The following is a 274,184-nucleotide window of genomic DNA, read 5'->3' on the forward strand; positions in this document are numbered from 1 at the left end:
GAACAGCCCGCCCCGAGCACCCCGCTGAGCGGGAAGGCGATCCCCTCCTCCCCGAGTAAAGTCTAACACTTTTTATTGATATTTTTCCATCGGGATTCTCCAAAGGACTGACCCCCGGCCCGCCCCGCCGGGTCACGCGGGGTGACTCGGTCCCGCCGGAGGCGCCGCCCCGGGCCGGGGTCGCGGCGTGAGGGGACGGAGGGGGTGTAGTGCGCCCTCCCACGCGACAGGGGGCGCTGCAGCCGGCGGGCGCGCAGGGCTCCGCCGCCGCCGCCATCTCCTCGCTGAGCTCATAAAGGTGTCGCGCAGGTTCCGCCCGGGCTCGTCATTCCGCCGCCCCGGGCCCGGTGCCGCTGCCGTCGCCGCTGCTTCCCCTGAGCCGCGGCCCCCGCCCGCTCCCTCCCTCGTGGGGCTGCCGGTCCGCGTCAGCGGCCACCCCCCTCCCGCACCGGCCCGCCGGCAGGCGCCGGTTGTGCCCTCCCCGCCCCTTCCTCCCCTGTCTTCCCCTCACCCCCCCTCCCGCCCGGCCCCTCTCCCGCCGGCCGAGCCCCGGAGCGCCGCCGCCGCCGGGGTGTGAGCGGGGCCCGGCGCCGTGCCGGGCCGTCCCTCGCCGGCGGGGCCATGGCCGCGAGCGCCAAGCGGAAGCAGGAGGAGAAGCACCTGAAGCTGCTGCGGGAGATGAGCAGCCTCCCGCCCAACCGCAAGTGCTTCGACTGCGACCAGCGGGGCCCCACCTACACCGACATGACCGTGGGCAGCTTCGTGTGCACCTCCTGCTCCGGCATCCTGTGAGTGAGTGCGGGAGGGGACCGCCGGCTCCATCCCCCCGGCAGCGGTGACCTCCGCCCCCGGCCGCCGGGGCACGCGTCCGCAGGGCGGCGGCGGCGGCCGGGCGGTGCAGCCCCGCCGCGGGTCTCGCAGCGCCGCCGCTCCCCCCGCGCTCGCCCTTCCTGTTGCCGGCTTGGCCACGTCGGAGGACAGCGGGCAGGGGGCTCTCCCGGGGAAGGGGGGGAGGCCGTCGGGAGACTTTCCCGGGCGCGTTCGCTGGAAATCCCCGTCGGAGCCCCCGGTGCGGAGGTGGCCGCCTCTGGCAGGGTGTGCGGCGCTGGGGCGCACGGCAGCCCCGCGGCCCCGAGATGGTCCTGGGGAGGCTTCTCCGGCACGCAGGGGGAGCGCGCACGGGCAGCCCGAGCACCACCGCCCCACGGAAGTGTCGGAGGGGTGGTTCATTAAGCAAGTGTACGATAATACTTGTGGAAAGGGAAGGGGCACGTGGCCTAGCAGTTCACTGTCATGATAGCCTTGAAGATGCGAGGATACTAACCCTGTCGTGAATGCGTTTACAGATACTACTTTAACGTTAAGTTAAACCACCAGCATGGCTTTATGTGCATCGAGTTCTGCTTGGTGGTAGTTTTTAAGACAACCCTTTAAGCTCTGTCTCAGTCTATAAACTCCAGGCCCAATGGTTTAAGAGACTTGATCAGAAAAGTAGAAGCTGGCTGGGATTTTTTGACTTTACATCGACTATTTCCGACAAACTATATATATAAACCTGGGAAAGGGATTGGCTCTGATAAAGTGATTGCATTTTTCCTGTTCCTCATTCCTGTATGGGCCTTTCTACTACTCCTCCCTTTTCCACCCATCCTTCCCAGAGATAGTGTGTATGAAACTAAGAGATGAGGTCAGTCAGTTGTGAATTTCATCACATATTCATAATTTGGGAGAAAGACACCGCTGTCTTCAGTGCTGCTGTTTCCTTGGCTATATCTGTTTGCTTTTATATGATTCTGTAGCATTGTGACAATGGAATGGAGCAGAATCAGAGTAACCAAAGAAGTAATAAATAGTATGTCAGAGGATATGGATTGGTGTTTCTAAAAGGCATTCAGGAGCCTGAACTAATTTCTGTCCCCTTACTACCCCAAACAGCCCTTCCAAGTAAGGTCTTGTGTTTTAGAACAAAGTAGGTAATTATGTTGAAATGTAAAGTAAATATATTAGTTCTTTGCTTAATTTTCATGGAACAAACCGCCTTTTATACTAATAGACAGCTGATTAGACTTGGAGTTCTTCTACGTTATCTAGGCTTCTGAACAGACTTGATGCAAATACAGAAAATACATTTAGGTTGTGAAATTGAAAAGAGACTCTAGGTTTTCACACAAACATGCCACTCAATCAGCCAGCTCTGGCTATTGTTTGCTCTCTTAGCAAACTGTTATTTGTGCTGGCATGTGAAACTATTTTAAGCTACTGTACTGAGCTTATTTAATGGTTGCACATGTTCTTACTGGGTTAAACTGAAAGGGTGGTAAAGCTGCACCATGAGAGTGTTTGTCTTTATTTTTCAGGCTTCTTAACCTTAATAGACAAGTATATTGTGAATGCTGCTGAGATGCTTAGCGTGGGTTCAGAAGAGTCTGTTCCTTTTATCTGTTGGCTGGGAGGTAGGGACTACTAACACAGTCCAATTTACAGCAACCAAGAGGATGTACAGGCAGTGAAACAGCTCGTAAACAGGGGACAGCTGCCACTTGGTGTTGGCCATCATTTGGATGTTACCATGCTTAAAGGAGGAAGACTATCTGCAAAAACATGGTTAATGTATTGGTATTCCAATGAAACTCAAATGGCTTTTTCATTCTAAATATGCAGTGGTTTTGTCTTGCTGCAAAAAAGCAACTACAAACTATATGTTTGGTTCTTACAGCTAGTAACACCTACACTTACAGCTGGAGTAAATGACTATTAAGAGGACTGAGTTTCCCTCTAAAATAAATTTGGACTCATTCTTTCGTATCCACTTGGAAAAACTTCCATAAGTTGTGTGTGCAGGATCATATATATTGGTTAACACCTTATGACCTAGCCAGTGGCATGTTTATTTGTTAGTGATGAGACTTGGTGTAGGTCATGTCTGTTTCATAACTAGAAACTTATCTTTAACACTTCCATCAGAACAGTTCTTCAAACAACTTGTTTATTTCCAAATGCTTTTCACTGTAGAATTTCACGGTGTAGGGAAATGACTTGGGAACAAACAACATAATAGCAAATATAAAAGTACTGCTGCTTTTGTAGTTCTTAATGGCTGTTTGTGTTCTGCCTCATAGTACTTGCTTTACTGTAAGGTTTTAATAATCTTAGTACTTTATCTTGTTTATATGCTATGTGAATGACTTGCATTGCTTCTTGTTTTAATTATTTTTTTCTAATCTGGTACAGGAAGTATTCTTGAAGTCAAGTAGACCAGTTTTTTCAAGTATGAAGTGCTCAATGCAAGATTAAAATACTAGATTATTTTAGATTAAAAGAGATTAAAAAGTCTCTTTCAGAAAGGTTTCTCAATTAACTAAAAGTGATTGCTAACATCGGTATCATCTTAAATAAGCATGTTATTCTAGATACAGTTAACTCCAAGCTCTTTAAAACTGTAGTGTAACTTTTTTTACTAGTTTTCTGAAGTGTTTGTTCATTGTCCTGGCAAGGACTGTCTAGTCACATTCAAAATCTTAATTCTGGATCCATCCTGAATTTCCTTAAAGTATTTCATGTGTATCAAAAGAGCGATGCTATGTATTACTAGATTTAGCTTTAAAAACCTACTATTCCCTCTACTGTTTCCCAAAATAGTATGTCTACTTTTTCATATGCTGCTAAAAACAGTGACACAACTAGTGACTTTGCTAAAAAGATTCTTTCTGACTTAATGTTGAAGGTGAGTCTTGTCAAGTCAGAGGTGTGGGTGACAGGAGGTTTTTTCCATAGTACCTGGGCTTTAAGTGACCGGGTCAGATCAGGCTTACCAGAGCAGAAGTTTTGCTGTGCAAAATGGTGCATACAGGAGAAAGTTCATGCACAGTGGTGTGAATTTGCTTCCTCTTAAAATAGTTCCACTTGTCCCATGTTTAAATTCTTCGTGTGGGCAAAAAAAGTGTGCTAGCATCACACAAGGTAACTCAAGTTGTTGGTGTTGTACAAGAATCTAGGATATCTGGAATGACACACAATTTCTGCCCTGAGAGTGGGAGGAGGTGCTCTGGAGGAGCAGTGTGCTCAGGTCAAGATTACAGTCATACACCACAGGAAGATTTCTCTTTATTACAGCAAACCTGCATCTTGGGAAATGTTGGCAGGGAGATTATTTTGGTTTGACAGAAGTTCTTTGATTCAAAGGATTGTGTTGGTAGCTATGACTATTGTTTTCCTGGATGCTCCCATGTGGCCTGCTGACAGTGACATCCTTCCCTTTGTCTTATCAAATGCCTCTCTGCCTTGTATCTCAGCTGTCTGTGCATCTCTGCTTTCAAGTACTTCTGTAGCACTCGCAGTCAGCACGCTCCCAACTTTGGTAAAAAGAATATTTTTTTTAGTTCACCAACGGAAAATATCCCTGTTTAACAGTCTGCTTGCACATGCTTTGTATTATAGAATTTTTTTAATTTAATCTTGACTCTTTTTTGTATCTGCAGATGTGATAATTAAGGTACTCCTATCCTTTCTCTCACTGCTCTCTTAACTCCCTCTCAACTTATTTAGGAAGTCTCTTGTTCAGCAACAAGGAATGTTTAGAGCATAACAGGTACTTTGAGAAATGCTAAAGCCCTTTTATGCTAATTTTTTACAACTGTTGGCCTTCTTCTGGCTACTTGTAATGCTCCTAGTTGAAATTTTAAATTTAAAATTTTCATGGGTAGGAGACTTCTCTATCAGCCAGATAGAAGTATTTGATGGCTGATAGAATAGTAACAAACAATAACATCTCTGTGCAGTGGTGATAAATTATTGTTCTTTACCTAGAATCAGTTTAGCAGAAATTAAAAATGTTTAAATAAATAGTGCTAGAGTGAAGGTGATTGAGTTAGCATGACTTTTCAGTCCTTTTTTTCTTTTGGAGCATGTTTGGAAAATGACTCCATGTGTTCTGGGCCTCTGTGTATGTGTAAATATATTTTTTAAGGGTATTTTCTGTGTTACTATATTTCTTGTTTTCAGTTGCAAGGCAGGAGAGCAAAGGAAATGTGTCTATACCACATTGAACAGTGTGCAATTCAGAAGGAATGTTTGGTTATTTTTTAAGAAAAAACCAAAATTAACCTTAACTCTGCTTCAAAATGTGTGTATGAGTCGTCTGCTATTAAAAATAAATGAGCTTGTGAGATGGCGGAGGGTCTCCAGGGAGGTCTACAAGTATCAGGAATGGCCAGTGCTGCTCATATTCCTTTTTGCTAATTACACTAACCCAGAAATAATAATGAATGCTGTCACACTGGGTTTTCTGGTGCTTGTTTTCTGGACATCTGGGTGTGTGGGGTGCTCTGTGATGGCTCAGTATTGGACTTGCCTCATTAACTTCCTGCATTTTAGGGGATTTTGCTGGCTTAGGTTTGAGGTGTTGTTAAAATCTGATCCAGGGGACATGAGCAGCGTTGGGCAGCCGTCTGCCCACCATTCCTCCTCCGAGAGGGACCCTCTGTTCTGCCAGAGCTCACTCTTCACATTTTTCTCCCCTCCCAGCCCTAGCCTTTGCAGTCGGCTGCTCTGCCAACAATCACAAGTTCAACTATAATTTGCCGCTAAATTATGTTAGAAACAAATATCCACTGCTTGTTGACTGTGTTTTGAATGTTTAATGTTTCAACTGCCAGACTGCAGAATCCTGTGTCAGTGGCCTTAAAGCTTCCTTTGTTTGTGAGAGCACCAGTTTAACAATGCCCTCTGGAGAACAGAGGTCTCATGTTCTCTGAAGCTGCCCCTACGCTGAGCTGTGACTCAGTGAGGGTCAGTGGAGGAGACTCTCTGGGCTGGAATCTCTGGTCACAGTGCTCTTCCACAGAAATAATCGTTGCTGAGCGTGAAGAAGTTGGCAGTGATGAGTGGGATTCTCTGTGTGGGATGTTCTAGCTCTGGTGTGCTGGATAAGTGCAGATGGCAGAATTGTCTTACTCTGTCATCCTTCCCCAGGGCCTCTTGGGAGGAGAGAGCTGCAGTCTGCTTTAAGTGCTGAGGTGACGTTTGGTTGCTGCCTTCCCCAGGAGCTCTGTTGTAGGGAAGGGAGTAACTGGTACTGCTGCACAGGGGCAGCTTGCAAATACTTGTTCAGGGTCAATTTAAATTTAGGCATGGATAATTTGCACTAAGGGACTGCAATCCATTCGTCCCCTGTTAAATAGGGAGTATACTGTAAAGCATTATAATTGTGTGAAACACTTGTCAAATACAAGGAAAGAAACATTTTTCCTATGAAGAAGGAGATTTGGTAATTCCTCATAAGGGATAATTGTACTTGGCTGTCTACCAGTAAGCTTCCCCCATATGTAGATGAGGTGTTTGTGAATCATTTCGGTCATTAAATAGTCTCTGTAAGGTAAGGAAGGGTTCGTCCTTGAATCCTGTTTCAAAAATTGCACAACTGCTCTGTTTTAGGGAAATTCCAGGCAATTCATGGATGTCAGAAATCATAAAAAAAATAGTTAGCTGTTCTAATGGTAGAATCAAAGTAATTTATCTAAGGAAGATAATGCTTGGGCTGTGTTTGTGTGCAGCTTCTTGTCTTGAATTCCTTGTTTTGGGCTGACTTCTTAGGCTGCTTTAGCATAAGAGGAAGCTTTACATAGGTTCCCTGCATCCTTTGCCATATTCAATGGACATAAATACTTGAATGTACAGTATTGCAGCTTTATAGTTTGCTTTAGATTATGGCTGTTAAAGTTTTGTTCAGAATTTCCAATACCCCTGGACCAGACATGGTTCTGTGCTCTCTTTCCTCCTGCCAGACATCTGACACCTCTGTGGTGATCTGATCTTTAGGGGGGATGTCTTCCTTCTTTTAGCAGGATGGTGTAAGAGAAATGTGAATTCCTCTTATCCCATGTGGATATAGTGTGTATACCAGGAAACCTTATATGTCTGAACTCTTCACTGGAGAGAGAGGCATGGGGAAGTCTCTGGCGAGATTTAACAAAATGTTATCTAGGCCTCAACCACATTTAATATTGCTGCTTAATAGAGCTGAAGATACTGAAGATGTCAGTGTTTGCTGCTGTAAATGCTCTAAAGAGCCCTGGTTAGATCAGTGTAGAGTAGGTGAGTCTTAGAGAACTTGTGCAGTGCCTTGAAATTGCAAACACAGGTAAGACAGAGCACTTAAACTGTACTTACTGCAAAAAGGAATTTCCAGCAGGAGCTAGTGGGAAAGTTGAGATATACTGCCTGTGCTGAGAAACATGTGAATGTGTTAGTGAATAGCTCTGGCTTTTAAATACCCATTAAATAGTTTACAACTACCTAACTGTGCTGCTATTGTAATTACTAGGAGGAGAGTAAATTGAACAGACTAAGGTAGACAGAACTGCTTTTATGCTTACTGTAAAAGCAAGGGACAGTAATTGTCATATAACATTTGATGGAGCAGATAGATCTGTGTGAAGTGCCAAGTGGATGCCAGCTTTGTTTCTATGCTGTCACTCAATATGTGATGCTACAAGTGCCATTTAGTGAAATGTAATTACTTGCATGCACAGACTGAGAAGGTGTTTCTTTTAAAAGCCAAAAATAAGCAAAACCTAATCCTAGCACCAGCTCTGAAACAATGAATTTTAACTGCATAGAACTCCTACGGGTTTCTTTTAAATTACATCATCTTAAAATGAGAACTTACTTAAAAAAAACCTTAGATAATATTATAGTATTTTAATAAATGTAATTTATTTGTGATGTAGATGATACAGCTAGATGAAAGGTGTTAAATTAGTAACTTTAATTTACCAAGAAATTTAAATATTTTGAGAAGATAGTTTAATCAACTATCATAAAACCTCTCTCACCAACTTCAGTGAAACTTCTACTTGTCAACGTGCTGAACTGTGGAGTCAAATGTCAGCTGCTCTGATTTCAAAAGTTTGCTGAAGCAAATGGTATTCTGTAAAACAATTTTTCATATGCCTCTAGGTTTGGAAATGACTTCAGCTTTTAAGGTAGTCAAAATGACTGCATTTCTTAGCAAAATACAATTAATTGTTTATCCAAGTGTTTCAAACAGTGATTATCTCAAATTTGTTTTCTCATGAAACTTAGGCTAAAATGTTACTGCTTAGTGTTCTAACCCATATTCAACTTCTGATTAAAAATGTGGAATTCTTTAACACGGGATCAGAATTGTCTTACAGGTACACTTAAATTTAGGTGTGAAGGTGAATTTCCAAGCTAAATGCACAACAGTATTTTTCCCATTAGACTTACTTGGAAAACTTGAAGTGCTAAAATTTTTCTGCCAAAGTTGAATTTAATGTTAATATTTGGAATATCAGATTTTTGTCATAGGCTGTTCTGATGGGTAGCAATTTAATTTATAGCTAATGTTCTTGGGATAATCACAGAGTTTAAAGAAATCTACTGGCTGTCCTAAATTAGATGTCAGTGTTGTTTTGTTGTGGTTTTTTTCTTAAAAGCAATCTGAACCAAATTTAGAATTAAAAGTGTAGGGACAAATACAAGCAATACAATTGATTTCCTCAGCGATTTGTTAGGCCTGCATTGCATCCCTGGAAAGCTTTTTGTGTGCTCTGGTATCTCATGGTTAATGTATATGAATTGGTTTTTTAAGATGGTATTTCAGAAATCCAGGCCTGATTGACCTGAGTGTTAAACTGGCCCCTGGTATTGCCTGGGTGAGTGTCTCCAGTGCTTGGCACATGTGGGCTGGGATATTCTTGCATCCACTGGGCAAAGCACAGCTTGGCTTTGGTTGGAAGCAGTTGTGGGCAAAAGCAGTAGGTAGCGTGTGTTTAAAGGAGGAATTGGGAAAGAAAGCAAGCTTTTCTTGCCCTGGTGCTGTTGCTCAGCATGTTTTCTCTCTGTGCTCGCAGGCTGTGGCTGAGCTGGGTTTGACAGTGTCAGGCTGTGGCAGCACAAATGCCCGGTGTGCTGCTGGCCCTGCTGTGGCAGCCTGGCATGGGTGTGAGAGTGCTGCCAGTCTGGGCTTCAGGCAGAGCTGCTCACCTTTGCAGCTGTGGCATTAGCAATGCTATCTCTCATGTGAGAACATGCTAAAACCAGTGTCTTTTTGCTTTTGTTCTGGTTACTTCTGTAGTGTTCAGGAAGAGGAGTAAGCCCCTGTGAATTCTCAGGGGCGAAAAGTAAACTATAAAAATATGCTGTGAGAAGACAGGAAATGTAGGTGAAAGCAAGAGAAAAATACTGAGCTGGGCAGTTTAGCTTGAGGAAATCTAGTTACTGTGTAGAAGTAATAAGAGATCAAAGTATGGAAAGATTTGGAGGAAAAGGAAGCTACAACCAAGAAACCCAAGAGTGAGAGACAAAAGGTGGAGGCAAGGGTGAAGCAGATTAGGATTTAAAAAAAGTCTAATTTTGTTTTCCTAAATTTGCATAGAAGGTGCCTGAGTGACTTTGTTTGGGCAATTGTGCGTATTGGTCTCCCCAGAAGTTTTGTTACTCAGCTTTGTTGTATACTAAGTGTTACTTGAGGAGAGCTTACACAGCCTTAAGTTGTATGGCAGTACCAAGAATGAGTGTGCTTTACAGAGATGGCTCCTGATTTTAAAACTGTCTGACTTCTAACTGCAGTGTTAAACGTGGTTGTATGATGACAAATTTCCCAAGGGCTGAACACCTCTTTCTTCTTTCAGGCGGGGCTTGAATCCACCCCACAGAGTGAAGTCGATTTCAATGACTACGTTCACACAACAGGAAATAGAATTTCTGCAGAAACATGGAAATGAAGTAAGTATTACTTGGAGAATAAAGTGGGTTTGGCACTTTAGTATTAAAGTTGAAAACACTACTTAAGGAAAACTTAGGGTTTTTTGTTTGGGTTTTTTTTTTGGCAAAAGCTAGGCAGGAGTCTTTTGAAGCCAACATTATTTGAAATGAGGCCTCTGAAGAGCTTGTTTCATTGGGTAGCTGATCATCATCAATGTTATTGCCCAACCCAGACAATCCAGATTCACATGATCAGTATTTCTGAATTGGGTTTTCTTTTGATTTTGCATAAGGCAATAGGCAGCCACCTTTTTTTTCCCTGTAAGCTCAGAACTTGAAACTGACCACAGCAGTATTTCCTGAAAGAGTGTACTGTGCCAAAAATAAATACAAAAGTACAGCTTGTAGCTGTATTTCTTCACACTTGGTGTCAGAAAGTCTTCTAGTAGTTTTAATACTTAATAAAATAATAATAAAGAATTAATTTATAATTAATAATAAATAATTTAAATACTTAATAAAAGTATATCCATATATTTGTGTATGTGTGTTAAAGTATATCCATATTGAATGTTCTTGGACAGAGGAAGGAAAGGGAGAAATTGTTATCTGGTGAGTAGTTTGTGGCAGCTTTGAAGGAGACAAGTTCTAGCATACTGACTTTTTGTTCCTTTTAATAGAAGAAAAAATCTGAGGTAAATGTTGGATTGACTCTGTGGGAATACATGGAGGTGTTGAGCCCTGGATGTGGCTATTGCTGACTTCAGTTTGAGGGTGAAGTTTGTGTTTTAATAACATGCTGTAGACTTGAGGATTTTAGAGGCAGATTTTGCCTCTGTTCAAACTAGATAAGGTTCTGCTTCACATTGATTGCATCTGTACCCTGTTTAGTAGAACTATTGATTGTAGGCTAGAGTGTGTTTTATTAGTGAGCTTTTGTGAACCTTTGTGAGGATAAATCCCATCATTCAGTAAAATGCTGATACTTAACTTTCTTAAAGTTGGTCCATTCATAACTGTCAGGTTGAAGAATGAAAACAGAAGTAGTAATTTCTTTTTCTGCCCTGGTAAACATGTGTTATTTGTTGAAATGACTGTTAGTGGCTGATTCCTTTAGACAGAGCTAGAACAAGGCCTGAACTCTCCCAGACTTTATAAATACTCTTGATGGCTTGGTTGGGCTTTTTAAAACTGTAGAGCATTGCATATGTGTGTGTATATGTATACAGCATATATTAGTCAGTACTACTGACTTTTTGCATAAGGAAATTTAATAAAGAATCATCTGTGGATTCACATAGAATGTGTTGGAGGCTCTTTCCATAAGATTAGATTGTAAGCTTCAGCTTTGCTTTAAGCTTCACAAAGTGTAAAGGAAAACATGTGTTTGTAGCTCCCTCCCTGTATTTGTTTTAATTTCATTTCTTACTAAACTTGCTATGTCTAGAGATTGCTATGAGTTTGTTTTCACTGATCTGGAACCTTAAGTGATCCCTTCTCAACTGATTAGTGTGGCTGTCCTTCTCATAGCCATGACTAGTCTGCTAATCATAATGATTTAGTAGATATATAGTTTATTATTGACATAAAAAAATCACAGACCTCTGCAGTGCTACTCTGTTGTGAAAGCAGAGGTCTTTGCACTTGTAGTACTCTACTTAAAGAATTGTAATGATTTAAATGAGCTGCCTCCTAAATGAAGATGTCCTTCTGAGTTTAGTTTTAGGTTGTTGATAATTGTTTTAATTCTTAAGTAAAGCTGAATAGACACACTGTAAGTGCCAATGGACATTTTTAGGAGTACTCAAATATTGAACAGAAATGATTATTGTTTTAAACACTGTTAGAAGTTTAAAACCTAGTTAAACATGTTGTTGTACTTTATGTTGCAGTAGTTAAATAGGCATTTTGTTTTCTCTTGTTAGTATTGGACTTTGGAATACTTATCTGCAGATAAGATACTGTATTGGACAGAGGAAATTCATCTGACAAAAACCCTCCATTTTTCTGCTTAGCTTACTGTTCAGTGTAGGAGGCTTTTGGAAGAAAGGAAATTGCCTGAAATAAGACTTTTCAAACATGGAATTGTCCAATGTTGCAATATGAACAGTTAGAATAATTTTACAGTGATACATTTTAAAAGAAGCCCAACTTTTTTTGGCAATCGATCATGCTTAACTTCCATTTTTCTGTAACTTCTAATATACTTTCATTCCAACTTTCTTGTTCTAGTCTTTCTCCAGCATGGCCCAGGCCTCTGTGATAACCTTTCTTGCTTCCAGATGAGTGGGTCATGGTTGTACAATAGGGATCTTGTTCTGAATACAAAGTAAAATAGCAAGAAAACTTCCATGAGATAAAGTAGTTAAGGTGCTGAGTTGTTCTTAAAGGAAGTAATTTTCCATTCTCATTTAAAGGGTATTTATAAGGTCAGTGTATTGTATGAGGTTGAAGTCCTCTAAAACAACCCACCACCCAAACTAAACAAAGAAAAAACCCCAAAATGCTTCATAATATTTTAAATACCAACTTTTCCCCAGTTGTTGTAAATGACCCTCTTTGTGGCACACGTGGGTGAAACATTCAGTTACTGAAAGGCTTCTGCAAAGCAGCTGCTTCAGGGAGAGATTATGCAGAGCAGTTCTTCCTTAGGTGAGGCACCATCTTCTTCCCCATATATGCACATTCTAAGAAATTTCTGGCACAGGTAGCTTGAAAATTATTAAATTATTTTTAATGAGTTTTTAGTGCTTCAAAGAAAGTCTTAAATCCTTATACTGTATTAGAAGACACCTATATTTTGGTGTTGCTGACTCATCTGGAGGTATAAACAGCTGACCAGTCTCCAGTTTTGCTTATGTTGGGATTAGGTCACTGTAGCAAGAATGGAGGCATCTTCCAGCTGACATTCCTGAAGTGCCTTCTGAAATCCTTTTGAAGGATAAAGGCAGTTCTGACTCACTGGGTAAGGTTTTTTGTCTCCTTGCTGTCCTCATGAAGAGCAGTGTGAGGTATTTTCACATTTTCTCATTAGGAATAACGAGGAGAGAGTGAAATGGAGATGTGTCTGTTTGAATACTCATCCTCAAATGATGCTGGTGCTGATTTGGCCTCTGATTCAGTTGTGCAGTGGTAGTAGGAAGTGAACTTGCTCTTTGAAGAAAGTGGAGGTGGTGCTAATCTCCTGTTGCCATTAGAGCTGTGAATATTTATTCAGAAACTTTTCTCCTAAGATGAAGAATAGTATTATGAGGCAAACCAGTTACAGAGTTAATTTTTCTCCTACCCTTTTGAAAGATGACAGGTATTTTATAACCTTTCCAAATAACCCATTCTAATATGCATGTGGTTGAAGAAAAAGATCTTGATGGTCTTGGATTTAGAAAATCTCTGTTACTCTGGGGCAAAGACCATGTTTACCTGAGCAGAATACATGAAGGTATGCTCAGCTGCTTGCAGTTATTTTAATAGTGCTGAATTTTGGTGCCAATTTTCCTGACTCTCAATAGCACCTGTGCAAGTCCCTGTTTCCTGCACTCTTGCAGAACTGGCAGCAGTCTGAGCCTGGTTCAGAGCTGATGTTAGGTCAGACCAGAATGCTTCCCTAGAATCTCCTTTACTATGGAATGTGGCCTGGACACCCTGGAGATAAAGGAGCAGTCCTAAGCTGGAGCTGATGAGTGCTGACAGCACGAGCTGTGCAGTCAGGTGTCCTTGGAGTACATTGCTGGTTCTGCTAATACGATACAGAGATCCATGAGCTGATTGTGTGCAGAACAATGTCTTTGTTAGCTGGATTTACTGGCTTCACTCTGCTTATGAAGCCACTATAACTTCTGGACCCAAACTGCCTTTGAAATTAGTACTCTGGCAATATAAAATTCTTTTAACCTACTGAGATTAATGAATAATATTGACATCAGAAATGCAGGATTACTAAACAAAGCTATAACTTCCTTACATAAAGAAACTGTTTCCAAATCTTTCTTCCTGTAGGGTGTTATATTTTGGAACATAGGTTTGTTGTGTGGTAATGTGCAGTTCTTTGCACTGCCAGCATTATATTTGGTACATAACTGAGGATATTTTATTGGCAGGGATGGGGAGAAGAAGAAATCTAATTTGGAATTTACCAGCCTCCTGAAAGGTATTATCTTGTTAGAGCTTTTTAAACTAGACTGACATATGTAATCTTCCTATGCAGTGGTATGTCTGGGTCTCCAGAAGTGTTGTAGGTCAAGTAGTGTGCTTTTTCCTACATTGAAGTGCAGCTCCTATCAACACAAGGATGTGTCTTGTGAGAGCTTTTCCTTGCCTTGCTGCCTTCATCACATACAGGAGCAGGAGGCTTAATGAGCAAGAACTTAACTTTGCTGGCCTGACAGAATTTTTACTCTTCCTGACTAGCCCAGCTGTGCTAAGAGGAGTTTCTGAAGTGTGGTGGCTCAATGTGTTGTGTAAGCAGAAGGCCTTTGTCTCTCCCGTATCCGCCTTTCCCCACACACTGGAGATCTCTATCAGTGAAATAGTTAGAACGTGGCAAAGCTTTGTTTCATACTTGAAATACAAAGCACTGGACTAGAAATAACTGAAGTCTCAGATTCTCAGTGTTTCTGCAAAATTTAGTGGATAGTGCTGATTCTTTTCTTAAGTAGCAGTTTTTTAGTAGGCCTATTCTTTCCTACTTGCCCAACTCTAAAAGCACACAGGAAAAATCCCCAAAACATGTGAACAAATATAAAGCAAAACAAAAGCTAAACTTTTGTGGAAATCAGGTACATGTATTTCCTTTTAGTCTTTGAGCCCTTCTTGGAACTCCTGAAAGCATGAAATGTTACTGGAGGCTGGGTTTTAAACCAGAAACCTTTCTGATTAACTTTGTGGTGTGCCAGATGTGCACTGAATGGGATGTGTTCTTTATTGCTTTCTGTCAAAGCTGAAAACAAAGGTAATTTCTCAAAGCATAGGACTGCAAATGTAAATGACGTATGGAAAACCTGATGTATGGTAAATATAATTACCATGGGAAAAACAGTTCTCCCTCAGATGGAATAGCTGTGGAGTGCATATTCAGGGAAACCAATGCAATGAAGAGAAATATAGGTAAAGGCTTTATTATAACATACAATATGCACTTGGCCCAATTTCTCCTTTCAATGATATATTTAAGTTACAGAAACTCACAGTTTCTGCCTTGCTACCTCCTGGGTTTTTATCTAGGTCAGGGTGAGTAGGTTGATGCTGGTTGTGATTCTCTTTCCCTCTTTACCTCATGCTGTACTTGCTGATCTAATTCTGAACGTCCCAGTATCTGGTTGCCAAGTGTCTGATGACATCCCTTGCAGGACTGGAGCTTGTTGGCAGAGGACAGGTACTATCCTTCCCAAAGCAGTTGTAAAGGGATTCTCATGAACTCTTAAATTCCATGAAGACAACTGCTGAATCTTGGTATCTACTTATTGTTATCTGACAAGGTAAAACTTTGCTTTGTCTTGATTTTTGCAGCCCCCAGAGTGTAGTAGGGGCAAAACTTCAAAGTATTGCTTCTGTCAAGCCTTCAACAAAAGTAGACTTTCAAATGCTGCATACGCTTAGTCATTCTGACTTCAATGCTCTCCTTTTTTTTTCCCCTGCTCTGTTGGTGAACCAGTGGGACATGGACTAATTATACTTTTCAGGGACAGTGGACAATGATTATGGATTGTTGGATAAGTTCCACTGTTTCCAGGGGCTTCCACATAACTTGAATGTTTACTCTTGGCTTCAGCTTGTCAGGCTCTTCTCTAAGTAGAGCATTTTATTTGATAGAGCTGTGGTTATCAAAAGGAGGGGTATAGCAAAGCTTTCAGCAAATAAACAGAGCTTTTGAGCACAGGCTTATTGGTGCTGCTGTTGCAGAAAGAACAATATTAATATTAAATGGCTGAACCAGAGTATTCCCAAGGAGATGGTGCAATGTAGAAGGATTTCAGAAAGTCATAGAATTTTTAGGCCCACTACCTTAATAGTAGTGTTGTGTAATTGTGTGGTGAGTTGGGATGATGGTTCATATATTATCTGTAAAAGCAAAGGAATGAGTAATTTTGTTAAAATGGGACTGAAGATGTGTCATACAACTTCAGCAGTAGCATTTTCTGAATGAGCTCTGCAAGTGTGACTTATATATAGAGCTGTTAGAGGGGTGGTTTGGAATACATGCTCCTTGGGATATCAAATTCAAATTTCTCAAACATATGTTTTCAAAATTACTTAAAATTGAGAACAATTACATCCTTGGATTTTTTTTTCAGATAGTGAATTTGTATTAAATAAGAAGAAAACTGTATTTAGTATTGCTGGCTTAAGGCCTGGGTTTGTGCAGGTTTACCTTTGCTTTAATGTCGTTTTGCAGTTTCTCCCTGCTCCCATGTCCTGCAAGTAATGCCCTGCAAGAGTCAGCACATGCTGTGGATAGCTGTGCTGAGTAACTGTGTGAGTAACTGTGCTGTTGGGGTGTCCTGCCTGGGCAGCTCTTGGGCCAGACAGAACATAGCACTGAAGCTTATGATGAGGTATTGGCAACTAAAGTTGCCAGTCTCATCTTTCTATAGTTGTTTTTTTATAGCTATTTTTTTTTTATTGTTGTAATGAATCTTATGGAATATTAATCCCAATATTTCCGGGTGGGATGTGCCTGGCCTCGTCTGACCCTTGCTGCTGGGCCAAAGGTGGCAGCTGTGGTGTTTCACCTCAGAGACACCTTTGGCCAGCTGGGTGCTGCAGCTGGGCACTCAGAACAAATCCAGGCATGGTAGGAACTCAGTTTACCTCTGGTGGAAAAGGTTCAGGCGACGGTGAAGAGAAACCGGAGAGGATTCTATCGCAGAGTTTTAATCCAGAGTTTTATTCCAGGATGACAGACCTCTGAATGTGCTAACAGCTCCCAACAGAATCCAGACCACATGGTCTCGTCTCCCTTTAAGCCCCGGGGACAGGGGGAGGGGAAGGGACAGGTGAGGCTCAAGGGATGAAGGCACTTGGACAGGCCAATGAGCCCGGACCTGACGGCATCTTTTGCACTTCTGCCAACCACACGACACCCTTGCTGGAATGTTAAGATTGATGGACAGCTCTTAGCAGGAGGGCAAAGGGGAAAGGAGAGGTTGACACACCTGAGGGGTTGGGATAGGTGAAACAGGAAATGGCATCACACTGCAACAGAATCTTTTGGTATCTATCCAATTCAGATGGTGATTAGTAGGGAGTAATCTGGCTACCAAAGGTATAAATGCTGAGTAATCTTCCCCCATCATAAACAGCAAGTTGTATGGCATAAGTTTTCCTGATATTTATCACAAGAGTAACTTTTGAATAGCTTTGAAGCAAAAAATGTGATGACCTGATCAATAAAAATTAAGCAAAAAAAAAAATTTCTCACAGCAAACTCCTTTCTTTGCACAAGATTCAGGACTGTTGGTGACTTACCTTAAAATGACTATGGACAGATAGCCACTTCAAGAAAACACAATTACGTGATGTGACTTCTGTCTCTGTCAACACTATTTTTTAAATTTTATTTTTCAATTTCATTTCATCCTGTGGTATTGCACAGCTCTCTGCCATTTGTGTTTTTTTAGATGGCTGAAAATTGTTCTGTGGTTCACTTGAAGCATAATCAATGCAGTGTTGTGGATCCCTGTCAAGTCAGATGATGGTAGCAGAAGTATAGCTAGACAGAGCACCCAGGTCACCAGCAAACAAGTGAAGACAATGAGCCTTTATTGGGCTCTGAATGGCTGCTGATGTTCAAAGCATTGTGTGCTGCTTCAGACAGAAATATGTGCCTTTCCCTGGTTTCTGGTGTGATTCTAAAACTTCATAAGATACGGCTTTCCAAAGGACTTAAGTCAGAATTGTGTAGGTTGGAAAAAACCTTTAAGATCATCAAGCCCAACTGTAGTAGGAAGACAAAACAGCCTTTTTTGGCATAAGCATGGTCTGAAATGCCCTTAGGAGGATGTGATTTACCCTTGGTATTCCAGTCATGTTGTACAGCCACTTACAATCTTATGGTTTCTTTCCATCATTCCCACTAATCCAAACTACTCTTATCTATTGTGGGTGGCCGATTTTGGTTTAAGACTGGTCCATTTTAAGAACATTTAAGAAATTGTACTTCCTCTGATAACTCTTTAGGTTAAGAAATCTAGGTGGAATTTAATTTGCATTTGGTGTGGTAAATGTTTTACCCTGCGTTGGTACAGCTCCTGCAGTCAGACTCTGGTACAATGAGAATGTCTTGCTGAAGTGTGTGTGACTAAGTAGGTTCTTTGGCTTAGTGGTTCTCCATTAATAAAACTGGTAGTAGAATTGGTTGCCCATTAGTAAAACTGTTGTCTGTGCTACCAGCAACAGAAGAACACAGAGTGCCTGGCAGTTTGTTTAAATTAATTATAGTAGTGACTTAAGGCATATTTCACTTGTTACTTCCTTTTGTGGTTAGGTATTTAGAAGGAATTAGTTGCTCCAGGAAACACTTTTGGAAGCCTGAAAGGTTTTCTGAAGGCTTGCAGAAATTGCAGTGCAAGGGCAAGAGCTGATGCCTTTAAGAAGCTTGCATCATTTTAAAGGAACAGGTGTTTGTTCAGCACAGTCCTCCTCCGTTCCTGTTTGCATATTCATAGAACTGGATCTACTATGGCTCTGTAGCTGCTAATGATCTGAAGTCACACAGCCCCTTGTTTTCTGAGTCCTCACAGAAATTGCCTGTTGTGGTCATGATGGGCTGAGACATTGACACGGAGCTGTGGTGGTTTTAGTTTGTTTGTTTCAGGGTTTTTTGTTTGGTTTTCTTCCCCCCCTACTCCAAATGCTTAGGTACTTCAGGGGAAGATGAAGCAGAAAACTGGGAGGGAGAAACATGAAAAACTGGGTTGTGGTTTGTTGCTGTGAGTTGATCTCTAGATCTCAATGGTAGCAGTGACATGGTAATTGTGATGAGTTTCTTTGGTCTGACTTGTTTTGGATGGCAGGAGAAGGAGAATGGATGGTCTGGTATGGCTGGGGAAGAGGCCCTCCTCTGTCATTTGCCAGCACATCTCAGGCTGGATGCAAACTGATTATCATGGTAGAGCCCCAAGTGTTACAGGGCTGTGTGCAGAATCAAGTGGGGGCTGTTGTAACATTTGTCTTTCTGTTTGTTTGAAATTAAGTCCAATTTTTCTTCAGTGTTTCCTGATGTTCTTTCCAATATTGAAGTTGGGGTTGGGGAGGGACTGTGTAGATTTGAGCACCACCAACTCCTGCTGCTAGAGATTCTGTAAATAGCCGCAAGCAGGACTTCTCTTCCTCCTAGCAATCATATGACTGCTGCTTGTATAGTTATACTCACAAATCTAAGTATGGAAATACTACTGCTGGCTCACTTCAGGCTATTCACTGCAAGTTTAAAGCTACACACATAAATATTCTGACTTTATATATTTTGTCACCAAAAAGTAGTGAAAGATTGATACTGTTAAAACAGTGATTCTTGATTTTAGCTTTTACTTTAGAACAGACTTGTGACTTTTTTGACTAAGTTTGTCTTCTAATTTCGTATGAAGATGTATTAAACAAAAAATTAAGCTTCATTTTATCTATTACTATACTGTAAATGACTGTTTAATTTTGAGAACTCAAATCAGTGCATTGAACTTGATCCTGTTGTGGAGTACAATTGCAGAATGAATGCAAAGTTGCTGAGTTTGAGGTGGTAACTACTGATCTTAGCTCTAAATTAGCTCTATAAATACTCATTTAAAAATATCTTTTGATCATTAGATCTGTTTCCTGTTGTTGTTTGTCTCTATCCAGTAGATGATGATAATGTTGGTAATAAGGACTGTTAGGTGTTGAATATGTAATTGGACTATTTAGAGCTGAAACATCAAATATGAAATACATAGTTAGGATGTCTGCCTAATCTCTCTAATGCTGAGCAATCTTGGAAATGACCTATAAGATTTATCATGTTTGCCAAGTAGTTTGGGGAAGATGCTGAAGTGGGAGTATCACAGCTTCTACCTCGATTTGCCAACTTTCAGAGCAATCAGTTTTGCAGCTCTTGGTTGTTAGAGCCTGAAGGTCACTGGGGACAATGTTGAAAACCTGACACTTGCAGGGATAGAGGGCATGTTTGTAGTAGGCAGGTAGGAGGCATGGTCAGGGCTATTTCAGAAAGGGTGTGGGAAGAAAAGGTATGCACCATAAAAACAAAGCCTTTTTGACTCTGCTTCTCTGGAAGAAACCTGTTCTAAAAGGGCACTGTGATTTTTGAGGGCAGCTAATGTTTGGTGTTATTGTTTGGGTGCATATTCAGGTTACTTGCAGAATAGTCTGAAGGTCTTAAAACATTTCAAGTTAAAACTCCTACATCTTCTTTAGTTTTGAGAACACCTTCCCTCTTGTTTTGCTCAGGAATTAAAGCTTGAACATACTGAGAATTTTGCAAGTGGTTAAACTTTTGCTCACTCACAACTACAATTAGAAAACGAAATTGGAGCAAAAGTATTTTTACCCCTTATCTCATACCATCACTCAAATGTGTATGGTATTGTAGAAACTGCATCATGGTAACAAAGGCTGTTGAAAAAACAGTTCTTGTACTCAAATAGTAATTAAAAGTATAAATACTGACCCTTGGATTCTTTAAAATCTACCATTTGAGGCTTAAGGCATATGGAATCTGTTGAAACAGTTTAAGCCCTGAAGTATGGTAAGGGAATGGGTAGAATTAGGTGAAGGAGAAGAATCTTAAAGATTGCAAGTAGAAATCAGGTGCTTTGCATTTCATGAGCACATTCTGCAAATACTTTGTAAAAGGAGTGTTGAATGGTGAAACTGGATGCTGGGATCTGCTTGCCCTGCTGTGACAGGCAACTTTAGCTATTTAGACCAGTACATGATTGGTCTAAATACATCTCAGTTGTTACTGCTGTAACAACTGACAGCACCAGTCCATTGTTACAGCAGCTCAGTCTGGAATATAAATTATGCAGCCACACACTTTAATGGTTTAATGTACTAACAATAGTAAACTTATTTAAGTTTTGAATTAAGGGATTTTCTCTGATTAATCTGTGTTGTTGTGGTGGTTTTTTTTTTTAATTAAGGTGTGCAAACAGATTTGGCTCGGCCTATTTGATGATAGATCATCAGCAATTCCAGACTTCAGGGATCCACAGAAAGTAAAGGAATTTCTACAGGAAAAATATGAAAAGAAAAGATGGTAAGATACCTTTACTATTATAAAGATTGCCCCTATGATGAGAAATGAGGATGGACTGTTTGCTCTCATTTTGAATGTTATTTCCTTCTTTGAATCTGCTCTTCACACTAGATTACACACTCTGTAAAGTGAAATGATTTCTGAACTTTATGTAGAGCTCCTATAGGAAGCAGAGAAGACAAACTAAACAAGTTTCTCAGTGTTCATATTGATGGAACAAAAATGGCTTAAGAGAATGTCAACAACAGTGTAAAGGAACAGTTTTGCAAACTGTTATTTCCCATCCGATTTATTTGTATGGGAAAGACATGTTTTGTATTGAATAAGTGCTAAAAATATTGATGACTTTAACTTCTAGTCCATTAAAAAAAACAACTCTGTCATATTTAAAGAATAGGTACTTTGCAAACTACTGATACAGTCTATTGCAGGATCAGGGTTTCAGTAGCAAAGCTGACATCTGCCAGTTCTCAACTTCAGACTCAAGAACTTCCATGTGAAACTTGTAAAAACCATTGCTCTTCTTGCATGTAGGTATGTTCCTCCAGAGCAAGCAAAGGTGGTGGCATCAGTCCATGCATCCATCTCGGGCTCCTCTGCCAGTAGTACAAGCAGCACACCTGAGGTGAAGCCACTCAAGTCTCTCTTGGGAGAAGCTGCACCCGCACTGCACTTAAACAAGGGCACACCTAGCCAAGTGAGTAATGATTGCTGAGGGGCACAGGACTGTTTGCAGTCCTTGTAACTCTTTCAGTGGCACAAAAACCCTTGCAGTAACAGCTGCTGTGATCTGTAGGAACTGATATGATCACTGTATGTTGTATATTTTTCTGAAGTATATACATGTTAGCAGATCAGGTACTAAATGAAGTTTGTTTCTATTGACCAAACTGATTTTTAATGGTTATTTTCAGTAAATAGAGTTCTCCATTGTGATAGGATTAATTAATTGTCTTTTGCATAAATACCTCTAAAGTTTAGACCTAATGTGTTATATTTTAATTTTTGCATTTTCTCTCTGAAAACAAGAAAACGACTGCTGTTGTTAACTGTGAGATTAGTAGTGACTATGTGGATGAAAGCATGTCGTATTTATTATGACTTCCTGTGCATTCTGAAACTGTCTTATGCTGTAATGTAAAGTCAAACAACACTGTGTACTTAGATTTTTGGAGGGAAGACAGTTTGTTTGAAAACTACCCTCAAGATACAGGCAGCTCTTAAATGGACCTCTTTTAACTCAAACAGTAGAAAATTGCAACTTCAAGCCTTGCTATTAAGTTCTTCAATTTTTCTCTCTTATACTGAATTCTAATGATTTTTTCAGAATGTAGTGAATAAATATTTTCTGTCTTGTAAAATTAAGTTTTAGTGCTTGTATTTGTACAGTATTTACAGTTTCAAATGCAAACTCTGAAGTTGCTAATAATATCTTGCTACTTTAGTCTTCTGGATGCTATTAAACCATGTAAATCTGCAAGAGTTCCTTTAAGAGCCAGAGTAATAGCATATAAATAGTCTTCCTCATACTGTGGGAGGAGGGTGTATACTACATACAGCATCTTAAACTTCAGGAATAAATGTCTTGTTCAAGAAATAAGCTTAGTCTAGCCGTCTAATATTTTGTAAATGTCAGTTGGGTAAAATACCACCTTTTTGTACTAGCTAATTGAAATCTTGTTTGTAGTCTCCTGTTGTAGTTCGATCTCAAGGACAGCAGCAACAAGAAAAGAAACAATTTGACCTCCTCAGTGACCTTGGCTCAGATATCTTTGCTGCTGCCCCTCCTCAATCAACTGCTACAGCGAATTTTGCTAATTTTGCACACTTCAACAGTCATACAGGTAGGTATTTGGACCACTGTACCCTTTTTAATTGTATAAAATGTAGTTTTAATTTTGATGGCTTTTGACTAAACTTCATGAGATGTATGTGATCTCTGTGCCTTAGGAATGTTGTATTGTTGAAAGTTTCTTTCAGGTCTTTATAAAGAAAGGTTAAAAACATAAAGACTGACAATTCTGCTTTGGGAATTGGGGGTTGCTATAGCTATTCTCTAGGATATGTATGATTACACTGTTTCTGCCTACTACTAAACTTTAGGTTCTTTGGGGGAGAGAGTGAGAGGATGAGTAATAAATTGTTGAGAGAAGCTGATATTAGACCTTCAATTTTCTTTCTGAAAATTATTAGGAAGACCATTCATGAAAAGCAAGCAGATACAGAGACTTTAAAGGGGTTCAAATGTATTGATAATAACTGCCAATTTGTCAAAGGAAAAACCAAGGTTTGCCCAGTTTAAAGAGTGATCTCATCTTTTGTGTGTGTGTCTGTTTGAAAGCTGAGTACTGCCCATGTGAGCAGTATTCTGTAGTTTCAGGAAGGATAAACAAGCCTTGAGCATATGTATTGACTGAGGAAAGAGGATAGGCCTTGAATTCTTAGAGGATGACTTCAGTAAAATATATTGAACCCTCAGGGGTTTCTTTTCCCAGCCAAAGACCAAGAGCCACAGAAGTGTATCCTAAAGACAAAGTCAATTCTGTGGTCACTGAAGTTTCTTGTTGCTAGCTTGCCTTGTAGTTGTGGGAAAGTACCTTTGTCTGCCTGCTCTGAATGGGCTTTTCATCTAGTTGTTCTGAGAGAAATTGTGATGCTGCTAAGCTACTCAGAATAAGAGAGATTTCTTGCAAATCAGTCCTGAAACTGTTAACAGCCAAGATAAACTATCACAGGCTGGACTTAGGGTTCACACCTGAGGAGCTGAGCAAAATACCAAGATTTATCCAAATTAATGTGGAATAAATGTCTGAATTCCGTAACACTGCAGCAGCAATTGTTATTCTGTGTGTTCTGTAAAATCCTTAAAATTAGATTTCATGTTAATCGTAATTTCGGGGGTGTTTTTAACTGGGAGAACTTCTGCTGGCCACTGCTGCATAGTGTTACTGAAAAGGCTGCAGATGCTTAATTTTTTCTAATAATTTCTTTCCAAACTTGTTGCTGAATGATTCTTTATTTATATACCCTTTATTATTCCTTGTGCTTTTTAGGAGATGAAAATTCCATTAAAGCAGTATTTCAATACTGTGTTCCAAATCTAGGTAAAATTCCATTGCGTCTCTGCTGGGTAATTTTTAGAAGGATAGAAAGCTATAGGAACACTCCAGAATAAATAAAATCTGAGGAGAGAGTCTGTTAATTTCTGGTCACAAACTAACCATTGTGGTCATTCCCATGACTTCTTACCATAAGTTTTAGAGCCCCAAGCAGTATCAGGGCTAGTAAATCAGTTTCTAAAAGGCAGAAACCTGATTCTGAGTGTGTGATAGCTGAACATGCATTGCAGACTTGCTACCTGAGGGTATTTTCTGACTTGCTGTAGTACAATGCTTGTAAGGCATGTCTTGTGTGCAGTAAGTACAGGGTAGTGTTAGTGAAATGAATAACAAAATGTTACAGACTCTTCCTTTGGAACACAAGGAGGGTTGATCAGTCTGCCAGCTTTGGCAAAAATGAGTTTGAAATGCTCATTAAGGAGCTGTATAAACATGTAATTTTTGTTAGCAATTACACACTGCTAAGGAGGATGGGAGAATTTGCACTTAGCCCAGCACTACTTTCTTGAAGTTTACGGTCTGGTCTTCTTGTTTTAGGGCTTGGTTTTAGCTGTGTGTATAAAGGATGGAGTTTTTTCCCTTCCTGTGCACAATACCAACTAAATCACTGAAGAGACCAGCAAACTTAAGATCCCTCAGTATAAGTTACTGAGTGTGGCAGCTGATAGGAAAATATTAACAAACTTGTGCTGTAATCTGTGAAGTGTAGGTGTAAATCTTGAAAATTATGCAGGAACTACAATTTGTGATATGTTTCTGCTTTCCAAGTTCTTTAATGTATTAAGCTGGTTCAGGATGTTGTTGCTTATTGAAGGGGAAACATACTAACCTTATGTTTGCTATCAGTATTTAATTTACAAAGTTCTGTAATTTCTGCAAAATCGAGATTTTGATTTGTCTGTGGTTTATAGATTGGTAATCACAACAAGGATCAAAAATTTTGGCATGTAAATTTCTTAAAAACTGATGGAATAGATGACCTGCACAAAAGATTTTATAAAGGTGTAGTGACACAACACAACTCTATTACAGATAACATGGAAGAAGAGGCATTATCTAGAAAAACAAAATAGTATAAGAGTTATTTTGTAGAGCTGTTTTTTTTACTTTAGGTATATGTAGATTTTATTTTAGCTTTTTTTTCTGTTTTGCAGTGTTTCATGCCTTTATTACATAGGAGGTAGTACAAAGCTCACAGAGGAAACTGCAGAGATTGTAGGAGCAGCTGGCATTGCCATGACTGGTGTTGTCATCCCTGGCTGTAGCCAACTGGCTTTTGTACTGCCTTGTTGGTCTGCAGTGTGAAGATCAGCTGTAAATCCATTGCAGTCTGCAACCCCCTGCAGTTCCTGAGCTTACTTAGGATTGTTCTGGGGTTTTTGTGTGGAGAACTGGATTTTGGAATTGGCAATTTATGTATTGTCCAGGTGCAGGAGAGTACAAGTCTTGCCTGGTCTTTACTTTTGTGTCACATTCACAAAGGTTGACATTTTACTGCATAAAGTAAAACAAGATTAATATCAGAATACTCTGCTGAAGAGGCTTTACAGCAGTACTATTTGAACATGGGCTCACTTGAAGGTCATCCTTTCTGTGTCAGCTGATACAGTAAAATGAAGTGTTTTGTAATGTAATGCACTCCAGTTTTTAATTTGGGCCCAAAAGATATTTCATTTAAGATGCTTGACATAGTTTTCTGTTTGTGTGAGTGGTTAAAATGAGTTATCTTGCCCTTATTCTAGAAGTGACATTTACATATTTAATCCTCTTTGGTCAACTAAACATCAGTCTCTTGTCTCCCCAATTGATGCATTAGGATGAAAGTATCACTTTCATTTTTAAAGTAAATTCTTAATCTATTCCTATTAAAAAACTACTGGTTTAAACACCAAAACCTGCTCAAACTTTGGGATTTGGAGTCTGTAAAATGCTGTTTGAACCAATACAGAGGATATCATAGAAGTAATTTTTTCTGTTTGTGCCAACTTTTTGCGCACTTCAATAACTTCCCCATGATCTTGCTTTCACTTTGATATTTTCTTTCTCCTTGCTGACTCTCATGCTGTGGTGGGTTCCAGGTGCCCAGGGGACTGTGTGTTCACTCTCCCATCAGCAGGGTTGGGGGAGACACCAAAAAGCTGCTGAGTCAAGAGAAAGTAACTGGGCAAACCAGACTTGACTTATTTATTGACAGTAATAGAGTAGGATAGTAAAAGAATAAAATGAAACCCACCTTCATCCCTTCTTGTGAGGTGTAATTTCACTCCTGACCATTTTAGCTCCTCCCCATGAGGGGGTTGAGGAATGGGCATTGCAGTTAAATCATAAGATTTTCTCTCTGTTGCTACTTCTTCCTCATGCTGTTCCCTGCTCCAGTGTGGGTCCTTTCCATGGGGTGCTGTCCTTCAGGCAGGGTCACAGCTCCTGCCAGAAAACTGCTCCAGCAGCAGCTTTCCATGAGCTCCAGCCTCCTCATGCCCTCCCTGCCTGCTCTGGCATGGCTCCTCCAGGGCTGCAGTGTGAGTGTATTACACCATGGTCCTTCATGGGCTGCAGTGGGGGACAGCCTTCCTTACCATGGTCTTCTCCATGGGCCTGGAGCCTGTCCTTCCCTCCCTCTTAGCTGACCTTGGTAACTGCAGTGATTTCTCTTGCATTTTCTTCACTCCTCTCTGCCACAGCTGCTGCACACTGGTTTTTAACCTTTTCAAACACAGTGCCCCAGCCAGCACTGCTGGTATCCTTAGCTTTGGGCAATGGTGGGGCAGTCTTGGAGCTGCAGCAGCTGTGCAGCAATGGGGGCAGTTTCTGTTCTCTCCTCACAGGGACCACCCTGGCTGCTCCCTGCTGCCAAAACCATGCTCTGTAACCTAATGCTTATGCACATGGTTTGTTAAATGTGGTATTGAGTCCAGCCAAACCTCACCCTCTCCCAGGGTACTCTGGGAAGAAAAGTGCAGGCACTTTCCTGCTAATTTATATTAGCAGCATTGTGGAGTACAGTAGTTTGTATTAAAATGTCCTTTTAGTTTCTAAGTTTGTAGTACAGATATTTTTTTAATAGAAATTAATTTAAATAATACAGCTTTTAATTAGCACTATCAGATTATTAAGTTACAGTACTTCAGCAATCAGCATAATTTATTCTCTTTGTATATACTTAATCTGCAAAATCTCTCCAGAATAAACAAATTCTAACCTAAAAATATAATGTATTGCCATCTGTTATTCCAGAAGGTGTTGTGTGAGCTTTCTTTAGATAGTAATTCAAGTTATCTTTATAAAAAGGTTTGGTTTGCATTTGATTAAAAACATTTTTTCCTGTCTTGCTTATAATAGAGTTTAAGGGCTTCTGTGGAGCTTACCAGCTAGGTGTGCAATTCCTGTTGAGTCTATAGATGCTTGCATGTCCAGCTGGTCAAAATTAGATTAGTGTTAACTTTTATTTTCTCCTAGAGTATGGAACAAAAGGAAGGCAAAAACTGAAATTTTATTTGAAATTTCCTTGGATTTAATTTTGTGGATACACTATGAATGCTATCTTCTTGCCACTGGCATTGATTTTCCATATTTCTGTACTCTGATTAAGTTTTTTTAAAGGCTGAATTTTTCAGTTAAATGAATGTATAAACCTAGCCCAAACTATTCAAGCTGTGCCAACCAAAATTCACCTGAGGAAGAAGCACTTGGTGTATGAGGAATTTGAATTGCCAATATGTTACAAGAATACCTTCTGATTTTTATGCACAAAGAAATGTTCAGTTAGCCCACAAGTTCTAGTTTTGGAAACTAGGTATTCTGTACTTTATGGCTGCTTTTTCCTGAGCAGCCAGCACTGCAAGCACTGAGGGTTAAGCTGGAGTGGATTCCATTGGGTCATGCAGTTGTGAGCAGCAGCTTGTGTGGGAAGGACAGAAGTAGCATTAACTGATACAGCTCTGTGAAGGTGATTTGTGAGAGCTTGTTCAAAGACAACTTTCAATTGTAGAATAATGTGTAATTTTCTTCATGTCAAAAGCAGCACATGGTAGGACATAACCCTTGAAGGCTGTCATGACCATGAATTCAGTTAAAACATCTGTTTTTGTGTTTATTTCCCATATCCATTAACATGTTTTGTTCCTTTGCGATTTACAGCGCAGAACTCTGCCAATGCAGGTTTTGCAAACTTTGATGCATTTGGACAGTCTAGTGGCTCGAGTAATTTTGGAGGTTTCCCCACAGCAAGTCAGTCTCCTTTTCAGCCCCAAAATACAGGTAGAAGTCCTAGCACTTTTGATTAATCCTTAATTGAAATAATCCTTACCTTTATGTTGAAAGGTACCGAAGTTGAGTTTTTCTTGCATCTGCCTGCTTTAATGTGATCAAGCCATCTGAAGCTCTGGGGAAACTCAAAATGAATTCCTTGTGTTTGGTGTTGATTTTTTTTTTTCCCCTAATGCTACTCAGAAGTCTGATTTATGGCACTGTGTTTGTTAGCTCTACACTTGAAATAACTATGAAAAGAATAAACTCTACTGCTTTTAATAAGTATTGAATTGACTCTGTCTTCTAAGAGAATCACTTCAGTAGATCCAAAAGGATGTCACAGTACCAAACAAGTGTGTGCCTATGCATATATATATATAGCATATGCACACACTTCAATATGTTTGACTTCATGTGTAGAGCCTATTGCTAAGATTTATTTTGCTTTCCTTTAATTTGATCATGCTTTAGAACTTCTGCTTGAGTTTACACTTGCTGTTTGTCTAGATCTTTGGCTGACTGACTTTCTTTTCCTTTTTTTTTTCTTTTGAGTGTGGTGTTGTTTTAAACTTTTTTTTCAAATTTTCTTTCTCCCTTCTTATGTTAACTTTAACCCACACACAATTTCTGGCTGTCCAGCGTTCAGAACGCTTTCATCTAGCTGCAGTTTTGGTGAATTTACTTCAGCTTTTCCTCTCCAGGCTGTACACAGTAAGTTCCACGCAGTGGAAAACTCAGCTTGCTTCATTTTATGCCATTGTAGTATAGCACTTCCATTCCTACTGTTGCATATGTTTCAACTTGTTGCTTATGCTTTTAGAAAGTTGTGTTTCTGTTTTAGAAAGTTCTGTAGTATGAGTGGAATCATCAACCAACTGTTATAAAATGTGATGCACTTAATGGAACAACTCATTTAAATTTAAATATGTGACCTGCCTAGATTAAATTGTCTGGACAATGAAGAGATGGAAGCTTGTGGTGTCATACTTGATCTGAAGTTCAGTTGTATGGACTCATATCAAATTTATAAAATTGATTTATGTATCTCTGACTTCAGTGGATATTTGTTATAAAAGAGCTGTGTTGTGTCTTTCTCCTAACCTCTTTTCTGATTGGATGCAGTCTAAAATTCTTGAGAACAGAGAACAAAACTCTTTAAACCTGGGCATTAAATCGTATAACTTTTGGACTTCCAGGCACTTTTTTTTTTTTTGCTTAGGATTATAGCTGACATCTGAAATGACTAAACATTGAACCACTAAGCAAATGTAAATAGTTATTTGTTAGCCACATATGGTAGGGAAATGAAGCTTCTGTATTTTGAGTATTAAAGATTAAGACAAATAAATCTTTTTCCAGGAAGCTTTTATTATTGAAAATACTTTTAACAGCTAAAAATAGCATATAGTTTTCAGGATCAAATTATGATTGTGATTTAAAGTGTTGAAGTTTGGGGTGTTTATCCCTGATATGCAGTCAAAACACTGCAATATAATTTTTTTCTGATGGCCCACTGAACTCTGAAGGAAATGGGAAAGAGCCTTAAAGGGGTAGGATGGGGCAGGCAAACACATTGCCTCACATAACCACCAAGGGAGGGTTATTGTGCCATCAGTTACAGTTGGAGAGACTTTCTAACTTCGGAGCATTGATCATGTTTAACTTAATTTGTTACAGGTGGAAGTGCTGGATCAGTGAATGCTAATTTTGCTCACTTTGATAACTTCCCCAAATCCTCCAGTGCTGATTTTGGATCCTTCAATGCTTCTCAGAGCAACGCCACAGCAACTGCAGCCAGTAAAGCTGCAGTGAATAAACTGAATCTTCAGTCAGCTGACAAATATGCAGCTCTTGCTAATTTAGATAATATCTTCAGTGCAGGGCAAGGTATTAAACTTTATTGTTTGCCATGGTTATTCTATATGTGTATAGTTACCACAAGGATGGCTGTCCTTGTCAAAGTACTGTAACAGTATTTCAAAATTTCCCTCCTCTAAGTGATCAGCAGAATTTTGTGTTAACGTACCCTTAAATGTGCAAGATATGAGTTTTAAGACATCATTCCAAAAGGATGTCATTAGAAGACTGCTTTTTGCGAACCTATTTCCCATTGAGATGAATAATTCAAAATTAAAATATCTAAATAATCATTACTTCAATAATGAAAACATAAAATACATATTTTATATTTGTACTACAACCTGTAGTGGATGCTCTGGAATGGAGAGCTGCAGTTATTGCAAAGAGCTACCAGAGCAGCTTTCTTACCTCTCTGCCACAAAAACAATAAAATAGTAGCAGTGATATTTGGATTTAGTTGATAGTAAATTGAGGAGAAAAAACTAGTTACTCTGTTACTCAAATGTAGTTCTTCTCGAATGCTGTGTTAAAACTTATGTTCATTTGTACTCCAGAGGTTTGTTCTGAAATGGATTATTTTGAGGTTAGGTGTTCTGTTCATTTTCTAGTTGAAGATGAATGGATTATTTTTCTAGGAAAACAAAAGCTCTTTGGGGTTGCAGAGTACCTATAGAGGCAAGACGTTTTGCTAACAGCTAATGGCTTGTTAAATACTTTTTCCTCTATGGCCTAGTGCATATTTAATTTTTAAGTCTGCAACCATCTGTGAACTTTCATTTAGTTCTCAATGTCAGCAGGGCAGGAAGTGAAACCATCTCCAGTATGCTTCATCTGCTTGCTTTCCTTCTAGGTGGGAGTGAGCAGGGAAGTGGCTTCAGCACAGCAGTGTCCTCAGCAGGCCCTGCCCTGTCAGCCCCCAACCAGTCAAGTGCATCTTCAGACAAGTACGCGGCGCTGGCGGAGCTGGACAGCGTCTTCAGCTCCACGGCCACCTCCAGCAATGCCTACACTGCCACCAGTAACGTCAGCAGGTACGCTGCCGGGCTGCTCACTGCCTGCAGCAGCGCTCAACAGCTGGAAGGCGTTTCTCAAATCTGGTAGTTCTTATCTAAATGAGGAAGCACTGAATGAGTTTAAGGTAGTGCTGAAACTGCATCTCTTGTTTTCAATAACGGCTGGACGGAGGGATGGCTGACTCTAGGAATACTGTCAGCGGAATGTTCTCTGCACCTTTCTAGTCATGACATGCTAAACCTGTTAGATGGTGGCACTTTGCTCTGCAGAGCACTGGCACGCATACTCAAAATCAGAGGATCATCCCTGAAAAAATAATTCAGATATTTTTAATGTAAATAGTGCCACCCATTTCTGGATCACTGAAGTAACAAATACCAAATGCCTGTTAGGGGCTTGGCAGTGCAAGTGCCCCTAAGGCTTTTGCTTTGCAACCCTTATGCTGTTGGCCTTAGCTCTATATTCCTTCTCCTGCTGTTGGTGGAGATGACTTTCTATTGCTCAGCACTAGTGAGTGTGTCTGACCTTGGCATCAGGGACGTACATTGCAGTCTGCAAACTGCACATAAGCCTTCATCCCCTTTCTTTTACATGCCAGCAGTAACTGTAAATTGTATTTAATTATTAAACAAGCAATTCTGACTTCACTGAATGAATTGTATAAATTATTTCCAGCAATGCTTTTGGAACAGTACCTGTAGCTGCTACAGCACAGACACAGCCTGCATCTTCAAGCGTGCCTGCTCCATTTGGAGGTATGGAAGTGTTACTAACACCCTTTGGGGACTGTAAGCAAGCAATCAACTAATTTTTACTTGATAATGCTCTGCTTTGATACCACTAGTATTGAAGCTAATAAAAGTACTATTAACAAAAAAGTATTTCTTTCAAAATAACTATATTTTGAATGTATCTTATAAATTCCTGATTTTTGGCCTAATTTTAGCTATTTATATGTCTTTGTATAAAGGCTGTACAGACTTCATGTGAGTGAGATTTGCTGTTAGAGAAATGCTGACTTAGTAAAATGTCTTTAATCTTGCAGCAACACCTTCCACAAATCCATTTGTAGCTGCCCCTGTTGCACCAGTGGCACCTTCAACAAATCCATTCCAGACCAATAGCCGAGGAGCAACAGGTTAGGAAAAAATACACTGAGTGTTTGAGAAACTTTCTTTAAAGAATTGCATTGATTCTTTTTTCCTGTATCTGTGTAATATGTGTCTTAAAGATTTTCTGTATTATCTGTCCCTAGTCTGTTTGACATGTTTTGTGTTTGCTCAGTGTTGAGGTGCAATTCTAGGATTTCAAATGGTGGCGATGAAAAATGTCGAAATGATCTGTTTGAGCTCTGCCTGTTTGTAGTGTATGTATCACCAGCTGGCTTCCTTCCAAGACTATAACCTTGGCTTTAGAGCATGCTTTATAGAAGGTAGCCCTGAAATCAGGCATCTTGAAAGCCCTTCTTTTTAATTTCTTTCTTTATTTCCAAGTGTTGAAAGGTCTCAAAACCAAAGAGCTGGAACCAGAGCCATCACAAGGCTCTTGGGATGCTAGCTCCTCACCAGTCCACTTAATTAGTACATTAGCGTCTCTTTTTAAGGCATATGTTTAATCTTTACACTCATTTTTTATATTAATTTTCTGTGGGATGATTCTGTAGAATCATAATTCTGTGGGCAAAACGTAATCACTTTTTAAGAAAGCAAACTTCTACTTCTTTAGAACTATGAACTTGGATTAGATGGCTGCTAGGTTATGCCGATTTTCCTCTCCAGAGCAACTGCTAAATTTTGACACTTTTATCTGTCAGCTGGACTTCAACAGAAGTCTGCTGATGTGTGCATTTTGACATTTGAGATGTGGTTTGCTCAATGATTTAGGTAAGCAGAGTTAAACACTGATTTGATAAATTTTTGTCCTCTGCTGAAGTTATTTCTGTTTTCAGTCCATTTTGAGATACTACGCAGCTAAATTTGTTCAGATATTTAGTGCCCAAAATACCCTTTTTCTTTATTTTAATCCCATTCCTAAATGGGCTAGTTTGGATCATCGTTAAGAATTTGTAGCCTCTTCAGATAAATTTCTTTGAGTATGGCACCTCTATCCTTCCACCTTCTATGCAGCTGTCCCTGGCTTGCTGAGGTTCCAAGCCTTTGGCAGCATCCTGATGTTCCACACTAGGTAATAGAGATAATGTCTATAAGTAAAGATAATGTTCATCCCCTTTCAGTGTAAGGTGTAAACTTATGGCTTGTCCTTTTATGTGTTCTTCCTGCATGAACTTTGCTATTTAGTACATGGGAGATCTGTTTTGTAGAGCTTATTTCTGATGGTTTTCTAATACTAATCTATTGCTGGTCATGCTATTGATGAACTGTTTGGTACATATATGTGTATCTATTTCTCTCTATATATATAAAACTAAGAAATGACTGTTCAAGAGTGTATAAATGATTTGACATTGTCTGGTCTCTTTGTGGCTTCCATAAGGCCTCTCGGGAGCAATGCACTCTCACATATTTCCTCAGGCTCATTTTGGTAGGTGGCCACATTCGGTATCAAGTTTCTTGTGGCTAATTGTTCTTGCTTGTAAAAGCTTATTGACAGCTATCTGGTTCTCTGCACAAAGAATTGTGGAAGACTTCTTAAAAATGGAGTGGGTGTGGGTGTTTGGCAACTGGGCAGAGGGAGAGAAGAACATACATAGACATCCTATCAAGCAACCAAAACAAAACCATTATTGGTATCATCCATGGTCACCATATAGTGCTTATGAATGACTGTTGAAGTTTCTGCCAACAGTAGTTTGATGCCTTTTGGGATATCCCAAGTCCCCTGCTGATTTTGTTGTGCTTCCTTTTGCTGTTTTAGCCAAGTTTGCTGTGGAGTAGCTGCTCTGCTCACTGTAACTTGAGAACAGTGTTAGTACAATAGTTTTGTGTGCACTTGTCTACGCTTTGTCTGTACAATGTCTTGCCCTAGAACACTTTTGGGGTAAATACTTCAACTGATAATTAAGCTATATTCATTAAATTTATTTTATTAGCTTTTTTAAACAGTTGAACTTGCATAAAAGGTTGCTTGTAACATTTCAAAAGAGAAGTCCTTTTTAACTAGCATAGAATACCTGGTGTCTGTATTTGTACCAAAAATCTTCCTATGCACTTCTCTTTCCAAGAACAACTCCCAAAAGACTGAATAATGGTTTTGTTACTATACTTTTGCACCTCATGTGCTCATGTTTATTTGCTGAAGGCATGGGGAAATGCGCATGAGCTGTTTGTTCTTTACTCAAAATCTTCAGCAGAGAATCAGATGAAAAGTTTTGGGCTCTTTTTGTTTTAAGTTCTACCTCAACAGTAAGAGAGTTTGCAACAGAAACTTTGTGTTCAAATAATGTGCATGGTGAGAATCTCCTTAAAGACATTAAAGATGGGATGATAAAAGGGGATGCATGTATCCCTTTGTTTTTTGGTTTTTTTAATTTATAACCTCCTGTAGTGCAGCTTGAAGTAGGAAAATTCTTTCATGCTTTTCTCTGGAGAAAAACAGAGGGGCTTAGGCTGCCTGAACCTGCTTGCTTCTTATGTGTACAGACTTCTACCAGAAAAACTGTGGGGGAAATATATGATAACACTCGGAAGAAAAAATCATTTCCTCTTCAGAAAGTATATCTGAATGTGCTGGATCTACTAAATTTTAAATAACACCATTCATTTTTAAAGTGTAAAGGCAAATTATGCACCCAGTTGGTGGTGATGGAAGGGAACAAATCAGTTCAGTGGCTGTGGAAGTTGAACCAAACTTTTGTCCAGTCACAGAGGGCATTAGAAGACTTTTAACATGGCCTTATAGTAATTTGTTTCATGAAAAAAAAAGATTTCTTACAAATAATTGCATGTTATTTTTTGCCTACCAGCAGCAACATTTGGTACTGCATCCATGAGCATGCCGGCAGGATTTGGAACTCCTGCCTCCTACAGTCTTCCTACTAGTTATAGTGGCAACTTCCAGCAGCCCACGTTCCCAACCCAGGCAGCTTTCCCTCAACAGACTGCTTTTGCTCAGCAGCCAAATGGTAGGTGTGCATGTTTTAGATAACCTTGTCTAAACCAGAAACATGGAGAAAATGCTCTGTCTATAAGTTGGCAGTAATGGGTAGATACTTATTTCTGCATGAACTCGATAGTAATGTTGATAAAGGGTTCCCACACTGTTCTGGCTCTGTAGATTAGCCTTCTGACTTGGCTGTGTGCAATTGCCTAATTACCAAGCTGAAATTTTACCAAAATCTCATACTAAAATGGTAAGTATTCCCAGGCTTAAAGGGGTTTTAGGCAAGAAGGGCTCTTTGGGAATGTCTGCAACACACTATTACACTTTCTCTAACTTCATAGAACACAGGCAAGAGAAAATTGGAAAGTATTTTCTCCCTGAATTTATATGATATAACATTGAAAAAAGTGCATATGTAGAAATTGGAGATTGATGAGGTGTGAGCAGTTGAAAACAAAAAGCTCAGCCACAGTGTTTTACACTTACATTCCTGATCATGTTTAAGTAGGATCAGTCCTGCTGATTCTGCAGTTCAAACTTACACTTAGTTTTGGCTGGGAGCTGCAGCAAAGAACTCTTTGAACATTGTTTACTAGTATTAATATTCTTTTGCTTTTCTTTCCAAGGAGCAGGTTTTGCTACATTTGGGCAAGCAAAGCCTGTAGTAACTCCTTTTGGACAAGTTGCAGCTGTTGGAGTATCTAGTAACCCTTTTATGGTGAGTTGTTGCATGTCAGTGACTTCTGTATGTCCAAAGAAGAATAGTCTGTAACACTTAATTTAGAGATACACAAAGATTAGGGGGTTTTCTTGCTTTTAATAATGGAAGGAAGCATGTGACTCTCCTAACTGCAGCTCACTATTTGGATTTATGCCATTTGTAAGGATGGTCAGATCAAAGCAGAGGTACTTTCATACATGTTCCCAGAGTAGTGTAATTCCAGAGAAGCAGTAGAAAGCAGATTGCAATGTAAAACAGAAGTACTCCCCAGCAGGTTATTTTTTAAAAATATATTCTGCATTTATTATTTACAATACGGAAAAAAAAAAAATTAAAATACTTGCCTTATTTTTCTTTGTTCCTTTTCCCCCAGGCTGGTGCACCAACAGGACAATTTCCAACAGGAAGCTCATCAACCAATCCTTTCTTATAGCCTTATAGACACTTTACCCAAAAGAACTCTTATGTGGTCACATAACATCTCTGCGCCTCTTGCACTGTTGTCTTGTTTCACTGATATTAGCTTTAAACACAAAAGAAGTCTTTAAGAAGTAAAAATAAAAGCCTGCATTGTGTACCTTTAAAAAGTTTCAAAAAGGAAAAAAAAAAACACCTGACACAAAAAGCAAGAAAACCAACCCCCCACCAGGTAATAACGTGCAAAACAGAGGGCTGTGGGAACATCCTTGAACCTGTGAAGTGGCAGGTACAAAGTAGCGGTATCATGTGTATTAAAATTGGCTAATAAGTTATTGCAGATACCACACTCATTATGCTGCAGTACTGTACATATTTTTCTTAGAAAATAGCTATTTGTGCATATCAGTATTTGTAACTTTAACACATTGTTATGTGAAAAATGTTACTGGGGAATAATCAGCCACTTTAAGGTGCTGTTGTATCTCTTGGAATGAATGAGCTGCATCATTTTAACCATTGGTATTGGAAGTCACGAAGTTAAATTGAAGGTTTGTTCATTTCTCAAAATGTTTTCCTTTCCTAAGAGCTCTTCTATTTATACATGCCTAAATCTCTAATGTTAGAGGGATACCTGTCTGCATAATAAAGCTGATCATGTTTTGCTACAGTTTGCAGGTGAAAAAATAAATATTAGAAAAAAACCCCTGTGTAGCATTATTTCTATGCAGTAACATGTACTGGATGAAAATGTACACACTGTGTCCTGTACACAGATGAGGTGTCCAAAGCAATGTGCTTAAAGGTGAGCTAAGCTTAAAATTTTCACATGCCTCACTTGGATGTGTTTCTTTTTGCCCTTGTGATGAAGCTCGCTGTTCTACCTCAAGTGAAGTGACTTGTCACACAGGAGAGTGTTAGGTGAGGTTTGGATTGTTTGGATAGAGTATGTCATGAAGGACACTGGAAGCACTGGGAAGGGTAGTTATTGGAGAGAAGGTTTGCAGTAAAAGACACCTTATTATGAATAACTAATGACAGGCTCTGAACAAGCCTTAGTTGTGGTCTGAACAGAGTGTGTAACAGCAGGCCAAGGGACCACAGATGTAATAGCCCTCTCTTTATTAAAAACTGATACATATCAGTAAGAGCTCCTGTGGAATATTAATTTTTTTTTTAATTTACAGAAATATTTCCTGCCATACTACAGTGAAACTTATAGAGAGAAAAATGTCTGGCTTGTCTTCCTCTGTAACATTGATAAGATTCAAGGAAAGTATAACTGCATTAAAGTAGTTGGTGTTTTAAGCAGAAATAAATTTGGCTACAGTTCAAGTGTAATACTGGAACTAAGCAAATAATGTAAGTACATTGTATATATAAACTGCAAGCTTAAAGGTTTCTGACCAGCTGGAGAAGAAAATTCTAACAGCTTTCAAGATAACAGGAATAAATACGGTGAGATTGACTTTCTTTAAAAAGGACAGACGAATCCATTTGAGATAAACACAAAAATTCTTCAAGGTAAGACATTTCACTTATAATTGACTGCCTGAATGTTGTCTAGGTTTTTCTAGGGCATCTGAAAGGTTTGACCTCTGCTTGTAAAAACATTTGTGCTAATGCTTTTGACGTGTGTTGCCTGCCTATGGGGGTTGTAATTTCTTTTTGTTTCTGTTTTTTAAACGTTGGAGATACCAAGCTGGAGACAGGCAACTTATAAAACATGCTGCAAGTTTTCTGTACTTAAATGTCTGGTTTTGTCCTGTTGCTATATTTAAAACAGGCTTGAAGGCTCCCTTTTTTTTTCATGGAGACTGCTCAACAGAGTGTGGTGTTGAGTTCAGTTCCCAACATTCTCATGGGAATTCACTGAAGAAATCCCCAGCAACTGGAGGTCTGCAGGGTATTAGTAACACCCTTACTCTCACCACTGTATTTTAGCACAGTGTAAATAGCTGTAACTCTCCCTGTTCCCCAACCTTGGCTTTTTGGATAGTACGAGGTAAATGCAGTAGAGAATGGAGAACTGCAGGGGTTCAGCAGGGCTTGTGGAGTACTTAAAAATGCTTAGTGCTGAGAACTGGTCCAAATCAAAGAGATGTCTTGTCAATGAGATGAGAAGTGTTATGAAAGAGCAACAATTCTGTGCCCTCTTCACTTACAGTGGTGTAAATTAGGCTTTGGACAAGGGCTAATGAGATCAGCATCTATAGAGATTGTTCTAATCCAAATATTATTGCTGATACACTGAAACTGATTGAAGTATGCAAGGCATGTAGTGTAGAATATGCTGTAGAAGTAGTGGAATGCTTTATTTTTCATAACTGAATTATGACAGATAAAAGGTTTGCAACTTTTAACTACACACAAGCACACCTCTTTAGTCTGTGTTCACGGATTTTAGATTTGTCCAATTCCAGGTAAGCTGAAGATCTTGTATAGTTTGAGTTTTCTCTATATTGAGCATAAACTGACACCATTGGTGTTTCGTTGATTAGGTTTTAAAATAGCTTTATTTACAAAATGAATTTTTCAGCCCTGATTTTAAATGTTTTATCATGCAGATCTCTGCAGTTATTCCCTCAATTGTTCATGCAAATAGCATAGTTGCCTAAAAGCTGTATTTTTGTGTTTTAGCATCAAAGCACTTCACTTGATAACTTTAGGCCCCTTATACAGAAATCATTATGGAGACCTCCTAGATTAGGCTTCAGTCCTAAACATCAGCTGTTACAAGTGTAAGAAGATGCTACACTTGCAGGACCATCCTGAGCTCTGTAAGGCAGATGTGATGTCCAGTTGAAAAAGTCTTAAATTTTCCAAAGGCCTCTGTGACAAATTTTCTGACAGGTCATTGTATGGTTCAGCTGCTTTAGATTGCCTGGGCATGTCTGTGAGTTCTTCTGATGCAAGGTTCAGGCATTTGTATGTCCTTGTGCTCACTGAGCCTTAATAAAGTTTATATGTCAGATCACTAAACTTGAATTAGAAGACTGTTTGAGGAATGTTTGTATTAAACTGTTGGTGAAGAAATTGGAGGAAATGCATTGTCCTGTTGACAAAGCTCTCTGTGCAGTAGGCTCATAAGCAGCTTGCTTCAACCTAGACCAGTTTTCCTTGATTGAACGTTATATTTCTCTTGATTCCTTGTCCAGATGACGGAGCCTTCTGCATTGTTCCTTGTAACCATTGCTTTTTTCTTGGTTGTTAAGGGGCAGTGCTTTCAGCAGCCACACTTGTATTTCTGCATTTGATGGAAATTATGGTGTACATGCTTCTGATCAGGAAAATTGCAGTTATGACTGTGAAGTAGCTGCCATAAATGAGAAACTGGGAAATGGAGGTAGGAGGGAGAAAAGTAGTTATCTAACAGGAGCAACAGTTTTTGACTCTAAGGGGTGTCTCTCCATTGCTGCCTTCCCTTCCCTGTCACATGTGCCCAGAATGACCCCATTTTGAGAGGATTCAAAAGTCTGGACTGTTTGACTTTACACTATAGAAATTCTGTGGTTATAAAAGGGGGAGACAATGTTCTGATATGTCCTTCCCCACCTCAGTAAGGGAGGACAGCTGTCTTGCACTTTGTCTTTTTTCTGGAAACATGAAAGCTAGAGTCTTAGACTCATTAAGTGTCTCCGTTTAAACTAATTTCAGCAATTTAATGTGAATTGCCAGGAGTTAATTTTCACAATTACAGTAACTTTAAAGGTGTGTCCACTGGAACTATGTAACTTAGAATTACCCTAGTAGTTGACCCATAGGTTGTCTTCCAACTGGCTTCCTGCTTCTGGTTAGGGTATTTTGATTATAAACTTGTGAATAGTAAGCCTTTAATTGAAAGAATACCCAAAGTAATAGGTGGTCACCTTTGCCCTCTGTTTTGTGAACACAGAATATTTTCCAGTCATCCCAGTATTGAAAGGCTTAGAGGACAAGCAGGTTGTAGTAGTTCAAGCCAGTTCATTTTAAATGAGTCATTTTCCAGGTGAGTAACTGTCCTGAGCTTGCACATTACCACAGGCTAATCTTGGAGTAGAACCTGCTTTTGAAGGAGAGTAGGGGAACTAAGCAGTGGGACTCAGTGGCTTACCTGAGTGCTGATATCCAGTCCCAGACCGCTTGAATCTACTACAACAACAGTTAAAATCGTCTGAATCACCAGTGCAACAAAGTTGTTGAAGCCAAACATCAAAGCATAGCGCTCCATGCTGAGGTTGACAGCAATCTGAAACCTGATAATGAATGCACAGGTTCACAAAACCGTGGAGAGCAAGGATGGCTGGATGCACTTATGGGAACAGTTTAATGGGCACTGCACTCTTCAAAGGACAAGACCACTTCAGTCTTGGCTATTTACCAGCTTCATTTTGACAGAAATTTTTTTTGTTTTTTCTGGCTTTGTGACTTTTGTGCATCTTATTTACCCTTAAGTGAATATTTTTGCTAAATACCTGTGTATATTCATTGGATTATTTTAAGAATACTCATGTATTGGTCATTGAACGGCCAAGTGCAGAAACAACCTTGTTCTGACTTGGACTGTGCTATGGTAATGGTTAGGTCATATAATTTTACCCAGTTTTATACAGGCTAGAAACAATATATGCTGCTGTCATAACCTATTTGTATTTATATCTAGGGAAACATCCAGTAAAATTTTGATAAATATAGGAATTTGACAGTGATTTAAATCAATTTAGTTAGAACAGTTGTGTGTTGTACTTACGTGGCTATTGTTATGAGGAGCATATAGCAAGCTTTAAATGCAAGGTAACCAGCATAACATGCCCAGATGTTGTCAGTGAAGTGCATAAGAAGCAGAGAACCACTATCCAGTGCAGAGAAAATTCCCAAAGCCAGTTCTCCAGAGACATCCCAGTTTATTTTGACATATCCAACTGCCATGGATGTTGCCGAACCTGAAAATTGAAAAGTAGTAATTAAAACTTTGAAACATTATCATTGAGAGCCATTGCATAACTGTCATTGGATCATGCCAGGAGCTCTTCAGTCTTGCTCACAGTGGACTTTGGTAATGGTGTGGATCATATTTCTTGTTAGGGGTGTGGGAGTCTTCTGTTAGTTTGGATGTTTTCCTCCTTGCTTAGACCTTCACTGCCTGAAGTGCTCTGGGAAAGTGCCTCATGCCTAAGGCTGGAGGCAGCAGTGCACTATCTATTGTTGCTCCGTTTTTAGACAACTGTGAGCAAAGAGAAGAACAACCCCACCAAGCATTTTCTGTCAAAATATGTATAATGAGTTTAATTACTTCATGTGAAGTTCTTTAAGGAACGAAAACCTTAGCACTTTCTGCTTTTTTTTACTGAAAGTGTATTTTCAGTTTCTAGTGAAAAGCCTTATGAAACTGCATTTGTCAATGTCTTATTGGCCATCACATGTTAAAACCCTTACTTGAGTCTATTACAGTGTAGCAAACCCCATGTTCTCAGGTGGGCTAGCACAATAACTGGACTTTGTTTGCTGGTTGTATGTGTTCTTCATCAGAATTCCAAAAATTGGAGCAAACCAACCCCTTTGGTCCATCCCTGCCATGAGCAGTGGTTCCCAGTGCTGAGAGTGCCTTCTGTATTCTGAAGTTGTGTCAAGTGCCACAGGGTGTAAGTGCAAGAAAGACTTTGGGAACTCTGTTCAAAGCAGTAGTCAGAAGTTCTGGAGTAGCTTCAGTAAAATGGATTTTCAGGCTGATTGCAGGGAGGAAAAGTAACCTGAAAATTCCCTGTAGCAGTGTGGGATACAGCTCCTGGAATATAGGGAGAGACAGCTGTGTAAATAGGAGCTCCAAAAGGAGGCTGTATTGGTGCTGCACAGCCATGTAAATGAAGTTTCACTTTACCCATATCCTTCTGTGGCTAAAGAGAAATGGAATTTGGGAGGACCAGGTGTAACTAATGAGAAGCAGAATGGCTGAGGTTGGAGGAGATGGAGGTCACATGGCCCTGTTAAAAGCTGCCAGCTAAAGGAAGCTGCTCGGGATGGTGCCTAGGTTTTGACTCTAGGATGGAGTGTCCACACCTCTGGCCAACCTGTTCCTGTTTAAAATCACCCTTGGAATAAAAATGTTCCTCTGTGTTTAAATGGAACTTTACTTGATTTTGTACCCCTTGACTCTTGTCCTGGCACTGGCAACCACTGGGAAGAGCATGGTTCCATCCTCTTTGCTCCTTCCCTTCAAGTCTCTATGCACATTAACAAGATTTCTTGGTTTTCAAAGGTAAACAATTACAGTGCTCTCAGCCTTGTCACATCACAGAAATGGTTTCACAAAATATTCTAACTTGTAAGGGACCCACAAGGACCATCAAGTTGAGCTCTGAAGTGAATTGCCCATACAGGGGTTGAGCACACAACCTTTGTTATGGCAAACATGCCAATCAGGACACAGATGTATTCAGAATATTTGTTGAGGATCACTTAGACTGGAAGGATTTTTAATCCAGTGTCTAAATAGACATTTTCACAATATGCTCTGAGTAATATTTAGAGCAGTGTACCTCCTAACATGTTCTTTTAATTCTTAAAGCAGCCAGCTTAAGGTGTATTTGAAGGAGGAATATGGAAGATATCATTGCACAGTTTTGATATGCTTACTTGAGGTTAAAGACATGGTCTAAACAGAGCAGTAAACTTAAAATATTTTGGCAGGATGAGTCTCCTCTAAGAAGGAAAAGCTTATTTATATATGTTTTAAGACTAATTCTGAAGAGCCCACTGTAAAAGTTTATAGTAAAGTCATGCTTTGCACACTGTTTATCTCTGTCTGTTTACTCAGTCCTCAAAGGAGATGGAAAGGTACCAAACCCATTGCTGAAGAGTCCCTCAGCACAGGATGTGTTCCAAGCTAATGATTGCTTACCCAAGAAAGTTGCTATGGCTTCCACAGCTCCGTTGTACACTGCGGAGCTGTGCGAGGGGGCTCGGAAGTCCCACAGCACCTGGACGTAATTCACCACCTGGTTGAAGCCGGCCGTGGCCAGAGCCCACCACAGGGACCAGCAGAGGAGCTTGCGGGAGCCGTAGCAGTGCCTCAGGTCCCTGCCCAGCTGCAGCAGCACGCTCAGCAGGTGCCTGTGGGGCCCGGCACTGCCAGCCTGGCGCTGGGGGCTCAGGGCCCTGGCAGCAGCATCAGGGCTCCTTTCCTCTTGGCAGCTCTGGGGCCTGGGGGCAGTGGCCACAGGCAGCTCTTTGCCAGGCCCTGGCACAGGCTCAGGGGCATCTTTCCTGTGGAAGAACATGCTCCTCTGGGGCATGGGCAGGAAGAGCGCGCACACGAATGCCAGGGACACGGAAGCCAAGCTGATGGCGTTGAGGTGGAAGTAGGAGACGCCTGCTAAGGACACCAGCAGCTGGCCCAGCACGGCGGCCACGGTGGCTGCCACCAGAGTGACGCTCCTGCAGTAGCTGGTGACCCTCTGGTAGTGTTGGCTGCTGACCACGCTGTAGATGTAGGCGTAATAGGCCACCTCGGTGGCTGTGACCATGCCATAGAAGAATTCCACCAGCTGCATGGCCACCACTCCATGTGCAAAGAGCAGCAGGAGCCACGTGACGATGAGGCTGATGCCCTGCAGGAGGACAACGGGCTTGTAGCGCACGTAGTCTGTGAGCAGGAACACTGGGAAAAGGAGAGCCAGGTAGGAGTATGTCCAGACTGGAAAAATCTGGTTGGTAACCTAGAACAGAATGAAAGAGGAGATGTTAAACAAACAAAACAGCCCCAACCCCTCCATATGTTTAAAATACCCCCTTGCATGGTTTTTGATGGTGTTACTGCTCAAATGACATAGTTTGATGATATGAAACATTGAAATGTCTGAACAGTGCAGGTTTAAACTGCTTTTAGTTACAAGACTGTGACTTCACTATGTAAGGGCTAAAGACAGTGATGCTGTGCTCCACTACAGAAACAGATAGATTGGCTTAAAAAGTTATTCCAATAAAGGCCTATGAAGAAGACAGGTTTTGATGTGCAGCTGTTTAAAGCAATTTTAACTTTGTGTCTGATGTAAGTCTCTCTAGTTTCAAATCCTATTCCCTACAGTATCTGACAATGAAGGCCTGTTTTAACTTAATGTGAGTCATTGTATACCTTTGGTCACGTCTTTCCCTTGTTAGGTGTAGATAAAGGCATGTGCTTCTTACAAAGGGGAACTGGAGCTGCACAGAGTGTGTAGCTGCTACTGGGGTACTGCACCTTCTATGTTTTTTTCTGATTTAAAGTAAATTTGAAGTAAAGAAGTCTTTCAGTAAGTTTAAGTTGGACTTCAATACATAGATGCCCTGTGAAGAACTTCTTTCTCTTTTTTCTAAAACTTGTCTGATTTTGGGTTGGAAGGTGCTGTTTGTGGTTGCCACTCAAGCTCAGTGCTTGCCTGGACAGTTAGGGCAGACCTGGGGCAGGTATCCTTAGAGATGCACATCACAAAGTAACCTTCATCTCTGACTCTATTGCCTGTTTTGGACAGGTCTTGCCCAGTAATTGTGGGGCCTGCTGAGGTGTTGATTCCTATCTCTTGTTCTCTGCTTAAGCAATTAGACTAGAAAGGAACTGTATCAAATGCTGGAGGAATGCTTTTTACTTCTGAACAGGTACTGGAATGATTTTGCATAGTGAGCAGCAGGTTCACTGTATCTTTCTGTGTGACTTCTTTTGTTTCCCTGAACTTAGAATTACCTCATTGAATTAACTCGAGGTGAGTTTGGCTGAAAGAGACAATATCTGTACTCTGCTTGATTTTGAGTTAAGGATTCTTGCTGAAATCAGACTTAAGGCATTCTCTGATGCTATCTGTGTGATTTATATAAGAAATAATGCTTTCTTCTGTGGTTAAAAAAATAATTTAAAAGGGGGAGAAAAAAACTCCCTGACAACCTAAACCACAAATACCTTTTTTCAGCAGAAACCTTGGGTTCACAGTGTGCTGGTAGATTCTGCCTTAACATTTGCTACTGCACATCAGGAATGACTGTTCTTCATATTAGCTGTATGTGGGTGTAGCAAGCCTGTGTTTTCTAATTATACCGTTAGCTCCATGACTCAGCCACGTGTTAACCATGTCCCCTTTTGTTGGGAGGTGTACTCCTGAAGCAGCCAGTGCTGAACACAGCACATAGCAAGGAAGCTTGCAGTGCATGTTTTTGTCAAAGACCCCCAATTTTTCTGAATGTGAACTTAAACTCCACAGGTTAATGAATGCATGAAATATAGGGAATATAGGAAATAAGCTTACAACTCATAAGGGGAAGGCTGCTTAGCTGTGAAGGCTGCTTAGCTTTCTTGTGTTTTGAAATCAATTCTGTCAGTGTAATCAATTCCATGGTAAGTATAAATAAATGTCTCCTCTGGGGTGGAGAGAGGAACTAGCTGACCTGATTTTGCCAAAAATATCAACCACCAAAGGGGTTTCAAAGCCCTGAGAATGTAGGGACTTTAAAGTTTGGACCTCCTGCCAAAGAGGTGACTCCTGACTCTTTTCCAGAAGCATCTTAAATATGGGTCTTTAGATAAAATATTCACACTTATCTTCCCTGTAGTTACTGCTGTAAGGCCTAATGCTTTAAGCATTTTAGTTACTGCTTAAGAGAATAGTTACATACCTCTTCAGCCGTTAGGTTTTTGTCTGGTCCTGTTAGATAGGGGGTGAGAAAAGATTCTGATGGCCTCATTGTGGTGAAAAATCCATTTGCACAGATGATCACTGTGGGATAAATCCAGCTGTGGCTTACGGCTCCCTTACAGCAATCCATAATCTACCTAAACAAAAAAAAAAAAAAGGTGGCAAAGGAAGAATAGATGCTCTTCACAGTTGGTAAAAATTAATTTTCAAGTTTACATTTTAACTAAACCTACAGTCACTCCCCTGCAGCCATAACCACCAGTGAGGGCTGTGGTGGTGGCATCTAGTGTAACTGGACTTAGGGGGACAGGTGGCAGTATGACAGCCAAGGGCTGCCTGCAGAGGTGACTCAGTTGTCTGGCTGGTGTGCAGATGGAACCAAACCATTGATCTCAAGCTCTCCTGCACTGAGCTGCACTCCTGGATCTCCTCTTGGGCAGGGACACCTCTGGCACACTCCTGAGGCTGAGATTCTTTGCTGCAACACATTCTTAGTAAGTGACTAACAGCGTGCTCAGCCTTGAAACCTTGGCTAAGTCATATAAAGAACTTATTGCATATATTGCATAATCCTTTAGATGGAAGCAGTTGACCAAATCTGGGACTAAGAGTGGGTCTAAGCTGCACCCAGGCTCCTCTCTGAGAGGAGTTTAGAACTCAGTGACTTAGCAGGAGAGTCTCTCTGACAGTTTAACCTGATCTTCCCATCTCTGCACTAAATCAAGCACACTTTCCTGTTGAGTCTTGTTAAACCACTGTCACATTTACCACTGAACTTTGTTATATTGATAAAGGGCATTGTCACTTCTGTCTCACGAGTGAAGTGCATGGCTCCAGCTGTGCCACATGCCTAAGCCAATGTTCCCTCACTGAACCTGCCTGGCATCACAGCTGCAGTTTGGAAATGAGCAACTGGATCAAGGTGCACCAGCCCTGGTAAACTCTGTATTGTCTGTCAAAGGTTGTTCGTGGTGACGTGCTTAGGGCTCAGTGGCTGTGCTGTAGCAGAAGAATAAAGTTCCATTATAGTCTCATTTCTGAATAAATAGGTGGGATCAAAGCTCATTCTGTGTGCTCAAGGAGGTTTTTTTTCTGTTGACTTGCAAATCTGTTTGATTTTTTTGTTGACTTTTTTGATTTGACACAATGACCATGCAAAAGTTCTTGATGGCAATAAAACCATCAGGTAGCTCAACCCATTGTGATCTCAGCTTCTTAAAAATGCTTTAACATTCATCATGTTTCTTGCATTCCAGTCATTGGAGAGGGTAAAAAAAGACCCAGAAACTATCTGCTCAGTGGTACCTGCTGAGACTTAGAATAGAGAACTATTAACTTCATTTTTGAAAGTGATGACCAAAAGGAAAAGGAGGCTTGTTTCTTCAGTGTAGCTGGCAGCAAAAAGAAGTCTAGAAAGATTTGGTTTTTAAGTTTATTTTACTTCTTTTGTGTTAAAAAGTCAATTTCACTGATCCTGAAATAACTGAAATAGTGTTTTCAATCATAAGCAAATGAAAGCAAAGCACTAGCTGATGTCTAATCATGCTGCTACAAGCTGTGTATCTTAAATTGCTGAATTCCACTCTATAGCAGGCACTTTTTCAAAAGTGCTTCTGCTTGCACTGTGAGATGATATCCATTAAAACTTAGTATAGATTGTATGTTATAAAGACAATATTTCTGTGACCTCAGAGGAATAGAAAAAGCAGCCCTAACCTTGTAACTTGATTTTTAAAAATGTCCTTTGTCATCTTTCTCTTACAAATAATTGTAAATAAAATATAGCTTCTAGTATCTTTAACTCAAGACCTTGTTTGAAATGTGATAAAAATATAAAAAATTAAGCCTGGGCTGATCAGTAACATCTCCATAAATCTTGCATCACCTCCAAATGCACTGAGCAAGTGCGTAGCCAGCACACTCCCAAATAATGATGAATTACCTGTCAAGGCTCTGGCTGTGGAGGATTTCCTGTGGATTCAGGTGCAGTTCTTCCTTGGATGACTTTGTCTTGCAGAGAAGTGAGAAACCACCCTTTCAAGCTGGTGGTAGTCAGATATTTCTGTAACTTTTTTCCAAAATGTTATTTCTAAACTTGAAAATATTATCAGAATTGAAATAATAATAATAACAACTTGTCATAGCTGTTCTTTCTTGCAGAACTTGTCCATGAAGATTGTAGGGAAAGTGTTCTTTATGGGTTTTGTCAGCAAACTGAGTTCTATTTTTAAGATAAAACTAGAAGACTTAGTGTAGCTAATGATTAATAAAACCTGTTGTAACAAGAAAGCAATGATTGCATTCTTTCTGTTAATAAATACCATTAAAAGCTCTGGTCTCTGATTTATGGAAAGACAGATAACCAGTTTTACAATTTGGACTAACTCTCCCTGTCCCGTGCATAGCACAGAGGCCTCTGGGCTTGTGGGGCTGCTCTGACTGTCCTGGCTCTGCTGGGGCTATGGGAGGTGGGACAGCAAATGCTTCCTACTGTTAGTTGGCTTGGAATTACTTCTGTATAGGAACAGATCTGACATTTAAGGACAAAGGGATGAAATTCAACTGCTAAATCTAGGTTCTTAGCTAAAAAATTAACAGGCTTGTTTCAGAGAAATGCTGCTGCTTTGCTTTCCTTTACCCATATTTTTCAGACTGTACTGCCTGCATGTTCCAAGGTTCATCAGAGGCTGGAGTTCACCCCGAAGCCTGTTGGTAGGACGTGTGTTGACCCTGGGAGCAGAAGCTGAGGCCCTGGCAGGAGAGGCCCTTTGGGAGCTTGACAGAGCCTGGTCTGGTCCTGCAGGTATGGGAGGTTCCCTCAGGGCTGAAGTGGTGCAAGCAGGCAGGAAATGCTCAGGAGAGCTGGGCCTGCCTCTGCCCTTCATCCTCCTCCCTGGCCAAGGGCTTTGAGGCAGGGAAAGGACCTTGGAAGGGAAGGTGCTGCTGGGCAGGGGCTCAAAGGGCTGCTGGCTTGTGTTTCTCTGGTAGTGCTCGGGCAGTACCTGCATGTTTTGAATACAAACACACATTTGTTCCTTGTTTGCTCAAACTGGCCTTACCAGCTTGTTGGACAGAAGGTTTGTGCCCAAACCCACTAAAGTTTCAAAGGTAATTAGTGGTGTATTTAGAGGGGGTTGCAGCTATGGGGAGGAATGTGCCCAAGGAGTTCATGTTTGCATGGAAACCTTTAACATGCTGGAAGAAAGACAAGCAGCACTAAAAGTTGCTAGGAGAGGTGGATGTTGAGAATTTCCTTTTCCCACAGAACTAGACAGCCTGTGGTTCCAGCCTTCCTTGTAACCTGCCAAGTCTCAATTATCTCCTCTCCAGAGTGTCTGTGTGCAGGTACACAAACACACAGGTGCAAGTGTACATCTTATTCTTTTAGAAACCTCTGACTGCTGGGTGAGTTCTGATTTGCAGCTGAAAACCCAGGATAACAGAAGGCCTTGTCTTTCTCCTCCTAACACTCCTAAGAGCTGCCTTAATGCTTCCTGTCAGCTTCCAACCTCAGAATCATTATTTTGGAGATTAGAGAGAATAGGAATGGATTTTTTCTTTAAAGTCTTATCTGTTTTCTGAAGATAGTTTTCTCTAAAGCTGCAAGCCAAATACACTGTGTCTGCTCAGTCCTTTGCTCCTCAGTGGCATCCTACAGACACAGAGAGCAGTTAGCTCTAGCCAGAATGGAGCTGAAAATATGAAGTTCCTCTTCTTAATTTAAACACAAGCTCTTGTTAACTTCTAGACTGGTACTGGCATCTAGTTCTAAACTGAGTGCCTTACAAGAAGATTACGACTCACAAGGAAGAATAGAAAAATAGTCTTTACTCTCCTGGATTCTATCCCTGTTTCTTCAGGCAGGAGCATCATGCCCTCAGTTCTGCAGTAAGAAAAGAACTGTCACTGGAGACTAAGTGCATCTCCTATTTTTATGACTGTAATGGTTAAACTGTTCTGCTTAGAGCCAGTTTACAACAGACAATGTCCCCACAATGCACAGTAGTAAACAAAAGGCCTAAAAAATTAGCCAGGTTCATTTTGTCAGATCCTCCTGATTCTTCTTGTGACTTGAAACAAATTGCTTCTGTCCTGCCTGCCCTTGCCTCTGGGCACTTTGTCTAGTTGCAGTGTGTGACAGCGGTATGAAAAGCTGGTATGGCTGAACAAATGATAGCTTGTGCCTCTACAGGAAAAATATTCTGTAAATGCTAAGTGGTTTTTATTAGTTAGATGTAGATATTGGAAGCTAGAAGCAAACAGCAGTACAGAAATAACTTCAGCATATGGATATGGTTCATATTAAATTAGACATTCACTATGCAAACTCTTTTCTAGTGTCTTTTTTCTTCTCCTGGACTGTCTTTTGGACAAAATTAGCTGTAGGACTTGGAGCTTCTTGACATGAGTTCGGCTGATCCTGCCAAATTCTTGGCCAAGATCAGTGGACCTCCCTCACTTGGCACTCAAAAACACACATGATGCACACTGTTTGTTTCAGTTATAAGTCTTGGATATTCCTGTTAATCTGGAATTTTCCTCTGTGGAATCAGCTAAATTTCTCTGCAATGTCCTTCTCTGATTTTAGTCTGTGTGACTTAAGCTCTTTCATATTATTTTTTTCCTGCTGAAAGAGGAAGATAGTCAGTCCTGAGTTTAATTTTACTGGCAGCACAAAGGAGTAGTGCTCTTGCATTTTGCTTGGATTCTGGAGTTTTTCCCTTCTCAGCAGAGGTTGCTGTGAAGTCAGCACAGTGTTTGTAGCTCTCAAATGTGGGCCAAGCAACAACTGTGATGTTGCAGTGTAGCTCCCAGGACAGGTTGTGCAAGCCCAGCTTTTTGCAGCCTGTGTGCACTGAGCTGTAGGATGAGACAGGAGGAGCCTGTCCCCCATCTGCCTGTACTGGGTATGAAAGAATAGCATGATGCAAACATGATCTTTTCTTCCTTGAATCAGAACAAGGGCTGTGCAAAGGGGAGTCACACCCTCAGCCACTGCACCAGCAAATGTGGCAGAAGCAGCTTTGCTAGCACCACATTCAGGAGCTACAATGAGCAAGGCAGGGTGAACTCTGCTCTCTGCCATCGTGCACAGGGGGAATGCAAAGGTGGTTGCTCTGATTCTGTGTATAACTTACTGCCCTTAAGCTATTTATATGCATGTAAATAAGAATCTAAAGCAACTTATCTTTTATTCTTGGCACAGTGCCATTCTGGTGAGCTCTCTGCTGGCATATGTTGTGCTGAAGTGCTGGAATGATTCAGCGTAGCTTTTCAGGGCTGAGTTGAATGTTCTTCTTGCACTGCTGTTCCCTGCATGCTGCTCTTCTTCCCTGCTGGGAGCCCTTCTCCCAGGAGAAGCCCTTCTCCAGGGTGCCTGCCTCCTATAGCCGTGTCATGCAGCTTGTGACAATCTGCTCTCTTGACTCATGCTCAGCCTGGTTCAGCTGCTCTGTGCAAGATCTCACTATTTTCCTTTGGCATTTGCATGAGATGAGCACACAAATGCTTCTGATCATGAAAATCCCATGTATGACTGCGAAGTAGCTGCCATAAATTAAAAACTGGGAGAGGAGGAGAAAAAGGCAGAACAATTAATGAAAAACACATTAGAGAAATGCTGCTTCTTCTGAAGATGACAGTCACTCTGATTTTCTTGTGTTCTGGCAGTTCTCTACACTTGAGTTTTTGCTTTGTGATTAAGCAAAATCTCAGCTTTTCAAGTATTCAGCAGATAACTGTGAAATAAAGAACTGCCCTTTTCTTCCATTCCTTATGCCTCTTAACAAACGTCAGACAGGGAGAGGGATAAGAACAGGATATTTTTTTCTATTAGTGCCAAATGTAGAAGTACCTTCATTACCCACATGGTCATGAATAATCTGCATGAAGACCCTGAGCTCATCCTTGTTTTGCTTTTACACATTTCAGTAAATGTCACCACAATGGTTTCAGTAAATACCCGGTGATTTTATATCAGCATTTCCAGCAACAGTGGCAAGGCTATTTAAATCTTTAAAATTAAGGACAGGAATATGTAGGACTTCATAATATTTGATTCAATCTTTACTCTTTGAAAGCCACTTTTGCCTTCTCTGTGCAGAGCGTCAATAGCTTTAATCTTCTTCAGACCCATTAGAGTGGAAAGCTGCCCCAGCTGAGAGCCCATCTGAGGAAATGCAGAAGTCAGTAGGTTTCAGTTGACTTCATCTGAATGACATTGGGTTGAATTTAGGGACACTGTTGTGACATAGGGTGTCCCATCCCAAATGAAGTGCCCAAGCTGTGGGCAGAAGACTCTATTGCACATGTTGAGATACAGACCAGGTTTGCTCCTGAGCTGGAATCAGAAGTTACTTGAGCTGAAATAACTCAAATAATCCAGACTGTGACTCATAGTCTTGAACCCCCATTCTGCATCTGACAAAACCAGTCTGAGCTTTTGGGAAGAGAGGATGGTGTCCTATCAATTAGTAAAACTGGTTGGATAGCAGGGCCTGGTTAGTTATGTTCTGGTGTATGTATCTCCCTTTGAAAAGTAACAGACCAGCATCTGTAATCCTAAATGCATTAAAAGGCAAAAGGGAAGAATGATGTCTGGATTTCTATAGAGGAAAGATAATTAAGTTGGCCTTTGGCATAGGAATTTTGAAGATGACTTGGCTGAGCAGTAAATAGGAAGTAAGGTAACTGCACTTACTTGAGTCACTATGTCCAGTCCCAGGCCTCTTGAATCTACAACAACTATTGTGAGAATGGTCTGGATCAGCAGGGCAATGAAGTTGTTGAATCCAAACATCAGGGCATAGCGCTCCATGCTTAGATTGACGGCGATCTGGAACCTAACAGGAAACTGGCAGGTCAGTCACTTCCCCTGGGAGAGCTATTGCTGTCTAGCGGTCGATGAAGAGAAAGTGATTCATGCAGATGGTGCATCAAGGACAGAGGAAATGGTGCTTCATTTGTTTGTTTGCTTCATTGCTTTCTCTAAAAAAAAAATAAATTCTGGGGTACTATAGTGTATTTTAATGGGTTTTTTTCAACTGCATGGGCTGCTTTTCTAAACCCTGCTTTCAGATGATCAGGTAGAATGTCAGCTCTCTGTACCCTTCCCCTTTGTTCCTTCTCTGCCTGCACAGTCTGTGCCAGACAGGCTGTAAAGAGTCCATGGCTGGAAGCTTTCAGAGACCTGGCCAGGCAAAGCTGTGACTTGCTCTGGCACTGGAAGCAGTTCTGCCCTGGCTGGGAGGTCACTCTGGGTATCTTCTAACCAAGCTTTCTATGGTAATAAGTCACGTTTTGCTTTGTGATTTGACAGTGGAGGTAACTTGCTGTTTATTTCTGTCAAGAGCCCATAGATTTTTACTTGCAATATCTTTTTTGACAATAATCAAAACATCTTTCTTTGCAATACATACCTGCAAAGTTTCTATACAAACAAAAGGGTGTTATTCCTTCAGGACTCATTTCAATAATTTTAGCTTGGGAGTTTTTTGTGAGATTTTACTTTGTTGGGGTTTTTTTTAGAATATATTGAAATAGTCCAGGTGTAATTAACTATAATGTAGTAGCAATCTACCAAAATGACAATTAAGAGCTCACTTGGCTTCCTTCAAGACAGGCATAACCTTGCCATGCATTATAATGTTAGCAATTTTTAAAAAATGGTATCTGATTAATTTTGGAGTTTGACACAAAATGCATCCAGTATTTTTGTTAATGAAATAGTGTGGTATATCTAAAGACATTCCAAGCAAGAAAATGACTGGAGAATTTTATATTTAATAAATATATATTTAATATATTTATTATTATATATTTATAATATATTTTATGTGTTGTTTTTATATTTAAACATTTTGTATTTATTACACAGGATGAAATATTTGTTGTTAATATTATTTATACATTTCTATTTCTGACAACAGAATAGCTTGGTCTCCTATGAGATCTCATCTGAGTTTATATGTCCTATGCTCCCTTTTATTCCTTCTTTACCTCTTATTATCATTAATGATTATATGTATAAAATTATGTTGGGGAACACTTTATGTGGAGTCTTTCCCTGCATTCATGCAGGTCATGACATGCTAAAAGGTTTATCAGTAGGGGGTCTAGGCATATGGTGATCCTAAAGGATGGCTGTCAAGGTATGCTTGTCCCTATTGCTCACTTTGCATCTTTCACACCAGGAAGGAGGAAAGTGGCTCCTACATTTTGCAGTTATCATTGCCTTTAGTAATAACATTACCTTGTGCCTTATTTAATTGCTGCTTAGGTAAATGTTCAAATGTCCTTTTGACAATTTTTTTCCTGGTTGTTTGGAAGAATGAAAACAACATAACCAGACATTTAAGTGTTTTTGGCCTTACCTAAAAACAGTTATGTCAAGCATTAGGTCAGCTACCTCTGAGGAAAAGGATGCCCAAAGCAAACTCAAAGTAGGGTTAGTATTCTGTGTATGATGATGATGCGTTGTGATGTTTTGTACTTACGTTGCTATTGTCAGGAGGAGCACATAGCATGCCTTGAAAATGAGATATCCAGCATAGCATGCCCAGATGCTGCTAGAGAAGTGCATGAGAAACAGACAACCAGCATCTATTGCAGAGAAGATCCCTAAAGCCAGTTCTCCAAAATGGTCCCAGTTAATCTGCATATATTGTACTAGGAAAGATGTTACTGAGCCTAGAAAAAGAAAAAAAAATAACGTGTAAATATTGTATCTGCTCCATAGCCTGTATGACCAAATCCTGCCACACTCACATGCTGAAAGGCAATGCTGAATAATGAAGCAGAGTAGTCTGAAGTTGAAAGCATTTCTGATGCCTTCTGCAGCTGTGCAGATGACTGGTCATTTTAAGACAGCTGCATATATCAAGTCTCTGCCATTCCATTCTTAGTGTTTTATTCCACTTCACGGGATAAACTGTAATGTAGGAGGATTCATTATTTAGGTGTCTGTACACAGCATGGCTCTCTGGGGACAGAATTGGGAACATGGTTTGGAGTTCAAGAAGGAAATTCTTCCACCTTCTCCTAGTTAGGCTAGTAAACCTTCTATTGAACAGTTTAGCTCTGTGTACCTCATAGAGGGGATAAACTGTCAAAAAAGTGAGTTTTGAGGCATCAAGGAAGTATATCCAAAGAACGAGAAAGGATAGGTTTGCTTTTTGTAGGCCTCCTAGAAGATGCATCTGTTGCAAAGTTAAGCCACCTGACTGCCCTCTTAGGCATCCCAGACCCTTTTAAAAACTTCTATAAATTATATTTAAAAACTTCTATACTTATACACTGAGAACTAGTCAAGTCCATGAGAGAGAGAAATTCATCAAGGAGTAGTTACTACAGGAGGTCTTCAACTTCATGATTCATGTGGTCTATTTAGTTGCCTGCTGCAAGAATGGTGAAGACTGTAAAGGTGACCTGAATGACTAGGTGTGGTGCAGATGTGTTTATTTTTCCTGATAAAACACACCCCCATGTCTTGTGCAAGTTCTTTACAACAGCACAATGTGAGCCAAGGCAGGGTGGTATCCTCTGATGTTACCTTTTGATAACCTCACTTTGCATGTGTGATGTGAGCATCTACTCCTGGTACAAAAATTGAATGGTTCAGATCAGTAAAGATTCATAGGGTCTTTTTTCCCCTGAAAATCTTTGTATCATGCAATTACTACTTTTTTTCTTTTTGTCTGGTTGCATGAGGGTATTTCACTAGAAAAAAAAGAATAAATGAGAGGATTATGTTCTTTTTGTGTAAAATTTTTACAGAAAACTTCTCCCATCTGTGTAAACTAATTGCATTGTTATGGGGAACAATGCAATATTTGTTTTGGGGGAAAAAATACTAACACCCAATAGCCTCATCCAAAGAAACAGGGGTGCTTCTGAATGGATTTACCAGCTAGATGCAATGTCTGTGTGACTTGCACACTTTCTGCATACTGGTAAAATACAGTTATTTGTCTGCTAGAAAAGAAAAACCAACATAACTCACATTTGAACTGTTGTACATCAAAGACCTAGGTCTGGAATGCACAGGGTGTGCACTGGCTCCCTGGAGCGCCTGCAATGGAATGGCACTTTGAAAGTTTACTAAAGTGGAACTTCAGAGGCTGTCATTGTGATCAATATTTAAACATTGACTTACTCAGAAAAGTTGCTATGGCTTCCACAGCTCCGTTGTACACTGCGGAGCTGTGCGAGGGGGCTCGGAAGTCCCACAGCACCTGGACGTAATTCACCACCTGGTTGAAGCCGGCCGTGGCCAGAGCCCACCACAGGGACCAGCAGAGGAGCTTGCGGGAGCCGTAGCAGTGCCTCAGGTCCCTGCCCAGCTGCAGCAGCACGCTCAGCAGGTGCCTGTGGGGCCCGGCACTGCCAGCCTGGCGCTGGGGGCTCAGGGCCCTGGCAGCAGCATCAGGGCTCCTTTCCTCTTGGCAGCTCTGGGGCCTGGGGGCAGTGGCCACAGGCAGCTCTTTGCCAGGCCCTGGCACAGGCTCAGGGGCATCTTTCCTGTGGAAGAACATGCTCCTCTGGGGCATGGGCAGGAAGAGCGCGCACACGAATGCCAGGGACACGGAAGCCAAGCTGATGGCGTTGAGGTGGAAGTAGGAGACGCCTGCTAAGGACACCAGCAGCTGGCCCAGCACGGCGGCCACGGTGGCTGCCACCAGAGTGACGCTCCTGCAGTAGCTGGTGACCCTCTGGTAGTGTTGGCTGCTGACCACGCTGTAGATGTAGGCGTAATAGGCCACCTCGGTGGCTGTGACCATGCCATAGAAGAATTCCACCAGCTGCATGGCCACCACTCCATGTGCAAAGAGCAGCAGGAGCCACGTGACGATGAGGCTGATGCCCTGCAGGAGGACAACGGGCTTGTAGCGCACGTAGTCTGTGAGCAGGAACACTGGGAAAAGGAGAGCCAGGTAGGAGTATGTCCAGACTGGAAAAATCTGGTTGGTAACCTAGAACAGAAGAGAAAATGTCAGTGTTCTTGTTGTTGAGGAAAGGAAGTTCATGTATTTTAAATGGTGTTGTAGAGGGAAGTTTTTTCTCTGAAGGAATTCATAAAATATATAACCACATTGAATCAGCATGGGACTGTTGGGCAGGCAAATGGATCTTGGGTCTGTTAAATGGATCTTTTATTTATGCAGTCTGCTGCAAATTGTAACCTGCCAGAGCTAGTTAAATTTGTGCTTTTATTTTTCTTTTCATATTTTTAAAAAACTTTAAACAGTGTTTTCCCTTTCTATTTTCACTACTTCAGTTAAAAGAAATCATAGAATAAAACCATACCTCATCTGTGGTCAGGTTTTTATCTGGTCCTGTTAGATAGGGTGTTAGGAAAGGTTCTGATGGTTTCATCATGTAGAAGAATCCATAGAGGCAGAGGATCAGGGTGGGAAAAGCCCAGGTGCTGATTTTCTCTTGCTTCCAGCAGCCCATGGCCTCTGCAGCAAAGCTGAGGATAAAATTTGTTAGAATAATGACACTGCCCATGCAAATGCAAAGAGATCTTGTAATTGATTTTCATTTTGTGGTTTCTAATGCCAAGGAGTGCTCTTTAGAGGTTGACAGTTCAAAATAATTTTTATTTATAATGTTATAGTGGATAGCTATTCCTTACATTTGTCTGCTGCTCTCTTTGTAGAAAGTTTATAAAAAATGAATTGGAAGATCCTTAACTGGGAAACAAACTCCCTTGTCATTCTATCTGCACTGACCAAGATAAACACAGGAAAAGCCTTTCTAGATTGAAGTGGCTGAAGACAGCTGAGCACTGAGATTTCCCTCGACACCTTGACTGATCACAGCCAAGCACCTTGCTGAATGACATAGATAACTCTGGAGCCTAGCAGATGGAGCTGCTCAGAAATACAGAAAGGATATCAAGCCAGACTCTAATCTGGAATTATCTGCATAAGAAATCCATTTTGGATACAAGCATCATATTTTCCATTTATAAAAGTGGCCACAGAAGGTTACCAGTTCATGCTGAAATGAAATGAGGCAGGTATTTTTGTTCTTGTCACTAGGTGAGGTGGTGGAATACATTAAAATTTGTATCTCTGCTGGACAGAGCCTAAACAGAAGTCAAAATGGGTGTAATGGGGACATGCAAAGGAAGTTAATATCCATATTCATGTTAGTATAGGCAATGTCAAGAATCTTAATGTGTGCAGTTTATCTTTTGGAGCCCTTTGGACTTTGCATATTAGCAGGTGGGATTTCTATCACTCTACTTTTGACTTTTATCTACTTCCCTACTGATAACTCTTTCTTTTTTGGGCAAAAAACTAATCTTATAAAAATCTTGAAAATGAAGTAGTGTTTTTTTCACACATTTTTTTTGTAAAAGCTGAAGTAAAGTCTATTCAGCACAAAGCATCCAGGTTGGATGGGCAGAGGATCCTTTTATTTAGGATGTGATATGTACAAGGCAGTAGGCATTATGCATCTTCTTTTCTAACTTCATGCTATGACAGCACTTTTTACTGACAGCCTGACACACTAAGAAATGGGTACAGATCCGAGGGAATTTGAATCACTTCCTCTGGTGCATAAAGGCCAACAGCACGGGCATTACAGGATTCCAGCAGGAAGGAGCCCAGCTCTGTGTCAGCTCTGCAGTGTGAACCACTAGATGGCAAGGTGGCCCCAGCAAGGCAAATGAGCTGGGGAGGACTGAGACACTGAGCGCTCCAGGAAGGAAGCATTTCTGCCCCTCCTTCCTCACAGCTGTTGGAACATCAGCCTGCTGCAAACGTGGCTGTGGCAGGACCAGTTTGGGCCCTGCCCAGGATCATGCTCACTGAGTCACCATAACATCCCTGGCTCTCCTCCCACATGGTAATCATTAAAGCCATACAGCACCCAGTGCCATGGGAATGCTTTGTGTGATTCTGAGAGAATCACACCAGAGAGTAGGGTGGAGACCATTTCTAACACTGTAATGAGAAACATTTGTACAAGTCAGCTTTGGGACGTAGCCAGGGCATATTTTTCCCTTTCCAGCCTAGATTCTCTGCTCTGTTTCAGGTCTTGACCTGTTTGCTCACCCCCAGCAGGCTGTGTGACACAAGGGCAGCCAGCCTCATGTAGCCTGTCAAAATGTCACACACACCTTGGGAAGTGAGCGGGCCGCTGCTGCCTCTGCAGGGCTTGCAGGGTGCTTGTGCTGCCCCTGGGATGCTGCCCATGGGTGGCAGGGCTTTTCCCTCCTGTGCAGGAATTCATGGTTTCTGCTGTACACAGAAGAACTTAAGGTGTGTCCTGGTCACTGCATCCCTACAGTGCCAGCTGTGCACTGTTCAGGGTTTGGGGCTAGACCTTGCCTCTAATCTGCACTTCTGCTCTTTGAGCTGCCAGGGTTAGGCTGGTAGGTGAAGTGAGAAGTTTCCCACTTGATACAAGGAGCTGTGCAGAAAACAACTGTCACTGGTGCTGGGCTGGGAGGGGCAGGGGGCTGAGGGCTCTCAGGGGCAGCCCACTCTGCCCTTGAAGAGTGGGAGAGGGTGTCACCTCACCTGCCCTGGGGTTTGTGTTCCACTCACACCCCAGCCCTTAGTGAAGCCCCCTCCAGCTCTGCAGCTTCTGTACAAGCCCTCCTTTCTGCATTCCTAACCACAAACCTCTGACAACCAGAGCTCTGCCTTGCTGCTTGAGGGGCAAGGATCCAAGTTGTTCCTGGTTCAGTCATCCTATGTGGTCAATTTGTCTTTCATAAATCCAGGGTTTGTTCAGTTTTGAAGAGATTTTAGGATGCCTTGGTGGTGTTTTGCAACAAAAAGATCTGTTTCTTTTTTCCTTCAGCAGTTCTTGCTGCCTGAGCTGTCAGCTCTTCTACACACAGCGTAACACAGCCCCCCAGCTCCCCACTGGATTGCTCTCTTCTTTCCTCCCACTTTCCCTTGTCATTGCAGGATTTCATATTTCCAAAGTTCATATATAATCATACCTTCTGTGCTGGAGCTCTTCCTTTCTTACTTCCAAGGGAAAAGCTTCCTTTTAGTATTCCCAGTCTTACTTCTGGTTGTCCCGTGTGTATTGCAGCTACTGGACTCTGTTTGGGTTTTGTGCTTTTCCTGTTCTTCTAGTGTTACAGCTTGCTCTGACACCTCCTTTGGAAAGGCCTCCAGCTGGCTTTCTTTCAGCACCCTTAAAGGAACAGCTAAAAATCCTGGCCTGACTTTGCCCCAAGGCAGCAGTGAATCAAGACCCAAACTACAGTTTAGTGCCTGACTGGCACAAAATCAATAGAGGAAGTTCTGTTCCCAAAGAATTTTGGGTCTATTTGACAGAATATGTGGCTTGGGAGCCATCTGTGCCTCAAACTGACCTATATTAAAGAGGGAGCAGTAGCTGTGCGTGGGTAGTTACAGAGGTGAGGGTGAGCAAATACTACTGCTGTAAGATTGGAAGGTATCCACATCACTTACATGGGGTTTCAAACTATTCAGAAGAACTTAAAAGGTAAAAAGTAAAGCACACTGCTCTGCTTCCTCTTCACTTATTTGCTGGCAAATTTGTCAGATTTTTTGCTTTGACAGGTTCTTACAGTGCTGCTGAAGATGGGGATAGCTGCCCTACAGCCAGCTTCAGAAGATTCTGTGGGACTCACAACAGCAGAGTACACTATGTGAAATGTACAGACTTTCACCAAAAGTATTTACACAAATTTAGATCCACTCCCACCCTGGTCTCACAGCATGTACGTTTGGGTGATGTAATAATTATTTAGGAATAAGACTGATACAGTAGGAAAATGTGTAAATATTTGTAAATAACAGTGAATTATCCAACCAGAGGAAGGCAGCACCTTGGTTCACACACAGTAAAATGGAACAGTAGTTTTATGGACACATACATGAATATGAAAAAGGTATGACATTCCTTGCTGGGTCAGACAAGTGTCTCAGCTCAGCCACCTTTGCCTTCACTCTTGGCCAGGTTTTGCAGCCTTTGCCTTCTATCCCTCAACAATCCAGGATTAGTGATGTTAGAGGGGCCATCCCTGCCTCTTGCCTTTATAACTTGTTTGTTGGCCTTTGTCATGAAACCATCTCCTCCTGCCTGGGACAGTGCTGTGCACTTCTGGAGTCATGAAACACCTAGAGCTGGGAGGGAGCCATGTGACCGTGTTCACAGGGGTTCTTGGATGAGGCAAGAGATGAGAATGTTGACTCCATGTTCAGAAGGCTTGATTTATTATTTTATGATATATATATTACATTATAACTATACTAAAAAGAAATAGAAGGAAAGGTTTCATCTCTCAGAAGGCTAGCTAAGACTAGCATAGAAAAGAATGATAACAAAAGCAGCTGGCTCAGACAGAGCACGAGCGCGAGCTCTGCCGTGACTGGTCAGTAAATCCAAACATCCACAGGAGACCAATCAGGGATCCACCTGTTGCATTCCACAGCAGCAGATAAACATTGTTTACATTTTGTTTCTGAGGCTTCAACTTCTCAGAAGGGAAAAATCCTATAGAAAAGGATTTTCACAAAAGATGTCTGCAACAGAGCCATAGGGATCATCATGTTCCACTTCCTGCTCCTCACAGGACTTTCTCCATCTGAACCATGTGACTCATGGTGCATCATCAGACACTCCTCATATGCTGGCAGCCTCTGTAATGCATGTGAAACTAACCTGTGGAAGGAATGTAATAATTCCTTTGGGCTCTTTCCCAGCCATCCGTCACTGCTGACACTGATCCCAGAGTTATCTTGGTTCTCCTGTTCCACTGACCCTGTGGCTATAGGAGGTGACAGCCCCTCTGAGAGAACACTGAGAATACCTGCATTTGGTTTTATTCTCACAATCTCTTGCTAAAATGCAGAGAACACTTGAGGGAAACAGTATTACTTGGGGTTTGCATTGACTTACTGATGAATCCAACTAAAATTTCTTGACACTGAGAAAAACTGCAAAATTCTGTTTTTCCTGTAGTGCAATAATTAGAAATAATTATTTAAGTAACTTCCAGGTACTGATGATTGGTTTCTCTGCTTTCAGATCCTCTTTTATCCTTTATTATCTCTTCTTTCCCATAGTCTTCAATCCATCTTGTTTGTAGTTAAAATTTCATGCTTTTTCACTGATTCACTTCTGAATGCCAAATAGAAGACTGTGAACTTATGCAAGTTTTTGGTCAACTTGAGCCCTATGCCATAAGGTGCCTGCAGCAGAGCTTAGCTGCTGGGTTTGAAGGGAACTACACTCTTTTTTACCAAGTCTAGTCAGATGCAGAAGTGTTGTTCTGCTTGGTGGGAGGGCTGGCCAATCTGTTTCTAGCTAACATCCCAATTCTGTTCACTTGGGAAAGGGAAGATTCTGTAAGAGTGGAGGAAAGGTGAGTTTTATGGTAGTAGTATATCCTGAAGAGTTACTCTAATATGGTCTCCAATGAATCAAGGAGATAGGAAAATTCTGAGAGGGGAAGAAAGGCAGTAAAAGAACAAGACTGAAAACCTTTGTCATCCTGATACTGTCTCCTGCCTCTGCTGCCCCTTGGACTCAATCCTGATATTATGTCTGGTGCTTCACAGGATGGCATCAAGGCTGAAAGGCTCATGGTGGCAGCAGGAGGTGTCTCTCTGTCTGGTTGGGCACTGAACATCAGCTCACAAATCACTTCTGCTTATTGACGCCTGCCCAACTCAGACAAAGAGGCTTCTTCAATCAAACTGATGGCTTATTCTATTTGGACAATGTGTACTTTGTTCTCTAAAGGAAGTGATAGCAAAGAAAATTTTCTGTGGCTATCACTTCCTTTAGAAAAAGACTTTCTTTCCAGAAAAATACTGAAGATTTTTCTCCATTTGTGGTCAAATACAGCCTATGCACAGAAAGGTTCCGATGGCAGCTAGAATAAAGTGTGTTTTTGTCAGATACTCATGACCCAGGAGTATTCACAGGACAAGTTCACTTTCTGACATACGGATCAGCTGATCTTTATCTTTTCTCATGTACTGCATGCTCACTTAGGGAACGAGCTGCTCTCTGCAGTCTGGCCCTGAATCCCACAGTGTGTGGGTGAGTCTTTCCATGACTTGTGTGTCAGCTGAATCTTGCCCCAGGTTCCTAACACATAGCAAGACATTCACATCCTGGGCTCAGGTGATTTTTATCTGAGACACAAAAATGAATATGCAAAGTTTGGTGTGGAATATTTAGATAGAAGGTACTAAGGGCAATACTCCAAGGGGTAGGTTAGGAAATACATTCAACCAAATTAACGTCACGGGTACTTGGTTTATATGTACACTTACAGCTGCTTCCTTAAAAAGTAATGCTGTAAGGTTATTTTTTACTATGCTGTACCTTACCTAAGGATAATGCCTACCCTTTTTATCTATTCACTCTTCTTAACTCTTGTCACTGGAGTGCCCATTGCCACTGGCAACATGCCAGGGGAGTGGCTGCTGGTAGCAGTGCAGGAGCTGGAACAAACAGCTGTGCCATTAATCATCACCCTAAGACATTTTGAGGGGGTTTAATTCTTTTTTGTTATAGGCAGCATTTTTGTGTTGGCACACTTGGGCACAAACAAGACCTGGATCTCTTGTTATAATGTGCTACCAACATGGTATGGAGCACATAGAAGTCCTGTGATGGGTTTATAAAGACTGGTTGAACCTACTTTGGCCATGTTTTATGTCCCTTTTGTAAACAAAGAAGTCTGAGCTGGTTTGAAGGGATTTAGCCTCTTAATCTCCTCTATTGGCCAGGGAAAGTTAGGTTGCATTACCTTTCTGCAATATAGGTCACTGGCTGGTATGTCTCCTTTTGGTTACAGGTTAGATGCTGAATTCACTGTAGGTGAGAGATCACTGATGTAGTTGTGAGAGGCTGAGCAAGGAGCATCTATTAACAGTGGGTGTCCCTTTGGAAGCATTGCCAAGGCTTTACAGGCATCCTTATTTGCATGGCAGTGCCCTGCATTGCAGCTCTCTCATTTGCTCTGTGCCTCTTGCAAAAATCTCACACAGATCTTGGGAGGTTTCCAAATAAAGGTGTTTCTCACTCTCTGAGGACTGGGTTGATTGAACAAGTTTTACTTTCTCCCTCTTACTGGCACAAAGCACACTCTGCTCTCCCAGCTGAGGCATGCAAAGCAGTGAGGTGTTGGAAGGAGGAGAAAACTTTTGTGTTGCATTCAGTGACAGCAGAACAGAAAGATCTACAGAAGAACAGGTTATACCTTAAGTAGGTCATTTCATTTTCCTTATATTTTTCTTCTGGATCATCAGTGGAGGACAGGAACCACTCTTTTGTCAGTGGAACTCTCTAAGGATTTTCCTTTCTAATCAAATATTATGAGGTCACTGCTGTAGGTTTGCAGCTGACTTTTGTGCTAGTTCTGACTGTGGCTGAGTGCACTGGGCTCTGGTGTCCCTCTGCCCCCTACACTGTCTGTCAGCTCTTCTAATGGCATAGAAGCCATCAGGATTTAAAGGAAGAACAGCAGTTTTTTTGTTTCTCAATGAAGTAGGGAAAGATGATTCTGGTGAGAAAAAAGTGACACATGGTAACAAACAATGAGCAAAAAAGTATTGCTTTTAAGAGATGAAGAAGAAAATGAAGGACTCTATTAAGCTTCATGTTTAGAATTTCTAACCACAGTTAGAAATAGATGTATGTAGGATGCTTATCCCAGCACCAAAAAACCTTCCCTATCTCCAAGTTTGCTATTTGATGATTTGGCCTGGTGACTTTAACATCTTATTTGTAGTTTTTGTAACGATGCTATACAATCCAATTCAATACCTGTGCTTCCGTCTTTCTTGGATTGCATATTTTCAAAATCTCCAGTTAATTAACAAAAGGGAAGTGATATATACGTCAAAGAAATCTCATTTGAAATGGTTAATACTTGTAGTGACTAATGCTAATGCTCCCTCACTGTGGTTTGCCAAAGAGAAATGAGAGGAAAAACCTGAAGGGATTTCTAAGGCACTTTCCATGTTGAAAGAGCACTTTCAAGGGTGTGTTCGCCTGCAGACTTATTCCACAGGCCTCCCACTAGTGGCAGATATTGTCCTGCTGTCACAGACGGATATCTCATTTCAGAGATGCAAATTCATGTTTGCACAACCTCTGTGTGTAGGAAGTTTCATTCAGCTCAGCATATCCTCTCTTTTTTTTTTTAACCTCAAGGTTCATCTCATTACAGACACCATGGGAGACTCTGAATCATTGCAACAGCCCAAGTAGTGTAAAGTCCTGCTGGAAGAGCATTTGTCACATTTTCATAAGTGGTCATAACAAGCTGGCTGCTTCATTTAATGCTAAACCTCTAATGACAACTGAAACCATCTTAAAATAAGTCCATTATGCTGCTAGTGTTTGCTTAAATGTAAGAATTCTTGCACTTAAAATGTCCCGAGTTCTTCTAATACCTTGATTTCTTGCCAACTCCAAAGAGTTTTGATCATAAAGTTATTAAAGTTTTTAGGGGTTTTGTTTTTGTTTGTTGTTTGGTTTTTTTCATCAACAGTGTATAAGGTTTTATCCCTTCCATGAAGAATTTTTTTTTCTAATGTGGTCCAAGTTTTTCTTCATGTGCCTTCGCCTTCCTGTGAGTTCTTTCAAAGGCAAAGCAGTTACAGTGTATGTTATACCCTGGAGCTCTGGCCCTGGTTGCCATATGCCTCAATGTTTTAGGTCAGGTACAAGCACAAATAGAAAAAGGACCAGTCTTTGATCTGAGGAAGGCTGAGCCTACTTACTTGAGGAGATGTTCTTGTAAAACACAGGTCACTTTGGAATAGCACATTTCTGTCAAGCCCGGATTGCTTGACTTAAAACATCTTTTCTGGCTTAAAACAGTTTTTCTGTCTCTGGTTCTTGCCTTGCTTACAGGAGCCCTGATGACTGTGAGCAGGCTTGAGTGGTTGGACACAGCACCCTCCTCAAAGCCCTAGCCAAGAGCCTGACCAACAGGGCACTTCTGGGGCTGGCTGCAGTTGTCTGGACTAGCAGTAAGCAAGAAAGACTCTGAAAATGGGGACAAGCAAGGGAATGCTTGAAACAGCCAAGCAAACTCTGCAGAAAGAGAGGAAAAATTACCCTGGCAAATGGCTTTCTTCACAAGAGCTAGGGCAAGGCTGCTCTTTCTAGGGCCTCCAAATGCCTCTTGCAGAAATCAAGGGGTGATAACCAAGGTCCAGAAAAGGGGTATAGGAGGGTGAGAGAGTCAGTGATATCAGTTGTGTTATGCAAATAACCTGTAACAGTCAGGATGGAAGGGATGTGGTGGTGTGGTTTCCTTGGGAAAAGAGCAGGCCTCTTGGAAAGAGGGAAGTCCAAGGAATTTGGTTTGGGCAACTGTGGTTTAAAGCTCCTCACAGGAAAGTCCCTATAACGTAACCCTGTAGAGGTGAAAAGCTGCAGTGATTGCAGCACTTGTCTTGAGAGGGCCTGTGTCCACAGCTGCTCTGCCAGCCCTCATGACACAGCCACTCCAGTGTTAACTAACAGCTATTCAAAACAATCTTGATTGGTTTTTGTTTGGCAATCCTAAATAAGCAGGAATTGCTGGGTATTTTTAAGCTGGTCTTCCAGTAAGACATGACAAAACGCTGGCTGTGTTCACAATGTACTGAGTAGTCCAAGTAATCACATATTCTGTATGTCAAGTATGACTTGGTAAAAACTTCATGATTTCTCTTGGTCAACTTAAAACATTACCACTTCGTGTTGTTTAGTTCTTTATTCTCTTTTCTTTATAAGGTTTGGATTATTTGTCTTAGGTCTTCCTGAGGAAGCAAACTCAACACAAAAAAGCAGCTTCCTATTTTCTTAATAGTTCTCTCCTAATTTTATACAAAACCATGTTTCAATTGAATTAATGAACAGTTTCAGCCAACCTAAAACTGCATTTTAATGAAAAATTTAAGTCACAGATTTTCTTCCTCCCTACTTCTGTTCTTGTATTTTACTTTCAAGATTCAGAAAATGTCACATATTTCTCTTTCATAATTGCCAAGGCATAGTATCTTTTTCTCCTCTTTCTGTATTAAACATTTTTAAAGTGCAAGCCCTCATTTTATCAGTACCAGAAGGCATTTTCATGTTCAGGCTGTGGATTTTGGCTCCACCTGGCATGGTCCTGCCCCTCCTTCTGCACTGAATTTGGGGTATGGAGAGTGTTTTCATACATCCATCCTCCATGTACTCATTCTTCTCTCTGGCTGCAGTTGCACAGGGTTTTTTCCCCTTCCTAAATACATTATCCCAGAGATGATACCACTGTCAGTGATGGGCTCGGCCTTGTCCACTGAGTCCTTCCTTGGAGCCAGCTGGCATTGGCTCTGCCAGACATGGGAGAAGATTCTAGCAGAGAATCCACCACCAGTGCCTATCCAAAACCCTGCCACACAAATCCAATGAAGACTTTTTCTCATTCTTCTTTCCAGTTATAGGCTTTACCATCACATTTGAGAGGTCCCTTTCTGTGAAAAGGTGATTGGCTACCCCAAGGGACTGTAGACAGAGTAGAGTTAACTTTGCAGAGAGAAATCTTCCTTCAGAACATTAGATATTTAGTTTCTGTATGTAGGTAGCAGGAAGCAATCAGCAGTGCTGAGATGCTGCCGGGATGCTCATGGCAGGTGCACCAGGTCTCCTCATAACCTGCACTTTCCATAGATGGGGAGTTAATTTCTCCCAACAGGCACAGATCTTGTCCATAATTGCTTCAAAGCAATGTCATTCAATGGTATTTCTAGATCTGTAACGTATGAAGTGCAACCTCTAATTAGTGAAAATTGGCTTCTTCCTCAGATAACAACTTTTGTCAGTCATGCAAGTACTGAATTGCCTGAAATCACTGGATTGCATCACAGCCTCTACAGCTCCAGAGATATTGAGCAAGTTACCTCTGGAACTTTTGTGCTTGGTACTTATTATGCATTTACTCATCAGAGATTATGCAATGATTAAATCCCCGTATTTAGCCATATTCCTTCCGGCTACTGCCTTCTCATGCACTTTGCTTTATCAAAGGAGTCCTAAACCTCTGGAAATTACAGAAGGGAATTTCCCCCATCTGGTTTTGTGTTTCCTGGATGATCAGCAGTATTGCTGTACAGTTTTATTTACATCAATTCAGAAAAGGTACTAGTAAGCAATAAAACAATATCTCTTTGTGAGGATGAAAAACATGGAAACTTGTTATCTGCTAGTTCATTAACAACTGGCAGTATGTTTCTCATCTTATTGTGGGGCACAGGTAAAGATACTAATAGTGGCTGACATTCAAGTACTTTATTCTAGTCTTTCATCTTTAATGGTAGACCTAAGCCCATAAAGTGACAATAATCAAATGGTTAATGATTATAAAGTTCCTTCTCTGTCTTTCTCTTCAAAAGTCCATGAAGTATTTTAACCCTTGCATGAAAACTAGGTAGACTGCTCCTGTGCTTTTCTGTGATGGGGAGAATGATGTGGTAAGACCATGCCCTCCCCTGCAAATTTTTTTACTCTGTATGGAGGTGTTTATCAAGGTTGAACTATTAAGTCCTCTTCAGCACTTCAGACTTTCAGCAAATATTTCTGTGAGTAAAAGTCCTTTGGGATATAAAAGAGGAAGCATATTATCAGGATGCAGCAGCTTGGTGACCAGAGAAAGTTGCCCCTGGCTGTAGCTTTGCAGTTGGTGTCTGAGAGCAGTTTGACTCCCCAGCTCTCCTCTTTAACATCCCCAAGCTGTTCAGCACCATCAGTTCCCCAGTATTGCTTGGGGAAAGGCTCAGTTTTCCCTAATGCATTTCTTCCACAGGTCTGACTGCATTGCTCTGCAGCACTGGCACCTAGGCTGTCTTTGCTGTTATACCCACAGGAGGGGTTTGAGCCTGTTTTCTCTGGCCCCTGGAACAACAGGAGGAAGCTTAGGAGAGGATGAATGCTTTGTCAGTCTGTGTTTTGCTGCTCTGCCTTACTGTGTCTGCAGTTATTGTGAGGGGATCTGAGGAGGGACAACAGGAGGGAGGGAAGCTGAGAAGCTTACAGCAAAGTCAAGTCAGGAAGACAAATAAATCAGGGAACTAAAATAAGAAACAAACAGCTAAATGTGAAGAACCCAGAAAAAATAATTTAGGGTTGACTGTGGCTTGGGAAGGAGCCCAAGTTTAAGATCATGTTCAGGGAAAGACCACATCCAGCTTGAGTATCTGCAAGGCTGTTCAAGCTAGGCTTTCCCATCCTGTGCAACCTGTCCCAGTGCCTCACCCACCTGCTATGGCTGCTCTGTGCCTGGTGGGAGTTTCTCTTTTCACAGCTTGTGGCTGATACCTGTCATGCTTTTGCTGTACCCTCTGAGGAGACTCTGGACACAGCCCTCCCTACACAGGCCCCAGGGCAGGGAAATGATGGCTTCCCTTGACCTGGTGTAGCTTTTGAAATGCAGTAGTGTTAAGACACTGAACACATTTATATGGCACCTGCAACTGAGCCAGGAACAGGTTTGGAGGTGCCACTGCCACTGGCCACCCTGGGGCCTGGCAGCCTCATCTCTTGGCTGTGTGGCAGTCCCTGGCCAGCCCACACGGCCCCACTTGGTGACACAGGTGCCAAAGGAAACCAGGTTGAAAGTTTGGTTGGGTCAGGGTGGACAACAGTCACTGTCCCCTCACTCCCAGGGAATAAAGAAAAACACTTCTCTGGGACATATAAGCACCTCCTTGTTTTTATATATTTTTTGCCTTCTGTTTCCACTAGGGGTTTGTGAAGGTAAAGAATGATAAGATACAGTTATGTGTCATATCACAACTAGCAGAGCTTTCTTCAGCTGTTTGCATTAAACCTTTTTGGATTGTTTTAACTACTTTGTGCAAATAAACTGAAGGCACTCTGTATACACCAAGTACAAACAAAATGACAGTGCTCCTGAAGTTGGGGCCATCCTTGTGGCTGTTGTTCCAAATCTAAATCTTAACTTAATTTCCTAAAACTAACAAAAAATGAGATAAAAGGAACACCTTTTAAAATGAGCACGTGTCCAGCTGTGACAAGGTACATGGCCAGCCACGGTCAGTTGTGGGAACCACAGCTGTGATGGAACTGCCTGAGGGCAGGACTGGACAGTTGTGGGAACCACAGCTGTGATGGAACTGCCTGAGGGCAGGACTACAGGGTTAGGGCTGCCTGAGGAGTGTCATTTCCCTGGTATCCAAACTGCTGGGGCTTAGGTAGAAGTGTCAAAGCTCAGATGAGAAGATTCTGTCCAAGAAGCACTCAGTGGAAAAGAAATAGAGCTGTAGAGTCACAAGGAAGGCATGAGGTGCAAGGCCACCTCCATATGGATAAGGAAATGGCATATGAAATGCCAAAGCTGGGTATAGGTATAATAGGTTTGGGATCCATGAAACCTGTATGTAAAAGAAAAAAACTACCATTCTAGTCAGCTAGTTTCAGGCATTGCCTAATGCTGACAGTCTTTAAAGCAGTGCAGACATAGCTGCATACAGAGAGCATTGATCTTTTTGAACTTTTGTGGTATTTCACTATGATCCATAAGACAGTTACAAAAAGCTGCATTCATTAGGGTATGGGTTCTTTGTTGCCTCCTCCCCATCCTCTGGCCAGTTGCTGTGGCTCTGCAGAGAAGCATATCCAGTATATGTGATGCCATGCACACTGCAAGGCTGCTCATGTATATGAAATTTCATATGAAATTCCCTCAATTCTCATTATTACATAGAGAAATTAGTTTCTCTGAATAACAGTCTGTTCTAGAGTTCAAGCTGTTTCCATTTCTGCAAATCACCCTTTGAGAGAGGTACTAGCACCCTGTGAAGCATAGAAGACCTGTAATTATGCACTGCCTATGACTGTCCATTGACTCTACCTTAAGAGAAAGCTTGAACACTTAAAGCTCAGGTTACTCTATAAGCACCTGGAGCTGGCAGCAGCTCCTGTGAGCACTGGCTGGCCGGGACATGGCCTGCAGCCATCACAGTAGTTTCACAAAGATCCCTAAACAGCATGGGAAAGTTCCATCCTTGAGTAGCAGCTCAAACAATGTACTTGGAGTGGTGACAGAGCCTCTCCCTGGTGGTTTCTCTAGAGCTGTGCGTGGCAATTTTAAGATTGTTTGTAATTTTGTTGAATGTTCACAAGTTACAATACTCTGGTACAGTTTGGGAAAGCAACAAACTAGAGCTATTGTTTATGAAGCACATTAATGCATTCTAGAAAGCACAGATTTGGAGAATATAGGCCCCATTTCAAGTTTCTTTTAAGCTCACTCTGTTGCAGATGAAATAGTTCAGACATGTAATGAGCTGCAGGAAGTCATGGCAAGGAATATATGGTTAAGGAAACGAAAACCCCATTTCCATGGATACTCAATCCTGCTCATGTGTCCCTGCCAATACTACAGTCCAGAGCTCAGAAACAGTAATCTGGAAAGTCCAATGTTACGGTGTTGGCCAACCAGGAAATATTAATGTAGCACTTTGGTGTTGGTGCAGCTTGTGACCCAGCTCCTTGCCACACTGAAATGAATCTGGCTGGCTCAGCCCACCTGCCTCTGCTCTCAGGCTGGGTTCATTAAACTAGAGCACAGCAGACACACAGTTTCTGTAGGTAATATTTAAAGTTACCTACATTGACTTTCCTCATTTCACAACCCACACTCCTACCCCCAAAACTACACACGCTTCACCCACAGAACCATTACCTCACAGCCTTTTATTTCCTTTTCTTTCAGACTGAATCTTTTAAGCAACTTTAAAAACATTAGAATATTCCCCAGCACACTGTTATCTCCGTTCGTAGTACCCGGAAGGAGAGCCGAGGCCGGGGCGAGATGGAATGTGCCATGGGGAAACCTGCTGATGACATGGAACCGCCCAGGTGGTGAATTCCCGGGCTCCTGCCACCCCTTTATAAGCAGGTGGAGGTGCGGCAGGGCTGGCAGGAGCAGCAGGCACAGCCAGGCACTCACTGGAGCACAGCTGTGTGTACAGAGGGAATGACTGGCTGCAGCAGCAAGAGCATGGTCCTGGTCTCCCTGCTGGGGCTCCTGGCGCTGCTCCTGTGCGGCACCTCGGAAGGTGAGTGACCTCAGGTGCTCTGCTCTGGGAAGGGCTCCTGCTGCTGCTCACAGCTGGCAGCAGTGAGGGGCTGAGCTGGAAGGGAATGGTTTCAGCAAAGTGTGCTGTCTCCTGTCTCATCCCCCTCTTCTGTCATGGGTGAGCTGGATGGCTGGGGTTGAGCAGAGAGTGCCTTAGACAGCAGGGCCAAATGGAGTTTATTTACCTTCTTGTTGTCCTTCATTCCAGCACAAAGTAACCAGGACTGCTGCCTGTCCTACACCAAAGTGCGTCTGCCTAAGTGGGCCCTGAAGGGTTACACGGAACAGCTCCCCAGCGAGGTCTGCGACATCCCTGCCATCATGTAAGTTACTTTCTGAACCTCTGCAGTTTTTTCTGACATGTATTAACTTTAGGATGTCTGTTTGGGCTAAACCAAGGATTTGAATGTTATAAGAGAGATTTTTCCTGCCTTTTCAAAAAATTGAATTAACTGAAGAAATTGTATATCACACCTGTAAACAAAACACACAACCTCTAGCTGATAGGGACTGCTAACCCAAGGGACAGTCATACAATGTAAATAATAAATCTGATTCTTTAGCAATCAGCTGTGCAAACAAGGTTCTGTCTCCAGCTAAGGGCCATTCTGGCCAACACAGAGTGCTCCCTTGCCAAAACCTGTAAACAGATACATAAGTGACAAGATTTCTTCTAATTCACAGGGATCAGATGTTTTACTTACAAGGTTTTGGCCTAGATGTTGATCTGTCACCTTAGCTTGACAGCACCTATTCTCAATTTTACAAATTGTTTCTAGCATCCAGCAAAGGTCTTTGCCTAAACAGATCAAATAAATTGAACAACATTTTATGGTGCAAAAAATGATCCCTGAGACTGAAGTAGCTATTGCATTTAACTTTCTTTTTCTTCATATAATATTGGAGGGATTTGGAGCATCCATATCTAGCTACTGTTTACAAAAGCAGTTTCTATTGGTCATTATATAGAGTAACTGTACTCCACACAGCAGTTATTGGCAGGGATTTCTGATTTCTTTACCATTATTTCTTTTCCAGTTTCCACACTGCCAGTGGGCTGAATGCCTGTGTAAATCCTAAGGAAGGCTGGGTGAAGAAACATCTCCTTTTCCTGAGGTAGGAATCCATCTCTTTCCATCTTCTGTCAGACTCAGCTACTCCTTTCTGGAGTCTTCTCAGAGACAGTCATGTCACATGCCCCCTTTTCCACCTGAGCTATTCTCTCAGGGGAGAAGAGAAAACTATAATTGAGGTCATTATTTATGTGTGTTCTCTCTTCCTTTTAACAGCCACAGGCTCAGGAGGATGTCAGCCTGACGCAGTTTCCAGCAAGGAGCTGAACGCAGACGTGGCTGAAGAAGCACTTGAGGCTCCTAGCTGAGGTGGTTTGTACACTGCTGTGTGCTCACTCACCTCCAACTCTGGCTTCTTTGGAACCATGAACTTCTTGAGTTGATTCATATTGCATCGCTGTTTTGCTTGAGTTAAGCATTTTGTTACAGTTTCTATTTTTACTAATATGTTTATGTTACTGATAGGACATGAGTACTGTTTAGTAAGGTCTACCTTGAGCTGTTGTACAGAGTGTGAATTTTATTAAGTTTATTGCATGTTGGTTTTGTTTTCTTCAGCATATGTAAAGCAGGTTATTTATTCTGTTTATTTTGTTATTGTCTTGTGCCAAAATGTTTCCTTTAAGCTGTAGTTAGCATTATAATACCTCTTGAATTATTGTTAAACAAAGTCTGTTTGTAGAAAAAAAATGGTAACTGGAGATTTTAAAAAATTAAATGTTAAAATCAGCACTCTCTGTGATGTGTTTATTTCTTTTTAATTGGAAACATGACGTGCCCTTGAAATTAATTGCTTTGTTAAGAGCTTCCAGCTGAAACAATTGCACAGGTGTGTTGACACCTGTTACAACCACTTTCCACCTTACTCACTTTGCTTGCCCTAGGGGTAGCCATGACCTCCACAGGATATAATTCCTTTCTCACCCCCAGCCAGCTCCTATATATCAAGTTTTGTTTACCATGAAGATTTAGCTTCATCTTAACCAGATGTGAGAGAATTCCTTTTGCCAGTTTCTCTATTTATTCAGGAGAAGCCTTACACATTGTTACTGGGCAAGCTTCTTTAGCATATCCACCAGGAGGATTCATTGTGGTAACAGTCTTCTCTCAACCTAAAGGGCTTTCTCTAGTGGAGAAACTTGCAGTGCTTTCCTCTGCTTTTTGTGTCTGCCTATGGTATCCTATGGCTTTTGGCATAATGAGGTTTTCCTGATGCAAGAGCCCTTGATGGAGGTCAGGGATGCCTGATAAAAAAATAATGAGACCTTATGGAAGAGATGGGTGCAGTCAGGCTGGGGAAGGCTGTTCAGCTTTTTATCCTCTATTACATGGCCCATGTGGACTTCAGGGATGTGACCAGATAGGGTGGGCAAGTGAAATCCTCCCACTGTCAGCATCAGAGTCTTATGGATAAATTTACATCTTACCTTTTACTGTCTATTAGTCATAGAAATACAAGCACTAATTTTAATTTAATTTTTAAACTTAAAGGCAAAGTATTTTTGGTGCCCTTGAGAGAGGAGCTGAGAGATACTGGGTTTTTAAAATGGTGTTCATGAGTGTAAGCCTGTTATTTTCTGGTTTCAACACCTGCTAGAGCTTAAAAATTCTGCTTGTGGCTCTACAAATCTGGGACTTGTCAGTTCCCTGTGCGTGAAGCTCTCAAGGAGCAAGGAATCTAAAGGAGCAAAATTAATTAGCTTTAATTTCCTTTAGGTGGATTCCTGATATTGCAAACATAAGGTATTCTCCAGGGAGAAGTAATTACCCGGCTTGTTCCCTGGGCATTCCCCTAACTTCTGGGCAGAATTGTGGAGCTCTGTCTCATACCTGCTAGTACTGGTATGGGCTGTTTGGGCTCAAAGAGTTCACAGGTTAAATCAGGTACCAAAAAGTGGTGCAGACATGATGAATGGGTTTGTGTTAAAAGTGCTGGAAGCTGAGGTTCCCCAAGCCTACCCTGGGAATGGCTGTTAGGAACCAGAGCTGTAAAGAACTTGGTGCAGAAAAGCCTGGAGTGCAAAGGTTGAATTTAAAGCAGGGGAGCAAAATAAGGAAGTAAAGACCAGTGTGTGGAATTCTATGGGTGGCTCTTAATTCCCAGTTCAGGCTTCTTTAAAGTTTTGTAGTGCTTCTGTAACTCGCTCTTCCTCTGCTCATCCATGCTGCCATTGCTACAAAACCCCACATGCTCCATCCACAGAGCTATGACTTGAGGGATTTCTTTTTAGTTCCTCCTATTCTGGGCAAATTTTTTTTATAACCAACCTCCTGGGAAGAGGAAAGATATTGAAAATATTGGTTTCCATGCTCAATATCAGAAATTGCTAAGGTTGTTATGTTACTGCTAGGAAAGTCTGTGTAGAAATAGCATGTCCCTCCATGCCTTCCTGAGGATACAAACAGGTTTTATAACTGAGTGCTGGGACTCCAAAATCATCAGATCAGAGGCACATTTCTGTATGTAACCTTAAGTGGTCAGTTAGAAATTCTGACAGCTCTGGAAATCATGACCCTTTCTAGGAAAACCTGAATCCTGATTACTTTGGTGGGACTGTTCTGCATGTGAGTAGGTGAGTTTCTGTCTCCTCTCTATCTCTGGCCTTCAGCTCCTAATTCAGCCTGTGCAATTTGGTTGAATAATTTGAGATGGAGAATTAAATAATGGTCATTTGGAGACCTTTTCTCTCCCATTTGCATAATGTTTAAAAAACAATTTTTTTTTCTTGCAAAATGCTTTTTATTATTGCTTAGATATTTGGGAAGTGGATGTGAGAGCTTTCCTTTCAAATTCTGAGCACTTTATACTTCAGTTTCAAAGTGTCTTGCTTTCTCTGTATTGAAACCAGTCCTCAGTGATTCTTTTGCTAGCTGCAGTATTGCTCTTGAATCCTATTTGTTTCTATTCTTTCTGTGGTTTTTTAAAAATAATTTTTCTGCTTCTTTTTTAATTCCTTTTTTAATTCCTTTTTTTACCATAAAACAATTTCACACCTTTCCAAATCAGGAATTGCAGCCTTTTGTTGTGTTAGGACCTTTGACAGAAAAATTTCTGTTCACATATGGAATCATAATTAGATTTACTCATTTCTAAATTTTTTTTATCACACTCCGGCACAAAGCAACAAAATAACTAGCATTGCAGGGTCAGGAATTTTTGTAGAGAATAGCAAATCTGATTATTTAGTTTTGCTGTTAAAATATAAAACCTGCCACATTTCTTCTGCTGGAGAAGTACTGACAAGTTATTTATCATTTCTTTTCAGCTGATGGCAGCTTCCATAAGTTGAAGGCTGTTTTATTCCTTCCTTGTCTCCTGATTTTTCCACCAAAAGGGGAAAAACACAAAGAGGGGTTGTAAAGCCCCTGCAAATCCAAGAGACAGATGGGTGAATGGCCTTGTCCTGCAGTCAGGTATATCTGGGTGTGCTTAGTGACAGTGACACTTTCAGCCCCCCACAGGGATGGGGACAATTGATCCATTCTTTTCAATTACCAACCAGCCCATGTGCAGCCTGACTTCACTCCTGATGAACTGGAGTGCACTACTCAGCTGCAATTTGTTGAGAATTGAATTGGGGAACTCCAGAAGTGCAAAGGGCTTTAAGCTCATGACACTGTCACTTGATTCTAATGGCACCCACCCAGCTGGAAAAACATCAAAACAACAGAAATGGATCAATTGTAACAGACCTTCTGTACACTGAGTTCAGCTGTGCTACACCCTGGCAGTCTTGCTCCAAATATCAGGCTACAGGCAATATCCCTTGCCAAAAAATGAATCATAAAAGAAGCTTTTAGTCTTCAGAACAAGCCCACTGCATTGTGCATGCTAAGTATACTAAGCAATTACAGCTGTATGACTTTACATCAATGAAAACTATGATTTATGTTCCCATGATCTTGTGGTTGCTCTATTCTGGGAGGTGTCAGCCTTAACTGAGCACTGTTGCAGTCCTGAGTCTGTAAAGGCTTTTGAATTGCTGTGTTTATTCTTTCTGTGCTGTCAGGTGCAGACAGCTTCCAGCCAAAGCCCTCCTAGAGCTGCTGGTGTTAGAACATTTAAATGTGATGTACAATAGCTGCAGTCCTGTGGCTGCTCTTGTACATTAGCCATAGAGTATTGCTCAGAGACCTACCACTGCAAATAAACCCAGGCACTCATTTAATAGTGTTTTAGCTTTCTTGAACTTCTAGTGTTATTCAAAGATTATGCAATACAAAACACATGTTAAATATAAAAGCAGCAGATGAAATTTAGAATACTGCATGGGTAAAAAGCAAATATGCCACAAGAAAAGTAGAAACTAAAATAATATGTTTGATTTTTGTTTTTAAATTCACAACAGCATTTCTATAGTTTTGCTTCCATGACTTCATTTATACCCCCAAAATAAGGTAATAATTTTACTTGTAAGCCCCTGCATTTAAATTTCCATGTTCCTGAAATTTTCCTGCTCCCTAACTTTAAACTGAAATCAACTGAGGTTCATTAAATATATAATTAATTACCATATATATAAATTTAAAACCCCCAACCCCTTGATTAATTTCTTTTGTATCCAACACATTTCAGTGTATCAGGTTCTCCTGAAGTATCTTGATTTACCTAAAAATCTAAGCCTCATAATGATTATTTTTTCTAGCCCTCAAAATTAACCCAGACAAAACTCTGGAAAACAAATTATGAAGAACATCTCAACAGCTTTTTGCACCCAAGCTAGTTGCATGATATTTCAACACCCAACTCATGTTTTGGTGTAGCAGCTGCAGTAGTGAAATTTAACAGGAAGGTCATTGCCATGTTTCTTCCAGTGAACACTACTTCCAGTTATCAGAAATTATGATCTTGAGCCCCTTTTTCAGTGAAAACAATGGCTGTTCTAGCTGAGGCTGAAGATGCCCATGTTCTTTCTATCTGTTTGGTTTATAGGGTTTTTTCTCCTTTATGTCTTTACTGCTGGAGAGGGAAGGAATGGCCTCTAGAGACAATTCAGGACACCCAGGCTATCATTAGCTGTCTCTGTGTCACAGTGCAGCAGAGGACACACACAGGTAGCTGTAATATCAGATTAGTTTTCTGTTAGACACTTGGTTAAGAGATGTACCCATGATAAGAAGGGAGAGAGAAACAAACAAAACATACAAACCAGCTTATGGAAATGGGAGCAGGGAGGCCCATCTGGGCCCACTTGGGCTTCCTGATGAGAAAACCTGAATGATAGGATCCATTTAATAGATAGCAACTCAGGAAACATGAAACATGGAAATAGAGCAGTTGGGGATCCATGGTTAGTGTAGGCATGTACCAAAGTATTTAAAACAGAGCACAAAATATTTTTAATTTCTTAGCCAAACTTCAGGTACAGTGATTATCCTATGTCTTTCACATAATAAAATTTAATCAAAACATACATTATTTTTGAATGAGCTTGACTTGTAAGTAGATAAACTCTGTACCAAGAATTGATTTACACAATATGGAGGTGCCAGCAGATAGCATTATTAGATTCCAAGGGCAGAGAAACATTGCAAATCTTTTAGGAGCTACAGCCTCAGACCTGTGGGGGAGCAGACAGCTATGCACTGACTGATCACGCCATCTGATCAGAGTGTGCCAGTGGAAATGGGTTCAGGTAAGTGGTCCAGTTGGCAGTGAAATTGTCAATTACAGTGTCAAGATTAAACCAGTAGTTCAATATCCTTGCAGCATCATTAGTCAGGCACAGAGCCAGTGATAACTCTATAAACATTAAAAGTAGGCAAATGGGAAATTGAGAATGGCAAATTTAATGTGGCAAGTAAATCAGAGATGTAGAGTGGTCAGTGTATAGAGTGACTTCAGTTGTTCACTCACGTATGAATTGTATCTCATCTATGAATAAAAATTGTTATACAGCTGTGTTTAGGGAATGCAAATCAAAATGCTCACATAAAAGTTTGTCATGCATATCTGAAAAATAATAATGTTTTGGTTATATATCCTACTACAGTGATTTCTTTATTTTCAAATGTACATTTAATAGAGTTGTTTCAAAGAGATGATTGTGTGTTCCTGTGAGCATCTGAATATTTCATGTTGTTATAACTAGGAATAAATGGTCAAAATGTCTTTCAGAGATGAGGCAAATCTCAGATATCTGAGATATCTGCAAATCTCAAAGACTTGCTCACTCTATAGCATTCCCCAAATTGGTACAAGAATAGGTAAAATGTTTCATGACTATGAAAGTGGGTAGTGGTGTATTACTGCTAATTACAATTAATGGTTGATATACATGCACCTTGTTTTGCACATCCATATGAAGAACATCAAAATGATGGTAAAGAGAAAGCAATGTAGTAGGACTACCACACTTAATGAAGGAATATAGAATCATAGAATGGTTTGGGTTAGAAGGGACCTTAAAGATCATCCAGTTTCAACCCCCTGACATGGGCAGGGACACCTTCCACTAGACCAGGTTGCTTAAGGACCCATCCAACCCCAACCAACCTGGCCTTGAAACAGATATGGAAAAAAGAACTGCTTAAGTGAAATGCTTAATAGATTTCAGAATTATAGATAACAAATATGAAATCACAAGTTAGTTATTTTGGCTATTTTTTTAAATTATAAACAATGGTGAGATGAACACACTTCTACGTCAGCAAAGTCATATTTTCTAAAACCAAGTGGCTTTAACTACTTATATTTTCCAGTTCTATTGTAGACTTACTAGAAATCTTGTTATTTGTCAGGAGTTTTTGCTGCCTCCTGACTCATGGTTTGACCCAATTGTGCATTATGTATATGTAGAAGAGCTCCTCTCTTTTCCTCACGGGGTGCATCTGAGAACTCACCAACCGCAGAACACTTGTGTTATTACCCAGCACCGTCAGCTTCGCCGTCTTGATGGGATGATGCAGAGCTCAGCCTAAAGGTCTTCATCTCCCATGGGCCATGGAAAAAAAGATTAAAGCATCTCTGAGTTCTTTTCAGAAATGGTAAGATAAATATATCTCACTGGGGTTTCTGTACTGAGGATTTTTTTGTTGTCAGGTCAACTCATAAACTTGGCAAGGTTAAGAAGAAAGTCATAAAAAGTGGACAGGAAGGAAAAATTTCTTTCAGCTAAGTGAAAATTTAACTGAAGCAAGTAAGGATGTATGGAATTCCCTGACTGCATGAGATATGCCAGCAGTTTGTCAGAGATGGAAAATGGAAGAGTAAGGAAGAGAACTACTGTTCCTTTCTGCTACTTGTTATTATCTCACTGCAGGTGAACATTACAAGCAACTATTTGTGAACAGAAATTTGTGGGTGACACACTTTCTTGGCAAATTGCAACCAGTGATTTTTTTTTTTTTAAATTTTAGATTTTTAAATTAATGAAAACAGCTATGCAAAGAGGAAAAACAATCCTTGGGAAAGAGAACACTGTTCTACAATGCACTGTCACTTCTTTCTCCTAGAACAACTCTTACCTAGCAAAGGGAAAACTCCCAGAACATAAAGCCCTTTATATAAGTAATAGTTTTAACTAATTTTTCAAGGCTGTGGTGTCATGATTAGCATTGAAAATAACAGAGTAGAAGTGAGAAGGAGCTTTAGCGATGCACTGAGAATTTTTGGGTAAGAGGAAGCAGAATAGGCCAGAACAAAACAACCCTGGGAAAAAACAAAGTAAATCTGTTTAATTAATTCACCAAGCAGAAACAAGGAACTATCAGAGAACTGTTCTGCATTCTGCAGACCTGAAAATTATGAGAAAGGACAGCACACAAAAACTCCCCTTAGTAAAAATTCACTTCACCCACTACTGGCATAACAAAAATAGGAAGTGGCTTTCTACACCTTCCCCTCTACTCAGACTACTCTTGGGCTGGCCTTTCTAACAGAGTTCAGCATACCACAGGCTGACCTACTTCAGAACAAGTGGGTCATGATGCAGCTTTAAACCAGGAAGCCTAAACCCCACTCTTCTCTGCAAACAAGTGTATTTGAGTCAGAAACACTTCTTTTATCTTATCCTTAGGATGGTACATTGGCTCAAGAGAGGGTTTTCAGAACCGGTGTTGGCAGAAAGAACCCAAGGTTCTCCAAAGGAAGTTCTTCATAGTAACTGCACTGATTGTGCTTCAAGTTGTCTGACAGAGTTCCCTTCAGCACTGTAGATAAATCTACACTGAAGCCTTTCAAAGCCTCTTGAATACAACCAATGAGTTTTATACTATCTCAACTTTCTGCCTCTCCTGGAAGCTGCTGACATAAGCAAAAATGCACAGGGAGCAACTGCTATATCAATTATCTTTCCAGGCTGATATCATCAATAATTTTGATCTCTGTATATAAAAGATGTATGTCTCAGCATTTAATTTTTATTTCCAGTATAGATATTTTTGAACTCCCTACATGGTGCATTCTTTGAAGTCAGCCTTTCATGACTCAGTAGTTGTGTGCACTCTTTAGACACTGAAAAAATAGCAGGGCAACAATTTTTCCCCAGCAGTCTGAAAATACTCCTTCTAAAAGAATGCACTAGTTGCTTCTTTCCACGAACTTGAAGGAAAGTTGCATTTCTCCTTAACAGTCAATGGTATGGACAGGAGCTCAGTCTGCTGTATCGTCAGAATCCCTCTTATCTAGTCTCCAAGTAAAAATGAAATAGCAAGACCTTCCATTCACTCCCTCCCCATAGTTTTCCCCTTTTTGCCAAAGTCCTCCTCAGATAATCCTGCTGGTGCCACAGCTCTGTTCTGTTTTGTCAGAAGGACACACTGTGGTCATTGCACATTTATTTTGCACTCAGTCCTCTCCTGAGTAGCACTGTGGGAAAAGCTGTGTCTCAGCACAGAGTTAGCTCCTTGTCCCCTCTCAGCAGTGTTTTCTAGTGACTGTACAGTGGAGCAAACAAGGCCATCACATCAGAGCCTCCCTGGGTCAGCCTGGAGAGCAGGCTCAGGGCTCAGAGCGGTTAACTTCTGCCATGACTCCACTGCTTCCTTATCTTATGCTTACAGAAGCAAGGAAAGAGGTGACAGCTGAGGCCTGATTCATCATCTTGAGTCATTATTGCATCCTAATAACTGATAATTGTTCCTAAGGACAAACTGTGTGGTGTCCATGTTCAGATGAAGATTTGGAGCAAGAAAGTGAGGGGAACACGTACTGATCAACAGGTATTGACGTCATGGAGCTTTGCAGTCCTTCCACTTCCCTCCCCTGTTTTGACTGTTTTGTTTAAGTATGACTAAAACAATTAAATGTAGTACTTCCAGCTGGTGTTAAGTAATACTGAAGGTACCAGAAAGGCTGCATGAATCTGTTTTTATGATGAACAAATAATGTTTTAAGGTAAGAAGCAGTGTCATTGCCACAGTTGTTTGTTCACATCATTTAAGTTAAAGAAGAGAAAAATATTTTTATTCTGAATTTATAATCTGGGTGACTAAATATTATGCTAAACAAATACAAAAGTTGTTAAGAAATTGGAGACCACAAAGATTTGAGGTTGTTCAAAAAGTTATTTTTGAAAAGGGTTGGTCCAAGTAAGTCAATTTAGTCGGAAAGCTGTTCAGATTGTTTTCAATAAAAATATTTCTTATCTGCCTCAAGACTTTCCATATACAAACAAGATAAAAGACTTAAAACAACAAATGGAAATGAAAAACTCAGAGACCACTTTGTCCCCCAGCTGTGTCCTGAAGTAAATCTGGAATTGGCCATTGTACTTTATTTCCTGGCTTTCAAAAAACCAAAGGACTGTCTTCAAAGTGAAGCTGTAGGGAGCCATATGGGTGTTTCTGGAAAAGTCACGTATTGTTAAACACTGAGAGAAACTGTCTTGTATTGATCCATTGTCAACAACACGGGCTACGAGATCGGCCAAATGAGAATGTGTTTACTGCTTCCCCCTATTGATGCTCTACAGCCATTTCAGCATAAAGCTTGACTCAAATTTTTCATACTATTAATGGATTATCTCTTTTCAGTGATGTTTTTTCTTCTCTTTTTGATGAAATGCACATCCAAAGAAAGGCCGTGGAACTGAAGCAGGGTCTGGAGGCCAGCCTGTGAGGAGCAGCTGAGGGAGCAGGGGATGTTTAGCTGGGGAGAAGGCGACTGGGGGTGACACGATCACTTCCCCAGCTCCCTGAAGGGAGGCTGCAGCGAGCGGGGTGGGTCTCTTCTCCCCGGGAACAGGTGACAGGATGAGAGGAAATGGCCTCAAGTTGTGCCAGGGCGTGGTTTAGGTTGGATATTGAGAACTGCTCAGGGAATTGGTGGAATCACCGTTCCTGGCAGTGTTCTACAGGCGTGTGGCCCTTGGGGACATGGTTCAGTGGTGAACATGGTGGTGCAGGGTTAATGGCTGGTCTCTATTGCAAGGCCTTCTCCAGCCTTAATGATTCTGTGATTCTAAACTGTATTTTCATAGTTGTGCTTCAGTCTTCACTATCTCTTAAAAAAAATATATATTTTTTTAAAAATTAATTGTTGCCCTCTTTCCTAAGTAACTATTCACTTTCCAAAAAGCTTTCACACATTTGCTACGCCGTTACTAGCGGCTCTTCGGCACTCCAAATTTTATACGTGTATTTTAGCGCACTCCTTCCTAGATCCGCTCCTTCCCTCTCAGTAGCGCAGCCCCGAAGCCCTCGCAGCCTCATACGGATGATCGAGTGCCCAGTGCCTGGTGCCAGCACCGGGGCGGCAGCGCTGACCGGGCTGCACGGCCACAGCGGCGCTCCCGCCATGGCGGGCCCGGCGCCTCAGCCCCGCGCATGCGCCCCGGGCCGTTGCCATGGCTGCGGGTGGACGCGCGGGCCGGGCCGGCGGTGGCGGCGATGGCGCTGAGGCGGCTCCTGCTGCGCTACTTCCCGCCGGGTGCGGAGCGAGCGGGGCCGGGGGGCTCCGGGCGCTGCCGGCGGCTGTGCCGGGGCCGGGGGGCGCGGGCCTGCGGGTGTGGGGCGTGCGGCGGGGTGTGCGGGCCGCCCGTCATGGCGGGGCCCCTGAGCCCGCAGGGGCTGGGCACGGCCGGGCGGGGCCGTGGCACACCCGCAGCCCGGCGGAGCGGAGCGCGGTTGCCGCTGCTCTGTCCCGGTGCCTCCCTGGGAGGCTGCAGCGGGGAGTGGCTCATCGCCCGTCGGGAGTGTAATTAGTGACTTACTGCGAAGTCAAGGCGGCCTTACTCGCATCACAGTAAGGAGTTTAAAAAGTCGACGGTGACTGTAGATGGCACGGAAAAAAAAAAAAAAAAAAAGTATTTGTATTTTTAGATGGCTATTTGGCAAAAAAAGTTGTCACTCTCTACAGCTACCTGAAGGGAGGTTGGAGCCAGGTGAGGGTCGGTCTCTTCTGCCAGGCAGCCAGTGAGAGGATGAGAGGATAATCTTTAGCTGTGCCAAGGGAGGTTTAAATTGGATATTCAGAAGAAAGTCTACACAGAAAAAGTGATCAGACGTTGGAAAGAGCTGCCCAGGGAGGTGGTGGAGTCACCATCACTGAGGTGTTTAAGGACTGGCACTCAGTGCCAGGGTTTGGTTGACAAGGTGGTTTTTGGTCCTGGGTTACTTTTAATGATCTCAGAGGCCTTTTCCAGCTGAGCTGATACTAATTCCTATTTTTTGTCCTTCATTTATGAGTTTTCTGAGCGGAGCCATGCTTTGAAAAGTAGTGCTGCCATACTGGCATGGTGTATCCTGTACTCAGGGGACTCAGTGAAGTTTCAGAAGTGAAACAAGCTGGAGATGGCCAGCTCAGGAAGCGTATTGGAAAAAAGGATCTTCTTTTCAAATTCCTTTCAAATTCAAAAACTCACCCACTATCTGCCAATAGTTTGTGGCACTGACTTTGTCTCCAGCTTGACAGAAATATCTACGAGCAATAATCTTACATTACATGGATGATTTACTTATTGCAGTCCCAACACATAAAGAAATGGAAGAAGCTCGTGGCAGTGTAGTCACAGAAGTGTGACTTTTCCTATGAACTTTGTGAAATGCAGAATGACACAGAAGTTCATCTAAATTGTCTTTTCCCACAGAAAGTCAAGGAGCAGCTGAGCCCTTTATTAGCTATTTCAAAACAGGAAGCCAAGTGGTTAAACATTTTAATACTCCAGTTCAGTGGAAGTTGCAGAGGTGCCAGAGCAAACCTGGGAATGTAAAGTGTTTTAATGATTTTTGATACATTACTGCACTCAAGCCTTTGCAAACACTAGAATAAATATGAATAATAAGTTTTGTAAAACGTTTTCGCGACTTCTTGGAACACTGAACTACAGCAAGTATCTTGAAGACAGCTTCTTTGAAATTAATGCTGATGAAATGATATAAAAAGGTGTTGGAAAAAAGAGCTTGTTCATTTCTAGAATAGAAAATAGCTCAGAAATAATATTATTTAATATCTTTTTTCAAATAAGCATATCAGAGTTGTTCATCCCCATGCTTACTGTCAGCAATAACAGCTCCAAGAACAGGAATTGAGTCTCCTGCAGTCAGTGGAGCTGTGAAAGTGGAAGGGCTGCTGTCTACAGCTCATGTTATAAAACTCTGGAAGTCTAATTATGACCTGTTTATCACTTGTTTTTAAAGGAATTATTTTGGAATACATAGAAGGTGGTGAGTCAAAGACCAGATCAATAGATCTGCTTGATCTCAGACCTGAGTAAGTATGATATTCCTTCAGATAACAGCACTCTCTATGTTTTTGTAGAATGTTCATGTACACCTGTATTTGACTGTGTTACACATAACTGAGATCAGCTATTAGGAAGAGCCTACGTGCTCTACTCAGCTAGCTCTGGTAGGAAGGGCTTCAGAAAAATAACAAAGTGCCACCATTAAATAAAGTTACCCAAATCCATGGAGTTTATTAGGCAGAAAGACATGAAGTAATATGATTGTCTTAATACCAGCATTGATATGGAAGAGGCCTTGCATGTAAGCCTGTGAGTAGACAGTGTAAACTGGATATGCAGGATGAAAAATCCCAATTTAAAAATTATTAAGTTTTGCCTACTTAGGACTGTCCAGTATAGTGCTGTGGGTAAAACCTATCAAGTCTCTTTGTAAAAGAAATAAGTTGTCTGGTATTCCTGAACAGGAGTGTAAACACTGAGAGGATACTCTTTTATGATGTAGTGGCTCCCATTTCGGAGTCTGATGCAGAAAATCCCCTTAGACTTGAATAATTCCCATACTAACAGAAATGCTTGGCTTTCTTGCTAAGCTGGTTTTAAGAGTGTATTGTGATTTGACTGCTGGGTATTGTCAACCCTTAGTCTCCCACAGAAAGCCAGAAATCAGTGGTTATCTGATGGAATGGGAAGAGGATCCAGTTCCACAGAGCAGCTGTAGCCCCCTCGCTGGGGGCTCCAGGGACATCACTACACTGCACCATGTGTAGTTACTGTCAAAACTAAGAGCTGCAGAAACAGCCATGGATTTCTAAAGCCACAGACAGAGATAAATTTAAGACTTTGCATACATAATTTATCTTGTTACTACTTCACGGCCAATGTGTTTGGAATTTATGAAATTCCAGTGTAATTCAGATATTTAAACTGACAGTTTGGGACACACATCTTCCATGCCTGACCTCCATGGAAATCATTTGAAAAGATAAATTTCTTGCCAAGCTACAATTTTTAAAAGTTGAATTTTACTGTACAACTTCAGTAAGAGAGGGAACAAAATATAAAAACCAAGAAAGATTTATTCTTATTTCTTTAGGCCTTTATTCTTATTTCTTTAGGCCTCTTCAGTTTCTCAGCAAGTAAATAATATTCTTGGGGTTAAATTCATAATTGTTTCCAGAGGATGGCATGTGGTGGGTGTGGGGTATTTATTGAGTTTGTTTTTGTTCTTTTCTCATAATTAGCACAGATGTTACAGCCTTAGTAGAAGATATCCAAAAAAGAGAACCTCTCATCACATCTTCCTGCTTGGAACACATCATACATCTAGTGCAAAGATTGCAGGAGAAGCTAGGGGAAAAACAGAATCACAAATTCTCTCTTTTTAAGGTCAGAGGCATCTTTAAAATAATTTTGGGCATTTGTGGGGGTCTAAGTTGTGATACTGTGAGTATGTTTTTACTGCTATGTATTGTGCTGTATGACTGGTTCCTTGGCACTTTTCAATCCTCTCTGCAATTGTAGAGCAACTGTGTCTGGTCTGGTTTTTCTGCCAGGAATTCCCCTAATAAAGTGAGAGGTATAACTGTTCATAGATATTGTTTATCCAGGCTTAATCACTAGGGTGTGTTTTAGATGGAGAAAAATCAATCTTTTATTTGTTGAGAAAGAGTTTGTGGGCCAGCAACACCCATAGTTACATTTAAACAAAACCTGTAAATCGACCCCACGTAAATGAGCTGTTGGGAAAGGACCAAAATGTATTCATACATGTCTCTACTTGTTCTTCATTTCGTGAAGATTGTGGGATTTATACTATAATTTTATGGGGTTTTATGCTACATGCAGTTGGCATTACAAATCCTGGTTTTCATTGCTTTCTGTCATTACTATTATCTTTAAATATTGATAAATTGATTTTCAGCTTCCAGACACCACACTTGAAATATTTTTTCAAACAAATAGGAATTTTAAGAACAATGATTACAGAGACCTTTCAGAGCTTCAAATCCAGGATTGTGTCAGAAGAGAATAGGTTTAATTGTATTTAATTGTGGAAATGTAACTTTCTTCATGCTGCAATCTGACATAGTTAAACGTTGTATCTTTATTGTGTCAGCAGATGGCAATGTGTAGCTATTAAACAATGTTGGTCAGTGCTATGGTGTTTATTGTTACCTTAAATTAGAAGAGAAAAAGAAATTTTGTGTTGGTTTGTTGGGCTATAAAATCCCTTACATGTTCCGAGGTATAACTTTGGTTCTTTTGACCAACAATACTCATCTGGGTGAATTCTGCAAGGAAATATGTGTTTAACCTTGGAAAAAGAGCCATGTAACAAGGCATCTTGAATTTAAAAAGTTTCTCTTCCAAGTTATCCTCTCAACTGAGATGCCTTGCTTTTCAAAAGCTTTAGAAATTGTTTGTTCATCACAGACACTGACAAATCTTCAAATGCTTGTTCCAACTTGAGTGTAAATAATGTATTTGTTCATTGTTGGATGTAGTGCTGTGTCTGAGCTTCTGTATTTGGAAATAATAGAAGCAGGCAAATCCAATCAGTGCTGGTTTATTTCCTTCACTCAAGAGTGGTTAGAAGTGTGGGAAAATAACTTTTTTGATGTTCAGTTTCATTTAAAGCTTCTAAATGAAATATGAGTTCCAGGTCCTTCTGAAATACTAATAAGATATAAGAGATGAGTGGGAGTGACATTTGTTTTTCTTTTCCCTGAAAAAATGTTCCATGTGTGCATTGTTTGGAAATGAATGGTTTTTATTCCTGTTGCACTGGAGTCTAATCTGAAACAAGTGTATAAGCTCACCTTTTTGTTATTTCCAGTAATTGTGGTGATGGTGGTGTGTTAGGCACCCTGCAGAGAAATGAGGATTTATAGCAATTTCTCGGGTTTTAAACTATTCCATGGCATGGGATGCTATAGTAATTTGCAGATTTTTATCTTAGGTACAGCTGTAGCAGATTTTGCAGAACTGAGGTATATTTTTTCTAATATTGCCTTAGGGTTTGATTATTGTATCATTTGCACAGGCAATTCTTGCTGGCTCAGAGTTCTGTGGATGAAGCAACTGCAGCACTGGGCATTGGAAGAACAGAATTAGTCTCATAATCTGAAATTACATAAAAACCCATCTCATTTTCCTCCCTTTTTTCATAATTTCAAAATACCTTTGTTGTTCAGAGCTGCCTGCATGTAGTCCTAAAATGTTATGGGTGAGATTTCCATAAATTTCCATAATTACTGATTCTCATATGCAGACGGATATTGTGGCTCTTTTTAAAAAACACAATATTTTTGTCATTTCCACATCTTGATTCTGTAGCTGAAAGTACAACTTGTGTTGCTTTCTCTAGAGAGCAGAAATTGCTGTTTCTGTAACATAATATGCATTTTCTGTTTCTCTCTCCCTCTCAATCCTTCACTTATCAACTGTTATTTCCATTTTGATGAATCCCTACTCTTCTGAGTAGAAGATCTAGGAGCCTTTCTCATTTTCCTTTTGGAGACAGGCAGCTTGGAAAACTTGAGATAAGCAAAAAAAGTTGAAGCTCTGGTAATATGTCAGTGATAAAATCTCACTGTTCATAAACAGTTTCTTCATTCTACAGAAAAGACCTAGTGAACCACTGGGGTATTTCAATGTCCCTTTACTTCACTGTCAGCAATTGTGGTGATTTCCCAGTTTATGATTTTATTATAGTTTAGACTTGAGGAGAGGGCAGCTTCTCATAGGTGAAAATTATTCAAGTGCAAGCCATGTTTTACAGCAGCCAGTTTATTCAAACACCAAGCCAGATTTGGCTTTTTTTTTTTTGGTTCTTTTTAAAGTATCATGGCATGGTGACTTCCATTGCAGTATCTGCAACTATTTTCACCTCTGCTTAATAAATCTTAGTGTGTGTTACTATGGCTATGGGCTCGTTCACGTGGATGATCCTGTGTGTCTGATTAAAGCACTGTTAGAAAACAACCTCCACAACCTACACAATCTGTGCAGACATTAAAGTTGAAATTCTTCTTTTGGAATTTTGTCTTGCTGAGTATTTTTGTTGTGGTTTTGCACACCTTGTCATGACCTCATAAGACAGTGCTGTAACTTATATTTCTTATAAGCTGTAGCTTATATTTCTTTTTTTCTTCCTGTTTTGTAGAACAAAGTCAAGTGCCAGATGGAAGCATCTCACACCCTAAAAGTCTCAAATTTAACTGGATTTCTTGGTTCACTGGCTAAAGCTTAATATTAGTTGGGATTTTTTTCATCAGTGATCTTATAGTCATTGTGGTCTCCTCTTTTGTTTTGCCCATTAAACTCTGGTCTAGGGTTGTTTTGCTGGTCTTGGAAAAGGTGAAGAAAATGCAAACATTGGAAAAAACCAGTTCATTGAAATTAAGTATAAATTGAAATCAGTACTATATGACATCTTCTGTGGTAACCTGATGATTAATGTGGGATTTCTTCTCCTCTAACGGGAGGAGGAGAAAAAATTAATCTGTTGAATATTTTGAGCAATTTTGTTTATTTTTTAGCTTCAAATGTTTTTCCTCTCAGTGCCCCTGCTTCTATTTCAGGTGCTTAGAACACACATATTGCCTCTGACTAATGTTGCATTTAACAAATCTGGTTCTCGGTAAGTTGTTTTTCAAAGTCAAAAATACCTAATCATTAATTGAAGTTTTGTACTTATAAATTAAATGGTAAGGAAACTTCAGTGCTCTTATCTTGCTGCAGAAAGAATGCAGCTCTGCTGCTTATAAGCAGCTTCAGGCATAATTGGGGATTATATTTCAGGCCTCTGTGGAAAACCCATGGGAGATGCAAAAAAATAGCAGGTGAGATTCAATTTAGGTAATTTTTTTCTTCCACAGTCATAGTCTGTTGACAATTGCCATATTACAGAAAGAAGCACCTTTATGGCCATTAACTAAATATTGCTAAAAGTTAAATGAGTCTTTGACATAAACCCATTTGGGAGTTTCACTGTAGTGAAAGTGTAACTTTCATGTTAATTGATTTCACTGTGGACATATGTCTTATCATTTTTTCCTTCATGTCTTAAAAGCAGCAGCATGCTTTCTAGTTAAAATAGATTAAAGATTAGAGAAAATGTGGTTTTGACTAAGATGTTAAAAAGAAAGAAGAAAAGGAACCTCTATGGTCATAAATCTGTATTTTCGAATACAGATTTAGGGTCTGAGACAATGCTAACTAAAATCTGTGGAAATAAATAATTTGGCAGTGCATTGAGACCAGTAAGATATTTGCTGTATTCAGAAATAACTTTCTCTTTGCTTTAGCTTTATCACTGGAAGCTATGATAGAACCTGCAAACTGTGGGATACAGCATCGGGAGAAGAGCTGCATTCACTGGAGGGACACAGAAATGTTGTCTATGCCATAGCTTTCAATAACCCCTATGGGTAAATAAATTTCCTCTGAGATTCTTCATAATTGCTAGTACTGTTATTTTTGCAAATATTCTAACAAAGAATAGACTATTTTAAATTGAAAGAGTTCAGCTTCTGAGTTTGCAGAGTTCAGCTATAGCTAATCACTGTAGGATGACACTGTCATGATTTGTACAAGAGATGCATTCAAACATACTTTCTGCTATCATGTTTTAAAATTAAATGTAGAAATTCGAATCAAAAATTTAATTAGGTATTCAATCTTGAAAAAAAATATAAATGAGTTAGTTGAATGTATTGAAACATTCAAGTTTATTTCAGTAATATCTACATGACCAGATTGTGTTCTGAAGTCGATCATTCTCTTCTGCCTCCATGTGGTTGTGTGTGATGTGACAATCTGTGTTGCTTCAGTTAAGGAGGAAGAAGTGGATTTCTCCATTTAACATTACAAATTCAATATTATTTAGGACATGATTTAGAAATGTCACAGCTTTTGAGTAATTTTTGTAAAATCCACAAGGTGCTGCTGTGTGAACATCAGATATTAATTTTTGCACCTTTTGTATTCTTCAGTAATTTTTTGCCCTAGGTTGGAATTGCCACCTGTTAGGTGAATTACATGTTAGCTACTGAAGTTTCATTGTCATTTGCTTCCTGAGGAAACTGTCATGTGTGAGAAAACCATTTTTTCTGTAAAGTAAGATAAATTAATTCCTATTTTTCCATTGAATCACATTCAAGAGAAATGTTGGATGTCCTATTTATCAGTTGGACAATACACAATTACCATCAGGAAATTTTAGATTTGTTCTTACACTATTTGAAACTTCATCTCTTTCTTCTATATGCAAAGGAAACCTTAGACCCTGCTGTGTCAATGTCTTATATTCTGATATTATTCTTTACTTTATAAAACCATTTAATGAAGTTCATTTTTATGGCTTGGTGAAACTAATTATGAAAATCTGTGCAAAGATCAATAACTGGACTGTAACATAAAAGTGGAGAAGGAACATACAGTGAGACAAAACCTGATGAGAACTTTGAACTACTTTTGTATTAAAATTTTGATAACACCCCCTTTTTTTTCTGCTAATCTTTAGGTTTTGGTACATTTTGGTACCCCTTGGTACATTTTCTGGATAGTTCACTTTAGTCTTGCTCTAACTGCAGATGGTCACAACACTTCCACTGACTTCAGTGGGAGTAGAGTTCAACTTCTGAAATTTGGGTGAACTGCATTTATAATTGTTAGTAAACAGATGTTATCTGATGAAATGATATAACTCCTTAATAAATCTGTAAGTACAGCACAACATCATCCCTAAAGTAGGTCAGTCATCAGTTATGAACACTCCTGTGCTAATAGATAGGCACAGTAGCTCTCTTAGAAACTCACTGTGTCTGCTAATTTTTTGCCTTGCTGGAACTTTGTGTTTGTGAAATCTTGCTGCAGGATTTTGTAGTGTGGCAGCAAGCACCAAAGTGCATGGGAGCTTCCAAGGCTGGGTGTTGTTTCTCTGGATTCTGAGGGCTTTCCTACATAAAAATAATAGGATTTTTTTTTTTCCTATTTAGTGACAAGATTGCCACTGGATCTTTTGATAAAACCTGCAAAGTGTGGAGTACAGAAACAGGAAAATGTTATCATACCTTCAGAGGACATAGTGCAGAAATAGTGAGTAGTGATGGATATTTATTATTCCTTTGTGTTTCCTACCACTATCATTGATGACTGTGAGCTCTGACTGTCTGTGAGCTCCCACTGGAAGGCACAGTTATTGTGACACATCTATTCATACATCCAGGTCTTGTTAACATTTCTGCACTGCAAGGGAGGATAGTCTGACAGTTCTTGAGATAGAATAAGCCCCCATACAAAGTTTGAAATTATATTGTTATTTTTACTTTGTTCTGATTTCCCTTGTTTGCTAAATGTTAAAACATGGAAAAATACCATAGCAACTGGAATTTTTATACTTTTTGTTTGATTACATATCACATGTTTTTCTAGCTATCTTGCATTGCCTCTCATATTTGCAGGACTAAATATACAAGAACATCATTGCTTGTGTTGTCTTTCACACAGAGATCTGTACTTTGTGTACAGAACCAATTGGAGCTGTAGGGGAACGAATTTCTGAAATTTAAAGTGTGTTAACTGGGAATATGTGGGATGCTGAAATGTCAAAGATCTATGAAATTAAAAGAGTTTAAGCTTAAAAATGCTTGGTTTCCTCTCCCATGCACTAGGACCCCTATCAGCAGCAAATGCCTTGATGCACAAATTTCAGTTTGAAAGATCAGGGCAAAACACTTAAACTCTGAATTTCAATGATGAATGGGGTTTTTTGTTTGTTTTGTTGTTTTTTTTTTAATAGCCATACAATCACTATTCAATGAAATATTGCTGAAAATTGTTTCTGAAAAAACAATTTGAATTTAATTGTAGATTGAGAGGCTTTAACTAGAAAGAGGTGAGAAAATGGTGTTTTACTATATTGGAATTTGGGGTTTGTTTCAGTGTGTTTTTGATTCTCTGGATGCTCTGAGTTACCCCTTACAATGGAGAGCATGTTTGCTTATTGAGAAAGGCTGCAGTGGTTTTACTATTACAGATCAGGCAGGTAAATGTTTAAAGGTCTCTCCATTTTTTCTGACTTCTTAGGGGTTAGATTAGACCTGAAGTGTTATGAGTTGTGCTGACAAGTAATTAGAAGGTGATAATTGCCAGCAGGAAATGATGTGTTTCTCTGAATCAGACCTGTTTCTGAAAGGCCATTATTGCATCTGATACATTGCTGGCAAGGGCATGCCCATAGTTACCCAGGATGAAAAAACTGAGCTGCTGCTTTCCTTTTTTTCATGGCACCTGCAATTTTTTATTTGTAGAGCAATCACACTGAATAATTACAGAAAATGGGAGGGTGAATACATGGTTTTTTAATGTGAGAAATTAATTAAAGTAGTTGTTCAGCTTTTATTCTTGCTTTTTCTTAAATATGGTGTTGTGGCAATGCCCTTGGCAAATGACATTGATAATGACACCTGGTAGGGTAGGAGTGCACAGAGTGTGTTTGTGGGTACACAGAACTGCTGGGATGATCTTTGCCCCAGTCTCATCAAGTAACAGAGAAAACCTACCAAACAATAGTGCTAGGGACCACTGTCAGACTGGACAGTAATTGGAGGATTTCAAAGAGAGTTTTGAAATAGAAAACAAAGCATGTGCTTGCAAGGAGTCCACTTGGTTTGAGTACTTATCCAGAATTATGTGGTAAGGATTTGTTGCTGTAGGAAGAATTTTGCAAGTTTTCTGTATGTCATAAAATGTTATCAGACCTTTGTCTTATTTAGAGATATTAATCCTGAGCCTTGTTTAGTTTATTTAGAAAATATTTATAAATTGACCCTTTAAATGTTTTCTATCCAATGTTTCTCGCTACAGGTATGTTTGTCATTTAATCCTCAGAGCACACTGTTGGCAACTGGAAGCATGGACACCACTGCCAAATTATGGGATCTAGAGAAAGGAGAAGAAGTAGCCACTTTAAATGTATGTTTGCATTCCTTATGTTTTCAGAGGTGTTCCTTGCTTAGTTTTCTAGCTGAGATAAATAACAGTGTAACCATTCCAACTGTTTCAGACCTTGCAGTTTCTTTTACCATGTGATCCCATAGTGACTGACTACAGTTCCAAAACAGAATAAGAAAACTTGAAGGGAATGAGAAAGTTGTGGTGTTTTATGAGTCCTATTTATCAAAAGACAGATTTTCTCCTTGCAATGACATTACTGCTATAGATTAGAATCCCTTCCTTTCATTGTTAAAACCTGCTGCTCTACAGTCAGCGGTGAGCTCCTCTGTATGGAGGAGGTGAACATGGCAGAGGACAGCCATCCAGGTACCTCTAGATTTTCATCTCTCTTTGCTCTGCATGGCCTGCTGGCATTCCCCAGGGTCAGACTGGCCTCTGCTGCTTCAGTGCATTTCTCTCACAGAAATCCTGAGCCATTAATAGGGAATAAGCTTCCTGCTTAAGTGGTGTGCCTGAGTTTCTGCAGTTGCTGGGATATTGACAATTCTGAAGTCAGGCAGATCTTTCTGTCAAAATTGTGGTATACTGGACAAGACAGTAAATAAAATAGTGATGAGTTATGGAAGGATTATGCTGCTGAAAAAAGACTACATATTAAACTATATTAATGGAAAAGTAATAATTTGTATTCTCATACTCCTTTTTAAAAATTCTCTCAGGGGCACTCAGCAGAAATTATTGCTCTGTCTTTCAATACCACTGGAGACAGGATCATCACTGGCTCCTTTGACCATACAGTGGCAGTATGGGATGTTGGCACTGGCAGGTACTACAGCACTAATAAATATAATTTTACTTTGCATGATTTCAGGACAAATTAAATAGAAAATGTTGAGCTACACCTTACAGAGCTTGTATTTCATTTAGAATATATGTTCTTTGGTCTTGTAATTTGTTACTACTGTTCTCTTTGTTCTTTTGAAAAGGAATGCTGCTCGTAAAATGCTTTTGTATGTATTCTTTGTTTCAAATTTCTATCTTATAAGTACTAAAGAGGTGGAAAGACTGGACTGATGCTGTGCTTCTTCCTAGTGAATTCTCCAAAGAGGAATATATTTTATCAACATGGAAACTCATGACTTGCAAGGTGTCTAGGATTTCTAGACTGTTTAAGTAGAAAGTATATTTTATGTTATAGAAGATTATTCTGGTTATGTTAACTTTAAAAACTACAGAGGGTGTATTTTTTCCTTCTCACCATCCTTTGTCAATATAAATTTAAAATGTGTTCTCCTTTGACTGTAGAGAACAAAATCTCTTCAATAAGATGCCAACAAATAATAATGCAACAGGTAAATATTAACTGGTATAATACTAACAAATTCACTTGTTTTTTCAGTGGGAAACTCAGTGCAAGTAAAATAATAAAATGATCACCCTGATTATTGACAAAGTCATTTATGAAAATAACCATTCTATTTTGTTTACGGGGTTGTGCCTTTTTTTTGAGACCAAGGGGAATATCTCTGAAATTTATATATAAAAGGAAGGTGTGTGTATAGTGATATCTTGGGATAATAGACAATATATATAAAAGTGGGACTAAGTGTGTGATTTATAAGTAGTGTACACGCAGTGTATCATTTAAGGCTTGATCCTATAATCTTTGAGTTTATTCGACACCAACACTCATTCAGCAAATCAACCTTTGAATTCAATTTCTTTCAGCCTGATGTTCTTGCAAGTATTTTTGTGTGAATACAACTTTTTCCAGCTTATTGTCTGAGCCTACTGTGAAATCAAAGTCTGGGGATTTTCATGTTGCTTTTTTTCTATGAAATCAATATGGACTTCACATCAGGGCCAATACCAGCAATATAAAGGAGCAGATTCTCACTGGCAGCTCTGGTGATTAGCTAGTGGGCAATAGAATTGTACCATGGCCATCAGTCAGCCTTTCAGATGGCACCCAGAAAGACTGTTGGCAAATCACAATTTGCTGTTGACAGATTCAGGTAGATTTGCAGAAATCTTGTAGGTGAGGTTTTGTGTGCTTGTTTTTTACCATGTGAGTCACATGAGGTGGACAGCTTTCCAAATTTGAGTTTCTTCTGATTTTGCTGACCTCATTTGTTCCTGAGTTTTATTCTGGGTAGGTACCCTGGACTGCCATGAGGGAAATTAATGTAGGGACAGGAAATCTGGACAAAGTTTGAGATTCTCTTCATAAAATACTATGATTTAAAAGAAAAAAAGGGTGAAGGGGGAAATGCACTTCTGTAATCCAGGTCTGTATTTCCATGGCAGATACAGCCCATTGTAGTTCAGTTGCAGGTGTCTGCAGAGCTTAATTTGGCAAATCAGCAGCCTGGTCCTGTATCTTGGGTCAGGGGTGCTGGACCAGTGTGTGAGAAAGAAGCAATTTCTCATTTGCAGTTATAGTCAAATACTAGAGCATCCATAGATCAAATTTCACTTGGAAACTGAAGGCTAAGCAAATACTGTCATGACTAAAGTTGATTGCTTTTAATAAAGAACTTAAATGGAATTTTTTATTGCACTTCATAAGTCTTTCTTCTGTGTTCTTTCTATCTGATAATGGCTTCTGTGAGAAGTTCTCCACATTGCTATTTATTCTGTTTATTGATCAGATTTTTATGTCAAAGCTTGAAGGCCCCACTGCCTTTTAGAAAATTGGAAGTTTAAGTTTTCGGCTTTTAAATTAAAACTTTTTTCTAGGTATTACTAGGTATTTTGTGCATTAGGTATTACAGTAACAGCAGTCTTGATGACCAAATAATATGTTTATAAAATTAAGTTTTCCTCTGTTATCTGCTTGTTGATTTTTTGTTTTACTGTAAAAAATCTACACAATTACAACAGTGTAGACCTCACAGTGTTAGAAAGCAAAAGGAGTAATTCTGTAAAATGCTAAGAACGTAATCAAGTTTTTGTTATTATAAACAAATAGCAAATTCAAATGCTCAGGAAATTTTCTTTACTGTTCATTTAGCACATATATTAATTTAGCTACTCTTATATATCTTGTGCAATGAATAAAAACATTTTAGTCACTTAAACTAATTTAGTTGTTTTTCTAGTCATTAGTTTATCTGTTATTTACAGTCTGCTTCTGTTAATGATGCAGTGATACTGGCATTGTGATAATAACCCAATTTGCTAATCCTTTAATAGATGTTTATCTCAATTAATCTTTTTTAGGCTTTGTTGCCTTACAGGCCATTAAATAGGAAGCAGTATTGGCTAATTGTAACCTCTCTACTCAGATAAAGCTGAAGAATATAATACTTATATTGCTGGTCTTGTGCAGCAAGAAGATGAGGATTAATGAGGATTAGAAATCATATTTCAGTTGGGCTGTCATTTGCTGTTATTTGGGAACATGCTCGCATTAAGTACCTGATTAACTTCCATTTGATCTTCAGTGGATTTTATAAAAGGTTTAGATTATATGGAGTTTTAAAGATGTACTGTTTTTACAGTTCATTGAAGTAGGATAATGGGAGAGTAATGTGGAAAAACTTGCTGTACTTGCTTAGCATGCAGATGAATACAAGGAATCTGTTGCTGGTACTGAAAATCATCACATTTTACTGGAAATGCATTCACTAAAATATTTTTGAAAGAGAAGGGAGGAAATTTCCATTTTATTTTTTACTGCCTCTTTTTGCCAAAAATAGAAAATGGAATTGATGTAGTATTAGAACTAGAATCCTAAATGAGCTGCACCACTCCATTTAATTGCTTTAATGGTGAAGACTTGACACCTTAACTATACCATTTTCTAAACTTATAATTTATATGTGTATATAAAAATACACACTATAAATGTAAATGATAATTAAAACAATTTTTTTTTGGTAGGTTGCTACATACTTTAATAGGTCACCGAGGAGAGATTAGCAGTGCCCAGTTCAACTGGGACTGTTCTCTCATTGTCTCTGGATCAATGGACAAAACGTGCATGGTAAGCTGGTTGAGTAGGTAGTGATTACAGCTACTTGACATATAAAATGTACTTTTTTTAAATTGAGGAGCATCATTTTAAAGTAGTACATATAATGAATTAGAGAATTTGTAACTAAATGTAAAACCTATACTCTTACTAATTTCAGTGAAGTCTAGTTAAGTCTTGTTTAATCAATACACTGAACTAAAAAAGGTATAGAGCTTCATTATACTAACTAAAGAATGACTCATTATCGATTTGTATTCAGCTTTCTTGTTATTACATGTCAAACATCAGAAAAAGCCTCTACAAATTGCTTTATCAATCAACTAGATATCTATAAAGTAAATAAGTAAATTCCAAAGCAGCAATGCAGCGTGTCCCTGTTTGTGTGTGCAGCTGTGGGATGCAGTGACAGGGACACACATAGCGACGCTGGCAGGGCACAGCAAGGAGGTGCTGGACGTGTGCTTTGACTACGCTGGGCAGCGCATTGCAACGGCCTCTGCTGATGGTGAGTGAGGGAACTGCTGGGGAGCTGAACCCCCAAAACTCTGTCCTGCCTCAGGGAGGGGAACTGCAGCACCAAACACTCTGTCCTGCATCAGGGAGGGGAACTGCAGCACCAAACACTCTGTCCTGCATCAGGGAGGGGAGCTGCAGCACCAAACACTCTGTCCTGCATCAGGGAGGGGCCTTCCTCTGTTGGGAAGCTGCAGCACCAAACACCTCTGTCCTTTCCCTTTGGCTCTGCTTTGAATGTAGTGATTGATTAAAAATATGGATATTGATCCAGTACCAATATCCAGCTGTGACAGACAAAGACTCTCTAACAGTTTAAAGTTAGAAAGTGTATGTTTATTGTGGGATAACTCCCAAATACACACTGCAATTTACTGGTGATTACAGAGTCCTTTTATCTATACAAGTATTGAATACCCAAAATACAAATGCATATTCATAACTTTGGTACATCCCATTCCTTGCTTCGTATGGTAATTGGTTCAAAAGCCATTAAGCATGCATAGTTTGTTCCTTGAAATGGGTCAGTGGTCCCTTTCATGGGGAAGGGTCCCAACATGAGAAGTAAATGAAGTCTTCCTCATTCTGACCTTTCTACCTTTTCAATGCAAATATGACAAATGAACCCTTGGTAGAACTCCCATTCCCGTCTTCAACTGGTTTCAGAAGAGAGGAGGCCAACAATTGTCTTATGTTCCTAAAAGCCATTTATCAGTTTCTATATTCTTCATTATAAACCCAGCTAACCAAACATTGTGTTGACAAGCAATCAATTATTAGTTAACTACTAACTCTTAACTTCATCAAGGCCTACCCATTTATTTTGATTAACTCCAATAAAGCTTATCACTAACTAAAACCTCAGCTCCTCTAAAATCCCCAAATTCTTTAAAGTTTATGTCTCATTAACTTGATGAAGAGGAGGGCGTGATTCAAAACCGTTGATTGAGCAATGTTTGTTGCATTACAGAAACTGGGCGTTAAACTTTAAAAGTTTTCCCCAATGACGAAGTTCTTATTTTCATACCTCAATCAACTCAATGTGTCTTTCCCCCTTAACTTCAAACTTGGAAGGAAATATTTCACTTGTGGCTGGAAATACATTTTAAATGTGTAGGTAAATAGCTTTTGAGGGAGTTGATTTGGGGGTTCAGATTTAGGCTTAAATAAAAATTGTAGTTGGAATTTTTCTGGTGGATTTACTAGCAGGCCTTTCTAATGCACAGCAAAAGAATACACAAAAAAGAGGTAGTGAAAGAAGCAATTTTGTTTTGTTATTGGCATGCAGAAGTTTTGCATGCTTATTATTTCTCTAGCAATCACAATACATAGTTTTCTGTATTCACCTGCTCAGTTATTTATATCATACTGCATAATATTTATGCAGTATAATATAAATAACTGCAAATAACAGTTATTTATATTATACTACATAAAACTAATATGATACTATATTAGTTTTAGATACACTATTCCAGAAACGAGGGTACCAGCCTGGATGGGGAAGACTATTTGGATCTATTTTCCTGTCCTTGCTATATTAAAGCAAAGGCCAATGTAAAAAGTTTCCTGATATTTAATAAATATCTTATTAAATATAATCAATGGATTATTAAATATGATTAATAGATTATTAAATAATGAAATGTAATGAAAGCTTTATAAATATATTGTACATGCATTCTGAAATAACAGGCTTCAGTAAGCTGTGTTCTATGTAGACCTTTGTATTTGTATGTTAGGAATTTTCCAGGAGAATCCATTTCTGGTCAGGAAAGGAAGACAATCTTTTCCACACAGATTACAGATTCTTTTTAACATACTTTACCCTTGGAGGAAACTCTGTGAAGTTTGCCTTCTATTTCTTCCAAAATTAAACCTGAGGATGAGTTCCTTCTGACCTTATTCAAATGTTCTTACTGGAATGTGTGCTTAAGCATAACAATCACATATGGCTCCTACTGCAACAGGGTCAGCAAGAGTCTACAATGCAGGAACAAAACAGTGCATTGCAAAGCTAGAAGGGCATGAAGATGAAATTTCAAAGGTAAGTTGTGTGTGGTTTGCACCTTTTTAATTTGATTGTGTGTGACATCCAATCCAGCAGTTATTCCATGATGCAGGAATAATGTTAATCCACCACATTCTTTAATATTTAAGATTGATAGGTCTGGCTAAGAAGTTATCTTTACTAAAAGAACATTCCTTTTAGCTGAAAGCTATCAGACTGTGATTGTTTACCAATTCCCCACTTCTGAGCTAAGACAATACTGGGTGTGCTACACCTTCAGCAATTTTGAATTGTATGATAAACTGGTATTATCCAGTTAGTGCTCAAAAAATGTACCTGATTATCTGGAAATCCATGCAGTTATGGCAGTGAATGTTTAACAAATATGGAGACTTACTATAAAATTTTTTCCAGTGCAGATTATGATACTACAGAGATGTATGTTATTTAATGTAGAACTCTATAAAATATGTATAAATTTTACATTGGAATAATGATAACATCTAAATAAAGTTGCTATTTGGAAGTTATGATCCTGCAGTAAGGTCATGGTATATAATGCCTCTGTAAATAAACAAAGTTTTCAGCTACAGAAGTTTGCCAGCATGACTCTAGTGGAATACTACCCTTGATTTTAGCTAAAAAACTGAATGTAAGATTGCTGCTTTCTATTTCCATCTTTCAATCACTTTGATATGCTTCTTTCTCTAGGCATACTGACTTGCTGAGTAACATAACTCATTTCTGTATTTTTAAAGGTGTGTTTCAACCCTAAAGGCAATTGCATACTAACAGCCAGCTCTGATAAAACAGCTCGGCTCTGGGATGCTGCTACTGGGCACTGCCTTCAGATATTAGAGGGTCATGCTGATGAGATCTTCTCCTGTGCCTTTAACTACAAAGGTGATACAATCATTACAGGTAACTAATATATTCTATTTTTCTTTCCTCTTTTTTTTAAAGACATCTGCAATCTTGCTATGGCAAAACAAAAACAGTCTGAAAACTTTCCTGGGGCCAAATGCAGGTACCAGCAGTGACTTACAATATAGTCAAGAAAATCTAGAACTTCACTTTAGAACTGAGATTTGAGAATATGGCCATGAACAAATGTGTGCAAAGGCATGGACATGCCCTCCCGTCTCTCCAGTGAGCACATACCAGCACCAGAGCAGTGACTAAGCCATTTTCTCACAATGCATTGCTATGAGGGAGGTGTGGATGAAGAAAAGGCAAAGGAGCATGCCTTTGGTGTATTTGGTACTGAACTCTGATCAGGTGTCCTTCATTTCTGTCGTGGGATGCAGGATGATCTAAGCTGAAAGTATTGCCCTAGATTTTGTGCTCTGTTGTTAGTTGTTGAGAAAAAAATATTTATGTGTCTCCTGGGTACATTGTTGATGTAGGTATCAACAAAAATGGATAGAACGTGCACTAAGTGATCCTTCCCAATGTGTGTTCATTACTAGGGAGCAAGGATAACTCCTGTAGAATCTGGCACTGACTGAAGAAAAGGATCCAGTTTGATGTATGCCTGCCTACTTTGTGAGTTTCAGAGTCAATAAACTCAGCCTTTCAGATCTGTTTTCTTTCACTCTCTGTTCACCTTCTGTTGAAGTAGAGCAGTTATCTAGATTTGATAGGTTTGACTTAGATATGGCATCACAGAACTGCAGAGGTTGGAAGGGACCACTGGAGGTCATCTAGCACAACAGCCTGCCCTGCTCAGAACCCTGTCATCCAAGCAGGCTGCCCAGGACTGATGTGGGTTTGAATATCTCCAAGGATGAAGACTCCACAGTTTCTCTACACAACCTGCTTAGTATTTGATTACTTGCATAGTAAAGAAGAAAAGTAGGGGGTTTTTCCCTCTTATGTTTAAATGGAATAGTTCCTTATTTTCAATTAGTGCATGTTGCCTCTTCACTGAGTAGCACTGAGACGAATCTAGTCTGTTATTTCAGTCACCAGAGAGAAATCATGATCAGTGAGAATGAATGCATAGGATAGCTTAGTTTCTTTATGGGTGATTTTTAACTTGTAACCTTTTTAATAAGAAAAAAAAAATAGAGCATTATAGTAATCTCAGTTGTGGAAGGAGTGTTGGTACACACTTGTTTTGAGGAGTTTTGTATTACTTTTTTGTGTGTGTAATAAAATATTGAATTAAAATGCCAGTTTTGCTTTTTGTAATGCAATGCCTCATTCTTATTCCTGACAAAAGTCAGCAGCCATTTATGAACTGCCTTGCTATTGCACGTATGCTGCAGTTAAACTCCCCTCTCATACTTGCCCACATCTTTCCAGTCAATCTATTCCTTTCTGCTCAGTCCTTATTCTCCTAGTTTGAACTGAGGTAAAAAAAAATTAATATTATTGGTGACTTAAACTTGGAATCCTGGCCCTGTGTTTAAGTCTAGCATGAAGAAACTCTGCTTGCCAAAGATTGGAAGCCAAGGAAACTGACATAAACAGAGAAGTGGATGAGAAACACCTGCAAGTCATTTACTAGCCTGCCATGAGCTTTTAGCCAGGCTCTCCTCTGCCACAAATTGCCAATAGGTTTCACCTGTGCAGAGCTTGCTCCACTTCTTGAGAGCACCTGGAAGTGCAGTTGCCCCTTGCAGGCACAGTGAAGGGGCAGAACTGGCTGGTCTCCTCCAGCAGACTTGAAAGAAGGATGAAGAGGCCAAGAGGGAGAAAGGAAGAATACAGCAGAAAATGAACTTGGAGGTATTTTGTTTATATTCTGTATCTCCAGCTAATTGTGGACTTCTAAATGTTATTAAATGTAGTAGGAAGTTACTAAAGCTGATGTGTTGGGACTACCTCAGTGCTTGCCAGCACCCTTGTGTGTAAATGAAGACACAGAAGTGCCTGTCATCACTTGGCAGATTTCCTGGTTATTTCAAGTAGTGCTGTGCTGTGAGAGACGTGAGCAGAGAGCTGCAGATCATTTAAAATGAAACTTTCACCAGTAGGCAAAGTGGCTGACACAAATGTCTCTGTAATGCCTGTGGTGCTTCCTAGGTTTTTGTGCAAAACCTTTGGAAGTCAAAAATGTGTCTCAGTAAGTTGGAATGGAAAGAGCCAAAAAGGGCAGTGCTGTTCTGTGTTGTTTAGAATTGTTCAATGTGCCTAGATTGATGGGCACCTGTGTCCTGGGAGATTTCCAGCTGACAAAATTGGAGGAAAATTACTATGGTGAGATGTATGCAATTACTGCTACATAGTTAAAAACTGAAATTTGATTTGCTGTGAACTATCACGAAGTAGAAAATATTATTTGGACTGTGATTAGAAACTAAATTCTCCCCCCACCCCCTCTTAATCTTTTAGTTTGGTTTTTTCCTGTTGTGTTTTCCTTCATGATTTTTTTCCTTGTACTATGCTAGTGAGTCAGACGTCTGTAATAGCTTTGGCTTCTAGCTCTTGTCCTATTTTTGCAAGAAATTGAGTTGAGGTTTAATACAGTAAGCATTAGACTGGCAGGCTATCTGGGTTCTATTTCTTATTTTTCCTTGATTCTTGAGTGTGTAGAACTGCTTTTCAGGCTGAATTATCTAAGTTTCCTGCTCATATGTGAAATATTTTCCCATCTGGTGTGATTCACAGCACTGCTGGAAAGGATGCTGGCTTGGTACCTTGTAGGAGCTTCAGTATTACTCTGGATACTCTCTGTGAATGCTTTGGTGTTAGGTTCTCTGCACCTTGGTTTACCCACATGTGGATTTTGTAAATTATGGATATAGACATTAGGAATGCATTGCATAAAGGTAACTTGCTGGCACCATTCTGGGGTCTGGCAGCAGCTTTATCCCTTTTTTTGATTCCACTTTAGTCCCTCAGCCAAAATGGTGAATGTGTATGTTCAAGCTCTATTACCTGGCACTTTTTTAATCTGCATACTTTATACTATCCAAGCACTACTTTAATCACTGTGTGGTTGGACGTGTAACTTTGAACATTACCCTGAAATGCTGACAAACTTGGCTCCTTGTGACCTTATTGAAAAGAATAACCTCAGGAGAGCCCTGAAGTGCTTAGGCTTGTCACTGTAGAAATCATATTTGCTGTATTCTTTCTGTCCTTTAGACCTTTGAAATCTTTTCAGGATGAACCTCTGTGAATATGCAATTCTGTTTTTCTGGGAAAGAAGTTTGTGTCATGTAACTGCTCTAGGACAGAACGTACCCTCCACAAGGATGGGGATTTCCATGTAAGCACATGATGTGTTCTTGGACTTGTGACGTGGGAGAGCCTAATTCTTTCTGAATAGGTGATCACAGTAATCCTCACACCCACTCATGTTTTAAAAGTGGCATTTTGTGTAAATTTCTTTTTTTGTCCCCTTCAGTGGGATCACTCACATTTCCTGGGTAGTTAGTAAAAGGATGTGGAAGTATCTCCTGCTTCTCTTTTCCAGTTTGCTGCACTTTACTGTCTAATTCTCAGCTGAAGCTGGGTGGGGGATGCAGTACCCATCACCCAGCCCTTTCTTCACTGCAAATTGTTTCAATTAGTTTGATAGTTCAGCTGTCTAATAGTGCTGTCTGTCCTGCTAAATGCTGCACAGCTGCAAGTTACCTTCTGAGGGCCTGTTCCTTGTGATGACTGGGTTCAGAGTGGGTTGGGAAAACTGAAATACTGGTGTTATAGGCTTGCTTATACATGGCAAAGGCTTAGGAAGGGCTCTGACTCAGGTTCTTAAATTGGCTAGTATGGATGTGCTTTCCTTCTGAGCTGCAATTTGTTTTATTAAAGTAGGTCATGTGGGTTCTTTATTTCAATGGACTGGTGGGCTTTTTCCCTCTGTCATTTTGAAATGTAGACTTCAGGATTCACAGTGGCATTTCTGTGCTTGTCTGTCATGCAGCTCTGCATGAAACAGAGCAAGAGCAGGTGTCAAACTGGCCTCTTCAGAAAAGTTATCTACTGAATTTAGCAGGTGACTGTTTTTATCACAGACTATAAATGGTTACTTTACTTGAAGACAATAAAAATCTCAAGAGGTATGAACAAAATTGAGGTAGATTATAGTTTTTCAGCTTCTAGTAACCTCAACATTAAAAGAACCCTAAACACAAAAACATAAAAAATGAAGTTTTTAAATATCTAATTCAAATACAGTAGAATTGCTTTTTGAAGAGTAGCAGATCTACAGGCCAAATGTTGCTGTTCACTATGTGGGTGGTAGAATCAAGGCTGGGGTGGCAATGCACCCTCCCTGACGCCACCTCCAGGAAGGGGAGCACTGCAGCCGTGGCTGCTGCTCCCAAGGGGCCTCTGATGGCCAGGGCATCCCTGAGACATCCCCTGCAAGAACTGCTCCAGCTCCCACCCAAACCTGTGTACAGTTCTTTGCATCCTCTCATTTGATCACTTCTCATCTCTTTTTGTTTGCTTTGAATCTGGCTTATATGATTTTAATTTGTTGTATTCTAGTTTTTAGAAAGATAAAGATATTGAGCAACCACCCCCAATGTTAAAAACATGCATCATGCTCATGCAGAGGGAGATTTTTACCTAAGGCTGTATGTTGTTCTCATTTGGGTGTATTTAATACCCGTTTTTTTAAAAGCTGAAAAAAAAAGAAGAATGGACAAGTGCTTTTCTGATTTATTCAGTGAAGTGATGGTTTCCTTTTATGTGTAGCAGTAGAAATAACTGTGGTACCTAGACAATATTGCAGTAAATGCCCCTGTGAACTTACACGAGGAGAGGAAAGTCCTGAACTTCTGTCTCCCCATCCTCCTGCTCACTTTTGCAGGTACTGAAAGCAGCCAGAGTGAGCACTGATAGAGGCTTGCACACTGGGAATTATGCTGGGCACTCAGGGTATCATTTATCTTTATTGTGATACTAAGAATCTTATGTTTAGCCTTTTATCTCTTGAATGACTTGTGGAACCCGAGTAGCTCTGTCACTGAGGGAAGACCTGGACCTTGCTCTGTCTTGTTTTGGTCAGAACCATGCATCAGATTTGTCATTGAGAAGCAGAGTTTGAGATGCTCCAGGGATGGCAGGCAAATATTTAATAGGTCAAAAAAATCCATAGCTCATTTGTGAACATTTTAGGAAGGCAAAGAGGACACACATTATAACATAAATTTATTTCTGAATAAATTGCAACATTAAGAACAACTGTACAGAGAAACTGCATCACACTGTTACAACTCTGTCATGATATTTGTGCTTTGTAAACATTTATTCTATCACAACAAAAAATTGTATACTGACAACTAACTGTATTTGGTTTAAAAATAAATACACTTTCCCATTTATTAACTCAAAGCACTTTATAATTCTTGGTGCTTTTCATTAGCTCTCAGCCTCAGAAATGCTGAGCATTTGGAGTTGCCACTCATGTTAGTGGGAGTTAGAGATGCTCAGCAGTTCTTAGGGGCTGGCCCAGTGACTCCAGTTATGTTCAGTGTTTGCAATTAATTCACTTTTATTTTGACTGTAAAGCGACCTCTCCTGTTCTGTTTATACTGCAGAGTAGATTGAGAATTACTCATGATATTTAATGTTCCTCATTAGATTTTGATTCACTAACAATTTGTATTTTGTAACAAATGAGTGATGCAATCATGCAAGTTTTGTAATGGTTTTAAAGATAAAACTGAGAATATGGCTCTTTTTCATAAATTATTTAAAACTACTTCAAAATTTTCAAAAATATTTAGTGCAAAAGGATAGTTTTTTTTTTTTCAAGAAATATTACAGAAGCATATACTGTTATATGGAAAATAAAACTTCTCTTAAATACTTTTTTGGGAAAAGCAGGCAGGTATTCTATTCCACCATTTAAGTAAGAGAGATGAAAAGTATTTTCAAAAAAACAAATTGCAAAAGAGCTGTGATGTTGTAAGTCATGTTTACCTTTAAATTCACACCCAGTCTCTTTGGCAGAGTTGAGAGAATGTATTACTAAGTGCATGATATCAACAGATCATCTCAACAGGACAATAGCAGAGTATATCTTATCAAACAATTATAGAAATGTTATAGGAATGTGAACTCTCACATATAGTCCAAACAGTTATCTTCAAAATGAACACATATGTTTGCTGAAATTTTAACAAACATTTTGCTTTTTTCTAAGTTACAAAAATTAACCTTGAGAATTTTAGGACAAGATGGTGCTCTTTTAAGATATGCATTTCTTCACCTCATTGACAATTTATTCAATTACACTAAATTAAAATAGTTATTTTTTCACTGCTTGTAATTGATATGTAAAATGTTACATAGTGCTTTCAACAGAAGCACTTTAGGTAACAGCTGTACTATCATGATTCCCTTTTGCCAGGCAGGGACACTGAGGCACAGAGGTGAAATGACTCGCCCAAGGTCGCGGGGCTGGGGCAGGACAGGGCTTGAGAACTGCTGCCCTGGCTCACAGAGCTGTGTGCAGGAATCTGCCAGGTGTAGCTTTACTGAACTGCACTGCTTCCCAGGGAAAAGGAACCAGTCTTTTAAGGATAGTAACAAGGAGACTGGATTTTATTTCTTTGGGAAGGTTGCAGGAGTCAGGAATAGCTATGGAAGAGAAATAAACACATGGGAAGAAACTAAAATGTGTTTTCAGCAGCTTTTTATTGTGTTGTCTAACTGCAAAGGTGCTAAGTGTTCAAAAGCTTTTACCCCTTAGCAGATTATGGGGATTTCAGAAACCCATAAATATTATCTAGTGACAAGGGTGCCTCCAGGCATTCTGAAACACACTCTGCTTCTAACAGTTAAACTGTACAAATATCAGTGTGGTTTTAAAACTGAATGGTAGGCTACTATCCCATTTTACCTGACTGATTTAATTAAATTGATGAAAATTGAATATATTAGATAATTAAGCCTTTACTGTGTAGTTCATTAATTCAGGAGGCTAAAAATCCATCCCCTCATAGTACAGTGCATCCTACAGCACAACATGTCAAGAGTCCCTCGTGACACAGAATGACACAATAAATTCGGATCCACTTTGCTCCTGGGTCGGTTGTGGCACGGACTTGTGCTCTTCCTGTAGAGTTTGTACATTTTGCACATTTTATTCAGTGATGTTCAGAAATCAGAGCATTACACAAACCACTGCTTATTTAAACTGGAATAAAACAGGAGAGCTGAGCCAGGAGCTGTGTTAGCCCAGCTCAAGCAGCCAGTCAAACAGGCTGGGTGTGCTCTCTCTGCCCTCCTCGCTGAGCTTGCAGTACTGCACCACGGCTTGGAAGATATCCCCCACCTTCCAGGACTTGCGCTGCACCAACTGCACCACGTCTAGAAACTAAATAAGAACAACACCATGAAATACACTTGGGATTTGGTGAACATTTTCTACGGTTTTGTGGAATGCATAGACACAAACTCTTGTTAGCTCACCCTTTGTAAATGTACAGCTGTATGAGGGAGTGGACACCATTCAGTGCACAGCAACATCAACCTTCTTGCTATTTATAAAAACTTAATTTTTCTAGTTCCATAGCTCTCCAAAGACTGATGGGCTCTCATGACATTTTCTAAATTAACTGCTTCTGTCAATTATTTATTTATTGCAATGAAAGTAAAAACAGACAAAGTCAGTTCGATAAAGATCGCTATTTGCCATGTTATCAACAACTCATTGTCAAAATAATGGAAGTGTGATTATCCATCTTGAAAATTTTTTTCTTCATTACCACTAGCTATATTTTACTTTATGTTGAATTTTCTGTACTTCCGTATATACATATATATATGCTGTAGTATTTTAAATATTCAAATAGCACTGGTGAGAGGGAACTCTGTGTAAAATTTTGTCACATGAAGACATTTATCACAGGTGTGTTTTAAACACAGACAGTATCTGTATTTGACTTTTTTTAAAAATTTCCCAAGAAACCAGAGGTTAAATATATGTTCTTAAGCAGCTGTAAAAAAAATCCTGAGTTTTGTCCACTTGGTACTTAACAAAGGGCTTCACAGGGTCATCCATCTGGTCCCTTTTTCTTCTGAAGCACATAAATGAAAATCAAAACTTTTCAATTCTTTGAATTTCACAATAATTAGTTTGCTCCTTCTGTTTTTACTTTTAGAGCACAAAAGAAAAGATTGTGTCTCTAGTTAGTGTAGCTGTTTGCTATTTACATACTGCAGCCTAAACTTTTAATATGTATTTTAATGATATTTAATAGGCACGTGATTTCCAAGAATGCTGTTGTAGGCAGGATGTGCTTCATTATTCTCTAGTGTATTTTTGCAATTGAATTAACTGTTTGCCAAAGCACATGGGTAAAGCTGACAGCTGTTTCTTTAATTAGATGCAATTTGGACTGTTGCTGTTGAATGCATTTTAAATTATGTTTATGATTCCCAAACGCATGTAGTCAAGAAAATCAAACAATATCTCTGCTACTCCAAATGATCTTCCCATAAGAGACCAAAATACTGATTTGTAATACTTTTTTCATTAATTGACTTAAATACTAACATGTTGTTAAGTCTTAAAGCTTAAGCTTTCTTGCTGATCTTGGAAATGGGTCTTTTTTTTGGTCTTTCCTGAATTGCTGTGGTTGGTATTTGGTGGGGTCTACAAAGGAGCCCCAGCTGATAATTCAGAAATAGAAAGAGTTTGCATTTCTTGTGGCTATTTTGGACTTCAGTGTTGCTCCTGGCTCTGGCTTGGGCTAACACCTCAGGAGGTTTCTCAGTCATCTGTCTCTCCACTCTCTCTGGAAAGAGACTTCTGCTTTTAAAAGCTGTACCCTCAGCTGGAGCAGTTTTTGAACAGCCAGGCACAAGCCCAGACCGACCTGAGGCTGCTGTAGTTGGTGTTACAGGCCAGGCAGAACCAGCATAAGGAATGAAATTCTTATGTCCAAACAATGTCTCACATTAGTAGAGCCAAGTAGGCAAACACTGTACATGGGATGTCTACACAAAAATGTTTTTTATTTTTATTTTTTTAAACCTTTGCACTTAAACTCCATGTAAGCCACGTGCAGCCTTTCAAATGCAGCCACATAAAGGACTCTGTTAATTCTGCCTTGGGAATTAGTATCTAATGTATCATTGATATGAAAAGGTGAACAGATTCATCAAAGTATCAATCTGGACATTGGACAAAGTATCATGGTGACATTTCCTTATGCTATAGACAATCTGCTACATATTTCACATCCTTTAAGTTCTGACACACCTGTCCTCTCATTCCTTTCTCTCATAAATAGTAGTGTTGCCATCTTGCAGTAATGAAGATGTTTTTGCATCTGCTTTTAAGCTCAATAACTTCAATAAATCATAGCTCTTATGGTTATGTAGACATTAATAGTATGCCCAATTCTGTAAACATTACCTTTTCAATTCTGTTTTCCTGAGATTTCTTAAAATAGATAGTTGGAATTCCAAGTTCGGAAGCAGCAATCCACTGCAGGGTGGCTCGCAGTTCCACATCAGGGCACTCTGGCTCCAGATCAAAGTTGATCACCAGGAGGTCCTTTTGACAGTTGGCTGTTCCCACTGAAAGCTCAGAAGTACTTTCTGGAAAAATAATCCCACTAGTTACTGTGCAATTGCTTGTGTTATCTTCAAACTGTATGTTTTAATTGATATAGTTCAACTTACCCTCAGTGTTTTCTGTCTGTTCTTTAAGGAAAACCTTTTCTTCTACTAATTCACTTAGAAACAAACAACAACAAAGCTTATTAGTCATACTTAGGAACAGTCTACAACATTGCTTCATGATGAATAAACTTCTCCCTCAATGCAAGACCTAGAAAACTGCAAGAAAAAGGTTACATAGGATGAAACAATAAAATGGTGAATATATTTAATTATTTAATCTGTGAATCAGGAAAAACTGAATTGCAGCATTTTTCTGTAGCAGGATGAAGTACTTGTATTAGTTATGTCATGTGTTACATTTCATCAGGATCTGTGCATCTTTACAGTTCACAAAATGACAAGCAAATGACATTATGGTAAGACACAGCAAGTCTCATAACCTGGGTGGAAATGCTGAATTTCCAATGTCTGTGTTTTACTGTGACAATTTTCTGATGTCACTGACTTCAGAAGTTCCCATGTTCAGTATGTGATGTCCAGTCTGTAGGTTTGTGCAGTGGGTGTGCCCTGGCTGCATAATGACATTCACCAGCTGGCAGGTTGTACCAGGATCTTTAGGCAGGATGTACTCACACATCTCTTGATAACTGAACTGCGTGTTCAGTAGAAACATTCCCAGAAACAATAGGTAAAATTACTGTGGGCCAAATTATTATTGTTATCATTATTGGAAAGAAGGCTATTGGGTTTTTTAAAGATTATTTTTAATTGACCCTTATTTGCTTGACTTTCCTTGGTATTACACTAGAGTTTTGATAATATCTGAAGTTATTCAGAGAAGAAGGTTTGATGACAGAAAAGTGATACCACAGAGAACTGTGTTTTAGACAGGGTGGTTGATGGATCTGTGTTCTCAAGAGATCCACCTGACTGGGTTTTCCTGTAATTTTTCACTGTCTGGTGCCCTCACTCTGCACAGACACCTGCATGTGCTTTTTTCTGAAACCATGGGCAGGCACAGCAGCAGGTGCAAAGCAGGGCTTGGCACGGTTTCGGCGGCGTAAATGATTTGCTGTTAAAATTGGACTAAACATCAAGTCTCACTTCAGTGACTACTTACTTAATCATAGGAGAAGATGGCACGTTCTCCTGATAAATTTCCAGGTCCATAATGCCAAGACTGCTAGTTGTACTGCTGTTGCCATTGCTGACAAAGCAAAAGTTTAAGTATTAGTGCCAAGCTGTGCTGAACATGTCTCCATACATCTTCTAAAAATTTATTTCTGTACAAAGCAAAGTGGGGAGGAGCTCTGTTCCATAAAATCAATTGTGCTCAGCAAGTGGTTCCCTGAATAAAGCACACTAGTCTGCTTAAAGTAATGAGGCTTTTATTAAAATAGTTCTAGATCAAGCATGTATCAGGTGCATCAAGTGATGCTGTAAATTGCAGGAAAAAAAGTGGACTGTCTTCTTATGAATGGCTTATGCAATGAACACTTGGCCTCAAAAAAAAACTGAGTCTGCCTGAATCCTTGAAAAGAAGGATTAGCAGGTACAGAGATGTCCTGAGAGAAACCTGCAAAGATTCAGCTCCCTCTGAACATGGGGAGTTCAGGAGCAAGGCACTGGCTGCCCATCACGTACTTACCTGTAGGGTGAGTCCACACTGGTAACCAGCAGCAGTTTCAGTGGATTACATCATACCCCAAATACTATTTGGGGTCTGATGGAACCCACAGGTACAGAGATGGCCCCTCATGTTTCTGACTACTCTGAAAGACTGAGATTTTAATCAAAGCCAATTGCTCATTGGGACCACAAATACACAGAAGTATTCTCTTTGGCTTCTTCACAAGGATGAAGTAGCACACTTGAGGATATTCGGAAAAAATATTACCAGTTCACTTTATAGCATCATTATAAATGTGACAGTGAATGTTTATGCAGATACTGTGATAGTCTCATGGACAGGTTGTGAATTTGCTGGCTGCAAGTCAATTACCATGAACAAATTCTGTGTGGCAAGTCATGGTGCACCACTTAATTTTTACTGAAAAAGCAACTAATAGTATTTTCCCCTACATTAGAGGGATTGATCAGACAGTCCCTTTCCCCATCAGTGTGTTGAGACAATCTGAGACATTGTCAGCATGCCATGCATTCAGACTTGCTGTAGCAATTTCTGTTCCAGTGCAGAGCTGAAAGGCACAATACTTCAGCTCTCTCAGACCAAGGACTTTGTTAAAGGTTGATACTGTAATAACAGGATGAATGTTCAGCTGCACTGACAGCCATGTTTTGTTCAGTAATTTCAGCCAGCCAACTGTGCTCTCTGACAGAGACTCTTTCTTTTCCCTGCTTCATTACCATAATGTCTTCCCTCCTTGTCATCTTAATACTCAAGAGAAAGATGTAATTACTTGATAATATTTTAAAGCATAGTCTAAGAGCATGTGAAGGAAAAACCTTACTCAATTTGATGCTATGAAAGGGCTGAAGTCAAACTACCACCACTCTATATAAACTCCAAGGGCTAAATAACATTTTCAAACATTTGTCCTGACTTGAACTGGAACAAAATTAGGTCATAGTAGTAGGAGGTCTTGAATTTACATCTACTCAGGGAAAAGTTGGTCATCCTCTATTAGTTGGCACCCCTGTGCCAGTCTAATCAGATCAGGGCTCAATCTTTGTTCTCAGTGCAGGGATTTCTGCTGGGAATGGCAGTCTTGTCAATCTTGGCTAAGGGGGTGCCAAAATCAACATTAAGAAAACAACAGCAAATAAATTAAAAGAAAAACTATAGCAATTAACTTGTCCAATGGCCTTTTTTGCTGTAGGACTGAGAGACTTTAGTGCTGCCAGGAGGTTTTTTCTTTGTCTGAATCGAGCTACTCACCAACAGCAAAAAGACCTGGCTGAGAATCAGAACATGGGTAATTTTTTCCCCTTATTAAAAAATAAAGAAATAAATTCAGCCATTAGACATTCTTTACAGTATTCTGAGTAAACCTCGAGCTGTTGCCTCTCACTGCTGATGCAGGGTAGGCCTGGTGGGCAGAGCACAGAGTGCAGTGGGAAGAGACAACGTGGGTACCTCAGGGAGCGCTCGCTGAGCTGCAGGTAGCTGCTGGTGTCATCAGGATTGTCCTCATCGTTGGCCAGCTGGGACCAGCTGCCAGTGCTCTCTTCACTGCTGCTGAGATGGGCTGGAAATTCTTCAGCTGTTTTGGTCTCTCCTATGATTTCAGCATCCGATCTGCTATGAGGGCTGCTGCTGGCAGGGTGATAGGGAAGGCACATTGATATTGTAATACAGGCAAACAAACTGGTGCCACCAATCTTCAGGCAATGCTGCTCATTAAAGTCAACCAAGCTGCAGAATTATAGACATGCAAAAGATTGGACAAGCTTATAATTTATACATAGAGTCCAGCAGAACACTTGGCCTGAGATGCTCCTAAAAAAGGACTTTCTTATGACTGCTATAAATAAACACAAACCCTAGATTTTAAATATGCATAGCTTGTAAAGAAAGATTTAGCATGTATAAAAAACCTGATCACTGTAAAGGTTTATTGCTCAATGCGCTTCAGTCAATCAGTGATTGAAATATGTGGTATATGTTACTGCAGAATGACAGAATTTCTTGGAAATATATATTGCTGCTAAATCCCTGTTGTGCAATGGGTGGATAAAGTTCTTGACAGGGTTTTCTACTTTATTAAAATTGTAGATCTGAAAGTGAAAGTAGGAAAGTATTGTGAGTTGTGAATCCGTAATGACTCTGAGTCTGCCGTGTCCTTAGGATCTTCACTGCTTAGGCTGGGGAAGGACAAAATATTGCAATAGTCAGAAACCTGACTGAAGATGGAGCCCAGACTGAGTTTAGAAAGTACAGGGTTAAGGGAAAAAGGCTTTAATTCTGCACACTTGACATATGTCACACATGTGTGTATGCAATATATATGTACACATGCTCCCAACAAACACAGAAACAAAAAAGAAACTATATTTTTGCTCAGTTTTTACAGCTAAGCTGGGCTTTTGATTAAAAGAAAAATAATCAATCCCTCCAATAATTATATCACTGTAGTGCCAGAATAACAAGTAAAGCAAAACTGTAGTTTTGTTATGGATAGTCTGCATTTGCAATTTAGGGATTAAAGCGATGTTATGTGATGTTCTGTACTGATAACCCTCTGCAGGATCCCTCTAGAGAAGTTCTTGCCTTCAGACCTTTATCTGTAGTTGTGGTTAAGGCATCTGCCTTCAGGTAAAGCAGAAGATCACACCAGAAATCTACTGCTCCTGAGTAATCACCTTGATTAGGCATATACTGAGACAGTAACATTGTGGATATCTCTTTCTGCCAGCCCTCACTCTCAGAGGTTGCTGCATTAACGCTGGATGACAGAGATGCAGCCTGAGCAGGACTTGCCTGCCTAGGGCTCTGCTCCCCCTGGCAGTCAGCTCTGCCAACCCCTGTGCCTGCCAAGCCTTGGGCCCAGGACTGTGCCCCTGCCCTCTCTGACACGCGGGCACTGAGCAGCCACAGGGCAGGGCTGTTACTCAGCTTCTTAGCACAGGACAGGCAGCTCCTGATACCTGGTCCAAAACACAAGAGATTTGTGTGGGTCATGTTTCTTGGCATTTTGGGTTTTGTTTGATTTGTTATGCAATTACATCTCACACCAGTGATGCTTTGAACTGACAGTTCCCCACTTGTGAACAGTCACTTGGAACAGTTTCTGTGCAACTGTGGCTCTATTGCACTGCCTACATACAAGAAACTGATTTTTTTCATTGCTGAAGGTCTTAAAGGCTTTTTTTCCCCCTAATTGACTCTATGTCTGCTTGATATTTTGCCTGGAGTCCTATGTGCCTGTATCTGAACTAGCAAGTAATTTCATGCAGTAGGAGTGGATCAGAGCAATTTCTACTGATGCTTTTATAGCTACATTTATATTTATTTTTAGGTTTTCACTTCAGCCTAGACTTAGTCCAGACAGCCATGCCAGAAATAGTTCAGATCTGTGTGAAGAACCACTGGAGGCTTTGCCTTCCCAGCAAGGATAGGAGCACATCTGGAGAGCACTTGGGCAGCTTCTATTTGAGATTGCTTTGGAAGAACTCTGCATTTCATGCTGCAAATGAGGCCAATGGACAGAAATGGAGGCAAGCTGAACCAGAACTGCACAGCATTGCTGAGCCAAGCTGCTCAGGCAGATGTAGCCTCTGCTTAGCAATTCTGCCCTACCAATCCTATTGCTTTAACCATGCCATAGCCATGTTGGGAACTCTGCTGCAAAGGCAGAGGAAAAGATGAAAGGGCTTGTAAACTGCAAAAATAACTTGATTTTCAAGCAGTCAAGGTTCCAAATAGGTGGATTTCTAAATTTATCTTACTAAAAGCAGGTTGCATTTTAAGGAGGAGGAAGGTTAGTGCAGGAGAGTCAGTAGGAAAGACTAGTGACACCATGGTAATTATCCACCCAATTGCTGCCATACACAGGCAAGTGCTTACAATCTATCTACTTTCTCACTTCAAGCAGAGCTTTGCCAAATGCTGCAACACAGCACTGCCTAGAATAAAATGAGCTACAAAATGGTTTCTAACACCAGGACCTGCACTTTTTCTGCCACTCTGAGATAATGAGGTGCTGTAGTGCTCCAAGACTGGCAGTTTAGAGACCGCTAAAGTAACAGATACAATGAAGTACTGTGATAAAGAGACAAGGCCCTGAGAGAGAGCATTCCCTTCACCTCAGAGCACCCACAGCAATACTCTGCATTTGCACTGCACTCTCATGATGGCTCACATTTTACCTTAACAAAAGGAAGCTGCAGACTTCCTTACAAAAGGAGTACAGCTGTAAGGAGAGGGTGGTAAGCTGTGATGTAAACTCCATGAAATGACATTAAAATAAAATGCTCTCTTCCCTATCTAAATTCTACCAGAGAAGTCTTGAACTAAGAGGTGAGAGCTACTTTTATTCTTAGTAAAAATTCTTTAGTGAAGGAAAACTTCTTGTAGCTCCAGGCTGTAAACACAAAGTTAAACCTCAAGCTCTCAGAAGTCAGGTCTTGTTTCCAGGTACACAAAACGTTACTTGCAGCAAGCATAGCAGAGAACTACAGGTCACATCCTGCTTTCTTCTATTATATACTAGCACTGTTTTTTATTTATCTATTTTTTAGTTCAGATATCAGCCTGTGCTAAATAAAGGTTTAAACTTGGTCCATCTTTCCTGCCTTATGGGAAACATAAATGTCTGTAGAGAGAGAACTTGTCTGTGCAGTATAAGATTTAAATTTTAATACCATAATGTCATAGTCAATATAAGTTTTCTCCAGAAAGTATCACTGTGACACAAGAATAGGTGATTTTATCCTAAAAGAAGCCTGTAGTCAAAACTTTTCCGCTTATTTCTTTAAAAGTACCACTCTTATCTTCTTCCTTTATCAAAATAACTTTTACTGGAAAAATAAACCAAAGACCAAAGCAATGTGCTGATTTGCTGTTTTGTCACTTACCTACTTACTGGGGAACTGGAAACCATGTGTTTCCCATCCAAAGCTTCTGGAGGCTTTTCTTTGCTTTGATGCCCCTTTCCAGATGGGCCACATGAAGTTAAGGACTCTGAGTCTTTATCTGGCTCATCTCGTTGATCAGTTTCTATCTGAATTAAAGGCACTTCCCTGAGCTGTCCTGCAGGGAGGCTTCCAGGGCTCTTCACGTGCTCTTTTTTCTCATCCAAATTTACTTCCTCCGTTTTGGGTTTGGGCTGTATCTGGGTTGTGCTCTGGGGATGTTTGCTTTCCAGCACGTCTTCTCGGCTTGTATAATCAAAGGAATCCTGCTGGATGACAATTAGACTTTTACCACTTTCAACAATATTTGCAGCCAGTCTTTTTGCATACTGTTCCACATGTGGAGGAGAATCACTGTAAAACTGGTCTGCCTCTGTAGCCTCTGCCTCATCTGCAATGATTTTGTTCTTGCGCATCAGGGACTCGATGGAGCTGGCCCAGGTCTCGTGGATCAGCATGTCTGTGATCTGGTCAGTCTTGCCTCTCTGGTACAGGCACGAGTCAGACTTGCAGAGCCCTGCAGAAGCCACGGTACTGACAGGCTGGACACTTAAGGAATCTTGGTGGTGGTGGGCAAACCCATCCAAGGAATTTGCTTTAATTGGGACGTTCACTGTCAGCCTGGAGCCTGAGGATCGACTGTCGGGCATTGACGACTGCCTGAAGCAGAAAGGTGACCGCAGAGAGGGTGCCAGCAAACTGCCACACCAGTCCTTTGAGTTCCGGGAGCATGATGCATTGTCTTTATTTTCCTTTTCGATTTCTCTTAGCATATACCTATAAAACTCTTCTGTTATACTTTCTGTGCTGGACTGTTTGGATGGGCAGCTTGGTCTTACATTAAGATGGCCATTTTTCTTGGCTACCTGTTGCAAGGCAGAAGTTAAGATATTGTTTGCATTTTTTCCTGCGTAATAATCCAGTAATAAGTCAAAACCTCTTCCTTCATTTTCCATCTGGTTCACCATAAATCTTGAAAATTCATCTGTAATGCTTTCACAACTAGACTGCTTTGAGACAGAACTTGTCTGGCTCAGAGAGTGACCAAAGCTGTTCATGAGGCCTAGGGTATTGAAAGAGGCTTTGGCATCTGAGTCCTCCTCTGGTATGCTCTCACAGCTTGAGGCCTTGGCTCGGCTCCACCTTTCACAGTGCAGTCTGTTCCTGGGGTGGTTTGGACCTTGCCAGATGCTATCAACCATGGAGAGTTCAGTGAGGTTCATGATCTTGGCAGCCACTTCATTCGCAAAGAGATTGACTGAATCTGGTGTGTCCTCAAGGTTTATAGATTCATCTACTACCCGATTCATCAATTTTTCCTTTAGCTCAGGATGCTCATCCGTTTTTCTTTTGATCTCACTAAGCCGAGGCGCCCTGTGCTTACGAACTACAGAACCATTGGTATGGGTTTCCTTCTTCCTTTTCATGGTTCTGCATGATAAACTCTGGGTCACCAGATATTCGTTGCCTCTCTTCCATGCACAGAACCAGGGTTGCTTGCCATTTGAATTTTCTAGACAAATGGCAGCTATTTCTGTTGCCATAGAGACAACTGTTTCTGCCAATTCTTCTGCAAAGTCTGTTATACAATATTTGTCCCTTGAATTTTTCACCTGTAGCACAGGCTGAGAAGGAAGCAACACATGGTTTCCTAACAAAGACAAGCTAAGTTGAACATCATTATTTAGCACAGAATCACACTTAATCTTGGCTTGGTTCTCTGTATTTATGGTGGCACTGGAAGACAGCTGTTCTTGAACACCGTGCCTGCATTCACTGTTTGCAAGGGTATTTTCTCTGTCTGAAAATGATCTGTAGTCTTTCTTCTGATGATGATTGTTACTCTGATTTGGGGATTTGTAACAGTCTCGCGTGGTTCTTTTCAGGTATCTCTTCTTGGGAGATGTTTTTGCACCAAGTATGTTATGCCCTGTATCTCCATTTGGTTCTGAATTCAGCGTGGAACCTTCATTGCTATTTACATCTTTGATATCACTCTCGCAAGTGCTTGTGACCTTTTCAAGATCTTTACTAGTACTGGTGCTGTAGGATGTACCAAATGGCTTAGCAGCAGAGTGATCAAGGGGGCTGCGTGAAGTTTCACATGCTGTTACCAGTGTTGGCCATCCTTCTGCTCTTGTTACTTTCTCTGCTTTTGTGCCTTCAGAAAAGAGAGGAGAACACTCTTCAAGTTGCCTTATGTCATTCATTTTCTTGCAAGTGAAATATATTATATTAAAAAGCAACTCGTTTGCAGTCTCTGTGAAAATGTCTTGTGTACTTGAGCCATCCTCTGAATGGACTTGTAGCTGTCTCTTCTTCCTAACCTCTTCCATAGAATGTCGCAGAATAATATTGGATAAGTTTTGTGCAAGTTCGTCCCTGATTACTCCATCAGCACGTGGAACACGTGGTCTTGCTGCTGTTTCAACAATTTTCCTGTTCATGGATTCCATAAAATGCCCTACATTTTTGTATGTGTTGGGTTTTGTCAGAATTACGGATGCCTCTTTGAGAAGAGCCTCTGCAATGCTCTCATTCAGCTTCTCCATGCTGCTTCCTACAGCTAAGCTGCAATGCAGAGTGATGGCTGCAGAGGCCTGAGCAGCGGACAGAAGTCCACTGGAAGTTGCAGGGTACTTGTCCTCCTTTGTTTCCCCCAGGCCACAGATGGCTACAGCACTTGCCACCTGAGTCATGCCACAGAGTGCAGATGGGAAGGAGTATTCCGTGCCAGCACAGTCAAGGAGCTGTGAGGGTGCTGCGTGCACCTCTTCATCAGCAGCCACTCCACTTCTCGCGTCTGTGGCTTCCTGCTCCCGGCGGAACTTTTCTGCAGCCTGGGGACTGGAAATGGTTCCAATGACAGTGGCTGCACAAGCCAGAGCCACTTCCAGTGCACTTTGGGCATGTCCATTTGAGTGCTCTTCCTCAAAGTAATCTGAAACTTCAGCAGAGCTTTCTGCCTCAGCCCAGTGGCTCAGGCTGGGGAAGGCAGACCCTGGCCAGTCAGGTACATTCTCAGAGCTGTCTGGGCTTTGCACTATGACAATCTTTGGGAGTTCATTCCATGATCGGGAAGCAGATGCATCTTCTGACTTACAGGAGCTTCCCACAGAGATGCTGACTGCAGCCTCCTCACTGAAACTGGGTCGAGACTGTGACAGTCTAATGAATGCATCCTGCAGAACAGATTCTGCTAAATTTGTGGCATACTGGCCTGTGGTCGCCTGCTTATTCTGGGAGGGAGGATCACTTTTCCTGATCCCTGCACGATCTTCCCCGTCTGCCTTGCTGCTGTGTTTCGCTGTGGGGTCACCCTGAGGCTCCAACTCCTCTTTTGCCATTTTGGTTACAGATACATCTTCTAACATAAGTGCTGAGTTTTCAACCCCACTAGTCAAATTAGTAGTACTAAATGATGAAGTACCTTTTTCAGCTAATTCCTTCTGCCACAGTATTTCCTGATCTGACTTATCTTCAGGTTGTGAGATGCCATCTTCAGCCACAACATTCACAGTTTCAGAGATCTGAGCAGCTGCATTATCTTTGTTAATGCAGTTCCCTTCAAGAATGAATGGCAGCCTGGCTTTTCTATAATGAATGTTTTCAAATCCCTTTCCTTTATTTTTTTTGACATCTGAAGATGCTTCTGAAACATTTAATTTTTCATGACCTGTTGAGAAAAATTAAAAATTAGTTTTTGGAGAGTAACTTGTGACTTCTAAGAGAAAAGAACTGTACAACTTTGTAGTCCATTACTGCTCTGTAAAAGTACTGCACAGCCATGAACCTTGTCTTTGAACAAAACTTAAAAAATATGAATGGCTGTCCATTTTCTAAATTACATATGCATGAATTAACATCAAGTGCAATTTCTGTGAGCACTGCTATAGCTGTTTTGCAGTATGAGCAACAGCATAATTATGCTCAGTCCCCCTGCTTTTACCAGCTTTATATTCATCAGCCTCGTTGTCATCCTCGAGGTGTTCGGAGGCCGTGAGGAAATCTTCTTCTATTGAGGACACAGAGCAGTTTGTGTCATCCTCAGGCTTTAGGACACGAGTTTCTGTCTGCAGCTGCCTCTCCTGAACGAGCTCAAGTCCAATCAGAAACTTGTTTATTTCAAAAATGATGCAGCTTGCGCTGTTCCTCCTGTCCCCCCTTGCACACTGAACCAAGCAGACATCTGCCAGCCAAGGACACTAGAGGGGAAAAGAATCTCAGTTATTCAATTAAAAAATAACACTTATTTTAAGCTTCCCTCTCTATAAATATCTCAGGAATGTTCTGTTGCAAGGATGCCATACGATTTGTCATTTCAATGTTAGTAACAGCGTGCAGTTACACGTATGCCAAAATAAGATTCCTTGGACTGACAGCTTTCACTATACAAGTGTTTTAGTAGAGAACCCAGCTGTATCACAGGGGATTGTTTGTTTTCAATCAACTTGTTGTTTTAATGACAGATAATTATTTGATGTTAGTCATCTGACATCCTGTTATTAATGGCCTCACACTACCTGTATTACCTCTCTGGAGGGAGAGGGAATTGTTTGTGGGCATGAATTCCTTTTCAGGGTCACTTCTGTTGCAATGCTTGTTTGAAGACAGCCCTGTAAATACTGGCTGATAAGACTGTGAAGAGCAGGTCACCTTTAGATGTTCCAACAGACCATTTTTAAAGAGTGTTTTATTTTGCTTCTTTGCTGCTCTCCCTCTTTATCCAAAGCCCCATTATTTCAGGCCAATACAACCTACTACTGGAAATGGGGATTCAGTGCACAATGTGCTCAGCCTTCATATAAAACTGCCTTCTCAAGAGAAGCTGTACAATTAAGTTGAATGCTGGACAGAAACTGAGAGGAAGGAACTCTTGTTATCCTCATTTTACTGATATGAAAACAGTTGGACATTTATACAACAGAGCTGAGTCAATGTCTCTGCATGGGACCATGCTTGTTGTATGGATGTATCCTGAACCAGAGCCAAGCTTTGCAGCTTGTGATGCTTTGAATTCAGGCTCCCAGGAAAGAGCCAGCTTGGGTGGCACCAAATTTGGACAGGATTGAGGCAGAAGTTTTAGGCTGTGCAATTATGCCCTGGACCCCCTGGGCATTTGCACAGTAGCTAACATAGGAAGGTGACCCCATCCTGGACCTTTTGTCTTTGACTGTGAATGCAAACCAATCATCTACTAATAAAGAGAGTGGGATGAGTGTTATGCTAAATTAACATGTTTATTAGCTTGCTCTTCCTTTCCACCTCAAAAACGTGTCTGAAAAGAAAACTAGATAACTTAGTGTGTTAAAACAGAAAAGATAAATTAGATAGCTGCTATGAAATTGAATCAGGCTTGAGCATGCACTGTATTGTGAAAAATGCTATGAAAAAGAGATGCAGCTTTAGATCAGACATTCCCCTGCTTTTTCCCCAGCCCAAATGTTGTGGGGTTGTACTTGTGAAAACGGCTTGAGGGGGAGTAGCATAAAAATCCTTTTAAAAAGCTCTGCCAGTCACCTTACAAATGAATTTCTCTGAAAGCCAAGCAATAGGATGACTGTGGCATATTTGGCCAATAAATCTCATCCAGTCTCAATGCAAAGCTTTATTTGACAGAAATTTATTTAGTTCCTGTTTGTCTCTTGACTCCGCTCTCTGTGAGAGGCCTACACTCAGTGTCTGTAGGCTTGTGGAGACGGGGTGACTTGGTATTTCAGTTACCTTGTTTGGGTCTCAGACCACCCCTGTGTGGATTGCAACATCTTGGGATGTGGGGCTCCATTGCTCCCACCAGAGCCTGTGCCTCTATTTGTTAAGCATTTCTAAACTCAGCCATTAGTCATGAGTGGCAAGAAAGCTCAATAACCAGGTAATTGCTCTCTTTAATGATCAGCTTATTGGTAAACTATAAAATTCAGTGATCTTTGCAATACAGCTGTCACAGGGTCTGCTTCAGGAAGGCTTTTGTACACAAGGTAATTTCGGTGAAAGAAAGTTCCCTTATTTTCTTATCTGCGGCAGACAAACCTGGCAATACCTGTTCACATTTTAAATTGGTGAGAGAGTTTCGTACTCCAGGGTAACACTGCAGTTATAATGAAGCTGAGAGGTGAAGATGGATTGGGAATGAAAGTGGTAAGTGGCAAGGCCACTGGAAAGGCAGTGCCCTGGCCCAGCTCTATGCACAGAAGTGTTACTTCTTTCCCTCTCTGCTGCCCTTCTGCTATTCTTGAAATCTGGCCTTATAAATCAGTCATCTCTGCCACCAGTTCCTGTCTCCCCTTGAAGGATCAAGTGCTAATGTGGCTTAAAGCATTAGCAGCTGCAACCCAGATCTGCAGGATCCAGGGGGAATAGCAGGATCTCTCAGCTCTCTTTGTGTACATGGTGTGTGTCCCCCTGCTGTGCACCACACTTAAATCTGTCTGACAGAGGCTGTTTGTTTGTTGTATGTTCGCAAACTTCCACTCATCTCAAACTGATCTCAGGTCTTTGCTTTCAGGTTTCTTTTTCCCATTTTCCAAATTCCACCCTTCACAGATGTGATGTGATCTTAAAGCTGAGTTTGGCTCCTACCTGGGGAACCTCATAATCGGCCTGGAGGTTTCCTGCTGTCAACCCACTGAGCAGGACAATTTCATTTTCCTTCGGTGGCTGTACGTTCATCGAACTGATCAGTTTGGGGAGACTGGGTGAGACACTGATCAGCTTCTGTAGAATGAAACAGAGAGCTTGCTTTCAGGTAATGAGGTCTGAGTTGCACAGTTATAAATATTAAAATGAAATATCACTTAGAGGAATCCTTTTAGAAAGCTCACTTGGAAGTATTGCTTCAAGTAGATGAAGAATAGAACTGGCAGCATTAAAATGCACATTCTTTCTTTTGAGACACCAGACAAGACAAGGATGATAGTATAAACTTTTGCTCAAGTGTCCAGCAGGACAATCTGCCATCCCTCACATTGTCACACGCTAAACAGCTTGATTGGATTGGTGCATCTAAATACTTCCTGTTCCATGTGAGTTCCTTAGACTGTGAAAGCAGAGTCTCTCTCATGGTCTGAAACACAAAAGCTTCAGTATGGTAACGAGGAGAGGGCAAATCTTCCTGTTTTCCTCCAGGCATATGACTAGCAAGAAACCAGAGGAAGTTACTTGGAAATTGCCAACCAAATTGATGCAATGCTAAATGTGGAACAGCAAAAATACTGGAGATACATGAAATGAGCCTTTCTTTGCTATTACACTGCATACCTTCATGTCCTTCCATTTGTAATGATACAGTCACTCCCTATGTGTTATGTATTAGAGGCAAAAGCAGGAACAGTCACAACATCAGTAATGCTATACAGGAGCTCTGTATTGCCCCCAGCACGAGCAGGAGACATTTGTGCTCCTTTGTGTACGAAGGGCAGGGTAAAAAGGCAATACCTGCTCTGAGGGTGCAGTTCTCTCTGCCAAGGACCTTGGTGTCCTTGTTCTGTGAGCAGAGAACCAAGGCTGACCCCTTAGAGCAGGAGCAGAGTAAACACCACCTCCATTTTCTGCACCACCATGGCCCATGTGTTAGTGCAGAATATGTGGCAAAGCCCTTCAGGGAGTGCAGATTTGGGCACCCAGCCATCTGCTTTAGTTACTAACCAAGGCAACAATACTTCATTTTTTTTTCCTTTTCATCCTCAAAATATTAAGCTTGCAGTACTGTTATTTCTCCTTGGATTGAATTAGATATAAGAAAACATTCTGGCTTAGAAAAGTGAAATCAATATTGGGAAACATTTCACTTTTCAGGGGAATGATCTTCCGATGAGACTAAGTATTTTTATGTGACATAACTGAATTCAGTGCTTCAATTCAGACTGATGTTTCACTGTAGCATAAAAAACTTCTCATTGTTTATTTTTTTCTTTAAAATTATAACCTTTCTGTTATCACAAACCCTTCCTGAAGTATCTCTGTTTTTCTGCCTAAATTGCCACATTTTATCAGATTTCTTAGGTAGGAAATTATCGCATTTTATATATCTTCACTTCTTTACCTTTTCTTCAGAAAAAAAAAGAAAGGAAGTCTGGAAGCATAATTATTTTACACAAAAACCCCCAATTTAACCCATTCCAAAGTTCCAGTGATACAAAATCCTAACAGTACCTATTAGTAAATCAAGTACCTGCTAGTAAATAGTTACTTATTTCATATGCACAACAGCTGTGCTAACATCTTCAGAAGTCTTCTCAGAAATGCTTTCACCACACCACTGTATTGCATAAAATTCCATGCCACTCAATGCTAATTTACAAAACCTGCTTGTTACACACAGAAATGGGGACGAGGGAGTTTCCTCTTGGAAAAGAATGCATAGTACCTGTGCTAGCAGGGGATTTTTATTAGCTACACTGAAAACTGAGAACAGATGTCTAATTCTAAGATTGAGGGAGAAACTTTTTTTATTTCCTCTCATAGCTTTTGTTCCTCAACAAACACTGTAAACAGCAATAAAACCACCACATTTTAGAAAACAATCAGTGCTTCTGTGGCTTCAGTAAAGTAAAACCTCTCAAGCTGTTCTGCACAGTTAACCTGCTGATTCAATAGAAAAATCATTCTGCTGCAAGATGCCATATTTATTTTTGACAATGAATTTTCACAGATCCAGGATGCAGAACACAGCATAGAAAAACTGTTCCTGCTAACAAAGGACTTGCAGGAGGCATCGAGGTGCCAGTACTGGTTGTTCTATGAGCTAGAAGTGTTTCCAGCAAATTAACTGTAAAGGTTTAACCAGGGAACTCCCTGGGTACTGTCAGGAGACCCTACCTGAGTTCACTCACTATTGATATTGCTTCTCTATTGGTGTGCCAAACATGGGCACCAAGCCAGGATGATAAAAGGAACTGATAAAGGAAGATGTAAGCACGAAAGTGACACCAAGTCCTTTCTTTAAAATGTGACTTCTGCAGATTTAATGCTTTTTTTTTTTCCTGGAATGGTAAGTTTTAAATATCATATCATGATGTAGTTTGCCTCAGTGCTTGTAAAAGAACCAGGGTTTTTTACTGCTTTTTAAAAATGTCTTTTTTCCTACCCTTGTAAATTTTAGTTAAACAGATCAAACACACCTTTAGTTCTGTTTTATCTAGACCCCCTCCTCAGGAGCACATAATCTTCCTATGTGGAGTTTGAGTAAGACAGCTCAGCTGAACAAGACCTAGATGAGTGGAAGATTTTCAGGGGCTTTTTGGCTGTAGGACAAAAGAGAAATCACAAACTTGTGCCAGAGCTGGACACCAGAAACTCTTTTCATGTAGTATTATGCCAAATTAAAAGAAAATGGATGCATGTGAACATGTCCATGTTCACTTCTCTCATAAAAGTAAGAAATCTACTCATATAACTGCTGTGAATTCAGACTGCAATGATTATGACAAACTTCTGGGATGGGAATAAGAAATACTATGTAGTATAGTCCAGTGTTGAGACAATTTCTGATTCCTTATGCATTGCTCTCTGTAGCACTTAAAAATCTCATAGAATTTTAATCTGTATTTTTACTGGAGAGTCCTGGTAGGTCTGCATAGATCCGTTGTGCATGTTTTTGAGACCTAAGTAGTTACCTGTTTCACTTGCTCATCACTGCAATCATCTCTGTTGGCATCTAAATTCACAAAACAAACCTGTAATGAGAGAGAAAGAAAAAGCACTTTATAAAGTTGTATCGGAGTGGCAGCAACCCTTTTAAAGTCACTGTATTTTCATTTTCTAGCCTTGTAGCTGAAGCCTTTCACTGTGAAGCCTTTTCCTGGAACAAAAAAGGTAGAAAGGTTAGAAAAGAGAACAGCAGAATAGATGTTAAGAAAAGAGGAACAAAAGGAGTAAGAGTCTATCTGTGACTTTGACATGACTTTATCTGTGCTGACAATTGGCTTGTCTGATGAATGAGCAAATGTTGCAAATAAACTGTAATACAGAGGATGTCAGTAAAGGTAGAGGAAATGTTAAAAATACATTTGATCATGTATCTGATAAATTCTTCATGTCTTGCTTTTCCAATGACTTCTTCTGTTCAGGCATTTCTTGCTAAATGTGTTGTAAGTAAGAGCAAATGTGAGTTGCTTTGAGGGTTTTCTGCACACCACATATCTATTGGAGTATTCTCCTAACCTTCCAGAATGTCTATGAGAAGTTTAACACTCTATGAAAGCAATTTTTTAAACTTGGTTCATGAGGCAATATTCCACAGGAAGTTTTCAGCACTGCTAACTGGGCACCACAGGTGCAGAAAAGCTGAACTGCCTGGGAGCACCTGCTTCACCTGAAAGTTCTACTTCTGATGACAGGGGCTTTTGCCACTTTGATTCTTATCAGTTTCAGTGACTATTTAATGGTAGTGAGATTGACTTAAACACAAACTTCAGGCCTAAAGACCATTTCATTTGTGAAGACTTCTATTTTATTATATGCTTACTGGAAGGCCATTTTCTAGTAAGAAAATCCCTCCTCCAGCTCTGAGTTAGAAGCAGGGACTCCAAAACCAGACTGGCTGTGAGGTTTATGAGAATTTGGTGTTGTCCTCATTTAACCCAAAACCTAACACAAATTCAAGTCACAGCTGAAGCCAACACCTGACTCCAAATAAATTGCAGGCCCAAAATTTAACATAAAAGAGCTGAGTGATTTTTTTTCATACTTCTTTTTCAGTGAAGAGGAAATACTTTCCCTAATTCCATGTAAAGATCCCATAGAAAATGAAATTGCTCTAAATTATCCCCTTCACCAACACTGTTGTGTTAGGCACCCAAGCTCCTGTTGTGTGCCTGCTTTTACACCAAGACAACCCTGATTTCAGTTTATATATGCACATGCCATATGTACAGATTATGACCATCTGCAGGAACAGCCAGCACAGCAGATGGAAAGATCCAGCCAGTGCTCCCACTATAAACCACAAAAAAAACCAGTGAAGAAGAAAGCTTTTTGCCCTTTTAATTAGTTTAATGTCATCTTTACATGAACTTTCAAACATATTTTCCAGCCCTTTTACAATTTTTAGCAAAAATATTTCTGTGTCTGATAATGACAACAATCAGGATCTGCCACTATCATCTGCTGAACTTTTAAGAAATAGTAATAAAAATGTCTAAGCTACAAAATAGTAAAAATATCCTCTAGCAACATAGTATGGTGGTTATGTAATGTCCTAAACATGCTGCAGTTAATTAGACAAACATTTCTCTTACTTTCTACTGAGTTTTCAAGGTAGGCATTGCACATACCAACAATAGGTAGTTACCAAAAAGCATTAGAAAATGACACTCTTGTTTTGCCCTGAACTTGCCCATGACAGTGTGAGATATGAATTTATCATGAGTGAGTCAGCAGGTGCATGGAGGTGTTTTTGCTTAGGGAACCACCAGTTTGGCCAGGGAAGGAGTGGGGGAAGGTGTGGGGCTGGTTCCAAGTCCTCCCCAGCAGGGTCAGCCCATGTTGAAGGTTGGGCTGTTACTGAGGAGAGCTGTGAAAAAGCTGCACAGGAGCAGTTGTGTCTTCAGCCAAACACCAGATTCTCTGATAAGCCTTGGTTTGCCCTTTGCTGCTCCATGGGATGATGGCTGTTGACTTTGCTGTGATGAACAGTGCACTGCCACCAGTGGCACTGACTGCCACCCCAAAGCCAGGCCCTCTCCAAGCAGCCAAAACAATCATCATCTCTGGTTCAGGTGTGCATGGCACATCACTCACTAATGCCTCAGCACAAGAAACCTCAGTACAAGCAGGAATATCTAGTGTTTTAGGTCACATTATCTTTCTTTCTTTTTTTATTTTTTAATTGATTTTCAGAACCTAATGAACTTGCACTATAAAACCTGTGGCAGAACTGAATCCAGTTTCCAGATACACCTGTCAAGTTCAATTGACATTGATTTGTTACACTGCCAAAGCAGTCTTTCAGCATTTCCTGTTCTGTGGATTTTGCAGTTTTAATTACAGGCAACTTTGAAAAAAAGCCAGTTTCACAGTGGTGAAAGACACTGATGAGCTCATTTACTTTTCCCATTTGCTGGGAGCAGGAGGCAGGACTAGATGGGGAGGTACTGTAACCATAAATCACCTCTAGAACCCCATCCTGGCCTGCTCTGCACTACTGCTTCCTTCTAAGAAGTTCACTGTGAGGATATTTTTGTTGGAGATATTTCACCAGTGGTGCTGAAAGAGAAAATTATCTATTATGAAAAATCTCTCCCTGTTTTCTGCTTACATAATACAAGTTTTAAGCTCTCATTAGCTTGCCTTGCTTGATTAACTTCTAGTAATTATCAGGGACACCTCCACTGAAACAAGGCAAAACAACACTACAGAACAATTAATAATCTTTAGAATGGAAACACTGCATAAATTATGAAGGAAGAGCCAAGGTCAGGTCAGGATTTGCTAACCTCAATTTAATTCTGATTTTTTTTCTTTGTATCAGATGCAGCTTAGTTTAGCTGCAACCCAACCTTCTCCTCATCATGGTATCTTTAAATGGTTGTCCTTTCCCAGCCACTCCTTCACTTCTTCGTGTCCTTGACTTCCCACAAACACCTTTTCAGTTCCAAAGTGTGTCTGCTTTCTACTAACACTGACTTTCTGTCTGGAAACCACACAGAAATGTCAAGATATTGCCTTTTTTTCTGTCTTAGGAAATACTTATTTTGGAGGGAGAAAACAACAAAATTTAAATTATGTTGCATAACACAAAAAGGAAATTCAGGCTTTACACAGTGAGAGAGTCACCCACAACTTCCCGGGCAGGTGCCAGTGTCTGCTTTTGGTTCAGCAGTTTTTCCAAGTGTAGAAATCCCATTTGCTCAAGAAAGAGCTGTTCTTTTGGTGAACATGTACCAGTGCACTGAAATGTAGCACAAAGCAGGATGCTACATGTCCCTAAACCATTTAATGCACTGGCACACTGTGAATAGCAGCTCTTGCACTATGCAGAGTTTTGTACAGCAATAGCACAGGTTTGGGTCTGAACCCCAGCCTTCCTCTCATCAAACATTTCTACTAGGATAGCTCCAGCCAGGTTATGATCACTAACTTGCTGAGCTCTTGAAGAAGTCTGTACTTTCCACAATCATATAAAGAGCAAATAGAGAAACTATTTTTTTTCTTCTGTATTTTGCATGTTAATTTCTATGACTGGTAAGAGATGCATAGGGTATCCTGAAATCTGCTCTTGAGTTGGTGCAGATATTATGTAGACACCTCACTTCTTAAAAGAACTATATATTAAGGAATTATTTTTATAAAGGTTTTAAGGATGTAATGTAAACACAGTGTATTTTCCTCACTGGCAAATGGCTTCAGGATATAGTTAGCCTGGTAAGCAAAGTGAGCCACAGTCCTGTGTTCTGTGCTGTGAAGGACTGTGGTCAACACTTGCTTGAAGGGCTGCAGGAGGTGGGCTTTTTCCCCCCCCCCATAAAATCAAATAAATCTGCATTATACCACCCTCCCAAAAATTTCAATATCTATTTTAAAAGAAAGGAAGAGACAAGACTTGAAAATGAGAACTCTATACAGATGGCTTGTGCAACCTGAATTTTACCTCATATGCCCACATTTATGCAATGCAGTATTGCTGCCTGACTCAGTGAACAAGAAGCCTGCAAAAAGGGGAAAATTATGTAGAATCAGAGCACTGTGTATCTGCCATTTTCTAACATTTGAGCCTAGGACTCTGTAACCTAAAGGACACCCCCAAGCAGAGTTTCTTAGTTTCTAATCCATCAGTAGCTGGACTAGGACAACACAGTTAAATAGACTATCAGAGTGGTAGCAGGAGTGTATGCAGGTGACACAAAGTGTTTCATCCCTGTCACTCCACCACTGCCCCATCCACCTGATCCCCAGCTTTGGCCTAGGTGTCCCCAGCAGGTTGGGTTTGGTGCCCCACACCTCAGCACAGGCTAAATGTCTGTGCAGATGTCTGGATTTGCACCAGAACTGTGTAGAACTCTCCATGTTCTGTGCTGTCCTGGTTGGTATTTCAGGGTGTAAATGCTGTCTTGAAAATGAGTTTATAGAGTTTTAATCTCCCAGGTCTGTGCTGTTCTGCCTTTCCCATCCTCTTCCTGACACATCACTGAGCCAACTCATGCCAGGTGCCAATTCAGACACCCCATGAGACACTCAGAGAGAACAACTGGTTTGGGACTGCTCTTTTATCTGCCCATAAAACTCATGTCTAATTTCCTACAAACAGAAGTGAAAAAGGTAATTAGCCCCAGGAGAGATCTCAAGAGAAAGTGGCTCTGAGCAGGCAGTTCCTGGGTGCCAAGTTAAAGCAGTATAAATGCCTAAATCTGAGGATGTGCAGGACACAACTGTGGGATATGAGAAGGTGAGCAACTGCTGAGGCCAGGACTGAAGGTAGTTTTCTGGAAAAAACCAGGTGAAGTGCTGGTGGAATGCAGTGCTCATGGCAGAGAGCTGCAGTGCAGCTCCAGAGCAGGGAAGGCAGGATCAGACTGTGCTGCCCCTCACAGTTAGAGCTTCCCCCATGACTTTGTTCCCTTTAAATGTCACCATCTGCTGAGCAGAGTGCAGTGGCAGGAGCAGAAGGCAGCTGTGTGTCAGGACAGCCAGCTGGGTTCTCTCTGTCCTGGTTTGGGTCACCAGATATGCAGCTCCCCAGTGTCACTTTTAAATTACCCTGCTGTGCTTCTTTGCATCTTGCCTGGCTGCTTGGGAGTGACCTGCACCCTACACCAGTGCAGTGATTTCTGATTATTATTTAGCATTACCCTTTGAAATACTAAAGGCTTGGCATTTTACTTCCATGTGGTTTCCCCTCCATATTTTGGGCAGGTATTGTTTATTCTCAGGGTGTGTGCTGTTCCTTATACACTATTATCCTAAACACTTTATCCCTTTTTAAATGTAGAACTGTGAAAGTGCAGTTTGTGAAGAGGGTGATTGAATTTTACATCAACTGTGATTGCTGTGACAGTTGTTTTAAGGATTTAATGGAATCTTTGACCACAATAATTTTTGCTCTTAGCAATAACTCTGTGATAGGATGGCAGATTTGAAATTCTGAACCTACTCTCATCCTAATTTCATCTCTGAAAAGTAGAAAAAAATACAGTTGCTCTAAACTTCTATTAGACTTAAGTCTGAGTCTCCTGGCTTTAGAAAGATTAAATCACTGTAATTTCCCCTCAGCACAATAAAGAATAGAGCTGCTCCAAGGCATTGCTCATTGGAGTGGTGACTATTTCTGAGGACCTACAGCTGCATGATGGGCTCCCTCAGGAGCTGAAGTCAGTGAAAGCCCCAGGAAAAAATATTGTTTTACTCTGTACTTGTGAGCCAAAGTAAACTGTAATCCACAGAAAGTATCAAAGGAGTGGCAACAGGCCAGATTTTGACCAGAAACTCGCTGTGAGCTTTGTCTCTTTGAAAATGACCAGAATCACTCATGTATTTCTGACTTATATTAGGAGGGCATAAAATGCCTTTTCCAGCAGATTGTATCCATACAGCCAGTTTGTGTGACAGGAGCATTTGTTTTGATGTTCATCTGCAAAGCTCCCAAATAGAACTTTGCATTTATTTTCACTTGTCTTATTTATGCTAATGTGATGGCTAAATAAAGCCTCCTGGACTTCTTGTGATCTATAGATAGAAATGTGTGTGTAGATATATATGTGTACTGTCTGGAAGGTCCCCTAATCACTGACCTCTCTGTTCTTTAAAATTGCAATTTCCTAAATCTTGTGATCCCAATAGAGTTTCAAGTACCGTTTTTTTAGAAAGATAAAAAAACCAAATAGCTGTGAAATGATGGTTTCTAAATAAATATTCTAAAATGTCACATAAGATCATCCATTAGCTATCAAGGAAACAGAAAAATAGTTTTGAAGACACTATTAATTTTTTAACCATCTAGGTGTGGTAGGACTTGTGTGAAAGGAGGCTGATTGCAAACTCTTTGGAAGCTTGTGGCTTTGGTCACTTCACCACAATTATTTACTAAAAGAAAACTTTCATAATTGATACTTGAGGTCTCTATGGCTCCAACTCTCAATATAAATGCTACAATATAGTTCTGATTCATGTGCTGAAAAGCTGCTGTCAGGTTCTCCCTGTGACTCGGGCTTTGGAGAGTAGAAGTCTCCCTGCATTGCATCTTCAGACATCCCAAATATCTGAAGATTCATTGCCCAAATGAATCTGGGCAAATTCACTGCATTTGATGGGAATCTTGTTATCAACCACTCTGTGACTGCTCAAATGAATATGCACATGTTGGGTGTAAAACTTCCTTCACAGAAATGACTTTGCACCCATCAAGGCCAGGAGCAATAGACAGCCTGAAATTTCTACCCTTTGCTTCTCTCTCATTACCTTTAAAAAGTTAATTTTTTTTTTTCTGTCACCACTTTTATTTATAGAGTGGCATCAAAAGGAGTTTTTACTGCAGAATGAATAGAAAGTATTACTGCTTGTGCAAGATTAAAGAGTCAATGCAGATTTCTGTAAAACCTTATATGCCTGCATTAATCTTCTTCATTTTTTTGATAGGTCTTATTATGCTTATTTCTTTTCTTTCTTTCTGTATCCATTTAAATGTTAAATAGAATCTCAGAGGACTAGATAGTATAACTGTGACAGTTAACAGATCTGATTTGAAGGCCAGTCCAAATAGAAAAATGATAAATATAAACCAATAAACCATAATTGATACCATCATTTAGCTTTGCTCACGTTATCTTGACTTTTTCCATTTCCTGTATTTGAAAATTGTTGGTATGGAAAAATTATGGTTCCATCAGACTGTTGCAGGAAGTGGTATTTTAAAGGAAAATTTGTTCATGAGCAGAATAATAACCTGAAATCAGTTTGGGGTTGCTCAGGAGCCAGTCCTGCACCTTTATTCTTTTCCTGCCTCCTCTGAGCTCCTGCTCAGCAGGGTGGGCCTGATACTGAAATACAGCAATGCATCAGTGACCAGGCTGCTCCAGAAAGAAAAAGACAAAAGCTCATAAACCAGTACTTTTGAATTTTAGACACTTCCAGGGAAAAGATTTCATAGAAACAGTTGAAACTTTAAATTGCCAAAATTCAAAGATGCAATAAAGTTTTAACTGTTGTGGTTAATTATAGGCCAGACTCTGCTAAATAACTCAGCAGAAACAGAGGTCAGTCCCAAAAGGTTTTGTGTAAAATTACTGAAACCATCACTGACTAAGAACACTGTCCCAAATGCACCGATGAATATAAAATATTTAATGGTTTCTAAAACCAAGCTATTTAACAATGAAACCAAGGTGAGGGACTGACTCCCTCTAGCCCCAAACTCTGATTGTCTTGGCAGTCTCTGCCCAGGCTGGTTTGGGTAAGCCAAGAAATACAACTGCCTGCAGTCTCCAAAGCCAAACAGTTGCTTAATCCTATAAGCAACTGACGTAAAGGAAATTATGATGATGTTTGATTTACAGAAAAGAGAACATTGATGGTACATTACTAAATGAATGCTCAGATTTCTGGGACAGTTGAGTATTGCTTAATGTTTTCTTTAACACACCTAGATACCTTTATTTGGTACAGCATTGCTCTAAACTACTATAAAAATCAATTATTTTTCTCAAAGACATTTGTATGACACATAGAAGCACAAAACGAGATTAAAGCATTATAAGTACTTAAATCCATTCTGCTTATCTGTGCACAGCAATCCATTCTGTGGTGCTCTACAGGATTTTTCAGTGCTTGAGAAAGATGAGGAAGTCAATGTGGCTAAGCCTAATTAAATAATGCAAATGGTTTTGCTAAACAAAGATGTCAAGTGAAAATACTCCAGAGCAGTGACTGTGATTGGACTCAAATTCCACTGCCCTGGGTCTCTGGGGTGTCAGGATGAGCAGGTATTATTACCAAGGTGTGAGTGGAGCTATCAGCAGACAGAAAGAGTCAATTGTGCATTACACTCCTAGACACAGGCTGTCAGATCAGCAGCTAAACCACCAGTGCCTGCAGCAGTCTATTTGGGTTTGAGTTTTTAAACTAAGCTAGTTCTTCCTTACTTGCCCCCACTACTCTAGTTATATTTATAATTAGAGTACATTATTAGAGTAACTTTATAATACATAATATGGTCCCTCCCATCTTTTAAAGTAAAATGTTAGCAGGCATCATAGTTCAGACCATGTGTGTCATTTTTGCTCTGTTTTTCACACAGTGGGGCAGGACTGCTGTATTTATTTTGCAGTCTCCCAGGCTTAGGTGCTTTTTGTTCTGGACTATGCTGGGGGAAGAAGGAATGGGGAGATGGCATTTTGCAGGGCAGCTGGGAAAACCAGCAGCTCCATAGTTCTCACACCTTATGAAACTCTTCCTGATAAATCTCCACTCAAAGCTTTCTGTGAAGGGATTTCAGGACTGTATCCAGTAGATGAGAAACTGTTGTCTCTAGATGAAAAACAGGCCCTGTGTCTTCTCTGATTAAAAAATTATTTACTAAAAGCAGATCATTCTGTAAGTTCTCAGCTTTTCAGAGGATGGGATGAGAAAGAAGGAAGCATACAGGTCTGATGACAGCTTTTGATTGAGCTCAGTTGTTTGATAAATATGCACCATAAGAAATTAGGACTGTAAAATCTAACTTCTCTGGATCATTTCCTCAGCTCTTCCTTTTCTTCACCAGGCCCATCCTGGCCCCAGTCCTTCTTCTTATTTCCTGCCTCATAAAATTACATTTTTAAACCAAGACCTCGTGTTCTCTCCCCTTAAAAAGGATTGTTTCACCCTTCCATTAAGAGAATTTACATTCAGCATACAAAATATCCAGCTACTGCTGACCACTGTTACAAGCAACAGAAATTACAGCTTTGTGATGGATCCAGTTTGGTGAGAGTGATGGTTTCTGTCATTTTATAACCCAACCTTTTGGGACTGACCCCAGTTTCTGCTGCAGTAGACGTGCACATCATCTGTCTGCTCGTGCATGCTCTACACACTGCAGGGCAGCTCTGCCCCAGCTCTTGGACAGGTTATAAATTGGTAGAGCTCTGAGGCAGCAAGATTACTTGAAAAAGAAGGAATAGCACAGGTTCCTGTGCTTATGAATCAGTCTGGAAAACAGCTGGCAGTCTGACTGCTGAGATTAGAAAAGTCTGCTTATCTCTGTATTAGCATCTTAAGGTTAACTTTTCAGCATGTTGACATGTAAGCTCTGCCACTTTCCTCTCAGTAGACTTTATTAAAGTGCAGCTCTGTCTGGCTTCTCTGTGGTAAAAGGAAGGTTTGAGTTCACACCCTTACAATTTCTCAGTTTCATCTGTATTCATGAAACCTGTAGGAACTCTGGCTCTGGAACCTCTGCCTATTGTCAAATTAGACAGATATCATCCAGTGAGCTCAAAAGTGACTATTTCACTTGAGCCTGAAATTATTTCTCTTGGTAAACAGGCAACCAGAAACTCTAATAATGCATTTTTACTGAGGCTGTAATCCTAGGTGTTCTCTTGATTCTTTAAAAGTATTTAATCAAACTAATTTAAATATAATTCAACTAGTTTGTCAAATTATTTTTATTTACACAACCCATAGCTGCTTTGGGAGAATGTTTTGCCTAAACACATGTATTTTTGGACAGATTTAGGTGATTCCCCAGTTGAGATCTGTTTTACTGAGTTCCCATATTCAGTATGAAATAGCAAAGCTAAATAATTTCCTCTCACAGAATTCTTCAAGCACTTTGAGGGAACTAAAAAACAAAAAGGGTGCAGGGTAGATGTGTAGCTTTGGAAGGACTTTGCTTACTCAAATACACTTTTCAAGAAGCAAATGGGGAAATTCTTTACACTCTCACAGTAAATAAAGTCATTTTAACTGGGAAAATTACTTTTGGTGGATTTGATACTAATTCTTCCCGTATACCTAGAAAAATTACTTTAAATATATGAGTACCCACATTTGCATAATATCAGTTAAAAAGAACATGGAATATCTCAAACATCTGCTGCAATCTGGAGGAGGTGGCCATAACATCAGATTTATTGAATCCATCCCCAATCCCTGTGTGTCAGACAGAAGTACCTGCACTTCTGCACACTCATCCATTCTCACAAGCTCTGTATTCCCAGAGCCAGACCATGGAGCTGCTGTAATCACAGATGTTTTTCTACTAAATTACATAGAGGCTGGCAGAAATAAAGATCTGTCCATGAGTCAGATTATTAACTTTATCTTTACCATTTTAAGCTCTGCAATTAAAAAAAAAAAGTTATTTGTTCTATATACTTAGTTGCATACACAGTTGGAGAAAAAAATATCTGAATAACACTTCTGAGGGGTTTAGAGCAAACTTCCAGCTTTTGATTTCTTGTATCTGAAATAGCAAAGCTGGGAATCAGAAAGGTGTTCTGGTCTAAACTTCTTTCCCTAAACAAGTTTCTACCAGGAAAACATCTGCCTTCTTCATGGTCACCTTAAATCTGCAGGTCTAGACTCATTCTGCAGAAAGGAAACTCCTACAGTGGTGATTAAAGGCTGGGCTTCTGTAGTTCCCAGTCTCTTTGCAGAAGACCAAAGAGATGAGAAGTCTGTGCATCTACTTGAGGATTGAATTGGATCTTTTTGGAAAAGGAGCTGGAAATCTCAGCCTGTGCTAGATTCCTGCAGTACTGTAAGGAGTGGTGTTTGTGGTCATTTCAGTGACACTGCAATGTGTGGTGATTTCTGTTTGTTCTTGAACTTAGAGCTGTTGTATGGACAGCTGCAGAGCATCTTTCAGGGCACATGGACACAGCCTTTGTCTATACAAGGTCCTGACAGAAGTTCTTTGGAGAACACCTTTGGCAAAACACTCAGCTGCAGTTAGGTGCAACCCACAGTGCAAGCTGAGGCTCATGCTAAGAGCACAAAGCTGTGCAGAAGAACATCCAGCCTGGTATGTTCTTCAAGTTCTCACACTGCCATGGGGCCTCCGTGTTTATCTGTGTGATAAACAAGTGTCCTTTCTTTCACTCAGGAGGAGCTCTGCTGCCACAGCCAGCACAGCTGCAGCAGAGCACCCAGACACCCTGCCTGGGGGCACACAGCTCCTGCACCCACTCAGCACACTCACAGATTCCTCAGCTATTTAAATACATAACTGTGCAGTCACACACAGACACTAATGAAGAGCCAATGAGGATTATCTGAAGCAGGAATGTGCACGTGACTTTCTTTTGCATATGGTTTCATAATGCCCAACTGTCATCTTCATTCATCTTCCTTCTGGTTTTATGGGAGGCTTTAAAATGCCTTCATGCAGAGCAGTGAGGCGTGTGACACTGCCATTATAAAGCATGTCATGGAAAAGACACTTTCCTATAATTTCTGGGAAAGAGAGATCTCAACCATTAACAAACTACTAGCTGAAATGTGTGGGTTTCAGGTAATATTCTTCAGAATGTTCCTTCAGAGTGTTCTCCCACTTTTTTAATCATTACTATTATTTTGCCTCCTATTACTCCACCTCAGAGCAGTTTTGGGAAGCAGGAAGGATTTTGTTTCATTTCCTGCTATTAAATTGGTGTGCTGTCCTGTGTGCTCTATTCACCTCTAAAAAGTGTCTCCTTCTCCTGAGCATACAGACAAGTATCTACTGAAGAAGTGTATATAAAATGTATATAGTATATAGTGCTTTAAGGACTTATATAATTTTGTGAAGATCTACGATATTGTAAGAAATAAGGAAACTAAAAATTACCACTTGTTGCTTTTCTGTTGTGGGTATTTGTTTTTAGATTACAATTTCCTTTCCTCCACTGAACAAATTCTGGTGACTTGTTTTCACTGCCATTGGCTCTCATCACTTCTTTTTGGGGTCATTAGCAGTTATCACTAATATGCAGAATGCACAGTTTTAGTAAATAGGAGACTGGGAATGGTATAAGAGATGTAGCTCTCTCCTCTGTGCACAGTAAAATTTGACCTTTTATATTTAAATGGTTAAAGAGGGTCTTGAGCTGGAATATGTCTTGTATGAGGTGTTTGAAATATCCTGATAGTGACTCAGAATTAAAAAAAAAAGTTTCTGGAAGACAGAGCTAATCATCCATTAGCATTTGGATGCAATGCTTGTCTCACATTAATTTCCATGCTTGCCAAAATGATTCTGGCAGAGGAACCAGCTGTGAAATGTAGAAATTAAAATATTAGTTTGGAAGTACTAGATATGCCCTGTAGCTACTTGCAAAAGGATTTGCATGAATGAAAATATGAGGTAGCAGTATTACACAGGTGTGAGAATTTCTGTCTCCCCTTTTCTCCTTGTGCCCCCTGCTTTCTGTGCTGAGCACGGTGTCACATCTATGGAACATCCCTTGGGCCAGCTGGGGTCTGCTGTCCCAGCCTGCTGTGCACCCCACTGAACTCACTGTGGGGACAGTACACAAGCCCTGCTCAGGAATAGCAAAAGCATTTCTGTATTCATTCCCTGTGTTCAGCAGAAATACAGAACATAGCCCCACACCAGCCACTGGGAAGGAAATTACCTCCAGCCCAGCACACAGCGGTAACCTCAGAGTATGAAGCAGCTCAGGCCCATCTTCTGTACTACAAATAACTCCAAAGGCTTCATGGCAGGTATCCCTCAGTGGGATACAGCAGTACCTTCCTTATCTCACCAAAGTCAGATCAGGCTACCATAAAAAAATCCATTTGTGTCAAAGTAGGACCATGGTGCTCTCCTGACAGTTTCTCTGCCCAAAATTACAACAGGCAGTTGGGAAAACATCAACTTGAAATGAGGTCTGAGCCTTCCTTCTCTTGTGTGGTCCTTTGCATGATTAGAGAGAGGCAATTTCTCTAGCTGTGAATGGAGGAAGTCTTTCTCCCATTGTTGCCCTATATTTTCATTGGGATGGTCACAAAAGCCACATTACTCCCTTCAGTTTCCATGTAAAAACCTCTCCTGTGAGCTGCACAACTGCTATCTAACATGACATGAGGTTTCCAACCACTCTCCTTGCAGGCCCTAATAGAATGTTTCCAAAAGCAGACAGCTCAGTGCATCTCCTGTGAGTCACTCAAATTCACCTAAATAAGGCCCTGACATGACTCTCCCTTGTCTCCCCAGCCCAGCCACAATTCTCTTTCTGGTACACCTTGTATGTTGTCAGAAGGATGTGTTATACTGCTCTCCTTCCAGCATTTTTAGCAGTAATGAATATGAAATTTAGTCCAAATTATTCTTCAGAAGGTGCTTATCTCAAATGACTTGGTGGATTTATGGTTCCTGATATTTTAGAGCCTATCCCTACTTTAATGGCTGGACTGCATTAATGAATCTTCCTGTGTTATCTCTTCATAAGCCACTGCTTCAAAAACAGCTGTGAATATTTTCTTCCCATTAAAGCTTATTCCTTTGGGTTTGATGTAATTAATTGCCACTTAAGACTTAGAGAAAATATTCCAATAAATATTTATGCCACATGCACCATCTCCTCTCTCCAGTGCTCTGTATACTTAATGTTTAACAAATTCCTGCAAACCTCAGCCTGCAATTCATGTTAGAGAGAGAGACTGTGGTTGTAACAGCAGCACAGTCACAGATGTCCACTCTGGAGGTAGCACAAGAATCTCATTTCTTGATAAAGCAGGTCGTGGAGGCACCGAGAATATGCCAGAGTGGAATGCTGGAGAGGATACAGCTGCAATACCATGCCTGATCCTCCCAGTGCCTATTTATAGCTTTGTCAGAGTAAGGTTAAGCATCTGCTTCTCTTAAGGACAGACAGAAAACCACTGCAGTGTGAGACTGTCACAGAGGGACAGGAAAGAAGATGGCAGATCTAGACAGATGATTAAAGAGTGTCCCAAGTCTGAAGTTACAGGAAAGAGAAGAAAATCTATTGTCAGTCTTTCACACTCTGAAATTCATGAGGCTGTGAATTTGACTGCTGTATGATACATGTGTGGTACTGCAAATGTGGAAATGCAACCCTTTAAGAGCATATTTGAATTCTGTCTTAACATTAGCTCATATGTGAAGATATATTTTTCAGAGCCAAGTATGTACAAGAGCAGAAAGTGAAGCATATTTTACAGATTATACAAGTAATCTTTTCAGTGGTCTTTGAAGCGAGTGCTCAGTCTGCCTGCACTGTGCTCCATAAGGCAGAGAGCAATTGGTGAAGAGGAGGGGTTTTGTTTCCCTGTGCAAGCCAGAGAGGGGCTCTCTGGAAGGTTCAGCTCCTTACCACAGCAGCATGAACACCCACACATGCCTGAGAAAGGACTCCAAGTCAATGCCAGAATTTAGCCTGCTCCTGTTGGTTCCTGCACCTTGTCAGGATGTAATTAAGGTATCGTCAAGCTGAATAGGAAGATGAGACTTAAACCTAAAAATATCTCCAGTAATTATGGTTTAGATCTGGAAAGCAATGGATGGATTTTGATTTCTGAAAGAGACAATGCTGTTCCTGAAGATGGTTGAGTAATCATGGAGTGAATGGTAAAATAAACAGCCTTGTAATTCCCTGTCTATGACATAGTGCTGAGGTGTGCAAGCAATCTCATGAGGGAGGAAAAAGGTCTCAGTACGTAGATCTGGTGGTTTTAGGCAGAAAAATAGGGCTTTGCTATGTTTGCTAGCAAGTGTAAAACTTCATTCAAACACAATAGAACAAAGCACCAGTTTCAGCTGTGCATGGTCACTATTCAGGAACACACATGGCTTTGTTTTAAAACAAGCCAACAAACAAAAATCTCCTTTGGGATTCAAGATTGTACTTCTGTATCTGCCTGTGTAAAAAGCCTTGCTGACTACTCCTAGCCTGGGGAATAATCCTTCTTTCTGAGCTCCTGTAGGGCTACACCATCACTCTTCAGTGAGGGCATGCTCTCATTCTCTGGACACTCTGAATAATGTATTGGATAAATGGGCCCTGACTAAGGGATAGAAAACGTCCCTGACACAGTGTCTCCAGTATTGTTAGCAAGTTACCTAGAAGTAATCTAGTATCAAAGACTGATGAAAAAAAAATCTTTGTATTTCTACCTAAACATGCAAAGATACGTAGTGCCATATCTTTAAAAAGACTTGGGTGAAGTAAAGAATGAAACCACTCATAATATACTTTATTTCAAGTGAAAACTGCTGTACTTTATTTAATCAAAATACACCTTGCCAAAGATTTTTCCTTCCTGCATATGTTATCATTCAGTTTGAATTAATTTGTGGTAGCTGTTTCCTGGATGTTTTTGTTCCATCCCTTGAGTGAGCAATGGCATTTATCTAACAATATGGTGAGATGATTCAAGGAAGACTTGGCTAGAAAAACTAATTTCTTAATTTCATAGTTACTTTTCTCTCTGAATTGATTTACTGCACATTTGTACAAATGCCAGGGCAGTAAATGAGATGAAGCAGGAGCTGGAGGAGGAGGTGAGACCTAAGAAGCCCTGATTTCACCAGCTCAAATTAGTGCATAAGGGCATCCTTAACCTCCTCCTGAAGTTATTTGAAAGCTTGATGGCTAAACTGCAATGGAAGTGAAAATGCTGAAATACCTGGTTAGGACAGCAAAGCCATGTGGTTGCAAGGCAAGCAGCCAGCTCTGAAAATCCAGCCATTGTGATAGTAAAAGGACATTCCTCACTATGTCAGATAACAGAGACACCACAGGCCATGTGCTCCATCATCACATCACCTGTTTGCTTTAGTAACAATCTGGTTTCTCTCTCACTTGTCACTCACTAAGGTAAGCGTTGCTTCCCCTCTTTGCAAAGCTCAAGTTTGTCTCCTAGGCTGGGTATGTTCTCCTGCACTAAACTAAGCATTTAACTAACCCTAAACTGGAATTCTTTCTCCTTCTGTGCTGCAGATGGATTAGGGTTTTTCCATGTGGCATTACCCCACTCAGTGGCTGCTGCTGCCTCCACTGTCCCACTCCCCCAGTCATGCTGTCCTCCACTTTGTGCTTCCACCATCATCATCAGACCACTCTGCAAAAAGTGCCAATGGCACAGGGGCACAGAAGAGCAGCCAACAATTAGACAAGAGGGTGTGTAACCATGGCTGAATTTGACTGAAGTTTGGGCTGCTGTCCTTGTCCTTTCCCTCTGCTCTGACCATGTGGGCTGGATCTAACCCACATCCAACTGCCTGTGTCTATGCAAACAGCCTGCTTTACTTACATCCCTGTGAGGAGCATTCTGGAGTGAGCATTTTTGTAGTTACAGAGTAGGAGCACTTGCAAATGGAAAAGCTGCTGGACTATTTCAAGAATGTTTCAAAACCTTTAACACCTTATTGAAACTGCTGTCTCATCCATCTGCCTGCAAATCCAGTTTTTTCCTGAGCTTTAAGGAGACATAAAACAATTTAAAATGAGCCCTTGTCACATCCTGACTCTTTAAAAAAATATTATCTAGCTAAAGTAAGAAATGAGCACTGCTTCTAGGTGATTTGTTTTAATTGAAAGGCAGGTATTTCCCACCTTCCATACTGCCATTTAGGGGTGTAGTTTCTGCTTTTCCAAGATATTTGCCAGGAAGTTTACAGGATTTCTGCCAGTCTGGAAATCCACTGCCCCTCTCACAAAGGCACACTGCTTGGGAAGGAGAGGTTCCTCCTGCCTGCACCAGTGCTTCTCAAGGACAGTTCTCTGCTAGGCTCTGTGGAGTGGGGGTGTCTTTGTCCCAGCCTGTCTGTGTTGGGACAGGATGGGCGTGCAAAGAGCAGTGGGGTGTGATGATTTTGTGGGGAGATCATTGCAGCCTGGCTTGTTTTGAGAGAATTTTTTTTTTTCAGTGTAAATATATTTTCTAATGGCTTTTTGCTGGCCTGGAGCATGAAAGGTCAGAGAATACCTTGAAAATTCACTTATAAGCATCTTGAACCAAATGAATGCCAAATATCTTGTAGGACTATACCACCATTTTTTTTCTTCATTTAGTTTTGTTTCCTGCTCTTTTCCTAAATAATAGTTTAATGACTATGTTCATGAAGAATTCCTAAAAGAAAATTAAGATACATCTTTAGCAGGGTGGCAATACCCCCTTAAACATGGAGACACTGTAGAAGCATTGCAAAGAAAAGTGTTAAATCTTAGCAACTGCTAAGATAAAGTCATCATTGACATTTCTGTGTGCAAGATAAAGAGACTGTACTTTAGGAAAGTCCAATGCTAGAAGAGAACTATAAGTCATCTAATTAAGCAAGAATTTAGATTTCTTAACTTGTACTAACATAAGCCAACCACAAATATTCAGCACTGGTAATTAATCTAGTTCTAGATATTTGGAGAGAAATCAAGGACAAAGTATCTATTAGTTTTCTCTTTTCCAATAAGGTCTTCATCAAAGCATGTCAAAAGCAGGAAACATTTGTTATAGGTCCAGAGAAAGAAAGCTGGCAATACTGGAGTAAGAAAAAGTATCCATTTTTATGTGAAACTACTTTTATGAGGTCACTCCACAGGGTAAGAAGAATGTCACATTACAGAAATTTTAATTGCATTTATACATCACTATGTGGATCTTATGCCTTTTATGTCTCACAAATTCATGTATTTTATCCTATTAGGTGGATTTTGATTATGTTCTCATTCAGTAGAAACAAACAAAACAAGACATCCACAATTAAACTACTTGCAAAATACTACCTGATTATATTAACAGGAAGCTATGCATCCTAATCTCAGTGGTAAACTGCTGCTAAAAAGTACCACTGTTAACTGAAGTAAGTTTAATGAAATGTTAACCAATTAGACAAATATCCTCCAAAGAGAAAAAAAACCACTTATAATATTAGTGTAGAGGAAAAAGCTCTTTAAGGTACTTTAACCTTTTAAAGCAGACAGCATGGCAAAATCAGAAAATGCTGCCTGAAATAAGGAGGGTAGCATGGCATAATCTTTCTACAACAACTTATCTTTGCTTGGTATGCCCAGCCTATCAGAGATAAATATAAGATTCTATTAAAAATTAAGCAAAAAGTCAAAGCTCAACAGGTAAAAAAGCAAGCCAGAATTAATTCTTATATTATTATTTGAGGTAGTAATTTCCTCTGAGAAAATAAGCCTAATTTTTAGGATATTAAATACTAAATAGTAAAATTAAGTGCCTGTAGTCAATATGTTTTACATTAAAAGTAATCCCTTCCTATATGAAAAAACGAGGATACCACTGGTTATCTGCCTGAGGAGCCTGCTCTGGTTAAGGATGTGTTCAGGTTCTCACCTTGTAGGGTTGCTCACTTGGGACTAGGTGCTGTATTTTGCTCACTTTGTCTTGTGGAAACTGATAGAGCAGTGCTGGGTGTGACTGAATTAAGCCCAATAACCTCTGGCCATATTCCTAAATCTCAGGGCTGCAGTGACACTGCTGTGTCCCTCCTGTGGCTCTCAGGCACTCTGTGTCACCCCGGGCAGGACATGAAGGCTCCATGGATGGAGATTGAATTTCCTGGCAGCTCCAGCCTGGGCTCATCAGCTGGAGCTGAATTCCCTGTCCCTGAGGGAATCCCAGCAGGCTCCATGAGAGCCCTCAGCTGGTCTTTAGGCTGTGTGCAGCACAAGCAGTGCTGGAAACCTTCTACCTGAGATAAAGCTGATCTTTCCTAAAGCCCTTCTTTGCTCACTGAGACCAGGGAATAGCATTCCAATAGGATTCTGGGGAAAGATCTGCTCTTCTCAGTCCTCCACCAAGTAAAAAACTATTAAAAACATAGCCATGTATTTCCATCTAGTTTCATGTAGATAGTTTATAAAGCAACATAACTCGTATTTCTTCATGCACATTGTTAAACAAAAGCTGATCTTAATCGCATTATAACCCACAATAATGAGATTGAAATTTAATTTCAAGTGCAAAATAATTCTGTATGAGCTCTTCAGCAGCTTCCTTTCATCTAACATGGAAAGAGCTTTTTCTCTTTAATTGTGTCTCTCTGCCTTCAGGAACATTGAGCAGCCTTTTAAACATCTGCTCTTTCCAACCTGCCACTTAACAAGTTATGGTTCAGAATAATTTTCTCTTTGGCTTATTTTTCTCTCTTGTGAGTTGCAGATTATGAACATAAAAAAATACAGAGAGCCACCAAAGTCTGAAAGCCAAATATGGGGAAACCTCTGCAGCAGTCCTTATTAATGTGCTCTGCATAGAAATCTGTATTTTTAGTTTGTAAGTTTGCTTTTAAAAGAAAGCCGGAAATTACAGACTATTTTTGGTTTCACATGCACTGTTGTCAGCTCCACAGCCTATCCAAATAACTCCCAAGGAGGAGATGGCAGTGAGTACTTACTGAGGCACAGTTGCTTTCCGACTTGTCTTCTAGAAAGCCAATTTGGCATGGTGTCCTCTGATTCTGCAGCCAGTAGTCTGTTGATTCGAGCAAACTGTTACTGCAGAGAATCTGTTAAAACAGTTAAAAACAGTTAAAATAATTACAAATTTTTCTGAACCCTATTGTACTTTGGGAGCTGGAACCCTATTGTTGTAACTCAATGGAAATTTTGTTGACAAATTTGGGGGAAGTAGGTTGGGTGGGAAAGATGGACAAGACAGACCTATTTGGTTTGGACCTGTCCAGTTACTGCACCTTTAGTCAAATCACTTATATATCCCCTGAAGTGTGAACCTATTTTCTTCCAGAACTGAGAGTCCTTGGGGGCAGACACTTGAAGGAAATGCCCAAACCCAGTATTTTTATTGAAAAATATTGCTATTAGTTTTGTTCTGCATTAAAGTGATAAACAGACATACTAGGAAAACGAATTATTCGATTACACCAGAGTACACCAACTTGCAGCCTTTATGACTGACTGTATCTCTCCCCACAGTAGATCAGTACTACTCATTCTGCCAGCAGCCTCATTTCTGGGACTTCCAAGGCTCCAAACTCCTTCTTCTTAAACAAGTTTTTCTGTTTTCTGAGAAGCTGAATATTTTGCACCTTCTGTAATGAGTCCTGAGGTCAGTCAGCACCCTGAGACCAAAACCTTGTGTTTAATTTCTGCGTTGACTCAGCCCTACAGCTTAGATTAAACGGAATTCTTTACTTTCTGCCTCTCTACTAATATTCTACCATGAAAAAGAGGGACCATAAGTATCTTTAAAACAGCTAGGGAACAGCAGGAAGAATATTGCTGCACTATTGGTGCTACTTACAGAACATTTCCTATGGCTTATCATCTTCACTAGGCAGCAATGTTAAGAGGTGTGTTTGTGAAATAGATGTATATTTTATTTGTAATTCTTGCAATTCTTGACTACCTGGAAATAGCCTCTACGCTAATTTTTGGACTTTAAGTAATTATATTTAAAAATAGAAATTTGTTGCTATACCTAGGGAAAGAAAATCTATCTACAGTACTTTCCTTTACCTGACTGCATGTTTTGTATTGACACACATTTGTCCTACTTCAAGAACACTTGATCTCTAAGCCTAGATACCTTCTTTAGGAAGGGAAATGGGAATAACTTGTGAGTCCTTCTCATTTCTCAGGGAAGATGAATGACTGTGGAAAGCTCATCTGGCCAGTTGACACAGTTTTCTAATCCTTGGGGGCATCCACAAGTAAGCTTATTACCACCCACAGAATAACTCCCACTCTAATTTTTATCTTTCTGGTAGAAAGTGAGTTGCACAGTTAATATTTCACTCCCTGTATTATACTTTTATTGATTTCTGAATAAAAGTCAGCAGGAGAGCGATGAGGAGGTAATGGGGAACACCACAGGCCTGAGCTTGGCCTGCTTCATTCCCCTTTTTTGGTGCCCTCCATGGAGACTTCCCACCTTTGTGGTTGTTTCTCAGTACACCAGCCCTGCTATGCGTTTTCTTCCAATGAGCTTTAAAATAAAAATTCAAGGTTCACTAAATACTCATGGGAAGTGACTTTCTTCTGAGAATGCCAAAGGCTCATGAATACTTCACAAGCTTCTTCTTGGGGGCTGCTAGCTAATCTTGTTTACCAGTGCAACCACTCTGCACTCAATAAATTTTATAACCTCCCATCTCAGTGCAAAAAGATTCCTGCCATCATAACTAACTCCAAGACTAGACAGGGAAAATAATACTCTCCATATCCCACAGAAACAATTTCCTGTTAGTGTAATCAACTGTTGTGTGGGTTTGGGTTTTTGGTTGGTTTTTTTTTTTTTTTTTTTGAGGAAATCTTGAAGCATTATGAACTGGTTGGTAAAATGTAGAATTAAGCATTGTTTTCCTCTTTCTGAAAAATTACCATTCTCTGAGGCTTTGTGAAGACAACATAGAATAGAACATACAAAACCACACATAAACATATATATATATATATATATATATATATATATATATATATATATATGATTTCAGATTTAATTAGTCTCTAGACATTCTCATCCTCAAGGGCTGAAGTTCTAATAACCTGTTAAAACATTATTTTGCATACATAGGAAACTTAAAGCTCAAACAGCTTTTGCTGCAACAAGCAATCTTGTTTAATTCCCTTAAAGGTCACAGTGAATTTTTCTTCAACCTTAATCACTTTAGATCTTTCTTTCCCAAAACTCAGTTTCTGAGAAACTGTGATAGGCAGAAATTTATCATGCCAAAACAAGCTGCAGATATCTTTGGTGCTGCTCATCTTTGTCTCAGAAGGACTTTGTCTCATTTCAGACCAGCTCAATCATAGCAGATGTATATTGTACATGACAAACCCATGAAATGAGCTGGGCAGTCCACACTTCACCTACTTTGTCTCCTGTGGGATGTTAAATGACCCTTGGTACCTTTAATTTTCTTTCAGAGACTTTTTATCAGGAAGCAAATACTGGTAAAGACAAATGTTTTGGTCTGGTCAGGTCATGGTTGCCAAGCTTGAGTCAGTCCAGGGTGGTTTATGAGTTCCAAGGCTTTATATTGCATTTAATTTTTTGTATGCAGCTTTTCATAACAGACTGCAAAGTCAAGGGTACAAATTCCTACATGGAAGTTTTGGACAGCACGTGATTTCTAAGTAACCTCAAGTAGAGAAGTTGGCAGAGGTCAGCTGGTCAGATCTAAGGAACAGAGGTTGGCTCAAAGTAATTTGGAAAGGCTCCAGAAACACTCCAAAAAGACAGTGCTGTGTGGATGGGGGAATGCAGGAACGTGTGCCAGAGGTGTCCTTGCCCATGGTCTGGTTTTACACAGGTCTGAGTGGTGTCAGGAGAGGGAGATGACATTTGAGCCATGGTGGCTGGAGTGAAGGGTAAACCTTGGATCAGTTTAAACTCCATCTTATGAAACAAATTCTTGCATTAGGACCAGATAGACATGATATGGCTCAGAGCTTTCCCCTTGGTACTTCTGTGGAGGAAGGATAATTTGGGCTACCCTGCAATGCTGAAAACAGGTAGGGTTACACACATCTGCTGTGCAAAAATGTATCTCTAGAAGTCATGTGAACTTTTGGGCATATTTCTTTGGTAACAGACAGTAGTGTTGTCATCAAAGGCACACATATGGTAAGAATAAATGAAATATATCCTACAGCCTCTTGCTATTGTAAGGCACTTCTCCCTGTGAAATAGGTTCATGTGTTTAGACAAAGTGGGAGTTTGCACATGCATGAAAACTTGATTGGATATTCATGCTTTTAAAAGAACATACGAAATCCTTATAGTAAAATAATATATGACTGCAATGATCAAAAGTGTATAAGCTTGAAGGAGTTGATCTAAATTAACAGAGCTAGTTAATTAATCAAAAGCAATGTGAGAATGGGTACTCTTTGTATCTCTACCAGCATATTACCACTGCCATTCTTGCATTTAAGCATTTTTTTTCAAAATATACTGAGGTGACCTGTACCAAAGGACAAGAAAATGAACCCTCTTGTCCTTCAGCTGGCAGTCTGCAGTCGTGCTCTTTAAGGCAAACAGTATCAAAATTTCATCCTCCTGTCTTGTACTTATCTTCATTCTTATCTAATTAAGACAAGTGCAGGGCCAATCCCACTGACACATTGTTAGAATTTTTCCTATCAGCTGAAAACTGAAAGCAGAATTTGATTCATTGACCACACTCATGTGACAGCTGCACACACTATACTGCTGTATATCTGGTTTGGAGCAGGATCATCACACTCAGAAAATAATTCAGGATGAATCTGCATCATGCACTAAATGTGAAATCAGCAGTAATTCATGGTTCTAAAAAAAAGTTTTCCACTCTCATCTAGAGACTCAGCCGTCAGCATTACTCAGTGTGTTGTGAATCAATGAACTAAATCAGCCTCTAGCAGAGTGTGGATTAGAAAAGTCACTCTTTCCCAGAGGAAAATATGAGTTTAGTGTAACAGCTTCCTGCTCCCTGATTTAGATCAGAAGACATTAAAATACAGTAAATATCTAAAACCGAGACAGCATTAAAAAGGCTCTGCTCCACAAATGAAACATCTGCGTCTTCGTGACTGAACATCTTAATTGCTTTGCTTAATTACTACTCATCAAAAAAGATAGGAAAGTGGGATATACAGAATAAAATGAGATATCAAGGGGCACATCTCCTGCATTCATTTAGGTTGGTCTGTGTAGTAACAGGCTACATCTCATATGGTTCCTGACAGGAGCCATTCATGCCAAATATAACTACTCAAACCTGCAGGTCAACTGTTTAAACTGTTCCCTTGCAGCAGGAGCCCACAGTGTTTCACTCCACCACCAATTACTGCAAAATCACTTCACACAGGCTGAAAGAGAACTCTTCATCCTTTTCCACACACACACACAAAAGGTAAACTTTCTGTGACAATAGTGTAAAGAAGCCAAAAACATCCTGCTGTTTGTCAGAACCGTTGTCAGAAGTTAATAACTTTTCTTTTAGTGTGCTGACAGTCATAAAATTGACTTGTTTTACAATGAACAACTCATGTGATACAGGCTACCCTTTATAAGAGACTGATATTTGTGAAAGTGACCAAGCAGGAACCCTTTTTGTAAAGGTAGTGGTGGCACTTAGTGTTGTGCCACTCTCCTTCACTCTTATATAAAGTAAACAACTCTGAGATTAAATGAAAATTTAAAATGTTTTCCCACACTGTAGATTTTCTGTCTATATGAGGATTCCAATTACAGTCAGCAGTATTTTTAAAAACTAAGTGTTATTTTGCAAATGAACCCTTTTATCAAATGAAATATTGACATTTTATCTTTTAGCCATGTTGGGGTGAGGAAGAAAAGCCTAGTCCCAGCATACACATCTGTCTTATCAAGTTCTCTTTTTATATCAATGATATTATATCTAACAAATTTTCTGTGCAAGGTTTTCAGTATAAGGAAAAATCTTTAGCATCTACATGTTTTATCCTTCACTCTTCTTACAGAAAACAAACAAAAAACTCCAAGCCCAAAATGAAAGCATTATTAAAAGACAGAATTATGAGAAGCCTGAATGAACTGTGAAAGTTTAAAATGAATGCTATCTTTTCAGCTCTTGAATTATGCCTGTGGGAGACAGTAGAGCTCTGAGGTTTATTGCAGAGTGAGAGGTGAAAGGAAGCCTGTCCTCAATAGTCTCTGGTAGTGCCCCCTTCCCTCAGACTGTGCTGCCAAAACAAGCTCCTAGGAAGGAGGAATAAAAGGTCTTCACCTTTTATTAACAGTTGTTCTGAAATTAGCTACATGCATAAAATGACATTCAACCCCTCCTAATGACATACATGTGCACTTCCCCCCCCCCCCCCCCACATGCTCTAACTTAAATTAATAATAGCATATAAATCTGGTTTTAGGAAACAATAATAGCAGCCTATACCACCTCTTGTTGTAAAACCATTCCAATCAAAGTTTTTTCATGAAGGACCCTCTATTGCATTGATCTGAAGAAGCAAAGCTCTATCTGGGTCCCAGAAACTTGTCATTTATTGAAGAGCAGTCCTGAAGGTATTCATGCTATGCATGGCTTTTATTTCATATCATGAAATGTCAGATAATGAGGTAAATTAGAAATTTTCAATGGGAGTTTACCTCCCATATATGTATAAGGTATTTTGGGACCAGACAAGTATAGACCAGGCAGACAAAACTTGCAGGATACCATAAGAGAACCACTAAGTTACTTCTCTGTATCAAACCTTTTCTCAGTATCACTTAAATTTTGTATTCCTCACTAAAGCTGAAAGCTAAAAAGCAAAGCTATATATATACTGGACTTTGAATACAGCATAAACTTAAAAGTTACCTTCTTACATGCTGTGACAGAGCTTCCCAAACTGCTTGCAGAACTGTCTGTGCTGCTGCCTTGGCGCTCTGGGACTTCATGCATCAGTGGAGATTCAAAGTTGCTGAAGAACAAAAAAGAAACAAGCCCCCAAAAACCTTTCCAGTGACTCAGCCACATAAATAACTCAAGTAATACCAAGACACAGGTCAGTAAAGAGATGTAACTTAGAATACTAGATGCTGTCTGTACTGATGTTACTTACTAGTCTGTTTATTGCTAATTTTCCCTTTTTGGAAGACTATCCTGAGCTACACACTTTGGATACAAAATAGCAGAGTGATGTCTCTTGAAGACTAGAGGAAAGCATAAACTGCCTACAACCAGACCTGTCTGTCTTGAATGCCACTGTAAAGAGTGGTACTAGCTTGTTTTCAGAAGCAGGCAGCTTGGAGCAGCAAATGAAATACTTGCTGCAATAATTCCGCTTGGTAAACAACAGAAATATTTGCTGCATTTTTACCTGCCAGGATGGAAGAAAAGGGATAGTGATTACAAAGTAAAAAACACAACAGGAGAGGCAGAATTCTGTAATCCAGAGAGGACTGCTCAGTACACTGTAGGTTTGGGGCTAAGCTAAGTCATGCACATATTCTGTTTTGTGATTCAGTGGTACACAATAAACATGTTTACTTTGGAACTGTGCAGATGTGAAGTACAAAACCATAAAACCAAGTTCCCCCAGCCAAATTATTTGCATACACAGCAAGCATCAATCCTCATACTTTTCTTTTGGAATAGTTTAGGCCAGGCTTCAAATATTTTCCATTGTTTAATAATCACATTGGTCCAAGATTAATGAAGCTTCTCCTTCTGGTCATGACACGATCACAGTTAAAGGCCACATGTGCTACAGGACTATTTATACAGGAACATACTAGGGCAAAAGTATCCTACATGATCATGTTCTGCTTCCCAGACTGGCTCTTTGGAGTGCTTTTAATCATTGCAAGTCACCTGTGAGAATATGTGGAACATGTTGTGATGGACCATGAAGAGTGACCAGGTTGCCATGGCTTGAGTGATAATCCCTCATTGGTTCCCATGGGATAACAGACTGTCCTGCAATGCTCAAACCTAAAGTGCATTTTCCCCAGTCACCTTTACTGGAGTGTAAACCAGTAGGTTAAGAGGAGGCCACTCACTTTTCCTGAAATCCAGAGCCAAGCATGACTAAAGCTACCTTTCCCTCAGATTCATGTACCTTTCACCTGATACTGCTTAGGACTAGCCATGAATATATGCATTCCCACTGGTAAGAAACTTTGTCAATGAGAATTCTGCTGACGTGTGTGGTGCTATTCCATAATAATTTTAAAAAGTATCTAGATGTGCTGGAATTAGAAGAGTGAATAAAAAAATATAATACTAATTTAGGACTTGTTAATTGCTAGCTGGGGGGAAGTTTCATGAATCACATGGGAGGACTGAATATAGATGCACAAGAGAGACCAGAGGGTTAATTGACTTCACTTGGAAAGTGTGTTACCACTTAATAATCTGGAAGCATCATTTGTATTTAGAAAGAAGACTTTTGCCTGTTTACAAAACGCTGCTTCATTGTTCAGATGATACAGATACACAGTAATATTTCTGAGCAGTAATTTCTCTGGCATTTGACACAGCAAAATAGCATTTTATAGTTCTTATACTGAGTTCTTTAACAGAATGAGGGAAATTAAACACATGAATTCTGGCTTTCTATCTCCATCTAAAGTATGAACCTCATATTCAGAGGGTCAAATCTTATATAAGTTAAGTATCCTCCATGATAAGTCCACATTGAGATGCAGCTTTTGGATGAGGTAAAACTCACCACTCCTAGCAGAAGCTGTGCATTGCCTCTTTTTATAAAATGCACCACCTCTGCAATCTAACAGAAAATTGCAGCTCAAGGCTGCCCTCCAGGCTGAACTACAAGGCCTGTTGTACTCTTTTCTCCTGCTCTTCACTGAGAGGAAGGCTGAGGGCCCTGCCACAGGGAGCTGAGGGCTCCTGATGACTATTGGCTCTCAGCTCCACTGTGTGCAGGGAATTGAACTTCAGTGCCTGAAGTGTTGTTGAGTCTAACATCAACAAAGATAACAATTTGACAACTACCTGAAAGCCTTCTTTGGAACTTAATTAAACAGTACAAATAGAATATCGCATTAAAGCATAGCTGAAAAATGTAGTTGAAGAGTTGTATTCTGGAGTATAAACAAATCTGTGCTATCTCTAGACAGTATTTCAGCAAGGGGTAGCACATGACATGGCCCATACAAAGTAAAGCTCTCCTCCAAGTCATGTGGAAAGTGAAATGATCTGTAAAAGCTTCTTAATCCCGTAAAATCTGTGTTCTTTTCAAAATAAGCCCACTTTTCCTTTGAAAATGTAGAAAACCCTGTCAAAAGCACATTATGATTGAAATAAATGTAAAATGCCATTAAATATTTTAAAAGAGACTAGGCTCCCACTCATACTAAAGTTCAGACAGGAAACCCAATTGCCTTTGGTGTTCCCAAGATTTGGTCAACCTAAATCCTCTTGTCACCTATCCCAGTCCTCAGAGCTGTGTTTCACATCCAGCTGATAACTTGGAGCACAGGAAGAATCAGCAACTGTGTTTCACAGGACAAGGGACGATGCATTTACAAGTATCTCTAACACTTTCAGAGCTTCTTTTTTAGGTTCACATCTCTTGTTCTGTAACTGCTGAGCAGAACCCCTGTTCTCAGGCTGCACTGCAGTCCAACTCCTGAATTGTGCCAGGGACAGGAGCTCTGGGCTCCCACTGCTTGCAAACAGCTTCAACCAGTCAGGGTTCAGTCACTGAAATGCAGAAAATTTTTAACAAAGAAGTGTCGAAATAGGAGAGCTACATTCAGTTTTAGACTCCACAGCCTTTTCCTTATTGAGTTTATGGCTACACAATTTCTAGAAGAAGCACAGGGAAACCCCCCTGGCCGCTCTTGCTGGTCAGTCAGGTACATGACTAGGTGTGACACAAAGGAGATTGGCAGCAATGCATGCCAACTGATGGGAAAATGAGCACCCAGCTGTGCTGCTGCAGGCTGGGAATTCAGCACCACAAAAGTGACTCTTCTGTAACTCAGGAAGTGCAGTGTATGAGGTCCTGCATAGATACTTGCAGGGGCACAGGTCTTTCTTCCAACACTGAACAGGGATTTGGCTTTTCAATGTCTCTTTTTCAATTATCTCAACTCTCAGCACCTTTTCTAAGCTTTCATTTTAAACAGGTGTTTTCTCAAGAGACCCTCCTCAGGCCATACAGCTCTGCCACCCTCGCTCTGTAGCAAAGGCAGTAATATAAACCTATTTTTCACTAACTCTCCAGGGAAAAAATATTCTGGCTTTGAAAAGCTTCTGCTCTCATTAGTTCCTCAATAGCAGGAAGCAGAATGAAACTCTTGCAGAGCTGCAGCCAGCTCATCATCAAGTGATAGCTCTGCATTCACAAACTATGCTGGTTACTTCATATTAAGAGCTTACACCAAGTGCTGGACTTTCAAGACATCTGGCACAGATTGGAGCCTTTTCACTACAAGATAAAGAAAGCTGTTAGAGTTTTTAGGTCTCAGTTCTCAAGTTTTCTTGGCTCCCTTGTTTATTATGTGATGGAGAATGCTGATCTGTGTTAGATGTGCTCATCTGACTTGCAGGTACCCCAAAAAGCCACAGGCAAAGCAATAAATCTCCGCTAAGGAATGGCTCATTTTGAGAGTTTTCTTTTGATGTGAAAGATCCTAACCTATAATTCAGCTTTTGAAACTGAAGTTGGGAACCTGGACCTAAGACTTGGTGTTAAGTGCATAATTTTCACTTTGGTATTTACATTAACAGAGAAGTCTCCACACTCATTTGCCACCAGGTGCTGTCTTACTGATTCATGAATTGTAACTGATAACTTTTTTTTTCCTACAAGCTATATGCACTCACAAAGAATATAAACAAATTTCCTGGAAATTAGAGGTCTGTAGTAAATGGCTATGAGGTTTGTATCATTGACTGCAATAATAACACATGGTGTATTACTGTCCAAAATGCAAACGAATTGCTTCATCTTTCCTATGTTAAATAATTCAAAAACACTGACCTCAATGACTCAAGACTTAATCAAAGAACCCACAGCTGCTCCTAAAAATAATTATCTCCTTTGCAGATGTGGCAGATGGTGCTACATCAACTAAGATGAGGTAATTTAAAGAATTCCCCAGGTTATCACTAAAGAAAATTAATCTTGTGAAACAGTATCAGAAACTTCAATTTCCTACCATCTTGAACAAGCATAAACAGCTTCCCAAAACTTGCTGTTCAATAATCATTCCTAAGAAGCAATCTCAATAAATAGTGACCATTACTTATATATTTTTTGAATCAATCATATTACAGCCTGCTGCTTTTTCACTTTTCATTATGACTCCTAATCTTGGAATTTTGAACATAGAAAACATAATGAACCATGAAAAAAATAATCTTGAAGGAAGCAAACTGAATGAACACAGGGAGGTTTCTCAGTGCAATTAATGCCAAGCTATAGTGAGCCACATTTCTGTTGTTCTGCTAATATCTGTAGTGTACATCATGAACAACAAAAAAGGGATTAATCTCATTTTGAACTAAAAATATGAGAGAAGTGAAAACAGAGCAAAGTACCTTAGCATCTTCTTGCTTCTACCCTTCCAAATAAACCTGAAAGGTACTAAGCAACTGAGGAAGGCAGCCAGCTTAATCCAGACCCTAAGCAAGAAGCAGTTTTGAAAGGCATGCAGTGTTCAATCAGCATCTCTTAACTTCAAAGCCTTTTGAAGTGGACAGACTAGTCATACATTTTCCTCATTCTACCTTTCAAATTTTACAGTTTTAAAATTTACCTTTGCAAGTAAACAGGTCAGCAAAGTCACTAGGAGCAAAATCTTTAGATGTAACAGTGTCAAAGTTACTATTCCAATCTATAGAAATGGTTTTTATTCAGTCTGGACAATGTGTATACTTCAATCAGAGCACAGATGGTTAGTCAAACAGATGCTCTATAAATATCTCAAACAAATGTCTTTCTGATTTTGTTATGGATTTGGAACTCAAGAACAGAATATAATCACTGTCAATATCAGGATTGCATCTTTTAAGGTATTAATACACTTTTTTCAGTCTCCCATGGCTGGTATTGGCTTCATGGGAAACAAAAATACTGAATATTTCCCTTCACTGACTGTGCACTCTGACAGGTACAGGACTCAGTTTTACAGATGAGCACACTAAAAAGACTAGAAGTTTAAATGCTTTATACTCTGATTTCTCATTTCATAGTGTCTACTGGGTACTCTTGATTTACATTTCATTTTTATCAGTGATACAGCTGCCAAAAGACCAAGTCTTTAGCTACATGCTGATGAAAAACAGATGCAGAGAAAGGATAATCCATGCTGGGGTACACTTCACAATGCCCAAAGAGCCCTGAATGACCTCCAAATTAAACCAGTAAATAAATCTGTAAGTCTCCGTAAGCAGTAGCAATCATCAGCCTTCTTTCAAATCATGTTTTTAAAATATTATCAAAGAACTGACAACAGTTTTACTGAAGAACAAATGTAAACAAAACTAACTACATTTTTTTATGATCTACTTAGAAATATTCCTCCTTTCCTGAGTTTACTGATTGAATTACTAAGGCTAAAATAACTTTATTTACAAGTCTGACAAACTCCTCCACATTCAATAGCTATGGCAGGATATATTCAGTTCAGAGAGCTGACAATCAAATCAAAGAGTTGGCACTCAGGAGCTGAACAACAGATGATTGGGCTGGTGGCTTTTGATGGTCAGTAATTTACTGACAGTGTCAGCCCAATATAAAACTGATGGGCATCCTGCCTTTTCCCCACCTACCCCTGGATTTGACATGCCTTTGAGCCAATTCTAGACAGACCTTTGTTGGTAGAATGGCTACTTAATAAGGAAAACTTCCAGAAAGTAGTTCTGGAAGTTTTCCTTATTATTTCCTTACTTCCAGCCTTGGACCCTAGTCAGAGGAAGCTACAGGAAAGAACAGGAGGAACTGTGAGATCTCTTCTAGTGGGAAATGCCCACAACAATTCACAGGTTACTGGAACTGCTGCTGAGTTCCTGAGGAGGAAGGTGTTTTAGAAGGTACAAAAAGATGACCTGGATCAACAGCTGGGGACCAGCAAGGTCTGCTGAAGAAGAAGGACTGACTTGGAGAAGATTGAGGACAGACCCTTAAATGCAGGGAAGGCTAAAGGACTTTACCTTATGGAGATGGACTGAAAGACAACTCAGACTGCTTTTCTGCCCCAAAAGCAAGGAGTTTGTACTCAGGTCTGGAGTGCCAGCCAGTGGGAAACTAAGGCTCTGCTGAGGGTTTGACTGCAGGAAAGATAAGAAATCTTGTTAAAGGAAGGATTCTTTGAGCAATTAGTCTGTACACACATAAATGAGCAGTGCTGATTGGGAAGATGATTTTAGAGAGATACAGGCATAGGTATCACAGAAACATCAGAACAAGGCAGTTTCATTTCCTCTACAGCAAAGCAATAGAATTGCTACTATTTAAGCCTACTAAGTCAGCAAAAACCAATATAAAATCTGAAAAATTCTTAAAAAGATGTCCCACAAAAAAATCCCTTATTCACCTAGCATGTGTAGGTGTACTGTACAACATTACTGGTCCTTGTGCTGTGGAAAGGAGAACAAAAGAGGAAATAACTATTTTTCCATTCTAGCAAAAAATGTTCATGACCGTGTATTTATTAAGAAATTTATACTATTTCTGCATGTTTGATGGCAATGCCTATTCTTAATATAGGATGTGTTGTTAGTGCAACACAATGTAATAGTTCAAATGTATGATGTTATCTGATCCTCCTTTAAAAAGAATGGAAAAAACATTGTGACACAGCTGGAAAGTGGTGAAATGTGGTCCAATTTAAATACATAACAAATGTGCAAGCAGCTCCCACAGATTTCATGTAGAAATAGAAATTCACAGCACTTTTCAGGATGAAATCAAAGACATTGAAAATTAGGCTGTCATGCCATAAACCACTGGGTAATTTTTCACAGCCTGTTTTATTTGCTCCTTGTATCTAACAAACAACTTGAGTTCCCTGGCTGCTCCTCTCATCCTTTTGCTGTGCACAAACTGTCAGCTGGGAGTCTCAGGACAAGCAGTGCAACACCACACAGGAAGACACCAGTGTTTTTATGTGGAGGATGTAAATCTCACCTTAACTCATTCTTTAAGTATTTTTGGCATCCTATTTATATTACATAGCCAAACATCACAGACAAGCTTCTCAACCAGCTTTTGTCATGAACAAGTGTGTGATTCTCATTTGGGGAATCAGAGCAACAACAGTAAAATACTGACAAAACAAGCCTCAAAGCACAGCATATGCAAACAAGTATTTCACTATCCGACAATTTTTTTAAAGGCCATCCTCTAAAGACCTCATATTTAATTTATGAAAGCTTTTCAGTGATTATATTCAAGACAGATATTAAATATTTCTGAAGGGAAGAGTAATGTGACGAAGATGTTCATAACTTAGAAGTAAATGCACATGTCACGATTTTATTTGAATAGAAAATGTGTGTAGCTAATCAAACCTTGCTAGCTGTTCGTGTGTTTTCCTTTTTAGATTGATTACAAATCAAATAGACTGTACAAGCATAATTGAAATGTGGTAGGTAGTCAGGATTATGTGCATGATCAGAAGGTGAACATCACTTTCATCTTTTGAATGGCATTTTCCTAATAATTAGCAGACTTTCTGAAATTCTTTGTACCACCTCTCCACAGAAATAATAAATGTGGCTTTGGAATTATGAGATTAAGGAAGGAGTCCTGTCTGTACCTTAATACAGATATTTAAGATAGGAGCTTGGGAATTTCACCCTGTTGCAGCATCACTTTCAGCTACTTTTAAAAACATAAAGGGCAAAACTGGTAGTGAGAATGGACTACTGACACTGGAAAACCAGATTTTTCGTAACAGAATTTGAATTATGGAACAACCTGGGGCCTTGGAAACAAAAAAGTAGGCATATGACAAGCCAAGTGGTTATAGTATCATGATGTACAGTGTTCTTTACTACAAAGCATGAGAATTGACTTCAGTGTAGTGAAGATGCACCTGTCCATACCACAGAAGTTAATATCTCTGAATACCACAGGAAATGATAACAAAACATTTATTCCAAATGCCTGAAGACTCCTCAGCCACCAGTAAGCTGCAGAACTTATCAGTAAAACATGACAACTTCTTTTTTCTTTACCTTTTCTTCCCCCTGTTTTTTGGGCGGGAGGTGGAGGAGAGAAGAATTTCTGTGATCTAAGTCAATCAGAGCAGAGGGAGAAAAATATGATGAGGTGATCAGGAATTCCTATAATCAGGAATCTGTCAGGCATGCACTAGGTGAACCAGTGTCACACATAGAGTGACACTGCAGAGTGACCCTTCCCACCAGCAAATAAATAACCGGGTCAGCCTGTGTGGATGCTCTCAGTTGTGCAGGAGGGAGTGCTTCAAGTCAAACAGGCAGATTGGCCTCACCCTCAACACAATGGTGGCCTGCAGGTATTTTGGGAGCCACCAAAGACATTTTGAACTCCTCTTTGGCAGAACAGATTTTAGCAGGTGTTTTGAACCCATATGCTTGAATTCATCCCTTCTACTCAACAAGAGAACCAAGATTTTGCTGCTGTGAGCAAGGCTAGGAGATCTGGTTGATACTCTTCTAAGGAGAGTCTGCTCTTCTTCCTCTGTTCTCAGTAACCACACTGCCCAATTGTAACATCATTTCTACAGCTGTAAAATGAAGGCAATTTGTAGCCTATTGTAATTAGTTCCTTTGGTCAGGCACCTATACCAACATATCTATGCATTAAAAATAAAACTGGTCAAAATGACACCTTATAGTTGGGATATTGGTCCCTACTAAACTCAATTTGCTTATGGGAAATATTTTACCTTAACAATATCTAAGTACTTTCAAAAGTACCTATCCAGCAAATGTATTCTTTCTAGTGAATGCATATATTTCTTCAACTTCATTGTTTTTCCCAGCCCTTTCAATTTGCAAGAAAGCCAAGTTGGTTTAGATTCCTGCTAAACCTTCCAAAATATTGTCTAGGATTATAATAGAGTTCAGAAAGCAATATGTTTTTACCTTGACTAATGATACTAGAAAAGTAAAACAATAGTCTAAAAATAAGTGTTTTCATCTGAAATATTCACAGAAATTTCCTATTCTCTTTAATCCAGTATTGTTTCTTTGACCACCTGCAGTTACATTTGTATACTAGTTAAAATGTCAGGGTACATTCTGCTTATTTTAATGCCAAAGAATACATTTTGTCATGGTTTATTCACAACAGATCTTATTTTAACATATTTTACATGCCTGAAATATTCGTGAACAATTCTGATTTGCTACTAATATCCCAAAGAAACAAAAATCTTACCAATTTTGATGCTGTGTGAATATGTCAATGAGTACAGTCTGTGATTAGAGAGAAAAAAAATCTCAAAACTCATTAGCTTAAAAGTATGTTTTTTTAAAAAAGCATGATAACATTGTAAGAGATGTGAACAAAATGAAGCTGCCTCTAATCACCTTGGCTTTTAATATGATAAAACATGGTTTTGTGCCATTCTGTCAAGATACTGCAAACATTATATTTGGTTTAACTTGCTTCAATTTGTGAATTTTTTTTTCCATGGACTGTAATGTGATTAACAGGTTTGTGTGGTAAGTGAAGGCAACATTCACAATTTTTTCCTCACTTATACCAGCTTAAAAAAAGCATGAGATTTCAGTCCAAGAAACTTGAGCTTTTTTGGCAATATGAGTGCTTATTTCTACTCTAAAATCTACAGCCTTTCATACTCTGTAATGATGATGGGACATTATCTCTGGGAGTCTAACAGTGAATCAGGTCAATGTCTTGTTAATTTAATTAATTCCTTGGTAGCATGATGTAGATAAACTGCCACTGCTTTGCAATGAACTTCAGACTAATTATGAAATGTTGTGATCCCTGGGTTTGACGTGGTTAACTTGCTCCCACTGGGATGCACAAGGTGCAGCAGGACCATCTGCCCCACAGCCTGAGCTCAGGTTCAGCTCTCAGACAACTTTATCACTGCCTGCAGGGTGATTCTGTGAGTACCTGCCAAATGAGTATTCTTACACTCACAACTAATGAAAAAAAAATATAAACCAGCTCTTCCTATTAACTTCATTCAGATCAGAGGTTGCCACTTGTTTCATGCCTTTGGGTGTGTTTGAATTTTACTCTGATCAACATTAAGCTCTTTCAATTCAGATGAACAAAAAAAGAAGTATGCACTTAAATCCAGGTTTCACCAAATTCCTTCCTGTTGTTTCATTAGTGGGAGTCACTGTAACAATTGCAGCTACAGAAAGACACAGGTAACACGGAGGTCTGGTTCTGTGTATGCAAAAGCAATTCATGCAAAGTAAATCCAGTCCTACAGCCTCTTTGTTTGTTTCATTATTGGACTTGGACTAGTATTTGTATTTATATTACTTGTTTATGATCTCTTGCTATTTTTTCAGTAGTCAATTATTTTGCTTATACATGATGCCTTAAAAGCCTTGCCTTCTGAATCAGAAAATCACCTGTTGCACTCAACAAATACGTACTTAACTATGAAATAATTTTTCTTGTATGAAATAAACATCTGCTACTATTGCTAGTACCAAGAGCCACCTCTCTCTTATAGTCATATACACTGTTCCATAATGCACAGATTTCCAAGATCTCAGAAGTATGGGTATATTTGTAAAAGTACCAAAACTCTGTGTTTGGTAGCTATACTAACCTTAAATAACATCATGCAAACACTGATACAGGTCACATATGCTACCTTTGGGAATGTGGATAAAGTGACCATTGGATTTCACTGAATTTGTGACATGTATTATGTTTAGGATTGAAGGTCTTAGCAGATACAATGTGATCTATAACTAAGCTCCCTAAGAGCTGTGCTATTACTTCTGTATTTTTAAATGTTCAAGAAGCATTTTGTTTTATTCCAGTTGAGGGGAAGGCCTTATTCCAGAGTTTATGTGAGGATAACGGGTTTTCATTTCAACACCACAGCACGCAAATCTTTTCCTTTTAAAAATAAATGACCTGTTCATTTTTATTAGATGTCTACAATGGTAATACACATTTTTCACTGAGAAGGAGGACATTGCCCTGACAACATAGAAGAGGAACAATCTATAAGTATGTTGTTGAAACATTACCCTGCTGATTTGATTTCTTCTCTTTTCAAATTGAAATAGCACAGATGGTTATAAATGCATCTTGGGGGAAAAGGATTGGGACCTGATTTAAACACGGTTCTGAAAACTAAGAGTCGTTTCTTTCTCCCTTTAATATTCTGAGGAGCCACTGCATGTAATGAGCAGCTCCACGGCTGATGGAATGCCTGTACATGAAATTCTGATAACTGTGCAATCTCACAGAGACTACACGAGGGCCACAGATATTTTTCACTGCTAAAAGAAAATACAAGTAAGTCCTATGAAATTCTGTGCATCTTTCTGTATAGAAAGTTTTAACTACACCACAACAATGTACTTGTTCAATGTATTTCAATTTCCCAGCAATTCATGTAATAGATCAAAACTTTTCCAGAAAATAAAAAAGCTCCCATAATACTTGGAAGATAGTTACTGCAAGTGCATGGAGCCAGCTCAGGACAGTGCATAAAGGGTAAATTTCAGTCTTAAAAGTCACTCCCTAGGGTTATACAGGGCTTGCTGACCAGTTCTGAATTTCACTAGCAGTGAAATATGTACTCCAGCATCAAGTTCTGTGTTAGCAGTTTTAGAAAATAACTTTTTCTTTCAGTGATAAATAAATTTAATTAAGACTTACAAATGATACTTTCTTACATAGCAGTCAAGAATAATTAGATGTAAAAGAAATTGTGATGCCACAACCAAGAGGAAACCTAACTTTGATAACTACTCATTGTGTGTCGTGGGCACTTGCAGTAGCCAGATATTTAATAATAACCAGGCAAGTCTTGAAGTGAAGAAAATTACTGAGGGAAACCCCAGAGATTAATGACAACAATCCAAAGGTTGACAAGACTGAAAAAAGAAGTTTTAAAATTCATTCTGGGCAGCAAATTAATCCCAGATACTGTAGTATTAATCTGCACATGCTAACTTTGTAGTTCTGGTTAAAAGACAACCAGAAATATGCAGTATGGGTTTTTTCTCTCTTTCAGTGAAGCTGTACTGCACATGCTGTCTGAAGCACTATCGAATCCACCGATATGCAAAGAGGTGGTTAAAAAATTGGGAAACAACAGCTACCAATTTCTGGCACTGAGATAGTGAGAGATATGAAGTTTTTCAAAGCCCTCATCCCCTGAGTGCCAGGCAGGCTTCCCCTTTCTGCTTCTCCCCAGAGAGCACAGGCAAGAGCCTGTTCAACACATCAGGAGAAGAGGAGCTGCTGCTGCATTTTATCCAGTGAGTTGGTAATTAAAACCATTGTTTTGATGTAGAAGTTTAATTAGTTTTCCTTCTTCTGAGTTAATGCTCAAAACTACATGGCTATTAGTGCTTGCAGGAAGGAGGAGAAGGGTTGGTGTGCATAGGCAGAGTGTGAACAGAGTGAGTGACACTGCTGCAACTACTGCAGCCACAAAGGGGAGAAGGGATGCACAGGATTAGAGCTGGAGCTGAAAGAGGAGATTAATGGATATTTTCAGGAAAACAGTGAGAAATTCATGTGGGAGGCTAGGGTAGGCAGGATTAGAGAATTCAAACCAGATGGGATTGATTAAATAAGGAAGAAATGGAGATGCCAAGCCTGGACATAAGCAGCGTGGTTTGGTCACTGTAGTGTACAAGTGGGTTAGTGAAACAAAGCATGGAAATTCTATAGTTAACTTCTTTACTACTTCCATGAATCTCCCTCCTCCCTTCACCCACAGTCCCATTCCTCAATGGATCAGATCCCTCGTGCACAGACTTATGACCTTTGACAATTTAGGTTCCTTCTGGCTTTAGCTGATTTTTTATTCTCCACTGACCTCACTGAAGGAAAGCATCTCTGAGAATTTTGTCTATGTTTAACAACACAGGTTAGCCAGGTTAGTGAACTGCTTAAAGTAATTGCCCATGAAAACAGGGCACAGCCTGTAATTTCAGGAATTCCCACCAGTGGGATTGAAACTAACATTGGAAGAAGTTAGTGAGTATTGAAGCTTATCAGATAATGTTTCTGGCTGCTACACTCATAATATCTGGTACATTCATCTGCTAATTTGCAAATAAAAAGCATACCCAGCAAATATTAAACTGATTCTTCTGGTTGGGCTGCAGTACTGGTTCTGCATGAGTGCAGAAAAATAAATTTCATCCTCATATGTGACGCCAGCTGCTGCTCTAATGCATGTAGTTTCCTGATAATGGGAGTTCTGACATTATTCACTCGTTCAGGGGATTTATTTGCTCTCTCTAATTTAAATAAGATTTGTAATACATTCGGTTTTCCTTTACTCACAGAGGTGGAAAAATATGGAGAACAGACCTGTAAGTTGTGGTCTATGTGGTCAGTCCCACCAAACACTACCCATTGCTCTTTTTCACTTGTACCATTTCACTCATCACTGGTAATTTTTCAGAATAAATGTTTAGTATTTATTTCTGTTTATTTGTTGCTTTTGTTTATGTGTTTATTTTTGTTGGCATTTTCTTTTTCTTTAGTGATTTATTCCAATGAATTGTTATCTGTAGCTTATTCCCATGGCTGTTGTGGAGTCTTTGCCTGCAATCTTGTCTCCTTAAAGGATCAAAGTTTTATTTCAGTCATTCCTAAAAGCACCTTAGTTCAAAGCCACCAAATGTGTTTTCTCTGCTATACAAGATGCAGGCTGCTTTGCTGGAGCACAGGAGCAGCTGTCAGCTCTGCCTGTGACAGTGTTAGACTGTAAATTCCAGAGGCACTCCATGTGTGCCACATGCCTGCTGCCTGTAAGGAAGCTCTGACACAGCCACGGCTTTTGGATCTCTTCTCAGCTTTAAATATCTTAACTTACCTCCTTTCATCTGTGGTCAGCCCTAGCATGTTCATCAAATGTAAACAGTGCTTGGTTTCCAGCAGGATCCTGTAAAATCAGAAAGGCTTTTCCTAGCCATTCTTTGGGCACTATGTGCCACACCAGGTATCTCTGAGATGTAGCAAAGATCATTTTGTGCTGGTGATTCAACACGTTTTTATTACATGCAAGGCAAGTTCTCAGAAATAGAAAGAACTTGTCTATTCTTGGGCTTGTCTTTTCACTTTTTAAAACTTAAAACCTGCTACTTCTCATCTCTGTTCAATGTACAGGCATTTTAATTTTTCCAAATTACTATTCAGTCTAATGTTGCTTCTAAGCTCCACTGCTGTTTCCAATTCTGAATTGAAGAACACTTTTAATTCCTCCATTTCTTTCTAATATTTACACAAAAGGTGTGTTGAAAGCAGGTTCCAGTCCAAAAGATGTGTTGAAAGACTTTTATTTGCAGCCAATATTTCTTTCAGATACATAAAACTGCATATGTTTATAGGTTTGGTTTCATAAGCTTGAGCAGAAAAACTGCAGTTTTATTGAAGGGGGTGGCTGTATGTCCTTAAGCAGCAGCATCCCAGATAGTCACTAACACAGGGGCCAGAAACAAGGAAGTTCCTGCCTCATATGTAAAAAGTTCATGCATTTTTCTTCCTGTCTCTCACCTGATGAGGCAAATTGCAAGCTGGCATATTTTTTTAATGGGGGGATGTTTTTCCTCCACCATAAAAAACCCCAACAAACCAAAACCAGCCACAACAAACAAACAAAAACCCCCAAAAATAAATCCTTATAGATTACATTTCCAGCTCCCCAAGTGCAACATGCATCAAAAATCCTGTTTGAAGGGATAATGGCAGCTACCCTTTCTGTGCAGTTCTCTGCAGCTGCTCATCTGACCCCCAGGCTAAGTGTTCACTGCAAGAAGCTGCTGCTTGAAATGCTTAATTATCAGAAGCCTTAAGGCCACTTGCCTGCACTGCTCTGCAGTGACTCTGCCAGCCCAGGGCTTATGGTTTTGCCTCCAGCTATGGAAGCCAAAGGAAGGGAAGGTACTGAGCAGGAATTGATGTGCAGCTGAGTTTTTGCTGAACTCTGGGAGTGATGGTGATGTGTGACAGTCAGCAAGTGGGCAGAGCTGTGGCCTGGACTGAGGAAGGGATGTGTAGGTGACTGAGATAAGGTGTAAACAGGCACAGAAAGAGGTTAATGCCTGAAGGGATTCTGTAAGGAAAATGAAAAATACCCTTCATTTCTAACAGTTTGACAGTGGAAACTTTCTTTGGTGAGGTCAGTAAAGCTAACTCCTAAATGCTGACATTCAAAGTTTGTATTTTGCAACAGCTGTTGTAACTACATCTCAGTTAAAAGTTGCCTAAGTATTGTATGGTGGGCATAATGAGCTGCAGGTGTATGAAGACAAGTTATCTGTCCCATGGCTTCCCAGATGTGCTTTTTTTTTTTTTTTCCCCTCAGGGTTTCCTGATGAAGGCAGGAATGACCTGAATAAACTACTTGCTGTTCTGGTCACCCTTCCTGGAGTCCTGGGATCCTTACTCCTAGACAGAAAGCTTGCAATTAAAGCTTCAGCAAGCAAAGGGTTACCTTGATTAACAATTAACAAGCAGCTGTCAACAGTGAGCCTCAGGAGATAAAAGAGAACGGTAGTTGTTGGTGTAGGGACGTCTGACCTGCTTAAGCTCTGGGAAGAGAATCACTCTTCAGGAAGATGAAAGAGGTACCTTGCTCACATGAATAAGATTAGCCTTGGCCTTGCTACAGAAATAGGCAATTCTATCTGGGTTAATAGGCCTACAGGAGAGGTGAAGAGATGACCAGATGGCAGAGCTCTGGAATGGACTGGGACTGGTTTCCTCAGTTTCTAAACACAGTGATGAAAAGCTTAGCAACAATTGTGGAGTTGGAAAATGACTGCAGGCCTGTGAGGAGGTAAATTTGTAACAATGAGAACAAGACCATAGGCAAGGAAAGCAGCAGCTTGTCCAATTCTTGATACCTTCAAAACTGTCTTGCTGGAATATCTGTTTATCTTGGGGTCAAGATTGCATTCTACCCAATTTTTGTAGAGTGTGAAATACTAGATGTCATGTCAGATAACCTAAAAGCCTCTCTTGCCTTAAAGTCTGCATCCCTCTCTCTTTCAGATACTGACTTCCCATAAAATACTAAAGTTACTATAATCTCTTTGCTATTCATAGTGTAAAAATATATTAAAATTGCTTGCCACGATCAATAACAAAAATTAAAAAGCTAAATAATTTTCTCTTCACCATGATATGTCAAGGGAAAAATTGGCAAGGACTATTTCTAGATCAGGCAATTCAGATGGAAGTGCAAAAGCATTATTAAGGATTGGTCAGTAAACGTTATTGATATGAAACACTATTCCATCAGTCTCTCTAAGGGATTGCTTTAAAGCTTTTTGTTTCTTTCAAGTAAATAGAAGCAATTTCTCCTCCAAGTAATTATCACCCACTGAGGTGTCGTTGTCCCTCCCTCCCCCAAGTAGTTCCTCTTGTGTGTTTAGGTAGTTACACATCGTTTCACCATCTTCCTTTTTAGGTTGTGCATTCTCCAAACTTTATTTCTATCGGTTTTTTACGACTCATTTAGACATTGCACTGGGAGCAACTAAACCAAAACGAATTGTAATAACTGGCAACATATGCTTTTTATCTATGATAGTTTTAAATGGTACAATTTCTATACTACTTCTGTCTGCCGGCTACTATCAAAATGCAATTTACTTGTGATTGTTGAAAATTATACTTAACCACATCTTGCATCTCCGGCAGGCTCCTGCTATCCGTACATCAATTTCCGTCTTGCAGGAAGTTTTGCGCTAATCGGTTCTTCATGACCGCTGTAAATGCGCGTTTGGTGGAGCCAGGGTAACAGAACTACAGTGATTTCTAGCTTTTTTTTTCATCGTTAAGCAATCTGATTAACTAGGTAGCGGACACGCGTCGAAGTGATTTAAGCACAACATCCTAAAGGTATCATTAAGCACTAATTAACTTACCGACTCTCTCGAGATGCTACGGCATGAGAACCAGCTGTTAGAGCGAATTTAGACGACAATGGCTATATTTTCTTTCTATTGTAATAAAAGCCCTCTAGTTCCTGCCTTAGGCGTAGGGGCAAAGCCGCGGCGGGTGACCGAGCACCTCCCGGCAGGTGCGGCGCGGAGCCCGCCCTTCCGCGGCCGCACGCGAATTCCCGGAGCCCCTCCGCGCCCGGCAGCGGCTCCGCTCCGCCGCGGCCACCGCGGAACCCAAGCGCGGCTCCTCAGGCCGGGGACCCCCGTCCGTCCCGCGGGCTGCCGCGGCGTGGAGAGCGCGGTCGGGGTGCCCGGCAGCGTGCGGCGCCCAGCGCCGATACTCACCCGGCGGCACCGGCGGCTCCGCGGCCGCCCTCGCGCGGCGCGGCCCCGAGCGGCGCGGCCGGGAGCGCGCAGGCGGCGGCGCGCGGGGAGGGGCGCGGGCCCTACCTGGGGGCGGCGGGCGGGGGGCGCCCGGCCATGGCGGCGGCGAAGGCAGCGGGACCCTCCGCTCCGGCCGTGTCGGGGCAGTGACGGCGCGTCCCCGGCGCTGCGGCGCCTCCCGGCCCTGCCCTCCGCCTCACTCCTCCCCCGCCCGCCCCGCCGCCTCCGCCCGCCCTCCCTCGCGGCCGGGCCCCGCGGGGCCCTGCGCTCCCGGCGGGTGCGGGCTGCGGCGGGGCCGAGCGCGGCACCACGGACACCGCAGGGAGCCCCGGCGAGCGCCGTGCCCCCGCAGGGCAGCGCCGTGCCCCGCACTCCTCGCACCTGCGGACCGCTGCCTGGCGGCCGGTGCCCGGCCGGGACATGCGGGAGGCGGCAGCCGGTCGGAGCTGTTCGCTGGAGCGGTGAAGGTGGCGGCTGCGGGAGTTCAGGACGGCTGCAGAAGTTGCTGGCGTGGTGCTCCGGCTGCAGTGTGCGAACGAGGATGTGACAGCGAGGTGCTCGTTGGCTCCAGAGAGAAACGGGCGATCCTTGCCGAGTCCTCGTTACGAATGTCATGATGTTCCTGGAGCCCCAGCCCCGTAAACCATGTGATTTAAATGACGGGGATTGCTTTCTGTCTGTCTCAGATGTGACACACAAGCATTTAGAGAAGGAGCCTAGAGTTAACTACAACTTACGTCTTGTTTTGAGCTTATTCAGACTATTTTATTTGTTTACTTTCAGCAAACTTTTCCTGGTTTGTTTGCTTTTTCTTTTCAGGAAAATACCAAGTGTTTAGGTTTAGCTCTATCATGTTTGCATAACCATGTCAGAGAATCTGTGCAATGCAAATGGTTAGAACTGGTCTCTAGTCATGAAGGGAGAGATTAAAAGCACTTGACTCACAAGAGTTGGATGCGTGGTGCAAACATTGTTTTGAACCCAGAACCTCCTGGGTTCAGCAGGAGTCCTGTTGCCTCAGGTGTGAAATTTGGAGGGCTGGAGACAACTGGTATTGCCTTGTAGTTCCTGGCAAGATTCCACTTCTGCTGAGATTTGTTTTCTGTAAGTTTAGTCCTAAGGTCAAAGCCCAAGATGTGCCCTGTCCAGTTTCTTGATGAGTGTTATGCTTCTGTTAGTTGCATAGCAAACACTCAACGGGAATCCAGCTGTGAAACCATGGCAAGAACTTACACAAATCTACAAATGCTGCTGAAAGCTTGACTCCTGTATGGTGAGCCCTGCTCTTTAGTCAGTGCTCTGTTCAGAGATTTGTTGAGTGAATTCAAAGAGGAAGGGCAGGGGGTCAAGGGCAGTAAACCCATGTTTGGACAACCTTTTTTTTTCTGCAATATAGATTCAGTGTTTCTCTTCTTTCAATACATCATTCCTTTGTCTTTTCTACACCTTGCTATTCCCTTTAGTCGCCACATCATTATTAAATCGTGAAGTTTAGTGAGTTTTGGAAGGGCCTGGGGCATTTGGAGAGAATTATTTTGTATATTAAATCAGGTTTTGTTCTCTGCTCCAATTTACAGTGTGGAAATTTCTTAACCAACTTTGGCCAGAGGCACAGTATAATTTAACTACTGAATCAACACTTTTTGTTGTTAAGAAAGGCTACCTGAAACCTGAAGGGTTTGTTATTGGTGACTCGCACATAACCAAGAGGAAGTTTCATCTTAATTTTTAAATATCTCAAGATTTTGTGCTAAGGATATGGATTACACCTTCTCTCAGTATGTGAAGTGAGATTAGAGACAGAAATGCTAACAGCTACGTCATGATCACTGAAGTTAAAGGTCAATCAAAGAGATTGGGTTTTAAATGTAAAGTGGAGAAGCTGAGGAAATAGAGACACAGCAGCCTAGCAGGGGTGTTGGACTAGATGGTCTCCAGAGGTCTCTCCCTGATTTCTGTGATGCTACCTAGGTGTCTCTTAGGCTGCATTTAAGCTACTGATTAAACCCAGTCAAGCATTTTTTGCTTTACAGATGTGGTTTTCACATTCGGATGCCTGGGTTCACTGAACAGCTTCTTCAGAGTTGTTAAAATCTTTTGCTTCTCTTGTGGAGGGGAAGGCCAAGCAGACCTTCAGTTAGGGACTGAAAAAGGAAATTACCATTTTCTCTCAGTGATATTGGCACTCCAGAAGTTCATAACAGGTTTTCTACTCTCTAATTTCAGATTTTTTGCTCTGAGACAGAAAAAGATAGGAGAGGTTTTTCCCTCTTTAGGGGTGGGACTATATGTTGCTCAGTCTCACCTTTATGTTTGATTTTTGTTCCCTGATGTGATAAGGCTCTGAACCCTGTTTTTTCTATCGTAAACACTGCCATTCATCAGTCCCTCACTGCAGTAGATAGCACTGACACTACCAATGTACTGGTTTTGTTTGATTTTTATCATATCCTTGTACATGATGTGAAGCCCCATGATTCTGCCTATGTAATTTGATTTCTTCTCTTTTTTCCCCTTTGCATTAGTAAATCTTTATTTTCTGTTTCTGTCATCCTGCAAAAATTTCACAAACCTGTTGCACAGACATGTCCTCTTCTATTGCTTCTTCTCACTATTTCGGAGTCCTTCTTTGAGCCAGCGATTACAGTTTGAGTTCTCTGCAATCTACCAGAATTATCCTTTTCTCAGGTAGCCAGCAGCCCTTTTCACTGAAAGCCCATGGTCTTTATTTCTGAGGGGTTTAGCCAAGTACTACTTTGTGGCTTTGTTCTTATTCCTTGACAATGTTGGCACAGAGCCTAAAAAGAACTATTCTTTTTCTGGAATCCAACTTGACAGAAGAGAACTGATTACTGTCACACATTCACTTGTTTCAAAGCTGTCACCAGGAGTGTATTTTTCTCTCAGCTTTTAGATATGAATTGGCACCAGGAAGAGAATACTGTGGCATTTTAGTTAGCTGTCTTTTATGTGTCAGCCTAGGACTCTGTTCCCATACTGGATGACAGAAGGTTATGGCCAGAGAATACAATATTCTTATGTTTTAAGGGTACAGACTATTCCAGTTGTTAAGATTTTGCTGATTTCAGCTTTTATAAAAAATGACTGCTTAAAAATAATTAGTCAGTCCTTCTGTTGGGAAAAGAAGCAGAAGAAACTGCTGCAGAGCTGTTAGTTTGAACTGACAGAAACTGAAACAATAGCACCAAACCAAGCCGACTGTCTCCTAAGAAAATATGTCAGTCATTCCTGAAAATCAGAGGGAGCCAACCTTACACTAGGACTTTGATTAGACTTCAGCCATTCTTTGAGCAATTCCATACTCCATCTGGTCATGGTCCTGCACAATGTGCTGTAGCTGACCCTGCTAGGCTGTGGGGTTGGACTAAGTGCTCTCAGGAGATCTTTCAACCCAGAAGATTCTGTGCTTTGATTATGATGTATGATTCTGTGTTTCATTATATTTCAAGTTTTGTTTACTGCAATGAAAAACTCTCCCTAAAAACTGTGCTTATGCATGACTTGGTTTGTCTCAGGAACTCTACAACTCAGTACTGACCCTGTAGCTGGATGGTATTTTCAGGTATAGATCAATGTTGTAGGGGACTGGAGGAAACAGAATTTTTCTTTCCACTTCTCTTTGCTTGTCCTTTAGCTGTCTTGTACAAAACTCTCCTAATTAAAAGTACAGAGGTGGAAAGCTTAGCATATTGCAAAAGCAGGATCAAAAAACTGTCAGCATTTTGGTGTTTTTTGGACATAGGCATAATATTTCCAGAGTAAATACAATATTGTCAAATCCCAAGTACAGGGACCGTCTCTCTTACATAATAAAAAAAATTGGACACAGTTAGGACAAGCAGCACCTAATCCTAATAGGGGCCTTTGGACACTAGTGAGAATCAAGAAGTATTTTAGGATGAACCTCTCTTATCCTCCTCACCCATGTTTGCTGTGCCATTGGTATGCACACAACTATTTTGATGGATATTTAGTTAGTCCTTTACAACTAAACTTTATCCCTTTCCCAATGAATATTAAAGGGGTTCTACATGGTTGCCCTGTAGTTACTAAAAAGTTTTCTAAATATAAGCCATCTAGCAGGGTTTATATTTGTCTACTAGATGTTTGCTTACCAAGATGGATATTACAGCTGGCTGTATTACCATGTCTTTGATTATTGTGCATAAGCAATGACTTTGTGCAGTCAGGTTATCGATGAGGTTGCATAATTCTCTTTGTGTTGTTCAGTAGATTGATTGAGTACTGACACAGTAGAGGGACGCCTCTTTTACCCAAAATACCAGGTGCATTTTGCTTGTAGAGTTGCATTGGTTAAATTGTTTGCGCTGAAGATTAGGTTGTTACCTTTTGTATGTTAATATGTTTCAGACAAAGTTTATTGTCCAGTAGCCTGTTTGTTTGTTTTGTTTGTTGCTTTGATTTGATTTAGGTTTGGAGTTTTTTACAGTGACAAAGTTTTGTTCTGCCTATCAAAGTTCTGTTCCCTTTGAGGTGAGTACTTGGGCTGTCACTGGATCACCCTCAGTCAACAAACCAGAACTGAAGAGGCATCATAATATTGCAACAGGTAAGTAGCATGACTTAGTTTAATCTATATCAGAACAGATCTGGCTGACAAGATTCTTGCTGGCAATGGCCAGGAGCTTTAGAGAAAGTTGGTCTGGCCAAGATAGTTGTTGAATGTAGTCTAAAGAGAATGATCAGTTGTTTGTTGCTGCACTCCAGACTGGTGACACAGCTCCCTGTTTAATAAATGCAGCTCATTGCCATAGGGCATGGGTGCTGGATGATTTATTTTTCATCTATGTACATATCTGCAACTACAAAGAGAATTTTTTCTAACATAACCTCATTTTTTCTGAGTTAATAGGCAAGTTTAAATATTAAACCTACTCTGTCTGTCTGCTTGTCTCTCTCTAGCTCCCAAGCCTTTACTCTATTTTCAGCCTACCTGTATCCCTGGATAAGATGAGGGAAGAAAAAGGGCAAAGAGATTGCATTTAAATTCTGAAAGATAAATCAAGAATAATAGGCTGGTCCCAGATTTTTGAAATTCTGAATAGTTTGTTGTTACGATCACTCCATTAAACTGGAGAGCTCCTATGACTGAGGGTTCCAGCTGATCTCAGCTGTATTATTCCACAGGGAAAGGAGCTGGTGTTTGCAATAAGCTCAAACTGAGCCATACAGTTCCTCTTAGGTCAAAAGTAATGCACTCATTTTATTCAGAACTGGGCTAGAAGCTGATGATAATAACCAGCTGGTGGGCAATGAGCCTTCATGTGTAGCATTAGCTGAAATCTTTTAGGCATCTGAAGGTGATGATGCATGTAGAGTAGACAGAAGGTGACACATTCCCAAACACGCTCTTTGAGTTCATCTATGCTGCCCTGGGTTTTTTGATAAAGATGAAAAAATGCTTTTGGCTTCCCCTGTTCTCTGAGCATCCAAACCTAATGTGCCATAAGCTGTGAGAATGTAGTATACAACTGCTGTGTGCTTGCTCTTGCCCTTTCCTGCAACTCCAGAGGTTGTCCAGAATGCTGCTGCTTACTTAAAAGGCTGTAGTGATGAGGGTCAGCTCTGTTTTCAGAATGCATGTAGAATTTTTAGATTATTCTGAAGAATTAATGAAAATAAGACCTGGAATTCTGAGTCTTCCTGACCATCACCAGCATTTTTCATTGCTAAACTATTTTTGGAAATTTTATCTAAATTCTAGCTGCCATCCTCCAGTGCAGTGTTTCCCTCAGGCTTCATATTTTTGGCTGTTCTCCTGGGTGAAATTTTCAAGTGCTGGGAGCAGTTAGACTTTAAATAGGTAGTATATTTTGTATGTCCCTAGAAAAAGAGGTTAAGTCAAGAGACTTACTAAACATGTTTCATAGTAGCTATCAATAACAACTCTCCATTTTCCCTTCATGTCAGTAGGCAGGTAGAAAACAAGAAAATATGAAAGAGGTCAAAAAAGAGGCTGAAAAGAAAATTCAAATACCAGTGTAACTGATAATGCAGAATGTTTGATTTGATAAGGTTGTCTGTAGCTCTAGTGTTCTGTGCCTTGTAAGATTGCTATTGAAGCATAAAAATTGCATAGGTGGTATGAATATACAATTAAAATGTGAAGGAAAAAAAAAGCTTTACTTTTTTGGTAGATTTTTCATCTAAGAGTATACCAACTGCTGTGTGCTAATTTTCTGTGTGGATTATATATTCATGAGATGCAATGTGAGAAATTGCTCATGCAGTATATTTGAATAAATGACAGGATATGCTGACAATAAAATGCAGGTGTATGAAAAGAGCAGGACAGTTATTACTAGTTAAAAAAAAAAAAAAGAATATATCTTCAGCCCTTCAATCTCATTTTAAACATCTCTGGCTGAACTTAACTTGCAAGAGAATAACAAAAAGTTAGCAAGCTTTTTACAAACAAGAAGGACTTAAATAAGTGTGAAAACCTGACCTTTCATGTTTTTCATACTTTAGGCTGCTAAATTACCATGTACAGTTGTTTAAATAGCTGCAGGAGGGGAGACTGTAAACAGATGCCTACAGTCACATACAAAATCCTATGGAGTTAAAAGTTTCAAAATTACCATGAAATCAATTTTCATCACCATAGTAGCTAATGGTGTTTCTAGAATCATAAATACCAGTTGTTAAACTGAAATGTGTATTTCCACTGTAACAGGTACACAGGCATGAAAGCCCCTCTGCACAGCCCTTTTATCATAGTTCAGACCTCAGGAAATTTAAGTAACACAGCCCTTGCACCTGTAATCCTCCATATTTTCTTAGTAAGCTTGTTACAGGATACATTTTTGAGATATCCATGAGACCCAGGATTGCATCAGAGCCTAAATTTGTAAGGGCTGAAACACTTTTGAATGAAATTTTGTTTGTAGGGAAACAGGGATAAGGCAGATAGATAACTAGCAATAAGGCACCTTTTGGTAGGGTTTCAAGCAGGCAAAGGCAGTTTCATTTGTAGTTCTGAACAGAAGAGCTTATCTAGATTTAGGGAGAAGATGGGAGTGTTTAGAGCTTGATGACATCCTGAAATAATTTTCTGATTTATGAGAAAAAAATTGAAATTAAGATCCTATAACTGCATATGAAGGCAGGCATTTCATTCCACAAATCTCTGTTTATCACTATATGCTTTTTGACTTCTGTCAGTGAATTTGCACTTCAGTGTTTACGTTATTTAAAGTTTGATATAGAAACAGTAATAAAAACAAAGCAAGCTACAAGTACTTCTGCTATGTGTCTAAGCTCTAATTCCTAAAAGCACAATTAGCTGGAGTCAGAGGGATGCCTCATTTAAAAAGGTAATTGCAGATTCATCTAGGGAATGGTATATTTGAGAAATAAGTGAGTATTCCATGTGGATGTGCAATGCAACTTCACTTGAATTGGATGAATTGCTCATCATTAGAAGAGGAATGGGTAAAATAAAAACATTTTCCTTTCAGTGAAAAATTTCAAAACGTATGATTCCCACCCCCCCCTACTTTTTGGAGGGCTTTTAGAAGAAAAGTTGTAATAGTTTGAGAGACATTTTGGTCATGGTGTATGCTGGGAATTTGTGGAGGACAAAATTCCAAATATTTCTGGCATGGTGAAGCATACACAGAATGGGCAAACATGCAGTAAATATTTCATGAGTCCTAGTTTGGTGATGGCTAGGGGTTTTCTAGGTCTAATTTAATGTTTTCATATTTTTATTTGTGGTTACATTTAAAGCATTATGAAGGTCTGCTTTCCTGGCAGACCACAGTACTTAGAGGTTCTCAGAGTCTTAAGAAATATGGTTTAGACAGCAACTGGAGAGTTACAGACAGTCAGACACTGAAAATGACTGTGGGATCACAGGATGCTCGTGGGAGTGGCTGGGAAGCCATCAGTAAGGATTGAGTTTAGCTACACCGAATGAGTGTGTTAGTTTCACTGACACTACAATATGGACTTGCTGACTTCTTTAGGTTCTTGCTAGTATCAGTTTCTGTATGAAACATGGCAAAAATGGGAATTAATTTTGTTTGTTTGAAGAAGAATATGAACAAATCCACAGCAAAAAAAACCCCAGCTATATTAGCAGAATAACAGATCACACTTCAGTGAGCTCTCCCATGAGATTATCTTCTCATGCTGCTATAAAAGAAGAGTTTGGTTCTGACAATGTACAGTAAACTAATGTGAAGGAATGATTGGGCCTTTACTGTGTAGGTGTTATGTTAAAAATTGGTCCAGGTGAGTAATGCTATTAAATTTTAATTCTGGCAAAAGGATCTCTTCTACTAAACTATTAAATTATGCAAATATATTTCTTACACTATTTTGATTATGATATTCTGATGTGAAAATCAGGAGATGGAAATAAATGTAGCTTTTTCTACTGTAAACCAAAGTTCATATTTTGTGGTGTAGTAAAATTTTATCTGCAAGTTATATGGTTTCATACAGAAAACTGCTCTGCAAAACTCTAATATTTACAGGTTGTTTTACATTTGGAGTATGTTTGTGTGCATATTTTGTGTAGTGCTCAATTTAAATCTTGATGAACAAAATTTAATTGAAAATTCATTATTTAGCCTAACAGATTTATAACTGTAGGCTCAAAGATACAATATATATATAGAAACATTCTTTGAATAAAATGCGTAATTAGCTTGGGAGGATGGAGTGCAGTAATGCTAATAACATTGCTAATGCTGAAACCCTCCCTGATGCAAATGTTAGAACTTGGTGAGTCTGCACTGGCAGATCCTGGTTAGTGTTTTCTGTTGCTGTAGAAGGGGCTCTGTCGTGGTTTTGGAGAGACTAGTTTGCTCTAGTATGAACAGATAGGATAAGGCACACAACTGGAGAACACTCTTCTAAATGTTGTGGTGTTTTACTGCACTTTGAGATTCCTGTAGTGCAATAGGAATAGCTTGTGCAAGAAAGGCTGAAGAAATGGAACTCTGAAACATGAAGCTCTTGAAAGCCCTCTTCAGAAATTCTGGCTAGAGATCTATACTTCTTAAGTAATTGTTTGTTTGGGCATTCTTTTTTAAGCTCTGTGGGGCAGCCTCCTGAGCAATATGTGAGTAACATCACAGGCTCAGGCTGTACTTGCTGCACTGTGTGTCATTAGAGAAGGCAGTGCTGATCTGAAACTGGACAGCTACTGCTTTTATGTACTTTTAGCACTTCTGCTCTCTTTGAAACAAATAGATCTGTCAGCTCGTGGTAGTCTCTAGAGACTCATCAGCAGAGTAGCCATGTCATTAAACTTTAATCAGGCCACAGTAATTCAGGGACAATGAAGATGTGTATAAGGATAACCTTTCAGTCTAAACAAATGGAGACTGCCTCTTTTTAAGGACCTAGAGATAATGTGAAAATCATTATTCAGAATCTTCTTATTGCATGTTGGTATTCTGACCATGAAAGTACATAATATGACAAAGAGTGTGACAAAATGGAATTTTTTTAATGCTGATAGGGATTTCTTGTAAAGCTTAGATTTCATGGTGCTACTAACCTTTCAATTTTCCAAAGTTGAGCCATATTTACTTACAAATAGATAAGTAATGGCTAGTTATTTATTTTATTTTGGAACAGGAAGGATTAGAGTTTAGATTGTTTTAAAAAAAACCCTAAGCATTAATTACTAGGTATTTGTTCTTGAAATGAAAGAATGTTGCAGAATTAACAGAAGTCAAGACCAGAAATGATAGGATGAATTTGTAAAAAATATCTGTCATGGGCATCTCATTTTAAGTCTCATAATACAGTGCAGAGGTTTTGCTAATCTTTGGTTGGCATGTAGAACGTTGCAGTGTTGCTACTTACTGAATGTTGTAGCAAGTTACTGCCCAATTGATTTGCAAGTTATGACAAAATTTAAAAACCACTGCAAAGTCCAGTTTGTTCAGTTTAATGTCTCAGAAGAGTTGTATGAAGATCCTATGCAGACCCATGGAATTCTCCCACACTCACACTTTGCACTGAGCATTTATTACTTGCACCTTTGGCTTTTACTGGCATGCCTAATGACACTTCCTACATTTCCTGCATTACATTTTCAACTGGCAGTATTTTTCGAAACCAGTCAGCGTTATCCACACTATCCATACTGAATGTCATGCTGCACCAGTGGGATTTTTTGGAGCCCCACTGTCAGTCAGTAATTGAAATTCAGTAAACTTAAGGACTGCTTCATCTTTCTTCATAGATTTTTCTTTGCCATTCTGTCATATTTCCTCTCTTGATCACCTAAAAGCAAGAAAAATGTTGTGCCAGCTCCACTACTTTTTGCAGAATGAAGCTAGTCTTTAATTATAACCTTCAGTATTGGAATTGCCAACTAGTTTGGAATCTGGAAAATGTTATATTCTGTGCAAGCCTTTTCATAGGCACAGCAGACCTAATTTTGGTTCTCCACAGGATTAACATTTTTCTCCTTCATAAATTGTACCTGTTCTCTCTTCTGACTGAATCTCCAGCACCATGAGTTCTCTGTGTATGTGTACGTGCTCTGAATCTCTACAAGAGCACAGGGCATGCATGAGAAATGTAACTTTTTCCAAATTTTGAATTTATTCCTTATGTGTTCTGCTACACTCATGCCAGCAAATCCTTTTGCACTCTGCATTTCCCCAAGAAAGAGGAGTTTGGGAATGTTGTTGTTTTTTTTAAGGAGACATATTACCAATGTAACAAATGCAGTCTACATCTTCCATGAGTGCTCTTGAGATGTGCTTAGGAAAGAACTGATAAAAAACAGTCTCCTTTCTCATTGCCTTCTCATTGCACTTTATACCCATCTTCATAACAGCCTCAGTCTGGGTTTGTGTGCATAGTACAGACTACAATTAGTGCATAGATGTCCTAATACTGATTTAGGGCTTTTTGTGCTTAGTGACCATGTCATCTGCTGGGGATATTTTGGCCAAAGTACAAATTCCTTGAATAGCTCTTGACATTAATTATTGTGTATGATTTTTGAGATTTCAGTTGTGATGGTATTGCAGAAAATTTTGCTCTAACACCTCTGGTCTCTGAGGCATCTGTAGTCATTCTAAAGGCATCTGTTGCTGGGGGTGGCTGAGCAGGGACAGTGCACTGATACAGGGCCTGTTCCTTTCTTCTGATCTTCAGTGCCATTCACAACTCCTGGAAAGAGCTGCCATATACAGCAGGACTGACCTTCTAGTTGACTTTTACACTTTTTTGGCTTGCCAAAATGTTTGTACTTCATAAATGAATGGCCTATTTCACTGTGCCTTTACAGGAGCCCAAATTTCAGTTCACTGGTTGGAGAGGGAAATGTAGAAAGCCTGTACAGGATTGTAAGAAATGCAGTGTGAGTAGTGGTCTGAATTTAGGCTGGGCACCTCTACTGATCCCTGATCTCTCAGGTTGCATGTCCTCTCTTCTCATTGAAGTCAGTGGCAGTTTCTTCTGTTCCTGTTCAAGTTGCAGTGTACCACCTGCTTTCAGATTCCTAAAAGTCATACCCGATTTTAAGCTTTAAATTTACTGCCAAACACACCAGAGATTCCACTCATGCAACTCTGATATCTGCCATGTCAACAGCTCAGCATATTCCTGGATGCAATTCAGAAAATCTGAGCACCCACCAAGCAGCTCAGACCTCTAGTAAGCAGCAGTGGAGCCCAAGTGAGAGTAGGCTCAAACTGGGCTTCAAGTTTCTGATTTAGGGATCTTTTGTTTCCTTTTTAATGTTTAAGCAGCTATTTAATCAGCCTTCATCAAGATGTTATACTGCATGTACAGACCTCTTTAAGGGCAGTCCATTCTAACAACAGAAGTATATTTAAATAATTTCCTGAATGTAAGCCTTGCATTTCAATTTTGGTTTTGGTAATAAAAGTTAAAATGGAATAAAAGTAGAGCCATACTAAAGCAGCTTTGTCAAACTGAGTTTGTAGTTCAGTTATTTAAGTAAAGCCTGACAAAATTAGACCTACTTTGATGGGGAATTCTCACAGCTCTCAATTACAGGTTCTTAAACCTTAGGGAGAGGCAAAGCTGATGGTAATGGTATTGTGACTTGCTTCTCTGAATGCCTTACTTTATTTTATGCTATACTGAATTGGTATAACTTTGGTTGAGCTTTATGTATGCATAAAATAAAATATTTGGAGTGGACTCGGGAGTATGCAATCACTCACTGCTCCATGGTACATGCTCAAATTTCTTCACTGAGAGTCTTCCATGCTGAAATCCCTGCAACCATTCCCCTACTCTTATATAAATCTGAACATTGCATAATGTTACCAAGCCCTGCACTTTTTAGGATTATTTTTCTGTTGTTAAATCCACTTTAATATCCAGTCTTGCTCTCTACAGCAATGATGGCAGCACTCCCTTGCATTTCCCTTGCACAGTTTGAATCTTATCAGTAAACACTCCCTGCTTGGATATATGGGACTGCTTTATGAGGTATTTGGGACAGCTGTGCTATTCATACTCCATAGGCTGAATTTAAACACGTGCTGGGTAAGGAGGGAGTGGACAAGTAGGGTAATGGGTGTCATTCCCCTTCCTTCAAATACCATTAAGATTGCACATTAATATGCAGTACTTAAAATGAACGTCACACATTTGTATGTGTGTAAGATTCTGGATAAAATGTAAATATTTGAAAGTAAACTAATATATCCACTATCTGATATCTTGTGTAGTTATCAAATTCAGTATTTATGCTAGGACCTTATCATCCTTCTTGGAGCTAATATTTCAGCTTGGTTGCAGTTTATTGATCTTGTTTCTCATTGGAACATCAAAATGTCTTGTGTGTTGCCTAAACCCTTTTAAGTTTCAAAATCCTTGTGTTGAGGGGCTCTCACTAAATATTTATGCAGACAAGGGCTTGATCTTCACCTTTGATATGATGTTAAAGGGTGAGATATTGCTCACAGCATATTTGCTTGGGTTTTGTTTTTTTTTTTCCCATCTAAAGGACAACAGGGAGAAAATAAAGGTCCTCCTCATATTCTAGGTGTAAGCCAATGGCTTTACTCAATGTTGCATCAGAAAATGCCTGATATATATATATATATATATGTTTTTAATTATCTTATTTAGGGGACTGTGAGACTTTTTTGTTTGTTTTTAATTTATTTTGGTTTGGTTTATTTCTATTTTTATTTAAGAAATCTAAAGTCAAGCTCATTCTTAATTTCTGGTTGATTTACAGGAAAACATCAGGAAATAAACATAAGACTAAGGTTAAGTTTTATACTGTGTGGACTTAGTTGATTTGGTATTGGAATACAAAGGCTACTGATGCCATGGGATTTAGAGGGAACTCCTCTCCTCCTTGGCTTGTATGAACAAAGTCAGGTCATGTGAACCTCTTAAACTTGACAGAGTTCTGTTTTGTATGAAGCATGGGCTTTTGCATGGTTTTCGTATCTCAACTCAATTCTCAGCATCTACAAATTCTTCTTAAACTAAGGAGTAAGAAAACAGAAATAATAATAATAATGAGGAAAAAATATGGCTTTGGAATATTAGCTATGTAGTCCTTAAGTTTAAGGGGGAAAAAAAATAGACTAACTTTACAGTTTAATGGTGTTTTGGACATAGCTTGTTTTTAGCTGTCACCAAAATCTTCAAATATTCTTGTTCTTATGGAGCCATGAAGATGTTTTCTTGTAAGAAAACACTTGCTAAGAAGCAAATTCTAGAGAAATAAAATTATTGTGTGGGTTTATAGCACACTATAAATACATGTAAATTGCACCATGGATCAAAAGCTCATTTATACTAGCTGGTAATGACGATAGTTATACTGAAGATTGAACTCAAGAACTTTGAATTTTTTTCTAAGGTGATAATGTGTTGGGACTTGTTTCTTTATTTCTATGTTGAGATCTTAGGGCTGACTCAATGTATTACGTACTTCTAATCCATTGTATATAGGGAAAAGTGTTCACTGCCTCACAAAGTTAGTTACATAAAAGTTTATTGTTGTAGCAGCCAAGTTGTTACTTCTATTGCAAATTAAAATCTGAACAAGTTCTTATTTCATTGTTGTGTATATTCATCTGTAATTACAGTTCAGTCAGATGTGAATATCTTTATGAATGGTAAAACACTTTGGACAAATTCTAAACATGTAGAAATGTTCACCAAAATCTTCAAAATATGGTGCTTTCCAGAGGAAAAGAGAACAGCTGAGAGAAATAGAAAGGGAGTACCAACAGATCAGAATATATGTGCACAAACCAAGATAAAGGACAAGAAATGTGCAGTACAAGAACCGTGGTTATATGTAGGCATGTATGTCAGCAACCTCATGTATAAATTTCCACATTTGATGCTTTGACCTCTAAAATCACAGTGGGGCACAGAAGAGAACAGTGGATCCATGGCAATCTAAACAGCTACCCAGGGAATTGGGATAAATTGGGCTGGAAGGAACTTCAGAAGACCACCCAGTCATGCCACATTCCAAGAAATGTGAACTGTTGCATTTTTACAAATTTGTAATGTGATTTTAATGCTGGTATGCCATGGAACTCTACAAAACAGGTCTGGGAAAGCCCGTGAAGTATAATCCCCTTTTCTGAAAGTAATGTCAACTACGCTTAAGCAACTGTCAGAAGCAGTTAGTCCAACATGTCCTTAAAAATTCCCTCTGCTAGACATTTCTATAAGCACTGTAGGTAATCTGTTCCTGTGCCTCAGCATTATTGCAGTCTCAGGTGCTCCTGTACTACAGGTCACAAGCACAGAGAACTCACTGAGTTAAAACAGCAGGAGACAAATGGGCTCAACTTCATTTATCTAACTATCAGATTCAAGATACTGTCTCACTTTTGGGCTCCCAAACAGATAAATTCTGCTACATTTATGCTGGGCTTTGAACTGTCAATTGGCGTGGTAGTCACAAGAATATTTATCTTGGGATGTTTCAGCTGGAAGCACTTCAACTGAGCCTAATTGAGAGAGACTGAAAAAAAACTGTAATAAGAGGACTGATCTGAAAACAATTAAGAATATACTTGGATAATTATGAGCCTACATCAATTCAAGGATTTTAGAAGAGGAATTGAGTGGAATTGTCTGGAGCATTTGCTGGGTTGTGATACAAATGTTGTTATGCTTGTGAAAGTTAGGTAACCATTAGTTGAAGTAGTTTGTACAGCTGTGAAAAAAAGCTAAGCTATGCAATTTATATTTCATCAGAAGAACACAAGGCAAAGGCTGCTGAATGATACAAAAACTTGGAGAATGTCTGCATGGAGGCTTGGATTTTGGGAATAGAGTTGCAGAATTTAGACCATTAACCCCTGTGTAAATGAGCCCCTCCAGGCTTTCCAGAGTAGTTAAGCTAACACCAGCATTTTGCTGAAGGAAGGTTGCTCTATTATGCTGAAAAATGCCAACTGATTTCTCCAGAGCAGCAGTGTAATGATGTCAGTAATGCTGCAAAAGCCTCCATGTGAAGGTCTCATCTTTAGTCCTTGTTGCTGCTAGAGGTTATCACGACTTGCTACTTTCATGATGTTCTAGGAAAAAATAAGTACTACTAGATTATCTGTTATCACTGTCACAGCCCAGCCCTCTCTGCTGCTAACATAAAATGGAATTATAAGCATCAAAGGGAAATGAAAAATCAAATCCAATTGCCTACTGAGTGACTCAATTGCATTTTCTGTTTATTAGATATGATGACAAGATAAAATACCATCATTCCTGGGCAGTTCAAAAGCAATCACTGGCAATTTATTTGATAGTTATCTCTTTAGGCTCTGCCTTTATTTCCAATCTGCACAAGAAGAAGTATTTATCTGCCTAAATTTAGCCATTTTCCTTGGATGTCTGTGTTTGCTGCCTTGTCTTCTAGTCTGCCTAGGAGAGATGGAAACACCTTCAGAGGATTTTTGAGTAGGTGTAGAACTCTGAATCACTGTCTGGGAGAGCCCACTGAAGCCTCTTTTTCCGTATTTTCTTGGGCAAGTTGCCTCCTTTATATAACAGTTGCAAGCTGGCAGTGACTAATGTGACCCCTCTGGGTGTCAGCTGAGATAAACTCCCTGCTGTGCTTCCCCTTCTTCCTTGTGCTTGGGACTAGGGTGGGTACTCAAGGAGAAAAGTCAGTACAGGCTGGCCTTTGGGAAGAATAAAACATGATACAAAAAGGAACCCCATTAGATGTGCTCTAGGATCTGTCTGCTTGAGGTCTTTTTAAAATCTGTGGGACTTCACAAACAGACATATTACTTGTTCTTTGTGCCTTATAGTTACTAGAGAGATAACAGCATGGAAATAGCTGGTTTTAAGTTTTAATTTTTTTTAATAAAAACCCTATATCCCAAGGCCCTGCCTGCCACAAAAATCAAAAGCAAATATCTAGGATTGAGAATGAGAACAGGACAAACATATATATATGTCCACCATCCTCTAATCCTTTCCATAGCCCCAAGTATTTTTAATACAGAAACATGTTCAAATAATATTATGTAAAGAGTAACTGCCAGCATATATCTCTTCCACAAATTTGTCTGGTTTCTCTTTAATTGAAAAGAAAAGAAAAAGTATAAAATTTAACTGTTATATCCACAGCTTTACTAGTTTTTTTAATGAAAAAACTACCCTTTTTGTTTGTTTTGAGTTTGGTTTTTAGTGGCCTCATTTGAGGCTACTTGCTTCTTCACTTGCATGGAAAGAGATGTTGAATGGGCATCTAATCTTACAATCTCTAGGACAGTTTTGAAGATCTGTTTGCTTTTCTAGATTTCAAATCTTAGACATTAATGACAAGCATTCTCCTAGCTTTTAGACAACTTTGTTTCCTCTCTGAGTTCTGTCTGACCCTACTTTTTGAGGGGAGACCAGAACTTTCCACAAGATTTCCCACTGCTCCCTCACACTTTTACCTTGTCTGATATGTCCGAGGGTTCATTTTTTCAAAGTTGCAGTATTTGTTCAGATTTGGAACAGCACAGAACATATGCACAAACATGCTATTCTAAATTTGAAGTTCCTGTTCTAGATAGTTTTATTTTAATAACTATTAGACATGTTTCATCTTAGGAAAAACCTTGAGAATGGTTGAAACAGAAAATGGAAAATTTCAGCCATGTGCAGAGTTTAACAAATTTCTGTGTAGCTGAATGGAGGTTGTGCACTGAAGTGTGCTACCAGAGGCTTTGCTCAGTGCTCAGACAGGGAGCTGTGTGTAGAGATGAGTTCCCAAATGCAGGTCTCCTGCTTTCTTTGTCCAACTTCTTGACTGCTGTCTTTTTTGTTCAGTGGGTCAGGAAGCTGGTGAGGCAGTTTCCATGCTCTCCCTCTTTCATGTTCCTGCAATGCAATTTGAATTTGCTACAACATGTGTGCTTTTTAGAGGAACAATAATCATGTTGACCTCATGCAAATCAATGCTGAACCTGGCTAGTCTTCATGCCTTTGCACATGTATTTGAAGTGTACTGCAGTGAAATGATACACCACCTCATTTTCCTTCAGTAAAAGCCCTCTGGGCTGAATTTACAGGGCTCCTATGCAAGCTGCAGCAGAGAGTAAATCCTATTATGGGATTTCTGAAGACAAACGGAAGAGCTGACCAAAAGATGGGTCAGTTCAACTAATCAGCTTTGTAAATGCATTAACATTTCATTCAGCAGAGATGACCTAGAATGGTCAGCTGCCTGCAGTGTCCACAGGACTGAGAGGACCAAGCTGCAGAGCCTGTCTTTGAGGAGTGTGGTGTTGCTCTGTGCAGACAAGCTGCCTGTTCACATCTTTGGGTGAGGGACATGAGAAATGAGCACAGTGACTTCACCATTCAGTTGCACTCACATATCTTGCTTTATGCCATGATTAATCTGAACAAGCATCCCCCAAAGGATTTTACCCAGTGATCATCCTGCAGAGGGTCTATGCGAAAAATATCTAATACTTGACAGATGTGTAGCTGATGTTGCTAATTGTAACATAGCTGCAGCACAAAGCAGGCAGCAGCTATTGTATTCACAAGAAAAAAATTAGCGTAATGTGGCTACAAGTATTCTAATGGCTCTGTTGATCAGACCTTTGCTGGTGAGGTAGCAGAGGCTCTGATCAGGTAAATTTTGGTGGTAATTACCTGTGTCAAAACCAGTTTCATTGAAGTCAGAACAACCACTGTTTGGAATGAATGTGTTTATGCAGAGCTGGGAATCAAGTGATTAAATAACTACAGGTTTCTCTTTATTGTACTTCACTGTCTTTCCAGGCTACTGTCTATGCATTTGAACAGTCATTTATTAGGTTATAGTGGCTATACAAGCTGCAGAAATGCTTGCAAAAGAGCCTTGATCCTGTGATTTAGAAAATGGGAGTGCCAAGGGTTGATGAAACAGGGTTGCTTTCTAGAAGCAGTAGGTGATATGCAAGAGGCAAGTCCTGAGCAGCAATTCCCAGGTGAGTAAAATTGTTCTGGTGCCTGCAGTGATGATGTGGCTCAGAGGAAGCAGGAGCTACTGCTGCTAGTGTAAATAGAGATGTCAGTGTTTGAGTATACAGAGCATTTGTTGGACTATTATCTGTCTAACAGTGAGGAGGTGCTGGATTTCCACAGCCATGTCATTGTCCTTTTATTTAGACTAATACAAAGCCAAAGGGAAGTATGAATTATATGAACAATGACTAATCCTGATCAAGAACAATGTCTCTGACTTTGGTCTTTTTGGTTTCTTTTTTTCTTTTTCTTTTTTTGGGGGGGGTGGGGGGGAGGGGATTAGGTATCAAGTGTTGTGTAGCCAGACATTTATATAAGTATGTTGAATCACTGTTTTTGATGCACTGAGTGTTCTTTCCAAATGCATGGAGAGGATCAAGGTATATTATGTGGCAAATAGAAGTTACAGTGAATGAGGTGAAGAGTGGCTCTGTAGAGTTCACTGGTCTTGGGAGAAATAAGGAGCTGTGGCAAAATACAGATAGCTTCAAAGCTGTTCCTATGAGCAGAAGGAAGAACTGGTTTATAATTTAGGCTGAGTCTAGTTATAGCTCATATTAAAAATCTGCTGCTTCAATCATAAATGTTCACATCAGTCTTGTTAGTTAGATACCTGGGGTGAATGTGCATTTCCAATGGGTTGTTGATGCCAAGATCTAAAAGGGATTTCAGTGCAGAAGTACTATTCCATTCTTGATTCATCATATGCCCATGTACTATCCCAAATAATAGGAAGCCATTTCACATCTGCTAACATCACAGCTATACCGCAGAAGATGGTTACAACTAGAAAGAAGTTCTATTAGGGATACTTGAACTAGCATTGTTTTTATGTTTTTTACTTTATAGTGAAAGATTCTCTTGAGCAAGAACGTGAAACATGATTTTTTTAGAACTGAGAATGCTGCAGATTCCTACCTATGTGGAGTTTTGTACATGTTCACAGTAGCAGATGAAGACATGATTATGCAAATACTTGTCTGTTAAGTCAAACAATACACAGATAAATACAGACTGAGAAAAGAAGTCTAGTAAAACATTTGACTTCATAAAACAAAAGCTATGTAGGGGCACAGCAAGGTTATAAACTTAGCAGTCAAAGACAACAGAAACAAAACCCAAATATTTACTATGTGCTTTTGGTCTTCCACCAGCAGCTTTCTTGTTTCTGGCTGTGCTTTTTTTCCAGTCTCATCCTGGCTCTTGTCCTACCTGCCCGACTGTTTTCCTTGCTGTATCACCTGGGTGAGAGGAGCTGAAGCATTGAAACCCAGGGGTGAGTGTTTCTGCTTGTGTTTCTCTGCCTATTGCCTCAACAGCCTGGGCTCTCCTGCTGGTGCCAGGAGATTGAGCATTTGTGAACTGCATGGGAACAGCTAAGTAGTATCTTTCATAGAAATGGTGAAGAGTACATTCCTAGTGACAAGGAACACACATACATAGCAAGATGTTTAAAAAAAAAAGTTGTGGATATTGTTAATGGGAGAAAAAGAGAAGTTTCTACTAATGCAAAGTTTTACAAATAACTGAAGTGCTTCTGAGACAATGTCCAAAAAAAAAAAAAAAAAGACCTAGTAAACCCAGCATGGAACAGATAATGTGTGAAATCTTCAGTTCCATTTCTTGGAATGTGAGAAAATTCTAAAACTGACTAATATTTCCATTATAACAGTTATACATTATAATGGTAGACACTGTAATGATACCTGTAGGCAACATTGCTTCCTCTGATTATTTTCATTTACATGTCTCTTATGATTTACCTCATCAGCTTTCCCTAAGTTTTTCAATTGCATGAATAGACTCTGTCTCATCTCGCTATTCCCAGGCTGCCCTGTTATTTCCTGTTGAATTGTCTCTACCGGGGAAAATTTCAGTGGCACTGCAGTTTGTTGCATCGGTCTGAGCATTGCTTGAGAAAATCATGTGTTACAGTATTACAAGTAAGGCCTTAGAATAAATTAAATAGGTTCTTATTAGGAATTATTTGTTTACCGCTTTTTACTGACTTGTTTATAATCAAGAATTTTGGTACTGGAAAATGAATATGATCATGGTTATGTCTCTTTTGGAGTGTTTAAGAAGATAGATTACTCTGTATGTGTGACTGTATCAATCTATTTGTTGAAACAAAGCAAGGTTTATTTGCTAACATTCTCATGACCAACAAGACAAAAATAGCCAATATGTTATTGGTGTAGAGTCTTGTTTTGTTTGTTTTTAGTGTCAAGCTGTTGCTTTTGGCAGTTTAAACTACTCTATAAACCTTCATTTGGGTAACTGTTAGAGAATTCTGTATTTGTAACATAAAGAGCAGTGCAAAATAACAAAACTCTTAAATTTCTCTGATAGGGTTGTCTGCACTGACCAGTGGATTGATCTGTATTCATATTAGTTCTTCTGCAATAAAATTGCCAAGTAAAAATTTCAGTATTAGTTACTCCAAGGATTAAAAACCCCCACATAAGTAAACCATGTGTAAACAATGGCAGGTTAAGAAAAAATGAGTTTTTTTCTCATTATATTTACTTCAAGATTTTCTTTGTCTTTGACATTTACTTTTTTGTCTCAGTCATGAATATTACAATGGTTTTTGTTTTTAATGGGAACTAAACTTCTCAATTAATGCCTCATGTCAGAAGTTGACCCTTTCAGAAAAAAACTAAATAGCAGAAAACTTGAAGCAGAATAGAGAATAAACAATGCTGTCTTGACATTGCACAGAAATGTTTATTAAACAACTCCATCAATATCAAGCTTCCAGGCTTGCTCTATACTCCTGAGTTACTGGTATTGTTTGAGACCTGGAGTTTTGAGCAGTTCAGCTGTATTTATGTTTACTTTGCATAGAAATAGAACAATCTTGCTTGTATTAAGTGATTGCAGTATGAGTTGAGGTTTGCAACAACAGACGTTAAGGAAAAAAGATATTTAAGCAAAGGTTGTTTTCCCTGTGTTACCTCCAACCGAGGCTTGTCTCTCTAAGTGCAGAATTCCATTCTAACAAATGACAATTAAAATTCAAAGTTTTATGTTTAGATAACTGGCTACCTCCACGGAATACCCTCATACACAGGATTTAGTTTACTATTTAGGTTGGTTTTACAGACATCCAAATCCTGTCAGGCTGAGCTCCAGTCTCCTCCAGCTTTATGGAAGATTTCCAGAGGAAGCATTGAAATGGATAGATTTCATGTCTGTGTTGCTTCCACCATTACCTGGTCTCAGTGCTCAGTCATAAATTGACTTGGCACTTTTACATATTTAGATATTTCTTCTCTGATCCTATTCTGAATTCTTGATCTAGTATTTTCATGGTCTTTTTGGGTATGTAAACTTACAGATTCAGAACTAGCATCTGCTACAGCCAACAGTAAGTTCCTTGCAAACAGCCAGAAAAATAGCTGCAGATCTCTTTGAAGCAAAGTAATACAGTGAATAATGTGACTTTAAAACTAAGATGATGAGTCTGGGAGCTGAGTGAGTCTCATCTGTAGTAAGATGGGCCACCCAACCAACAGGGCAGTAGAGGCAGTAGGATTGAAATTGTAGGTAGGTTTTGTTTGCTGAGGACTCCTGAAGCTACTTTGACAGTGCTAGCACATAGGTTTTAATTTTTTTAATGTTACCATGACATCTGAGTTAATAAACATTTAAAAACTACTCTAGAAGTGTTCAGCTCTTAACTGTCATTGTTGTGTGGTGCTTTTCAGAGTGATCAAGATCCCAGCATCCATCTGGGGTTATGTAACCTAGAGAGTCAGGATTTTTGCTGCTGTGCTAAACTCCCCTGACTACATCCCTGGCTGGCTTAGAGCTGGGATGTGGCAAATGAAAGTACTCCACAGAAACCTCTCCCAGCCCCTTAACCCCCAACATAAATGTATGTGAAACATACATATGCTCCTTACTCCCACAGCAGTCTGATGGCTGCCCTACTATGAAGCAGTTCCTGACATGGATGAACTAAAAAATTTGGGTTGAAAAGGGCTTCATTAAACTATTTGTTTCAGAACCTCCTGCTGACTGGAGCCCTGTAGTGCTAAAGATGGACTATACTGAAAAAGCTTTTGGTTGTAGTGGAAAAACCCCTATGGTTTGCTGTGGAGGAATAGAATGTAAGAAAATAGTGCAGAAGGTAGTCTCACACCTGAGGAGTTGCAGCTGTACTAATTACCAAAGATTAGGAACAGGCCTGCCCTTAATAGGCCACAGCTGTGTCCAATAAGATGAGTGCCACAAAAGAGTGGGTGAGGAGAGAGTTGGAGTTTGTTGGTTGTGCTGTGAAGAAGGAGTCAGTGCTGTGAGGAGATGCCCATGAGAGATCACCCAGAAGGTATGGAAGATTTACAATAAGGTGACAACAGTTTGCAGTCTATGATAGATCTGGTGTGTGTTAATGTTAAATATGGTATAAAATAAATGAATTTAAGGTACAGTGTTCTTACTAACAGGAAAAGTCTAACTGACCTAATTAGAATGTTTGAAAGTGCATATGTCAGTTTATTTTCTCAGCAATTTCTAGCAGGAGTGACTATTTAAAATGCATCTCAATCCAGTTTTCATTTAAGCTTTGGTGGTAAGGTTATTTTATTGTTTATTTTTTTAATCTCTTATTTTCACACGAGCTGGGCCATAAAACAAAACTTTATTATTTGCATGGCCTTCTCCTCCTTGCCCACTACCCTCGTGCCAGAGGCCGTGCCCTCAGCAGGGCCTCACGGTGCCGCCATGGTGTGAGTGCAGGCCGGCACGGGGTTGGAGTCGCACTGCGTGCCCTCAGGCTGGGAGCAGCACTTTCCATACCCCCAACTCCCTGGGATAGAGGGCAAAGACTGACTGTGGTTGACCATGCTGGAAAGGGCACCTTCCTCAGAAACCATCACAGAGGTTGTTTTTAATTCATGACCAAAGTTAAGGTACTAAACTGGGGCCCCTCAGTTCCTCCCAGGGCTGTGTGGGGCCTGAGCGCCGTCCCTTGCTGTGGGCCTGTAGATTGTGCCTCATACATCCCAGTTTATACATTTATTTCTGGAATATGAGCCTTTCTTTTCCCCAGAAGTGAGTCCCTGATTGCTTTCTTTGAAACAAAATGATGTTTCTTTTAAAAATCCAACTTAGAATTGCCTACCTATTTTCATGGAAACCTGTGAGGAAGCCTACTTTCCCTGAGCCACCAAATTCAGTGTGTGGGTGAAAGGCATTATTTAGGCTCTTGTAAAACAACAGGAGAAAAACCATGTAACAACATTATCAGAAAAGGCTTAAAATCTGTGGGGTTTTATTGCAACTGAAGGAAACGTGGCTGAATGTAATGACAGAAAAAGCATTAAAATGCTTTTCATGAAGGAGCTATTTCTTCTTTGCCTTTCCTCTTTGTTGTATAAAGCTTGCAAATATCAAGCAGTTGTGTCCTGGCAAGGGAGCAGCTGCCTCTGGGCAGAGGCTGTGGCTGCAGAGCCAGCAGGAAAACATCATGGCACACAGCTAAGGGGTGGGATCCAGGCTGCAGAACACCTGCCAAGGACTGCAGCTTGTACAAAACTTCTCTCAGGTGATTTCAAGGGGTGGAAAGGCAGAGGACTAATATTGCAATGAGGTAAAAATTCTGCCTTTCCACTTCAGAAGACCCCAGAGATTCGGCTATCTCCTGGCAGGTGTCAAGACTAAGCTGATGACTTAAAGCTAACTTTAACCCAAAAATATTGCAGACTCCATTCCCTTAAAGCTTAAGGGAGATTTTTCTCTCTCATATTGGTCCCCTAATCAGTAAGTCTTTTTACTGGAAGTCTTTCATTTGGAGGCAGAAGTTACCTGATACAGGTCATATGCTGAGGCATCCCTCAGGCCCAGCAGTCACCAGCCTTGGTGCCTGTGGCAAGTGTTGTCTGTAGAATATTGACTTTTATTTTAAGTTCTATAAAATACTTTTTTTTTTCTTAAATGTGTTAGGGTCTTATCAGAGGAAATAGTCTTAAAGACAAAATAGTTGTTGTTTTCTTTGTTTTTTTTAATGGTAGGTTTTGGCACAAAGTTACACAATTTTACAGCCTCAAAAAGAGCTCAGTAGGCAGACTTTAATTTTTTTTAATGCAATTTTGTTGCTGTTGCTGCAATAGGCGAATCTGTTGTGTTCCACACCTAGAGCAGTACTACACTTACCCAAAGTATGGCCTCAAGCTAGCAACTGAAACAATGTCAGTTTGGAATTTCAAACCTGACTTCTTGTTCAGTGTCTGGAATTACTTTATGGAAAAATAACTTACCCATACATTCAGCATTCATCTGTGAGACCACTCAGTCCTTTATTCCTCATTATGCAGAAAACCACTCTTTAATAGAGACATTTATGACTTTTTATTACTGTAAATGATAGACCTGTCTCTGTGTTCAGAATATATCTCAGCTGAAATTATTCTAGCCAGCTGCTCTAAGAATACTTACCCTTTAAACTGTCTAGATAAAACCACAATTTCTTTATTTTGTTGCAGCCCATACTTTTCATGAAGGAAACTTATGCTTTTTTGGGACCAGAAAGGGCAGCCAGAAAAAGTTAAGGGAATAAAAAAGCAGTTCTTTTTTACTGAAGGGCCTTCAGGTACATTTAGGGCAGACGAAGTCCCCCCAGGGGCTACACCCAAAAAATGGATGATGGGTTTTCACACTTTTATGAGTTTGCTCCATTTGCATATTGGGGGTTAAATTTCCAATTACAGCTTCAGGGAATGAAGTCATTTATCCCAAGTTTTCTCCTCCCCAACTTGCTTTTGCTTACATCTCTCAGGGCCTGAGAGACAAAGGACTGTAAGGTGTCCTTCATTCCCAGGCCTAGAGAGGAATTGTTTTGCCTGACCAAAATGGGAAAGCAGCAGCTAACACTGTATATGGAGTTTAGAGTTATACACTAAAAAACTGCAGGATTACAAAGATAAGGAAAATGTAAAAGCTAACATCCTATGGCATTAACTAACTATATTCCATAATTACTGAAATGTTTTTATACCAGTTTGTTGCTTATTTTGGGGCAGCATCTCAGGCAATGTTTGTCGTACTTGCATATTCAGTTCTCATCAGGCACTTACTGGATATGGAGGATGATCTTCAACAGGCAAGTGAAAGAGTTCAGACACAATAAAGATTTTTCATGCTCTTTAACAAGAAACTGCTTTAGTAGAACCCCTAACAATGAAACAAAATGTGAGAATATATAATGAATACAGGGTTTGTCCAGAAAAACCCAACATTTTTCTTCAGAGGTTGGACACTGATGGATTGAGGAAATAGTGACAGTGATGAGGATGTGTGATTTCTGACATAAAGGAAGGAATAGCCTCAATATGAAGCTCTCTAGCTTTATGCAATGCATGCCAGTGAGATCAAAAGACATCTTACTGCTTTATCATAGAAGAATTGGATTTTGGCATGCACTAAAGAAATTAGTTTAGCTGCATCAAAAAACCTTGTAGTTTTATGGGTCTAAAAAGAGTTTTGTGTATTCAAAGAGAAGTACTATTAGAAAAGCAGAAAAAGAGAACTGGGGAAAAAATCTCTTACCAACTGGCTGAAGCCATGGTCTTGGGCCATCTAGGCAGGATGGGAAGGAATCTTGGTAAAATTCTTCATGGCAGTCAGGCATCCCGTATTTTTACTTCTTTGCTCAGATGTGGTCAATTTGGTCCTTTGTCAGCAAGGCCCCTAAGTGTCTTAAGAGCACTCTGACACTGAATGGAGGAAGTGCTTGAAAGGATCTCACAAGCAGGCTTGGAGATTAATTCCATAATGCACCTCTCTTTTTTTTGGAGTGGTTGGATGGTGAGATGAGGAGGATATAGTTAGTGCTTCTCCTGCAGAAGCAGGTTTAAATACCTGCAATGGTTTGTGTGACTCCAGGAGGAGGACCTGTGTTTTAGGATACTTCTCTGTTTTTCCATTCCAGCCTTTAAGAATGCGGTGCAGAGGGAAGTGACCTGCTAAGCATGTCCCAGCTTCCTATGCTATCCTGCTGGGAGCTGCTGAAGAACTGCATCAAAAGGAAAGTGATACCTTTAGTCCATAACTGCTGTGGAGCCATCATTAAGTATCAATTGCTTTTCCATATTGAAAGTTCTACTTTTTTCCTAATTTAGTTAATTTACACATTTTATACTTGGTTTAACTGCACTTACAGGTGCATTTCCAGTGTCTTTCTGTGCCTAATGACTGCAGGAGAATTTATATGGTTCTTATTGCTTCAAAGAAGCAGAATAATGCAAGTTGATTTCAATGAAAATATTAATGCACTAGAGATTTGCCTGTGCAGAATTTGCTGTGACTTCTGTAATCCCTGTATTTATTTTTTCATACATCCACTTGCACATCATTTATCAGCATGTTCAATATAATCCTCAAGGGCTATAGTACTTGGATTTTTGGTTGTGAGCATGACTTGTGTTTCTGCTATTACTTGGAAATCAGACTGTACATAATTTCTTCAAATTTCTTTCAGAATTGAATGTATCATTTTAAAGGAACAAGCCCACAGGGCTTCCATATTTTGTCAATGTGCAGCAAGAAACTTCATGAGAAATGTTTTTAATATCAAATCTCTGCACTGGTATTTTAATAGCCTCAAATTTTACTGTATGACACAATAATGTTTCTGACAAGAGTGATTACATCTTTGGCATTAGGACAGAAAGGGACAGGTTATATTTTCTGCATTATTTATCTGTTATTTCCAGCTCAAGAAGGACTTTAACATGCTCTGTAAGACCACTTAGGAATTTATTAATTTACTTATGATTTTTAATATGTAAGAATGTTAAACAAGTACATCTCTTCCATGAAGACATCTGACTTCTGCTGGGAATTTCTGCAGCAAATACTGCAGATACTCCTTCTGAATCTTTTTCTACAGCAGATCCAAATGGATCCCATCTGTCACAGCTTGCATGATAAAGATTTGATTTTTACTTTGACTATTCCAAAAAAGAGGTTGCAAAAAAAATAAAAATTAAGACTAATTAGTTGAAACATGCATGTTTGCACCTAAAGGCACTCAAATTTAGACTGTGGGTCTTTGGTTTTATTTTTAGAAAGTATACAGTCCCTTGTGGATGTCTTTGGAAGATAGGACTCAACAGCTTTTAGGTCCTGAACTCCCTTCTTTCTTTTTGAGATGTTAACCATATGCTAATGGTTATAATATTGATTCTAGACATTTACCTACCATTTTTCCAGCATCCAGTTTGCAAAATATGTTTCAATTCATGCAGAAAACTACTTGTTAAGCCAACTAGAAACTTAGGGCTTCCTTGTGTGGTGTCTTACCACCATTGAGACAAAGAGAACTGCTGCTCTGCTCCACTTGCAAAATGTTATATTGAGGATTAAGACCTTATATGAGCAGAGGAAAGTAGAAAATTTGCAAGAGTCACCAGCATGCAGCAATCTAAGCCAAGCTGTGGGAGAGTCTTGTCAACAAAATGCTGTTTGAATTAATCACTATCACAGGAGAACTCAGGTAGAAATGCTGACAAGACCATGTATATCTGAAGTACTTAAATGCTTCAAACTCTCCTATAATGACTTTGCACATACAAGGTAAACTTAATAAATATGTTTAATAATTATGAGACCAAGCTCACCATTTGGCACTTGTAATATTAGTAGAAAAGACTGTCTTTTATATATTGACAATGTTATAGAAGATTCCTATAAAAGATTCTTTCCTTTTCCTGCAATATTTGAGGAACTCAGTGTAGGGCAGATGGCATGAAGGAAGTTGCAGTTATTTTTCTACAAAAAAGGTAGAAATATGTTCAGTATGTAGCACAACAAGCTGCTTCCCTACTAGATCATGTGCCTCCAGCCACATGAGCCTGGTGTTTCCTGTACTAATATTCCAATCAAGTGCCCACTTTAGCCCTTAAGGACAGAGCAGGTCATGTATAATTGTAATGTTTCCTTGAATCACAAAACACTGAGCACAAACTTTTTTTTTAAAAATTTGCATTTGTCTTTGTCTATCTGTTGACTCCCTCATGAATTTTGTTGGCATTTTTCCTCTCTTCCATGCTGCAGGTAGGAGTGTTATAAAAGTTGCACAAAGCTGGGTGCCGTGCTAACTTTGATGGCTAGCTCTGTTACAACCTTCTTTTCTTCTTAACAAAAGGAAAGCAATTGCCTTGAGTAATGCATGAAAATTGGCAGAAGTTACAGATGGCACTGTCAAATAGTGAAAGAAAAAATAATGTCCCATCTACTGTGATTTGCCTGGCAGAATTGAGGATGCTTCTGTCATTTCCCTGACACGATGCTATACTTATCCATGGCACACGGACAAGACTTGTCATTTAGATAAGAGCTGAAGTGAACAGAGAAAGCAGAGCCCCAGTAGATTTATTAGTTTGGGTTGAATTCAGAAGAAAAACTGCTGTTGAGAATTTTGCTACTCATTTCATGTGATTCTGCACTTGCTGTAAACTATAGCAGCTTGACCCAGTAAAGATGTTCTTGTTTTTTAAACATACCATTGTCTTAAGCTAAAGTGCAATATCTCTCTGCATATCTTGTAAATGGCTCATCTATGCTGGTGATAAAACTTATGCAAAACTGTGGTATCAACCTTGTGTCATTTTTGTTTTTAAGAGCCACCCAAATAAATAGAGCAATCCTAGCAATCTGTATTGTTACATGCACAGAGTCAGTCCCCCAGCTTCAAGCCTTTTAATGTTCTACACTGTTCTGTACAGAAGCCATATGTAATTTGAAACAGTGTGTTGCCTTTTCAGGTGTAATTTGGTTTACAACATGTTTATTCTCAGCAGGCTTTTCTCTGGTCTGTGTGTGACTGAAACCACTTCAAGATGACTTGCACAGTGTGATAAACTTCAATAGCAATAATAAAAACAACTTTAAAAACCCCCTAAAACCACAAAAAACCAACAAACCAAACTAAATCAAACAGAAAAATCCCCCACCCACCTAACAGAGAGTAAAGTAAAAGTTTGCCTTATTTACATTGGAACAGATCCAGGATGTGTCGGTGGAGGGAAGTATTGAAAGAACTTGTGAAAAAGGTGTAGTTTTGGTGAAGGAAATGGGAACAGGAAATCCCAGAGACAGGTTGTTACCACAGGTCTGAGGATCCACCCCTCTGGATTCTGTGTAGTCCAAGCTACCTTAAGGGAGCTCAGTTGTTCTCTGTGCCTTTTGCTGCCTGCCCTCTGTGCTCGCTGTGCATCCAGCCTGGCTGTTCAGATGTCCCCACGGTGAGAGGTCCTGGTGGCGCTGCTGCTCTGCTTGCAGCAGGCTGGGAGGAGCTGTGCGTGTCCTGCAGGGCTCTGCTGCTGCAAAGCTCTTCCTCAGTACCTGTATGACAGGAGAGGAAAGGATGTGGCAGTGCCCAGAAAATGGGTTGGTTTGGTGTAAAACCTGGCAGCAAGTCTTTAACATTGGTCACATGTTTGTGACCAAAGTCTGTTATGTAGTACCTTCATGTTCTGCACCCAGGATGTTGACAGGTGTGTTGATTTAGAGGCTAAGTTCTGTAGAGATGAGAACTGTATCTTCACAGGCATACTTCAGAAAATTGATTAAGTCATAAAGCCTTGATTCCTCAGCCTTAAATGGCTGGGAAAAAATGTTTTGGGGAGGAAATAGTTTGGTTAGTAGTGGAATATACTGAATTATTGCACAATATTTCTTCCTTTCCTGTTGTAAAAGTTTTCTTGGTACTGACCCAATGGCAGTGTCTCTCCTAGGAGGTACTGCTTAGAGACAATAACCTTGGATGCCATCTTTTAAGAACCATGTATTTAAAAGGAATAAATCACTTTGAAAGAGTTCTGAAGGCTCTACTGGCTGTAGGCTGTTTATGCTGTCCTGGAATAGTGAAGGGGGGAATTCCCAGGGCATGAGAGGGGCCTGGATTGGTGCAGAGTGGTGTGGCATCTCTTCCATGTCTGTATCCCTCCATAAGGAGGAGGCAGTCACTGATGGCTTCCAACATCATCTTAGGACCTTTCTAATGTGTGTTAGAGGATGTGGGAGGATAAGGGCACTGGTGTTCTTCACCAGTGTAAAGAAGCAATTGAAACCTTTTGTGCCTCCCCATTGTACATGAATGCAACTGTAACTGGTATTTTCCTATTTTCTAAAGAACTTGCAGACTCTCTTAATGTCTTCCTTACTTTTAAATTTGTTTTTAAGTTTGTAAAATACTAACTTTCCTACAGCTAAAAACTAGTATGTATTGGTAGATTTGGTCATAACAAAGATAGGACCTTGGGGAAATTGTGTATTGGGGGAGGAATTCAGTCACTATAGTTCAATATTGCAAACAATAAAGGGAGTAAATATGTAATGGGAAATAGCTTGAGAGCACACCATTAGTAGGAACAGATGTAAAATGATGAGGATGCAAATGCAAAAACTCTGAGAAAGCAGAAAGGAGGTATAAATCAAGCAACTTAGTTGCTGGATGTGATACTATTTTTTTTTTCTACTGCACTCTAAAGGACGATGAACGTAGTAAGGAGCTGATGTGGGGCTGTATCTTTCTTTAGAGTGCTCTCTCTGGAGCCAGTTAGAAGTAAAATGTAAAGGCAGAATTTGAGATAGAATTCATAAACTTTTATTTAGATTCATTAAAACATACCCATGCAACTAGAATAAGTGACTCAAATCAATGACCAGACCTTTGGAACAACCTCAGCTTATCTACATTTGTCCCACATAAAATCCAGTACTTCCATACAAATATCAGGATTCTAATTAGACCTGATGGGGAAGGACACACCACCAAATGGAAGTATGTGAACATTATGTTTCAGCCACGTGCTTGGTAGTAAGAATGACATAACTGCAATTCTCTATTGCTCTTCAGAGCTGAAGAATTAGCTAAACAAAGGGGTGGCATCAGCTCTAACTGATACAGTCTGTTTTGAGTCCTATCTCATGGGCAAATTTGCCAGCTCCCCTTTGTGTGTTGGGGCATCCAACAGACTGATCCTAAAAGTGGATAGTGTGTGACCTAAACTGTTGTGTTGCCTAATAAAAAGCCACTGCCTGTAAGTCTCCACTGCCAGCAAGAAACACTTCCCCCACTGGAAAACATCAATACTTTTATCTTCCTTCTCCACCTTGGAAGACATTATTTTGTTTACCAGAATGTTATAGTACCTTGAGAAAACAAAAAAACCCAAAACAAACCAAAAACCAGGAACAATTTTACCATGTCAGACCAAAATTCTGTTTAGCCATTTTTAGTTTTCAGCTATGGCAGTAATGAACAGATGTCAAAGCAGGATGAGTGTGGAGTGATCCACTTCCATAGGCTGTGGAAATCTGCAGTCAGAGCACTACCCAAGTGCAAGACTGCATGAATTGTGTTAGTGTCCATCAATGGATCTATTGTCCGCAAATTGTTTAGTTCCTTTTTGAACTTGCTTGTTTTCCTGATCACCCCAGTCTTCTGTGGCAAAATAATCAATGGAGTATGTAAAAATATTTATTCTTCTATGCTTTTAGGAGTAGCATTAAATAGCATGACATGGGTAATTGTGGTGTTCCGAGAAACAGTCGATAATCACTTCCTATTCATTTTCTCCACATTGATAGAGATGCATGAAATAAGCATACTTCATCTTTATTGTCAGGTTTCCACTCTGAAGAGTCCTTTTCCATTCAGTCTCTATTTTTAGAACATCATTTTGTCTCTAATCATCCTTTGTTGCCCCTTTCTGCTATGTGTGTTATGAGGTTACTAAAATTGCACTCATGATTCAAACTGTGGGCACCCAAAGGATGTATATAAAAACATAATGATGTTTCATGTTTTGTCCTCTGTTGTTTCCCTAACAATTTCTTATTTACATTTAGACTATTGGAACTGAAATGATATTTTTATCAAAGTAGCTGGTTTTTTTTATCAATATCAGAGATACTACATTACTTTTTGAGTAGGAAAAGATAATTTCAATCATGTAATTTTTTACTTTTGTTTTCCTGATGGACATTTCTTCACTTATTGATGATGAATTTCATCTGCCTTTTAATGACTCATTCCGCATTGTTAGGTCTTTCTGGAATTAATCTGTATTTGTATGGTCTTTATTACCATGACTAAATTATCATCAACAAGAGAATTGTTTATTCTTATAATTTGCCTTCTGTCTTTTAGCAAATTATCAGTCTGCCAGGGGATGTTCCTTCTCACCCAATGACATTTTATTTTTCTTAAAGGTCATTGAGAGACTTTTCTAAATTAATTTTTTAAAGAAGATCTAGGATCCTCTATGGCTGGACTATGCTAGCTTGTTTTTGCAAGGTCAGAAACGTAATAAATTTGAAATATTATTTTTATTGAAAAAGGAGAAAAGTTGATTTACTTTCCATTCTGCCATGTTGTTGAAAGTACCCAGCAAATTTATTATTTATTTACTTTCAACTTCTCTACCCATGTTAAAAGCTTTTGTCAAGGTTTGTAGTTGCTTGGATCAACCTTGCCAACATTCATTTATTTCATATGGAAGTCAGTTTCAGTGATAGGGCTTTATAGTGTAGCAGGTAGTAAACAGACATTTAATTAAGAAATTCTTTTAAACTCTCGGCTGAATATTATCAGGCATATTGTTCAGGTGGTGATTTGGCTTGATTAATTTGATTTCAATAATTAAGCCTTCTACAAGCACTGCAGATTTTAATGGATTCTTAGATGTGACCTGGTGAATCTTAGGAATGCTCTGGGGTGAGAAGGTCCCCACAGCTCTTCCTGTCCTGTGAAACATCAGCACAGAGAGATCATTGAGCTTTTTCCTATGGTTTCAGCTTCACTGAATGCTTTGCCTGCCCTTCAAGCACTATCCAGAATGCATCCTGGCTTTTATGTCTTTAGCAATTATTTTCTTTAAAATCTCTGCCTGGCCTTGATACTTTCACATTAAACTCTAGGGTGTTATGTTTTGTTCTGTTTTAGTTTTTTTTCCAATTTGTTGTGTCTTCTATTTTCTTAAGAATTTCAACTCTCTGCTCAGTGAAGAACCATCGCTTTAAACTGACAGGGTAGGTTTAGATTAGATATTAGGAAGAAATTCCTTACTCTGAGGGGGATGAGGCCCTCAGGTTGCTGAGAATCAAGGATGCCCCATCCCTGGGAGCATTCAGGCAAGGCCAGGTGTGTCAGTCTGGTCCAGTGGAAGGTGTCCCTGCCCATGGCAGGTGGGTTGGAGCTGGATGATCTTTCAAGTCCCTTCCTACCCAGACCCTTCTGTGATTCTGGGCTAGCCTGCTGCCCCATGAGGACTGAGAGCTTACATCAGCTGAGCGTGGAAGAAGTTCCAATGGAAAAGGGGGCATTGGCAGAGCTCTTTTATTGCCACACCTTATTAGATCACCTTTCAGGGAAGAAATAATCTGTCTTTTCCAGCAAGAGCCTTTTTTCATGTAGCCTATGATGAAGATTCACAGTTCAGTCAGTCACTAAAATACAATTAGGGTGAAAGAAAAAAATTACATATCACTTCAATAAACTGTTCATTCCTAACAGATTCAGTGTGGTTAGATTTCTCACAAGAGAAAGCCCCTGAAGACAAAAATTAGGCAAATTACCTGGGCCAGTGCTGAGTGCCTGAGAACTGGGAACTTTTAATTAAGTTGATATAAAACATTTATATGTTAAATGTTCTTTACTTAATATTGGCTGCATAAATAATTCAGCTGAGAAAAAAGATGAAAATTCTTAGACTAGTAGATTTGACAAGCTTGATTGTGCTCATGAAAGTGTAGACAGAGCTTAAAAATTATATGCTCAGAACAGGGATCCTAATGTCACCATTATCACAAGTTACTGAAATGGAAGAAGAGCAGCCTATTAGCTTTTATTTGCTAATAAAATTTGGCTAGTAATAGCAGCAGCAACAAAACCAGCAGGTGCTCTGTGCCCATTAGTCAAATTTATTATATAACAACAGTATTTGATTACCAGACTGATGACTTGTGAAGCGCTTCTGTATGTCTGTGTGCACAATCCAGAGCCTGACTGCAAATACCTGATTGCCAGACAAATCATGTTGGGTTCTTTGGGTTTCATTCCTAATTGGATGAAGCACTTGTGCAAATAGCTGATTGCAGTAAAAGTCCATTGGAAAGTCTTCCTGGTGGAACCAGAAAATACATTTGGTAGCCTTTGCCTGTCTTATCACAGGGGCCGGACATAAACTCTCTGAAATCACAGAAAACTTGTATTTATCAACAGTTCTTAAAAAAAAAATCCTTTCTTTATTTTTTTCCCATTTATTGTATTTTTTAAATGTTTTCAACTGTAAATTGTGCTACTGGAGTTTATGAGAAAGGTTAATCCACATCAGAAGTCTGGGGCCACAGAGTTTTGCCTTCTGCAAAATGGTCCCAAGTGTGTGCTAAAAATGTATCTGTGTAGTTTGTGTCCTAAAACAAGGACAAAAATAATGATTTCTGCATTTTTTTATCTGGCATATGCATGTTTTTGCTTCATACACATATGGTTAATTTCCATTTTATTGAGTGTGCGGATGGGCTTCACCTGCTAAGCACAGCTTCAAGAGGGAGCAGCCAGGTGTTGGTACTGCTGCACAGAGTTGAAGGGTGGGCAAGAGGGAGATGGGAAATGCATCCTGCAAGTCACAGCTTCTATTCCTCACTCCTGCCCAAGGAGGTAGGAGGGCTGCTGTGGCAAACATGAAGCTAAGCACTGCACATTAATTTCAGACAGTTGTTCTAAAAAAGCAGAACATTTTGATTTACTTGGGTTGGGTTTGATATAGGCATCAAGGGAACTATTTGGGTTTCCCCAGTATGAGGAGAGGAAAATACAATTTTTATCATTTTTTCACTGATGTTTGGCTGCAGTCTGGCTCCCTTTATTGTACTGGAATAGCAGTGGCTATTAGTATTTTAGTCCTTCCCTCTCCCCATCAGAACTCTACAGCCCATCTGGAATAGCAGGAACAAAGAGCAGACTTTTAGCCCCAGGTCTGTCAGAGAGGACTCAGTTGAACAGAAGCTGTTAAAGTAACACCAACGTGCTGAACCTGTATTTGTGTCCTCACCTGACCTCTCTGTATGCACTTTGTTTTGCAACCACCTGTGTCGTCTCTTTCCTGGGGTCTTCACTACAGGTTTGTGGCCAGGGTAGGGCTGGCACATGGGCTGCCTTGGGGCTCACATCCTCTCACCACACGTGTGGGGACATGTGTGTGCAGCAGGAGGAGGACAGGAGGCCTGACCTCCTGCCTGCGAATGACTAACTGGATCTTCCCCTCAATTACTTCAAAATGTTAGAGAAAATTTGTTCAGCTTTTCAGAGCAATTACCTGAGATGAAGGCAGCACAGAAATCATGTAAACTTTCTCTATTAGTGAAAAATACAGTTGAGTATGTTTATTGCTATCATACACAAAAACATACTGGAAATCGTTTCACTGCAAAGTGAAATAAGAGGTAAAACATTAGAAACACTCATTACAGCCTAAAGTGTTAAGAAATGAAGTGTTTAATAACACAAACAACTGAAAAGAGATTTAAGTATTTGTATTTAAGTCTCTAAGATCTCCTCAAAGAGGGTAACACATGATGGGGAACCTTCCTACATTATCTTAAAGCATCAGAGTTTTTCAGAGGTCTTGAGTATATGTGTATGAAGTTACATTGCAAGCGAAGGAGGAAAGAATATATAAGATCAATTTAATTATCTATTAATTTATCTAAATATTAATATAATAATGTATTTATTAATAATTTGATTTCCCACTAACAACCTATTTCCACAGCACATTCTTTGCTCACAGACTGGACTGGAAGGGACAATGTGGTACTGCTGAGTGGTACTTCACTCTGGTGAAGACCAGCTTCTGTGCAGCACAGTGTGCTGTTTGCAGACAGTTCAGCTTTTAAACAAAAATTAAATATGGTGGTTGAGAAATTGTGCTTTGAATGTGAAATGCACTGAAATAGCATTAAAAGTTTTATTATCCTGAAAAGGGAACTCCTTTTGTGCCCTGCCTGCTATTGGACTCTTTAGTGCCCTGGGTGCTGCAGGTTGAGTCTGTGTGGGCAGAGTTATTTGTGGTGCAGAAAACACTGAATTCCTTGTTGGGAATCCTACTGAGCCCACACTGCTCATATGCAGCAGGTGTCCTAGCAGGGCAGCTGTGCCTGTGTGTTGCTTTGATACGCATGACTGCCTGCAGGTTTTAAAAAATTCTTTTTATTTGTTTCTTTGGTTTTGTTCACATGTTTTTCATTTGGATGATTATGTTTTGAAGAGAGGACACATTCTTCAAGCCTTGTCTTTTACTTCTCCTGTAGCTGTCTGTGAATACTGAAGAATACTTCAGTTGTAAATGGACAGAATGTGTTATGAAATTCATCAAGAGGCAATAAACATAAACTTGATAATATAATTAAATGTGCTTCTGCAATAGACATTTTCTGGCTGTGAGTGCAGTTCAGCTCTGAACCTTTATGCAGTGACCTCATTAGTGGTGCTGGTAGAGAATGCAGTAGGACTAGCAACAAGTCTTCAAACAGAGCAAATTAAAACAAATTCCACACCCAAGTAATTGAAGCCTCTGTAAGCTGAGAATTCTAGAAAATTACTTCTAAGTTTCATCCTTTCAAAAGTTGATTTTTTTTTTCCTCTTCTGGTGATTTTTTTGTTGTCCATTTGGAAAATTTTGACTCTTTTCTTCCTTAGGTTTTTAATGGAAGTTGAAGTTGCAGGATATTTTCTGTCATCTTGTGAGGGGATAGAATGTAAGAGAATAGAGATAGTGCAGAAGGCAATCTCACCCCTGAGGAGTTGCAGCTGTACTAATCACCAAAGATTAGGAGCAGGCCTGCCCTTAATAGGCCACAGCTGTGTCCAATAAGGATCAGTGCTATAAAAGAGTGGGTGAGCTGGGTGAGGAGGGAGTTGGAGTTTGTTGGCTGTGCTGTGAAGAGCTGCCCATGAGAAATCACTGAGAAGGTATGGAAGTTTTACAATAAGATGAAAATATCATCTGACTTTTTTCTTTGGTAATTCTTCTGCAGAGAGAGTTCTCCAATACTAAAGACAAGTCCACCATGGGAGGAAAGGCTTTGAAGGGAGTCTCTGCCAAATTTTGGTGTCTTTCTGCTCAGTACCTCTCTCAATTCATTCAATTTATGAATGAGCAGTCATTTTAGGCTATTGATCAAAATGTGTGGCAACATTGACCAAAATGAGAGGTATGGCTTGGCTACTATTAATTTAGGAATTTAAGTTTAGTTTTTACTCCAGTATCTCTGAAATACATATTGTCTATAAAATCCCATGTAAACAAATCTTTGAAAGTTAGAGGGCCCTGTTCCTTCTTGTGGGTAGTGCCCCAGCCCCTTGTGGTCAGGTGCCTGGAGGACTCAAGGATGCCACTGAAGAAATTCTGACTTTGTTCTCTGCTAGCATTGCATTATTTGCTTTAAAGTATTTGAGTCCTCTTGTTCAACAGTGATACACAGGCTTTGTGATGTGGCTGAGGGGAAAAAAAAGTCAGTATCACAAACTGCTCTAAAATAATTCAGCAAAAGAGGAAATGAAGCAATTCCAGCTCTGGGATGAGTATACTGACACTTAAAAGCTTCTGGTTTTGCATTAAAAATGATAAATAGCAAAATGCAGATTTTCAGCACCTTGATGTTATAGAGGATTTGGAATATGCTTATCTGTTTGCTGATTAAAGCTTGTAAAGCAGTGGGGACCTGTGCTTTAGTTGAAGAAAACATTTAGATCTCCTTTCACTTCCAACAGGTGAATAGTTTAGCTGAGGTGTGGCTTTAAACCTGAACATGCAGAAATATCATGCTGACATCTTTAGTCTTCCTCTGTTTCTTCCAAGTTCATTGGTCAAAGTTCATTGGGCCTTATGCAGGAGATGGGATTAGTTCAATGGCAGAGGCTGTGGTTAAGTCCCTTGGGACAAGCCAAGATGAAGAGCCAGTGGTTTTTCTGCAAGTTGTTCTGCACACCACAGCAGTGCTGCAAGCAGGCCCAGACCACAAAAGTGTTTTGGGTAAAATACAGCGCAAAGGAACGAGAGCCTGGGGGCTTCTCCATGTGAGATTGTGATTGCCTTACCTTGACTGAGGTGAGCCAGGTTTGAGGTCACTTGGAAATGGCCAAGTGCCCTTAAACCTGACTCAGCTTTGTCAAGGTAATGCAGTCATGATCATGGCTGTGGCTCATAGTAGGAGAACAAACAGTAAGAGGTGGAGGGAAGGAGTTTGGAAGTAGCTGATTGCTCTGCATTCTTACCTGCAGCAAGGTTGTAGGGTTTTTCTTCCCAATCCTTTTTCAGTTTTTCCTGGGCATTTTGTGAAATGTGAAGGGAAATGTCCACAGCAAATTAATCCTGGGAATGAATCTGTGGTGTTGGCATAATTAATTTTCTTATGCTGCATTACCTGGGCTAAAAACAATAGCACAAGCAGCTGGTAAATGATCCAGTTTCTCTTGCACATAAGAAAGGTGGAGACAGCAATTTTCCTGTTTTTTTTGTTCCTCCTTCTTCCCTGTACTTAAGTGGTGTTAAAGGGTTTCTGCAGGTCAAGTATGGCTCTGTGGATTTTTCACACTTTCCCCCAAGTAAGTAGAAGTTCATTGAAACAAATCTTTCAGTGTTGATGGGTCTGTTTTGGCAAAGCTTCTATCAAAAGGATGTTTTAAATTCTAGCATGTAACTCCTACCCATTCATCCCTCTTCCCTATCCCTGTAGTGTCTGTATTGTTCTATATTTATAGTTTTTACCTGGTATTCAAGAGTGTTTTCTGTACTGCATCTGAGTGCTGTGGAGGAGCCTTTTGTTTTGGTGCAAATGGAAAACAAATGCCAAAAGTTTGCTAAATAGAGGTCCAGTTTTGCAGGAAACTTTAGTAAGGACAACTGCAGGAGAAACCTTCCTACTAATTCGAGACTCTCACTCATCCTTTCATCTTATTACATTGTCAGAATCTGTAGGTGGAAGGGCTGATACTCTGTAAGATGTGGCACACCTGAGCTATTAGGAGAAATCTGCTGTAATTGGGTGTATCAATGGTAAGTTGATACAGTGCTGGTTGTAAGATAATATTTCTGTTCTAACTGTGTTTTCTTCTGCCATTCCCCCTCACTGAAATGAAGCCTAAGTACCTTTGACTTCTAGGTATTGACTTCTGTATACATGTATTTGTGGATAGAGCTTATTTGTGGAAAAACATGCCTACAGTTGTAAAGCATCAGCATTACCCTCTTCTCTTCCCTTACATTTCTGTGAAGCAGAACTGCCCTCCTGCAGAGTTCTGTCACATTCAGTTACAATGCCTCACTACAGACCACAAAATGGAATGGCAAATTCACATCTACATTTGTAAAAGAGCATCCCTGCATCATTTTTAATTCCAGCTCTTTGATCCTGCTCTCCTGGTGCCCTGAATTGGGAGGGATGGTTGGAAGCTCTGTATTGCACAGTCCTTGATGTAAGAGCCTGTGCCAGCAGGCTGACAAGGAAAAAGCTAGGGCATCTGAGATTTCATGGTTTAACTCTGAATTCAAAGCCTATTAATGATTTGTTACAGATAATTGCAATCCCCATCTTTTAGTTGTATTTATATAGTGTCACAGTCTCATTTTATTTGTCCTCTGTAATATATTTTTATCTATGAAAAATTGTTAACTAACAGATATGAAGATTTTGTGTTCTTTGGATTTTTTTAAATATGTATGAAAAGGTATGCATGTTTGTTTATGTCATGTTTCTTACACTGTTTGTGTGGTTTGAGCTTAGAAAATGTTTTGGGATATTATTAGTCTTGCAGCAGCATACAGGATGGTCATGGAGGAGTGTTTAACCTCTCATGGGGCTCTGTGTTGTTTGAAAAGTCATGGAGAGAAGATTTTGAGAAGAAGGCGTAGAGAGGAATTTTATAAGCAATATTGCAATTTTACTGTGATTTTTAGATTAGATTTTAATATACATAGAAGTAAACTATGTTCAAGGCCATATCCTGTGAATTGTAAAAGATCTGGAAAATGAAGTCAAATCTTGTATCTTCACCTATGACTTTTTCTGAAGATCACCTCAGTTAATCACTTCTAAAACTGTTTTCCTTACTCTTACAAGTTGCAGTGGAAGATGAATGGGCATCTTTGCATTTCAGTATTCTCAGTCTTACATTAGTACTATGCTAAATGCTGTCTTTTTGCAGGTTCAGTTTCACAATTTTTTTTTTCTTTTTGGTTCCTTTCCTGATCTGTGTCACAGAATATTATTCTTGGCAATGAAGATAGCATTGAAAAATCATAAAATACCCAGCCACTTACAGTAGGAAAGTAAAAAAAAAGCCCAATTCTAACAAAAATAATGCTTAACTAGTGCTCATTCAAAAGATGTTAATTTATTGGTATATTTGGATATTCTGTGTGAAAGTAAATACATAAGTACATAAAGGAATTAAATGTATAGGTTGTATTTATAAAGCTGTTAAATTTAATGACATAAACTTAAAATGGAGATGCTACAGGAGATGGAACCCTATAGGGAAAAGCTACTGTAGAAATACTTGTATCAGCCCCACCAGCTGTCAATATGCTTTTGGATCAATTTATGAAGTAACTTATCCCTTTTGGTTAAGAATAAATAAATCATTAAGCAGACTAAAAGTCTTACTAAAAAAACCCCAAAACCAAATCAACCCACAATAAAATAAACCAACCCTCCAAAAAACCCTCCACAAACTAAACTAAAAAAAAAATCAACAAAATTTAACTTAATCAAGTTGAAGCAAGTTCTGTGGCCATCTTATACAGGGATTATGCTTTATTCTTTTTATGCTTTGTCTTTTGTTATATCCTTCCAATACTATAATCAAGTTCATGCCACTTTGCTTTATGAGAGTAGAGCTAATATTTTCAGTCTGGGGCTCCTCTGGAATTTTCAAGTAAAATTGAATAGCTGCCCAGTCAGGGGTGTCTTTAACTTCCTTGGTGGCGAATCCAAATACAGTGGGACTGAAAGCAAATTCGTGAGAAGTTCTTGATGCTGGTGCTTTCCATCAGTCTCTTTCCATGCTGGTGTCCAGTCCTAGAGCTAAAGGAGATGAACCCTATCAGGAATTATTTCCTGGCCCCTTTGGCAAGGTACAGTGCATTACCTGAAGCAGGAAAATCCCTGTTGTCCCAGGCTCCCTCTCCTTTCAGTCTGTTCTAAAGAAAGATGTATTGATTTTTTTCCCCCCCTCCTTCCTTATGTGGGGCTAAAAAGAGGTGATATGTCATCAGTATAGATACTAAAACTACCGGAATTCACATCATACAATGAGCTAGAGTTCATTAACAAACTCACATCACAAAGTTTTAAGAGGGCTGCCTGAGGAGCTGTGCAGGCTATTGACTATTGATCTGTTTAGCTCATTTCAGAACACTGGAAGAATTGCCTGAAAGTGAAGGAAGCTAAATCTGTTTTTGTGATGGCTGAAGGTAGAGAGGAACAATCAGTCATTGATTCCTTGTATAGTTTTTGAGTAGTTGCTATAGGATTCAATAACAAAGTATTAAAAGGTTACAGTAAAAGAAGGAATAAGTGTATTGCCAAACAACCAGAAGATCATTGCTTGAAAGGATCTGTCTCTTCTCTCTGGGTTACAAGTTTAACTGATGCCAGGCAATACTGTTGATATAACTATTTTTGCAGAAAATGTGAGCTGCTGATGGTCAGAATTTTGCCTATGAAATGAGAATGATAAAAACGCACCATAACATAGAGAAGGGATTAAAACTCAGATAATTGTCAAGTAGCAATCACTGTCAGGAACCTGCTTTTTTTGGTTTGTGCCGGCTGTGACATTTGACATTGTTATTTTCATAGTTATTAGAACTGCTAAAATAATGATTAAAACTTGCATATGATACACAGGTGAGCAATCAAACCATGTGAGAGGACAATGGGAAGTTCTGTGTCTAGATCTGAAGCCCTTAGTGGGCTTCAGTGAAGGAGTAGTTTGTTTTGGTGCAAATGGGAAACAAATGCCAAATCCTTGGCTGTAGGAACAAAGGGCCTGTCCAGTAGGAAGAGAGGGAATCCTTCACAATTAGCAATTGTCTCTGTTTCTGGAGCACAGTATCAAACCCTGGGGTGGTGGTTCCAGGAGGATATCAGTAGGGAATGCTCATCTCATTGGGGCAGAGGACTAAAGTGATTTCACAAAATCAGCTGTTGTAGTTTAGCATATCGCTCCTAAACATTTTCCATAACAATTTCCAGTCCCCTCCCCACCCACCCTGTTGGGGGGTGTATTTATTTTCCTTTTTTTTTCCTTTTTAACAGAGAAAATATATTGTATCACTGTGACAGTGTCTGGGTTGAGGTTGATTTCCATTGCTAGCAATTTGTAAACAGGTATCCTTCGCCCTTTTCTGATATTTTTTTTCTGAAGATGAATGTTAAATTCCATTTGAAAATTAGTTTTAATGTCTTCAAACTGTGTTTCTATGTTCAGGCGTTCATCTGTGTTATTTGGGAGAGCAATAATATTTGTTAACAGTGGTACCCTATACTTTTATACCAATGTGAGCCTTCCCGACCTCAAAAACAACAACTCATTTCTTCTGAACAAAATAAGGATCCAAAATATGCCTAAAGGTGAAATCCCATAAATAATAAACTACTGGCTTCTGTCCTTTTGTCAACAAAATATATAAAGATGCCCTTTATTTTGATTTTATAAAGTCAAGTTATTACAATTCTGTTTGTGCTCTCTTGTTTCCATGGAAACAGTCAGTCTAATTTTAGGGGATGCTCTTCACTCCTGCCATTCAGTTAAGTGTGACAGAAATGCATGTAGTACCTCTGCTGTTTCTTGCACTGTCATCAAGAAAACTCAAAATGCAGCTGGAGACAGTGTACACATAAGATAAGCAAAATACAAGTGAAAGTTTCCTAAATGAAGAAAAAAAACCCAAAACCAAACAAATGCAAGCTAACAAAAACTGAAAAAAAAACCCCAAAACTCCCAGAAATCTACACTGTTTCAGCTTTGTGTGGTACCTCTGCGTTAGATTAAACATATTGTCACTGGATTTGTCTGAACTAATATTAAAGGAAAAAAGAGTCTAGCAAGAAGTGGTTTATATTTAACTCAGACATATGTAGCAGACCTCTTCCTTCTGAATACTTTTAAATTTTGAAATAATTAAATAATGCACTGTGATATCCACAGGTAAAAATGAAGTAGAAAAGCAAATTAGAAGAGAGGTGGAGAGACAATGCTCTTTGATTTCTAATGACTGGATAACTTCATCTGTGTTTATTATAAAGATGAAGCTACCTAATAATATAACTGATGAAATGTCACCTACAAGGGCCAGGGTCTCTGTATTAAATCAATAGTGCCAGTGCGTTGCATACACACTAAGGAGTAAAAATGAGGTGAAATCTCATATTTCAGCTGTCATAGTATCAGCAATGGAACAGAGCCATCTAAGCCATGGTCACACCCAGGAGCAAGAGCTTTGCTTCTGCTCACACTCAAATGGGGACTGTCAGAGCATCAGGAGCTCTCAGGAAAATTGTGCTTCCAAAGATTAGGGGGACATGAGCAAGGTTTAAGAATTCCAGCTTTAAGAATGGCTGTGTCTCATGATTTAAACCAAATAAGGCTTCTAGAAATATATCTGTGATTTAGCACAACCAATGATATCCAGGACATTGCACTAGGAAGTGCATAGAATATGTCTAAAGTTCTTAGCATTGAACTGTATTGAGAGCAAAATAATCCATATTGATGAATGTAAAAGGAACAGATGTCATCTGCACAAAATTTTATTCAAGGAGCTTTAGTGCCATAAAGAGGCAATTATTGACTCTGGTAATTGTAGGAGGCCTGAAGAAATTAGTGTGTGCATAGTGCTTGTTGGTTTTGGTTCATGGCTGAGCCTCAAAACATTCCTGGAGCCCTGAGTGTATTTACTGAGGGTGCCTTACCTCAGGCAGTGAACAAATGTTCATCTATTGTGAGCCTACCTGTGTGCAATCATACGAACCAGGCTCTGTCATTACTTCTCTAACAACAATAAACTACTGTAGAAATAAAATCACAGACAATGGATTGTTAATTGTCATGTCCTTAACCTAATAACATTATTGTGGAGCTAGCAATGTTTGCCTTCCCTCTTGTTCTCTTATTTTTAATTATATTATGACCTAAGAGGAATTTTAATGAATTGAATGTTTGTGTTTTCTTTTATACTGCATCTATAAATATGAATGAGAAACCTATAATATAAAAAGTAGCATCATAGAACATTCAGATGGAAAAGGATCTTCACAGAAAAAGTAATGCTGCTTAATTTAAATTTGCTAATAAGGAATCTGGGATATCTTTCACAATATGATTTGGAGAGTTAACATGGATCCCAAAACACATGTAATAAATGATTCTTTTCCTTGAATTGATGTGAACTAAGCAGCTCATTTAGACTTACACTCAATAACTGAGTAGTTTTAAGATATTTTAGCTAGAGATTAATTTTCTGTTAATATTAAAGATATTAAACTTCCCAGTTGTAGAAGTAACTTAAGCACTCCAAAAAGAGTAGTTCCCATTTAATGGGAGTCTGGTATGTTTGAAATATTTCACCATGTTTTTATAAAATGTGGCAAAATATTTTGAGAGCAACGTGACTCAAAGTAATTAGGCATAGTGATTGCTCTGGTTTGCAGAGGCATGAAGTAGCATGTGTGCCATGACCATTGCATTGTCTTCACTTCTATATTAAGGTCATCTCTTTGACATTTCTTCTAGACCTCACACATAACTGGGTTTTAAAATCAATTTTAAGCAGTAATTCTGTTTCTAGTTATATATGTCTGGTGGCAATGAATCTCTTCCTCCTTTGTGCTCATGTTCCAGCAAGCACAATTTTTCTGTTCATGTCAGGAGACCTGTTGCGGTGCTTTAATTTGTGATTTGTGAAATACATCTTGTTAGAATCAGAAAAGGCTACCCCCAGAAGAGTACAGTTGGTGACAGTGCAAGCAAGACAAAGAAATTGGCAGCAGAACAACACACTGCTGGGAAAGCATCTGTGCTGTGCTTTCAAAAGTAGTGTGGGGAGGGAAGCAAGAACAGTGTGAGAGGTAGAAGCTGCAGCTCCTGGCTTATACCTCATACTGGCTCCAAATAAAAAAAATTAAAACACTGCTAATAGTTTCAATTAATTTATTCAGCTTTATTATTTTCCTATTTCAACAGGGTTAGGAGGAACTGATTCTTTCTGAGGGCTGCCAGAGATGTACTCAGGTTCAGGTGCTCATTGAAGTCTTTAGACCACCTGCTAACAAGCCTTGCTTGTGTCCTGACCCACCCTGTGTTGCCTTCTGTTGCTCTTCTGACCAGCCATACCCCTCTCTGAAGTGTATATATAACTCTCAGCAAGACATAGCTGGATGTTTGATCTATTCTGGTGCCTTCATTCCTTTTGTTGCTTCCTGACAACAGTAATAGAAGCTGCTTCCCCTAAATTGATGTGTTAGCTGAAAGAGGCAGGGCTGTTTTCTTTTTGTCTAAAACCTCTGTGTGTGGTGGGTCACACTGGAAGAGGGCTGATGTGGCTTTGAAAACTCCTGGCTTCCCAAAGAGCACTGTGTCAGATGGAGCTCAGAGAGAGCCTTGGTCTCTGTGATAGCACAGCACACTCAAAGAAATGCTCCTTTAGTATCCCAAATACTTATGAGAAGTCCAGCATGGAGTGGCCCCATTTGTGCTGTCAGCTTTACATGTGAAAGGCAGGAGTGGAGACCATAATGGAAACCAGAAAACAGCCCTGTGGCTTTTGGCTGTCATACAGAGGCATCCTATGGAAGGACTATTTTACAGCCTCCACCCACCTTCCTCAGCCTGCTACTTTGGCTTCTGCAAAAGATGGCAAAAAACCCCAGCCTAACCATTCCCCCAATCCCCACAAATTTAGGTGAAACCAAGCTGTAAATATTTTTCAGAGAAGAAAAATTGGTGAATCCCGGTGGTAATTTAAATTTGTGGGCTTTTCTTGGCTTTATTTAACATAAAATGATGTATGGTCAGAGCTTCATCTGGAAGATGTTCCTCTTATAAAAAAATATAAAATAGCCATTTAATTTAAAACCCCCAAATTTCTTTTCAAAGTTGACAATGGAAAAACCCAGATTTGCTGCAAGTTCTTATAGCTAACAATAACAAATTGAGAGCAAAATTAAAAGCTCAATAATACATCATAAAGACAATATTGTATTTTTTAACAAGTATATGGTTAAATCCAAGGTTACCTGTCATTTATGTGTAAAATGCTAGACCATTTACTATATTTTTTTCTTAGTAAGTTGCACTGCAGTTTTTGACATATTTTAATGTTTCCAGTGGAATAATGCAATCAATTTTACAAAAAGAAGCCTTGTGCATCAAGCTCAAAAAGCGTGAAATGGAATAGTAGTAGACTAGGCAAGAATGCCTGGCATCAAGTGCTGTTATCATTCTCTTCAGGGCATAGCTCACAGTCACTCTTGCCTGGTTTACAGACCTAAAAGTGTTTCTGTGTTAAGCTGGAGAAGTTTCTTAGCAAATTCTGTTAAGGATCAGAGAACCTGTTTGAAGAACAAGGATCTTACAGTGTTTGCAATATCACCCTGGTAAATTTTTTTGTTGCCATCAAAGAAAAAGCCAGTAGTTCCTCTGGAGCTCTCACTGTCACTAAGCACTCGTGATGTTCAGGGAGCTCATGAGCTGATGCTGAGATGGTGCAAACCCTCAGCTCCTCCACAAGGCTCCCAGCCTTGGTGCCAAAGAGGATGTAAATATCTCCAGCTGTGACATTTTATGCTGAAGGAATGCAGCTCAGCAGACATCAGTCTGATTCTGCTGGAGGGGTTAAGAAGATATATGTTTCTGGTAGATATTTAAGGTGATTTTGTTATACCTGTACACGGGCTGGTATTTGGAAACATTAAGTGTTGCTGTCTGTGCTGACCTTGCCCTGTACATGCTAAGATAAATAATACATGCAAAATGTCATCATTATTTGAAAGGCTCTTCTTTAAATACCAAGTGCTGTTGGATTCTTTCTTCCAAGCTATCAAATATCTACAAAAACACAAAGATTTTAATATGTGTATTTCTTGTCTTTGCAAGTAAACAAACACATACTTTTAAATTATGCTTCAGAAGTGTTATGGTTGTGTAACAAATTAATAGTGAGGCGTGTGATAAACAAAGACAGTCATGGTAACTGTGGTGCCCCTTACAGCTAATTTCCCAACAAGATTTGTTTTCAGCTGGAAGGTTGGCATTCAGCTTTCATCACAGTTGTCCTATTGCTACAGGATGTTTTATGAGAGCTGACACGTAGGGAAGCCAGCTTCTACTTTGCCTTTCAGCAATCTTCTTAATCTGTAGGGGAAACAGATGCAGTTTTAGTCCTTTTTATCTATTCAATGCATAGTGACAGTGCATATTATGTAGGTAAAAGGGAGAACAAAGTCCTAATGTATTTATTTAGCTTTTTGCATGTGGTTGTTTTTTCTTTTTGTTTGTTTGTTTGGTTTGGTTTTTTAATAACTCCAAAAGGACTACTGAAAAAGACTACTGGATTCAGGGTTTGTGCATGTATATGTTTCAGAGACAAACATTAATGGGTTTTAAATATGTTTTAATATTTCTCTTTGATTATAATTGAAAATAAGGATAACACTAGCCTAGGATTCTATATACTTCTTTAAACTAGTGTTAAGCTGCTTTTTGCAAATCATGACATTTATTAATTTCTATTTGTATAGCTACAAACAACTAAAATATGCAAAAAGTATTTTTCCTGTTCATGTATTCCTTTTAATTCAAAACAACATACAGGCATGGTTACATAGCTAGAAAACCCAAAACAAAAACAAAAAAACCCACAAAAACAAAACAACATTTACTTGCCACAATAGTAGTATAATTTTGTCTGGTGCAAGATGAATATCACAATTTCCTGTTGCCAGATTGTTAAGACATGGAAATCCCAAATTGCAGATTTTGTATTTGTATTATATAAGGAAACTTCACATTCTCTACAACAGACATGAGATGGGAAAACTTTCCTAATTTTAGAATACTATGGTGTAAATAACTTTTCTCCAAAGGGTCAAGTCCACAAAAAGAGGAAGAAAGCTGCATTCCTATCTCTTTGATGGATGTGAGGAAAATGATGGAGCACTGACTCTACAAATTTATAGAGGAGCAAAACCAGAAGAATGCTTTAGTATAATTTCTGAAAGCTTGAGAAGAGCCAAATGGGATTTTCAACTACTTTTTGTTATGTCAAAGGTCCTAAGCTATCCCAGGTGACCTAGAAAGAGAAATATAGTTTGTCACTGGCTGGTAATAAATAAAGAAAAAATGGGAGAAGAATCTTTGCTTGTGTGTGTGGGTGAAGTGAATCCTGCTGTTCATCTTCTCAGCAGGGCATAGGATAGATACCCTTAGCATCCTTCTCATCAGCCAGTGGATTTTTAGGTGAAGAACAGTTTTTTTCTTTTCTCTCAAAAACATGGATGAGCAAAAAACTAAAACACAAGAATCTTATTTTGGTTTGGTAATGCAAACAAAAAAGAAAAGGAGAGGGGCGAGCCAGAACTGAAGATAAGAGTCAGCATTTTAAATTAAATTATTCTCCCTCTGCTTAACTCCCCCAGTCTTCTGGCACCACAGCTGACAATAAGCATTTTCTAGTTAGATTATCAAAACTCCTGATATCTGCAACGGCACTGTTGGTGCTGGAATGCATCTGTGCAGTGGGGATTAAGGAAAACAACACATTTCAGCCCTGTGGAGCCACAAGCTGCAGCCAGCTCCAGTGTGGATCTGTTCAGGTGCTCCAGGAGATCACCAGCACGGGGGCCCTGCTGTTCTGAAATGGGAGGAACAAAGAGAAAACGCTGAAGGACTCCCTGAGCTATCCCAAAGTCAGGTACTTTGGGTTTCCTCACCAATGAGTGGCAGAGGATAGCTTGGGGCTCTGGGGTGCTAGATGAGGCTGGCAGTGCTTGTTCTGCAATTTAGGCAGCAACATCCCTGTATGGGTTTACCTGAGTTGGAAAAAGCATATTCTGTGCCAGTTGTACCTCTGCTGCTCTGTGTGCTTTGTTTATTATTCAAAATAATTGTGCAGTGTGTTGTACTTCAAATACAGACCTAAAGTCAGAGCTGTGAAATGCATTTGTTCCATGGGAGAAGCAGTAGATCTTGTCTCAAAATGTTTGTTTTCTTTCTATACAAGTGATAAAATGAATTAAAAAAGGGCATATGTGCTAATTTGAAAGCCACACGTGATATTTGAAGAAAGGAAGCCTAGGGGGTTTCTCCACATAGTAACCTTTTATGAAAGTCAATGCAGATTTATCTGGAAAAGACGTGAATAGGAAAGTTAGAGTTGGACCAAAACAGTGTTATTAATAATGCTATTATTGATAATCTTATTAATCCTAGAAAGCTTTTAATAATGCAGTATTTAAGTGAACGTCCAATAACTAGTTTTGAATTTCTATTGTGCATTTCCTATGCTTGGTAATAATTTTCTACATGTGGGATAGCTACCTGCAGTCATTTGCCTTAAAATGAACAGATTAGGTAAGTGGAGGTCATGCAAGAGAGACACAGTCTCAAAAGAGAGTACTGGTGTGTTTTGTCTTCTCCTTTACTCATTCTGGTGAAACAGAGGAAGCCTGTGTTCTGTCACAGAAATACATCTTTCTTTCATAAGTACTATATAGGCATAAGGAAGACATGAGAATTGTCTCAATAACTCATAATTTGTGTCTTAGAAGAATTTAACATCTTACTGCAAACATCAGCATTTGGGAAAAATAGCAAGCCTTTGCTTTCCTTTCCCCCTTCCCCTCCCCCCCACTTTTTTTTTTTTTCCTTTATCTATTTCAAACATTCATCCTTCATCTCATTCATTAAAGCTCTTTGGGAAATGCCCTGTATTTGCTCCCTGGCAGAAACATCATCAGAGTGTGTTCATGTTATATGAAGATTAGAATTTTGCAGCTGACTGAACATGAGAGCAAATTCACTATTCATATTAATTAGTTATAATTTTCCCAAAATAATTTCACAGAAATTGATCCTAAACCTACACAATAATGTGCAGCTCTCCGTGGAGTTATACTGATAAATATTTTAGAAGGAAAATCCTAAAAGGTGTCAAACATCAACATTAACAGCTTTCTTGCATGCATAATAGAAAAAGCAATACATTCCAAGGTAATTCTGTGAGTTAGGTTGAAGATATTTGTTGCACAGATTTTAGGAGAAAAAGAATTATCCACTATTCTCTTAATTGTGCTCCAGCTGAAGTCAGTGAATCTAAGTGAGCTGCCAGTGCAATTAGGGGAGTTGAATTAAGCCTGTCTGCTGCCAGCCCTAGCTGGAAAGGGAAATGTGCATAAGCAGAGTAAGAAGTCAAAGTCCTTTCTTTGATAGTCTTTTCAGAGTCTGTGGTCTGCTGTTTCAATAGTGGGAGAGAGAGATCACTTCTAAAGGGTGGCAGAGTATATCTTAGTAAATGGGCAAGACCCTGTAATTGTACACACCATCAAAGCCAGCAGCTAATGCAGCTGAAGCACCCTGTACCTGCTGATGTGGACAGCGAGAAATGGAGAGTTTCAGGATAAGAGCAAGGCTAGCAGGCTGTGTAAAGACTGTTATTTTTGTGCTGGCTGGTGTATTTGCCATGGGGAAAGCTGACTGTCTGGGCTTAGTGTTAGAATCTGTTTGCCTGTTGCAACGAGGGGGCACATTCAGTCTGACCTTGGACAATAGAGTTTGTGTCATTGTACTTATTTTATCAATGCCCTTCTTTCTTGAGGCTTTTTGTGAGACTTGATTTCTTCTTGCTGTTTTTTCCTTGCTATTTAATGCTCTCATTAATATTGGCTACCAGTCTAAGAGAAGCAATACCCAAATGAGCTGTGCTGGGGAAGGGCTTGGCTGTTTCTGTGCTTTCACTTCCTAGACCTTTTTGTTGCATGTTTCTTCATCTCAGATTATTGAAAATTTTCAGAAACATGTTTAAAATTCTCTTTTTCACTATCATTGATGGATTCCTTCAGCTTGAGAGAGAAATAAATTTTAAAACCCCTAACCCAACAAAACAATGCAGGTGTTTATGGCTGGTTTCTCTTGATTGTAACATTAAAGAACATTCAAAGCAACAGCAATAAATGATGAGGCATTACAATTATCTCACAGTTTTTTGTATTTTTAGTCCTAAAACAGTCTCTGTATCTCTGTAAATCAGCCAATTGCTGAAAGCCCTGGAGAAAGAGAGTGATAGAACTTCAGAGCAATTGCATGCTAGAGCATCAGTGTATTCCTAATTATTTTTCTAAATCACAAAAGACTAGACATTTCAGGTAGTCAAAGAATACATGCCATTTATTTTCTTTCCTTTTTTTTTTGCTTTCCCCCATATTTTTGTCTTGCCTTTCTGCTGCTACTAAGTCAATTACAGGAGCTGAAATGCAGTTTTCCTGAATACTACTCTTCTTTCCAGTGGAGAGTCCCTTATTTCAAACAGAAGGGCTGTGCTCCCACATTACTGTGGCAGAATCCTTGTGCATGGCTTTTTCATTTTTTTTTTAGCCATTAGCTTTGTCATATTCTGACTCATAAATCAACCATGAGGTAGAGGAGAAAGGAACAGGTTGTAAGTTGTCCTTACATGGTGCACTGTGAATCTGGATTCTGATGCTGGGAAAAAAAAATTCCTGGGAATTGTTCTGTTCTTTAGTAGGATTTGGTCATCTCCAGTTATAAAGACATCATTTCTGTGCTTTGGACCTGGTGTGTTCTGGTGGCCTGAATCATGTTCCTCTGCTGATGCTCATTGTTATGGCTGAGGGAATGAGCAGTGCTGTCATCCCAGTTAGCTGGGGAAGAAGCTTAGGTCTGATATTCAGCTTCTGACACCTGATCAGATAAATCAGTTCAGAACAACTGAGATGCTGCCTGCTGGGCCAGGGCTGCAGAGGCTGCTGCTATTTTAAGAAGACACACGGTACATTTAGCATACTGATGGCAGAACTGCAACTGGCAGGAAGTCAAGTGATCTCTTCTAGGAAAAGCAGTTTCAGGTACTGAAACCAGCACATCTACATTCTTTGTAGCCTTTATTGTGCACAAAATGATATTGAAAACTTTCACTGAAGTCTTAAATTTAAGGCAGGTCACGGGATCCATGGTGTGTGTGGGGGGGTGTGTGTGAGCCGAACACTGATCCCTTAATGGTATTAATTAGACCTGAGCAGATATGATATTCAGGCTGTGTTGGCATTTAGTACCACACCTGCTGTAAAAGACTACAAAGTGGTGTTAATTGGTACCACTTTTTCAGACTCAGTTTGCTTCTCTGTAATGTTAGCAGATTTGTTAGGCAGATAAATTCATCCTTTTAGCTAAGACAGTGTTTGCTGATTTGGGAAAATACAAAAAAATAACTTCTATGGGTAGATTTTCTTGGATTTTGCTTTAATTACTTTTTTCCCTGATGGAGAATAAGAATGTTGTGGGTCTTACAGCATGCTACCTAATGTCCCTAACAAACAGACTGAGACTGTTAATGAACATTGATAGAAACAATTGATTATTCTACTGTTAATTAGACTTCCACTTTCTCACATGATCACTGCAGAATCAAATCACGTAATTCAGTTGCCTGAATCTCTCATTTGCAGGAGATTTGCAGGATTTTGTACAACCTAGGTTTAATTAGCTAAATGACAGCACCTGTAGTTGCAGATAGCCTTAGCAGAAGAAGGTAACCATTATATAGAAATAATGAGCGTGCACAGTAAACCTTCCTATAACCAACATTCAGAGTAGCCCCCAAGGTGAAGGGGAGGATATGCTTTGCAACTTGCATCTACTTTTTAATTTCTTGAAAAAACCAAATGTCCAAACAGCAACCAATTATGGTAGAATAGGAGAAAGGCAGATAAAAGCCCCCACCAGTGTTGCAGGGAATAATTATGGCTGTTTTACCTTCATACAAGAGTAGCTACAGAAAATCTATTTATTCTGATCTTCTTTTTGAAGGCCAAGCCATTCTATGTAAAAGAAAAAGTTGCACAACTTTTAGAAATCTTTCTGTCTTGAGATGCTTTGAGGGAGAGGCCATTATAATTTTTTTAATCTACTTTGGAAGCAAAAATTATAAATTTATCTGTAGGTAGGAAAACATTGTTCCATTCATCTCTTGGCACATGCCTTCAGAGCGTGTAGTACTTGACTGTTTGAAGAGCTCTGCTGTTAAAAATATGTTAAAAACAGGCTCCAGGTAGAATCAGAACTATTTTTGAGTGTAGTAGGGGCAGCAGTATCAAAGAGCCTTTGCCTTAAGTCCAAGAGAGTGGTGCAAGAGCAGATGTGGTATCTGGTACAAACCTCACTGCTTCTAGACCCTAATCTGTTCTCTAATGCATACAATTAGGAAGACAGAGGTATAGGAGAATTGGCATATGTGAGGAAGCACAGAAGATGGGAGGGAAAGAAATAGGATAAATTCTTTGTGGGAACCAGACCTTGGATATAGCAGTAGATGTTTTACTCATTCAAAAGAGGAACAAAAGTTATGGCAGTAGAGAGGTCAGCTGTGGGAAGGGAAAGCAAGAAAGCAAGAGATGCTTTCTATCCCTGCTGCTCTCTCCTATATCCCAGAAGCATTATTTGCTCATCTTCCCAAGCCTCCCTCTGCTCCCCATGAGATCTTCTTCTGCAGAGCATTCTTGAGGCAGGAGAAACCAGTTCTGCTGCCAAGTAAAGGACTTCTGAGTGGGCTCAAAGAAACCCTGCTCTCCCCCTTCATCCCAGCTCATGTCCAGAGAGAACTATTTGTTTCCCAGTCTTGCTGCTTCTAGCAAAATTCTGCATGTGCTCATGTCTGAGAGTAAGAAAGGTTGTTCAACATAGCTCTCGTGGCAAAATCAGAGTTTTGTGCCATATATATCATGTATGTAACTTTGAACTCCTGCAAAATGTAATAATCAAATCATAATTCAGCAAATAATTTGCAAATTCAAGGACCATCTTAATTCTCTGCTTGCTGAATCTGTTAAATGGGTGTTGCAGATCTTCTTGAAACTCCATGTGCTGTTTTTCATTCAAGGCAGAGCAGAAGTAAAACTCAGGCCTAAATAAGGTAAATCATCACTGTTTAGGTTTTATGCAGCATTGTAGGTCTGCTTTAATGTTAAGTTATATGCTTACAAACGACTTCTCCAATACCCAAGGACTCAAGTAATTATGCATATGTTTTCAGAGTAGTGTCTTAGGCAAACTGACATTTTATGTGCTTAAAATGGTATGTCAGCTAATAAAAGTAGAAGAAAAATGGTTGTTAACTATTCCAATAGTAAAAAACTTGTAAAAATCATCTTTCATCGTTTACCAGGCAGAAACTGAGGTAAAAATACAAAGCCAAGGTCTTGCTACTAAGAATTTTTATATACACATATGCTTCAACTATGATTATTGTCCTCTTAAAGTGAATTAAAACTCTTTGTCCCTAGAGTGAATTAATAAGTGTCCCTAGAGTCATTTAATATGAGTGCTGTCACATTAGTGTTTCTGTTCAGTAATTTTTGTGGAATTTCTTGACAATATGATGGGTTTTGTTGAAAGTGAAGTGAATCTACCAAAATAATATATACTAAAATAATATTGTAAATGTAACTAGTTCAGACTAATGATGAATTAGTAAAGTTTATGAATTGATGGTCTTTAATTTGGTTATATCACATTTTAATAAATTTATAACTCTTTTAATTAATTTCACTGTAAGTATCAATATAGATAGAAATACATAGAAATCTAGAAAAGTATCAGCAGGAAGATGTTGCAACCAGCACTAATCTCAAAAGTTTAGACAATTTATCTGGGGGATTGTTATGGTCTGAGGCACTGCAGGATGGAGTTGTTCTTGCTTCAGTGCTCTCAAAGATTAATGAAGGAAATCCCACTGCTTTAGAATTCTTGCTGTTTTCCTCTTCCTATGATGGCACTTCCTTGAGAGCATGTAATAGGAGATAGGTTTGAATCACAGATCTGAACTTCAAAAATCTTTATCTGGCTCAAAATTTAGTTCTACTTCTGCTGCACAAAAGAAGAGTGAACGTAATAGTGGCTTTCAGTTTTGTCATAAAGGTGAAAAAGCTGAGTTTATGGAGGAGATTTCTTTTGAATGTGCCTGGAGTAATTTTTATTAACTTAAGAAGATTATTCTTATTTAATTTAAGTTTTTTAAGGTAAAGGAAAAATTACTTTTTACATTACATTACTTCTCTCATTGAAGTATAATTCTCATTTTTGAAGAACCTTGTCCTTGTTTAATTATTTTAAAATTAATCCTTTTTTTTGAATTTATGCAGGCCTTACTGAATCACAGCAAGGAGCTGTACAGGATGTATCCCATGCTTCTTTACTAGGCTGCCATGATGCCCTTGTGGTTGTGTTGGTATTTTGGTCTTGTCTGTACAAACTCACACCTGATGCTGTGCCATTCCAGCATGGCAGCTTATGTTTTTTGTCATCCTTTACTGTTTAGGTAAATGTAGAAGTTTTTAGGATGTCCACAGGGTTTCATTGCTGCTTATTACTATGAGGTAATCCTGCAGCACATTCCAGCTTTTTTGTGGCAATTTTTTTCTGAAGAGAATAAAATTCATCAGATCAAATGAGATGTTGCAAGAGTGTGTGTTCTCAAAATGCCTGCTGGGATTAAGGGCTTAACTTGGATGTACAAGGTCTCTGTACTCAAATGCTGGTACAAATGAATCCTAAACTCCTTATTCTACTGGTTTTTTCAAAGCTGAAGGCGCTTGCTCCCATGGGCATCCATTTAATTTGAGCTACTTTGGAACAGAAACTTAAATACAAATAAACACACAAATTTTAATAAATATATTGTAGAAATATATCTGTTGCAAAGAAAGTGGAGTCCTGCAATTAATGGAACAACAGGATGTTTGATTGCTGTATCTTCTTTTATTGGTACACTCAAGAGTGTGTTAAAATTACAGTAAAGGTGCAAGAACTTTTCACTCCTAAGTACTCATGTTTATGTAAACCAAATGACAGTTAAACCATATTTATTATTTCATTTCTAATCTATGAAGAAAAATGTAATGCCATTTGGAGATCATTGATGTTTTCTCACCTTAGTCAGCAAATAGTTGTTAGTGTATAAAGGGAATACTTGACAATGAGGAAAACATTTCTTGGTACTCTTGATTTTCTCTTCAGTATTTGAGGATAACACAGATCAGGGATTTTGAATAAAACATGTGTGTTTCACATGCATTACTCTGTAGGTTAGCAGTGTGAAAAATTGAATGTTGTTCAGTATTCTATATCACAAGAGTAAAAGCATATCCTGTGCAGTATTTTCTATAAAAGCTGGATGAAATGTCCATAGATGACTTACCACATTGTGAAGCATGTTTGAAACTTCTGTTCCTTGATGATTGCCTCCATAATGGGGTCAAACAACTCCAGCTTTGCTGAGCAGTGATTTTTGGTAAGCAGTGATTCTTCTAAGTAACACATTGTCTAGTGATAAGTAGCTGCTTACAGGAGCTGTAGTTTTTTTGCAGAGGAAACCATATAACCTTAGGAGTGGTGGAGGCTGAAACAGTAGTGATGTCTGAGAGGATATGGCACTATAGAGACTTGACTTTACAGGCTGTGGATTAAAAAAACCCAGCAGCAGCAGAACAGGTTGAAATTTGAGAAGGAACAAAAATCTTATGGGTTTCAAAATTAAAATCTTTATATGAAGTTTTTTGCATGTGGTACACCACAGATCAAACTTTTACCATTTTTATTCTGCAGTTGAACAAATTTGGTCTCTGTTTGGGGACTAGAGTTCTCTCTAAGGTTTCACTTCTCTCATCCTGTGCAAATACTGATCAGATTAAGTCTTTTTGGAAGAACATCCTCTCTCATTCAAAAAGCAAGTATAAAGGAGTAGTTACATCTTTATCATGCCCAAGTGGAGGAATGAAGAATAAAAGTGCATGTCATGGGCAAACTGAAGCTCTTTGACACATTTTAGAAGCCTAAATGTACTATTTTCAAGCAGGGTTTCAAGGACATTTCCAGGAACAGCTATTTGGATAAAGGTAGAGTCATAAGAAGAGTTCAGAGTTGTTGATAATGCTCATATAAGGCCATAGTACTTGTATCTTTTCTTAAACATTTTTTCCATCCAGTGGCAAGCTTTGGATTATACTGGTACTTAAGCAGTTGAACTGGAGAATAGGAGAAAAATAACTGCGCTATTTAATTTGACAAATATTGAAAACCAGAAAATTTGAGATGGATCTTTGCTTCTAATAAAAAAATAACAAAATCAAATAAATTTGCTGCATTAACAGTAAGGAGGAGGAGCAAAAGGAAAAACCTCAAGTCAAAATAATTTGATTGTGATGGTCAACTTCTATTTTCCCATGCTGTTTCCATTGCTGATTCCGTTATTAGTCCTTGCAAATGTTCAGCCCAATGAGCAGTGCGCATCTCAGCCCATTTTTGGAGCTGCAATCTGTACTGATTTTAAAAGTGAGAAGCAAGAAACCCAAACAGTAGACTGGGGAGCAGCTGCTGTTGTAAAGGGAAAGATGGGGGAAGTTGGAAGAGAGCAAATGAATAATGAAGTGGAAAACAATTATACACATGTATTAAAATGTTTTAGTCGTGGCCTTCTCAGGAACTGGGTGTTTTCTGAGCAGAAAGAAAATGATGGATTAGATGACAAATCCTACCTAGGTCTAGGAGTCACCCCCATGTGCAGGGATAACGGAGCTGTTATCCCTGACTGGGGACATTTCTACTCTGTCATGATTGTACAGAGAGGCAATGTTGCTGACCTAGAATGAATTATTTTCCCCTTTTTTCTTTTGGCCAAAGGGCTGAAAAGACAGTTATTTCCACAGCTTTAACTACAATCCACAGAATGTATATTTTTCCGAGAGTGAAGTTATTGCCTTAGCCTCCAATTCCCTTTCAGGCTTAACCTTTCAAAGCAAAATTGCCACTTGTTTGTTCTCTCAAAGCTTTTAACTTGTTCAACAAAGTATGAAATTACTGCAAAGTAGTAATGAATAAGTGATCCTTTTGGCTTTTACTCAATCTACTGGCATAAAGAAATTTTGGTTCCTGTGTAATTGGTGTACATAATTAAAAATATGAGGGTTTACTGCTTTGTTCAGTTTCTCTGCTTTCCTTGATGTGGCTGTACTGTGGACTGGATGCTTTGCTTGATGGGGCTTGGATGCTGCTGGGATTGTTGGAATAACTTGTTTTCTGAAGTAGACAGTAAATCTAATTCTCTAATGTCTGTGTTGTGAGATCAGCCAATCCTTGGTGCAAGTTAGCCCAAACTCAGTTTTCCTTGCAGTCAGTAAAGCTGTCAGCAGAACAAAGGGGCATTTTGTGTTTGTTTCCTGGGCTGAGCACTGAGGAGGAGGCAGGAATAGAGACCAGTGTGGTGACTTTGCTTTGCACAGGCATTTGTGGCTAAAAAAGTCCTTGTTGGGCCAGAGAGGCAGCTGTGGCAGGTATAGCATTTCAGCACACTACAGCTGTTTCCTTTAAGAACTCTATTCTTCCTGTTTTAATTATTCTAGAACACTGTCAGAAATAATTAGTATTAAAAGGTCAGTAGCAGTTTCCACTTAATTAGTTCTGAAAACATTTTTTGTTTAGAGAGAGTCCCACAGGGATATTTTTCCACACACAAATAGGAATAAGAAGTGGCTCCAGTGTGGAGTGAAGCTCCCTTGCAGAGAACTGGAAGCAAGGCAGGGCTGGCTGAGCCCGCTGCTACCCTGGGCCCACAGCTGAGCTGGGGCTGAGCACCAGGCTCTGCCTCTGGGCACTGCTGCAGCCTCACCATGCTCAACCAGAGCTCCCCAGTCACTGCACAGTGCTGGGGCCTTCAGCAGTCCCTGTGGCTCCTGGAGCTCCCAGAGCAGTTACAGCACAGCTCTGTGCCTCAGGTAGCACAACTCATCGTGTGTGTAAGGGCAGGGCTCAGGTACTGTTGGTATTTAACTAAGTCAAACATCAGCAGATTTAAACCACATTGGGGGAAGAGTAGGAATTGATTCTGTCCACAACACAGCTGACTTTGTATGTGACAATGAGCTAACGCTGAATTCATATTTTCAACAACACATATCCACATAAATTCCTTAAGAAAAATATTTTAAAAGAAATTTGAGGATTTCACTGCATCACCTGCAGCCTTCTTCCTATTGTGTTTTTGTGGTGTATCTGCTCAATCAAAGAGCATTCAATTAGAGAACATTCTTATTAATGTTTTTTTACTTTTCTTCTGCCATGTGTTTGAGATATTGTGATATATCTAGCTACAGAGCAATAATTAATTTAAATGAGTCTAAATCTTCTCTGTTCTTTACTTATACTTTGATGCAGAGAAGTATTACAATAACCTTTCTGTTATTGTGAACACCCTGATCATACCCTCAAAATCAGAGTTGGCACTTAAAAAAAAGTCCTTAATTGCATTGTAGATTACAATAAACTTTCTGCTGAATACTGAGAAGTAAACTCTGTGTTCTCAGTTATTTCAAGTTGGCCTAGCTAGGAGGGAGTGACTTTAAAATGGAGCAAAGAAATTCAGCAAAATTTATGCAAAATTATTAAGAAAATAATTATCATTGTATATACACAGGTAAATGCTGATGCAATTTTTTTTTCTGTAAAACTTCTATAAATATTCTTTGGCTGTTTTTTTGGTTTCCTACTATAGTATTTTGATGAGCTTTACTGAGTAATGTATTGAGGCTGTAGTTAATTAAAGCATTCCCGCTGATCTAGTGTGTTTGCATTTATCCAGGCTTCCAATTTGGCTACCTCAGACAATCTCATGGGCATTAATAAATTAACATCCATAACCCTGAAACTAGTAAGAGGGATTAGTACTCCTGTTTATAATTGTAGGCTGAAATTAGAGTAAAGAGAGAAATGTGTGTTGCAGGTCAAAATCAAGAATTGTGGTTTTGGAAGGTATTTTCAGACTTTGATATTAATGTATATATACACACACAGAGAAATATATATACACACATATATACATACCATGGAGTGCTGAATTGTAGTTGCTTAATAATGACCAAGGATTAAGATGGTTACAGTGTCAGGGTTAGAGTTCAGAATCCTGTCTCTCAGGTGAGCACTTGAACGAGCAGAGTGCTGTTTTTCATTGGTTTGGGGTGTTATTCTGACTAGTAGCTCGGGAGGTAAGTGTTTGAAATGGAGAAATCTTTTTCATCCCTTTGAGTAAAATCCACTAGGGAGGATGGTTGGAGGGGCTTGTAGAAAGTTCTTTTAATGCTGGATTTTTTTCAATGCATAAGAGGAAAAAAAGGCAACTGAAACTTTGAATGGGTATTGAAATGGTTTGGATCCCTAAGTGGAATTGATATGTTTTACCTTAATTTCTGTGGCACTGTATCTGTCAATGCTATTAATACCCCTCTGTATAGACTGGCATTTTTGTATAATTTTGGTGCAAATTTGTCTTGCATGTAATTTGGATGAGGCATATTGAAACCAGAAATTTATGGATAAGTAAATGGGCTGTTTTTTCTGATAACAGATGCTAACTTCTGCCAAGTTATTAGCACTGACATGCCTTCCACTGTGGAAATGCTCAGCTCTGTTTAAACATGGGGCTACTGAAGTGCAACTCCCTTATCTGAGTAGTGCAGATTTAGCCAGAAGAACAGGGATATGCTTCTTGGTCAAGCAGGCCTTTTCCTTTTCTCTTTTCCTTTAGAAAGATCTTTCTTTTTGAAATTTAGGAGGTTTATTTTGTTAACATTGCTAACCAGAGAAGGTTTGCTCCATCAGTTATGTGCAGACATGGGATGGGTTGCTGTACTTTCATGGAACAGCTCTTTGCAATCCATGATTCTGCACTCATTGCAAAATCTAGGACTCAGATCTAGAGAGACAGTAGGCGTGCTGATATCTTAAATACCGTGGTTCAGCTGAATCCAAGTCCTGAATTCTGTGATTCAGTTGCTCCTGTCTGCTGTGGTCTCTTTACTGCCTTCCTGTATCTCCCTTGGGAACTGCCACCCCTCCCAGTGTGACCCATGAATGGCCAGACAGCTATTTTCAGCAAGTTGGTGCCTGTATTCCTGCACAGATCCTACTTGAATTTCCTGCCTGTCTTTAGTGTGCTGTATTCTCCAAGCCAAACCATGGAGTTGGTTTACTGTTGAGGACATGCAATACCATAGCAGTTTTTCACCCAGAGAGTGGGCACTGGAACAGACTCCCCAGGGTGCTCACAGCACCAAGGCTGACAGAGTTTAGGAAGTGTTTAGACAATGCTCTCAGGCCCATGGTGTGACTTTTAGGTTTCCCTGCTTAGGGCCAGGAGTTGGGCTTGATGGCCCTGGTGTGTCCCTTCCAACTCAGCATATTCTATGATTGCATGATCTGATTTGCAACCTGTGTGCTGGTGCTCATCTCCTGTGTGCCATGGTGGTGAGGAGCTTGGCTCAGAGCTCTTACCAAAAGCAAAGGGAGCACAGAGAGCTAAATGCCATTTCTGTGGCCAGCCCTAAATAGCTTAGCTTGATATGGAGAAGGATTTCAGAGCTGAGGGTCAGGGAACCAGTTCTAAATGCAGTGGAGCTCATCTTTTGCACTCACTGTGGCAGTAACAGCTCCTTCTGTGTGCTCTGCTGCATCTGAACATTGCTAGGAAAGGGAGCAGTTTTGCATGCCTTACCCCTCACCTGCTCCTTCTCCTGTCTGCTACACCACAGGTGCACCCATACGTGCAGAGCTCCTATGTTCCTGGAAAATGCCAGTCACACAGAACCTCTGAATATTCCATCTATTTTACCAGCAGAACCATGCTCTGCCTGCAATCTGGAAAATGTCAGAAGAGTTCAGGAGTATCATAAAATATTATTTCCTCAGTAATAAATGGATACTTTGGATCATCCAGGCAGACAAAGCTCAGCAACAGAGGCTTTTAAAACTTCCCTTACAGTCATATAAAAGAAAAATGCAGAACCATTTACATTTAAAAAAAAGAAAAGAATAATGGACACTTAAATACATATCTGCTAAATACTGCACTACTCCTATAATTTAAATGGTTAAAAGGTATCTGAGCTGCTTAGATGGTTTAGCAGCCTTTAGTTATCTCTCCATTTTTGCATGTCAGGCCCTCAGTCAGCCACCTCATTGCCCATTCCATTTCTAGTTTCTTAGAAACAGATATAATAGCCTTTCTGTGCCTAAAGAGAAGCTGTAAGAAAAAATGCATAAAAATCTTGTGCTGTTATTCTTCACAACTTCACAAGCATTTTACTCTCTCAGTATTTTTTGGAGCCTAACAATTATTAGTTGTACTGTGGTGCTCTTTGTTGGTTTTATTGAAAGCTAAAAGTTCCTAATAATATGCCATGAACAGAAACTATTACAACTTTTTTTGACACAAACAGCACACCATCCCACCCCATTGCCAGATCTAGCATCAAGCTGTTGCTGTTCATATTTATTGTTGTGCTGACAAAGGACGTACTGTACTTTGAAGGCATTCTTGTTTTCAGTTTTTCATGGTAGGATGCACTTCTGTATAAAAATCATGGTATTTATACTGTTATCCTCCATTGCTTATGTGTGATGGATGATAAAGCTCTGCAAATCCAGTGCTGTTTGTTTTGGTTTTGATATGAAACTGCAATTTGCTTGCAAAAATTGCTCCTATTTCTGTGTTTTTAATTACATCTGTGATGTCAAAAGAGAATCCTGTCAAATGTCTCTCAACCTGCTTTGCAGACCAAAAGCTAGTGGAAAACTGTTTATGTACTTGAAAAATAAGATGTAAAATATACTTGAAAGGTGATAAATTCTTGGGTTGCCTAAACAGACATTCCTGAACTTTTGCCATTTGATCCTTCCACATAACAAACTGTTGTAATTCTTTCTTCAAAAATATTTTTCAAAGATTTCCAAGAGTGGCTCTGTTCAAAGAAGTAACATGTAAAGTTCATTTTAGGTATTGGATATTAAGAAAAACCAAACAAGGAAGGAAACAAACAAATTTTCCATCACCCAAATCCCCAAATTAACTTTTCTTAATATTCAAACAAGATAGCTGACTGGTATTTTTCTGTCTATTTCACCTGGCACTCTCTCATAACCATGAAGAGGAAATACTTTTTTTTATCAGTGGAACAGTCAGCCCTCCAGAAGATATAATCAATTGAGAGGGAAACAATTACCTACAAAGTTAATAACATTATAAATTATGCAATAATTCTGCAAGACAGAGTGATACATAGATCTTGCTAAAGAAATTATTTACTTAGGTATGCAAAATCTGGTTGTTTCAGAAGCTCACCTCCAACTCTGAGAATTACAATATTCTTCATATCAAACTTATCTGGAAAGTAGTGCTTGGGACCAAAGATTTTCTTCCCAAAAAAAATGAAAATAATTATCTCTACTCTGTGTAAAGCATTAAGTAAATGTAAAATCATAGGGAGTTAGGAAAATTTTAAGTTCCTATTTGTCTGGATTTATTGGCTTAGATCAAATGTACAGCAGAACTGTTGAGAACAGAATCAAATACACTTGTACACAGTATTAAGGAATGTGCATTTTGTTTATTACTGCAGCTATCTGTTTATTACTGCAAGTTACAGTCTGATTTTGCCAGGTGCTGAAGAATGCTCTGTGTTGCCTCTGTTGGAAGCTGTTCACTTCTGTAGTTCAACCCAAAAAGATATGTCAAGGCTTCTAATTAAATGAATTAATGTATAATGCCAGGTGAGTAATGCAGAAGACTTTCAGAAAAAGTTCCATTTGTGAAATGGAGTGTTTGTTTGTTCTGTTTTTTTAATTAGTTTTTCAGTGTATGAGTGGGTTTCAGTCCTCTAGTCTTGACAAGAGAAGCTTCATGGGACCTGACTACCAAAATGCTCTGTCTTGTGAGGCTAAATAGGCGCTCTCAAGCCATGATGTAAATTAATAGAAGGGGCACAAAGGTCAAGTCTACACACTTGAAAATTATCTGTAATCTGTCTACATCAAGTGGCCAAAGAAACTGCTGGAATTTTCCCGTTGAAGAAAGCTCTGAGGAAGCATCTGTGGGTTTTATGTTTGTTGCTGTGTAACTGATGAAAGTGTTCCATTTTACTTTCTACTCGTGCAGTCATTGCCAGCTGTAATGAGTAATAAAAAAATGACAAATGCCACTGACTTACATACAAATATTTGTGGTTTTAAGATAAAGTACAACCCAGAGTAATTATAAAATCAAGGCTGCTTTATAGAAATATATATATTTATTTATACACACACACAAAAATCACAAATATCCCAAAACCAAAACTGAGATTTCCCTAGTAGTCTGAACTACTTACAAGCTGATCAAATATCCTGGGAACAGTCTTGAAAACAGTCAAGGATGCTGTTTGCTGCTTATGTAAATCACGTTGCCTATCTAGGGGGAAAAATAACCCAACATGCCTCTTGAGATTTTGTTTTATTGCTAAAATTGTCCTGAGTGGTGTTCTGACAAATGAAAATTGCTATGCAGGGAAGACTTCACACGCATCAGCATTAGCCTCTTGGTAAAACTTTTAAGCACTACTAACTCTTACTTACATATAATTCTTTTCCATCTTTCTTGAAACTTCTCTGCACTAATATTGAAATGTGTTCTGTCCTGTTGAACTGGGCCTAATCTATTTGCCCCCTTGAAATTTGTACCAGTTGCCCAGATGTGAAGAAACTGGTGAACTGCACAGCATGAAGCCAATGATATCAATGAGACAAAATTCCATTTTTCATCAGAAGGATTAATGAATAAATTTATTGCCTGGCCCCTCCCTCTTGTGCAGAGATGCAGTAAAAGAAATGTCCCAATAGTTGTAAGTCGTAAGGCAGAAAATCACAACCTGCTGAAATGTGCAGGTATAGGTGTGTGTAGGGAATACAAGGGCAGCCAGTCCCTTTGTGTGTCTCTACTGGGCTCCACTCATCTCCAAGTTGGAGGAGGTCAGTGTTGTGAAAAAACCCTGTGTTTAGTATTTTTTAATCCCTGCTATGCTTCTGGGAATATTTTATTGCACTAGCTTGAAATACCTCCTCTGACAGTAGTATATACGTTGTACAAGGGATTTGTTTTTGTTTACTGCAAGGATAGTTAGTGAAATGTTTCTGGGGTCTTTTAAATACTGTGTAATGATGAGGATCATATAAACCACTGCTGCTGATATTCTCTTGATAGAGTCAATACAGAGAGGTTCCTTTGTGTCTGCTGACAGCCTTATAAACTCTGGTAAGCTGTTCTCTCTAAAGCTGAAATGGAGCTGCCAGAAACATAGATATACACAGGAGGCAGTTGCAGGTTTGCACAATGTGCTGAGACTCATTAGGAGACTTGTTTGTAGCTCTTTGTTTTTAATGTGAGTCTGTTTTTACTCTGTTGAATAAAATATATATCTTCATTATATCTACACTGAATTTATTGTTTAAATATGATAATTAGATGTCATATCTTTTGCAGAATTTCTGATTCAAAACAGTTTAGTGAATAAAAAGAAGATGGTAAAGATGTTTTCTCAGTTGCCAAGTTATGTTGATACCAACGCCAGAAAACCCTCAAAAATCTAGTTTTTCTGCCAGATGTGATATGAATTGCAATTTCACCTATTTGTGTGTATATAGCATGTCCTCTAGCTGCTGACAGGAAAATTTAAATGTAAATTTAAATGTAAATGCATGATGAAGAAATACATGAAATTGGAAATTGTGTACATAGTTTTCAGAGCAATTGCTCTCCCACCAGCAATGAATTGGATGCTGAGCTCCTTAATTATAAAAAAAAAAGCACTGGCTGTACTGAGTTGTTAAATTAGCATTCCCCACATCGATCCTTTCACTGATGTAAAGAATGTATTATGAAAAAAGCCTGAGGGATTTAATCACACATATTTTAAAGTCAATGGTGGTGTGACTGTATTGACCTTGACATGGGGACATGTTGCCATGAGTTTCAGGACAGAGGGACCATAGCAAACATGCAGAGATGGAACTTGGTTTCAAGTCAAAGTCCTAGAACGGCAGTATATTAACTTCCATGAAAAATATAGTGCTTGGCCTTGCTTCAGAGGAAACAACCTTTCTGCAGTGGAATATTCTTGTGGCATGTCAGAATGAGTTTGTCATATTGAGACATCCTGGATCATAATTCACTGATTTACTACACTTCCTACTTATTTATGCATGTTGTGGTTACCATCTGCAGCACATTCATTAGTTCTTTGCTTAGATTACACTGAACGACAAGGTCCTTCATTTTAAGGTTTTAGCTATTGGTTATTGGAATATCTGCAGCAAATCCACATGGTGAAGGAGAAAGAAATGCATTGCTTTGGTAGGTTATGTGGCAGCCTTCCTTGTCTTTAAACTTAACAGATGTGAAAAAAGGGAGTGTGAACTCTAGGACACGGCATTATGTTGGTTTCTTGAAAGTAGTGGGTGTTTATTTAGGAGTTGATTTTTTTTTTTATTTTTTTTTTTTATCTGAAGATAAATGAGACAGTGTGGCAGTTATTGCTATCAGGAGGGTGAGTTTAAAATTTGCTTACTTGTAATGACAGGATCAGCAGTTTTGCTTGTTTTGGGTAAGTAACTAATTTAATAGTAGGTAGGGAGCTGGCACATGCAGCTACATGTTCATTTTAATTGCAATGCCAAATTAATTATGGTAAGAAAAACTTGCATGTGACTGAAAAGCATACTGCATATTGATGGTGCTTAGAGAATTTTCCCTATGAGAATAAATGAGCACAGCAACTAGTATATCATATTGTAAATAATTTAAGGTATATTTATTAAATACGTTCACATAAGTGGTTCTTTTAAATTAACATGTGTGCAAAGCAGTAACTTTGCTATCTATGAGGGAAAAATATGCAAAAATATGATATTTGATATTTTTTGTATATATTGAATCTTCATTTTTTTATCTCTCAGATTTTTATATATATTGAGGAACTTATAGTATTTATATTATAATAAAGGAAAACCCATTCTTTAAAATAAACAACTGTGTGTCAACTTTCATAATATCTATTATAATGCTGCTTCGTTTGTTGTTGGTTCTGGCCATTTGTCAGGATTGGCTTGCTTTTGTCGATGTATGGGATGGATTTAGGTGTTTTATTATTTGGCCAATAATAGTATGTAGCAGGCAATCTTTTATTCTTTCAAAATTCATGTTATTTTCTTGAAGGTTTTTTTTCATGGGCTAAAAAAAGGATGCATATTTTAGAATAAGCATATTGATGTATGGTGAAGTGTTTGTATGCAACTTCTGCAAACTGTCCCCACTGGCCACATTTGATTAAATCACACTAACTTGACCTTTTGGCAGACACTGTAATTCACATGACCTACTTAGAAGTTGTTTTGAAACTAAACCTAGAAAATACTCAATCTTCTCTCATCCTAATTGCATTGGTTAAAATGATACATTGTCAGGGAAGACACTAGCAAAAAGAATAGGTGCTGCTTTCTGAAACTACAGCTGATGCAATTATGTGCTTAAATGGAATGTGGAATTGTTATTTCTCAGGAAACACATAATTTAGAATCTAACTTATGCTTAAAATAAGTGAAATCTGAATTTCTACCTGCTGTTAGCATCCAATCTGATACTCATTGAAATCTTTCTACTGAATGGTTAGATTTAGACCCTTGGGTCCCTAGCAAATGCCCCATTGCTTGGGACACAAAACATATCCAAGAGGCCCCTTTCCACAAGTAAAAATATGTACTTCCTTTTTTGCCTTTATTCCTCATTTTTGTTGAAACTTTGGTCCTCTTCTGATCCTTTTTCCCCTTGACACTGCTCTCCTCCTCTTACCCCTCTGGGCCCCCAGATTTCCTGGGTTGGCTTCAGCCATCTGTTATCTCTACCATTTACTGCTCTGTTCATAATAGTTCTAGTCAGGACTTGAAATATATGTGGTAAATCTGAAAAAAAAGGACAAACTAGTCTCTAGGGTGAACATTCAAGAAAAGTTCATCCCCAAAACTGCTGAATAGGATCTCAGCACCCAGAAGTTAAGGCTCAACCTTTCATCATTACAGCTTTTTTGTTTGGGCAAAGGGTTAAAGATGCCACCTCCCCACAGTGCAAATTTCGTGGATTAACTTCCATTTTGAATGGAAAGCCCTGGAATATCCTCTCTGCAAGACCTACAAAGTTCTCAGGAAGCTGAGTTGATGATGGTGAGATCCCTGGCATCATTGCTAATCCACACATATCTGAACATGCTGCAGGCTGTAGTTCTACCTGGGAAAATCAGAAAGGGTTGCAAAGAACTGGATGTCTGTGCTCTTGGGAAAGGTAGGGCTTTCTTTCACATTAGGAAGGCTCACATTAGAAAGATTGACTGTGAAACATGGAGCAATGCCACATAGGTTTTTTTTGTTTGAGTTTTTTATCTTACTGTGACAGTAAGATAAAAAACCAATTTTTTCATTTTTCTCCGTGTTTTTCTGTGCTGATGAGGGAAGTTTCCTACAGTCTGCAGGCAGATGTAGGCTTATTTGGGATCCCACCTTGATCCCAGCCTTCGTTGTTCACTGGCATTTCACTTCATTTCACAAACAGGCATCTGTTTGTGCTTAGAATGTCTATGTGTATGGAGTAATGCATGCACAGATCTCTTATTCTTTCACTGCACCCTTTGGATGCTCTGTGGTTTTTTGTGTGACATTTAAATCTAAAATTTCTGCAAATAAAATTTAGCTCTTGGGTCAAAGCTTCAGCTAGTATGAAATAATTTGAATTTGGCATAGATTTCCCTGGGCTACAGTCTGGGCCACTCTTTTTCCTGAAGGGTAATATAAATTGGTAGAAAGAAGTTCCTGTCTTAAATCATTGCTAGATTAGCATGAAATCTCTCACCTTTTAGACATTACAGTGAAATTGTGGTGGTGGTCAAAGACCTGCCATAGATTGACATTCTTGCATGATCTAACTGCTGATCCTGCCCCAGCTAGAACTGGCCACACAATTGGCTCAGCTGAAGTCCCTGTGGGGAGGCTTTATCTTAATGTGGGGAAAAAATTAGTCTTATACAGCCAGGAGTATGTAAATGCTGTTGCTATGTTGTGTGATTTTTTGGTTACTCTGAATGTAGCAGTCACTGTAGTTATTAAAAAAATAAAAATATATATATAAAGCCAATTTGGCAGCAGGCTTCAGATGTTCTCTGGTTGAATCAGCGGACAGCCTCTGATATTGGCTTCATTTCACCTACCATTACTGTGGGGACTTTCATTTACAATCACCAGTGTGCATCAGATATTTCTCACAGCAGGAAACTGAATCTGAGAGACAGCAAGAACAAGTATCAACCATAATCACATTAATACCCAGCTAAATGCAACATCTAAAACAGCCAGGACAAATTTTCTGTTGGGCTGTCTTGTTGATCCTTCAATAAATTCAGTGGAACCACATTAATTTGTACAAACTGAAGTTCATGTGCAGCTTTATTTTTGAATGGGCTACCAAGTCACTGAAAATAAAGAGTTAAGTGGCCAGTGGAAGGTGGAATAATAAATTCTGCCTACAGCACCAAATGAAGCCATTCTTCTACCTTAAAAAAGAAACAGACCTAACAAATTTCTGTAGCTCAGCTCTAGGCTAGAGTTACCCAATATTTCAGTGGGTGGTGAGGGATGTGAACTTTTACATATTTTGTCATGTCAATTCCTGCTGTGAGCAGGGTTTTCTGATCAAAAAATGAGAAGGGTTTGCAAATGAAGTAAGTCTTTTGAGAAAACAGAATCAACTCTCCTGTGTTTTTCTCTGAGTTAAGATGTTGATTCTTCAAAGGACACTGCTTGTGTGGGCCATGGCTCTGAAAATGCCATCACACAGAACCAACTGAAGGGGATTTGTTGACTTCAGTGTTAGGAAGTTTGAGGTAAGTCCTGGCTTCTACTGTGTCCAAGAGCCGAAGCTGAAGCAAAGGAAAAAAACAAAGTAATCATACTCAGAAGTTTTCAAGATAGTTGTTAGTAAAAAAGGGGCTGAAGAAATTAGAGCCTGCTTCTGAAAAGATAGGAGTTGGTTCTGGCTTCAAGGGCCAGCTTCTAGAATCTGCCAGTGGGAATTAATTTTTTGAATGGAAACTTTGAGCTTTTTGTGTTGATGGTAACATTTCTGTGAATATCAGTGGAGCCAAGAATTTCACTCTATATTTTCTGGTGCATCTTTAATGCAAATGTCACAATATCATTGGTGTATTTTAGGACCTTATTCACTTTACCACACTGAAATAAAGAGAACGCTTTTTCATAACTGAGATGCATTAAGATCAAGTTTGGCACAAAAATGCCATGTTTTTACAACAGAATGTCCTTCTTTGAGATTTAGAGTATTGCTGACTGCAGAGGTCTCTGTGCAACACTTATTTTAGCAAATATTCTATTTTTAGATCCTGTTTGTTTCAAAATCTAGGTCAGCTTGCTTGGCAAAGCAAGGAAAGAAGGATATGCTGTAAGACTAGAAGATGTAGTTCTGAAAGACAGTAAAGACATTGCCTTTTTCACACTGGTTGATATCAATTTTATTTCTTGATTAGAAACTTCTGAAAGCTTTTAGGATTTAGAAGTTATTACTAGAAAGTAGTGGTGGTGATATGCCTCCATTGCAAATACTTTTTTTGTTATGTAAATTACCAACGTTTTTTTTTTTTACACCAGAAAATATTGAAAAAATATTTCCAGAGGAATTTACTTCTATAAAAAAATTGAGTAAGTGAAAAAATAATTGAAAAAACACACCTGATTCTCAAAGAAATTTATGACTGTTCATGCAGACACCATATGTGGAACAGAAAAATCATTGTATTTCATAATATTCAAGAAACTTTCATCTTTCTTTTTGTACTTTCTTTCATCTTTACTTTTTTTTACTCTTACTGTATTTAAGGTACACAATAAACAGCAGTAAGAAAAGGGAAAGCCTTTTTTTGTAAAACTGGTAGCCAAGCTTACCCTAAGACTTTCTAAATGCTCTGAAAAGTTTTGCAGATCGGGAAGGACTGTTTTGCTCAGTAGTCTTAATTTCTACCTGCTAATTTGAAGGGATCAGAGCTATTTTGCTCTTATTCAAATTACACAGTTCAATGTAATGTTGGGCTATACTTCCCAAGAAGGAATATTTTTTCCCTTGAGCTTAGAATTTTCTCTCATATGAGCAAACATTTTAGCAAGTATTTGCTTTAGGCGAACCTATGTCAATGGGCACAATGCAAAAGCATTTGCAAAGAGATTTCTCTGGGGAGGCAAGATTTATTCTAATCCCATCTCTTAATTGGATCCTACATTTTTTTGGGTTGAAAGAGACATTTAAGGATCACCTTGTTGAGCCCCCCTACCATGATCAGGGACATCTATAACTTTTCAGGTCCCTCAGAACCCTGTCTAACTTGACTTTGAGCACTTCCAGTGATGAGGCATCCATGTTTTCTGTGTGTAACCTGTTCTACTGTCCCACCACCCTCATGGTAAAAAAAATTCTTCCTTAGATCCAAACGAAATCTTTCTTCTTCCAGTTTCAAATCTTTGTTCCTTGTCACTACAGGCCTTCATAAAAAGTCTTTTTCCATCTTTCTGATAAATTCTCTTTTGAAAGATGGGTGGTTCAGGTGCTTTTGCCTTATGGAAAGGTTCTTATTTGACTGCAGGATTTTTTTTTCAGTTGTATTTTCCTTTACTCTTTCTTTTCGAGTTTTTATGGACAAACAGATGTTCAGGGGAAAAAAATAATATTTCTTTCTAAGTATCCTCTCTCCTCCTGTAACTTTTTTCTGCTTGAACTCAACATAATCTCTCTGTAGCATAACAGTTATTTGCAGACTGTGGCTTCAAATGAGACATAATCAGGAAGAGCAGATGAGTGAGTGGTGAAGAAGCATAGATCACATTTTCATGCAAATATGCTACTAATAAGCTGAGGGAACAGCCCTGCTCTTGAAAATAAAGATGCTAGTTGGTGGAATTAGCATGTAAATTAAACCTTCTAATCTTTCTAGAAGGTTGTAATTTATTTATTGTTTTTTTCAGTTCTGCCCTGTTACATAAAATTTCATTCGTTATATGTACTGCAGCCTAAGTAGTGATGTATTTTTAATTTTTTTTTTTTTTTTGCAACATATTATTAATTTTGACATATAAACCTGCCTAAAAATTGTAGGCATTTTAGGTAATTCAGGTTGAAAGAGACCATAGGAGATCTCTTATCCAACCTCCTGCTGAGACAGCTACAAGATCAGATCAGATTACTCGTGGATTTATTCAGTCTGGTCATGAAGACCTACAAGCTTGGAGACCACATAGCTTTCTTTGGCAATCTGTTCCACTGTTTGACCGTCCTTGAGGTTTTCCCTCTCATTATATTTAGTCCAAAATGCTCTTGTTTCAATTTATGGCTGCTTCATGCTTCCATCATGCACTCTTGTGAAGAGCCTGCTTGTTGTTGTTGATAAGGTTGTGTGGACAGATGCTCTTAAGTCCTGCTTAAAGCCTTGTCCAGTTTTGACAAGCCAGGTTCCTTCAGCTTCTCCTCATAGGGAAAATGTTCCAGCCCTGAACATCTCAGCTTGCTGAAGTCTGGCACTGGTGGGCCCAAAAGTTTCTCACTATCTACAGTTCTTGGTTTACAGAAACAACTCTGTACTCTCAGTGTTTTTGAGGCATTTAACTCAGAATTCAGCTACTTTAAGAACTAATATTACAGGTATCACCGTGGAGATAAATTTTCATATTGGATGGTAACTTAAGATGTGAAAATCATAACTTTGCTGAGTTCTAATCTAAGCAGCAAATCCAATTCTGAGAAATAGGCAAAAGCCCTAGTGAGTTTTTTATCTATCAAGATAATACAACTGGGACATGATAATTGTTCTGTCCAGATGTATCTTGAGGAGAAATGCAACACATCTGCTTTCATGATTTCATTTCACCAAGAAAGCTGGCTATTTTCTGTTCCAAAATTATTTTTTTTTCAATTCTGTTACCGAGTTTGAGTCATATTGATAGGTCCTTATCAAGTCTAACTGAACTCAATAGAAGGACTTGATTCTGACTCTAAATCTGCTATCCAGAAACTTACTTGCTGAACTGACCAGAAAAGAAGCAATTGAACAGGAAAACAGGAAAGTTCACTGGTTTTGTTTTTCTTTCTCCTCTTTCTGGTCCTTTTCTCCTACAGTTAGGGCTGATCATCCTGAGAGCTGCTGGAGCTGTGGGAGCATTAAGCAGAGTGCAGTGAGGCAGTTCAAAGAATGGCAGCCTCTGGGCATTTCTTGTACTGTGCATCCTATTTCCACTGCCTGCAGCTTTTAACGTCCTATGTGCACAAGCAGCTAGTTGTGTTTTGTCTTTGTGTCTGCGACATATTTTGAAAGTGAATATCCCAAACTGATTAGAGCATGCTACAATAATGCTTAACTTCTCTTAGTTTGTCGGTCTCAGTCTTTTTCAATCTCTGTCCAAAATACTAGAAATGAAACAGCGAGTTGAATTTCTGCTTTGATTTTAAAAAGCCTCTGAAGAAATAGCGAGCTAGAAATCCTTGCTAGTTCCTCAGATGCTGTATTACACCTTTGCTAATCAGACATACATGAAAGTCTTTCCAAATAGTCTTTGAAGACAGAACTGAAGCAGCTGATGTATTCATTCTCCCCTGGGAAAATGACCTTTTCCAAAGGCTGAGATATTTTCATGGGTGGATATTTTCCCCAGTAAACTGCTTCTTCTTTCAGGTGTGGTTTTTTTTGGTTTTTGCCTTTTTTTTTTTTTTTGTAGTTGTTGGGTTTGAGTTGTTTGCGTTTGAGGGGGGTTTTTTTGGTAGTTGTTGGGTTTGTTTTTAATTATTTTTAAAGGCTAACATTTCATGTACTTTGAAGTTCAGGTGGAAATGAAAGCAACTCTTTAGTGTCTCTTAAATCCTTCAAAATCCTGGAAGTAAAATGTACCTAATGATCTTGTCTATTTAAACCTATCCAGCCTCTTCTACAAGACAATGTTTAAGTTATTTCAATATTTCCTTACTGTAAGGATGTGTTTTCTTTTTTTCTTGTTAACTCTCCCCTGGTGAAGGCAGAATGCAGTATTACTAGAGGAAATTGTATTTTGCTCATTACAATCTGACTAATGAACACACATGATTACTTCTCATCATGGCAATTCTGCAAACTGCTTTCAAATTAAAGCAAAGTGTCACTGACAAAGTTTTTGTTTTTAACTTTTACAGTATGAAACGATGCTCTTCTGCTCCTGGCAGAGTTACTGGGCAAAGTCTTGTGTGTACCAGTAAACAGCGTGGAACCATTTCTGATGTTCTCTCATCCCAAGACATGGTTTATTTCAGTCAGATATCTCTGCATGTGTGTGTGTAACTGAACCATTTCAGTGTATTTCTGTAGGTATTTTATTATGTAAAATCATTTTTTCAGACAGTTAAAGGATATATGGCATGCTCAAGGCCATAAGTAATCTGTAGAAGAGGTATTTGGAGTAGTGTGCTAATGCAAGTAGCAGATCAAAAGTAGCCATCACCTTTTTCAGTGAAAGCAAACCTTTTTTTCTTCATCTCACAGGAGGGGGAATCAGGTGTGGAAAGCTTCCAAAGAAGGTTTTCAACTCTTAGAGGAGTTCCCTTAAAAGTTGGTGGGGTTTTTTCCACAAAAAGTATATAGACATTTTAGAAAACCATTTCTTGATTATCATTGTCTGCATTGTATTGACAGGACTGGAACAAACAGTAAGTATTCATATATAGACTTTGTCGGCTGCAGTTTCTTGTTCACAGCCATTAACTGAGTACCAAAGGACTGATGCCAACTCCCACCAGCCTGAGCTGTCAAACATCAGTTCAGGCATATGAACTAAACCTCTGCTTTAACAGTAAGAAATGAACTTTGGAATGCAGGGTTCAGCACTGTAGAAATGCCATCCTTCTGTTAAAAAAACATGTTTCAGTACTAGACGAGACATCATGTTACTCACCTACCATGAGTCAGTCAGACTTTTGCATAGATGAAGGACAGGTTGTGATGTTGAAGGATGTGCCTCTCAGATATACTGTCAGAAGAATATTGACTTTTAGACAATTTTTCCTTGCTGTGTTCAGAAGGCAAGTTTGATCAATGTATTGTAAGAAAGATAGTTTAAAATATTCATTTGGTTCAAATCAAGAGAGATGGCTGCTTAAAATGATGCTGCTTTATATGGCTTCCTGAGCATTATTTTCCAGCCATAAACCTGTCATTCTTTTTAAGTGATAATGCTTATTTGTTCAAGAGCCAAGATCATAATTTGGTAAGGAAGTTATATTTGGGTGTTTTGGTTTTGCTATAGAAAGTTAATGGGATTTATGCAAAAATTTCTTGATTGCTTCAATGAATATTCTCCCAGGGAAATAAACTTTGATCTTAATCGTAATGTTTAGATTTGTAATGCCCTTGGCAATATGCATTTACATGAATTTTTCATTCATTGCTTTATAATTGGAAGTTTCATTGAGCATTCTGAGTCTGCAATGCATTCCTTTCAGGTGTAACTTGCAAAGCTTGCCTCCTCAATTTCATAGTTACTCAAAGGCTATCAATTTCTACCTGCAGCAAAGTAAAAAGAGAGTTATGGATATTTGCCTTATTCATCTTTATTGATAACTTATATATAGGAACCATAGGAACTACTTACTTTTAGGCTGCTAATAGCATGGCCTTACTGAAGCACAGCTACTGTGTTCCCAAGTCATGTGTGTGACCTCTTAACTCCAGTGGTAGCAGAGGTTCCCAAAAGCCGATCATGTGTGAGAACTCTGCACAGTATAATGTAAGAAACAAATAGTGAAGGGGAGCTACACTGTTCATGCCAGTGTTGGAATAATGTGTTTACATCCCTGTCTTGTTTGCCTTTTATGTTTTGTCAACCAAGTTAGAAAAAAAAGTGCTCTTTTAAAAGATCCTTAGAGAGAGATCTCAGTGCAGGTATTTTAAGATGTATTTAAGTTGTATTTACACTTGACATTTGTTCCACCAGCATTCTGGGGAGAACTCCAGTGTCTCTTTCCCTTCCCCCCTAAAGGAACTGTCTCTAAGGTGTTTATTAGACCCCACGTGTTTTGTTAATTAACATCTCTTGATTTTCTTGCAGAGCTTGTGACAGTAGCCACTGAAGTGTAAATACATCTTAAATATATCTCCACTTCCAGTGAAGTGTAAATACATCCTAAATAGATCTTCACTTCAGTGAAGTGGAGTCAGTGGCTGCAGTGTTGAGTGTTGAAATGTGCTTCTCTTGTAGGGTGCACTGGTAAAGAGTAGGGCTGTGTCCCGCTCTTCTCCTCACTGTCTTCAGCCTCTCTGCCTCTGCTAGGTAGGTTTTACACACACATAGTAGTTTTTATTTTCTGCTGATGGTGTGCAGATGTGCTTATGCTGTGTGTTGGGTGAAATGACACCCAGCATTACAGGAACCTGATTGGTCCCTGCCAGGAGAGAGAAGTCTTTGCCTTCCTGTTCAGTGTGGCCTCAGAACTTGTGCAGAATGGCTTGGGACTCAAAGGGGCAGGAGCACAGCCTGTAGGAGGGTAAGAAGTGTTTGAGGCTGCAGGACTTGCTGGGATGCTGATGGAATAGTGTGTAGAGCAAATGGTGTTCAATGTTCAACTTTTGCATGCTCTGTATACAGAATAGCTCTTGGAACAAACTATCCCCGGACGAACTACAGCACTGGAAAGAAACTGGTTCATCCAACCTAAAAATAGGATTAAGCACGGATTAATATACATAAAATGTACATGATCAGACTGGATCAGGGCATGGAATGAATTGAAGAAAGTAGCTGTGACAAAGTTGCTGTACCTTTTATCTTCAAGGACATGGTGTTTGTGCCTCCAACAACAGATAAAAAAAATCCTTTCCTTTGTCTCAGTGGCTTAAAGTTTGTATCTAATTTCTGGGTTTGCTTTGTTTGTATTGCAGGTACTGCTTTTTGTGATGATGCTTCCTGCTGCAGTAGAGAACCCTTTTGTATCTAGTATTTCCTGCCGGAGCGAGCTCTGCTCATTGTCGTGGTAACTTGATTTCCTCTTTTTTTTTTTTTTTTTTTTTTTTTTTTTTTTTTTTTTTTTAATACCTCTTTAGGTTACCAGGACACATTTGCTGTAATCCTGGGATTATATCTTTGATTGGTTTTTTTCTTCTTGTCCAATTAATTAACATCCTTGTAATGGCATGAGTTGAGGGCTGTTTCCCTGTACCTGCTTACGTGCCTGTATTATGTACAGGGCAGCAGTGGCTGCTGGCTGGAAGGAGACATCAGGAAGGTTTCTGAGGGTGTAGATGAGCACCAGGTTGACCACGAGCCAGCAATGTGTTATTATGGTAACAAAACAGCCTGCTGTATTAGGAAGAGCATTTCCACAGTTAAGAGGTGATCCTTGTCCTTCCATGCAGCAGTGCTGAGACACATCTGGAAATTTGGGTTCAGTTCTAGGTTTTCCAGTCTAAGAGACACAGACCTACAAAAGCAAGCCACATGAAGGACCATGAGGGTGAGTGAGGGCTTGGTTCATCTCTCAAACATGGAAAGGCTGAGAGAACTAAGCCTTGTTTAGTCTGGAGAAGAGAAGCTTTGTGAGGAGTGTCTTATCAATGTGTATAACGAGGGCCCAAAAGCAATGGGGCCAAACTCTTATTAGGGATATCTGAAGAAAGGACAAAAAAGCAATGGGCTGAAACTGAAATACAAGAAATCCCATTTAAGCATAAAAACCTTCCTGGACCTCTTTGTGCAAAGAAGACCACTTAAAAGTCCCAGGTTTTTGACAAACTTTACAGAAAAAGTTAATTTTTGATACTGAGATCCAAAGGAGAGTTTTCAAATATCAGAGCTGACTGAATACAACTTAACAGCTTTTTTATACAAATTAGTATTTGTTACGGAGTGCAGGCACACAACAGTAAATCTCTTCTGAAGGAATCTGGCAGTGGAGAGTGCAAAGCAAGAAGATATTTAGGTTGTCTTTTTCTTGCTTATGTTATTTGACAAGTACCCTGGAAAGGAGTGGTCAGATTCTGTTCACAGTAACTCTGTAAGTGGAGGAGAAGAGCTTCCCCTGAAGTCCTCTGCCCAGCTGAGAACAGAACTTGCCTCTCTGTCTCCAGTCTAAGGAGTTTGCCTTCTGGTTCCATTCCTGCCTTCACATGGCTATCTCTGTCATAGAAAATACACTGCAGTTAGGCTTGCTATGTCTAATTGTGCCTGCTTGCTAAAATAGCTCAGCAAGAACATGGGACTCACTGTACTCTGCCTGTGCATATTTACTTAGGGGTTGGAAGGTGATAGAGCTTTAATCCTTTCACTAAAACAGGAAAGTGAAGGCTTCACACTCATTTAGTACCTCCTTAGGCAGAGTCCACCCTTCAAAATATTTAGTACTTTTAAATCTTTAAGGAATAGAATGTCTGTGGTTGCATAGTGTTCCTGGTAATTCTGGGATATTCCATACAAGGTACAGGCCAAGGATTTCAATTTGCACCTGAAACTTCCCTCGCACCACAGATAGGTTTTCAAATTTTTTTAGTATGAACTTGCCTGAAAAATTGTCTCTGCTACTAGTTCTAACTTTTGCATAAATTTCCATAGGTGGTGCAGAAGATTAAAGTTCTGCTTAGTTGTTCATTTTTGTGCATCTCTCTCCTGACAAACAAAGCTGGAGTAATGAGAACCATAGAGCAGAGTTTGGTCAATTAGATGCTCTTTTCCATAAATAAAAAGGTGAAAAGCACAGAGAGCTGGAACTGTTCAATGGACTGAACACACAGTGGAGTGATGTAAATGACTAAGCACGGGAAGGTTAAGCTTTCTAAGCACTCCTGAAGATCAATTTGCCAGGCACCTGCTGTTTGCTTTCTATTTTATGGATCTAGGTCAGGAAGAAACTAATGGACATCTCACATGCTTGACATTTATTATTTTTTAGTCATTTTTTGTTCCTTTTATTGATGGCTTTTACACACTGATCATGTTGAAAGCTGCCCTGAAGATATTTGCATTTGAATCAAAGTCTGGCTATTCAGGGAGAAAGCCAGGTCACATATAAGTCAAGATGTCCCCTCCCAATGAGACAGCTCCCTCTCTGAAATAAGCCAATATCCCATTCACTTGACACATTAAAATGACAGATAAAATGCCTGAGGCACAGTCTTATTATGTGAGTTCAACTGAGTGAAGACATAAACGACTTTCCTTTATACCTACATTTGCCCCCAGGATGCTTTGATTTTCTTAAGCTGTGAAGGTAGAAATGATGATATTTACGTATCATTAGTTCAGAGGTAAAGGTGAGAACTCCAGGAAAGGTCCTCAGGCACAGTGTTAGAGTGTCAGTGTCACTGCCTAACTGGTGCTTTTCAGAACTTTACAGATTGGTTGAACATGCACAGGAGACAAGCAAACAGAGAGGGGGGAGAAATGGTCTGGAAATAGACCTACACGAGTGCAACATTCTAGATGCCATTACAGGGCAAAAATTGATGGGAAATTGGAATATCAGCTAGATCTTGAGGATCACACAATCTCCTTGCTTATGCCAGGAATCTGTGTTGTGGCACTTCTCTGCTACAAGCATGAGGTAGATAGAGGCCCTAATTGGTGATGTGCCAGTGCCTGTAGAGAATCTGTCTCTTGATGAGAGCTCTTGACTTCCCTTCAAAGCATTGGCAAAAGCTGACATTTTTAAACTTACATAAGTAGACAATTAGATCTTTTATATTTAGCTCATTCTCAAGGAGTACCTCTGGGATGTAGCAATGCCATTTCTTCTTATCTCCACTAGAGTATGTTAGCCCTTATTTGGTATGGATGAAACAATTTTCCCAACATTTAGCAGACTGAAGACTGAAGAAAAATATTTTAAAATTCCCCCTGAAAATCCATAAAGAAACAAATTCAGCACACCTAAACCAGGCCTTTTTTCATATTTTTACTGTGTTGATAAGAGAAGTGCCATGAGATACTTTATCAATCTCTTAACTTTTAATAGTGTAAGCTAGAGTGTTTAGGTAGGTAAATTTGTTGGGTTTAAGGGTATTCATGTGGTTGATGAATGGAATTGCTCTGTGAGCGTTGCTACATCTGAATGTGGAATTAAAGGGCATTGTGTCCAGGCTGGTTTCTGAACAGGAGTTTTACAACTCTGCTCTGAAGTAATCTCAGCTGGGGCCAGATGAATGTAAAGCTTCCCGACTGATCTCTGTCCTGCAGGCACTATTTCAGTTCTGGCAGGACAGTGTACTTCACAGGGAGTCTATACTAGCATTCTTTCTGCTTTTATTTTAATGTCAGGGGTAAAAAAAATCAATGCATCAGGAGCTCTTTGAAGCAATTTTGATGTTTTGAAAGGATTATATTCCTTTTCTGTGTCAAGGATATTAACATTTCCAATTATGCTTTCTGTCAGTGGGGACAAAGAAACACTTTTTACCTAAGAATTTCTGCTTGCTGTTGCAGAAGAGACTTGTATGTTGTTCCCTGCCATGGGGATTCTTTTTTCCGTGTCATTTCTGCCAGAACTGAGTAGAAGTCAAGCTAGAAGTAGATTTCAATCTGCATCAGCTCCATTTTGGGTGCACAGCTATCTCATTGTTAACCCTTCTACTTCTCAGAATAGCCAATAATAATATTATACTGTTTAATAAAACAGCCATGGATTTTAAACGACGAAGATCTAGGTTTCTGATATGTAATAGATAATTGTTGTAATAATTAACTGATACAGATGTGTGCCATATGTTATCAAGTAATCCTAGTTAACAGTACTTGTTTTACACAGTTCTGACTCATGAAACGTTGATAAATAATTAAAGATCAATCTTGACTACATGAGCACATGATAATGAATTTGTATTTTTGATTTGGACAGCCTATATCATGGCAATTGCATAATGCTAGCAAAGGGCATAATCAGAATTAAATACCTTTAGGCAACAATAGGAGCTCTGCCATGAGCTTTGTATAAATTGCTCTTCAAGGGAAAATGTGACCTTTGTGGAAAACAAGCTGTTTGTTCATTTATAGTCAAACAAAAGCACAGAGGAAGGGAGTTGAACAGGTTTACAGAAAATGAAGAGTGAAGATAAAAATAGCTTAGTTGAAAAGACACTTTCCAAATCTAAAAAGAGTGATGGTTGAGGAATAAGGGTGATTTAAAAATATATGAATTCTTCTGGAGTGCCTTGGCTTGCATATGTTTACTCCCAGCTTGAAGGTGGCACCTTCTTCAGGCAGAAACAGAAGTCGCGTTTATTGCCGTCCTGTGCGCAGATGGCTGCATGTCCTGGGCTGGCTTTGGACCTGTCAAAAGGGATAAGGGGCATTTCATTTGAAAAAGTACACCAGGTGAGATACCATTGTGGTTTCTTATGGCCTATCTCATGATTTAAGTTTTATAGCAAGGCAGTATTTTAGCTGTCATATAACTATTATTGACCATATTTGAGATTTTATGTAGCACATACCTATGTGCTGCTTTAACAAAGGTAGTGCTTTAAAGATTTACAGAGGGGGTAGATAATAATAAAGAATATGATAAAGAGATATAACAAGAATATAGAGATTAATATAACAAGAATAAAAGATGATAACAAGACAGAAGTTATGTGTTCTGTCTGGACAGTGTGTCAAAGCATGCCACGTAAACCTTTGGTAAAAGCAGGCACTGGAGCTCCTTTGCCTGTATGGCAGAGGGCAAGCAGTTTGCAGAGATTAATTGCAGAGGCAGGTAGCTGGTTATGGCTTCTTGCTTCATATTTGAGTAGATTCAAGCAGCTCCTGGGAATTACTTTAGCAGCCTGAAGCTCCCTGGCTGCTTCTGAAAAGTGAGATTTTATGAACCCTTGAGAGGAAGAATGGAATGAAAACCATTCTGATCCTTCCCTGGGTTACTCCTGGAAGGGCCTAGTCATTTCTCAAGGCATCAAATCTTTTGCATAGATTATGATCCAGTTTTCCAGAGCTTTTTCTGACACCATTCTCAGTCCCCACAAACATGTACCCTCCAGCAGGCCAGCTGGAGCATTTGGTGGAGTCTGCACTGGAGACGTTGCTTTTCAAAAGTGGCTTGGATAGACTCAGGATGTTAAAGCTGTGAAGTGCCACACCTGCTGGTGTGCTGTCTTCTGTCCCATGGGTGCTCTGCTGCTGGGCTGGGGCTCATTGCTGTATGGCTGTGGGAAGGGAAAGCACAGAGTCATAAATGACAGGGCTGTGCTCAGTTCCTTCAGTTTATGGGGAACGACTTGCTGGGAAAGAATTGCCCAGAGAGTTTTAAGGGTATTGCCTTTCTGGGCTGAAAGCAAGGCTTTTTCTTTGAATAATATGCAACTGGTAACTCAGTCTTTCAGGAGGCAGTTTAATGAATACTTCTTGTCCACCCAAGAGGGTACAGCATTGTAGTCAACTCAGGTCTTTCTCTAAGTTGTTACAAGCATTTACTTTCTGCTAAGGAGAAAAAGCCCTGAACAAAAACCAATCAAAAATCACTGAAAACTGGCAAATTATATGCATTTTATGAGTCTAGAATAATCATATTTTAATAAAATATATATTGTTTCCTACAGTGTGTTATAATACCTCTTTTTGTTATGGAAGGAAAGCTGCTACAGGAATGCATTCTGAGTAATGATCTTAATATTAGGATAGAAACAGTCGCCATTTTCTTACTCTCGTTTTGAATGTGTGCTTAAATAAACAAGTTCCTTTTTGTCAGTTAAATCATATTTTATTCTTATTAAGATACTGGTTCTGTGGAGGCCCATGTTCCTGCAGATTCTTTAGCAGTTGCAACAGTGTTGCCTTCACCACATTAGGAGCACTCCTCCCTGCCTAGCAGGATCAAGTCCTTTACCTTTGAAGACTTCTTTCTCTTTTTTTCTTTTTATTTTCTTTGAGTTTAAGGGTAGCTTAGAAGTTTAGAAAGGCTTTGGCTGATTCTATACAGGACATTGAGATAAGAGTCTGTGTGAAATCAGAAGGAAAACAAAAGAGAAATGAAGCCCTGGAAATTGAAGATACCTTCTCTTAAAATCCAATTATCTGCTGGGAAACAAGAAACAAGAGGAGAATAATTGAATGGGACAGTACAGAAAGTCTATCTTTGTAGTGCATTGAGCAGGACGTGTTTCAGCTGTCTGGCTGTTACATGAGCATCATTATTTATCTGTTGGCAGCTTGCTTCTGACATTAACACTAAATTGGTCCCACAGTCTGTTGTCCATCATCTACAATAATTCAAAGATGTAGCATCTCCTACTTGGTCTTTTTTACTTCAAGAGCACAACAAACCAAACAACTGTATGCTGTCTAGTAAAATAACTCCCAGAAATTAAATATGTGTTTGCAAAAGCTGTTTAATCATTTAGTTTTTGCCTTAGAACAAAACACCTCTCAAATGAATTGCTTATAAATGCCAATTTTATTTATGACAGAATGGTCATGGGTGAAAATAAAAGAGCATCTTGGTGCTAGTCTGCCTTTGTGAAGGGTGTTTTGAGGAAGGAGTTCAGTGAGTCTCAGAGTCCTAGTGCATGGATCACTGTGAGAAAGTGGCAGGAACGTGGTGAAATCACCCAGTGGAGTGAGCAGCCCTCAGCTTACAGAGCTTCTGCACTAAGTCACAGTCAAGCTTTGGTCTTGTTACCTCTCTAACAGTTGCTTTTTGTGGTTTTTTTTTTTGGTCTCATCATGTTTGTCAAAGAGCTATCAGGTACATTTGCTATGATTTAGACTGTCAGCAGTGTTTTCATGTATGTTAAATGGTAGCAAAATGGAAACAACATGGAAAGATGGAGTAAATGGGTCTCTTTGAAAGCTGTAAGGATCAGGAACAACAAGATTTGGATTTGACAAGGCCAGTCTTTAATAAGATGGATTACAGGTTTTTCATGCCTGAGATCCAGCACACTGAATACATTAGTGCAGCTGCCAGGGCTCTAGAAGCAGCAGCACAGTCATGTCATGGTGCAGAGGCTGGCTCATCAGCCCTGCTGATGGATGCAGATATGCTGAGATAGCTCCATTGTGCTGGTGGGGCTGAGCACAAGCATATTCTCAATGCTCCAGATGGGTCTATTAGCCCAGTAACAGTGGTTGGAGCCCTGAGACTTGTAAGGCACAAGAGCAGGAGGGACAGAAACATTTATTAACTGATGTGCAGAGCGGTGCCAACCCATGAGGAGCACTAATAATGCTGCTGAGCCGGAGCTAGGTGGTCTGTTCAGCTGTGGTTGGTGTGCAGTGCAGTGAGCTGGCTGCAGCTGCCCCAGCACAGTCTCACTGAGCTCTCTGTACCCACCCACAGGCTGTGGCTCCTTGGAGCTGTGCAGGTTTCTGCAGCACGGGGCAGGCACAGAGGGTGGGCAGGATGGTACCATTCCTCTGGCTTTGAGGATGTGAGAAGGCATTGGAAAATCAGGCCAGATGTCCCTCTAATGTGGTGTCCTGCCTCCTACAGCAGCTACTCCCAGCTGGTCCAGGAGGCTTGGGAGGAGCAGAACAGGGTCTGTTTGGTGACTCATCCCTGCAAAACTCCATCAACTGAACCTGCAGAGAAGATGCAGTGATCTATATTTACTGTATCCTAATTTGGGTGGCTTATTCACAAAGACGTGCAGAATTTGAGGCCAGAATTTGATCTGCTATCACTGCCCCAAATCTGCTTAGGGAGCAAAGCAAGGATAAACTTCTCTTTTCTTCCCCATTGCCCCAGCTCCTTAGACATTACAGGTGCCTGAGTATTTCAGAAATGAGTTTTCTGTGGTTTGTGAAGTTTACATCAAAATATACTGCACAAAACTTTATTTTATTGTTGTCGATTCAGAACAGCCACTTGTTTATATAGATACTAAAACGTGACATTTAAATGTGAAACAAAATATCACTGCATAGTATGGTTGGCACTGCTAAATTTTTAATAGAATAATACATAAACCTATTGCTGTCATCTTCCTGCTGGCAACTGGAAAATGGAGGAGTGGCAATTTTCAAAATTTTCATCAATGTTGTTATTTTCATTGAATTGTTGTGCTTGTTCTGACCTGTGGTCCAGATGCATGTACCTGTCTAATCCAAATGATAAGGAAGATTTGATACTGACAGGGGTGGGGGGAGAGACGAATATCAAGTGGGTATATTTGCTCAGTAAAAAAAGAACATTAAAGATGAAACATAAAGTAGTTGACCAAAAAACTGGTAACAAATCTTCAGTCTGAGAACAGATTTAGGATAAATAGTACATAAATCTTTGCACTACTAGTAATACCATGTTTCTGAAAATATATACTGTCAAAGGAAGCACTATGAGCCTTGAATTGATTTGATGACACACAGATTTCCTGTCCCCTTCTCTGTTTAATTTAATGGATTTGACTGTAAAGAATAGTTTTGCTTTGAAGAGTGCTTTAAAACAAAATCTAGTGAGCAGCATTTAGTTAATCTGAAGTATCCGGTTCTGAATAAAAGCCATTCATTTCTTAACCAGATTTAACTTTTTAGAATACATCTTTGGTATACTTGTTAAAACAGACTCTGATGTGCTCAAGGATTAAACAACAGTGTTAAGTATGCATTATAAAGGTCATAAAGAAAAGTGCTAAGAGCAGGGTTACAAACCCTCAAACTGCAGGTGATTATCTAAATTTTTGTGGTTGAAGTTTGTCTCTCTTCCTTTTGATCTGATGATTTGGAAAGTGAAGAATAATTTTAGTGGCTGACCACAATGAGCACTGCCCAACCCAGCCCTCGGGAGAGCTTTTAGGGAGGTGTAAAATAAGGACCCACAGTGGCTCCAAAGCTCCAGAAAAGAAACACTTTCTCTTTTGCAGAATAACCAGTCACTATCAAAGCTGCATTTAAGATTTCAAGTGTTTCTCTCTTTTTTTCTCTTTTTAAATAAGAAATGGAAGAGCAGAAGAGGGAGAGCCACAGGATATATAGTGGTCTTTTTTTTCTAAGACTATAAATTATCATTTGCTTACATAAATGCAAATAGTAAATAAGCACTACCTTTCCATGTTTAATAAAACAGTATCTTGTTTTGGCAAACACCCAGTGACACGTTACTGGGCAATGAAATCATGCTTTTTAAAATCTCTTGGGGGAGTAAGAGTCTGCAAAATATGGCACTCAATCTTTATGCATAATCTCAAATCATCAAAGATAAAATGATTTCATGAAGGACAGAAAAACAGTTGGGGTTTGCTGCTGTATTTGCATCTCCATTTGGAATACAAATGATGCTGAAGTGTGTGTTTGCTCAGTTCTTTATGGAGCTGCCAACCCTGAGCTCCTGTCGGGCCAAGCAGCAGTTGACTCATCTGATCCTGGAGGAAAAATTGCTTAGAGATTCATGTACTTTTAATGCTCAGCCAGGGATTACATCTGTGCCAGCTCTTGGCTTACTTATCAAAGGTGGAGATGCTGTGGACACTTTCTTTTGGTAGATTTTCCTGTTAAAGGTGTTTTTTATAAAGATCCTTGTATCACATTGACAGAAGGAACAAGACTGCTCGAAATGGAAAACACTGAAGGGGGCATGTTTCTTTTTGGGATGATGTCTACATAATTTGATATTTTTACTGAAGGGACAGCGTATGTGACTCAGGTGGAAAGAAAGAAAACTAGTTTTAATGATACCAGAAATAATAAGATTTAATAAACTCTAAGATATTATTTTGTAAAACCATAGTACAAACTAACGTGGCAATGTTTTTATAGATATGTCATTGCAAACACAGGAACCATCAAGCTGACTTTCATGGAGAGCACAGTTTTAATTTTGCTCCTTGACAGTCAGATAATTCATTCTAATATGTAAAATGAGGGAAGAACAACTCTCAGGGGTGATTAGAAGATTGGGCTACATTGTAAAAATAGTTGCTGTAATGTGACCACATGAATATACATCTGTAATTCCACATAGAGGCAAATGGAAATTATGAATTGAGAATTTAAAAAAAGCTGGATTTTAAAAAAACAGTCTTTAGTAAAGTCTGGAAGTCTGGGCAGGGAAATAGGTGCAGGTAGGAAAATGCCTGGCCACACTGTCTACAAATGTTTAAGCTCAGGCTGAAAAGGAGAGTGGTGGGAATGGCACACATTTTGATGCTCATAGGGGAGAAAACTCCCTGTGTTAAAATTAGTAGCCTTAACTTGCAAGTTGTTGAGTATAATTGGAAATATAAGCAAGGGCAGTGTGGGCTTGGAGCTTTTCCATGCATGCATTTTTGGGCATGTTAAGAAGAAGATTGGGATTTCCCTAATATAGCAAAAATTCTCTGTGATACAGCTTGATAGCCCACTCTGGAACCACAGCACTGTGGCTAGGGTAGCCAGCTGCATTATTCCATTTGAATTGATTTTCTAACTTGTCTCTACTCCTAGATATCTTAAAAGAGAAATTGTGATTTTTCTATGGATAAATTTTCTGCTATTCACATAAATTCACAAAATTACTTTTGAACATTTTTGTCAATTCACATTTGGATAATAGCGATTGTAACTTGTATTGCTTGATAGCTCCTAACTGGGACATTTGTGGAAATTGTAAGCAGTAGATAACTGAAAGTGAAAAGTGTGATAGTAGTAGTTCATTTCTACTTGGAATTGATATGGTGGTGGCATTCCTGCTAAAACACGGGCATTTTTATTGTTCCATTCAGTATCCCTTTTGAAGAAATACTATCTTAATGCAATAGCTGCACAAAAGAGGACCTCAAATGTGAAAACAGAGCTGTGTTCTCTTTTGATTCCATGGAGCTTCTCTTCATGTCTGCAGTTGTGGCATAATTCTGAACCACTTGGCAACGAACCCATTCTCAGAGTCTCCTATTGCTGGTGTTTCTGAGCAGCTGTGTGTTGGCTGCAAAGGACAAGTGTGTACACTCCTCTTTACAACCAACACACAGTTTTGCTTAAGCAATGAGGCATTTGTCTGCTTAGTATTTGAACACTGCTGGCAGCTTAAGGAATTCTGTGTGCTCCTGTGCATCTGCTGGGAGGGATGTGTAATGCCCCACGAGTGCTGATGTTGCCTCACAGTAACAGATTTCTCATAGTGGTACGAAGGACAAAGTTCTTAGCTTCACTTTTCATCTTTTTTTTCCCTTTAAATCTTACAGTAGAATAGCTCTAAAGTCCATTTGGTGGGATTTTACATTGCAGCTGAATTTCCTAACATTTTTGCCATTCTTGTGTTTCCTTCATGGGCATCAATTACATTTCATCCTGTTCTGTTGGGTTGCTTTTCCCCTGCAAATACTTGAAGACTGAAGATTGAGTTTGTTTCTCTGTCAGAATTCCATGATTAATCTGTTTTGATTTGATTTATTATTCTGTTTTAATTTGGAGATATGGACAAAAGGTTTTACTGTACCTTGTTAGATAAAAAGTCTCTTATGGTGGTAACAGTTTTTATGCTACATGTGTGGCAGATAGGATGAGGACTCTTCATGCTTAATGGGAGAACTAAAATTCAGCTTCTTCAGAGTATTTGAAAGCTATTTCAGTATTTGTGGTTTCTCCTAACTGTGTGAACTAATAAAAATGAACAGTTGAGTTTGTTGATGTCCATTCCAGGACAAAGGGGTTCCATATATGATGAATCTGTGCAGTTACTGTCACCTAATGAATTCAAATGTGCAGTATTCACAGAGAATTTCAAGCATCACCAGCTCTAATTGCCTTCTTAATCTTATTAATTATCTCCTTTTCTAACTTTTGTTTAGAGTCAGCATAAAAATATTCTTCCTGCTGAAATAACTTCATAGGCAAAGTTCAAGTGAGCAATTAGTGATTGCATCTGGTTTTGAGTTATTTTCCCAGCTTGTGGTAGCTCAGTTAATAACCTTTTAAAATTCTCATGTATATCCCCAGGCAGCTGTAGGTCTGTTTCCCAAATCTACTGCAATGTTTGAAGTGCTTGTCTTTCTGGGACCATCTGCTTCTCTTCTCCAAAGACCATAAAATCCTTGGCAACCCCTTGAATGAACCTCCTAACATGCAGAAGTAGATGGAACACATAAATAGAAAAACCATGGCAAGATTTTAATTCTGATATTAAAGCTGGGTTGCATTCAATGACCATTACAAGAATAGATTTTATGCCTGAAAGCACCTTAGTGAACCATTATGTGTATCTGCAGTGCACATATAATTCCATTCCAGGAATACCAGCAAACTTCTTAAAATAGGCATTTCGTTATTCAGTATCCATCATAATCCTGATTTTTTCACTCACCAAAGATACATAGACTCTACATGTTTCTTAAATTATTCCATGGACAAATCATTCAAAATAATTCTCTTTCTTCCAGCATCCCTCTGCTAGCTCTTGGATGTAAATCCTTGTTGCACGCCACTTGCCTAAATGCTGAGGTTTTCCCTAGATGTTGGTTTCTTACTTATGATGGTATTATCCATCATAGCATTCTGATTATATAATTTTAAAGTTGAAAATATGCTAAATCAAAACAATATTTGAACATACAAACATAAACTTATGCAATAGAAACCCAGGTTTTGGTTAAAGGAAATTAGGTACCTATTTAAGCCTTTGAAAATAGTGTTATTTTTGCAAACACACACACACAGAAAGTTGGTTTGAATCTAAGGGTTTTCACTGTGCACTATAATTTTAGTATGAGTTTCAGGTCAAGGGAGTTAACTGTGAATTGTCTGTTTAACTGAAGCATTTAAAGTACTTGAGTTGCCCAGGTTCTTTCCTCTCTGTGTTCCAGAAAGATGATAAGCTCCTGTTTTCCCTGAGGCGGTCAGTTAGCCACACAAGTTATGTCTATACAAATAGAGTAACTCAACGTTTTCTGGTTCTAAAAATATGCTGCCTTGTCTATCCCCATCTTCAATTCTTTTTGGATAAATGAGCTTTAAGATCAGCTGTTTGGGTTTGGTGTTTTTTCCCTTTTCCTAGAGATTATCAAACTTCTGCTATGCACTCACTAAGCTATGCCAGTAGTTTCCTCTCTCTCTAAGTAAACCTTGCTGAAAACTGTTCCTGAACACCACTTCCTATTCTTAGGAATCCAGTTAATTTCAGATGGTAGAATCATGTAATTTGATGGTTTTCTCTTGTTACTTCTTGTCTAAATCCACAATGAACATGTAAAAGAACATGTAAAAGAACAGTTTCCTGTTGAGTTTATTATAAATTCATGCTGATTATTTGTTGCCAGCACATCCCCTTACCATGCTGAGTCCATGAAACCTGAGGGTAGGATAGGTATTTGCATCCTTTGCACATTTATTTGTCTGGAGTACCAAGTGCTAGGCACCCAAGCTGCAGACAAGGCTGATACCTCTGGCTCTCCAGCTTCATTTGTGCCTTCTCCAACGAAGCCAACACAAGTAATTCAAGTGGGTTTGATCCAAACTCTTACCTGAATGAGTTTTTCCCTCTTTGTTTTTCCAGGGAAACTAAGGAGACTAGAACCCTAATTCAGCCCCAGACAGTGCAATTATTTCTTTTATACAATTAGGGTGGAACATGATGGAAACTCTCACACCTCTGTCTGTGCTTTTTAACTCAGGGATGTGTTTGCAGTCTCTGTAGATATTCCCAAGGTGGCCCAAAACTGGCCATTCCAGCAGTCTGAATCCTGACCTTGACAATGCATCCTGAATCAGAATGGCCTTTGTCACTGGCTGACTTAGGGACATTTTCCTCTTGTTATGTGGCTATTTGAAGATGCAAAGCAGGTTGTTTGGATTGATATTTGTAATTCAAATGCTATTGGTCATTCAATCATAGACTTTTGCTACCACTGGTAGCATAAGTCTATGATTGAATAAACTTGGTTTATATACTTCCACGCTGTGTTTTTATACATATATGAACACAGCGTGGAAGTATATAGAGTTGTTAAGTTTGTAATTTATGGCTGGTTTGCTCCTGCAGCATCATCTATGAACATATTCTTATAAGTCTAACAGTATATTCTAACAATTCAGTTGTATTACCAGGGGTCAGTTATGCAGTCAATGTCCTGGCTTGGGCCCATAGCTCCATATGTTAAGGCACTTCTTCTCAGAAAAGCTCTGCTTCCCAGTCAGGACTGTAGCCAGATCCTTTGTATTGCAATGTCCATCTCTGACTGCACACCCTGTGGTGAGCCTTGCACAGGTGTGCTTTGAGATGCATTTCCACTGATGATATAATTTGGCTTTGAATTTGTGCAAGCAGCCATTTGTACTTCCTGTTCCTGCTCAGTCAGGTGTGAGATTGCTACATACCTCTCAGGGAGTCTGCTTTTATTTTAGTAACAGCCTACATTTCCTTATCATCAGCACTCTGTATGTGGCACAACTCAGAAGTAGCTCTTCCACTGAAAAACAGACTTGTAGCTTTACAGATAAAACAGTGACATTGATGATTGGAAAAGCTGCTTCAAGCACAGACTCACAAGGCTGCCTCTAGCTCATAGCCATCCTTCCATTGTCAGCCAGTGTGACCCTATTCTTTCATTCTCTGCAATCTCTCTTTTTCAGTTTTGGGAGAAATATTGCCTTATTAAAATATTTTAAAAATAACGTATCATAAGAAATGTACAAGATGAAGAAGGACTCCTTGGCACTTACCACATGCCTTAAAGGTCTGCCATCATCCCCACTTCATACTTGCTTCTCTCAGAAGCTTCTCTGAGTCTGTGATTTGTGTCCCTTGTATTGTGAGTGGGATATGCCTCCTCCCCCTCACTTCTGTTCTTGATCCTTTTGTCCTTTATCCAACAGTAGAGTGATTTTATGAAAAGAGGTTGTTTTTTTCAAATACTGTCTCAATGGTCACTCTCCCCTCACTCAACTAATTTACTCAATAAATTTGTTAAAAAATGCAAATGTACCTAAGGGGGTACATTCTGGAGACTTCTCTAAGGAATTACAAGATTTTGTAAGCACTTCATCCTAAGAAGTGCTCACTGCACCTTTATCTTGTGAGCCTTGCAGGTTTCCCAGATCAGAGATGACAGCTCTGGTATTTGCCATGCTTTTTCCAGTCATCTCCTTTCTGCTTGTTCCTGTTTGGCAGCCCAGGGGGTTAACATACTTGTCCATGTTCATTTGGGAGAGAGAAGACTTGGTAAAATGACAACCCTAGTAGGCTAACCTGCCTGTGTTTTCAATTATATTGTTTGTCTAATAATGAAAAACCTGGAATTATTGTAAAGAATACTTTGCACTTTTTTGTCTGCTCACCAGGCAAGAGAGAAACAAAGATCTGTAAATGTCTTCATCCCTTGAATATTGTCTGTGAATTGATATCCTGCTTCAAGAGACTGAGGAGTTTCCCACTCTAGGCTGCTAACATGCCATTGCATTCATGAAAATGAATGCCCAGTGACACAGGCATGTCCTCTGGAATCAGCCCACTCTGATAAGCAACACTCATTTCCATAACAGAATAGGCAGTGTGGGAGCCTTGGGAAGGAAATGTGACTTAAAAACAAAGTCACATTTTTTTCAGTCTTCTATTTCAGGTCTGACATAACTTTGCTTTTCAAAAAACAGGCTTACTCATTTCTTTGATTTATCTGTATAATTCAGTCTCTAGACCTTGTTTGTGGTTTCTTATACAAAATTCAACACTGTTGCTAAATTTGTGGCTCTTATGTTTGCATTTAATTTTTGATCAAATACTTTTTTTGCATCAGTCATATAAAATATTCTCAAAGGGCAGAATTAATATTTCATTAGTATGTTTAACTACAGTTAATATTAGTGATCAGGAAAGTATTTTTTTAATAGGAACTGTTTAATTATGGTCAGTGTAGTTTTTATCCAAAGCCTGTTGAGTCCAAAATTCCCAAGGATTTCAGCAGTCTTCAACTCAGACTTTTAGGAGAACATTTCTATGTCTGGCAATCAAGCCTCTTGGTGGTGTCGTTCTCATGACAGACTAGAGTATGCACACTTTCAGGGAAAAAGGGAAGGTAGGATTAAGGAAAAAACAATGAGGCCAAACCCATGCTGATTGTATATAATATTTGCAGTGAAACAAAGAAACAAACAAAAAAAAAGGTACTAGTCATCTTCCTCAACCTACTGTTAGATTTAAAATAGTATCATCTAGGTAGTTTTGCAATTTTGATAAAGCAAAATAGCTGTTTTCAACTAAGCTGAATTTATTTGAAAACTAGGATTTTTTCAGATTTCTCCTACAACACTCCAACTCATTTCTGGAGAGTGTGAAAATTACCCAAGACACATCTTAAAACTTGCATTAACCCCCTGTGCTATAGGTTACATTGCTGTACAGAAAACTCAATTTTTTTCTTTGAAAATTAGTATGATTAGCTAAGATAACTGGCTGGGAAGCTCCAAGGACAAAGTGATCTCCAAAATCTAATGTAGAAAATGGGAATCATAAGGATGATCCCGAATGGAGAGAGGATGTGAGAAGGCAGAAAAGTAGAAAGGTAGCTGTTGATAAACAAATCTGAGATGAGACCCTTACTTAGATAAAAGGTCTGAACTTTGAGGACAAAGGCAGCTCAGGTGAACAAAGAAGTTGTAATTACAGAAGTGAGTGTATAGAGTAATTAACAAGGGATGAAGGAAGCCCAACCAAAATGGACTTAGTCTCAAAAGCTGCAGTTGTTTCAGTATTTATGGATACTTTTTCAGGCTTATGGTGTGCTTTTTTCCTAATGATGAATAAAAATAATCTCACATTTTTCTGCTGAATATTGAAAAACTTCCAGCTGTGGACACACTCAAAGCTCAATGGTTCTGGACAGGTGGTGGTTGGAAAGTTTTATAACGATGAATTATTTTCAGTTCAGTAGCTTTCTTGGTAGAGCACACTTTTTACCCTTAAAAATTCATTGTCATTGGAGATCTTAGTGACTTCCAGTGATAACATGGGGGTCTGCTTCAGAACATATCTTTTCTCTGTGGTCCTTATAATAAGCAGCCATCTGCTCCTTGCTGCAAAAGTCTTTTCATGGAGTAATTAGCACTGGCTAGACATGTATATCCTGCAAATAAATATGTGTTCTTATCTTGAGTCCTCATGATTTCAGAAGATCAGCATGAGCAGCAGGGTTAGATCCTTGAAGAATGAACTTGTTTCATATTTTAAGTAAGTTCTAATCTTTTTCCTTCAGCCAAAAATCTCTTCAATTTTAAGCTGTGCTGGATGGTTTTTGATTCAAAGAATCTTAGGAAATGTGGACATCAAAAGGAAAAGCAAACCAAAATATAACATACAAATAGAGCAGTGTTGCTTGATTAACATTTTGAAATCTTCTGTATTTTGCAGTTTTAGAAAATCCTAACCAATGGCAACTCTGAAGACTTTCTGAAGAATTTTCCTGACTAGTAGTGCCCAAATTTGTCTTCACTGTCTAGCAGGCATCAGTGCTGCCCAAAGATTCTTTGAGTGTAAAGAAAGAAAATGTCAACTTACAAAAACAATTAAAAAAAAATTAAATTCTTCATCAGAAAAGCCAAACTCCCACTCAGAAGAGCATGGTTAATTTTAAAGAAAGTAAAAAAACCGGAATTGGTTTCTCTGAACTAGAATTGCTATACAAAAAAGTTTCCTCTCTCAGGGATTTTCCTTTCCTATTAAGGACACTGGCAGTTTGTCTCCCAGTGAATGCATTAGGCCTCATGTTCCTGTGCCTCTCTTTTCTTATTTTGGTGTGCAGTGAAGCTGGTTCCAGTACAGCCTGGAACTCATCCCACGGTGACTGTGCACGGATGGCAGCAGGATCAGGCACTCTTTCCCGACACACACACACAATCCAGGCTCATCTTGGTGACTCACTCAACAAGAGATACTACCAGCTCATCTCAGGGATGGAAGATTGTAATTATGCTAAAATTTATTAAATCAAGCTCTGAAGATCCTAGAAGAGCAGCTGAACTGCATCAAGGGCTTTGGTTGAATAGTGTTCATCACGGAGTCACTGAGCTCCTCTAGCCTTGGAGTACTTGGAGCATCTGGCTCGTGTACTCAAGAACCACCTTCCATGTCTCACCCATAAGGATCTTTACTGAGGTCTTGTGTACCTCTTTTGGCCCAGTTCAGACATGCTGCTACTGATTTATACCAGATTTATCTGACGTATAAGTGCAGCCAGGATGGAAGGAGCCACTGCTGTGTGTCATATCATAGTTTTCTCTAAGGAAGGAAGTTTGTCATCTGTGTCACTGCTGTGTGTCATTTGTGTTCAAAATGTATTTTATAATGTGCTGAGATACTCAGGTGTATTTCTGAGGATTTTCTTCCCACTAGGTTTGATGGGGCTTTTCATGTTAGAAAAGATCTCTACAGAACTGACTCTGCAGCAGCTATTAATTTTCCATCAAGGCTCCTCCTATGGCATTATCCTATCATTTTTTGGACTGGTTGTATAATTGATTGTGTTCCCCTTTGCTTACATTAAGTGCAATCTTCCCAGAAAATCTGTTACATAGGAGGCATTATCATTGGGAAATACTTGGAGATTTTATTTAGTACAGTCAAAAGTGTCAAAACAGCTAATTGAACACTTTCATCTCCATGACTAATGAAAGATTAGGTTATTGCAAAAATATGTCACAGTAATCTACAAATTTTAATGAAAAATAGCAACCTCATTAAATCTGAAGGCAGTTAAATGCTTCTGTGGGAAGTGTCTCACTGCAGAGACCTTTGCAAATGCATAAGGAGAGCACCATCACTGTACATTTTGGTGCCTTGAAATCATACACATTGTTCCTAGGTAAATTCCTCAGGGACCTGGGACCTCAGCCTGTTTGTCTGCAGGTATCCAGGTGGATTTCTGGTAGGAACAAAGAAGTGGTTAGAGAGTAAGAGGTTTTATCCAAGAAAGACAATTTAGTGCATGTCAGTGGTAGTGCAATGGTAGTGAGTGCTGTTTAAGAGGTAGCATCTACTCTGCTGTTCTACATTTCTATGTCCCTAGTATTTCTTTCTCAGAACCCACAAGGTTTAATAAAACTCAAGCCAGACTCTGGATGTTGTAGGACTCCTTGGAGAAATTGTGCACTAATTACAAATCTGTGGTGCATTGGCAGCTATGTAAGCAAGGAAATAATCAGCCTTGCAAGCAAGCTCACTTCTTTCATCCTGTCTGGAAATCTGTCCCCTTACTACTAGTAAATCTCATCACCTTACCCTAATACACTGCTGAGCTCTTCTCTCTTTCATGTTCCTCTTTGTCTTCATTTTGCCAGCTCTTTTCCTTTGTTTCCTCTCCTATCTGTGGTGCCCAAAATTTGTAAACCATATGTGATTCTTTCCTAGAAACATGTCTCTGCCATATTTTCTTCTTTTCCTGGTGTGTCTTGTTAAAATACTGAAGAACCTTGATTTTTGTATCAGAACTGAGTTCCCATCCTTTGCCACCAAATGACAGAATAATGAAGGCTTTTATCTTTCTTGTTTATATGGGAAAAACTGATGTGGATTGTAACATTGTTTAGCTAGGTTCAGCTTTCATGAGAATGAGTGGTGGGTTTGGAGGCAGAAGATGGTTTAGAGTTTCAAAGAGAGAATGAAACTGGTACAGATAGTGCTATGTGTACTCCTTCCAGACTGACAGAAAACACATAATTCATCCAAATGCTGTAGAAACAGAGTGGAAATTTTGAGCTTTTGAAAGAAGTGTGCCCATACATGTGAACCAAATAGAAAATCTATGGCATAAGCCTATTTGCTTAGCTGCTGCCTTAGTCTGTGATCCTAAGCCATGCTTGAATAGAGCAATTTCCCATGGCAAGATGAAATTTGGTAAGCTGTTTATTCTTTTTAGCTGCCTCTTGGAAAGTCACATTGTGATAATCAAGACACTGGCATGGATTTTAAGTGGAATTCCATTGTTTTCAGTAGGCTTTAAATCAAGACCATTTTGAGAGGAAAACTTGAATGACATGGAAGATACAAAAAAGGGTCAGAGGTAGAGATAAAAGGGAACTCTTCTCCATTTCAAAGCTATACAACTTTTCATAAATTACAGAGGGTAGAGACTTCTGATAGATTTCCTTTGTGCTGTTCTTCCTTAGAAAAGATAAAGGGTGAAAAGTTTGAAAACAATTGTCTAAAAGTAACTCTTCTAGCTACTGTTTGCTTGCAATAAGGGTATGAGCTTAATTTTCGTTTCTCAGATGTTATTTACTTAATTCTTCTTACTTTTCATCCAGGTCATTTGTTCAGCTACTGTGGGATGTATGACAAATACTTTTAATTCTTTTATCTTACAAAAATATTTTTCCCCCATGAAGTCACCTCTAATTTTAGATGTATGTTTGATTCCTTTTTATTTGTCATTCTGTGTCTAATTTAGTTGCCTGCCAGCTCAGATGTGACATTTCTGGATTATGCTAATGTATACTGATTTTCTCAAATCCACCCACAGCCAGTTTTGCTTCCTCTGATTGACAAAGATGCCTTCAGATCTGCTGATCTGGCAGAACTGAACTCAGGTCATCAAGCAGTTTGGGACCAATGTTATTCGCTCCCCACCTTACAGCAGAGATGAGTTGCAGAATGGCAACGCTGTAACTTCACCAGGTTACAAAATGGGAAGAAGAAATAAGATTAATAGTTGATCTGAGGTAACAAAAGCTTTTTGATAACCTCATTGCCTACTTGTCTAAGGACATGAGTGCAATGCACTTACTCTTGTAAATATGACACTCTGAGAAGAAAATGGAAACAAGTATTTTCAATCTTCTGTGGAGTGAGATATTCACCATCATTCATTCCAAAGTTCCTTCCTCTTTCTTAGAAGATATCTTATTTGCCAGAGTAAATTATTAAAAATATAACATATTTGTTGCCATGTAGGAAGAAACTGTTAATTTTATTCCTATATAAAACTGCAATGTGTTGGTATAATCTCTGAGAATAGATTGATAGGAATTTCTTGTGGGAATTGCTTTAATTTCTGAGTAGAAATCAGAGGTGTGATCTGTGTGCGTGCACACAAATGTGTGTGCATATATATTTCCAAAAAGCAGGTTGCTTCCTAATTTTAAATGAGCTCTGGGTTTTGGTTTGATGGGTTTTAAAGATTTAATAGATCAAAGTGTTCAGTGTTTGCTGTAAGGAAATAATCATATTTAGGTCACAGATAATAGAGGACGGCTGTTAGATGTCCTAAAAGCCAGCAGATTTCCTGCTCCAGTGACAGCAGATCCACTGGCAGGAGCTGCAATGTGACAGCTGATGGCAGGAAAGCCTGAGAGTGAGAGGTGTCCTTCTTTCCCAGGCTCTTACATCTCTGGCCTGTGGTTTGCTAACACAGAGTTTATAAGCTGCTCTTGAAAATTAGATTTATTTCTAATTCAAGAAGAAAATCCACAGGAAATTATTGAGCGCACTTTAGATGAAATTTTGCTCAGATTTAGTTGTTTTGCAGACAACCTTCTAAAAATCTATAATATTGTCTGTAGTCAGGAATAAATTTTGCCCTTCATAATCTCACTTGAACCAGTAGCCCATCAGCATGGCAAATTCTCCACATAGCTGTACCCTAAGGTAGAAATTAGATTTGTGCTTTCATTTGAACTAATTAGGAGTAAAGAATTTTGCTTTTGCAGAATGCAATTTTGCTTACTGCCCTGAGGTCCAAGCAAAATAAGAGCATTTGTATTAGTGCCCTTTTAATGGTATCTTACATAATACTGATTTATTTGGTCTGAACATCACTGTGCAGACAATTGACAAAAAAACATCCCTTTTTAAAATAATTTGTAATCTATGGAGAATAAGAATGAGGTCTTGAATATCACATTAAACATTTAAATGAAGAATAATCAAGAAAGAAGATTCCAAAACATAGTCTTGATGGTAGCTAGATATTTTTTGCTTCATTACTTCCATGCTGGGTTCTTATTAAACCCAAATCTCTGAGATTTCTGAGATTTTTCAGAAAATTATAATTACTGTTAATATGAGTAACTTCTTCTTCACCTATACCTTCTTCACCTAGACATAGTAGCCAAACCCACTTGTGAGTGGCCCAAGGTTGCAAGGAATGTTGCAGTATTCCTGAAAGCCATGTGCCAGAGATACAGATCTAAGCCATCAAACAAATGGATAATGGATTAGAAAACCATGATTCCTTCTGGAAACCTTGATTATATTTTATTTTCTTGCACTTCATTCATGCAGTCTTGTTCTACTTCTTTAATTGAGAATCACTTCTCGGTTTCCCTAGAGTTTTTGTGATGGGTATGATCAAGATTAAATTCCTCTCAAATTCTCTAGTTAAATATAAACAAGCTAATGAAAAATGGTTTAAAAACCTGATGGTTGAATTTCTGTCTTCAGGCTCTGAGTGAGGCTCTTGGGACCCTCTGTGAGTGATACAAATGTGGCTGTCCTCAGAAATGGCTTTATGGGTTTTTCTGTGTCTGCCCAGCTTCACAGGCTTCACAATGAGGTACAGAACAACATTTCTTTCAGGGGCTAACATCAGAGTAACACAAGATCTATCTGACAACTAATACCAGAATTTATTGTTTTGCTTAAAGTTTTAATTTCATTTTTAGTAGGTATTAATTTTTTTTTGTCATCTTGATATAGTAGTATCTCTGAATGGCATCCACTGAAAAAAATCATCTGCTGTTCCCAGCTGTAATCATTTGCTATAATGTAGGTGGCTTTCAGACTCACATGCCACCTCTAGCCCTCACCCAAATTTTATATACTTCTTCTACTTAAATGAAATAAAAGAAGTTACTCGAAATGTTGTCTGTTGCTGTAACCTCCTCTGTGTTGGTCCACTTTGAGCAGTGGGTCAGTCCAGACTTTTGACCCATATTATGGTGGTTTTGTGACTTCAAGGTAACCAGTGCTCCTAAAACCCCATTTTACCATGCAACTGATTGAATTATGTTTAATTTCGCTTATTCTGACCTGTTAGTTAATTACACTCTGCTAAAAGCCCACCACATGCTACCATGAGACTCAGTTCAGCCTTGAGAAGTCCACAAAACCAGGTGTTATAGACTATGTATTTATTCTTTTATTTTATTATGTGGTTCAGAAAAGAGAGGTCAGTAGTCAAACTGCTTCTGGATCCCAATAAAAGGCATTAAAACTATTGCACAATGAAACGTTCCCACCAATAATAATTCCAACTGGAAACAGCTGCTCTCTTGCTTGCCCTCCAATTTGCTTTTTGCACCTACTAGGCACATCATTTGTTCAGTGCTTAGGGTAAATGGAAAAAATTCCAATCAATATGGTTCTGACAAGTGCTTGTGCTTTGTTAATAGAGGAGCTCTTGTGTGTGTTCTAAATGGAAATAACTTTTTATTGAAATTATAATGCATGAAATTTTCTCTGAGTGAGAAACACCCTTTAGTTTTTTCAATGCTCATCCCAATAATATAGTTTATTTCATTTGCTGTGAATGATACTTTGGGCATATGTAAGCAGTGGAACAGTACAGGCCCAAGGGAATACCATATTTCCCATCATTATGTATGGCTTGCACTTGGGCTGAACTCTGTATTTTGCTAGTTGCAAACTCCCAAGGATATAGAGATGCAAATTTTAAGATGTTTTTCTAGTATTTTATGTCAACAATCAACTCTGGGTGTGCATGCCTGTTAGGAGACTGGAATTTGTGTCTCTTGGGACTTTTGATTGTTATTTTTGGCAGTCTCCCTGGCTTGTTTTCCTGCTGCTTCTGAGACAACAGGGATTTGCACCTGCTATTGAAAGAGCATATTTATATCTTTCAGTCTGAGCTGACTACAGACCCCGTGACACCTTTGTCAGCTACCTAATGGAGCAATTCTCTTTGCAGTTTGTTCTCAGTTCAGGATACAGAGTGGTTCTCTTTGATGTCTTCACTCAGATGCTCTGGGTATTTTTGAACAGTTGTGCACTGCAGGACAAATGTGCTGAGAACACAGTGAGTGCTGTGGGAGGGGAAAGTGACTTTATTTGTATTTTTCCTGTCATTCACTCTTCTGCAGCTCTAATGTTAGACCAGTGGCAGGTAGGCCATTTGCAGACCTGGTTTCTCCCAGGGTTAATCAGGATATCAAATGGCTGCACATAAAGTTAACAGTGAACCCAAGCCATGTCTTAATCTTTCCATAAACCACTGATCAGAGGCTCTTAAAAAAGACTGTAGCATGCTGGAGAGACCATGCCTTGGGTAACATGATATAGTATCCTGATGGTGGAAGCAATGATATTTTAATTGCTAGTCTGTCACAAAGTCAATGAAAATTATCTTGGAAGCTAAGAAAAAAACCTGCTTGATGCTAACATTTTATCCAGAAAGGGTGAAAGGGGGGAGCTCCTTTACATTCATTCCTCAAAGGAGCAGTCTAAATTAAGGGCACACACCCTGAACACCCAAAACTAGAATGTCACTGAGACTGCACACTTGGGCAGGTGCTCTTTGCTGGGCAGAGGTGAGCATCCAAGTGGAAATTGGTGAAACTGGAATAAGGTGAATGGCAGTTTGAAATAGCAGCCAGGTGGAAACAAGGCTGTGGACCTTACCAACACAGCTGCCTTGGTGAGCTCTCTGTTGTACAGAGGAGCAACCCATTTTCCAGGAGCAGCAGAGGCAGATATCATTCCAGGATGCTTAGGAGCAGAATTTTTAACATGATGAGTGTCTGTTTTGCATATGTTGTAGTTGTCAGAAGATTAGCTTATAGATGATGGGGTCCTTAATACTTTTAACCCACATAGTTTTAAGTGTTTCTCTAATTTAAAAAAGTATTTGGATACCAATTCAATGCTATTCCCCAGGCTACAGAGAGGAAAGGACTAAGGTACTATGCTAAACACTTCCTAAAAATTAAATATGATTTAAGTGCTTTGCTCTTCTTGACTAAGGATAGATTATTCAGAAAAGCCTGCCTATATCTCAATGTCTCATAAGCTGCTTTTGCTATGAAATATTTGATAACTCTATCCATTAATGGTATGTGATTTCTGGTTGGGAGTTGTCTTGCTGTAAGAGGTTAGGATAATAATTCAGTTCATCCTTAAAAGCCATTGTTGATACCCAAGTTTGCCCTGCTTGTTGTCTTCTGGACTATTTTTACCTGAAGGGCCTAGAGGCCCAGCAGGAGCAGGATGTATTGGAAAGCTGTTGAACCTGAGGTACCTGCTCTGCAGACCCAAAGGAGGACTCATTTCCTATTGACTACTGCTAACATCTCTCTTTTTTAAGTTACAACTCTTGCTGTTATGCCTTATA

General features: G+C 39.5%; 6 protein-coding genes across 29 annotated transcripts; 3 read left to right on the forward strand and 3 right to left on the reverse strand.

Moving 5' to 3' along the window:
* Nucleotides 1-306: 306 nt before the first annotated feature.
* Nucleotides 307-36,651, forward strand: AGFG1 (ArfGAP with FG repeats 1). Of its 12 annotated transcripts, none has more exons than XM_071437542.1 (15): nucleotides 307-788; nucleotides 9,654-9,747; nucleotides 20,859-20,974; nucleotides 21,509-21,671; nucleotides 22,662-22,818; nucleotides 28,231-28,350; nucleotides 28,894-29,052; nucleotides 30,019-30,228; nucleotides 31,052-31,232; nucleotides 31,891-31,970; nucleotides 32,261-32,353; nucleotides 33,709-33,756; nucleotides 35,138-35,296; nucleotides 35,901-35,992; nucleotides 36,369-36,651. In XM_071437542.1, the coding sequence occupies exons 1-15, from the start codon at nucleotides 622-624 to the stop codon at nucleotides 36,426-36,428; spliced, it is 1,899 nt and encodes a 632-aa protein (XP_071293643.1). In that variant the 5' UTR covers nucleotides 307-621; the 3' UTR covers nucleotides 36,429-36,651. The 12 variants fall into 12 exon arrangements, with proteins under 12 accessions (XP_071293643.1, XP_071293645.1, XP_071293646.1 ...); XM_071437545.1 differs by having other exon boundaries at nucleotides 308-788; nucleotides 28,981-29,052; XM_071437551.1 differs by having other exon boundaries at nucleotides 654-792.
* LOC139594909 (thiamine transporter 2-like) lies at nucleotides 36,368-48,127 on the reverse strand. Its single transcript, XM_071437558.1, has 6 exons — nucleotides 47,993-48,127; nucleotides 46,031-46,187; nucleotides 43,290-44,106; nucleotides 41,142-41,334; nucleotides 40,506-40,647; nucleotides 36,368-39,745 (listed from the first exon to the last, which is right to left on the reverse strand). Exons 2-6 carry the CDS (start codon nucleotides 46,178-46,180, stop codon nucleotides 39,623-39,625), a joined length of 1,425 nt encoding a protein of 474 aa, XP_071293659.1. The 5' UTR covers nucleotides 46,181-46,187; nucleotides 47,993-48,127; the 3' UTR covers nucleotides 36,368-39,622.
* Nucleotides 48,128-51,433: 3,306 nt separating this feature from the next.
* LOC139594908 (thiamine transporter 2-like) lies at nucleotides 51,434-60,152 on the reverse strand. 3 transcript variants are annotated; one of them, XM_071437556.1, is made up of 6 exons: nucleotides 60,017-60,152; nucleotides 57,355-57,520; nucleotides 56,204-57,020; nucleotides 54,546-54,738; nucleotides 52,751-52,892; nucleotides 51,434-51,614 (listed from the first exon to the last, which is right to left on the reverse strand). In XM_071437556.1, exons 2-6 carry the CDS (start codon nucleotides 57,502-57,504, stop codon nucleotides 51,435-51,437), a joined length of 1,482 nt encoding a protein of 493 aa, XP_071293657.1. In that variant the 5' UTR covers nucleotides 57,505-57,520; nucleotides 60,017-60,152; the 3' UTR covers nucleotide 51,434. The 3 variants fall into 3 exon arrangements, with proteins under 3 accessions (XP_071293657.1, XP_071293656.1, XP_071293658.1); XM_071437555.1 differs by lacking the exon at nucleotides 60,017-60,152 and having other exon boundaries at nucleotides 57,355-57,558; XM_071437557.1 differs by lacking the exons at nucleotides 51,434-51,614; nucleotides 52,751-52,892 and adding an exon at nucleotides 52,919-53,037.
* An 11,182-nt stretch (nucleotides 60,153-71,334) lies between these two features.
* On the forward strand, nucleotides 71,335-73,931 carry CCL20 (C-C motif chemokine ligand 20). The gene is made up of 4 exons (XM_071437044.1): nucleotides 71,335-72,125; nucleotides 72,354-72,468; nucleotides 73,184-73,261; nucleotides 73,435-73,931. Exons 1-4 carry the CDS (start codon nucleotides 72,044-72,046, stop codon nucleotides 73,460-73,462), a joined length of 303 nt encoding a protein of 100 aa, XP_071293145.1. The 5' UTR covers nucleotides 71,335-72,043; the 3' UTR covers nucleotides 73,463-73,931.
* A 10,026-nt stretch (nucleotides 73,932-83,957) lies between these two features.
* On the forward strand, nucleotides 83,958-103,485 carry DAW1 (dynein assembly factor with WD repeats 1). Of its 2 annotated transcripts, none has more exons than XM_071437570.1 (13): nucleotides 83,958-84,088; nucleotides 85,798-85,870; nucleotides 87,086-87,230; nucleotides 90,428-90,486; nucleotides 91,154-91,276; nucleotides 92,846-92,945; nucleotides 94,716-94,823; nucleotides 95,525-95,631; nucleotides 98,691-98,793; nucleotides 99,175-99,289; nucleotides 101,268-101,344; nucleotides 102,067-102,229; nucleotides 102,778-103,485. In XM_071437570.1, exons 1-13 carry the CDS (start codon nucleotides 83,986-83,988, stop codon nucleotides 102,810-102,812), a joined length of 1,311 nt encoding a protein of 436 aa, XP_071293671.1. In that variant the 5' UTR covers nucleotides 83,958-83,985; the 3' UTR covers nucleotides 102,813-103,485. The 2 variants fall into 2 exon arrangements, with proteins under 2 accessions (XP_071293671.1, XP_071293672.1); XM_071437571.1 differs by lacking the exon at nucleotides 90,428-90,486 and adding an exon at nucleotides 90,648-90,688.
* Nucleotides 103,486-107,402: 3,917 nt separating this feature from the next.
* SPHKAP (SPHK1 interactor, AKAP domain containing) lies at nucleotides 107,403-171,881 on the reverse strand. Of its 10 annotated transcripts, none has more exons than XM_071437562.1 (13): nucleotides 171,630-171,880; nucleotides 159,942-160,058; nucleotides 153,633-153,735; nucleotides 147,726-147,836; nucleotides 128,056-128,115; nucleotides 125,021-125,155; nucleotides 122,391-122,646; nucleotides 118,385-122,117; nucleotides 114,945-115,124; nucleotides 112,968-113,054; nucleotides 111,908-111,960; nucleotides 111,639-111,823; nucleotides 107,403-109,592 (listed from the first exon to the last, which is right to left on the reverse strand). In XM_071437562.1, the coding sequence occupies exons 3-13, from the start codon at nucleotides 153,714-153,716 to the stop codon at nucleotides 109,449-109,451; spliced, it is 5,028 nt and encodes a 1,675-aa protein (XP_071293663.1). In that variant the 5' UTR covers nucleotides 153,717-153,735; nucleotides 159,942-160,058; nucleotides 171,630-171,880; the 3' UTR covers nucleotides 107,403-109,448. The 10 variants fall into 10 exon arrangements, with proteins under 10 accessions (XP_071293663.1, XP_071293664.1, XP_071293665.1 ...); XM_071437563.1 differs by lacking the exon at nucleotides 171,630-171,880 and adding an exon at nucleotides 171,315-171,463; XM_071437564.1 differs by lacking the exon at nucleotides 171,630-171,880 and adding an exon at nucleotides 171,210-171,225.
* Between the last annotated feature and the right edge of the window lie 102,303 nt (nucleotides 171,882-274,184).

The sequence above is a fragment of the Agelaius tricolor genome, unplaced genomic scaffold (genome assembly GCF_023055355.1).
Source record: "Agelaius tricolor isolate 1412-34295 unplaced genomic scaffold, bAgeTri1.0.p SCAF_12, whole genome shotgun sequence".
NCBI lineage: Eukaryota > Metazoa > Chordata > Aves > Passeriformes > Icteridae > Agelaius > Agelaius tricolor.

Bases quoted from the DNA above. Each gene is read 5' to 3' on its own strand.
- AGFG1 (XM_071437542.1), top strand. From the start codon at position 622: ATGGCCGCGAGCGCCAAGCGGAAGCAGGAGGAGAAGCACCTGAAGCTG. The intron at 31,971-32,260 runs GTATGGAAGTGT...TTAATCTTGCAG, and splicing joins CGTGCCTGCTCCATTTGGAG to CAACACCTTCCACAAATCCA. The intron at 35,993-36,368 runs GTGAGTTGTTGC...CTTTTCCCCCAG, and splicing joins TATCTAGTAACCCTTTTATG to GCTGGTGCACCAACAGGACA.
- LOC139594909 (XM_071437558.1), bottom strand. From the start codon at position 46,180: ATGGATTGCTGTAAGGGAGCCGTAAGCCACAGCTGGATTTATCCCACA. The intron at 41,335-43,289 runs GTAAGCAATCAT...TTCAATTTTCAG, and splicing joins AGCCATAGCAACTTTCTTGG to GTTCGGCAACATCCATGGCA. The intron at 39,746-40,505 runs GTAAGCCACTGA...TCCATTTCCCAG, and splicing joins GACTGGATATCAGCACTCAG to TTTCTCATTTATGGCAGCTA.
- LOC139594908 (XM_071437555.1), bottom strand. From the start codon at position 57,558: ATGGGCAGTGTCATTATTCTAACAAATTTTATCCTCAGCTTTGCTGCA. The intron at 57,021-57,354 runs GTATGGTTTTAT...CTTCTGTTCTAG, and splicing joins AAAACCTGACCACAGATGAG to GTTACCAACCAGATTTTTCC. The intron at 52,893-54,545 runs GTAAGTACAAAA...GTTTCCTGTTAG, and splicing joins CTCCTCCTGACAATAGCAAC to GTTCCAGATCGCCGTCAATC.
- CCL20 (XM_071437044.1), top strand. From the start codon at position 72,044: ATGACTGGCTGCAGCAGCAAGAGCATGGTCCTGGTCTCCCTGCTGGGG. The intron at 72,469-73,183 runs GTAAGTTACTTT...TTTCTTTTCCAG, and splicing joins TGCGACATCCCTGCCATCAT to TTTCCACACTGCCAGTGGGC. The intron at 73,262-73,434 runs GTAGGAATCCAT...TCCTTTTAACAG, and splicing joins AAACATCTCCTTTTCCTGAG to CCACAGGCTCAGGAGGATGT.
- DAW1 (XM_071437570.1), top strand. From the start codon at position 83,986: ATGCGCCCCGGGCCGTTGCCATGGCTGCGGGTGGACGCGCGGGCCGGG. The intron at 90,487-91,153 runs GTAAGTTGTTTT...TCTTTGCTTTAG, and splicing joins TTTAACAAATCTGGTTCTCG to CTTTATCACTGGAAGCTATG. The intron at 91,277-92,845 runs GTAAATAAATTT...TTTCCTATTTAG, and splicing joins GCTTTCAATAACCCCTATGG to TGACAAGATTGCCACTGGAT.
- SPHKAP (XM_071437559.1), bottom strand. From the start codon at position 171,670: ATGTCCCGGCCGGGCACCGGCCGCCAGGCAGCGGTCCGCAG. The intron at 147,837-153,632 runs GTAACTTTTAAG...CTGTTTTAACAG, and splicing joins CTGTCACAGCATGTAAGAAG to ATTCTCTGCAGTAACAGTTT. The intron at 115,125-118,384 runs GTAAGTGACAAA...TCACCCTGCCAG, and splicing joins TCCAGTTCCCCAGTAAGTAG to CAGCAGCCCTCATAGCAGAT.